Source organism: Acomys russatus, chromosome 13 (assembly GCF_903995435.1).
Source record: "Acomys russatus chromosome 13, mAcoRus1.1, whole genome shotgun sequence".
Lineage (NCBI taxonomy): Eukaryota > Metazoa > Chordata > Mammalia > Rodentia > Muridae > Acomys > Acomys russatus.
Window position 1 is genome coordinate 14,409,201 of NC_067149.1, and position 286,313 is coordinate 14,695,513.

Sequence of the window (286,313 nt, forward strand, 5' to 3'; positions counted from 1 at the left end):
GCAGTGCCCTTGGAGTCCAGAAGAGGGTGTCAGATCCCCCGGAACTAGAGTTACAGGCTGTTGTGAGCTGCTTGACTGATGTGGGTGTTGGGAACCAAACTGAGGTCCCTTGGAAGAGCCCCCTAGCCTGAAGTTGTATGTAACGCAAGTTCTCAGGCATTGCCCTATTATTATATGATTTTTACAGCTCTGCGCTTCCTGCTATATTTCTTTTTCCTTTAAAAAAAAATATTTATTTATTATTATGTATACAGTGTTGTGCCTGCATGTACACCTGCAGGCCAGAAGAGGGCATCAGATCACATTAGAGATGGTTGTGAGCTACCATGTGGTTGCTGGGAGTTGAACTCAGGACCTCTGGAAGAGCGGTCAGTGCTCTTAGCCTCTGAGCCATCTCTCCAGCCCCTCCTACCATATTTCTAACTGTTATTTTACCTTCCACATTTAGACCTTGCATCTACCTAGAATTGACTATAGACGTGACACGAGGTGGAGTCAGGTCTCATTTGCGGGGAGGTATATTCCGAACTGAGAAGATTGTAGGGACAGCTTTGCCACCGATTAATTACCTATCTATCTATATGTGAGACTGCGTCTGGACTTACTTTGCTTCACCACCACCCCCTTTTGTCTCAATCATTACAGTGACAGTGACAGAGTCATGCTGCCTGGGTTGAACTGCCTTGAACTCATTATACAGCTAAGAGCTTGAACTCCTAACCTCATGCCTAAGACTCCAAAGTGCTGAGGTTGCACCACCACATCTGTCTCAATAACTGTAATTCAACAAAAAAAATATTGATATCTTAGCTGGGCATGGTGGCGCCCGCCTTTAATCCCAGTACTCGGGAGGCAGAGGCAGGCGGATCGCTGTGAGTTCGAGGCCAGCCTGGTCTACAAAAGCGAGTCCAGGACAGCCAAGGCTACACAGAGAAACCCTGTCTTGAAAAAAAAAAATATTGATATCTTTGTGTGTGTGTGTGTGTGTGTGTGTGTGTGTGTGTGTGTGTGTCTAGAGACAGATGTTGAGTGTTTCTTCAGTTGCTTTTCACTTTATTTTTTATTATTTTACCTTTTATTGCATTTATTTATTGGTGTGTGTGTGTGTGTGTGTGTGTGTGTGTGTGTGTGTGTGCGTGCGTGCACATGTGAATGTTTGTGTGCCGTAGCACACATGTGGAGGTCAGGAGACAACTTGCAGGAGTTAGTTTTCTCCATTCGTCATGTGGGTCCTGAGGACTGAACTTCAGTCTTCAGGCTCAGGAGCAAGGACTTTAACCCACTCGAACTCGTTTTTTGAAATAAGGCCTGTCCTAGGGTTTGTTTGTTTGTTTGCTTGTTTTGCTTTTTTGTTAATCTGACACAGCTAGAGTTACTTGGAAAGAGGAACCTCAGTTGAGCCGATGCCTCCTCTAGATTGCCAGCAGGCAAGTCTGTAGGGGATTTTCTTGGTTAATGGTTCATGTCTGAGGCCCCAGCCCATGGGGGAGGGACAGTGGTGGCATCTCTGGGCAGGTGGCCCTGAATTGTATAAGAAAGCAGGTCGAGTAAGTCATAAGACCAAGCCAGTAAGCAGCAGTCCTCTACGGCTTCACTTCAGTTCCTGCTTCCAAGTCCCGCCTTAGTTGAGCTCCTACTCCAAGTCCCTCAGTGATGAACAGATGAACAGTGGTGACCAGGAAGGGCAAGGTGAAATGAACCCTTTCTTCCCCAGGTTGTTTTTGGTCATGGTGTTTTATCACAGCAACCAAAGCCTAACTAAGACAGGTTCTTTCCCTGGAACTCATGGATTCGACTTGACTGAGTGGCCAGTTGAGCCCCTGGGATTACAGGTATACACTGCTATGCCCAGCTTTTGTATAGGTCCTGGGAACCGAACTCAGGTCCTAATGCTTGCACAGCATCGTGCTGACATAGCCATCTCCCCAACACAGTGATGTTGAGATATGATTGTGTAGGTCTTCCATTTTGTTTGCTGATTTTTTTTCTTTGTTTGTTTTTTGTTTTGCTTTGGTTTCTCAGGACAGGGTTTCTCTGTGTAGCCTTGGCTGTCCTAGTCTCACTCTGTAGACCAGGCTGACCTTGAACTCATAGCAATCCACCTGCCTCTGCCTCCCAAGTGCTGGGATTAATAGCGTGCACCACCACCACCTGGCCTATTACTTTTTCAAGACAGGGTTTCTCTGTGTACCCTTGGTCCTGTTGGAACTTGCTCTATAGACTAGACTGGTTTTGAACTCACAAGGGTCTGCCTACCTCTTCCTCCCAAGTGCTGGGACTAAAGGTCCCTTTTATTATTTATGTATTTATTTTTATTTTATGTGCATTGGTATTTTGCCCACATGTATGTCTGTGTGAAGGTGTCAGATCTCGGAGTTACTGACAGTTGTGAGCCACCATGTGGGCGCTGGAAACCGAACCTCAGTCCTCTGGAAGAGCAGTCAGTGCTCTCAACCGCTGAGCCATCTCTCCAGCCCCTCAACATTATTTTTTAAGAAATAAATCTGAAGCTAGTTGTGGTGGAACACACTCTGAATCCCAGAACTTAAGGGCAGAGGAAGGGGGAACTCTGTGAGTTGAGGGTAGCCTGGTCTATATAGCAAGTTCTAGGCCAGGTAGGGCTACATAGTAAGGTCCTGTCAACATAGCTAAGCCTGTAACATGAGAGAGAGAGAGAGAGAGAGAGAGAGAGAGAGAGAGAGAGAGAGAGAGAAAGAGAGAGAGAGAGAGACTGTCCATCAACCATGGAACAGATCAAAGCACAGTGGCACACTCTTCCACACAAATGTAAGAAATAAACAAGCACAGTGTGGGAGGCCATGTTCCCATGTCCCTCTCTTAACTACAGCTCCTGCTAGGGGGCCCCTTTATAGTGTCAGGTCTCCCTAGGTGCCAGCACTACCTTCCTTCCTTCCTTTCTTCCTTCCTTCCTTCCTTCCTTTCTTTCTTTCTCTTTCTTTCATGTTCCAGGCTTAGCAGTGGTAACAGCTTCTCACTGTTTGTGTGGAGCCTGTGAGTGTTGCAGCCCTGCCCACATCTCTCTGCACAGATTGTTCCTTCACTTTCTCATGGAACCAGAGATGGCGAATTCTGTTTCACGCTGAGACCCTGAATGACATGCAAGCTTTTCATATGCATGCAGGTTGTGATATCATATATGCAATTATTTCTAAAGTCATTTAAAATTTGATTTTATGTGTATGTGTTTTGCCTGAATGTATGTCCCTGTGTGCCTGGTACCCATAGAAGCCAGAAGAATGCAAGAGATTATTGGGAGATGCTATGTGGGTACTGGGAATTGTACCCAGGTTCTCTTTTTTTTAGATTTATTTATTAATTATGTTTACAGTGTTCTGCCTGCATGTTTGCCTGCAGGCCAGAAGAAGTCACCAGATCTCATTATAGATGGTTATGAGCCACCATGTGGTTGCTGGGAATTGAACTCAGGACCTTTGGAAGAGCAGGCGGTGCTCTTAACCTCTGAGCCATGTCTCCAACCCTTGCAATTCTTTTTTATTTAAAGATTTTTGTTTGTTTTGTTTTTTATTAGACTTTTGAGAATTTCATACAATGTATTTTGATCCTATTTGCTCCCTGCCCTCACTCCTCCTAAATCCACCCCCTTCCCTACCCACCCAACTTTGTGTCCTCTTCGCTTTTTTAAGGATTTTCACATTTAAATTGTGTTACCCACTGGAGCCAGGTTAGCCCACTTGGAGCTACACCTTTAAAGAAAACTGTCCCTCAGGGATGGAGAGATGGCCAGTGTTTAAGAGCACTTGCTGCTCTTGCAGAGGACCTGGGTTCAGTTGCCAACACCCACATGGTGGCTCACAAGTATCAGGAACTCCATTTGCAGGGGATCTGATGCCCTCTCTGGCCTCTGAAAGCACCAGGCACACATGTGGCATATAGAAGAGACATGATGAAGATAAAACGCCCATATACATAATTTTTTAATTAAAAAAAGAAAACTGAGTCCTCCACTAGCTCTCAGCTGGGGGGTGCTGTGTGCACTTGCTTCTCTCCATGATGGAATTTTGCTTGGCTTGAGTGTCCACAGGTACTGGGCATGACGTCACAAATGCTGTGAGTTCCCACTGCCCTACTGCTGTGTCTGGAAAACACCATTTCCTTGTACTTCACCCACCATCTCTGGGCTCCTTTTCTCTCTCCACCATCTCTTCTGCAGCGATCTCTGAGCCTGGGGAGCAGGGGGTGTGATGTGGAAGGACCATATGCAGTAGTTCAAGCCTTCTGTATGATGAAACTCTACAGTCTGTTTATTTAATTTTTTTTTGAGACAGGTCTCAACGTAGCCCAGGCTGGCCTCTAACTCTTGACATAGTCCAGGATGACCCTAAGCTTCTGATCCTCCTGACGCCTCCTCTCAAATGCTGGTATTCTGGATGTCAGCCACCATGCCCCATTTATGGAGAGAGAGAGAGAGAGAGAGAGAGAGAGAGAGAGAGAGAGAGAGAGAGAGAGAGAGAAAGAAAAAGAAGAAGAAGAAGGAGGAGGAGGAGGAGGAGGAGGGGGGGGAGGAGGAGGAGGAGGGGAGGAGGAGGGAGGGAGGGAGAGAGAAGAAGAAGGAGGGAGGGAGAGAGAGAGAGAAGAAGAAGAAGGAGGGAGGGAGACACACACACACACACACACACACAGAGAGAGAGAGAGAGAGAGAGAGACAGAGAGAGAGAGAGAGAGAGAGAGAGAGAGAGAGAGACACGGGTAGGCAGGCAGGCAGGCAGGCAGACCCAGGGCCTCACATATGCTAAGCAAATTCTACAAACTGAGCTACAATGCCAGCTCCCAAGACCATTTCTTTTCACTCAGGTGATCAGGCTCTGAAATGCTGACTTTGAAAACCAGCCTGTTCAGTCTTAATTCTAGGTGTGTAACTAGATTAATGGCTGCTTTAGTTTAAATGTTGACTCTCCCCCAAAGATCTATGCGTGAAGAGCATTGTCCCTAAAGTGATATTATTGACAGGTGCTGTGAAATGGTTGGAAAGCCAGGTCTGGAGGGAGCCTCTGGGTTGCACTTCCGATGTGCCTTCAAGGGGATTGTGACACCCCAGTGCCTTATTTTTTTGCTCCTTGCTTTTTTTTTTTTTTTTTTTCTGAGACAGGGTTTCTCTGTGTAGCCTTGGCTGTCCTGGACTCACTTTGTAGACCAGGCTGGCCTTGAATTCACAGCGATCCACCTGCCTTTGCCTCCCAAGTGCTGGGATTACCGGTGTGCACCATCATGCCTGGCTGCTCCCTATTTTATGAGTTGAGTGATTTGTCTATGACATGCTCCCTGCTCTTGCCTCCTGCCCTAGCTGCTTCCTCTTGTGATAAAACTGGCCAAAAGCAACTTGAAAGAGTTTATTTGGCTTACAGGTGAGAATCCATCACTGAGGGAAGCCAGAGCAGGACCTCAAGGAAGGGACCCAGAGACAGGAACTGAGGAAGAAGGCCACTTACTGGTTTGTTCCCAGGTAATCTGGGTTTTTTGTTTTGGTTTGGTTTGGTTTGTTTTTTTTTTTTTTTTTGAGACAGAGTTTCTCTGTGTAGCCTTGGCTGTCCTGGACTGGCTTTGTGGACCAGGCTGGCCTTGAACTCACATTGATCCCCCTGCCTCTGCCTCCCGAGTGCTGGGATTAAAGCTGTGTGCCACCATGCCCGGCCTATCTTTCTTTTATAGCCCAAGCCTATAGGGATGGCATCACCCATAGTGACTAGACCCTCCTACATTACCTAGCAATCAAGAAAATGTCCCACAGACACACCCACAGGCCAGTCTGATGGAGATACTTTTCAATTAAGGTTTCTTCTTCTTGGGTGTGTCAGGCTAACAAGACTAACCACGGTACGATCCAACATCCTCAGACACAGAGCTGCAGATTTGTCTGATCTTGGACTCGAACATCTGAAACTGTGAGTCAAATCAAACCTTTTCTCCTTGCAAGTGAATCATGGCAGCAGTCGCACGGCAGCCACATAAGGCTGAGTTCCACAGCAGTCATTCACAGGCGTGGGGAACAGTAAGGGCTGGCTGTACGGAGGTGCTGCTCTCCAAGCCAGGCTGCATGGTGGAGTCACCTGAGAGCTTTGTTTCTCACTGCATCTTTTTCAGTCCCAGGGATGGAGCCTAGGGCCTCATGCATTCTCTGTATGGTGGATCCACAACGCTGGGAGTGTATACTAATATCTATTGTATTTGCATGTTATGCTTACATATAAACGAATTAAATGCAGACTTGGTTAATGTTTAGATAGGAGTGAGGACTCACAGCTGTAATTCCAGCACTCGAAAGGTTGAGGCAAGAGGATCAGAGTTCAAGGACAGCCTGGACAAGACACACCATTTGGCCGGGCGTGGTGGCGCACGCCTTTAATCCCAGCACTCGGGAGGCAGAGGCAGGCGGATCGCTGTGAGTTCGAGGCCAGCCTGGTCTACAAAGTGAGTCCAGGATGACCAAGGCTACACAGAGAAACCCTGTCTCGAAAAACAAAAAAAAAAAAAAAAAGACACACCATTTGGGGGGCTAGAGAGATGGCTCAGCTATCGGGAGCCCTTGCTGCTCTTGAAAAGGACCCAGGTTCAACTCCATAGCTCTGATTTCCATGGGCACCAAACACACACACGGTGCACATACATACATGCAGGCAAAAGAGTCACACATAAAATTAATAATAGTAAGATGAGACCGTATCATAACACAGACCAACAAATGCGTGGCTTAATGAGTTATTTAAAGGTGCACTCCATCCGGATTGAAGCAGTGAAACTGCCAGACAGGCTGGAAGCCCCTCAGGATAAGCAATTAAACTCCAACTACCCCTTTTTCCTAAAATAAATGCACCATAAGCCAGCCTTGGCAGCACACACATGTAATCCCAGGAGGCAGAGGCAGGCGGATCTCTGTGAATTTGAGGCTAGCCTGGTCTACAAAGTGAGTCCAGGACAGCCAAGGTTACACAGAGAAATCCTGTCTCAGGAGAAGAAAAAAAAAAACCCACAAAAAAATCAGCTCCCCCTTCCAAACAAAAAGACTGTACTACGTATTGCCAGAGCACACAGCCATGATGAATACAGTACATCCTAGCCCTCACTGTAATGTTACAGGAAATTGCTCTCTGAGAGACACCACCTGGCCTCATGTACATGTCCCTGTGGTCATTTTTATAGTCTGAAGCAATTTCTCAGGTAGATTGCTCAGGAAAGATAATATTCCTACTTTCTTATATGGAGGTAAAAGGTTGTGCCCGTGTACTTAAAGGTGAAATCTGTTGGATATAAAATCCTTATTTTAGGCTTCCCACCCCCCTCTTTTTAAAATTTTATTAATTTATTCAGATTACAACTCAATTGTTATCCCATCACTTGTATCCTCCCATTCCTCCCTTCCTCCCCCTTTCACCCTATTCCCTTCCCCTAGGTCTATGACTGAGGGGACCTCCTCCCCCACTATATGGTCATAGGCTATCAAGTCTCATCTTGGTAGCCTGCTTACTCTTTCTTTGAGTGCCACCAGGCCTCCCCACCAAGGGGACGTGGTCAAATATGGGGCACCAGAGTTTGTGACAGGGTCAATCGCCGCTCTACACATAACTGTGGAGAATGTCCTGTCCATTGGCTAGATCAGAGTAGGGGTTTGATGTTTACTATTGTATTGTCCTTGGTTAGTGCAATAGTTTGAGCAGACCCCCCCGGGCTCAGATCCACCTATCATGATGTTCTTCTTGTAGGTTTCTAGGACCCTCTGGGTCCGCCTCCACCCCCCTCTTATACACACTTTTCCTCCCCCCTTTTTCTCCCAGTGTAAAGCACTGTAAAAATGTCTGATGAAAATCTGGGTTTGGGCCGGGTGTGGTGGCGCTCATCTTTAATCCCAGCACTCCGGAGGCAGAGGCAGGCAGATCGCTGTGAGTTGGAGGCCAGCCTCATCTACAAAGTGAGTCCAGGACAGCCAGGGATATACAGAGAAACCCTGTCTCGAAAAACCAAAGAACCACAATAAAAAAAAAATCTAGTTTTCTTTTTTAAAAATTTTACCTTAAAAATTAAAATTAGTGTTACTTGCATGTATATGATTTCAGGGCTGACCACTTGATACTGGATAGCCAATTAGGGGACTTGTCCCTGCAGCAAGTTCTCTCCTCTCGGTATTCCTTAGCTGCCTGTGGTTCTTTGTCTAGGAGTGGGCCCCATGAGAGTTCCTGCTTCGTGCCCGCCTGTCTATTGGCTTTGTACGTGTTCAGGTCTGTTCAGGCAGCCGTATTCTTAGACTCTGTTGCCTTATACCACTCAACCATCCTGACATCTTAGTTTTCTTAAAAGCCACTTCTGGAGCGGGGCGAGGATGGAGACATGGCTCGGCAGTTAAGAGCATTTGCTGCTCTTCTAGAGGACCCAGGGTTGATTCTCTCCGCCCCCCCCTCCACCCCCCCCACCCTGCACCTGCCTGGCAGGTCACACCTGTCAATAACCCCAGTTCCTGATGCCCCCTTCTGGCCTCTATGGGCACTGCATCAGTGTGGTGCGTGTACATACATACAAACTCGCAAATACATATAAAATAAATTGCATAATTTTTTAAAAGTCAAATGGGAACTATAGAGATGGTTGAATGTGTGTAAAGGCACCTTCTACCAAGCCTGATGACCAGAGTTTCAGAGTAGGAAAGAATTGACTTCTGCAAGTTGTCCTTTAGCCCTACCACGTGTGCCCTGCTGCCACTGCAAAATAAATAATCATATAAAATGTATTTTTGTTTGTTTGTTTTCAATACAGGGTTTTGCTGTGTAGCACTGTAGACCAGGTTGGCCTCCAACTCACAGAGATTCATCTGCCTCTGCCTCCTGAGTGCTGGGATTAAAGGTGTGTACCACCACCGTTGGGCAAAATGTAATCTTTTAAAGTCACATTTTCCCTCTAGATGCCAGAGATTTTTTCTTTTTCCTTAAAAACCGATAACATTAGAATGTGTTGGGGTGTTGGATGTTTGGGGAGAACAGCTATATCTTACTCAGTTCTCTCAGACACTTCCAATTTTAAAAATTATTTATTTATTTTTGTGACAGGGTTTCTCTGTGTAGCCTTGGCTGTCCTGGACTCACTTTGTAGACCAGGCTGGCCTTGAACTCATAGCAATCCACCTGCCTCTGCCTCCTGAATTCTGGGATTAAAGGTAATTGCTGCCACGCCGGGCTTCCGAATCTTTTTTTTTTTTTTTTTCAGCAAAGTTAAGTTTCTATTTGTTTGTTTGAGGTACGGTACGTAGTGCTATACATCGCAATATGTGTATGTCCCAATACAAGGCTGTATGTTGGCTTAGAGCTCATCATGTAGCTCAGGGTGGCCTTAGCGCTCCATTATTCTCCCTCCCTGCTTGCCAAGTCGCTGGGAGTTTCTCTGTGTAGCCTGGGCTGTCCTGGACTTGCTCTGTAGATCAGGCTGGCCTGGAACTCACAGAGATCCACCTGCCTCTGCCTCCTGGGTGCTGGGATTAAAGGCGTGCGCCACCACGCCCTGCTGTCACTTTACATTTTTTTTAAAAAATTAATGCTATTGAATACACACATGCCACGGCATAAGTATAGAGGTCAGAGGACATTTTGTGGTTCTGTTCTCATCTCTACCCTTTAGTGGGCCCCAGGATTGAACTCACATCATCAGGCTTTTGCAGCAAGCCCCTTCTCTGCTGAGACATCGCACTGGCCCTCTTTTTATGACTCTCTATTTTTTGTTTTGTTTTGTTTTGGTTTTCTGAGACAGGGTTTCTCTGTGTAGCCTTGGCTGTCCTGGACTTACTTTGTAGACCAGGCTGGCCGCGAACTCACAGTGATCCGCCTGCCTCTGCCTCCCAAGGGCTGAGATTAAAGGTGTGCGCCACCACGCCCAGCTTGACTCTCAATTTCTTCTCTACTTCAAAACTTCTTCCCTCTTTTTTTACTGTTTAGACATTTCTCTTTAGGAATTACCTGCTTTCCGGTGTGTGTGTTCATTAGTAAAGTGATTTTTTTTTCCTTTTGGTTTTTATCCTTATTGAGTTCTGTCACCCAATTTCTGAATTTTACCTTGGTTTATGTTACTCTCTTAGTGTCTTCTAGCTTATCTTGAAATAGCAGGGCATAATTTTCAACCATTCTGTGGGCACACTTTTATTTGGCTTGCTTTTGTTACTTGGGGGATGTAATTCCACAGTCTTTCTTTTTTCTTATAATAATTTTGTGTGGGACTTGGTTTTGGCAGTAGTTTTTTTTTTTTTTTTCTGGTGAAAGCAGTTTTTCTGGACCTCAGAAAAATGTGACAGGGTGGATGGACTTGGAGAACATTGTGTTAAGCAAAATAAGCCAGCCGTTTACAGACAAATGCCGAAGGATTTCACCCACATGTAGCATCTTAAAGAGGGAGGGTCTAGAGAGATGACTCAGTTGGTAAGTCTGTAAGGCACCAGCCACAAGTTTGGGATCTGCGTTGAGATCCCCAGAACCCAGCTAAAAAGGCAGTATGGTGGCCTGTGTCTGTCATCACAGCAGTTGTGAGGCGCCTTGCAATGATCAGCAGACTGTCTAGCCTATTGGTGAAGTTTCTGGCCAATGAGAGACTATCTAAAATAAGAGGAGTAGGTGGAGGAGGAGGAGGAAGAGAAGGAGGAGGAGGAGGAGGAGGAGGCAGCTGGGACTAGGGTTCAGTGGTGGAGTGCTCATAAGCATTAGATCTTAAGTTATATCTCCAGTGCGCTCTCTCTCTCTCTCTCTCTCTCTCTCTCTCTCTCTCTCTCTCTCTCTCTCACACACACACACACACACACACACACACACACACACACACACACAGTGGAAGGTGCATGAGGGCCAATACCCAAGGCTGTCCTCTCACCTACTCTCTCCCTCCCTCCTTCTCTGTGTCTGTCTCTGTGTCTCTGTCTGTCTGTCTCTCACCTCTCCACCGCCAGCCCCCAATCCCATACAAGCAGAAATTGCACAATGGTTCTTGGAGGAAGAAAGGGGTCAGGGCAAAGAAGATGGACAGAGATTGGTCTGTGGGTCTCAGGTATTGAACTCAGGTCCTTAGGCTTGCCCAGCAAGCCCTCTTCCTGTTGAGCCATTTTGGTGGCTCTCTTTCTAGCATTCTTACTGTCTTCTTTATTTCATTTAATGTCTCTTTAGGAATTAGCTGCTTTTATTTTTTTTCCCTATTCCTGTATTCTTTAGATTTCAGTCTTCATTTGTTAGCTAGGAAGATGGAAGTTCTACACAGCAGGGTGCTTACACCTAACAACAGGGCACTCTTTCAAAATAGCTAGAAGATAGGACTTTGAATGTTCTCCCCAGAGATGATAAAGCATTAAGGTGACGGAAGGGCTGGAGAGATGTCTTAGTAGAGTCAATAGCACCTGTTGCTCTTGCAGAGGACTTGAGTTTGGTCCCTGACATCCACATGACAGCTCACAACCATGTGTAACTCAAGTTAGAGCTATGCCCTTTTCTGACCTCTGAGGGCACCAGGCACATATTTACTCATGCAGGCAAAATAATCACACACACACACACACACACACACACACACAAAGCCAGTCATGGTGGTGCACGCCTTTAATCCCAACACTCGGGAGGCAGAAGCAGGTGGATCCATGTGAGTTCGAGGCCAGGCTGGTCTACAAAACGAGTCCAGGATAGTCAAGGCTACACAGAGAAGCCCTGTTTCAAAAAAAGCAACAAAACAAGACAAAAACAAAAACAAAAATCACAGACATAAATAAAATGAAATAAATATATCTAAAAATGTTTAGGGTGATGATATATCACTCGTTCTGACCTTGCAGATTATACTCTACAAACATGTATGGTTATTATGTGTCAATGAAAACAAAACAAAGCCGGGCGTGGTGGCGCACGCCATTAATCCCAGCACTTGGGAGGTAGAGGCAGGCAGATGGCTGTGAGTTCGAGGCCAACCTGGTCTACAAAGTGAGTCTAGGACAGCCAAAGCTACACAGAGAAACCTTGTCTCAAAAAACCAACAAAACAAAACAAAACAAAACAAAACAAAAATACAGCTGAAAACCCAGGTCATGGATCAGGAAAGCATTTCCCAGAGCGCCCTCTGCTGTTGTCCTTGTGTAGTGTTACGATGTGTGGATCGTCTTCTTCCTGGGGTTCTCCGCCAGGGCTCCTCTCCCCAGTGTCTATCTAATTTTTCTATTTGTTTATAGTGTCCTTTCCCTGAAATTATTTTTTGTTTGTCTCTGTGTTTTTTCAGGCAAGATTTTTATGGCGTGGAGGATGACCTCAAACTTCTGATCCTCCGGTTTCTCCTCTCAAAGTACTAGGAACACAAGCCTGAGCCTCCAGTCCTGGTATTTCCTGACTCCTGGTCATAAATATTTTCTGTGTTTTTGATTTTTCTATCTAGTGGTCTTGCTGGTTTTTTTTTTTTAATGGGGAGATTTGTAGCTATTGAAAAATTAGAGTGTGAGGCTGGGCGTGGTGGTGCATGCCTTTAATCCCAGCACTCGGGAGGCAGAGGCAGGTGGATTGATGTGAGTGTGAGGCCAGCCTGGTCTACAAAGCGAGTCCAGGACAACCAGGGCTACACAGAGAAACCCTGTCTTGGAAAAAAAAATCAAAAACAAAAACAACAAAAAGAAAGAAAGAAAGAAGAAAAGAAATCCCTCCAAGATAATACATGGATCTTCCTCTCTCTCTCTCTCTCTCTCTCTCTCTCTCTCTCTCTCTCTCTCTCTTGTTTTTTTTAACTCCCCTCCTTCCTTCCCTCCTTTCTTTTTTTAAAGATTTATTTCTTTATTTATTGTATATGAGTGCTTTATCTGTAGAAGAGGGCATCAGATCACATTATAGATGGTTTTGAGCCACCATGTGGTTGCTGGGAATTGAACTCAGGACCTCTGGAAGAGCAGACAGTGCTCTTAGCCACTGAGCCATCTCTCCAGGCTCCTCTTTTGGTTTTTTGAGACAGGGTTTCTCTGTGTAGCCTTGGCTGTCCTGGATTCCCTTTGTAGACCAGGCTGGCTTCAAGCTCACAGTGATCTGCCTGCCTCTGCCTCTCGAGTGCTGGGATTAAAGGTGTGCTCCACCACACCTGGCCAGATCTTCCTTCTTTTCAGTAACATGTGTTGCTCTCTCTGAGCTATGATAAATTCAACCATTTTTTAAAAATTATGTATTTGTTATTGTATATACAGTGTTTCACCTGAATGTCAGAAGAGGGCATCAGATCACATTATAGATGGTTGTGAGCCACCATGTGGGTGCCGGGAATTGAACTCAGGTCCTCTGGAAGAGCAGCCAGTGCCCTTAACCTCTGAGCTCTCTCTCCAGCCCACAACCACGTTTTTAGTGTTGGCCTTCCCTTTGTTAACAGAGTTGCTGCTGTAGAAATGTCTGTAATAAATACCCTTCCATTAGATTTTTACACACGAGGGGCTCTTTTTCTGTGAGACCCCCCCCTTGACAGTTACCGCACGTGTTCCCCATTGTAGTGGCAATGATTGTGTCATTGCACACTGCAGTCCTCTTCTAGCATGCATTCTTATCGAAGAGAGAGTGGACTGCACAGAAAGCTAAACCCCAGCCTTGGGTTGTCCACCTGCTCAGGACTCAGCCAGTCCACATGAGCCTTGTGAATAGCTGCCATGCTATCATGTGGCAGAAGCATTGGCTTTTTAGGGGAGAGTGGTGACTGTGATGAGCTTTCTTGTCACTGTCCTGTCCTTAGCCTCATACAAGTCTGGAAAAGGAAGCGATGGCCATGGGTTTCAGGCGGGATCATCTGTGAAGATAGGTGCTTTTCTTGGCTGTACTATAACCCCAGTTGTCCCCCAAAATTTCTAAGGCAGTATCTTAGGGGCTGGAAGATGGCTCAGTTGACAAAATGTTTGCTATGCCCGCATGAGGACCTGAGTCCGTTGCCCTAGAGCACACAGACAAAGCCAAGTACAACAGAATATGTATGTAGGTGGCAGGAGGAGGGTGGAGCCTGAAGGATCCCTTGGCTTGCTGGCCAGCCAGTCTAGACACATTGGGGTGATCAATGAGAGACCCCAGACAAAACAAAAACAAATGAGGGAAAGGGGATGGAGAGGTGGCTTAGCAGCCAATGATGCTTCCGACTCTTGCAGAGGACCAGTGTCTAATTCTCAGCACCCGTGTTTGGCTGCCCGTGACCACCTCTAACTCCAACTCCAGCGGATCAAACACTATGTTCTGGCTTCCCTGGGCACCGAACTCACACACACAGAGGTGCACATAAATAAGTCTTAGAAAAATAAAGTGGAGAGCCAGGTGTGGTGGTGCATGCCTTTAATCCCAACACTCCAGAAGCAGAGGCAGGTTGGTCTCTGAATTCCAGGACGGTCAAGCTACATAGAGGGACCCTGTTTTAATAAACCAAACCGAACTAAAAACAAGCAAATAAAAAAAAGATGGAGAGCAGTTGAGGACACCTAGATAAACCTTTGCCCTCCACATGTGTGCATGTGCACACGTACATGCTATACCCATACACACCACATGCATGTATACTTGGTTTTGGGGGGGGTTGAGGCAGGGTCTCTCTGTGTAGCCATGGGTGTCCTGGACTCACTCTGTAGACCAGGCTGGCCTCGAACTCACAGCGATCCACCTGCCTCTGCCTCCCAAGTGCTGGGATTAAAGGCATGAGCCACCACGCCTGGCTGCATGTATACTTGTATGTGTGCTCACACACATATACAAAAGATGGCATTATAGGGGATGGAGAGATAGTTCAGGGGTTAAGAATGCTTACTACTCCTGTGGAGAGCCTGCGCTCAGTTCTGAGCACCCACACAGGGGCTCCAAACATCTGTAATTCTAGTCCCAGAGGATCTGATACCCTCTTCTAGTCTCCGAGGGCACTAAATGCATGTGAAACACATATACACAGGAAATGAAAATAAGAATAAAATAAATCTTAAGAAGATTGAGCTACCTGAGTGTGGATGTAGTTGTGCAGCCGTAATCCCTGCATTCAGCAGGTGGAGGCAGGCAGATCGCTGTGACTTGAAGGCCTGCCTGGTCTACAGGTTGAGTTCCGAGTCAAACAGGACTATACAGTGAGACCCTGCCAAAAACAAAACAAAAGCCAACCAGCCGGGCGTGGTGGCGCACACCTTTAATTCCAGAACTAGGAGGCAGAGGTAGACAGATCTCTGTAAGTTCGAGTCTAGCCTGGTCTACAAAGCGAGTCCAGGACAGCCAAGGCTACACAGAGAAACCCTGTCTGGAAAAACCGAAAGAAAAAAGAAAAAGAAAAAAGAGAGAGAGAGAGAGATAGAAAGAAAGAAAGAAAAGAAAAGTCAACCAACTAAAACCCAAAAAAGATACAGCTGTACTAAATATATTTTCAGTAATATATGCTTATATCATCTGCTGGTTAAAATAAATAACCAAGATGAGCTGTGAGTACAATACCTCATGAGACGGGAAGGTGAGGTTGGTTATGCGTTGGGGTTACAGCTAAATCTGCAATATATTTACTATCAGATGATGCCTTAAAATGTCACTGCTTCTTTCTTGCAAGCCGAAGCCCTCTCCACCCTACCCGACAGTTTGAATCCCCCTTTCTTTCTTTCCTCCATGGTTTGCCTGCAAGCGGATGCTAATCCTTAGGCCCTGCCTCTTTTTCCTTCCTCTCATTATATCAACATCTTCAAGTAAGGCCAAATCGTCTCATCTCCCAGGGGGCCAATTGTGAAGTCAAACCCTATTTAGCAAATAAAATGCAAGATTTTTTTGTTTTTGTTTTTGCTCATTTATTTCAACAGACATGATTAATGTATGCGGATGTGGAGCCTAAAAAAAATTAGCAGCATGCTTTTTAAAAAGTAGTTTACAAATGTTTGTTTGTTTTTATGTTATGTGTATGTGTGTACGCCTGAGCATACACATGTGACGGCGGTGGGGTAGAGGTGGGGTGCGGGGTACCTGATAGGAGGACTTGGAGCTGAACCTGGATTCTGTGCAAGAGCATTAACTGTCTTATTAGCTGAGCCAGCTGTCCAGTGCCTGGAACACACCTTAGACTGCTTTCAGTTTATTTAACTTTAGAGGGTCTGGCTGCTTGGTTGTAGAAGAAAAGGCAGTTTATGCAATGTTTAGTGGAGAAGTCAAAAATACCTACCAGAAATGAACCGCAGTTTGAAACAGAGAGACCTGGGGGCAAGAGCTCTGGAATTTGCATCTCTCCGGCGTGTCTGTGTCCCTTACACCTTTCCTAAGTAACTTATCAGAGAAGGCTCGGAGACTACCCTGTTTTCAGGGCTTAGAAAAGTGGAAATCGGGGCTGGAGAAATGACTCAGCAGGGAAGGGCCCTTGCAGTTCTTTTAGAGACCTGGGTTTGGTTCCCAGCACCTATACATGGTGGCTCACAAATGTCTGGAACTCTAGTTCCAGGAGACCAGATACTGTCTTCTGATTTCTACAGGCACCAGGCACAAGAGTGGTGACAGACATACATGTAAACTACTCATACACATTAAAAAATTAGTAAGTCTAAAAAAAAAAAAATTGAAATGGAAGAAAAGGGAAACTCATGGTAGGCTGGTGAAATGTGCTCTTTGGGTTTGCTGTAGAGATGAGCATATCACGAGAGGCGGCGGCCACAAAATGACCCTTGACAAAAGGAGAAGGTAGGCCTGATTCCCTGATGGCTTCATGGTCGAAGTGGTAATCAAAATAGTTGAGCCGCAGAAAACTTTGATGTGGTTCCTGACAGCATGGAAGGCCAAATGGACAACTCACTGTGGTTCTACTTAGGTAGTAAAACTAGACGGAGGAGGAGGAGGAGGAGGAGGAGGAGGAGGAGGAGGAGGAGGAGGAGGAAGAGGAGGAGGAGGGGGAGGAGAGGGAGGAGAGGGAGAAGGAGGAAGAGAACCCTTTAAGTATGTGAAGAGTCCTGACAAAACAAAACAAAACATTATGGTTTCTCCCCCTTTCCCATCTCTGAGTCAGGACTTTGAATGAAAGTGATCAGGTCCCCTGATGTCACTTAGAAACACACAGCAAGCTCTTAGTCTCTGTCTTTCCCAAGGGGACACATGCCTACTCACCATGGTAACGGAACCCAGCCAAAGCAGACCTCCCAGGAATTGTGTCTGGCTCTAAACCAAAGTTCATCTAGCCGCTGAGCCTGAGTTCACTGTGGGACTCAGGTGGTTACTCTTGGGTTGATATTATACGTGTGTAAATGTGTGCATGTGTACACGTGGGTGCAAGTGTCCAGGGGTCAATATCAGGTGCCTTCCTCAGTTGTTGTCTGTCTTGTTTTTTTCTCTTTTATTTATATTTACTTTTTTTTTTTTAATGGGTGTGAGTGTTCTCCCTGCGTGTACATATGCACAACATGTGCGTGCCTGGTGCCCTGGATGTTAGAAGAAAGCGTCGCATTTCCTGGGACAGGAGTTACAGGGCATTGTGAGCCATCATTTAGGTATTGGGAACTGAGCCCTGTGACAGAGCAGCAGGTGCCTTTAACTGCGGAGCCATCTCTCCACCTCTCCATCTGATTTTTCTGAGAGAAGCTATCTCATTGAACTTGGAACTCAGTTAGACTGGCTGGCCAGCGAGCCTCTGGATGCTCCTGTCTCCTCTTCCCCAGCCCTAGGAGTATGGGTACTTGCTACAGTCCCCGGCTTATACATGGGCTTGGAGAGTCTAACTCAAGCCCTGCTGCTGCTGTAGCAAGCCCTTTCCTCACTGAGCCATTTCCCTAGGCCCTTGGCATTCTTTTCACAGTGGCCCCAGTGGATCTTCAAATACATGCTGTAATTATTTTCCTAGTTTTTGAGGTTTACAGTTGAATCGAGATGTCCAGCTACTGATAGAAAAAATACACATCATCCTCTGACCTTAAACTTGTCTATTGTGAGAGACGGGCTTTACAGAAATATTTAGGTTTTTTTTTTTTTTTTTTTGGTTTTTCAAGACAGGGTGTCTCTGTGTAGCCTTGGCTGTCCTGGACTGGCTTTGTTTGTAGACCAGGCTGGCCTCGAACTCACAGCGATCCGCCTGCCTCTGCCTCCCAAGTGCTAGGATTAAAGGCATGCGCCACCACGCCTGGCTCAGGTGTCTGTGTCTTGATTGATTCCTAGCGGGTTAGAAAATACTATCATAATAATAATTATAGGCCTGATAATAAACATTATTAGGCCATACTGGTAATTTAACAACAATACCCTTGAACCTCAGATTGTAGCAGATTCTGGAGTCCTTACTCTTCAGATTGAAAGTTATGGAGAAGATGCCTTGGGCCAAGATCCCTGAGTTTCCAGCCTCTTGTGGGAGCTTTCAGCCTCCATAACCATGCGACCCAATCTTTGTCATGATTCCCTGTCATCCTTTGCATCTCTATCTCTATATAACACCCCCCTGCTCACTTTGCCCAACACATTAAGATAGTAAAAAACTATGGAAATTGCAGGGTTTCTTATGACCTTCCTCACCTTGGGCTTATAGCATCAGTTACTGGGGCTGCTCAGCCTATTAGGAGCCAGTTGTGAGATAACCAGGGAAGTCAGGAGAGGGGAGTGGGTACCTTACCACTTCTGCAAATGGTACCATTTCAGAAATAGTGACATTCCTTCCTCAGTCAGAATTCATGGACCCGGGAACCAAAGGAATAAAAGTAGTTGTTAATTTCCTATGTGAAATGTGTGCTTCTTTGAATTTTGCCACATTTTTGTCTCTGGGTCTCTGTATTGAATTCATTTCCAGCTTGGAAAAAACAAGGGCTCATAAAAACTGGATGTGGAAACTGACACTGAGTGTTTACTTTTCATGCATCTCGCTTGGTAGCCCAGAAAGGGGTCGAGCATGGTGGCACAAGCCTTTAATCCCGGCCCTCGGGAGACAGAGGCAGGTGAATCTCTGTGAGTTCAGAGGCCAGCCTGGTCTACAAAAGTGAGTCCAGGACAGCCAGGGCTGCAGTCAGAAACCCTGTCTCAGGGGGGAAAAAAAGGGGGCTTTCTATTTGGCAAAGGTAATTGATTCTGATTCTCAAAGGGAACTAAAGAGAGAGAGTATTACAAAACAGAGGGAGGAGAGAATCTATTTGGAGAGAGCTGACTTATGAGTAAAGAGCACTTGTTTTTGCCGTGGTCCTGGGACCCAGATGGTGGCTCACAACCACCTGTAAATCTAGTTCTTTTTTTTTTTTTTTTTAAAGATGTATTTATTTATTATGTATACAATGCTCTGCCTGCATGTACACCTTCAGACCAGAAGAGGGCAGCAGATCTCATTGTAGATGGTTGTGAACTACCATGTGGTGGCTGGGAAGGGAACTCAGGACCTTTGGAAGAGCAGACAGTGCTCTTAACCTCTGAGCCATCTCTCCAGCCCCCTGTAAATCTAGTTTTAAGGGATTCCACACCCTCCTGGTACCAAAGGATACCAAAGAGGTCAAAGGATGGTGTGGAATGCCTTATAATGATGCACATACAATAATTTATGTATGAGGCTATTGTGTTGCTCCTTACATTATACATATAAATTATAGATAATGTAATTGGGTTATGCAGTTTCATGTCCCTTGTAATTTCACTCTGTTTCATACAGTGTGGTTCAGTTACGTGATGCTGATGTCTTCAGGTTTAGGAGGTGAAAGCCTGTCTGTCATGCAGGGTGAGGGTGGACATATGCCGTTATCTGCTTGAAATTCCCTATGTAGACCAAGCTGGCCTTGAACTCACAGGGATCCACCTGCCTCTGCCTCCGGAGTGCTGGGACTAAATGACAAGTGCTACCCTACCCAGCTACCTCCCCCTCTCTTCTTCCTTAAAGACAATTTAGGGGAGTTGGTTCTCTCCTTCCACTTTTTTTTTTTTCTTCTGGTTTTTCGAGACAGGGTTTCTCTGTGTAGCCTTGGCTGCCCTGGACTCGCTTTCTAGACCAGGCTGCCTTCGAACTCACAGCGATCCACTTGCCTCTACCTCCTGAGTGCTGGAATTGATTAAAGGTGTGTGCCACCAGGCCCTGCTGGAGAGATGGCTCAGCCATTAAAGGCTAGCCTCAGACCTAAAAAATAGAACAGGTCTTTAGACTTACATTGTAGATGCCTTACTAATAGAACTGTCTCCAGCTAGTCCTTCAGGAGACTTTTAACCTCATTTTATAGGCGCTCCTAACACTACTGTATGTGGGAAAGTCAGATCCCAGCTCCTATGTTTCTTTTTTTTTTTCTTTTTTTGAAGATTTGTTTATTTATTATGTATAGAGTGCACATCAGATCACATTATAGATGGTTGTGAGCCACCATGTGGTTGCTGGGAATTGAAAACAGGACCTCTGGAAGAGCAGTCTTAACCTATGAGCCATCTCTCCATCTCTCCAGCCCCATATTTCTGTTTTTTAAAAACTACTCATCCCCTTACACTTCACAATGGCTAGGTTCAAGTGCCTGCTGTAGATGCCATTTAAGGCACTAACCCTTTAAAAATTCTGTAATTAGTAGCCCCGCGCGGTAACACACACCTACAATCCCAGCGCTTAGGGCAGAAGCAGGCAAACCTCTGGGAGTCCGAGGCCAGCGTGGTCTACAAAACGTGTCCAGGATAACCAGTGCTACACAGAGAAACCCTGTCTTTATTCTCTCTCTCTCTTTCATTTTTTTCCTCTTCTTTCTCCTTCTTCTTCAGATTTATTCAAGACAGGGATTAAAGACGTGCGCCACTATGCCCGGCTGAGAAACCCTATCTTGAAAAACCAAAGAAAAAAGAAAAAAAAAAAAAAGAAAAAAGAAAAAAACAACTACAAAAATCTTTTAACTTGCAAATGTGATTATAATTGGTTTATTCTGGGGAAAGGAACCAAAAAAAAAAGAAACAGGCGTGAATTGTGCAGGGCTCCTAGCGCCCCCAGAGCCCGGTCTTGGGTTTATTGTGAGCATACAGTACTATGAGTGACGAAAAGGACCTAGCTGTTTGCGCCCCATCTCTTCCGCGGCCTTTCCCGCGCGCCCCGCGGGGCGTCCCTAGCAACGCGCGCGCTCTCTCGCAGCCCCGCCCCGCGTAAGGCGGTGACGGCAAGTGCGCCTGCGCGGAGCCGCAACCGCCAGTCAACTCGCTCCCCTGCCCGCCCCTCCCCTCTCCTCCTCTTCTACAGCCGCCTGGAACGCGACGCCAACATGGAGCCGGAGGACCTGCCGTGGCCGGGCGAGCTGGAGGAGGAGGAGGAGGAGGAGGAGGAGGAGAAGGGGGAGGAGGAGGAGGAGATGGAGGAGGTCGAGTCAGCGGCGGCGATCGAGGAGGCAGAGGAGGCCGCGGAGGCCCGGACCTCTGAGGAGACTGTGAGAATGGAAGAGTTTGAAGAGGCGGGGCCCGAGGTGGACTTGGATTTTTACAGCGAGTCCCCGCGGCGGGAGAGCGCGGACGAGGAGGAGGACGAGATGGCTAAAGTCTGGTTGGAGGCTCACCCTGGCCACTCTGTCAGACTTTTCCCTCCGCCCCCGTCCCCGCGGCACCTGTACGCTCCGGTCGAGCATCTGAGCAAGACAGAGGTGAGGAGCGGCGCTGTGGGGGAGGAGCGGCGCTGTGGGGAGGAGCGGCGCTGTGGGGAGGAGCGGCGCTGTGGGGAGGAGCGGCGCTGTGGGGAGGAGCGGGACTGAGGTCCGAGCGCCAGCCCTGATGCTTGCTTGCTTGATCTACTGAAATTGGCCCAAGGTCCCGGGAGCGGGCGCTGGTTGCGGCTCGCCTTGCCTACAGACTGGAGACAGACCCTGCTTGTGGGGCTGCCCGACTATTCCGCAGTGTCGGCTTCTTCCTGGGAATGACATCTCTGGTGTTTGTCCCGCCCCCCCCCCGTTTTTTCTTCCTCTTTCTGTTATTTAAGTAGGGCAGTTACAACAGATGCGCTGGGAGCCGGTACTCCCAGAGCGTGCAGTTAGAAAGGCTTTTTTGGCAGGAGGTGGGAGCTGGGGAGGGAGCTTAGGGAATAATAGCTTGCTAGTCGGGGGCATCTTAGTTTTACTGAAGTGCAAAAGGCTCCCTACCCGCCCCTCCAACCCCGGAGGATTTAGTATAGGTTTTGCGTGAATTCTTGAGACGCTTCCCGCCCATTGTGTGCCTCTGGAACCGCATTTGTAGCAATGGCCGGGTCCTTAGCCCGTGGCAGGAACTTAGAGTGGAAGCAGCTTGTGAGGCAGCTCCCGTCTGGAAAATTAGAAAGCACCAGGTTAAAGCCAAATGGAGGAAGAGCCGAGGTTACACAGGTCCTGCCACGAACCTAGCCACGTTCTCAATTGATGCCTTTTTTTTTTTTTAAACTACCCAGAACTGAGTTGTTGTTCAGTGTGGCCACTCAACAGTTCTTTATATACTAGTTAGTAATAAGTAAGACTAGAAGGGCTGGTGGTGTATTTAAGCGGTAGAGGTCTTGCCTGGTGTGTGCAAGGCCCTGAGTGCAAGCCGTAGTACTTGGTGGGAAAAGAATGTATAAAACTAGGAAGTCAGTGGCCCTTTTTGAATCACTTCTCAAGTGCTTAATATCCAAGCTTTGTAAGTGGTTGTCACGTTGGATATAGAAATTAGAGAAAGCCGGGCGGTGGTGGCGCATGCCTTTAATCCCAGCACTCGGGAGGCAGAGGCAGGCAGATCGCTCCGAGTTCGAGGCCAGCCTGGTCAACAAATCAAGTCTAGGACAGCCAAGGTTACACAGAGAAACCCTGTCTTGAAAAACAAAACAAAAACAACAGCAACAACAACAACAAAAAAAAAAAAAAAAAAAAAAAAAAAAAAAAGAAAAGAAATGAGAGAACAATTACATTATCTCAGTGAGAGTATGGCCTGATTGCTGAAGAGCAGTCTGTGGTGGTGTTTGCTTGCTAGATGTTGCAGGGGTGTTTAATTCACTCGGCTTATTCTTTAAGCATTCGCCTTGTTCTTGATGCTAAGGAAATTTTGGTGAACCAAACCGCTGCCTTCCTAGTGTTCCCATTCTAAGGAGGGAGGCAGATAAAACGCACACGGTCTCATAAGTAAAACTGGTGTATGCTAAAATGCTATGAAGGCATAAAATAGGAAACCTGGATTTGTCAGTGAATGAAGGTTGGTGAATTACCTTGAAGATTGTAAGGCTGACCAAACAAGGGTTTTTTTAAAAAGCCTAGATGAGGTTAGCAAGAGTGTGACATTTTCACATTTTACATTGTTTGTGTTTTTATTTGTTTGTTTGTTTGTTTTTGTAGGGCCTCTGGGCAGGCTAGGCAGACATTCTCTCTACCACTGTCCCAGATCATTTAAAACTTGGCATTTTCAAGGAATGAAGGCCAACGGCGTGGGTGTGGGCTACAAGGCTTTTTGCCGGGGATTTCTAGGCTTTATCCCTGGAGTCTGGAGAAGTCAATAAAATGTTTTAAAGACATTTATGATAAGATTTGTATTTCAGCAAGATAACTAGTGTAGTGTGTGTGTGTGTGTGTGTGTGTGTGTGTGTGTGTGTGTTGGGGGGGTAGTAAAGCAGCCCGAATAAGTGAAAGACACGAATTAGATGGTTGTTGCAATATTGTCAGGCAGAAAGTTTTTTGAGACAGGGTTTCTCTGTGTAGCCTTGGCTGTCCTGTACTCACTTTGTAGACCAGGCTGGCCTTGAACTCACAGCGATCCACCAGCGTTTGCCTTCCGAGTGCTGGGATTAAAGACATGCACCACCATGCCCGGCTCAGAAAGCTTTTTAGAACAAGGAAGTGAGCAGGGTGTGGTAGCATGTGCTTTTTATTTTGTTTGTTTGTTTTTCTTATTTTTTCAAGACCGGGTAAACTGTGTAGCCTTGGCTGTCTTGGGCTCGCTTTGTAGATCAGGCCGGCCTCTGCCTCCTGAGTGCTGGCTTTAAAGGCATGCACCGGCATGCACCACCATGCCCGGCTCTGCGTGTGCTTTTTAATTCCAACATTTTGTTTGTTTTTCCAAGACAGGTTTTCTCTTGTAGTAGCCTTGGTTGTCCTGGAACTTGCTCTGTAGACCAGACTGGCCTCAAACTCATAGAGATCCACCTGCCTCTGCCTCCTGAGTGCTGGGATTACAGGTGTGCGCCACCACCGAGAGGCTAACTGCACCCTTAGAGCAGTGGTTCTCAACCTTCCTAACGCTGTGACCCTTTAAGACAGCTCCTTAGGTTGTGGTGACCCGCAACCATTCATTGCTACTTTATAACTGTAATTTTGCTCCTGTTAGGATGAATCCTAATGTAAACTCAGGATATCTGATGTGCAACCCCCAAGGGGTTGAGGCTCACACGTTGAGAACTGCTGATTAGAGGCAAAGGGAGGTGGGTCTCTGAGTTCCAGACCAGCCTGGTCTACATACAACAGGGACATTGATGGGAATAGGGAAAAGTAGGTTGTTTCAAGAGGAGTTTGTCATGTAGGGGACGGTGTTGACAGGCTGGTGACATGATGCTGTGAATGAATTCACCAGTAGAAAGTTGAGGCTCTTAAGGGGAGACTTTTCTGTCACTATTTCAGTGTTGTGATGCCCTGGTTGTTTACGTCTTACCTTGTGGGACTCCTTGTGTGTTTCTTTTTATGTGGCTGGATATCTGAGTAGGGGCAAATTACTGATGGTCTAGTGTACTCATTAAAGAGTGGAGACAGTGCTGACAGTATGCCCTGAGGCAGATTGAAGCCAGGGGTTGTTAAGCTAGCTCTAGCCTAGCCTGCTTTGGGGGCCAAAAGAAAACAGCAGTGCTCTGAGATTAGAATGACTTGGCACAAACCACCCATCCCAGAACAGCATTGACATTTAGAAAGCAAAACCCATCACGTTTAGTAATGGATTGGATGTGGAGAGGGTAGTGTCTAGGTGTTAGGTTAATGAGTAAGTGCTTGTGCTGTTTTGAGATGTGGCCAGGTCTATGGTGGCTTTGAGAAGGTGATGGATTGGCTGGGTGGGTGCTGAGATTGAATTTGATTTTGAAGATTAGAGAAGTGGTGTGGGCTAGAAAATTAAGTAATATTATCTACAGCTAGACCATAGAGAAAGAGAACTGTGCTAACTTAGTTTGTTCTCATTTCTTATTTTAGTAACTATGAATATTTACATTTATTTTAATTTTGGTTTTTTGAGACAGGGTTTCTTTGTGTAGCCCTGGCTGTCCTGGCCTAGCTTCATAGACCAGGCTGGCCTCGAACTCACAGAGAGCCATCTGCCTCTTTCTTCTGAGTGCTGGGATTAAAGGAGTGTGGCATCATGCCCAGCTAAATCTAATTTTTTTAGGCCTCATGGAGAAATTCTTAAATTAGCCCACTTTAACTCTTCCCATACCTAATATGAGAGCATTGTTTTTCTGGATTACAGTGACCTGTCTAATTGTGGTAGAGAAATACTACTTTTTAGAACTTGGGATGTCTTTCTTCTCTGGAAGTTTTGTTACGTTTTTGAGACAGGTTCTCACTATATAGCCCTGGCTGGCCTGGAACTTGCTGTGTTGATCAGGCTGGCTTTGAACTCTTAGAGATCAGAGATCCTGCTGCCTCAGCTTCCCACGTGCTGGGAATAAAGGTGTGGCTATCATGCCCGGCCCTGCTTACATCAGTTATTTATATGAGAGCGTATATGCAGGGTGTAGGTGGGCCTCCTTTAGTTGTCTGCTTTCTGAAGTTGGGGATTATGAATCCTGATCTTGGTGCATGTTAATCACACTCTGCCTCTGAGTCACCGTGTCTAATGATGAACATGTTTTCTTGCTCTTACTGATCCTTCATACATTTACTGTACAGAAATGTCCATTTAGAGCTTTTGCCCATTTCTTTCTTTTGGCTGTCTGTTTCCTATTGGGTTTTAAATTGAACAAACCCAGGGGTTTCTGCATGTGTCAGCTGATCTCTCATCTAAACTAGAGGGAGGAAAGGAAAGAAAAATGATGTAATTATAATCTCAAAAAAAAAAAAAAAAGCATACCAAATATTTTACTTTTTTTTTTTTAAGTGTTTTTGTTTTGTTTTCTGAGCCAGGGTTTCTCTGTTTAGCCTTGGCTGTCCTGGACTTGCCTTGTAGACCAGGCTGGCCTCGAACTCACAGTGATCCATCTGCCTCTGCCTCCCAAGTGCTGGGATTAAAGGTGTGTGCCACCACTGCCCAGCCCTTTTTAGGTTTTTTGGACCGGGTTTCTCTATGTAGTACTGACTGTCCTGGAACTCACTCTGTCTACCATCCTGGCCTTGAACTCAGAGATCCTCCTGAGTGCTAGGATTAAAGGCTTGTACCACCACTGCCCAGCACATTTTACTTTCCTTTCTTCTGTGCTGGCTATTGATCTAAGGATCTTGTCAGCTCTTTTTACCTGAGTCACAAGCTGGTGGTCCTGGGTTTATAAGAAAGCCAAGTGTGGTGGTGCATGCCTTTAATCCCAGCACTCAGGAGGCAGAGGCAGGCAGATGGATGTGAGTTTGAGGCCAGCCTGGTCTACAAGTGAGTGCAGGACAGCCAAGACTACACAGAGAGACCCTGCCTCGAAAAACAAATAAACAAAAAAACTCCAAGAAAGCAGGTTGAACAAGCCATGGGGAGCAAGATTACTAGCAGCACTCCTCCATGGCCTCTGCATCAGTTCCTGTCCTGCCTTCTTTGGTTTGAACTGCAGTGTGGAAGTGTAAGCTGAGTAAACCTTTTGCCCCCCAACTTGCTTTCTGTACATGGTGTTGACTTTGTGTGCTGCTTGGGTAGTATGGGCATGCTAACATACTAATTCTTTCTAGCCTCCAAATAGTGACTATCGGTTTATTTGTGCTAAACCCACTCTTAGCCTTTCTCTTCTCCTCTCCCCACCTCTCTCACTGTATAGCTTGCTTGGATGACCTGGGACTCCGCTATATGGATCAGGCTGGCCTCTGCCTGGGATTTAAAGATGTGTGCCACCATGCCTGGCTATGGCTGCTTTTAAAAATTTCTTTGATTAGCATCTTAGACTCTTTTGGATACAGGTCTTTTACCTTCTTGGTTTAATCTGTATTTATTTGTTTGGTTGGCTTTTTTGAGATAGGGTTTCTTTGTATAGCCCTGGCTGTCCTGGAACTCACAGAGATCCAACTGCCTCTCATGTGATGGGACTAAAGGCGTGTGCCACCACTGCCCAGTGAAGCATTTATTTAATTATTAACTAATGTGTGTATGTGTGTGTGTGTTAGGATCTGGAACTTGCTATAGCCCAGCTTGGCCTTGAACTCTTTAAAAGTCTTTGCTCTGTCAAAGTGCTGGGATTACTGGCTGCTGATTTATTTATTTATTTATGGTTTTTTGAGACAGGGTTTCTCTGTGGAGCCTTGGCTGTCCTTGACTCGCTTTGTAGACCAGGCTGGCCTCGAACTCACAGTGATCCGCCTGCCTCTGCCTCCTGAGTGCTGGGACTAAAGGCGTGCACTATCACTACCTGGCTTAGTTTCTTTCTTAACCTGTCTATCACACAAATAATTGAGACTCTTTTATATTTGTTTATAAGGCTTTACAATACAATCTTGAGCAGTTTAAGACTGTTCTTAACCCTGCATATAATCCTGACTCCGTCTTTACCAAAATTCCCAAGTTACTTGCTTTTTAGTTCTTTCTTTGCTCCAGCTGAATCTTTTTCATCTTTCCTGCACCTCTGCCTCTGGCTGAATCCCCTACTTCCTCTTCTAACTCCTCCCCTGGCTGGCAAGAAGTCCAGCCCTATTCTCTGCCCCTGCTCAGCAAGTGGCTGTAAACTACTTTACTGACATATCAAGGGACAATTGGGAAGCAGTGTTTACACAACATTGAGACAGGAGATTCTCAGAACAAGGCTTGCAACCAGATATGGGGGTACAGAAATCAGCATTTGAATTACACAATAACCTTATGCCTATAGTCTTTTTTTTTTTTTTTAATTGTAATATTTCTTTTGTGCCTACAGTCTTAAGCTTACCTTAGCTTATTAGGCATGTTTAATAAAGTAGATTTAAAATTTTCTTTGTGTGTATGCATGCACAGGTGGCCATTGAGGCCAGAAGAATGTATGGGATCTCCTGGAGCTTGAGCTGTCTTTGGGTGCTGGGAATTGAATTTAGGCCCAATGGAAGCGTGGCAAAACTCAACTGCTGAGTGAACTCTCCAGCCCCTGTTTTTATTTAATCTGTTGTATTTGGATGTTTGTGTGCATATATGTGCCTTCATGTGCGCACACACTCATGTGTGGAAGTCAGAGGATAGTTTATGGGCATCGGCTCCCTTCTTTCATTATGTAGGTGTGAGTACCAGGACTGAGCAACATGTTGGTCAGGCTAGCTGAAAAGACCTTTGCCTGATGAGTCATCTCACCACCTTATTTATGTGTTTAGAGAAGGGTGTCATGTAGCCCAGGCTAGCCTCAAACTCACTAGCCAAGGATGACTTGATTCTCCTGCTACCACACCCTCAAGTACTGGGATTATAGGCCTGTATCGTGTTGATATGGTGCTGGAGGTTGACCCAGGGCTTTGTATGTACTAGGCAAGTCCTCTTCCAGCTGGGCTACCTGTACAGTTTCTATTCTGATTTTTAAATTCGCCCTCCTAATTTTTCTTAATCTCTTGTAAACTCAAATTTGCATATAAATAATCATTACTTTTGCAATTTTCCTCCTCTTGTTAATTTGTAGTAGATTAGCTGTTTGGATTCTAGATAGAAATTGACAAAGCGAATTTGGATCTTTTGGGTTCTCTTTTCTTTTGGCTGATATAGAGGTTTTTTGTTCTTTGTTTCTTGCTTTATTTATTTATTTATTTATTTATTTGGTTGCAGTTTTCCTATTACCTCTTAACCAACAGAGGAGTTGCCTTTCAGCACTGCAGAGTCCAGCAGTCACTCCTCTCTGGTCTCAGGTGTAGCAGAGCTCTGTCTTAGGCTATAGGAGAGAATTAAGGATAAATCAGTGAGAAGCAAAGTGGAGTTCATTATGAAAGTATACTCCCAGAGGCCTGAGGGGACTTTTCAAGAGTCTCAGACCAACTGTCTTAACAATTTTCAAGTTATCTTGTTTCAAGAATGTAAAATGTACCAAAATTTAAAAGAGTAAATGAAATGTGCTGGGCATTGGTGGCTCAAGCCTTTAATCCTAGCACTCAGGAGGCAGAGGCAGAGGATCTCTGAGTTCAAGGCCAACCTGGTGTACAGAGTGAGTTCCAGGACAACCAGGACTACACAGAGAGAACCTGTCTGGAAAAACATAAACAAAAAGGAAAATGTTTGGTATGCTTTTTTTCCTTATATTTTTGAGATTGTAACTACACCATTTTCCTCTTTCCTTTCCTCCCTCCAAACCCTTCCATATACCCCTCTCTCTTTGGTGTCTTTTTTCATTGTTACATGCATATATTTATATGTATATACATGTTTTCCTAACTATAACCTGCTCTGTCTAAACGATTTCTACTTAAAATGATTATAAGTGATTTGTGGGTGCTTTGTGAAGGTTTGTAGATGAAATCTGATAAGATAAAAATCAGTCAAAGCAGGTGAAAGGAATTCTAACTATGCATAGGTCTGAGGGAAAGGAAAATGTATTTTAACTATAAACATTGCTCATTATATTGTTTGGGAGATTTTTTTCAAAAGTGCTGGTTTATAGCTGAGAAAAGAAGACTAATTGATTGAAATAGGTCGCCTTTAAGCACGGGTCTGCTGAGATGTGCCCAGGAAATGACTCTACACGGGTGATCTTCACAGTGTTTTGTTTTCCTCTTTCTTTTTTTGGGGGGCGGGGTGGTGGTTTCGAGACAGGGTTTCTCTGTGTAGCCTTGGCTGTCCCGGACTCACTTTGTAGACCAGGCTGGCCTCACACTCACAGCGATCCCCCTGTCTCTGCCTCCCAAGTGCTGGGATTATAGATAGGCATGAGCTGCCACATCACATCCACTAGTTTTCTCTCCCCTCCCCCCCAATTGTGTTCAGATTCTGGGCTCGGAGCCAGAGAGACATTTGCACCTGGAGGGAATGGCGGTCATGGTGTCCTCCACACAACACCTCTTACGTTTCCCTGATCCTTCTCCTCATGCTATAAGCTGACTGTAGCTCCTGATATTAGGGTTAGTTTTGTGGCTGTAAGCAGTAAGACTAGAAAATAGATAATTCACATTTTTTTTTTCTTAGTTGCTTTTACTATAGGTATAGAATTTTGGGAACTGGAAGAGTTTAGTGAAAAGTATGTTTGGGTCTAACTGGTTGATGAACTTAAATAATTTGGATAGTACTGTGAAGTAAAAGTGTGTGTGCGTGCGCACGCGTCTGTGTGTGTGTTTCTGGGAAGATGTGAATAAACATATACTGACCCCAGATAGGCAAACAGTGATAAGCCAAAGTAAGGATTCCAAGTCCAGCTATGTGAACAAATGCATTACGGAGGTTGGAAGGCCCAGTGAGCAGAGGGCCTTAGGCAGGAGGGGCTGATTACTCAGGGGTGTAGTTTCCTGTTCTCTTATTTTAATTGATAGATTAGGCCATATATTTTTCCTACTGCACATGTTTCTTCTCATAATGCATCTGATTTGATTCATGTTTGCCCAATTATACATAAATAATATTATAAATAGGATTTTTTTCCTAAAAATTCATTGAAACAGTTTTTCTTACTGCTCACACACCCTAAACCAGTTCGGGCCAGATCAGTCTTTCTCTTTGTCCTGTTCAGATACATTATACTTGAATAAAAACAGTCTACATTTTTTTTTTTTTTTTTTTTTTTCTGTTTTTTGTTTGTTTGTTTGAGACGAGATTTCTCTGTGTAGCCCTTACTGTTCTGGACTCGCTTTTGTAGACCAGACTGCCCTTGAACTCACAGAGATTTGCATGCCTCTGCCTCTTGAGTGCTGGGATCACAGGTGTGTACCGCCATGCCCTGCTAAATTTGACTGTTGTTAGGGGCAGAGAAGGCTGTGCTATTGTTCAGAGTGAAGTCTGCATGTGGCCTGTGCAGGTGGAGAGTTAAGGGGTTCTGAGGTGCATTCTTTGGAGAGGGGTGTGTGTGCATAGTACATGCAAGGGAGGGAACGAGTCTGGCAAGTGCAGTATTCCAAGGGTGTGTGTGCATGATCCAAACCAAATAGGGTCGCAGGCCACTAAACTATGTCCTAGGTGTGCCTGCCTTAAATTGACTTTCTGCACACCCTCCTGTGAGGGAAGGTCAGTAGGTCTGGTCTTGAGTCTCTCCGGGGTAGTTACGGTTGTTTCTGATGAAGATGGTAATGCTGTTATGCTTGGAGAATAGCCTTTTATAACAACATGAAAGCATTTTATAGAGTAAAAAGTGGATTCTAGCATGGTTGCTTTCGCTGTTGTACATTATTCTGCTTATGTGTGCTTGATTGATCAGGTTGTTCCCCTGACTTGCCCTGTGTGGCAGCCATCAGTGTATCAAGACCAGACTTGTGCGCAGTTTTCCAACTCCAGTACAGTGTCGTTGGAAACAGCAGTGCAGTGGGGCTCTGGGGAGGATGAGGTAAGTCTGGGGCAAATTCTTTTTCTTTTTACCAGCAGCACAAGAAATGCTGTGATGTAAAGAATGTGCAGAGGTGAGTTGCTGTTTCAGTGTCCTGATAGGACTGCGTAACTTTATGTGGAGCAGAAGCTCGTCCCTGCGCTTTGCTTTCAATCCTCTACCCTCTTCAGGAGTATGGTACAGAGCCTTTGTGTATGTGCCTTATCTCTTAGGATGGTTGCCATATAAGAAGTTAGTACGCTGGGCGGTAGTGGCATACACCTTTAATCCCAGCACTCGGGAGGCAGAGGCAGGCGGATCGCTGTGAGTTCGAGGCCAGCCTGGTCTACAGAGTAAGTCCAGGACAGCCAAGGCTACACAGAGAGACCCTGTCTTGAAAAACTTAAAAAAAAAAAAAAAAGTTAATACATTCAAAATTAGAAACTTATTACCTGGCCATAAGTAGTATACTTTAAAAGGAAAGGTGCCGATTTCCATTTGTTTGATTTTTTCCAGATAGGGTTTCTATGTATAGCTCTGGCTGTCTTGGAATTTGCTCTGTATACCAGGCTGGCCTAGAACTCACAGAGATCCTCCTGCCTCTGCCTCCTGAGTCCAGGGATTAAAGGTGTGTGCATCACCATTGCCCTGCTGTCTATTTTTATTTTAAACAGCTAAGTTTATTGATATATAAAGTGAACTGCTTTGTCAGATAAGATTTGAAAGATACAGTCTTGTAAATATCACTATGTTTGAGACATATAGCATTATTGTTTTTATTTTTTTTTAATTAAAAAAATTTTTTTTAAACAGAATTAATCCACTTTATTTTTCTTGTAAAAACCCTTATGTGGTAGCCACAGCTGGAGCCTGGGTCTTCTGAACAGACACTCTGGTGTGGGTTTTCACAAGATGATCAGTGAATTCCTGATAAGGAGACTTGGTGAACACAGTTTCTTTTCAGAGGTCGGGTGTCAGGTAGCTGTAGGTCTTGGAAATGGCATCAAAAGTGGCCTTAGCAAAGTTGCCCAGGGTGGCAGTACAGCCCCTGGCTGATATGTAGCAGTCATCAATACTGGCCATCATCAGTAGCTTCTTGGGCACAGGAGCTGAGACAATGCCAGTGCCTCTGGGGCCAGGGATGAGACCACCAAACAGAGCCACAGTGGCCTGTCACCTTGCATGGAACAGCTTGCCAATCTTGTTCCCCCCAGTAGCCTTTCTGCACAGGGACAATGGAAAGGTTGGCCAAGATAATGGCCCCTCGGATAGCAGTGGCTACCTCCTTGGAGCACTTAACACCAAGACCAACGTGACCATTGTAGTCCCCAATAGCAACAAAAACCTTGAACCTGGTCCGCTGGCCAGCCCGTGTCTGCTTCTGCACTGGCATGATCTTGAGAACCTCATCCTTTAGGGATGCGCCCAGGAAAATAATCAATAATCTCGGACTCCTTAATGGGCAGGGAGAACAGATAAATCTCCTCCAAGGACTTGATCCTCATACCCTTAACCAGGCGGCCCAGCTTGGTGACGGGATCCACTCCTTGTCTTGGCATTTCCTTCACGAGCCCTGTGGCTTCCACCACTGCCACAGGGCCTCGGCCACAACCGCCGCCCCTAAGACCGCTGCAGAATCCTCTCCGCCTCACCCCCCTAATCCTGGGCCCCCGGGTCCTCTGGGCCCTCCCGCTGCACTGGCGTCATCTGCCATTTGGTGTTTTCCCGAGGAAGAAGAAGCTTTTTAAAATTTTTATTAATTTATTCTAGCATTATTGTTATGTACAAAAGTTTCTGTTTTTTTTTCCCCCCAGAGCTGAGGCCCGAACCTAGGGCAAGCGCTCTACCACTGAGCTAAATCCCCAAGCCTGTACAAAAGTTTCTGAATGCTGTTTTAATCATTGCCTTCTTCAGTTCCTGACCTTCTATAGCACCTGTAGTGGTGGCTCTGTGGCTTTGCCTTTTCAAAATTATAGTGTGTAGTTTTTAAATTTTTGATTTCTTTCCTTCTGAAATTAGCCCATGTTGTATGTATCAACTCTTTAATCTTCATTGTTGGATAATATTCTTTCAGGTTTTTGAGTAAACATGACTTCATTTCTACTGAGTAAATACCTAGGAATAGATGAGCTAAGTTATTTATTGGTATATATAACTTTACAAGAATATGCTAAATTATTTTCTGAAGTACCTGTTGCATTTTGCCTAAGGAATGCTGTAGCTAGGTTTAGAAATATTTGCTAAGTTGTTTTTTTTTTTAATTACAACAGTATAGATTTGTCATGTAGTACCAAATGTCGTGAGGACTGAGAACACAGTATAAGTGTCAGTGACTACCTGGTGCTAGGAGAGTGTTAGAAGAGGGCTAGAAGGAGGTTAGTAGGGAGAAGGAGCCTAGAAGGGACAGTTTTCCTTTCCCGCTGTGGCAAGATCATTGTTAAGCACGCTGTGAGTAGACAGTAGTTGGAGTATTAATGTGTCGACTCAGTTAGTGACCAGCACCCTTCCCTTTAAATTGTTTCAGAGAGCAGGATCTTGGCATCATCTTCCTCAGGAAAGGGACTCTTTGCAAACCCTGGATACATCTCAGACTGGGACTGGCAGACGAGAAGGAGCAGAAGTAACAGAGCTCCCCTCTCTGGAGGAAGGTGGATTGGCTCAGTCACAGCGTCCAGTAAAGGAACCAAAGCTAGATCTTTTGTGTTCTCCGTTGCTAGGTAATGTCTCTGTATGTTTTGTTTTTTAAAAAACATTTAATTTTACTTCAAGAGCATGGGTGTTTGACCCACAGGCATGTCCTTTTGTGCATGTCCTTCTGTGCACCATGCTTGTGCCTGGTGCCCATGGAGGCCAGAAGAGCATGTCAGGTTCCCCGGAACTGGGATGATGGGTGCTGGGTGTGGCCTCCTTTCTCTGGGAGGCTGGGCTGAGAATCTGGTCACAGTTTTCTTCAGCTTTCTGGAGGCTAGCTGAGGAAGAAGGCTCTGTCCTGAGAACTAGCTCTAGGGAGCACAGGGCGGGCCTAGCCAGGGTTGAGGGCTTGAGACAATAGGAATCTGCCGCGCGCGCGCGCGCGTGTGTGTGTGTGTGTAAACCACCGCACTTGGTTGAAATAAAGACAGTTAAGAGTCGGAGAGCTCGGGGCTGGAGAGATGGCTCAGAGGTTAAGAGCACTGATGGCTATTCCAGAGGTCCTGAGTTCAATTCCCAGCAACCACATGGTAGCTCACAACCATCTATAATGTGATCTGATGCCCTCTTCTGGCCTGCAGGTGTAGGTAGAACACTGTATACATAATAATAAATAAATAAATCTTTAAAAAAAAAGCCAGAGAGCTAGATTTTAATTCACTAAGCCTAATCAAAGACAGGGGAGCTACAGGAGGGAGAAACTGGGATTCCCCACCCCACTAAGTCTCTGGGTTTTTAAACCAAGGGTATCTGAATTACAGGACACAGAGCCAGGACACCTCCTGGGGCTTGTCTCCAGGGCAGCTTTGATATGTATTTCTTCGAAGACCCATCTTTGACACCTTTTGTGTGGTTTAGGGTCTGTGCTTTGGAAGTGTTCCTGCAAAGAACTAGCCTTTTAACACATTTCTGGTCTAGTGGGTTATTGCCAGCAGGGGGTACGCTCACCTATGTCCTAGCACTAGGGAAGCTTACTGGAGCATCTTCTCTGCCTTCTGACAAGGGCCCACAGCTGGGATTCAAACCTAGATCTTGAGAGAGAGCTCTCTCTCTCCAGCCCCAAAGCCTCTGTGTCTTTAACCAGTGGTAATAGCTTGTATTTCTTTTCTTTTCTTTTCTTTTTTTTGGTTTTTTGAGACAGGGTTTCTCTGTGTAGCCTTGGGTGTCCTGGGACTCACTTTGTAGACCAGGCTGGCCTCAAACTCATAGTGATCCACCTGTCTCTGCCTCCCAAGTGCTGAGATTAAAGGCATGTGCCACCACCGCCCAGCTTCTTTTCTTTTTCAAGACAGGATTTTTCTGTGTAGGCTTGGCTGTCCTGGACTTGCTTTTTACACCAAACTGGCCTCAAACTCAGAGAGAGCTGCCTACCTCTGCTTCTTGAGTGTTGGGATTAAAGGTGTACACCACCTGGCTTATATTTTATAAAACTGTGTGTGTGTGTGTGTGTGCACACGTACATGCACGTGTGGGGTGACTTGTTAGTTTGGTTTAAATAATCCATTTTAATTGAGGGTCCCTGTGGCGCTATACTCAAAAGGAGTAGTTAGTTCTGGTTTTCCACATTGGCTGGTTAACGTAGCTATATCAAACATGCTGTTGATCCTCCTTTTAGCGTGCCCACGGCTGAGAGGTGGCCACACCCAGTCCCAGGGGCCTTTGTCACCAGTCTTCCATAGCACAGTTGCTCTTGGGAAAGACACTATCTTTGGTGTTCCTTCACCAGTGGAGTCTCAGTGTTTCCTCACAGATAATAAGTGTCTGTATGTCTTAGTTTGCTTTCATATTTGCCTCCTTTTCTGTGAAGAACTTTCCATAACTAGATGACAGTATTACTATGGATTAGTGTTACTGCAGTTTTAAGAGCAGGAGTCTAAAAATGGTAGTCCACAGGCCGAAGCTCAGTTTTGTACTCTTGAGTACAAGTTTTAGAATGCTTATTTTTCATACTTATTTATCTAATTTAGTTGTTCCCAGAAAGCATCACGTGTGACATATCCCATCCTGCTAGGAACTCTAGATCTTCCTGGTTGCTGGCATATGTGTGCATACCTCCAAGCCTGGAAGCATTTTGTTTTTTTACTTTTATTGTGGTGCTCTGGATTGAACCCAGGGCTTTGCACATGCTTGGCAAATACTTTACTGCTGAGTTACAAGCTCTACCATTTGAATTTTTAAAAGATCGTGAAAACAAAGTGTATGTGACAGTTTGTTTACATGTTATCAACAGGCCCAAACTACTTATTTTCTGACCCTTGACCAAAAATGCTTGCTTACTTGCAGTGTAGAGGTTAAAACGAGGACATGTTAAGTATAGGACGCTGCATTTAACTTAATATAAGATCTTCATCAAAAAGGTAGAATGCTAGTAACAGAAAATAAGATCTGTTAAAGCTAATCATCAAGGAAAATTCTGTAATAGAAAGATTTCAGATTTAATGAGAGACCATACAATGTAATTTCTAGTGTCCTAATGTATTGTATAGCTACAGTTTTTCCTTTACAGTAGATAAAGTAAGACATTTAAAGCTGGTTCTTCCATCTTATGGCCAGTGGACATGCTATTCCTGCTGTTCTCTCCTGCATGGATGCTACCATCATGGTGTTAGGCTTTCACCAATGACAGATGGCATTGATATGACCAGTGATAGAGGCACCTGTGCTGGCAACATCTATCCACATGTTGAGAGCAGTATGAGAAGGCACTGTCTGTTAGCTGTACAGCCTTCCCTTCAATTACACACATGTATGTGGCATGTTTGAAAACTTTAATTTTGGCTTGCTCCTTTAGAAACAGCATTTTCTACTTACCTGATTTAACTCTCAAACTCCACTCCGATATTTAAGGAGATGCTCAAATGGTGCTTATAACTAATTACTTATGATTTCTTGGCTTTGTATTTTTCCGATTCTGTAAGTTCTAAAACCTGGTTAGGGATAACTAATTTTTAATTTCATTATTTATTTTTCACATTATTTTATGTGTATGTATGGGTGTTTTGCCTGCATGTATGTTTATGCACCACCCAAGACTGGTGCTGGAGGAGGCCAGAACAGGATGTCAGATCCCCTGGGAGTAGAATTACAGATGATTGTAAGTCACAATATGTGTGATGCTTTTCTTTTTCTTTTTTTAATGGGACAGGGTTTCTCTTGTGTAGCCCTGGCTGTCCTGGAATCACTCAAACTCACAGAGACCTGCTTGCTTCTGTCTCCTGAGTGGCAAGATTAAGAGCGTGCACCACTACTGCCTGGCTGGAGCCAGTGCTCTTAACCATTGAATTATCTCTCCAGCTCTAGATAACTAATATTTTAAAGATTACCAGATCATTTAAATGACCAGTGTTTTGAGTTAATTGAAAATAATTTCTTATAGTCACCAAAGCCTTTTGTGGTATTAGACTAGTTTGTTTTTTAAAACTTTGTTGATTTTTTCCAGGGATGAAGACTGTCTTGTTTTGAAGGTTTAAAAATTATTTTTTAAGTCAGTGCCAGAGATGAGCCGTACTAAATCTCTGATGTTAAGATGTTTTCTTTCTGTGTGTGGATGTGTGTGGGTGTTTCAAATGTGTCCCTGGGCAACATCCTTGGGTGTTGTTCCTTAGGAGCTATTCACTTACGTGCCTTTGACTCACTGGCTGGTTAGCAGACCAAGGATCTGCCCAGCTTCACCTTTCCAGTGCTAGGATTGCAGGTTGCAGTACCATGCCCAATTTTCTTACATCATCTTGTGGAATTGAACTCAGGTTTTCACACTTGAGCAGAAAGCACTTTACTGACTAAAATGATATTTTTTTCAAAGATTCATTCATTTTTATTTTATGTGTATTGGTGTTTTGTCTGCATGTACGTCTGTGAAGGTGCCAGATTTCCCTGGAATTGGAGCTACAGACAGTTGTGAGCTGCCATATGGGTGCTATGAATTGAATTTGGGTCCTTTGGAAGAACAGCCAGTGCTCTGAACTGCTGAGGCATATCTCCAGTCCTCTAAAATGATATTTTTAAAGTTACTATCTGTCTGTCTATCTTTTTTTCTTAAAGCATTTGTCAAAGAAACTGTATTGACAGTGAGTGTATCTTTCCGTAGATGCCACTGTTGAGGTGTACGCTACATCCTGTATCAGACACTGACGCACTAGCAACACTGTGTTTACAGTGTTCTGACTACACGTGCGCCTGCACACAGAAGAGGGCACCAGATCTCTTTATAGATGGTTGTGAGCCACCATGTGGTTGCTGGGAATTGAACTCAAGACCTCTGCAAGAGCAGTCAGTGCTCTTAACCTCTGAGCCATCTCTCCAGCCACCTGTTTCTTATTTTTAACCAATTTAGCAAACAGTTTTAATTTAAATAACTGCTGAGTGTAGCAGGTACTTTGCTTGTCATTGAGGATATAGCCGGGATAAAGTGGCTTTGTAGAGTTTGATAGGAACCAAGTGTGCTGACTCCAGAGTAGTGAGAGCATTAGGGCCCCAAGTGAGGGGCTGTAGCAGCACTGTGAGCAATAACACTGCTGTGAATAGTAATACTGGGAGCAAAAATTCTTTGAGGGCATTCCAGGGAGAAGGCTGGTGCCAGGTGGAGTCCTCGCGGGGTAGTAGTTGATATCAAGAAAGTGCTGTAGCAATCATTAATGTACAGAAAGCAGTTTAGTTTTAACAACACATTACTAAAGTCAATTTTAGTAGGCTTCTGTTTTAGAAATAAAATTTTATTTCTATGAATATTTAGTTTTTGTTTTTGTAACTTTGTAAGTTCTATAGGGAATACATATGTCACACTAGTTTATATATATTTAAAGACATAAGACTTACTAAGCTGGGCATGGTGGCACATGCATTAAGCCCTCCTAGCACTTGGGAGGAAGAAGCAGAGGCCGGCAGATCTCAGAGTTTGAAGCCACCCTGATCCACAGAGGGAGGATTCCAGGACAGCTAGGGCCACACAGAGAAACCCCCTGAAAAAACAGCACCCCGCCCCTCCTGCCAGCCAAGACCAGCAACAAAAAGTTACTTAACGTTGGTAGGAAACCATAATGTTTTTTTCTTTAACGTAAGTTTTCAAACTCTTTAGATAACATACCTATTTTATACATTTCAGAACCAGAACTCTAGAAAGCATTTGTTTGTGATATCTTCTCATAGTAGAACGTAAACAGGAAATTTAAGAGATGTTTATTTATTAAAAATTGACCACCTCTTACTTAAATGTTACTTATTATACGTAGTTTTCTAGACAACCGTTTTGTAAAACAAAGCTATTTATTTAAAAGGGAGGCCTTGTTTCCATATTATTTTCAATATAATTTTTATCATCACTTCCTAAGAATGTCATAGGGCCCTAGAGCCTTAAATCACACTTTGATACAGTGGTATTAGTTTTTATATTACCTCCTATGATTGAGGGGCCAGCAGTGGGACTTAGCAGACAGAGGCACCTGCTGCCAAACCTGATGACCAAAGGTTGATTTTTTTCCACATAGTGGAAGGAGAGAAATGGTTACTGCAGGTTGTCTCCTGATTGTCATTTGAACACCAGTGCACACTCAACACCTGTCCACCTACCTAACTGCTCACACAAAATAGAAACGTGATAGTAAAGAAGACACGCTTTAATTGTAAATGGTGGGAGGCAGAAGCAGTCAGATCGCTGTGAGTTTGAGGCCAGCCTGGTTTACAAAGTGAGTCCAGGACAGCCATGGCTACACAGAGAAACCCTGTCTCAGAAAAACAAAACAAAACAAATTCTTAACACCTAAAAAGTTAAAATGTGGTACTTAACTTGTTTACATATGAAGAAATTATTTAATGATATTAAGTTTTGTAATCTTGTTTCCTCACCCGTAAGGTAGCTATAGTAAACAGCACTTATTCTTCAGAGTTGTCATGCATTAAATGAAATGCTGTATTTTATTTTTAGCTGTAGATTTATTATGCATAGTGTTCTGCCTGCATATACACCTGCAGACCAGAAGAGGGCATCAGATCACATTATAGATGGTTGTGAGCCATCATGTAGTTACTGGGAATTGAACTCATGACCTTTGGAAGAACAGCCAGTGCTCTTAACCTCTGAGCCATCGCTCCAGCCCCAAAATGCTGTATTTTAAATGCTTGGGCTTTCACGATCCATAGGTGGTTGCTGCTGCTGTTATACTGCTATTATAATGATGTAGAATCTTCCAGATAGTAGCATGTTTACATGCTTTAAAGTATTGCATAAGAAAGCCAAACATTGCACTTTTCCATTGCTGAGCCTTTTTACATTTGAAACTTTGCAGTGATACAGGATAATTTTGCTGCTCCTGATTTGCCTTTGCTGACATGTTTGACACAAGACCAGGAGTTTGAGCCTGACTCCTTGTTGCAACAAAGCGAATTAGAATTTGCACCTTTGAGGTATGGTGATTCATTTATTTGCCTTGTAAACTTTCTACTTTATAGTAAGTTGTTATTAGTATTAATGGCTTCATTTGGAAATAAAGTGTGGTTTTGTGTAGCCTTTTAGGCATACTTTCATTATCAGTTTCCTTTTCTAAATCTCTGTATGCAACCACTGTACTTCCCTTCCATCCTACCTTCGTTCTGCAAAAAAGCCACTACTTGTAGGATACTAGTTTGCCTGCACTTGAAGTGTGCTCAGCTGTTATTGAATTAGTCTAGTTAGTTTTCTTTAGACTATGTGCAAATATAAGGAAGATTTTTTTGTTTCTCTGCTTTAGCCTTGGCTGCCCTGGGACTCACTCTGTAGACCAGGTTGGCCTCAAACTTACAGAGATCCACCTGCCTCTGCTGGGATTAAAGGCGTGTGCCACCATGCCTGGCTTCAAGGAAGATTTGTATAATATTTCAAATTGATGTCTTTTAGAATAATGAAAATGGAAGGACATTCTGTAAGTCTTCAAAAAGTACTTGGAATTGTGCAGGGCTTTGTTTTCTGTCAGGACTCTACGTGTTTAGAGAGTAAGCTTTACTCCCCTGCCGTGGTGCTGCCTGTTGTCACTTTAGAGTCACGGTTGCAGAGTTCTCTGTTCACATTCGGTTTTCACAGTGGTGAAGCTGTGTTGTGTTTTGGGAGTAGATCGTAAGTAAGCACAACAACTGACCAGTAAACAGGAACACAAGTCAGACAAGTATTACTTCCTCGTAGGTAGCACTCATTTAAAATAGTAAACCTTATTAAAAGGCTGTTCCAAACTTTTTTTGGTAATGTTGAAGTTGATACTGTTTTAGGAGAGTGCTGAGGCAATATCAGGGTGGTAATTCACTTACTAGTTGCAAATTTTTCCTTGTTTAGTCTTTAGCTAAAGATTGAAGAATAGAACTTTTAAAAATACATTTTTAAGTAAACCTGGTTTTAGTGATACCAGGTTTCTATTTTTGTGTTAGTATTTAAAAATTAAAGTATTAGGAACTAATGATTTCTTTATAACCTTGTATTTTCAGAAGTATTTCTAATAAGTCTGAAGATCCTGAGTGGCTGGCTCGACCATCAGAAGTCAGTGAAGCTTTAATCCAGGCCACCTCAGAAACATCCTCAGACTTGGTCAACAGTTGCCTGAGTATATCTCAGCACCCACTCACAGGAAGCACAACATTTGGGTCTCAGCGATCTCTTTTCCCATCGGAACAAGAGAACAGTGGAGAGAATGTGCCACCTAGGGCTCCTGAGGAGCCGAAAAGCCTGGATGACTCTGCTCATTATGATGTCCTGTATTCATATATGTCATGGCAGACAGACAAGGACACTCAGCAGCCAGAAGGCAGCTTGGCTGATAAAGACCACGTTTCCACTTCAACCTTGTCTGATGTTAGTGATGAAAGCATAGCTGCTAAAAGAAACAATGCGTTTGATGCTTCTTGTTCACGTGTGCAGTATTGGCAGCAGGAAGCCTTACAGCAGACCGAAGCATGTGTAGCCAGGGTGGACCAAGCTGCGTTCCCGTGTGAAGTTACCCCTCCTCCTAGTAAAATGCCATACTCTTTCCTGCGATGCATGTTGGAAAGAGCGAAGGGGGCTCTCTTGACCTCTGGTCACCATCGTGAGAATGCTTGTTTAAGGGTCCCAGCTGAGGATGAGATGAGTGAAAAGAATGATTCTTTGGAAGATTATGAAGGAAATGAAGATCTGCAGAAAGAATTGTCTCAATTTTTTAAGCAAAAGGAAACTAGAAATAATTTGGCATATACTCAGGTGCATTCCAAATCATCAGAGATAAAGTGTAGTGGGATGGTTGCCGTCCATGACAGTCATAAACAAGTTTCAGAAGCACATGTCCTCTCCAGAGGACTTGATATCTCTAATGTGGAGGGTTCTGGTGGTCCTCTTCGGACAGGTAAATCCAACTTGGATGAGACATCAGAACAGCGGCATTTTCAAGAGGAAAGAAGCCAAAAGGCAGCTTTTGGTGAGAAAAGTGTTGATGCTACTAAAAATGTAGCCTTTGAGGCAGTGATTGCTTCAATTGAGCCTTCCAAGCAAGAGAGTCCTATAAGTGAAATCCAAACTGACAGCAACAAACCATTAGCAGATGACAGCCAATGGAGAGAATCCCCCAAACCAGATCTTTCCCCATTGAATTGTAAAGATGAAAACTCGTTCATCGGTAAGCTAAAGCATCCAAAATACCAGTCTATTCCTGGAGTGTTTGAACCAGCAGATTCAAAACCACTGTCGCACAAAGAAGATGCTAGCTCCCTGTGTTGGTACCCAGATTTCAAATCACCCCCTAATGCTGCTCAGAACATGCTCAGTAAGCCTGTGTCTGTCATTGCAGAGGTTAGCTCATCTCCTTTAAGGGAAAAAGCTTACAACCAGGCTGTTGGCCTTGGGAAAACACAACCACCTTCATTTCAGTGCGATATAAACAATCTTGGCCTTACAGATAAGGTAGGATCTTCAAACATTAATTTTGCAAAGAAAGTATCAACTTGGGGGTTACAAGATTTAAAGCAGCAGATCTTTGAAGAAGTTGCAGATTCCTCAGGCTTTAATTTGGGTAAGGTTGTAAACTGAAGTAATCCCGTTGAGGGGCTGCTGCTGTATGGAGCAGCTTTTTAGCAAACTTGGCAGGATGTGATGCAAATCCCACTTTGCTTTAACACTTATTGGTGATGCATCACTGATTATAGTCAGCCAAGAGGTATTGCTGGAGGCTGATGAAGGCCAAGGTGAAGTTCCTTGGCCTGTGGGGGCTGAGTCCAGTTATACATCATGAGTTAAACATTTTTTTATTTTTTTTGGCTTTTGGAGACAGGGTTTCTTTGTGTAGCCTTGGCTGTCCTGGACTCGCTTTGTAGACCAGGCTGTCCTTGAAGTCACAGTGATCCACCTGCCTCTGGCTCCCAAGTGCTGGGATTAAAGGCGTGTCCCACCACCACACCTGGCTAATTCATTTTTTTTAATATTTTAGATTTATTTTATGCATATGGGTGTTTTGATTGCATGTATGGCACCATGCATGTGTTTTGTGTCCATGGAGGTCAGAAGAGGACAAAAGAGCCTCTTGAACTGTAATAACAGGTGGTTGGGAGCTGCAGTGTGAGTGCTGGGAATAGGACCCAGGTCAGTCAGGGAAATCTTGAAGCTAAGCTGGCAGTTTGTTGTACTGTGGATATCATTCATATATATATTTACATATACCCCCCTTCCTGTAACTGAGGCTTTTATGTCTCCTGCACCACTCATGGTATAATAGCTCTTAGATTGAAAGTACGAAGAAATCAAATCCCAGACCTAAAATTTTTCCATCCAATTGAAAATTCTTACAAACTCCCAATTTTAAGACCCATATAATATTTCATAAAATTAATTAAATCCTCTTTTTTAAAGCTCTTAATCCTGTTGTTAATTTTTTTTTACTTTAGTTTGCTTTATAGTTAATGTCTTCTTATATATGTCTCATTTAATGATTGTTTCCATAGAATTAATTTCTCAATATTTGAAGGCCTGGTTCCTTATATTTCTGTACAAAGAAAGTTTTAAAGTTTCAAAGTGTGTGTGTGTGTGTGTGTGTGTGTGTGTGTGTGTATGCGTGTGTGTGTAGGTGTGTGGGAGTGTGTAGGTGGGCATGCTCTGCTGTGTGAGTAGGGCTCAGAGGAAAACTAGGTTAGTTCTTTCCTTCCATCTTTACGTGAGTTCCAGGGATTGAGGCCAAGTTGTCAGGCTTGCTTAGCAATTGCTTTACTTTTGAGTCATCTCATTGGACCAAGAAAAAAATAAATTGAAAAATAGGTATTTATATAACACTAACAAATCATTCTTTTTTATTTTGTTTCTTTTAAAGGGGACATTTCTAAAGGAGGCAAAGCTGCAATTACTCAATCCAAGTTGAAATCAGATACCACTCTTGGAGACTCAGACATTGGAACATATTCGTCTTTGTTCCTTAAAGATTTAAGTCAGTTTGCTGTAAGTTCTCATCAGACCACTGTTGGTCACCACACTTACACTGTCAACCAGTTAGATGACAACCTGGAAAAATACTGGGTTTTCCCTGTGTGGGTAGGAAGTAGAAGGTTCTGATGATGCCTTCTGGTCAGCTGATTCAGGGAATATTTGAAATGTTGAGACTACCTTCAGGGAGATGATGTGGGCAGCAGCATTGCCCTCTTTGTACTCACAGAGAGAGAAGCCCACTCTTCTGTGAGCAGGGATTTCCAGGTAGCTACCCAACTGAGGAGGCTCTGAAAGCTTCAGTTGTTTCTAGACTGGTTGACCAGAACACTGAATACCAGTAGTATCCTCCATTTCTCACTCACAGAGAAAAGTCTGAATGGTCTGGTATTTTCTGTCAACAGGTTGTACATGGAGGCAGTCTGTCTGAAGAGGCTCCCAAAGCTTCCGCGCATCTTGGACCAGCTGCCCCAAACACTGGGCCGTCACCTGTAATCCCTACTACCTATTCACAAAGAGAAAACCCCAATCGTTTATATCAAGAGGGCTTGCTGGATGGCTATCGCTTTGGTCAGGAACTGAGAGTTTCAGCATTTCCTGGACAAGCTGACCAGAAGAATGGCTTATCAACAGGGACCCCTACTTTGTATTCACAAAGAGAGACAGCTGATATTTTCTATTATCAAGCCCTGACAGCTGGTCATTTACCTGAAGAGACTCCAAAGGCACCAGCTACTCCTAGGCCAACTGACCAGAAGTTTGATGTTTCAGCTTCAGCATCTACTCCCTACACATATACTGTTTTATGCCAACAAGAGGTGGCTGAGCATCGCTTAAGAGAAGAGCCTATGCAAGGTTCAGCTCTTACTGGCTCAGCTGTCCAGAACACTGGGATAACTGCACTGGCCTCAACTTCTTATTCATGTGGAGAAAAGCCTCAGACTTTGTATCACCAAGCTTTGCCCAAAAGTTGCTTGAGTCAGCAGACTTGGAAGGTTCCTGCTGCTCCTGGATCTGTTGACCAGAAGATAGGAGCGGCAGCCATCCCTTCTCCCTACTCACATGGAGCAAAGCCTGTCAGTTTCTCCCAAGAGGAGTTGCCGGAAAGGCGTCTTATTGAAGAGTCTTGGAAAGTGACGCTTGCTCCTAGGCCAGCTGGCCAGAAGCCTGAGATGCCAACAATGAGTTATTACTCAAAGGGAGTGAACCCTGTTTTCTATCAGCGTCCTCTGTCAGACAGTCGAGGCAAAGAGCCTCTGGATGTTGCAGCTGTTTCTGGACCAGCTGAGACGGCCTGGTCCCTAGCAGTAACCTTTGATTCCCAGCTACATAAAGAGGCAGCTAACGCTTTCCTCCAGCCAACACTATCAGACAGTCATCTAACTGAAGAAACATTGCCAGTTTCGGTTATTCCTGGCCGAGGTGACCAAAAGACCCCTTTATCATCAGAATCATCTCTTGTCTACTCTCACAGAGAAAAGAACCTGCCAGAAGATGTGAAAGTTTCCACTGACTCTGGGTCTGCTGGTAAGAAGGCTGACATTCCAACTGTGTCTTCTAGTGTCTACCAGCACAAAAAGGACCCTTACCACCAGGAGTTGCCAGGCAGTCATGTACCTGCAGAAACTCAAAAGGTTGCTGACCCAAAATCTGAAGGTTTTCACCCATATAGTGAGATGCCCAGGGTTTTCTATCAGCAGGAGTTGCCAGAGAGTCATTCAACAGAAAAATCTACAAAAACATTTATCCCCGGCCTGGCTGACCAGAAGCCTGATCTGTCAGCAGTCCCCCTTACTTCCTCCTCACATGCAGAGAAGCTTATTTTCCCCAACCAGTTAATCCTGCCAGGTAGTCAGCTACCTGAAGATGCTTTTAAAACTACTTCCGTTTCTATGTCATCTGATGAGCTATCTGGAATATCAGCTGTAACCTCTGCTTTCTACTCATACAAAGAGAGGCCCAGTATGTATCAGCAGAAGTTTCCAGACAGCTACCTAACTGAAGAGGCCCAGATAGTCTCGGGTACAACTGAAGCAGTAGAATGGAAGATAGGAACACCAACAGTAACCTCTACTTCCTGTTCACAAAAAGGAAAGCCTAGTATTTCCTACCAGCAGGCCCTGCCAGGTGGTCCTCTCTCTGAAGAGGCTCTGCAAGCTTCAGCTGCTCCTAGGCCAGTTGACTATAACATAGCTACACCAAGGCCTAGATCCATCTCACAAAGAGAGAAGCCTGCTGTTTTTTACCAGCAGGCCCTGCCAGGTGGATATTTTCCTGGGAAAAGTGTGACAGTTGCAGCCGCTCCTGGGCCGCCTGACGAGAACACTAGGACATTAACCAAATCTGCAAGTTCCTGCCCCCCTGGAGAGCAGTCCCTCATTTTCTCCCAGCCTGGTTTGCCAGCCAGTACTCTAAAAGCAGAGCACTTAAAGATGGCGGCAGCTGTTTCTGGACCAACTGAGCAGAAGACTGGCACACCAGCAGGGCCTTCAGGTTCCCTCTCCTTTGGAGAGAAGTCCAATATTTTCTACCAACAGGCCTTGTCAGATGGTTATCTTCCTAAAGAAGCATCTCCTGGACCAGCCGCCCCGACGGCTGGGGAGCCACCGGTATATTCTACTTCCAGAGAGAAGCCCATTATTATCTACCACCAGTCTCTGTCCGACAGTCAGCTCGCTAAGGAGGATCACAAGGTGTCAGTTTCTGAGCCAGCTGACCAGACGACTGACGAGCCACCAGAATATTCTACTAACTATTCTTTCAGAGAGAAGCCCATTATTATCTACCACCAGTCTCTGTCTGACAGTCAGCTCACTAAGGAAGATCACAAAGTGCCAGTTTCTGAGCCAGCTGACCAGATGACTGAGGAGCCACCAGAATATTCTGTTAATTATTCTTTCAGAGAGAAGCCCATTATTATCTACCACCAGTCTCTGTCAGACAGTCAGCTCACTAAGGAAGATCACAAGGTGTCAGTTTCTGAGCCAGCTGACCAGACGACGGGGCCACCTCTCCTCACCTCTTTATTATATTCAAGTCCAGAGAACATGCTTGCTTCTCACCACCAAGAGTTGCCAGATAGTGATCTAACTGAAAACACTAAGAAAGTTTCAGTTGTCCCTGGACCAACTGACCACAAGACTGGAATCCCAACAGCACCTTCTGCTTCCCACGCACGTGAAGAGAAGCCTACTGTTTCTTACCAACAGGATTTGCCGGATCTTACTGAAGAAGCTTTGGAAATTTTAGGTGTTCCTGGAGTAGTGCCTTCCTCACGTGATGAGCCTGCCCTCCTCTCTTACCAGCAGAAGGTAGGAGGTCTTACTGAAGTACCTTTGAAAGCAGCAGCCTCTGGCTCTACTGATCAAAAGCCTGGGGCACAGATAATCTCCACCTCAAGGAGAGAGAAGCCCTGTCCTCATCCACAGGAGCTGCCAAGCACCGCTGGGGATGCAGCAGGGGCTTTTGTTTGTCCTGCACGAGTTGTCCAGAAGGGTGGGAAAACAACAGAACCTTCAAGCTACTCCCCACAGGAGTTGCCAGCCAGCCATCTCACAGAAGGGACTCTGAAAGTGTCAGCTGCTTCTGCACCCGGAGCACAGAGGCCTGGGACACCAGCAGGGCCTTCCATTTGCCACTTCCATAGAGAAAACTTCAGTGATTTTTGTCAAAAGGCCTCACCAGGTTGTGATCTAACTGAAAATTCTCTGAAGGCTTCAACTGTTCCTGGGCAATCTGACCAGAATAGGAGACCTGCAGTCTCATCTTATTCCCACTCACTGAAGGAGAAACACGGGATTTCAGCTGCAGATCTGCCGGATGACCAGAAGACTGAGCTGCCAACAGTTACTCATAGGCCTTGCTTACATAGAGAGAAGCCTGTAATTCCAACTGTGAACAGACAAGGTGACCAAAAGACTCCATTACCAACAGGTTTTCATGGTTCCTGTGCTCAAAAAGTAAAACCAGTTAATACTGTTCAAAAACAGTTGTCAGACAGCGATCAAAGTGGAGATATTCCGAAGGTTTCAACTGTCTCTGAGCCAACTGCTGTAAAGGCATGTGTACCAGTACCTCTGTGTGGTTCTTATTCACACAGAGAGAAATCGGATACATTTCACCCACAGGAACTGCCAGACCAACATCTAACTGAAGATGCTCTGAAGGTTTCAAGTGGTCTTGGTCAAGCTGACCAGATTTCTGATTTACCTACAGTTTCTCCTGGTATTTATTCACACAGTGAAAAGCACCAACTTGTTTCAGAACATGTCCAGAAACTGATAGATAATTTGAATTCTCCTGAGTCTTGTGCCAGTGCAAACAGTATGCCTTTAAATTCACAAATTGATGATGGGGTTACCATATGTAAGCCAGAATCTTCAGGTTTTGGTGATGTTGCCTATGAAATCCGGGATATAGATCATGGCTCCAAAACTCTTAAAGAAATTCAGACTCTTTTAATGGAGGCAGAAAATATAGCACTGAAACGATGCAATTTTCCTGCTCCTTTGGTACCCTTCAGAGATGTTTCGTTTATACAATCCAAAAAGATGGTTTGCTTCAAAGAGCCCTCCACAACTGATGTGTGTACCCAGAGGGGGCCATTTACAGAAGAAATTCCATGCACGGACTGTGTACAGAAGGACATTGGCACACAAACGAACCTTAAGTGCCAGAGGGGTGTTGAAAATTGGGAGTTTATTAGTTCAACCACCATTAGAAATCCTCTCCAGGAAGCAGAAGGCACAGCTAGAGTGGCGTTGGATGAAACTTTCAGGCACTATGAGACTGCCAGGTCTGTAGTGAGGTCTGAACCTGAAGGTTGCAGTAGAGGCATCAGGAACAAAATTATTATCCCTATGATGACATTCATAAAGAGTGACTCGAGTAGTGACGTAAGTGATGGTTGCTGCTCATGGGACAGTAATTTACCGGAGACTTTAGACTCCGTTTCTGATGTTTTTCTAAATCTCTTTCCGTATACTTCACCCAAGACAAGTATAACAGATAGCAAAGAAGAAGAGGGGCTGTCAGAGAGTGAGGATGGCTGTGGTAGTGTAGACTCACTGGCCGCACATGTGAAGTGCCTCCTGCAGTGTGAATCCTCACTGAATCAAGCCAAGCAGATACTTAGAAATGCAGAGGAGGAGGAGTGTCGGGTCCGGGCCCGAGCCCGAGGTAAGGACTGCTCGTCATGCGGCACATTCATGCTTACGAATGTTACAGCTTAGTTTAAAATGAGACGTTGGGAGCTCTAAATTTGTTTTCTTATGGAACTTTCTATCCACAATCTGGAAAACAAAAACAATAATATAAATAAGATACATGATCAGTAGTGTCAGTCTGAGTTTATGGGGGACACAAATGCTTCTAGTTTGCTCTTCTGTGAGTTACTTTGTATTCTAAAGCTGTGTATGTTTCCTCTTTGTTTTCTAATAAAATTTTTGGAGCTGATCTAAGGTCTAGGGCAAAACACTTACTAAGGCTTTTAGTACTAAGATTTTGGCTAGAGGTGTAAGTCTAAAAGAAGATATTTATTAATCTCTAATAGAATCTTTAAAGGAGGTGTAACAATCTTTAAGACATACGGAAATGTGTCTTGGGTAGTAACTTTAAGTGATTCAGTACTGGCTTGGAATCTTGAGGTTAACTGCCTGTGCTATTCCTTGTACATTATGATTATGGCAGTATCTCCCTAGTTTTGTCTATTAATTTAAAGTATTGGGTATCATAGAACCGTTAGTAACTATAGCAGGTACTAAGGGGAGACAAAGAGACTTTTGATTAGAAGAAATATTCAGATTAATGATTAAATGCCATATTTAGAGTGGCTTCTTTGGAGATGGATCTGCAGAGGATGGTTTAAAACACCCAGGCTTTTAGTTTATATATGGTGGCACACACCTGTAATTCCCTGCTTTGATGGGTGGGTAGACTTTCAGTGAAATGGCCTCTTGCGAACTGATGTGTCACATGCTTGAGGCCACCTGCTTGGCTTTGTGTTGTGCAGTAAGGGACAGATATTGCTGGTTTTCTTTACTTGTGTAGTAATTGCAAAATTACCAGTTTCATAAATTTTAAAATCTCAACTGTTTGTGATTTCTCTCCAGCCTGGAATCTAAAGTTCAACTTAGAACACGACTGTGGATACTCCATTTCAGAATTGAACGAAGATGACAGGAGGAAAGTAGAAGAGATAAAGGCAAAGTTGTTTGGTCATGGAGGGGCGACTCGCTTGTCTGAGGTATAAAAGAAACCTTGAAATGAAACCCGGAACTGTGAACGGGCAGTAGAAACAGAACTCTCGCTTGGCATTGATGAGCCCAGATGAGTTGCTGATAATCTTGGGGTAAAGTGTTAGTAGTAATTCTCTAAAAGTTGAGATTGAGGGACTAGCAGTCTGTAAGTTTTGATTTAATTCTAAATTTATCATAGTAGTAAAGGAAGAACTGAGTTGTTTTGCCAGCGCATTTTTACAATTGGAAGGTTAAATGCCTCCTTTTTTTTTTTTTTTTTTAAGATTTATTTATTATTATGTATACAGTACTCCTCAGGTCAGAAGAGGGCATCAGATCACATTATAGATGGTTGCGAGGCACCATGTGGTTGCTGGGAATTGAACTCAGGACCTCTAGAAGAGCAGTCAGTGTTCTTAACTTCTGAGTCATCTCTCCAGCCCAAATATTTTATTTAATTTATGTGTGCTGGTGTCAGATCTTAGAGTTACAGACAGTTGTGAGCTGCCATGTGGGTGCTGGGAATTGAACCTGGGTCCTTTGGAAGAGCAGCCAGTGCTCTTAACCACTAAGCCACCTCTCCAGCCCCTCTCCTTTACATCTTAACATTCATATGGAAGCTCAGTTTTAGAAGTATATGTTCTTTTAAGAATAGAGTTAAAGAGCTGGAGAGATGGCTCAGAGGTTAAGAGCACTGCTTGCTCTTCCAGAGGTCCCGAGTTCAATTCTCAGAACCACATGGTGGCTCACAACCATCTATAATGAGTCTGGTACCCTCTTCTGGTGAACATAATAAATTAAAAAAAAAAAAAGAATAGAGTTAAAGTAGTTTTATGTAGAAACAGCTTTCTGTTTGTTTGGCTGGTTGGTTGGTTTGGTTTTTCAAGACAGGGTTTCTTTCTCCTTGTAGCCTTGGCTGTCCTAGACTCACTTTGTAGACCAGGCTGGCCTTGATCCGCCTGCCTCTGCCTCCCAAATGCTGGGATTACAGGCATGCTCCACCAAGTGTGGCTAAAACAGCTTTCTTTCCAATACTGTTTATTTTTCTTCTTTAGTGAGCTATTTCTTGAATGGAAGCACTTATCTAAAGAGAAGTTATTTTGGTGTTTCCTGTCCAGCTTGGGAAACAGAACATTAACAGATGCCATTGAGCTGCACGTGGTAGCATACACTCTAATCCCAGTATTCAGGAGTCTAAGGCCAGAGGATGGCAAGTTCAAAGCCAGCCTGGGCTATTTATCAAGATTGTATCTCAAAAACCAAAGCAAACCAGCACTCCCCACCCGTGGGGGATGCCGTTGTTTTGGATCCCTTACCTAGTCTTGTCTTTATTTCTTATCCTGATACACATTGGCTCTCTGCTCTTCAGTATGCTTTTGAATTTTACACAGAACCAGCATGCTGTGGGGCTAAAGAAATGTCTCAGTAGTTAAGAGCATTTGTCCTTGAAGAGGAGCAGGGTTCAGTTCCCAGCACCCAGAATCACAGCTGTCCATAACTCCAGTTCCAGGGCATCTGACATTGTCTGCTGGCCCCAAAGGCACCAGGCATCCATGTGGCACACATACATGCAGGCAAAACACTCAGACATAAAAAAGAAAAGAGTCGGGCAGGTGTATCTATTCTTTATGAGTGATAGCTTTCACTTTTATATACCACATTTTTTTCTCCATCAGTTCTATTGGATACTTAGTTTGATACCATGTCTTGTTATTAACAGGAGCTTTTTAAAAAGAGCCTCTTACACATCTTATTGTAAGATTTTAGAAAGAGTAGTTTAAAAATAATGTTTGACAGGTACTAAAACATTAAGACTTTACAAAAACTTTACATATATTTATTTTGAGGGGGTGCCACAGCATGCCTGTGAAGGTCAGAGGACAGTTTGCAAGAACCTATTCTTTTCTCCCACTGTGTAGGTTCTGGGTGTTGAACTGAGTCAAGATTGGCAGCAAGTAGCTTCATCTCCCGGGTCATCTTGCCATCCTAAAATCTAAAGGGTTTTTAAAGGGGGAAGATCATTCTGAAAATTGTTTATTATAAAAACTTGAAAGATGCCACAGGAAGAGGTAGGCCATGGAGTGGTTCATGGAAAGAAGCCCCAGGAGGAAACTGGCCACAGAGAGAGAGAACCACACTTTAGATGAGCATCAGTCTTTAATGAGTCCCAGTTTTGAAACTGGAGGAAATTTAAAAATTTCAAGTTAGAGTGTTTGTTTCTCAGCAATGTGTCATGGAGGTTTCAAGGTAATTAGAAGCCACAGATTAAAAAATGGCAACTCAGTGTACTTCATTGAGTTTTTTTTTAAGCCAAGTATTTTTTTAAGTTGTAGCATCACATGGAAAAATGGTCTAGAGCAAGTGTGTGTGTGTCTGCTGCATCCAGTTTCTTTAGTGATCATCTCCTGTAAAGCTTTTCTTTTGGTTTGAGACAGGGTCTGGCTGTCCTGGAACTCACTGTGTAGACCAGGCTGGCTTTAAATTCACAGAGATCTGCCTGTCTTCCTCTGCGTCTCAAGTGCTAGGATTAAAGGCGTGCACCACTATGCCAGGCCAATGTCTTGCAATATTTTAATGATCTGCCCCAGCCATGACATTGGCTTTCAAACAATGAGGATACTGAAAACTGACGCTGTTTCGCAGATGTCTAAGGCTGTCCTATCATAGCTGTACCCATGCTCCTGTCCTCCCACCTCTTCTGTGATATTTGCCAACTCCTAGTCTAGTCCCTTTTCTGTATTTTGTAATCTCAAGAACGTCATAAGATAAAGTTATATAGCATGCTTTTTGTGTTGGCCTTTTTCATTCAAAATAACTGAAATATTTGAATTAAGAATAATTCTTTAGAAACACATGAGGATATTACTTTTATCAATAGCTTAACCTTTGTGTTACCCACAGATTGTTTAAATAATCACTTGTCAACATTTTAGGAGCCAGACGTGGTGGTACACGCCTTTGATCTCAGCACTCGGTAGGCAGAGGCAGGCAGATTGCTGTGAGTTCGGCCTGGTCTATAAATATAAAGACAGCCAAGGCTAACACGGAGAAACCCTGTCTCGAAAAAAAAAAAAAAACAAACCCAAAACATTTTAATGGGTTCTCTATCTAGGGCTTTATAAACAATGTTGTAACATTTATGTTGCTTTGTGTGTGAATATGCATTTGTTTCTGTGGTGTCAGTGTCCAGGAGCTCAGTTTGGCGCATATTGTTTAAGGGTAAGTGATCCACTTGCCCTGTATCCTCAGCAGCATTTGATATTGCCTTTGCTGTTTTAGCCATTCTAATAGGTTTGTAGCGAAACTTTAAAAAATATGTAATATTATATATAAAATATAATATATAAAATATATTGCATATAATTTTTATGTATATGTGAGTGTGCCTGCATGGGTTTATGTGTATATGCATTCTTTTTGGGGGGGGGATTTTTTTTGTTTATTTTTTGTTTTGCTTTTGTTTTTGAGGCAGGTTTCTCTGTGTAGCCTTGGCTGTCCTGTACCCTTGTGTTTCTGTGTAGACCTGGCTGGCCTCGAACTCACAGAGACTCACCTGCCTATGCCTCCCAAAGTGCTAGGATTAAAGGTGTGCCCACCACCATGCTCAGCTGTGCCCCCCCCCCCTTTTTTTGGTATGTATGTTATGCTGGGGATCAAACTTACACCATCATACTTTACTACTTTACTATTGAGCTACACCTATAAAGTTCTTTGTGTGTGTGTGTGTGTGTGTGTGTGTGTGTGTGTGTGTATGTATGTGTTCTTTTTTATATTGTTGTTGTTGTTATTAGTATTATTATTGATTTTTGAAGATAGGCTTTTTCTGCCCTGGCTATCCAGAAACTTGCCCTATAGACCAGGCTAACCTCCAACTCAGAGATCCATCTGCCTGTGCCTCCTGAGTGCTAGAATTAAAGGCGTGCATCACTATGCCCTGCTGTTTTTATGTTTTTAAGTATGTATAAATGTGCATGTCTGCATGTAGGCATGTGTACATGAATGCAGTTTCCCTTGGAGGCCAGAGGCATTGAATCCCTGGAGCTGACGTTACAGGTACTTGAGACTTGACTGATGTGAGGACTGGGCACTGAACAGGGGCCCTCTAGAAGAGCAGCCCCAAGAAGAACAATGTAAAAAAAGTTCCCTAAGTGCTCTTCATTATCATGAGCCATTTTATTCTGTAAAGTTTCTTTCTTTTCTTTTTCCTGCTGTTTCTTTGACCTGTCTTATAGATGAATGTGATGACCTTCACGGTCATTTTTAGCTTGGATAAAAAAACTGATAAGTGTATGACTACTGGATTACTTTAAGTGGGAACCTATTTGTATCTTCTAGGGCTTACAGAGTCCACGGGGAGTAGGAAGTGTGCCCGAAGCTGTATGTGGTCACATTATTTTTGAGAGCCATGAGAAAGGATGTTTCAGGACTCTTACTGCTGAACAGCCACGACCAGACAGCCGCCATTCTGTTTTCCGGTCTGTTGAACCTTCAGACTTGACTAGAGGACACCGGAGCCCAACATCATGGAGAGGCAGGCACACCAACCTTTCCACATCGATAGATCAGAGCAATCCCCATTTCAAAGTTGAGAATTCCTTTCAGTTACAGAGTCATCTCCCATTTCAAAACCTTGCACCCAATGACATCAAAATTAGCAAGAGTATTGGAATGCCATTCCATGCAAACATGGACCCCCAGCCATCAGAATTAGTAGAACCTACTTATGTGCCAGCTAAAGAAATGGATTTTCCTTCCTCATCACAAATACTGCCCCCTGACCCCAAGAAGCAGTTCACTACCTCCGTCACTTTCTCTTCTCACAGACACTCTTACATTTCCGATTCCTCTGTTTTTAAGGTTGGTGTTACTGCAGGTAGCCAGTGTACTGGACCAACTTTAGGGGTGTTTACGCCTCATACCCCTGAAGAGCAGATTTCTCCTAGAAGTCTTAAACAGAAAACCTCTTCTCATTTATCACTTAAAAGACAGAGTCATTCACCAGTGACTATTTTAGCTGAAGGTAGTAAGCAAAGGCAAAAATTACCTCTTGATTTTGAGCATTCTCATCAAAAAGAAAAACTCTTAAAAAGATCAGATTTTAAAGTCAGCCCTTCTGAATCCAGTGTCAGTACAGATTATCGTGGTTTCAGGAGAGTTCAGTTTTCTGATACGGACACCAGCATTAGCCCAGACAAACTCAGTTCTGCACTAGAGGTGAAAGAGAAGAATGTAACTATAACTCCTGATCTTCCTTCTTGCGTTTTTCTTGAACAACGAGAGCTCTTTGAACAAAGCCACACCCCATATACAGATCACCTTATGAAAAAATACCCTTCTGCCTTTTGTCCAGACATTGCCTCTTGCATTTTTCTTGAGCAGCGAGAACTCTTTGAGCAGAGCAAAGCTCCACATGTAGCTCGTGAAGTAAGGGAAGACCCTGCTTTCTTTCCTGAGTGCCAGGATTATATAGTTGCAGACTTTCCTTGTCCTGATTTTCTTGATCAGCAGCAGTGCAGATCCCCAGATGTAGATGGCCACATGAGAGAAGAGCGGTGCCTTTTTTCTCACGGTCAGGATTGTGCAGTAGAAAAGACTCTGCATACACCTCAGCCGTGCTTTTCTAATATAAATGTTGAAGCCACGGTCAGTAATATCCCCCAGTCAGGCCCTGACCACTGTGCAGCTGTGTCTCCTCCACCTTCAAATAGAAAAGCACTTTCATGTGTTTGTATAACTCTTTGTCCCAAGACTCCCTCCAAGTTGCATAGTGAAACCTTAGATGAAAGGTTTCATTCATTGGATCCTGCTTCTAAAACAAAGATTAATAGTGAGTTTAATGCTGATCTGCGAACTATATCTTCAAGGTCATTGGAACCAACCTCCAAATTACTGACCTGTAAACCTGTAGCCCAGGATCAAGAATCTTTAGGTTTTCTAGGACCTAAATCTCGACTGGACTTGCAAGTCGCACAGTCTTCTCTTCCAGCTAGTAAGACCATTTCTCAGGACTTGAAAACCAAACCTCCTCAGAATAGCCAGATAGTAACCTCAAGGCAAACACAAGTGAACATTTCAGATTTGGAAGAATATTCCAAACCAGAGGGGACTCCAGTGTCTGCGGATGGGTGAGTCACTGTGATAACAGGTGAACTGATGGAATTTATAACAAAGGATTTTAAATAGTTAAGCATATGGGAAGACTTTGGAGTGGGGGTGAGGGCAGTGTGATTTCTTCATAGGAGGTTGAGTCTAACTGGTCTGGTAGAAGTCTTTTAGGAGGCATGTAAATAAGTGAACGTGTGACGGTCATGTCGATAAGAGAGCGTGTCGAGTAACATGTGAAGAGCTTTGTGCAAGATTTGACATCAGATGGAGGAAATCGAAAACTTGAAAAGAACCTTTGGTCACCCAATGGTACAATTTATTTACGATGGCTTGTTTCTTTATTTCTTTATGGCTTTTCAAGACAGGGTTTCTCTGTGTGGCCTTGGCAGTCCTGGACTTGCTTTGTAAAGCAGGCTGGCTTCAAACTTACGGAGACCCACCTGCCTCTGCCTCCTGAGTGCTGGGTAAAGGTGTGCACCACCACGCCCAACTTATTATTTATTTTTATGTTGGAGATGTACTGAAGGTTTCCTTTGAGCTTGCAATGTAAGTGGGGAGAGGTTTATTTTGGTCATGGTTTTAAAGGGGTCGGCTGATGGTTTTTTGCTTCAACACCATGCCATGGCTACAAGCGAATGAGATGGAGGACCCTCCAAGGAAAGGCCCTGCTGTTACAGTTTCTCCAACTATTTCCTATCTTGAAAAGTTCTACCATTTCCCAGTCTGTTCATATTTTTCTTTCTTGTTTGTTTGCTTGGTTTTGGTTTTTTGAGACAGGGTTTCTTGGTGTATCCCTGGCTGTCCTGGACTTAGTTTGTAGCCCATGCTGGCCTCATTAACAAAGATCTACCTGCTTCTGCCTCCCTGTGTGCTGGGATTACAGGCACGTGCCACCATGCCAGACCCTCATATTTTGAATCCACCAGTGATGTAAGATATTCCTAGATCAGAGTTGTCATGATGTAATTAACTCTGCAAATGCCCTCAGATACATCCAGTCATTTCTCAATCTAGCTCAGTCATGATTAACCATATTCCTGCTTGCATGATCACTCTATTTCTCTCCTTCCTTTCTAGCTCATGATTTCTCTATTATGTTTAGTATTTACAAGAGAATGAAAAAATTATGACTGTAGGAATTTGTGAGGGGGCTTGTTATATCTTAGCAGACCAGGGAGAAGAAAGAATTGAGCTGGAAGTGGGGCTAGCTACAACTGCCAGCACCCTCTCCCTAGCAACCCACTTCATCTCTTTAAGGTTCTCCAACCTCCCAAACCAGTGGCTCTCTTCTAGGCTGGGGACCACACTGGGGCGTTTTACATCCAAATGCTAACATTCTCCTTACTGTCTTACAGACATCCTTTTTTAAATTAACATTTTTGTTTTTTATTTTATATTTTAGAGTATTTACCTGTATGTATGTGTGTGTATGTACAGTGCCCACAGAGGCTAGAAGAAGATGCTAGACCCTAGAACTAGAGTTTGTTGTTTTTTGTTTTTCTTTTTCTTTTTCGAGACAGGGTTTCTCCGTGTGTAGCACTGGCTGTCCTGGAACTTGCTTTGTAGACCAGGCTGGGCTCGAACTCACAGAGATCTGCCTGCCTCTGCCTCCCAAGTGCCTGGCTAGAACTGGAGTTATATAGGTGATTGTGAGCCACCTCACAATGTAGGTGTTGTAAACCTAATCCAAGTTGTCTGGCAGATCAGTAGGTGTTTTAACAGCTGAGCTGTCTCTCCCAGCCCCTTATAGACATCTTTAGTTTTTTTTTCATGGTTGATTGGTTACCATTGCAGAAGCGAGATGGATTCATGTGCATAGTTTTCTTCATACCAAGAGAATTTGAAAGGAAGTTTATTACACACACACACACACACACACACACACACACACACAAATCTCAGAGGGAGCTGGTCATTGGCAGGTCTGGGCTAGCTTGAACAAAGCAAACAAAGTGGTTTGGGCTAATAGTAGCTAGAGCAGAAGCCATGTATGAAGCCTACATTTCTGGCTGGTACCAAAGGAGGCATAGACTTCTTGCTATCCTGTCCAGCTAAGAACCAAAGTGGGAAAGGAAGGAAAGTCTTAAAAAGGAAAGCTCTTTATTATTCATGGTAGCCTGTGCATATGGTTTCCTAATACTTAAAATATTTTTACAGCTGTGCTCATGAGAAGTATTCTAGGCTGAGCTGACTTCGTGAAAGTATTACAGTCTGTGAAGTTTGGAATTAGTTTTGTATATTTGGTAGGATCATTAATGAAATTGTCATGGAGTTCTATTTGTTTAATGCATATGACATGGTGTCATTTTTGAAAAAATGTTTTTTAAAAAATTTTGTTTTATTCTAACTTGACATGGTGATATCCTGTTATGCCATTAGCCTTTTTATATTTCTGATATTGGTAATCTCGCCAATCATTCTTGGTAAGGGTTTAAAATACAGGTTTTGATAGCTTCTTTTGTGTGTTCTTATTAATTTCTACTTTTATCTTTTGTCTTCTGTTTTGCATCTTAATTTGTTTTTTCTACCTTCTTGAGAATAAATATTTAATAATATATTCATTATTTTTTGTTAATTTTTCATATTCTTTTTCAGTATGTTTACAGAGAGTTTTTAATGTAGTTTTCAGTTTCTTCTTTGTTCCATTGACTGGTGCTGTGTGCTTCTTAACTGTTGTAGTCGTGGCAATTACTCTGAATGACTTCATTATGTTTAAAGGTGTTCAGAATTGCCTCATGATATTTTGATCAATGTAGGCTTGAAAAGAGTGTGTGTCTGATGTTGCTGTGAGGGGTGGAGAATTGGATTTGTTGGTCAGGGGAGCTGTTGAATACTTTCTTTGCCGTATTTGTCCACACATGAGAGGAACATACTACATGGTAACATGAAATTACACTTACAGGCAGGATTTTCTTATTTCTCTCCTTCCTCTGATTTTCTTTTCTTTTTCTTTTTCTTTTTTTTTTTCTTCTGAGTTAAAAGTTATGGGCAAGCTGTAAGTTCTCCATCTTTTGGGAAGGATCTGTTGACCTGCCCCATCACTTAATAGACACACTTATATTTCATAAATATCTTCTGCATATATATTGACAGTGAAAGCATCCAGGTCAGGAAATTGATGCCGCTTTATTACAGGCACACCCTGACCTCTCTACTTCTCCTGCTGTTATCTTTGTTTGTTTGTTTGTTTGTTTGGGGGGGGTTTGAGACAGGGTTTCTCTGTGTAGCCTTGGCTGTCCTGGACTCACTTTGTAGACCAGGCTGGCCTCGAACTCACAGAGATCTCCCTGCCTCTGCTTCCGAGTGCTGGAATTAAAGTCGTGCGCCACCATGTCCAGCCCTACTGTTATCTTTTATAGCAGAAGAAACAATTCAAAATTACATGTTATACTAATTATCATGTATGTTTAATATTTTTCCTTTGATGCTGTTTCTTCAGTAGTTTCTTATTTTTACTTGTTGATTTGATTTGTTTTTTAAGACAAGGCCCCTCTATGGGCTAGCCCAGGGTTTTCCTGAAACTCACTATGTAGACCAGGCTGCCTGCCTCCCAAATGCTGGGATTAAAGGTGTGCGCCATGTTATCTGACTTTAGTACTTTGACACTTTTAAAAAAAATTTACTCATGTGCATGAGTGCTCTATTTGCATGTGTGCCTGCATGACAGAAGAGGCATCAGACAGAAGAGGGCATCAAGTCCCATTATAGGTGGCTGTGAACCACCATGTGGTAGCTAGGAATTGAACTCAGGACCTCTGGAAGAGCAACCAGTGCTCTTAAACTGCTGAGCCATCTTTACAGCCCCAACCTTGATACTTTTTATGATTTTATAAATTATAATATACTAATAATATAATAATAGTATAATAATATAAATTAAATTAAAATAAAATTTATTTTGTGAAATAAAATAATCTTGTTTATAATTATTTTAATCATATGTAAAGTTATATATTATATATCACCTTATATAATTAATATATATTAATATGTAACATATATTAATAATTATATGATTTATATATAAGGTGATATAGAATTAATATATACATATAATAATTAGAGTTTTCTGATGATTGTATTTCTATTAGTTACTTTATATAGCATAAATTATATTGACCCTCATTACATTCTGTATCATGATACATGGTTTTGATTTGTTCCATGGTTGAAAACCATTACTTTAATTGCTTAGTAAGGTTGTAGCAGCTACATGTTACCATTACAAAGTTACCCTTTTCTCTTATGTAGTTAAATATTTTATGTGAGATTCTTTGAAATTATATAAGTATCTTGGTGTTTAGCAAGATCAGTTTTTTATACCTATATAAAATCATGCTTTCTTATCTAACCAAGTATCTTATGATTTACTTGCTTACTTTATTTATTTATTTATAGGCAAAGCCTCACTATGTGGTTCTGGCTGTCCTGGAACTCAATTGTGTAGACCAGACTGGTCTTGAACTTACAGAAATCTGCCTGCCTCTGCCTTCCAGGTGCTGGAATTAAAAGATATGCACCACTATACCTGGCCTGTTTTTGTTGATATAGAGTCTTCTCCATAGTCTAGACTTGCTTCAAACTTGTAGTCATCCTGCCTCATGTACTGGTGTTTTCAGTGTGTGCCATGAGCCCTGGCTGTTGCTGCTGTTTTGCTTGTTCTTTTTACTTGAAATAAATACAGACTAACAGTAAAGCACAAAAATAGCCCAGAGAAGCTGAGTGTGGTAGCTCAGGCCTGTGGTCCCAGCATCCGGGGGATGGGGGGAGAGCACAGCAAAAGGAGGATTGTCATAACTTCCAAACCATCTTGACCTATGTACTAATTTACAGAGTAAAACTTTCAAAGAGACCAAATAAAGCCAGAGACGGTTATCTCTGTGAATTGAGGCCAACCTGGTCTACAGAGTTACTTCTAAGACAGCCGAGGCTACACAATAAAACCATATTTTAGTAGAATTAATGATGTCCAGCACCGATTAAAAGCTGACACGTTTTTTAGTTTAGGCCATTCTTAACTTTTTCCTATATTAATAGGGTTCTTACATGTTTAAATTATACTCATTAGGTATTTGATATTTTTATAGTGCCATGTATAAAATTTATATTTTAAATGTATAACTTTTCTGATATAGAAATTTTTAATGGATTTTTAAAAATTATTCATACTGCACCTGGCAATTTAAAAAAGTCATCTGTATTCCAAGGTTATATAGGTAATATATATATATATATATTCATTCTCCCTCTATTGTAAGTTTTTTCATGCATAATTATGAAACACTAACAAATGTTTCTGCTGTTGTTGATATGGTCATATGTGTTTTACTTCTTTTCTGTTGACATTGTGAGTCACACTGATTTTATAAAATGTTAGTACATGTTATAAAATGTATTAATGATACATAGCAGTAGGGAGAGAGCAGGGCAGCAAATAGCACACAAATGCTCACATTTAGTGTCCTAGTATTTGCACACACCTAGTTTGTGTCTGTGGTCAGAGGAAAGATTTGCTAGTTGTTTCCTCACAAGTATCCTTTTCAGGTTGTATGTGGTAGAGTTTTAAAAGTTTTTCTGTATTTTGGATATATTCTTCATTTTGTTCTAATATAACACATAATGTTTCCTTTCCTTTAAAAAATTTTTATTTTAAGCGGGCAGTGGTGGCACATACCTTTAATCCCAGCACTTGGGAGGCAGAGGCAGGTAGATCACTCTGAGTTCAAGGCCAGCCTGGTCTACAGAGCAAGTTCCAGGACAGCCAGGTCTGTTACACAAAGAAACCCTGTCTTGAGAAAAAAAAATTTTTTTTAATTTTACGTTTTTTGGAGTTTTTGCTGTGTATCTCAGACTGGCCTTGAATTTTTGATATTCCCTCCTTTAGAATATTGAGTACTAGAATTATAGAAATGCACCACCCAACATAGCTAAATTCTTTTATTTTTGAATGATTTTATATTTATAGAAAATATACATGCAGAATTCCTTTTAGCAATCAGTCACCTTCTGCTCTTTCCAGTATGTTACAGTTTCGTGCTATATTTGCCAGAATGAAGAAATTGGCACTTGTATATTGCTGCTAAGTATTCCTGGTCTTTATCTGTATTTCATCAGTTTTTCTTTAATGGCCCTTTCTGTCCAGTATTTCACACTTTGTTTAGTTGTTCCTGTGGTATGAATGCTTCCCCCTTTTTTTTTTAAAAAAAAAAAAAAAGAAAGAAAGAAAAAAAAAAGGTTGAACCTTGTTCCCCACATGATGATTGGAGGGATGTCAGGTTGTGGATTGATAACTCATGAATGAGTGCCCTGAGGAGCTGCCTACATCCTTATGCTGTGTAATGGCACGGTAAGCAGAGAGCAGGCCTCTTACTGCACAAAAATCAATGAAAAAAAAATTAAGACCTGGACATAAGGCTTAAACCTTTGAAACTACTGTAGGAAGATGGAGAGGAAGGGCCTGAAGACCTAGGCATGCGTAGGCTTTGACTTTCTGATCAGGGCTCCAGTGAGTCCAGAAGGGCAGAGCAAGAGTTGACAGGCTACATTGTATCAGATTAAAAAGGCTCTATAGAGCAAAGGAAACACCAGTCAGGGTGAAAAGACAGAATGCAGAATGGGAGAATCCTTTGCTATCTGGAAAATAGGAACTCAAACAAGTAATCACCAAAACTCTATAATCACCCAGCCAACAAATGGAAAAATAAACAGTTCTCTAAAGAGTAAATACAAATGCTCTATAAATACATGAAAAAAAAAATACATGGTATCTCTAGCCATTAGGAAATGCAAATCAAAACTATGCTGAGATTCCATCTCACTATACTCAAAGTAGCTAATATCAAGAAATCGCCAGCATAGTGGCACACGTCTTTAATCCCAGCATTCAGGGAAGTAGAGGCAGGTGGATCTCTGTGAGTTCAAGGCCAGCCTGGTCTACAAAGTGAGCCCAGGATAGCCAGGGCTGTTGCACAGAGAAACCCTGTCTTGAAAAACTGAAGGAGGAGGAGGAAGAGGAGGAGGAAGGAGAAGAAAGAAGAAGAAACAAACAAACCAAATGATGGCAAAAGATGCCGGATGCTATGTAGACCAGAGTAACCTTGAACTCAGAGATCTGCCTGCCTCTACCTTCCTGAGTGCTGGGACTCAGACTCTAGATTTTAAAACAATATGTAGGTTAGGAAAACTAGATGGCATAATGGTTTTGGAAGGGAGAACTTGTAAGTGATAAACTTGCCTGAAAAAGTTCCTAAGCAAAGTGTTGAAGGTACATCTTGGCTTTTCTTAGATGCTGGTTATAAAATAGAATAAGAAAAATGAGTTTTTAAAAGAATGTATTTATTCATTTATGTAATAATATCTGCATGTACCCCTGCATTCCAGAAAGAGAGCATTAGATCTCTTTTTATAGATGGTTGTGAGCTACCATGTGATTGCTGGGAATTGAACTGAGGACCTCTGGAAGAGCAGACAAATGTTCTTAACTACTGAGCCATCTCACCAGCCTGAAAATTGAGTTTTTAAAAGTTAATTTATTTTACTTTATTAATAGTTTGCATATAGAGCTATTAACTATATCATTAACAGTTTAATTAGCAATGGCTACCACCCTGAAGAAAATAACATCTTCATTCAGTAGCCATTAACTGCCAGTAGCACCTCTTCATGGGGTGACCCTTCATGAACCCCTTCTCTCTTCAGGCTGCAGTGCTGACAGGCCATGTGTAAACACCACAGCTGCTGTGGGCTCACGAGCTCACTGGCCATGTTATGTCCAAAAGACCGTGTTTCAGAGCAACCCCGCCTCCCTTCCAGCTCTTACATTCTTTCCACACCTCTTCTGCAATGAAGAAAATGATTTAAAGATGAAATTTTAATAAGAAAAGAAGCAGAGATTATTTATTAGAGAATATTTAGCATTGCTATATTATAAAAATGAGAAAGTGTGTTTGGCAGAGAAGAGCAGTAGTGTGCCCAAGTGGCCATTTGATCTAATGAGTATGAGTCGACCGGGTGCTCTTCACTAAGAAAACAGAAGAATATATCCAAAGGCATTTCAGGTACTGTTGGTGCCATCCCCACTGATGAACCAGAGTGCAGGGATTGGGGACATAATAATTTCAAAGGAGACATTTCAGGTCCCTGTGGGTCTTCTATGCTCACCGCTCAGTGCTGCCTCACAGATTCTTCTGTCTCACACTCTGTCACAGCATGCCTGTCTCGTCTGAGGGGTGGCTCTCGGGCCCCACGTATTGTATGTACTATGCCTAGCACCATTGTGGTGATGAAGTGATTTAGGAGCCACTGAGAGAAGGACCATTGGGAGAAGCCCATAGGCATTGTCTGCCAGCCATGGAGACCAGAGGGCTTAGCTTCTGGTAAAGATTAGTCTTGAGATTTAAGATTTAAGACTTTGCCTGGGACCTATTTCTCCTTTTCTTTTTTCCCCCTTGGGAATGAGAATGCCCTATGCTGGTCTTATTGTTGTATTTTGGAAGGACATGCTGTGTTTTATGTCATTCGTTCACAGTTGAAGAACATTTTGCTTGAGATAAGTTGAATTTGCCTCTGATGAAGATGTTATTTAGATGACACCCTAGATTTAACTAGAATGAATGTATTTTGCATGTGAGGACATGAATTTTGGGAACAAGGAACAGAATGTGATGGTTTAAATACTTAGTTCCTCCAAAATTCACATGTTAAACTCTAATCCCCAGTATGATGATTTTGGAGCTAGAGCCTCAAGGAAGCATTTAGGTTGTGAGAGGGAACACTCTTGAGTGAGATAAGGGCCTTTACCCACAGTCCCTCCTCCCAGCAGCTGGATGGTCCCTTCCATCATATAAGCCATGGTAAGAACTATGAGCCAACAGCCTGCCACTGCTCTGCTGTCCTTCTTAGGCTCCAGAGTGGCCACCAGTGACTTTTGATGAAAGGCCACGCAGCCCATGGATTTTGCTGTGACAGTGCAAGGATCTCTTAGCCTTCTGTCGTGTATGACAAACCTTTTTTCTTCCTTGTTTTTAGTGGAACTGGCAATTTTGAAGAATACTAGACATTTGCTAATTTGATCCTTCATTCCAATTTGAGCGATGTTTTCTCATGATTAGACTAAAGTTTTGAATTTGGGGAAATATCACAGGTGAAATTCACCATCATATCAGACTTGGAAAATTATACCCATAAGTCATCATTGTGATGTCAGCTTTGCTCACCGGGTGGTTGGCTTTCTTATTTCTTACGCCGTATTCCTTGAAATCTAGCTACTAAGTCCAGCCTACACTTGGGGGTTTAGGAGTGGGAGTTAAGCTCTACCTTCTTTGGTAAGAGGTGTCTATATGTTCTACAGAATCTTCACAAGCAAAACTGGCCTTTCTTCCTAGATGTTTGTTTATTCAATCATTCATTCACTTTGTTTTAACACAAGTTGCTAATAATCTTGATTTTAAACACACACACACACACACACACACACACTTTAGAACTTCTGGTTCCACCATTGAAATATAAGCCCCTGTGGGAAGACTTGGTTTCATGGTTATCTTTGTGTCCTCTGGGCACTTAGTACAGTTTTATATTAATTGTCAAATTAAGTACAAATAAATAAATGAATGTCTATTAATTTCTACTAAGAAGTACTGTTTCCTAAGTTAAATTACATAATGGTATAAATTAAAATCAAAGTAGATTTTGGGCCAGGTGGTGGTGGCACATACCTTTAATCCTGGCACTTGGGAGGCAAAGGCAGGTGGGTCTCTTGTGTTTAAGGCCAGCCTGATCAAAAAGTGAGTCCAGGACAGCTAGGGCTGCATAGAGAAACCCTGTCTTGAAAAACTGGAAAAAAAAAAAAAAGAAGAAGAAGAAAAGAAAAGAAAGTAGATTTTGGAATAAAAAATAGGCGTATGATTGATGACTTTTTAGTATGTATTTAACAAAATGAAGACTACGGTGGAAGTAGGTTATTAACATGTGAGAGAACTATGTTTACAGTTGCGTACTTTAGCTATTCCTTGCCAAAGATGAGCTCTTTGTCCTTTGTTGTTGTTAGTTTACAAGAACAGAGTAAAGCTCCCTTTGCTATGTCCTCTGGCAAGTTATCATCTGATGCGGTCACTCAGATAACAACAGAAAGTCCAAAAAAGACCACGTTTTCATCTGAAATTTTTATTAATGCTGGTGATCATGGACGGGAAGCTCCCGACCCCATAGAACAAAAGCCATCCAAGTTCACCTCATCATCCTCAGTGCAGCGAGTCACAGCTTCTCATGACAAACACGGTAAGGCAGTTTGCGAGAGTTTGGCTCCCGGTGGCAAAAGTAGTTTAGGTATAGCTTCAAGTGCCTGTGCCTGAGGTTGAGACTATGGGGCAACTGCTGCCTTGCCTAGAATATATTGCGTTCATGATGGTGGCAGAAGCACAAGAAGGGAAGACCCAACTGTGAAAAACTTTCAAACCTACGTTTATATCAGAGTTCTCTGTGTGAATAAGATAAAATTAACATTCTCATTGTTGTAAAACAGAAAAACTGAATTCTAATTTTACTTATTTTATAGTACGAGTGTAAAGAGAAGCAAACCATGGATAGAGCCTACAGTAAACTGATGGTCTTTGAATAGGCAGACCTTGTCTTTTTTGGGGGGTGTATGTATTTTGATGTATACCTTGTAACTTATTAAAATATCAGATAATTTGCTCATATAGTTTATTTAATTAGCTGTGCCATGTATTTCCCATCTCTAGAATCCCTGCTGCTGTTGAAAGTAAAGGTGAATTTAGTTCATTCATGTATCCCAAGAAATGCGAGTACTGCCTGGCAGATGAAGGTACTTGGTATATGTTTGAAGAGTCGGTGCTTTCTTACTAACAACTCTGATCTTTACTTCTCAGCCCAGCCTGAACTGTTGCCATACAAGCCATCTGGTATTTCGAGGATGTACTATGTTCCACATTTAAAAACAGTCTCTTCATGTCTGGATTCCAAATCAGATACCACTATTGAAAGCTCACATTCAGGTATTGTGCAAAAACTATTGAAGATTTTATTTTTAGAAACACTGTGATGGCTGGTTGATTATGGAATCAACCAGCCTTATCTAACCTCTGATTCATAATAAGTGAGTTATATGAGACGTTGTGTAAGGAAAAAAGAGAAAGCTAAAATTGAGTTGACAGTGTCCTGGGTCAGTGTTAAAGCCCCTTTACAGTAAGCCCAGAGCCAAGGACTTCAAGTCTTAGTGGTTTCAGCTGTTTAAGGCAGCCTTTGCCAGGCATTGCTCACTACCATGGGGATAGAGTAGACACTCGTGCGAGCATGTGCAGTCAAGTGTAGTCTTTACAGCCTTGGTTCAGAAATTAGTAAACGACATAAGACACTAGCAAATCTTGGGGTGGAATAGAATCTGATTTTAACAGTTGCTATATTATATTATTTAAGTGTTCAAGTTTGCAACAAAAATTATAAAGGAAAAGCACAAGATGCAGTATGTTCCATACAAGAAAAAGTGCCTGAGGAATCCCAGACGTTGGACTTACTATTTAAGATATGTTCAGTGATATAAATGAAACAACTTCTGAAGAACTAAAGGAAAAATACGGGAATATTGTCTTACCAGATAGAGAACCTTATAAAGATGTAGAAATTATTATAATTCTGGACTTAAAAAGCACAGGTGGAAGACTTAATCTGCTAGAGGAGCTCAACAGAAGACATTCGAGCAGTAGAAATGGTGAACCGAAAGATAGGTCCATTGAGATGACTTAGGGTGAGAAACAGACGAAAGAGAACAAAAAGTAAGACTTAGAGTTCTATGGGACTCCATTAATGAAGTTACCGATATATACACAATGGAGGGAGCAAAGTGTAATACAAATCTGTACACTTAGAAACAAAGAAGAGATTTTTACTAAGGCATCTGGTTGACTGGGGGCTAGAATCCAAATAAGAGATGGCATTGAACAGTCCATCTTATTAACTTACCATGCTATGCACTCTACTGATAGTCCTGCTTAACTCTCTTTCTCAGATTACACTTAGAACAGTTTGAATAGAGACAGGAGACTGTTTTACACAGCAAAGTTACTATATACTGCCAGAATTATTTTAAGCACACCAGTGTTTTAAAATAATTGTTACCCACTGTCATCTTGCACACTTGTCTTTCCTGATAAGAGCACAGGGTACTTAACGGCAGACCGGGACTTCACCATACACTTCCTCCCCTGAGCTTCTCTTTAGAACAGAAGTTCTCAATCTTTCTACTCTTTAATATAGTTCCTCATGTTGTGGTGACTCCCAGCCATAAAATTATTTTTGTTGCTACTTCATAATTGTAATTTTGCTACTGTTATGAATTGTAATACTTTTGGAGATAGAGGTTTGTCAAAGAGGTTGAGACTCACAGGTTGAGGACTGCTTGCTTTTAGAGGCATGTCTTCGGGAATGGAGCCTGATGGCTGGTCTGTAGTCGTAAATAAACATTTACATCCTAGCCTCCTAAGTTTTGCTTATCTCAAAGGCCTAGTTAGCACATCTAATTCTCGGGTATTTTGGAGGCTAAATTCTACTTGTATAACTTAAGCAAATCTATTAGTCCTTTATAATATCATTTCTATGAGCATGAGTTTCTTCTACATCAAAAGGAAAAGAGACACAGAAGCAGAGTAAAAGAACATTTGAGCATGTAATGATCTTAAATTTCTTAAATTTGGTGACAACTGAAAAACTAAAAAGAGCTCCAAGTAGGAGAAACATAGGACAGTATTCAGATATGTACTAGTCAAACTGTCAAAAGCCAAGACAGAGAGAGGTTTGAAAGCATTCAGAGAGAAGCAACTCATGGCTAGTCGTCTTGTTTGCTTGTTTGTTTGTTTGTTTTGAGACAGGGTTTCTCTGTGTAGCCTTGGCTGTCCTGGACTCACTTTGTAGACCAGGCTGGCCTAGAACCACCACTGCCTGGCTAAATTTTTTTTTTGGTTGGGGGTGGGTTTAGTCTTCTTACCAAGATTCACCAGGTAAGATCTCACCAGGAACCCCTGAGCTCAGGAGGAAATGGAGTGACTTCCTCCAAGAGTTGACAGGGTCTGGAGGGAGGAAGGGTACAGCATGCATCAAACCTAATAAAAAGCAGACAACAGGATAACTCTGCACCTCAACCAAGATTCAATATCCAGCAAAACTACTCTGTAAAACAAAGACAAAGTCTACACAGGACCTATTTTTATGCGTGTTGGCGTTTACTCAAATACATTGCAATAAACTAAAGTGTAAATGGTAATTCCCAACACAGCTCTAAAAAGAAACTAATGAGTGCATAGTAAAAGGAAATTCAGTATTAAAAGACAATAGTAGCAAATAAATCAGGAACAAATTTTTATCTAGACATAAGATTTTTTGAACAGGAACAGAATAATAGGCTTAAGTTCTGCATTATCTGTAACTAAATATTAGTTAAACTATAAGACAGATATGAGCAGAGCAGATAAGACATGGTCTAACTGTAGTCTGTCTACAGAATGCTCATTTTAAATCCAGAAACAAATAGGACAAAAGTGCTGGCGTTGTGGCACATTCCTTTAATCCCAGCACTCGGGAGGCAGAAGCATCCCGGTCTACAGTAAGTCTAGGACAGCCAAGGCTACACAGAGAAACCCTGTCTTGAAAAACCAAACCAAAACAAAACACCCCTAAAAACCAAATAGGACAAAAGTAAGAAGATAGAAAATATTAGAAACACAATACTCTAAACCAGGAAGTATGCTGTAGACAACACAGTAATGTGAGCAAAAGTAATATTCAAGGTATAATTGGGTAAATTTTTTTTCCTCAAAAAAAGACTCAAAAAGAATATAGTGTGTAGATTGAAAGATCTTTTATAATCCCACTGAAATCAATAGCAAAGAGACTTTTAGCCTAAAAGTTTTGTAAATGTATAAGCTTAAATATTGTATGTGTATGAGTGGGCACCGTGTGCATGCAGTGTTCTCTGAGGCCAGAAGAGGGCAGCTGATCTCTGGGTTACAGACAGTTTTGAGCTGTCATATGGATGCAGGAAATTGAACTCAGGTCCTGGGAGATCAGCCAGTGCTCTTAACTGCTGAACCATCTCTCAAGCCCCTAAATTTGAGCTACATAATTAATGGGATAAGATTATCTTTTTTTTTCAGGGCTGGAGAGATGGCTCAGCAGCTAAGAGCACTGACTGTTCTTCCAGAGGTCCTGAGTTCAATTCCCAGCCACCACAGCATGGCCATTTTTCAGAACCCTAAACACAGACTTTACTATATCTTTGACCAGTTCTGCTTCTACTATATGCTTCAAAGAAAGGAAAACAGGATCTCAAAAAATCACCTGTGGATCAATGCCTATAGAGCCTAAAGGTGGATCCCATATATCTCGCACCCATGAGTGGATGAACACAGCAGGGTGTACTTAGAGTGTTACTTGGAGTTTGTAAAGCAAAGGTATTATTTATTTGTTATTTAAATTAGTGAATATCAAAGCTGTTAATGCCAAATGCCATGCTAGATGGCATAGCACTTAACAAGCACGCACAGAGCCCTTGGTTTAATTCCTGAACCCTGACCTAAATCCCTAGGCTTCCCTCTACCATTGGTTTTCTTTTTGTTTGGTTTTGGTTTTGGTTTTGGTTTTTCAAGACAGAGTTTCTCTGTGCAGCCTTGGCTGTCCTGGACTCTTTGTAGACCAGGCTGGCCTTGAACTCACAGCGATCCGCCTGCCTCTGCCTCCCGAGTGCTGGGATTAAAGGCATGTGCCACCACGCCTGGCCCGTTGGCTTTCTTTTTAATGTTTTGTTTTCAGACAGTATCTCACTGAGTTGCTTAAGCTGGCTTTGAACTTGTGACCCTTTGCCTTAGCTTACCAAGTAATCTTGATGAGAAGTGTGAACCACAAAGCTTTGCTTCTGGTTGTTTTAAAATGTTCATAGTTTCTGTAAATTTAATTCAAAGACTGAATAGACTTTTATTAAATAATCATAAATTAGGCAACATGCTTGTCTGCACTCCTCTGCAGTTGCCTCTCAGCTCTGCTGTGTTCTCTTGCTCACCCGCTGCAGCTGTCAAAAATTATCTGTTGTTCTCAACCTAACTGACATGGTCACCACTCTTGGGGAAAAGGGGTAGTGGGCTGATTGTTCATGTTGCTGCTTCTGACGCTGTACTCTGGTATGTAGGAGGACTGGTGAGAATGACCACCAATTAGAGTTCTGTTGAACCACAATATAGTAATTTACATAAAGAAGGTCTAAGACCTCCCGAATCCTCTACTGCTAGAATTTAAAGCATAAAGAAAACTCTTGACCAGTGATCAGTATTCTCTCTCTCTCTCTCTCTCTCTCTCTCTCTCTCTCTCTCTCTCTCTCTGTGTGTGTGTGTGTGTGTGTGTGTGTGTGTTGTCCTGGAATTCACTATGTAGGCCGATCTGCCTGCCCTCCCGAGTGCTGGGATTAAAGGCGTATATGCCGCTAGGCCTGGCTTAAGCATTTATTCTTTACGAGCCATTCTTTGGCACTCATAGTGTGCCCAGGAGGAGTAAAGATCCCGTTCTGGAAGAACTCTAGCATTGGAAACTTTGGAGGACTTGCCAGAGAGCTAAGAGGCAAGGAACAGAAATTGATAACCAAGTAAGTTGACACATCCAGGTCATCTGTAGACATGAGCCACAAGGCTTGGAAGGAAGCTTGTAGACTGTTTTGAAAACCTTTGTGGTTTATTTATATTGCATTGAGTCAGTGATACTTTGCTAGTACTTCATGTCATATATATATTATTGCTGTCACACATATAATAGGAGCCCAGGAAATATACAAAGTGTGGGATACTAGGGTAGAAAGACAAACCATTTTATAGGATTCTGTAGTTACTATAAACCTTTATATGTCCAGAAATATTTTTTTTTGCTTATCAGATAGGACATGGTAACAGATCAAGTTCTCTTGTCAGTATATATAGGAATGTTGAAATATACTTAAAAGAAAGTTTAATTCTTTTCACATAAGTTATTTCTTTTAGTTTTTTCTTTTTTCTTTTTTTTTTTTTAATTTCTTTTTTCATGTTTGTGGTTCTGGGGATTGAATGTGGGGCCTCACACAGGCTAGGCATATATATGCCCCTATCTCTATTTTGTATTGTTAGACAAATCTTCCTAAACCAAAACTTAATGAAGTACTCCATGATTAAAAATAATCTTTACTGATGCTACATTTCATGTACAATAAAACTTACGGTCTTGGATTAGTATTTCATACACTGCTGTTACATTTAAATAAATAACTCTTCTTGCTGTATCCTGTTGTCCAGCCTGACCACCGTGTGCATCACTCATACACTTGCCTTTGTGTGACTACTACCTAACGTGTCTTTTTGCCTTCATATCCATACCAGAAGACACCCCGCAATCATTTTCCTTTTCAGAAGTTTTCCTCAGCTGCCAGTAGTCCTGTGAACTAATCACTGTTCCACTTTTTGTATCATGTCGTTCTGTCATTTACTTCCTTGTCTGATAATTTTTGCCATTTATTCTATATATCTTTGAGTTCCAGTTTGACTGACGCCTTCTAATTAGCCTGTAACATTCCCGTCATAGAAGTGGTGTAAGGGAAGAAAAAGTCTTTTTTGACTTCAGGACTATTTTAGTGTTAATTGTAATCTTTTCTCATTTTTCTGTAGGGTCCAATGATGCTATTGCCCCAGCCTTTCCCCCTCAAGTGCTAGGCACAAGAGACGATGACCTCTCCGGCACTGTGAACATTAAGCACACAGAAGGGATCTACAGCAAGAGGGCTGCAGCAAAGGGGAAAACACCCTCGCAGAAAGGTAATGAGTGATGTTGCACGGTTTACAACTTGTTTCTTGAATGAAGTGAGAATATTGTTTTTTTTTATCCATTTTCTGATTGTTATGGGAACCTTTTCCTTACCATTACATTAAATATATGTATATAGGAAAATAAAATGTTAGACTATGTAAAGTGCTTTAGAGAAATGGAAAACTGTCAACTTCATTTTCAACATAAATAAAATGTATTTCAGCTGTTGAAACAAAACACTGAATGAAGCTTATTTTGACCACTAGATATCAGAAAAATCTTGACTAAAATGCTCATGAATTTATCTCTGTCAGATGTTACAGAGTCGCATTTCAGGCAGGATTTGACAAAGAGTTCACATGGTGTTTGAAATTTTGTTTTGCTACCAGTGTGTGAAAATTCAATTTTGGGCTTATTGGGGGGAAAAAATCAGACTGTGTGGTTGTCCTTAGCTCACATTCCTCTGTGACCATAGTCACTGTCAGCTGAGCCCTGGCTGTCTCCAGCAGACAGAACACCTGGTCTCCTTCTCACTGCAGCCCCACCCATCCGGAGCCTGCTGCTTCTCTCTGCCCAGAGTGCTGAGTTTTCAATTGCTTCTCTAGATAGAAGACAACCATTTTCTATAAGTGCAGTGTTTTTTAAGTTGCAGGAAGATGACTAGTTCCAGCAAGATGCTGTTCCAAAAGAACAGCAACAACAACAACAACAAAAAACCAAAAAAAACCCCAAAAACCAAAACGTAGAAGAACAGATGAATAGGTGAAGATGGACAGATAGCTGATCTTCTATAGGGAATGGAGGGATGTGCCCGCTTAATTTATAAAAGGAAATTTCTCTCTTTTTGGTTTTTTTCTGGGGTTTTTTGTTTGGTTGGTTTTTTTTGTGACAGGGTTTTTCCATGTACCCTTGGCTGTCCTGGACTCTGTTTGTAGACAAGGCTGGCCTTGAACTCACAGAGATCCACCTGCCTCTGCCTTTCTGAGTGCTGGGATTAAAAGCATGCGCCACCACACCTGGCTCAGAAAAATAAATTTTTCAGTAAACTGGATTCCTCCCCCCAAAACAAAACAAAAAAAAATAAAATAAAACCAGCAACCATACAGGGAATTATTGTCAAATAAGATATGCTAGAGTAAAAAGTTCTATAAAATGTAAACAGTAAATAAAGGCAAATGACAGTGGAAGTGAAAATTGCAGTGTGTCATTCCACAAAAGACATCCTGAATGCAGAAAGAAGAGCGTGAAGAAGACGCTCAACTCCACAGAGACTGGGCAAAAGAACTGGACAATGATTCTATAAAAGAGACTATGCTATATATATTACATATATAAAACCTTCACTTTGTTATAATCTGGGAATGCAAGTTAAAACAGCCATAGTTTACTTTTTTAGGGGTTTGGGGGATTGAGGCAGGGTTTCTCTGTAGCCCTGGCTGTCCAGGACTTGCTTTGTAGATCAGGCTGGCCTAGAACTCACAGAAAAGAGGTTCACCTGCCTTTGTCTCCTGACTGCTGGGATTAAAGGTGTGTGCCACCCAACCCAGCCTCAGCAGTAGCTTTTTATACTGAGTAGAACAGCTAAAGGAAAAGTGCTATGCTGTTAAGAGTGAAGAATAAAACCTCAGTCACTACCAGTGAGGATGTAATTAACTCATTCACTGCCAGTGAGGATGTAATTAACTCATTCACTGCCAGTGAGGATGTAATTAACTCATTCACTGCCAGTGTGTGTGTTGCTGGGTTTTGAATCCAGGGCCTCACATAGGTGTAAACGTGCACTCTACTACCACTGAGCTATACCTTTAGCCCCACACATATTTTTCAAGCCATATTTGTAATAGTTCCAATCTAGAAACCACCCAAATAGCCAACATTATTGAATATTTACTGGCAAAGAGAAGAGTGTTTATATATATGTTATATATACATATGTATACACACACACTTTACATAGTGTGAGTGAAGGGAAAAATATATATATATCTCCTACATTTTTATGCAAATGTTTTCTAGGACAGTAAAATCTTTTTAAAAAAGAAATGTAAAAGATAAGGCTATTAGAAATAAGCCTAAATTACACACACACTGGACAAAATATATGACAACCATATGCGATAAAAAGGTAAACATTTAGAATTTACATCTCTTTATGACTGTGGAATAGTTCAGAAGCTCATCCTTTCTTTTAGACAAGGCTTCATAGACTAGGCTGAACCCCCACCTTCTGATCTGATACTCTTGCCTCCAACCCCACTACCTCCATGCAGGCACCAGAGGCATGCGGCACTAGAGAGCAAGCCCAAGAAGTCATGCATGCATGCTGCCACACAAGTGCTCCAGCAACTGAGCTGCATCGCCAACCCTTAAGCCAGTCACACAAAACACAGATCCAAGGGGGAAAATGAAATTATTAACATGAAAAACTTGGCACATACTATGAACTATTAAATGATAAGGCATAGATTAAAAACAAGATATTTTTAGCTTTTAAAACCAGTGGGAAATGTTACAAGAATGTTCATGCTACTGCTTTTCAGTATAAAAAAATAAACAAATAGTCATATGTTGATCAGTAGATGAGTTGATGAGTTAAGACAAAAGAATATTGTATATATTGTTAGGCTCACATATTAATATGGGTATATCTCAGTCATATTGAATGAGAAGGTATGCTCTTAATGGCATATATAGCATTGAATCTTTATATAAGATTTAGACATTTAAGACTATAAATTATTAGCATAGATTATTAAAATTATTACTATTGTTTAATATTAATTCAACATGCTATAAAGAGATCGAGAGAAACTCAAGTCCAGTATCAAGTAGAAGGGGGATAGCAACAGGAAATCATGTCTATATAATGTTTTATTTTTTTTTAAGCCAAGTTGTCAATATCTTGTTAGGCTCCTAGTGTACCTAAAATATTAAAAATGCTAGAGAATAAGGTGAAAAAATTTAAAATTGAAGTAATAGCAATAAAGAAAAAGTTGACTTGAAAGAAGAAATTGCTAGGTAAATAAAGCCAAGGCTGATTCTTTATTGTGTGTTTCATTGTCTGTTAACTTTCTGATTTCCTTGTTGAGAAATAGAGATAAAAGAGGACATGTGACCAAGGAGGGGAAAGAGAATATAAGGTATCCAACAGGCCTAGAAGTTATAGCCATGCGGGGTTTAGTGAGTGCTGTTTGCAAAATCTAGATGGAATAAGTATTTTTCTTTTTTTTTTTTAAAGGTTTATTTATTTGTTTAATTAATTAATTATTTAATGTTTATGAATGCTTTATACTTGGTGGCCAGAAGAAGGCACCAGATCTCATTATAGATGGTTGTGAGCCACCATGTTGTTGCTGGGAATTGAATTCAGGACCTCTGGTGGTGGGTGCTCTTAACTTCTAAGCTGTGTCCCCAGCCTGGGTATTTTTCTTGACATTATGGTTGATTAAAAATTTGAAAAGGCCAAAGAGCCTCAAGAAGCTGTTTAAATCTACATTTTTATTTTGAAAAACATAATTTGATTTATATGTTTGTGGTTGCATCAGACTGTCAATATATTTTAAAGTGTTACTTTATTTAAACTGATGTTGTGCAGAAGATGTGGCAAACTTTCTAATTCATATTAGTTTCCCAAAACAGAGCTTAAGAGTTTTTTTTCTCCCTCATAAAGGGCTTGGGGGGTGGCTGTGTGCCTGGGGAGGAGGACAGGAGGGCTACTTGCCTTTGTTTATTATTATCTTCTCTCCTCCTCTCTGGGACCAATGGTGTCCTTATCCAGAGTCCCCAGTTCAAGTTCCTGTAACTGGGGATGGGAATGCCTCGGACAAAAACCAGTAGGAGGGTTGTGACCAAGATGGCAGGACCTGAAGAAAGAAATTGCCTGCCGAAGGACCCTGCAGGGAGCTGAGCTGGGCTCCACTTGCCTCTGTTCCCCTAAGAAGCCTGGAGGCCACAAGCGTATGCCCCAGTCTCTCTGTGTCCCCATCCACTATCCTGCCATGAGAGTTGCTAGCTACTGTTGGTTGACTTTGGCATGGATAAAGTTACATTTTAAAAACTCCTCACGATATTTCTGGAAAACTTTTTAATGTAATATACAAAGTAATCTTATTGTCAGAAATTTGCTGAATGTGCCTTTTTGCTTTTTAGTAATTATTTCAACATCACAAGATACTCTTCATGTGAAGTGTATATAAATAAGCTTAGAAAGTGGGTGTTATTTTGTTTTGTTTGTTTTTTGGTCTTTTTGATAACCATGGTCCTGACAGTTATATTTTTAGGATAGAGTATTTTTAAAAATTACAATTTATTACATCCTGAATGTTATCTCCTTGCTTGTATCTTCCTGTTCCTGCCCTCTTCCACCCTATTCCCCTCCCCTAGACCTCTGACAGAAGGGGACTGCCCCCTCCCACCCCCCACCAAATGGCCACAGCATGTCAGATCTCATCTGGATTGCCTGCTTCCCCGTTCTCTGTGTGCCCCTGGGCCTCCCCACCAAGGGGGAGTGATCAAATAGATGCCCAGAGTTCATGGGTTTTCCTTGTGTATATTCTTATTTTTGTCTTTTCCTTGATATTTATAGAAGTTAACCCCCCATTTGATAGTCTATTAAGTTCCCCCTAATTTTTGCTGTTAGAGCCTGCATTGTTTATGTTAATCATTGCCCTATGACTTAATTTGAAATCAGACAAACTTTCCCTCATTCCCTCCTCTTATTTTGCATACAGATTTCAAGTCATTATTATGAAGCTTTTACTATGCTTAGACTGTGCCTGTAAGATCCTGTTTTATCGAATTTTTATAGTTGCTTTTAATTTTTTACACTTAATTTTAAGGAATATTTTAAAAATAAATAGCAGTAGCACCAGTTGTTAAATTCATTAAACTATGCTAAACATTTTAACTGAGTTAAAGTAGTCTCTGACATAGATTACATAATTAAAAAAAGATAGTCTCATACCATTATACTAAAACTGTTTATGTTCTAGAAATTCAGCCTGTTTACTTTGGAACTAATGTGGGTATTTTACTTCCCTAGGATTATGCTAAAATTGCCTGTATGTAGCAGGTTTAATTTAGGGTTATCTTTGATTAAAAAACCATCCCAAAATGTAAGTGGATTTAAGGAAGACAAGAAACCATTTCTCTTTCTGTATTGTAGGCAGTTCTGGTGTTCAGGCTAGGGAAAGAGAAAGCCTTTCTTCAGGGGAGCTTCTCAGAGGTTACACTCGCTTTGGTCCTAGATGCTGGCCTGAGTCATGCGGGCGCATCAAGGTGCACTGCCAAGGTAGCTGAGCCATTAATGTGGCAATGTGCTCAGCTACTGTAGTGGGCAAAGAAAATGTGTGTTAGAGAGCAGATAGGGTTTCTGCCACAGTTATGAACTCGAGACGTATGTTAGAGCAGAAAACACTTCTCTTTTTTACATACTGTTTTTTTTTTCTTAAGATTTTAAATTTGTATTCTGGGGAAAACTGCAAGATTTTATCACTTTTTTATTGTTGCTAAATGAATGTTCTTGGAACCATTTTGATTGTTAGTTTCCTGATACACTTTAGTCGTCATTGTCCTTGGGAATAAAGTCTAAGCTCTTTCTTTAGCAGTCTTCCAGAGAGTTGGGAGCAGCGCCAGCATAACCTCGCCTGCTCAAGTTTTCCTCTTTTCCTTATAGAAGCTGTTCTGGGTAGATGCTTGGTGGCTTTCCTGAGCCCACTCCTATGTTACCCAGCCACCTTTGCTTTCAGTGACTTCTGTTTCCTTTCCAAAATGTTTCTGATCTCTGAGAGACCGGTCAGTTGTCTAGAGTTTTCTATGGTAATGCTTGCTAGAATTACTTTTTTCTTTGTAAGGCTGTTTTGTGTGTGTGTGTGTGTGTGTGTGTGTGTGTGTGTGTGTGTGTGTGTGTGTGTGTGTATGCATTTGTACCACTTGAACACCTGGCGCGCAAGAGGGTGTCGGATTCTCTTGAACTGGAGTTGCTTATGCTTGTAGGCCACCATGCTGGCTGGAAACAAACTCAGGTTCTCTACAAGAGCAGCAAGTGCTTTTAACCACGGGGCCATGTCTCCGCCCTTATTCTTTAGCTCCATGTGACGAGTGTGTCAGTGTGCTTTTTTTTTTTTTTTTTAATTCAATTTGCATTTTTCTAAACATTGTGGTATGGCTGTTTATGTTTTCCAGTACCACTAACAATGCCTTTGACATATTGGGTAGAGGTTTTTTGGATCAACTTCTTGTATGTATTAATGCATTCATTTTGTTCTCAGATACCAGTAGTACCACTGTACAAGTCAGAAAAACTGAAAACCTGCCAGACACTAAATCCATTAAACAGGAGGAGGAGATCCATGTTAAGAGGACCATCCCTCAGGAACTCTGCCCAGAGAAGGACAGCTCCTTAGAGATAGATATTTCAGGTAATGCAGCGTATGTTAGTATGTATGCCTGAATGCTCTAGTGTCTGTGTTTCTGCTTCATTCTGACAAAAATAAGGCATGTTTATATTTCATTTATGAATATTTCAATACTGCATTGTCTGTATGGGTATGTGTATGGATTTGTAAAATAAATGTTAATTCTGGGAAAATAATAGAAACAAAATTACATGTAAATACATTCAGCCCTCCATAACCCAATTTAGCCAACATTTAGAAAACATTTGAGAAAAAAGTTGTCTTCATTGCCCACCATGACTTTGCACACACAGCACAGGATAATGATCTTGTGTCTGGTACTAAAGCACAGAAGTGCTGATGCACATGCACAGGTAAATGCACGTGTCTCCCTGTCATTTAAAGCACTTGGATCTGGGAGAGGTCCAGGAACTAGTCCTGTCAGTTCTATCAGACACTGAGGGATGACGACACCTCTAAGGCTGATGATGCCAGAAGTGCAGTATTGTGTCTTAGAACTGAAACGTGGAAACCTAATGCTATTCTAGAAGATTGAAAAAGGAGAGTAGCATCAGTATATAACAGTGAAAAGCCAAATTAAATAAATTTATGTTTATCTTTGGTCCAGGTATTATGACAAAAGAGAAGAGCATACTGAACATAAACCATTACTGTTCAGTTGTCACATTTTAACCTGTTAGAAGATGAGCCTTTCCATGTAAGAGAAAGGCGCAAAGGAGTGGGTAGTCCGTTAGCTATTCACATTTAGACAGTAAAAGATCACTTTTACCAAGTGTGTAAGTACTGGGCAGTGGGGAAAGGATAGTCTTTTCAACTGATAGTATAGAGAAATTGAATAACCAGAACAAAAGAATGAAGTTAAATTGTTACTTTACGTAAAGCTACATCAAAAAGGATTAGAGGTATAAACAGAAGACCTGCGCTCCTAGAACTACTAGTAGAAAATAAGGAAACCTTCAGGAAAGTGTATCTGGTAAGCAGTTCTTTGACACAAGGCGAAAGGGTAGATGGACAAATGAAGCAGGCAAGAACGGAAGCAGACTGTCAGCAGGATTGGGAAAATACTCCCAGTGCGTCTGCTTGTTGAGAGCTAAACCCAGAATGTGTAAGGAGGATATGTGCCCTGAAAAAACAAACCAAGACAAACCTGACTTAAAAATGGACAAGGAGTTAAACATAGTTCTCCAAAGAGAATATAGGCATGACACAAGAGAGTATATGAGATGACACATAACGTAAGAGAAATGCAGTTCAAAATGGCAAGGAATGAACAGCTCACATGCATCTAAGGAAAGCTTCCAAAAGAATTCCAGCTGTTTGGGAAAGTATAGAAAGTCTGGAATTGATGCATCACCAGCAGGAATGTAAAGTGTGTGGCTACTCTGGAGAACAGCACGGCATTCCCTCAGACAGTGAGTGTAGTGCTCACGTCGTGGGGCACATGTTCAGAAGAGCTCAAAGGGAGACCTTGAACTTGGCGACATGTTCATCATGGTTACTTATTACATCAAGAGGTAGGAGTGAGCCAGCTGTCCGCCAGGTAGTGGGGTAAGGAAAAAGTGAATTGCTGGTCAACGAAGAGCCGTCCTAGAGTGCTGTATGCCTACAGTCCAGAGGCAGAAGCAGGAGGATTATAAATCAGAGGCCATGGCTGGGCGTGGTGGCGCACGCCTTTAACCCCAGCACTCGGGAGGCAGAGGCAGGTGGATCTCTTTGAGTTCGTGGTCATCCTGGTCTACAAAATGAGTCCAGGACAGTCAAGGCTACACAGGGAAACCCTGTCTCGAAAAACAAAAAACAAAAACAAACAAAAATAATAATAAAATAAAATAGAGACCATTATAATATGCATAGTATATTCAAGGTCATTATGGAATATATAATTAGACCTTGTCTCACACAAAAGCAATTAAAAAAAAGAATGTATTATATATTTAAAGATGGTAATTATGCAGCCTTCATGAGGAAATTGTCATGTGCTACAACAATGGATGAACCTTATAAGGACATACACTAAGCAAAATAGCCCAGCCACTAAAACACAATTAATTTTAGATTATACTAATATGAAATATCTCAAGCAGACAAAAATCATAGAAAAAGAAAGTAGAAAGGTGGTTGCTAGCTGGATGTGGTGGCGCACTCCTGTAACCCCAGCACTCAGGGAGGCAGAGGCAGCTATGTCTCTGTGCATTCATGGCCAGCCTGATCTACAAAGCAAGTCCCAGTTAGCCAAGGCTACACAGAGAAACCCTGTCTTGAACCCCGCACACCACCCTAGAGAGAGAGGGAGGGGGAGAGAGGGGAGGAGAGACATGGGGAGAGGGGGAGAGGGAGAGGTGGGATGAGGATTGACAGAATAGTATTGCCCAAACTGTCTTTGACCTTGTGACTCTCCTGCCTTAGCTTCCCAAGTATCTGGAATTACCGGCTTCTGGCTGCTTATTATTATTATTATTATTATTTTAAATAATGTTCTTTAGAACACAAAAGTTTTCAACTTTGATAAAGTGTGGATATTCATTTATCTAAGTCTTATTTTTATGATATTATAATGAGTAGAATTATACTTTTAATAATTTGGATAAAAATTTAATAATTATATATTCATTTATATATCACCACGTTTTTATAGGGAGCCTAATTTTCTTTCTTTCAGTGGTATATATGTGTATATATGCATATACACATTACATAAATCTTGTATAAGCTGCTTTTCTTCTGTTTGGTGTAGTGAGTATAGTCAGACTGGTAATTAGAACCACTTCTGTAGTAGTTTCTTTTCTCTTGCTGTGATAAAACACCATGACCAAGGCAACTTATAGACAGAGGGGCTTATTTGGGCCTATGGTTTTGTTCTTTTGAATTTTGGTGGGGAAGTGTGGAGCAGGCAGGTGTGGAGACTGGAGCAGCAGACTAGAGCTCACATCTGAAAACTGCAAGCATGAAGCATAGTGAACTGGGAATGATGTCAGGCTCTGAGGCCCCAGGCCTGCCCCCAGGGATATACTTTTTCCGACACGGCCATACCTTCTAAGCCTCCCAAGCAGCGTCTCCACCCTAGGGCATATTCAGGGGACAGTCTCAGACCACCACAGTACATTCACATAGCTGTAGTTCTTAGATAACCCTTGTTACGTGTTTATGCTTGTGCTAGAATTGGTTATTTTATTTTTAGTTTACTTACTGTAGGTGCACAAAAATTGAAATTGTAAACACATTTTTCTTGAAACCTTACCTAAGCTTTTTTATTAGTTGTATTTGTTTTATGGACTTCTTGGAGTAGAACGCAGTTAAGGACATTTAAAAGTTAAAGTGACTGTACATCTAAGTGATACATCTGAAACATAGATATGAATCTGGGACTGAGAGAAATCATGACAGGAAATATAAATCGAAGAGTAGACATTGACACTGAAGTGGCGAGGTAATGATCATCTTACAGGGAATTTTGCATGTGAGCATGCTCTGGATAGAGTGGACTCTATGAGCAGACCGTGGTCACCACAGAGCTATTAGTAATCCTGTGGTGTGCTAAACTCAGGAGCAGTTTAAAGAGAAAATTGATTTGGCTAGTTGGAGAACAGGGGAATAGATGCTTTCTATGTTAGCAGCTTGACCCTGAAGAGTAACAGAGGAATGAACCAGCACAAAGATGTTCTGAATGCCGGTGCCATGATATTGAATGGTCCAGCAATCAGAGATGAACTTTAATGTGCAGTTCAGAGAAACATTCTAACTAGTAAACTGTAATATATGATTGCATTTAACAACACATATTTTGATGTGGAACGATGATTACCCAAAAATGAGGTTTAAAAATTTTTTTCACTCTACGCACTTAACACCAATGGTGAAACCTCAGGTTTGTTTGTTCGTTTTTAAAGCTGGAAAAACCCATCTAAGTCTTACTAGCAGGATGAAAATTTTTTTTAAGATTTATTTATTATTATGTATACATTGCTTTGCCCACATGTGAGGAGAAGACATCAGATCACATTATAGATGGTTGTGAGCCACCATGTGGTTGCTGGGAATTGGGCTTAGGACCTTTGGAAGAACAATCAGTGCTCTTAACCTCTGAGCAAATTTTAAAAAGAAAGAACACATACAAAAATAGCCTATTTAGAACAGGTGGTATATACACAAGGCAACTAATTGTAGTGCAGAGAACTAAATGGCTGTCCTTGAAGTCACGTAGTGTTGTCACATGATGGCAGAGTTCAATCCAGATTTTTGTTTGTTTGTTTTTTTTAAATTTTGGCTGGCCTAGAGCTTATTGTTCAGGCTGGCCTTGAATACACAGAGGTCCAGTAGTTTCTCTTGTAAGACTGAGACCTCTAGAGAGATCTCTAGTTTATTCCCGGAGTCCCCACTAAGAGACGGAGTCCATTGTCGATGTAAGCGCATAGGAATTTATTGAGTCAATGCGTCGAGGTCTGCCCAGCTCTTTCAAGCTACAGACCCCGAGGAGCAGAGGCATGGGCTTTTTATAGCTTTTAGACAAAGAAATGAGTTTTACAGTATGTGATTGGTTGGCATTTGGGCAGAAAAGCTGTAAGCAGGGAGTTACAAGCCTTGGCGTTTCGTGGTTGGGTAATGGGAGGACAAGTTGACCTATGGAGAAGATTGGTTGAAGCAGTCACAGGGGGCGTTAGGAACTTTCTTAGTTGAAAGGGGTAAGTACATTCCTGGGATAGTGGAAATTTTGAACACAAGCTGTAACACAAACTTGCTGTCCTTGAGTTAAGCTGGACTCTCAGCACAGGCGGCCTGTCCTTGGGACAAACTGGGCTCTTTAAGCAGATAAGATTTACAGACTTTGGGCTGGAGAGATGGCTCAGAGGTTAAGAGCACTGCCTGCTTTTCCAGAGGTCCTGAGTTCAAATCCCAGGAAACACAATGTGGCTCACAACCATCTGTAATGTGATCTAATGCCCTCTTCTGCAGATAAAGTACTCATATACAATAAATAATAATTTAAAAAAAGATTTACAGACTTTGGCCCTTAATGGGGGTCTTTAAGGGAGGACTGGGTAGGCCAGCTTTTACATTTCCCCACACTTTGGCCTTAATGGGGGTCCTTAAGGAGGCTGGTTCCTGTACTGTACTCCCTAGTGCTTGGACGACTTGTTTTTAGTTTTTGATTATAGGTACCATGCACAGTTAGTCCAGCACAGCACTGAACTGGCTGTGTAGCAGAGGGTGACTGGGAGCTCTTGATCCTCTTGTCTCAACATTTTGAGTGCTGAGGTTCTAAGTACAGTTTCTTTCATATGAGGAATTGAACCCAGGGCTTTGTGCATGGTGAGAAAACACTCTTTCAGCTGAGGTCAAGCCCCAACTCTGTCACATGATGGTGGACTTTACCCAGAATCCTTATATTTTGACTCATGCCAGTCTGATTGCTAAGCACATGTTCTATGTCTAAAGAAAAAGCAGCACCATTTATAAAGGGAAGACAAGCCTTTCTAAATTCTTCCAAAATATTTTTTCTTATTCTCTTCAGAATCTGAATGCCATTCCGCATTTGAAAACACCACGCACTCTGTCTTCAGATCAGCCAAGTTTTACTTCCATCATCCAGTGCACCTGCCCCATGAGCAAGACTTCTGCCCTGAGTCTTTGGGAAGGAGTGTTTTCATGCAGCATTCTTGGAAGGATTTCTTTCACCATCATTCAAAACACAGCTGCCTTCCTCCCCCTGGCCCAAGTGTGGACAAGACCAAGATGGATTACACCAGAATTAAGAGCCTCAGCATCAATTTGAATTTGGAAGACAATGAGAAGATGTGTACTGCCAAGGATCAGGCCAGAAACCCAAAAGGCCAAAGACAGACGGATGACCAAAATAGAGATAAGAACGTCACCCCAGAATTAAGGACACAGTGCACCGTGACGTTGAATGAACTCTGGAACAAGTACCAGGAGCGACAGAAGCAGCAGAAAGCACCTGACGACTGTGATAAGAAAGAGCTCTCTTTGGTAGAACGACTTGACCGGTTGGCTAAACTGCTTCAGAATCCCATCACACACTCTCTCCAGGCCTCAGAAAGTACACAAGATGATAGCAGAGGGGGACCAGGAGTGAGGGGGTTGACTGGGAGGAGGCAACACCAACAGAAAAACAAGCAGCAGAGGAAGTGGAGTAAAAGCTTAGCAAGGGGTCAAAGTGCAGGTGATGTTAGGAAAGGCAGAGTGCCTTCTTCTCATCACAGTGGGAAATCCAGTCAGATTAAAATTGATCAGATTAAATTAGATAAATACATCCTGAGAAAGCGGCCAGATTTTAATTATGTCACCAATACCTCCTCAGATTCTAGACCCTCAGAGGAAAGCGAGCTCCTCACAGATAGTCCCAACATTTTTTCCAGCACTACTTCTCCCGTGGACTCGGACATATTGACCCAAACTGATAGGGACGTGACTTTAAACGAAAGGAGCAGCTCCATATCCACCATTGACACAGCCCGGTTGATCCAAGCTTTTGGCCATGAAAGACTGTATTTGTCACCCAGGCAAATTAAATTATACAGCAGTGTCACTAATAAGCAGAGGAGATACCTGCAGAAGCGATGCAAGCACACCACGATGGCAGTGAACACAGGCTGTCCCCAAGTGACTGCTGAGCACACCAGAAGGAGGCACATCCAGGTACACAGCTACAAGTTCCAACTGGCAATGTGACTGCCTTTTTTGTGGACTTTTCTAGTTAATCTCTTCGCACAGGTGGAAAAAAAAAAGTCATTTGCCCTTTCCTCACTATAACGTTCCTTCCCAGCTGGAAAAGAGTGAGAAAGTATAGCACAGCGCTATTGTTTGTTGTCATTCTTTCCACCAGCGCACACGCCAGTCACCCTTTAGGTGCAGAGCTCGGCACTAGATGTTCTCACATCTGTGAAGCAAAAGGAAGGCCCTGGCCCGGGGGCTGCAACTTAGCATGGCCTCTCTTCGGCCCAGGGGGGGTTGTCTGTTTTTATTCTTTTCTTCTGTTCTTTGAGAAGTATTTGAATTGCCTTTAAATTCATAATACGCACTTACACATAAGAAATACACTATGACTTTTTTTTTTTTTTAGGTAAATGAAGCATTAGGATAATACAAAAGTTGAAAATGGGGTAAGCCAAACATGGTTTAAAATAAATAACTAAATGAAGAACTGAGAGATGGAAGGACATGTTAAAGCCAGACAGGGATAAATACACTTGGTGGGTGTATTTGCAAGAAATAAGCTACAAGTATAGTGTTACGTGCTCTAGAAGATAAGTTGTGATCACTTTATAAAAGCAAGCCAGAATTTCAAGACTACTGGTTATTTCCATTACTAACACCTAAGAGTGAAGTTTCTTCATCTGTCTTCATAAAGAAGACATGAGAGAGTAACAGCCCTCCAGACCCCTCATGGTACATGCCTCCGCAGGCAGAGGCTCTTAGGGCCGCACTTCTTCCATCACAGAGTTGGTAAAGGCAGAGTAAAATCAGAGCCATGAAATTAGTGGTGCACACCTGCTAGCTCAGCATTCAGGACGCTGAAGCAGGGGGATCATGAGTTTGAGGCCAGCCTCAACTACCGTGTAAATCTGTCTCAACAAAACCAAAGTAAAATCTAGAGAAGAGCTCTCCAGGGAGAGATGCTCTCCACTGGAGCAGGGAAAATAGAATTTATATAATTTTTTTTACTCAAGCTTTCCAATCTTCTATTTTTGTATTTTTATAATATATGGTTAGTGAAATAATTTATAAATAAATACCTATTTTGGCAATTCGTGCTTAAATATTTTGTCAGTAGAGGATTGCATGGAGAGGATTGCCGGTCGAGAGGGAAGGAGACAGGAGATGCTCAGTTCACCACAAGCAGTGCTTCTCAAGACCAAGTCTGTGACAGGTGTGAAGCTACAGTGCTCACATGTGCTCATTGGTGGGCTTAAGGAATAAAAAGCTGAGAGAACACTGAAAAGAGGGGAAAGGGTCCAGGTAGGGTTATGTGTGCCCACATAACACAAAGTTTGCACTTTTGAGCTGACATCGTGGTATCTATCTGTATTTGAAGTACTCAGGACGCTGAGACAGGAAGATTGCTGTGAGTCTAAGGCTGTCCTGAGATACTTAATAAGACTGTCTCAAGAATAATTAAATGATATTCAGGGCTTCTAATCCTGCCCTTCCCACTAGCCCTTGGCAGCCAATAATCTGGGAACTTGTCTGTTCTGGGCAGTTCATATAAGTACAACCATATAGTATGTGGTTCTTGTCAGGTACCCCTGCTTCCAGGGGCTGAATATGGGGTGTCATCCCTTCAAGGCAAGTACTCTACCACTGAGCTGCAGTCCCCACCTTTTCAAATGTTTCCAAGGCTCGTCTGTGTCAAACCACAAACAGCACTGCCAAACCACAAACAGCACTGCAGTTTTCTGTGTTGGGTAATACTCCGCTGTATGTGTGCTCTATCTGTTTATATATCCAGTAGTAGACACTTGGATACGTCAACACTTAAGCCGCCGAGAGCAGGGCTAACCGCGGAATCCCTGTGTGCAGCAGTGTTGAGTTTCTATTTCAACACACCCTTGCCAGGACCATTTTTTCCTGTCCTTTGTTTTAATGTTATCTACTAGCTGTGCTATTGAGTATGCGGTGGTTTTTATTTACATTCCTGTAGTGACTAGCCATGTTGAGCATTGTCTATGCATTTTAACCATTTGTATATCTTCTTTGGAGAAATGCCTGTTTTTACAAAGTTCTTTGACCTTTAGAAACTTAGCTGCTTGGCCTTTGTGCTGGAGTTGTTAAGCTTTTCTATATACTAGTCTCTCACGGAAAGCATATTTTGCTGTTCTGTGGCTGCCTCTCACCATCACTTCACGCTTGTATCTTTAGACATACAGCAGCTCTAGTAGTGCAGCATGCGCTCTCTTACCTGTGCTTTAGGGCCACAGTCAGGAGGTTGTTGTCAACTTCGTACTCCTAAGATTTTTACTTTAGCTTTGTATATTTAGAGATCCAGTCTATTTTGAGTTAATTTTTGTATATGGTATATAAAAAAGGTCTACTTTTTTGTGTCTAGTTCTACATGTTCGTGTCTAGTTCCCTCAAAGTCATTTGTTAGACCATTTTCCCCATTTGTTCCTTGGCACTGGCATTAGAAATCATGGCAGCGGAGTGGGGGGTAGGGAGTGGTGTCCGTGTGTCTCTGTCCACATTTGGTACTCTCTTCTGTTTCGTTGGCCTGTTTTCCTTATGCTAATGCCACAGTTTGTATTCAGTATCTCTTCATCATAATTTTTGATAGCAAGAACTGTCCTGTTTTCAAGATTATTTGGACCACCCAGAGTCTTTTAAGAGCCTATACCTTAAAATATTTTATTCTTTCTAGCGCTGTTGTAAATATAATTATTTTAATTTCATTTTTGGATTATTTGTTGGTATATAGATACATAGCTAATAATTACATGTTGATCTTGTGCCTTACAGCATTGCTGAATTGATTTCCTTGTAGAGGATATAGAATTTCCTGTCATCTGCAAATAGAGACAGTCTTCTTTTCAATTTGGATGGCTTTAATTTTTTCTGATTTATCGCAAACATCTAGTAGAGTGTTAAATGCTCTCAGGGGAAGGCTCAGTCTTTGACAGTTGAGGATGTGTTACTATGCTATGTTCTCTGACTTTTGTTATATCGAGGAAGTTCCTTTTTGCTAGTTTGGATTTTATTTTTATTATAAAAAGTTTTGGCTTTAGTAAAATTTGGCTTCTATTGAATTGATCTCCTACCCATTTTCTACTAATGTGGTAAATATTAATCAATCATCACGTCAAGCCAAACTTGGATTCCTGGTGTAATTTTCATTTTGCCACATTACTCAGTTCTTTTTAAGTGCTGTCGGCTTCAGTTTGATAGACTTTTAAAGACGACTTTGCATCTATATTCCCACGGCCTATAGTTTCCTTGAGATGTCTTTGCTACTTTTCTTGTCAAGATAATAGCAGCTTCATGGAATGAGTTTGTCATCCTGCTGTGTTTTGATGATCAGTGGTAGGATTAGTGCTGACATTAATGTTAAATCTTTATGTGTTTGAAAGAATTTACCAATGATTTCTATCAGTCATGTGTTTTTTAAGATCTTTCTTATTTAAATGATTCAATATCATAAGTCTAAGATTTCAATTTATTGAGTCAGTTTTTTTGTTTTTGTGTGTTTTCTAGTAGGTTTTTTTTTTTTTTTTTAAAGATTTGTTTCTTTTATATAGCTTTGAATTGAAAGAAATCTGCCTGATTCCTGGGCTTATATAGACCTGTGCCACCACTCCTGACTATATTTGCTTGTCTTTTTAAATCATATAGAAAAATGAAAAGTTTTAAGCTGGAAATAGAGTCATGCTGGCTCTTGAATTTACTTATAGCAGTTAGCATTAGGAGTATTTCTTCAGTCAAGTTGTGTGGGTATTTTACAAAGTGTAATTGCGAATCTTTTAATGGGTTTATGATTTGAAAACATGTTCTTCCCTTTTTTTTGGAAACAGATACTGTGTAACCCTGTCTCTTCTGGAACTCAGTATATAGACCAGTTTAGCTGGAACTCAAGAGCTCTTTCCTCTACATACCAAGTGCTAAGATTAAATGGCGTGTGCCATTACTCTGAGTTTCTTCTTACACACACACACACACACACACACACACACACACACACACTTCAATATCATAAGTCTACATTACTCTCCAGACTGTTGACTTCACTTTCAGTGCAGCACTTTAATGTTAGCAGAGTCCTGTTAATGTACTCATCACACATGCTCTTCAATGTTGTATCTGAAACTAAGACTCAACCCAAAGTCAAAAACAAAAATACTCTTTGGTTTTCGTCTAATATGTCTAGAATTTTAGCTTTCATTTAGTTTATGCCAGCTTTCAGCTGCTTTTTAAAGCTCATGTGGGTGCAGCTTTACTCCTTTGTATGTTGCTATCCAGTTAAAACCATTTGTTGCAAAGACTGTTTTCTTCACCAAGTATTTGGACACTCTTGCTAGAATTCTTTTCCTCTCTCTCTCTTCCCTGCCCCCCCTTTTCAAAACATGGCTTCTCTGTGTAGTCTTGCCTATCCTGGACTTGCTTTGTAGACCAGGTTGGCCTTGAACTTACAGAGATCTTCCTGCCTTGACCTTTCTGAGTGTTAGGCTTACAAGTGTATGTCACCCTGCTGCTTGGCTCAGATATATTTTCTAATAAGAAATCATGAAACTTGTGTGTGGGGCATTGTTTGTTTTTATTTTATATGTATGAGTGTTTTGCCTGCACATATGTATGTGGACCACATGGACTTGCATGGTACCTATGGAAGTCAGGAGAGGGCATCAGAGCTCTTGAAACTAGAGTTTCAGATGGTTGTGAGCTGCCAAACAGGTCCAGGAAATAAAATCCAGTCCTCTGCAAGAACAAAAGATGCCCTTAATCACTGAGCCATCTCTCCATCCCCCACCCCCACCCAAACCTTATTTTTGTGTAACATTGATAAGTGAGCAGAGAAAGTGGATTTCCAAATCTCCTTAATTTTCATTTCGGTCTGAAGGATCATCTGAGCCTCCAGTTTTGTCATGTGACTCCTCTCAGAGGTGTGGTGACAGAGAAGGGTGAGAGAAGTGCTGTGCCTTTCCTTTCCATGCCATTTCTAGTTCATCATCTTTATCATCTTAACATACATATTTCACTGTGTAATCCAAAACTCATCTCAAGCGTGTAATCCTCCAACTACAGTCTCCCAGATTACAAGATTACAGGCAGATACTGCCAAAGTCAAACAAACAGAAAACTTCAGTGCTAAGTATTGGATGAATTAAATGTGTTCTCATTCATGGCCTCCCTTTAAAAATTTTTTTTCCTCTGTACCCATTCTCATTTTTATCATATGTCTGGCCTTTTGGAAATATATTTTGAGCCAGTGGGTTCTTAAAAATACTGTGTGTGTGGACACATGCATTTCAGTTTATATAAAAAGCGCACCACTGGTTTGTTTTTCATGCTTACCTGAGAATCCGTTGGCATCTGTAATCACAGGTATGTCTAGTCACTGCATAATACTCTATAATCTACACATTTATATGAGCTCAGCTAGACAGGCAGCCCAGCTGTTTGGCACACAAAACAGCAGTGCAGATCTTTGTGAGTCTTCTGCATGTGTACTGGAAGTGGGATGATTGGGTCAGCCGACACAAATGCTTAATCTCATACAGGAGCACAAAATTTATTTATTTATTTATTTATTTATTTCTTTCTTTCTTTCTTTCTTTCTTTCTTTCTAATCTTTATTTCTGCCTGAATTGTATAAAAATTGCCATTTCTACTCTTTGGCTGGTAATGTCTAATCTTCATTTGGAAATAAGATATACAGATTTCTATACCATGTAAAATGTGTGTGTGTTTTGTGTGTGTGTGTGTGTGTGTGTGTGTGTGTGTGTGTGTGTGTGTGTGGTGTCTTTTTGAGTAAATGCTGCTTGTCTTTCAGTGTCTACCATATCCCCAAACTGTAGGTACGACACAAGAGAGGCTTTTAAGAGATTTGCTTTATTTTCAACTTTAACACATTGACTCTTCCATCCATACACAGTTCTAATATGGAGTGTGACCAGTAGTGTGGGATGCTTCTTTGAGATTTGCATACACAGGAAGAAGGGATGGGAGACTGTAGTATAGTCTTATGTTAACAAGCTGTAGGCTGAGCATGGTGGTACATGCCTTTAATCTCAGCACTCAGGAAGCAGAGGCAGGAGGATCTCTTGAGTTCAAGGCCAGCTTGTTGTACAGAGAGAATTCCAGGATAGCGCTACACAGAGAAGGAGAAAAGAAAAAAAAAAATTATCGCTGTAAAACTCCATTCTCAAAACATAGCATCTGTGGTTCCAGTAATTCTAAACACCTATAGAATATTGTAAGCAGTAATTGTGCATTAGGGAAATGGTAACAAATCCCATAGTAGTTTTATAAATGAGCTTATTCTGTAACTACAACACAGTAAAACTGGGCTGAACAAGTATAATTTTTAAGTTAAATATCTGAGAGTGGAAGAGATTGTCTTACATTTCAAGGTAGTAATGGTATGTCAAAACTCAGGGGTTGTGGCTAAATCTGTGATGAGAAGGCACATCCACCATAGGAATCCATTCCCAGGACTGACTAGTACAATCAATAGCAGATCCTTTAAAGGAACAGTAGTTCCATCTCTGGCTATTCTTGCCAAGAAGGAAAGAATATTAACACTAGTGATATGAAGACACAGCATATCTAGAAAGAAAAGGGATGGTTCTCAGAGTAATGTACATGAATGGGTTTGCCTACATATATGTGTGTGCATCACATGGGTGACAAAAGATGTTTAAAAGATTGTTTTGTGTTATTTTATGCAGATATATTTTAGAATCTAAGTGGATTATGATTGAGGAAAATGTAAATTAAGCTGACCAAGAAGTTACAAAACCTCCCTAGTTAGCTAATCAAAATTGAGTAGCTGTCTATAATCTATACTCTACTCCCTCCTGTTCTTAAACATATCTCCTCTAGAACATGTTTGAGGTTTCCATTCAGCAGGTCTGAGAGTGTGTGCTATTATCCCCAGGTCCACTCTGAGGACTCAGCTTTTTAATATCTACTAATACCTTGGTGTTTTTAAAATAATTAAGCTTCAGATTTACCATTTATACTTCTTATGTTGTCTTTTTATAGCCTTTTTCATTTTTTTCTGAAGTCTTTTTTGGTTAATTTTTAAACATTAGCCGGACTGTAACTATGTTGTTACACACATTGTTTCTTTATTCATTCTATGACTAGGGAGCTCTTCCCAACCTCAAGATTATAAACACAAATTTCCTAGTTAAAAACATGTAGGGGTGGGAAAGCAGTACATTTAAGTGTTACTGTACATACAGTTTATTTTGTGTGTGTTTCTAAATAGTTATCAATAGGTATCTTTTAATAAGGAATATAAAGTTACTAAGAAAATTTGGTGTCCTTTTGTTAAGTGTGACTCTGAATCCTTAAGACTTAGTAATTGAGTAGCATGTTTCTTTGGAAATTTTAATCCAAAACAGTTGAAATATAGGGGACTTCTTCAAAATGGAAAGATCTGAAGAGGCCATTAGCTCTGGCTGAAGCATGAAGTTTTATTAACCCTAAAGTTGGGTCAGAGCCTCCAAGTATACCAAACAGATGTGGTGCAGCTCGTTTGCTGTGTCAGTAGCAATGAAGAGTCACCCTTGAGTGGTCATGATCCCTGTGGATACTTAGAGACAGCGGGGAAAGTGTTTAAGGGAAAAAAGGGCCACTTCCAGACAGTATTTCCAACTTGATAGAAAACCTCTGGAATTCCTGCTGTCCTGCTCTGCCACTCTGCAAGATATTCATGATGTGCCTCAACCTGCTGACTCCCCAGTTGTTGATGGTGGAGTTTAGTTGTTGAGTCACTTTCTTCATGTGTTCCTCAGCCCTGCTAGGTCTGGGAAACTTTCCTGACTGACTGTAATGACTTCATACCATGTTAACCATCTTGGTAGCTACAGCTTGAATGTTGGTGTCGCCCACAGCTGTTCTCCTATCTTGACTCTTCACTCATATGGATAGAAGAGAAAACAAACACAAGAAACTAGGAACCTAGTCATATACAGTGTTCTTTTAACCTTCTGAGGAAGTTTTACACACACAAAGTAAAGATGTACACCACCACACCCAGCATTTTTCTTAATTTCTTGATCTGCTGAAATTACCCTCTAGACCATTGTAGCTTCTGACATGTAGGAATTACATGTCAGAAGGCTATTTTATTTATTTGGTACAGACACATTATAATTGTGTCACCCTTAGTAGGCCAGTAAATTTTATTAGACTATAATTATCAATTGATCTGGACATTTTTAAAAGCCTTTTGAGAAAAAGAAGCTGTGTTCTGGTAACAGACCTTCTGATTTTGACTGACTGACTAGAGTGTATTTCTGGCATTAAACTTGGATAGTTGTAATTACTATCAAACCATTATTCAGAAGGAAAAACCTCTCAGGTGCCTGGCTGACTGAAGGCCATTGATGCTAAATGTCCTACATCATAGCAAATGCACCCTCCCCAGATCAGTTTTTATATTAAGAGTAATTCTACTTTGGGCAGGGCTTCATGTAGCCCAGGCTGGCCTTTTAACTTGCTGTGTACCCAAAGATGACTTTGAGCTCCTGACGCTGCAGCCTCTATCTCCCAAGTGCCAGAATACAGGTATACACCATCATACCTTCCAGTTAGCTTCTCTGTTTATTGACTGATATGATTAATGAAAAAAATCAGAAGTAATTTTAGACTTTGAAAAGGTTTAAAGACACTAAAGGGGTATAGTGGCAAATGCCTGTAATCCCAGGACTTGGGAGGCAGAGACAGGTGGGTCAGAAACTCAGTACATGGCAAATTAAAGGCCACCCTGGGCTACATGAGATTGTGTGTCCATAAGTAAAATAGTTTAAAGGCTTCTTTTCCAGATCTTTCTGATGTCTAATCAATATGGGAATGATTCTTCTCTGTTGCTTTTTAACTTAGAAGGCACTACAAAAGCCCAGAAATACTCCTGAAATGGTGGCATTTTCTTTTTCCTTGTGTAGAGCCAGGCACTAGCAGGTGAATTTGCCCTCATTAATAAACATTAGAGAGAAGCAGCCAACTAGGATGTCTTCCTCCAAGATGGTATACAGCAGAAAATGGTAGTTGGTATCATGTAAGTTGGAAACACTGAAATCTTTATGTTGAAGCCCCACTTTGGAAGACATATTCCTGGAGGTTGATAAGATGCCCGTGCCCCTCTGTGGACAAAGGGATATGGTCTGTTGCTTGCTGGCAGTATCTGTCAGTGAATATTTAAAAATGTATCCCATGGTGGATCCCCAAACCAGCTGGACACAAGTGCGGGTCTTCACGTGGTATTTTGGAATCTAGGTAGAAGCTGGTATTCCCTGCACCACTACTTGATTGGCTGTGTGCCTTGGGCTCTACTCTGGGGAGAGGCTGTGTTTCGCCCAATGCTTTCATGGTATGTCATAGCACGTGCTCACTATTATATAGATATATATTTGTATATATAATATATTTCTAAGGTTAGTTTTTAAAACCAACTTTTCAATGCTAAAGTCTCCTCTCCAAGGACAAGCACTTTTAAAAGAATGGTATGTTTTATCTTTATGTGCTATTTCTGCTAGGATGATGCTAGAAATAGTCTTTAGTATAAACATTTTTGTTAGTAAATTTCGAAGAGCCATCATGAGGTGATCTTAGGAAAACTCCTTCCACTCCTAAGTTTGTGTTCATTATTTTTATGACCAAATACTCCACTGTATTGAGTGCTACCTTTTATCTGTCATTCCGTTCCTGGATATTGGTTTTCTGATTTTTGCCTATTTCCAACAAAGCTGTGTGAGCATGTGTCTGTTTTTATGTGTTGGCCTGTTTTCCCTTCTCTTGGGAACGTACCTGGGGTGAATTGTTGATCACATGCATCTCTCTTTCGATCTGACAAATTGCCAGACTTTCAAAGGTGCCTTTACATTCCCGTAAGCAATGTGAATGTTACAGTCTGTCAATGTTCCAGTTAGTATTTGTTTAGTCTTATTTGACTCTCACCACCATGGAGGGCCAAATAAGTACATTTTGTTGCCAAGACTTTGTTTTTAGACTATAGCTTTGAGTTTGTCTTTTCATAACAATTTATCAAAAAATACACTCTAAATGTGGGTTTTCCCTGGCCTTTGTGCATTCACAACTGGTCTTTGGAACTGTATCTTGAAAGTGCAGGAGACACGTGATCCTGTCCATTGCTGTCACGCCCGGCCTGGAGCAGGGCACACCGGCCTTTGCTTCAGTAGCTCCTCTGCACCATCTCCTTGAAGGGCAGACCAATGCATATGTCTTAGACCCTAACTATCAATGGTTTTCACTATTTAAGAGTGCAAATCCACTTGCTTTGGGAATTCTGCCATGGGAAATTGGTCTAGCTTTCTCCCTCTTAGCTCCCTGTTCACAAGAATTTTCCTCCAGGTATCCATAGCAACCATTCCTCACAGATCTGTGTGTAAGAACTTTCCATTTCCTTTTCCAAGCACAGCTGCTTTCTTGAGGACAATGTGGATATCCTACTTTAAAACTTGGGCCTTTAGATTAAGCTTATTGATGAAATCTATCATTTTTATAGGGCTAAAACAGTTGCAACCTAATGCCATCAAACTCGTTACATCTTTATTGCACCCTCATCACTTCAAGCCTTTCTTGTGTTGATTCTTTCTTGAACTGAATATAGCCCAGGAAGGCACGAGGATATTCATGAGTGTCCTGCCCGCTCCTGTTCCCGGCACCAACTCACCGGAGGCAGCCAGTGTTAGTGAGCTGTGCAGTCATCAGCATACCCACTTACACAGTATTTCTATCACTCTAGAAAGCTTCCTTGTTTTTGTTTACAATTATTCCTGGTTCCCAGTGTTTGGAACCCTTGTTCCTGCCCATTCTGCACAATTCACATAGTCACTGATGATGCAGCCTTTGCATCTGACTTGCTTGCTCTAGTATGTTGTTTTCAAGATCTGCCCATGTGATGTACTGTCAGCTCTGCTACCGAGTAGTGGTTGATTATATGGGCTTTTGCCACATTGGGTCTACTAGTGAACATTTAGATTAAACGTAGTGTACTTTGTCTTTCTCAGCTGCAAAGGTCTGGTGTGTTACCTGCCATTGTGTTGTCCTTACTGTCCCTTTTGTACTTGCACAATTTTTGCTTTTCAACATGATAGCATTCTAAAAGCTTTATTTACACAAGGTGGGTTTTTGTTTTGTTTTATAGCATACTGTCAAATCTTTTTGTTTATTTTGAGATGGTGTCTCACGTTCTTGCTGAGACTAGGCTTGAACTTGTGATCCTTTCACTTTAACCTGAAGAGATGAGGTTTTATTTTTTTCCTAGTATTTCTTTTGTTGCTTTTTGTTGTTCTTTCTAGCACTTTTTTTTTTTTTTTTTTTTAATGTATCCTTTATTCATCTGTTTTGGGCCTCACTGTGTCACTCAGGCTAGCCTCAGACAGACTGCAGTCCTCCATCCTCAGCCTCTCAAGTGTTGGGATTACAGGCATGAGCCAGCATGTTCAGCCCTTTCTACACCTCCTGTAACCTCATGAGTAAAGGTTTCAATTCCATTGTAAGTGAGGAAACTGGCACAAAGAGACCATTTTGTGTCTTGAGAGACAATTAGTAAAGGCAGGACCTAGCGCTGGCTCAGGTCTGAGGATTCTAGGCCTGGAGCTGCCTTTTTCTTTTTTTACCCCTTATCCTATGTCAAATTCTTTGCTGTTGTGACTACAAAATGCTTTGGCCTTTTGTTGATATCACTATCTCTACTAAACATTTTATTTGCTTCAGGCCATACTCCTGTTCCTTAAGAGCTTTTCAGCCCCTCAAGCACTCTGGATGTTTATTATATAGATATTTTGCTTTCCAACACTCCAAAATATTGATACGCATAAAAGGCAAGAATGTCTGTAGCCAAACCTAGAGACAAAGGAGGTGATCAGTGGAGGTGTGTGCAGTGTAAAATGGACGCAGAGAGGCAGGGCCTCTCGAATATTGTCGTAATGCTAGGTGGACTAACTGACCGTGGTCTACTGGGGTGATTGTCATTTCAGCCCTTAGGCTGTCCTGCTCAAATACAAATCTACTGTTCTTGCTTCCACTCAACTACCGTGTCTCCCAGGAAAACGGCTAACCTGGCAGGCCAGTTTTTGTCCTCTTTACCATGCTTGGACATTCGCTAGCCTTTATGACTTTCACATATCTGCAAATTATCAGATTGATGATCAATTCCATATTTGACAGGCCAACGGTGTTAAACTGCCAGTTTACCTTTCTGGAAATCATAAAATGTTTCCTGCCTTCAAATGTCTCCCCTTTTCCCAGGGTTCTGGGCTAAGTTCCCAGAGGCCTTGGAGTTTAGTTTATCTAGGTCAGAGGAGTAGATGCTTTGCTTGAGCTGCAGCATGCCGCATCAAACTTGCTGATGAAAATGTCATTTGACACTTAGAAACGATGACCAAACCCTAAAGACTCTTTTTCCCCCTCCCTCCCCACAGACATTTTTTGATGAGCAGGCCCACAGTGGAGAAGAACATCTGCTGTGTTATTGTGCCAACCAGTGTTCAGGTCCCAGCAAGCTGCACATCCCTGATATGCCTAGGATACCAGATCTGAGGGAAGCAGAGCCAAGATTGTTGGGGCTTCCTGGCTTCCAATCTAGCTGTGGAAATGTGAGCCCGAGGTCCAAGGAGAGACCTTGCCTCAGAGGAATAGATGGAGGGGGTGCTTATGCCATCATCTGTCCTCCGTGTTTGTGTACTTGCTTGCAGACTTTTTTTTAAAAACAGTTTTATGGGATATTTGTTCAACTATAATTTGAACTTTTTCTTCCTCACCAGTGTCAGCTTCCATCTCTTAACCTTCAGTGTTCTACTTGCTCTGAATATAGTTAAAGGGGGCTTAGGTGTTTTCATGTGTTTTGTATCTGACTCATTTGGAATTTCTTAAGGTGCACTGTAGCACTTTGATATCTGTCATGTAAGTGTCCAAATCTGCCCTGACTGAGGAGTCCTCCATGTACTTCAACAGTTTAGTTAGCATCTCTTTTAGCTCCAGAACTTTCTCCAGGTGTGCACTGAGAATTTCATTTTTGGAGACGTGTCAGGCTAAGGTTTTGCTACCAGGGAACTTCCTAGCTCTCTCTGTATTGCAGTGGCTTGGGCCCTATCCTTATAGCAGCATTCTCCCCATCACAGATACATGGCCACATGGTTCACAGACTTCTGTGGGATGTGTCTCCCCTGCTTGATTAGAGAGAGCTTTGGGGGCTTATAGGCTGGCTTGCCCTGTGGGTAACTGTACCTCTGGCTGCAGATTACTCTAAGAGAGTCTCTTTTCACTTTTCCAGGTGACAAAGCCCATGGTTTCTTCTGATTCCTTTTCGTCTGCTGATAGTTTCTTGAGCTTGGACTCTACTCTGTTCAATGAGGGAAATGTGCACAAGCTGAACAAGGGTGTACAAGCTGGTAAATCCTTTGAATTTAAATTTTTTATTGATAGAAAAATGCCTCTTCAACATACTTAACTTCACTCATGATAAAGGATATAAAGATTAAAAATTACCTGCCTATTCAGATGCTGTTTTTCATGTATTAATTGAAAAAAAAAAATCCAAGTTTATAAGCAAGAGTTGAGGGAAATAGGTGCCTTCATAACAGAGTGCTAAACAATTCAGGCCCTGTAAAAAGCAGTTCTTAACAAGTTTACTTGGGCCCAGTGTTTTCTGCTGTTGGAATTTGGCCATTAGATAGATATACTTAAATATGTGCAAAATGCTAAGTGTAGAAAGTTGGGTTATTATTATAGCAGAAAATTAAATCAACTTTGATAGCCATCGATAACAATGGTGGAATTAATTATTGTAGTTTCATAAAGGAAGTTTTATGGAATGAGCGAGCTCTAAGGGCTGGAGAGATGGTAAGAGCCCTGGTTGCTCTTGCAGAGGGCTTTGGTTCACTTCCCAATACACAAATGGAGGCTCACAAACACCTGTAATTCCAGGTCTAGGGAATCCAGTGTCTGCGGGCCCTGAACACATGGCACACAGACATACATGAAGACAACATTAATAGGGGCCTCACTCACCTCCAGACTTGGCTAAGCCTGCCAGCCAGGCTTCCAGTCTGCTCCCAGATGCATCTTTCTTTCTCCTCAGGTAACTTGGAGATTGTGACTGGTGCCAAAAAATACACTCGGGATGTTGGGATGACGTTCCCAACTCCCAATTCTAGTGAGGCCAGATTGGAAGAGGACAGTGATGTAACTTATAGGCCAGAAGAAAACGCCAAAGAGAAGAAGTTCCTTACCAATTATCTGCAGGCCAGAAACTTAAGGAAGAACAAGCCAAATCCCCATGAAGGTCAGTTGCTAACTCCGGGTGGCAGGAAGATGCGCAAAAGCCAGCTCTCACTCTCTTGCAACACTGAGCTCTTGCTTTTGAGGACTGTTGACTTCACCCACTTGCCACCAGCCACCACATTGGCATGTTTTGTAAGTAACTAGAACTTCATTTAGAGAGTCCTACTGTTGGTTAAGACCAACTCAAGGGCACCCTAGGAGTGTCACCCCCACCAGATAAGTCCTGTGTAAGTCAACATTACATACATGTCTTTGACGTAGTTGGGTACAGTTATCACAAAACAAACCTTTCCATTTCTTCTCAAAAATATTAGGAGTCTCATGGTTTGTTCCTGTGGAAAATGGAAAGTCTGGATCTAAGAAGGAAAACGTGCCCAAGATTTACAGCTCTGGCATCTCCTGGTTTGAACCAGTGACCAAAACCAAACCCTGGAGGGAGCCACTGAGGGAACAGAACTGGCAAGAGAAAATCAGTAGTGGGTCCCTGGGAGGCCCAGGCCCAGGCAGAGAGAGTGGCCGGGTTTTTCTTAGGCCATTTGTCAGAGTAACCCTGCAGGTAGGTACCGTGACCTCAGGCTGGCTCTAGCCATATGTGGGTGGGGATGTGTGGCTGGCGTACTGGGCTTCAGTTATCCCTCCATCCTCAGCATCTGAGAAGGGAGAGTTCTGATAAGGCCCTGCTCGCTATGCGCAATGTCAGGCCTGGTGTTGGGGTCAACACCGCATTGTTCTAGGGCCTTGCAGTGTTACCCAAGTGCTCACCCCTGAGATCTTCCCCCTTGGTAAGAAAATACTTAATGATGACTTTGTTTGAAGAGAATGAATTGTCCTCTGTGTCGTAAACATTTGGAAGAGTTACAGATGACCCCACTTCAGGTTTCAGCTTTTCCCAAAGGCATTCCTGTGCTTCCTGTGATTTCCCTGAGGGTGCCTTCTCCAAACCTCTGGGGCAGGCGTTGTTTTCCTGGCCCTTGGGCCATGTCATTACTGTGAGGCTTTTTCTCTCCCTTAGGAAGCACTTCAGCTTCACAGACCTGACTTCATCTCTCGCTCTGGGGAGCGGATAAAGCGCCTGAAGTTACTAGTCCAGGAGAGGAAGCTACAGAACCTGTTCCAGAACGAGCGGGAGGCCCTGTTCAACGCAGTGCGGCCCCTGCCTAGGAGAGGTACGCCTGCCCTGCCCGCCTCGTGTCGCCTTGCTGAGAGTGGCAGCTGCATTGTAAGGAGTACTGCTGGATGCCAGGCCACGGCCAGGATGCCTGCTGAGGCTCCTTAGCTGCTAGACTGGCCCGCCCTGGCATTTCACACATCTGTGACCCCCATCAGCCAGTTCTGCAAGCCTTGTCACTGCATCTCTAAAGGAGACGCTGCCGTAGGATAGCTCTTTCCCGAACTAGCCTTGTGTTCATGGTTTCGGAGTGAGATAGGAAAGAAACAGTGATACACAGCCCTGTGAGGTCTGCCCAGCGGTGTTCTCACAGCACCTCTCTAAGAAAGGCACTGTATTAACACTCTTACTTTACAGGGGTAGTGAAGAGCTCACCCAAAGTTACACTCTTCTTAGTGCAAGAGCTGGGGCCTGTGCCAAGGTCTCTGTGCCCTTAGTGGTTAGTTACACTGAGTGGCAAGTCTCAGCAAAGTAGCACAAGAAAGCTGTGAAAACAGAAAGCCCTGCCTACAGCTAGCTGCCAGCCTTTCCTGTCAGCCAGCCTGTGCTTGGTTCACCCTATGGCTGCGGCCAGTCGAGGCTGTGGTCATAATCCCCTAATGCAGTTCAGGCTTGGGCCTTGCTCTTTCTTTACTCAGTCCCCCGTACTGCCAGCTCAAGGCAGGGCCCAGGGGCAGCAGCTCCTCGACCCCGCCTTCCATGCCACATCTCTCCTTACGCACACTGGCTCACTATCCACTAATAACCCTCTTTTTTTGTCTAGTCTGCCTGGCCATCCAGAAGAACAAGCCTATCGGAAAGAAGGAAATGATGCAGAGGACCAAGCGGTAAGTCTAAAAGAGTAATCCTGCAGCTTTAGCAGGCCGCCAGCAGCAGGGGCCCTGCTGCCCAGCCCCCGAGATGGAAGAGGTGCATGCCCAACTGGAAGCCCGTGAGAAGGTTAGCTGTGCAGTTGCTTCTCACAGCACAAGAAAGGAAGAGAAGACTAGACGATAGCGTTTGAGTGGTTCCTGTTTAAAAGGGGAAGGAGAATGCTTGGGGGTGGGCTTGTTCTATTAGAAATCTGGATGAAACGAAAAGATATTTTGGAATAAAAGTAAATATTTATCTTGGGTCATTTTTTTTTATCTTAGCAATCTCACTTCTGGAATTTCCCCAGCGGAGTAAGAAGTGATGGATTGCTCTCTGTGACGGTAGCTTCAGGAGCAGTTTCAGACCACTGCTGCACTGGCAGTCTTCTAAAAAGAGTGCCTGTGCAGACCTGTGCATGCATAAAATCGTTTTCTAAGTTGCAAAAGAATTGCTAATAGTGGTTACCTTTGGGAAACAAAAGCTGAATGGCTGAGCTGCAGGGATGTGAGAGACCAGGTTTTCTTTATATTGTTTGGGTTTTTGTGGCGGGTGGGGGGGGTTGGTTATTGTTGATTTTTAAGGTTTGTTTATTTTTATTTTGTGTACTTGAATGTTCTGTCTGCATATGTATAAGTGTACCACATGTATGCAGTGCCTTCAGAGTCCAAAAGAGGGCATTGGATTTTCTGGAGTTTGAGTTACAGACAGTTGTGAGCTGCCACACCAGTGCTGGGAATTGAACCCAGGTCCTCTCTGCAAGAGCAGCTGTGCCTTCAACCACTAAGACTGAGCCATTTCTTCAGGCCAGTTTTTCACGGAGTCTTTGTGAATCTTGTACTGTTACAAGCATTGTCTACTCACTAATTAATCAGTTTGATGAACACATATGTTGCTGGTGAGAATGCCTTTGAAAAGCGAGGTGACATTTTCTAAGGGAGCAACAGGAGCTGGCTTTAATGAGAAGTCATGTAGCTGTGTGGTGCTTGTGAAGTAATGGATTGTTTGGTTGGTTTTTTTTGAGACAGGGTTTCTCTGTGTAGCCTTGGCTGTCCTGGACTCACTTTGTAGACCAGGCTGGCCGAGAATTTACATCGATCCACCTGCCTCTGCTTCCCGAGTGCTGGAATTAAAGGCGTGCCTGGCTTGTTTGTTTGTTTTTGATCAACGTTGGTTTGTTTGAGACAAATGTATGTAGCCTTGGCTGGCTTGGAATTTGCTCTGTAGACCAGATTGGCCTGCAGCTCCCAGAGACCCGCCTGTTTCTGCCTGTGCTTCCAGAGTGCTGGGTTAAAGGTGTTTGCCGCCACTGTCAGCACTGCTTCCTTTTTGATGAGAATTTTGTTTTTTGAATTATAAAAATCTTTGGGGAAAAAAGTAGAAGAAAATAAATATTACTCAAGCATCTTCCCTCCATCCCACAGATACTCGTCTTGTTTCTAGGAGTGGGAGTTACAGTGTCCTGTGCAGCACACGCTCCCTAAATAGTGGGTTATACTGCGTATGGGTTTGACTCCTGCTTTCTCTTATTCACCATCGTATTATAGGCGTGTCCCCCACACCATAAACATCGCTTGAAACATGCTCTGCTTCATGATCCTTACATTATATTGTTTATTCTTTTGTTGGAAATTTAGACTCTTTTTCAATCAGAGTCAAGTTTTCAAATGCATATTGACTGGGCTTCTTCAGCTTGAAGTTAGGGGCACTCATTTTTCACACGACTGTTAAGACCTAAGCTCACCCCAGCCTTGCCTTTCCTGCTTCCTGCCTGTCCTCTGGATCACAGCTCTGCAAACTCCATTTCTACCAGTGTACATCTCCCCAACGTGATACCCGCCTGAACTCCTCTCGGGAGCTTGTCTGCCCTTTCCTCAGAATAAGTTTCTCTTCTCTCTGCACACTGTGGTATTTCACAGCGGCAACTGTTCTAGGACTGGCCTTTATTTTCCTGTGTTTTCAATACAACAGCAACTGAAACTGCTAGAGTCGATGCACATCAAGATGCAGGGATATGCAAAGGCTTTCTGAAAAGCACGAGAGTGAATCCTAAGACTTGGATATGGGATCTTATGTAATTAAAGCTTCTCACAGCAAAGAAGCAGCAAAGGGAAGAGCCCTCAGCTCTGCATCTCTTAGGTGTTCTGCTGCCAAGAGCCTACTGTTCCTGAGGGGTGAAGTCCGTCCTGGTGGCAGCCATGGTGCCAGGAGCAGGCTGCTGGCTGACCCGTCACATAGAGTGTGAACAGGAAATGGACCCATTTCTAGTGATCATTTCTTCAGCAATGTTCCATAGCCTTGCCAAACAGTACCAGCAACAGTGTCAGGCATACGAGACAAGGGGGCATTCCACAACACCACCCAACAGAGGATTATTGTGTAGAATCTATAGAGAACTCAAAAGGGTAAATAAATTAAGAGGATTGTCTAGCCATTAAAAGCCATCAATGAACTAAATAGACAGTTCTTAATAATTGAAAATGTGTTCACATCAAAACTCTTTTGCAATTCCATCTCACTCCAGACAGAATGGCTAGTGTCAAGGAACAAACAAGAACAAATGCTGGTGAGGGCGAGGAAAAAGGAAGTGTGCTGTGGGTGGGAGTGTAAACTGCTGCAGGTACTGAAGACTCAGTGTAAAGTTTCTCAGAGCAAAAACAACAAACCTTGAAAATAAAACTATCGTATGACCCAGCGATACCACGTGTGTGTGTGTGCACCTGGAGGGCTTTATGTCAGCGCTTCACAGAGATGCTTCCACGTTCTTGTTTATTGCAGCAGTAGTCACAGTGGCCAGCAAGTAGCCTTGAGGGAAGGGGAGACTAAAAGAGACAAAAGAGTGTGTGCATCAGGAAGGCAGAAGGGGCACTATTTGGGAAACAAGGGGACCAGCAACAGGAGTAGAGCGATGAGTGTAACTGCGGCTGTTTTCTCCCCATCCCACCTCCTGAAATAACGACTCCAAGTCTTTGTATTTATGAACAAATGCCTAGGCTGTAAGCTTCGGCTCATTCCCTGACTAGATCACAACTTAATTATGTGTGCCGCGTGGCTGGTTACCTCTCCAGTTTCACGCATCCATCTTGTTCAGAGTCTTGGGCGAATCTCTTGCCTCTCACCACATCCCATAGTTTATCTCTCTCCCTGTTGGAACTCCCACCTGGTACACGTACTGCTTCCACAGATGAGGAGGGCAGATAAAAACATAATGGGGGTTGGAGATTTAGCTCGGTGGTAGAGCGCTTGCCTAGCAAGTACAAGGCCATGGGTTCGGTCCTCGGCTCTGGGGGGAAAAGGAAAGCACAATGACATAGATGTGTGACAAGGTCACAGTGATGTCCATTTCTTTGTATGCTAGCCAAAATACTCATGTTAAAAATACAGTGTGAGCTGGATATGGTGTTGCGTACCTATGTAATTCCAGCATTTAGTAAGCTAAGGCTAGACTGAGTTCCAGCCTGGTCTGGGGTTCCTCAAGTCAATCCTGATGTATGCATACAGAAAGGTATGTGTCTGTGTGCATGTACGTGTGGACTCAGTAATACTTATTTGTTATAGTAAAACTATACAGTTTTGCATATAGTGTGGAAAACAGAATTTTACCTACTCCCTCTATTCTTTTTCTGGAAATAAGCACAATTATCAGTGTTTTATATTCTGTGGGTCCCAGGCTAGGCTGTCCACATCCATGGACTTGGGTGCTCAACAGGGGCTGGCCCTGTCTAGATGCTGGATGCCTGTGCAGCATAGAGCCAGAGGTGTGGGGGAGAGCCATTGCCTACCTTCATGCCTGATCACCTTACTTCTTTCTGTCTTTCCCCTCATGCCATTTCTAAGGATTTATGAGCAGCTTCCAGAAGTAACAAAGAAGAGAGAGGAGGAGAAGCGGAAATCAGACTATAAATCCTACCGACTGCGAGCTCAGAACTATAAAATGGTTAGTTGAGCCGACACTGTTCCAGGAGGTGGGGAGCAGGCTTATGAGCAGAGGGAAACAGCCTGACTCATGCTTTTGAGAAGTAGAGTGACTGTTCGAGTTCTGAGAGTTCAAACACAGGCAGCTGTGATTAGCCTTCAATTCAGAGCTAGCTATGAGCCACTCTCCATGAGGCTGCAGCTAAATCAGACCTCACATGGACAGTTTAGCCCTTATACCTAAACTGTACCAGACTTGTGATTCCCTGTGGGAAGTCTCTAGAACTGTCTAAATACACTGGACAATGTCAGAGTCATCAGGGAGTGAGGGCTAGGCAGTGGAGCCTGCCAAGAACCTCCTAGGGCAAATTTTCTTAGAAGCCACACTGGCTCCTGGCTTGGAGGGTCCTGTCCTTCGCAGTGCTCTTCTCTTCCCAGGCTGCTCACTACACTTCAAAGGACTCCAGAAGTCAGAAGCTGAATACCAGACAGGCTAGTGTGAGATTTGAACACTGTCTGAGCACCCAGGAGCCTGGGCATTGGGAGAGACCCCGGGAGCTGCATGGTCTGCCTGCTGTGTTAGCGTCACTGAGGCCCTTGCTGTGCTTGGGTACTGTCAGTGATGGGCTGCTCAGTGTATCAGCATCCTAGATTATCTGTTTCTATTATGAGAAGTAATAGGCGTTGCTTATAGACCATCTTTCCAAAACACTCCAGGAAACACATTTTCCTAATTGCTACCGTGGGTAGGTGAGTAACATGGACAGTCGTTGGAGTCTCTTGAGCAGTGAGCTGAGGTGAGGCTGTCCAGCTACCTGTGACATTATTGCACGTGACTTCTTTCCTGTGTTTTCTTCCACAGAGGGTAACCAATCAGCTCCTGGGGAGAAAAGTGCCGTGGGACTGACATGAGACTACTCAGAGCCTGGGTATACTGTGTTATAAGCCCAAAGAAGCTAATTTATACTTTAATGAGTATGATTTAATAAAGTTTTGTCTTTGTCTCCATGTAGTTTAGTAGCTGTGGGATCTGGGACTGCAGCATGGCAGCTGGTGGTTTGGAAGCAGGCCTCCCTCCCTCTGCTGAGGTCTTGCTCGCAGGCTGTGCCTTAGGGCTTCACTCATAGCAAAGCAAGCAGCAGAAGGTAATTTCTTTCCCATCTGGGGAGGAGCAGGGAGCTGGGCAGCGTCTGCCCTGCTGTGTAAGACATGGGCTCACAGAATGGAGTCAGAGCTTGCTGTGGTGGTCTGCCCCTGCTCACCTTGGGTTTGTTTGGAATGTCTGGTCCATGGCTGCATATCACCAGAGTCTCCCCGAAAGGCTCCCAGCCTTCTTCAGCCAGTCTTCCTCCACTCTATTATTTGTGGAATTGAAGCCTCAGACCCTCCCATCATCTCACATGAAACGGCATTCACAACACAGAACGACTTCTGGAAGAGAAGTGTTGTCAAGATTGCCACACTGCTGTTAGCCCAGTGCCTGGGCGCAACACAGAAATGTTTCTTCCCGGGGAACTTGGGATCACAGCTAAAGCCCAAAGCTGAGGAAGGAAGGCACTGTAAATTCAGCCGACACCTCCCACCCCTACAGGGCTAGGTCCAGCCAGACCAGTGGCCAGCTCCGAAAGATACCAAGAAGCTGCAGAGAAGGACACCTTTCTTCCTGAGTCAGGTGCAGTCACCTGTAAAATGAGAACACCAGTAGCTCTGAAACCTTTCAGCTCCAAAAGGCTACGACTTCCTGCTTAGTGGGTTACCATTCAGAGTAGAGATAGAAAGCAATGGTTGGCTCAAAGTCCAGTTTGCAAGGCAGCTTAGGCAGGGTGGAAATATTGAATATGATTGCTTGGTCCCAGCACAGGATTGTTCAGATGCCCTGGCCGAACATTCAGGTCTGGCACCTGAGGGTGAATGGAAACAGGATGAGAGAGCAGTTCTTGGAGCTGGAGCCTCCCTGCCCATGTGAGCCGAAGTCTTTTGTAGGCTTGTACTTAACGCTACCTGCAGTATGGTCAGCTCCTAGATCGCAAGGTGGCTTCCCTACTGTGCATAGATCCATCTGTGCTCAAACTTCACTCCCCTGCTCCCTCTGCGAGCCATACGCTTGTCCTGACAGTGTCATCAGGCTCACAGAGACCCATGCCTGCCTCTCTGCTGCAAGCCCAGGCCAGGGCTGCACACCTCCTGCTTCTCACTGGATTCTCTCTAGAACCGCTTGCTTACTGTCTACTTATGGAGGGCTCAGCACAGCCCAGTCCTGCAGTGGCCACTAGGGCCTACAATTGGGAGTGAGGGTATGGGTGAAGAGGACAGAATTTCAGTGTGAACCCAGGCCTGGTGGGGTGGAAGTACTCATTAAGTAGGCTGGCCTCCCAAATGCTGGGATTACAGGCATGTCAAATCATGCCTGACATCATGAAGTCTATTTGTGTTTCAAGTGATTGTCCAGCTATGAAATCAGACCAGTCTGCATCATTAGTGTGCCTGCTAGGAGCTAGATAGTTTTAGCCTCTGTGGCTATTTGCATATAACAATCTCCCAGGTGATCACAGGACACTTGGCAGGCCAGACTGGGCAGGGAGCTCACAGGGAAAAAGCTCTACAAAATAGTATTGGCCTCCAATAGGCCTCCAGAGCCCCTTTGCAGCCCTGCAAGAGAAACATCCCCATCTTAGGAAAGGGCGTCTCCATCACTCCCTAAAGAGGCCATTTTCCAAGTCTGACCCAGTCCCATTGGTTGACTGCTTGTTTCTCTGTGTGTGTTGTTGCTGCTGTTAAGGGATTACATTTCTAAGGAATGTAGGTAGTCTGAGCAGCAGTAGCCCTGAGTTCCTTCTTAACTTTCAGAGAGCTAAGAAATACCCAGGGGTCCATGCATGTCAGAGAGAGAGAGAGTGAGAGAGAGAGTTTTTCCTTCTTGAATTGCCCACTGAAGTGCTCTAGGAAGACAAGCATCGTTGTCTTACAAGATCTTGCACAGCATGTAGCTCATGGTTGGGTCAGTAGGACTCTGTGGAGTGGTTCACAGAGTGATCAATCCAGATTAGCAGGAAGAGGGTGATGGTGAACTTGAATAACTGGTATACAAAAAACAAAAACCTAGTGGACGAATGAGAAACTAGTTTTATGTAGCTCAGCTTAAACCAAGCACAGAATATTGCTGTGCTGTGGAATTTAGGAGATATGCCTTGGGTATGTCTTCAGAGGCATTTCCAGAGCCGTCTTAAGTGAGATGGGTGAAGAATGTGGGTGACACCATCCATGGGCTGGAGTTCCAGCTGAATAAAAAGCAAGCTGAGCACCATAGGGCATCTTTCTCTGCTTTCTCTCTGTGGACTTGTGTACCTGCCCGCCCACCCAGCCACCACATGGCTTCTGCCATCACAGCCAAACCCACACGCCCCAACATGCCTTCCTCCAAACAGTAGACTGTACCCTCAAATGTTGAGCTCAAACAAACCCTGGCGTTCCTTCTGTTCAGCTGTTTGATCACAGAAGTAAGACAATAGCTAACCCCAAGTAGCAGTGTGCAAGTAGGGACTGTGCACATGCGTGTAGACACTCGGAGCAGGCAGCACACAAGCTGTGATGGGACAGTTGAGGCGCCACAGGAATCCTTTACAGAAGGGCAGGTGACTATACTGGAGTACAAGGAATGTTCTGCCCACCAGACCCACAGGCTTTAATAGATGTACGTGCTTTTTATAAAATCTAGAGCTTGGTAGATGGCCCACTCAATGAAGTGCTTGGCGTATAGCATGAGGGCCCAAGTTCAACCCCCGGTACCTACATAAAAGGCTGGGGCAGTGTTTGCTGTAATCCCTGTGTTGTGGAGCTGACAGGCATATCCCAGAAGCTTGATGGCCAGCCCACCTAGATTAGCTCCAGGTTCAGTGGGAGATCCTGTCCAAAAACTCAAGTGGCAGTCTGAAGAGATGGCTCAGTGGCTGAGAGGTCTAGGTGCCCTTCCAGAGGAGCCATGCTTCATTCCCAGCACCCATATGACACCTCACAAGTGTATAGCTCCAGTCTCAGAGGATCCAACACCTCACCTCCGGGAGCACTGCCTGGTCATGGTGCGCAAACATACATACAAGCAAACACCCATGCAAATAAAGTTAAAAGATATTTTGAGTATCACAAAAGTTTATTTAGCAAGTTTCATATGAAAACATGTATGACCTGATGGTACATCATAGTCAAACAAGCCCCTTGAGGGATGTGAACTCCACTGAAGAGCTATTGTTTAGACTTCTAGCATAGTGTGACCCTCAGTCACAAGATTCATTGAGATCAAAGTACCATGGTATTCCTTGTTCATGTCTGCTACCATTCAACTTCTTATTCATAAATTTCCTCCACTCTGGCAGATGGATCTTACTCATGGCAGGAGAGGGTGGCCTCACACTTACACACATGGCAGAATCTTTAAACATGAAGTAGGGAGCAATTGAGGATGATACCTGACATTGACCTCTAGCCCCCACACTCACACCAATCCATAGGCACCTGCATGTACATGTGTGTGCGTGTGCGCACATACACACACACAAATGCACGCACACACATACACAAGCGTACATACACGCAAATATGCATACACACCACACAGACACACACACACAGTGGGGGATAATTGCAGCACACGTAACCAACAAAAGATTTGTATGCAGAATATATAAGGAGCACATATGAGTCAACTTTCAAAATTGGCAATGTAGGAAATTAGCTAAATAACAGACACAGGCAATTTCACAGAACATCTGAACCGTAAAAATGGAAAGTTTTCATGCTTTGGTCAAGTGCACACTAAAAATTAAAAAACAAAACAAAACACCCTTTTTTGCTCAGTGGATTGGCAAATTTGACACACAAGAGTTGGCCAGGAAAGGCGGGGTAAAGTGACATTCAAGTACAGCTTGAGCAAATGTGCATTCACTAAGAACAGCTGAGTTCCGGGACACTGCTCATCCAGAAAGGTTAAAGGCAGCGTCTTCATAGCTTAGCAATGAGCAGGGACAGCTCACATCTTTTCACAGGAGACTAGGTAATGACAAGTGGTATAAAGAATTCTAGGTAGGAAAATTAATTAGAAACAATGCAGAATACGTTCAAAAGCTGGGAAACTGGGTAGGAGAATCATTAGCTTGAGGTTATTCTGGGCTACAAGGATAGATAGTCAATCGATTAAATAAATTTAAACAAGCAAAGGTAAGTATTGCTTAGGGACATGTGGACGCATGTTAGACAGATAGTAGATAGAAAGATGATTGATAGATAGTTACGGTATATGATATGATAATGGAGCCAAGGGAGTGTGGGAGCAATAGCTCAGTGGTTAAAAGTACTTGCTGTTCTAGCAGAGGACATAGATTTGGTTCCCAGCACCCACATGGCACCTCACGCCATCTATAACTCCAGTTCCTGGGGTTTCAATGTCCTCTTCTGGCCTCCAGACACATGATGCATATACACATACCCAGCCAAGATGCTCATACACAAAGAAGTAAATTTAAAAATAGAATTTAAAGATACATAATAAAGCTTGAATGGTTAACTAAGGCCCTATGAATATAGTGAGTGCCTTTCAAGGAAAGAGGAAATGCAAAAATCAGGAATTCCAAGAGATTATACATCAAGCAAAAACAATGAAAAAAAGACAAAAGCATACTCTTGATCAGAGAGAAGAAAAATCTAAAGGCTTCCAAAAGGAAAACAAGATAGAAATGAGAAAGGGAGGCAAGGAGGCAGAAACAGGTGAGAGGCGGGGAAGGTGGTGTGCCTGGGGCAGTGGGGCAGGGGTGCCTGGGGCAGTGGGGAAGGGGTGCCTGGGGCAGTGGGGAAGGGGTGCCTGGGGCAGTGGGGGAGGGGTGCCTGGGGCAGTGGGGCAGGGTGCCTGGGGCAGTGGGGAAGGGGTGCCTGGGGCAGTGGGGAAGGAGTGTCTGGGGTAGTGGGGGAGGGGTGCCCAGGGCAGTGGGGGAAGGGGTGCCTGGGGCAGTGGGGGAGGGGTGCCCGGGGCAGTGGGGGAGGGGTGTCTGAGGCAGTGGGGGAAAGTGGTGTGTCCTACTCTTTTGAATGCCATCAATAGAGTTCACTGCTCCCACCTCCCAAATGTCTTAGCAGGTAAAGGCATGTACCACCAAGTCTGACAACATGAGTTTGACCCCTTGGCCCACAACTGTGGAAGGAGAGAAGTGACTCCCACAGCTGTTCTTTGACCTCCACACAGGCACACACTATACACATACTCTCTCACACAGGCAGAAAATCAATAAATCAATAAATCGATAAAGCCAGGCGCTGGTGGTGTACACCTTTCATCCCAGCAGAGGCAGGCAGATCTCTATCAGTTCAAGGCCAGCCTGAACTGGCCTACAGATCGAATTCCAGGACAGCCAGGGCCACATAGAGAAACAGAGAAACCCTGTCTTCAAACATATCCCCAACATGTAAAAAAAAAAACAAAAACAAAAAACCACCAACTGTGTGTTATATACATTTACCATAATTTTGAAAGATGAGAAGAGAAGAAGGCAGGCAAGCACAGGAGGTTTGAAGAAGGCTGGGCTGGCAGAATTCAATTGTGTATACCCATGTCCTAAAGCATGTATATGTGTGTGTGTGCCCAGGTGAATGCATGTATCTGGAAAGCAAAAACCATATTGGAAAACTAGACTATACTTTAACCAATAACCTCTTACATAACAGGAGATATTTTTCCTTAGTGAGGTTTACTTTGCCTCACAGTTGGAGGGCACAGTCCATGACCAAGGGGAAGCACGAGACAGCTGGTTACATCCTCAGACAGGACACTGCGATGATGCTTGGAAGTGCTAACGTCCTTACACGTTTAGCATTTTCGGAATACAACGTGTCCTTCAAATTGAAGAAATTATTTATTGGCTGAAGGAATAGCAAGTCTGGAGCCAACATTCCAGGTTTTCTCACCATTGGATCCAAGTCACTAACCTCTATAATTATCTTGGCCCACACCCTATTCCTTCCTGCTTTTGTGGGGTAAACACCAGTCTCTTAACCTTACACAAGCATAAGCGAATCCTTGTACGAACCATAAGTCTACGTTTTGCCACTCTGTGGAATGCCCAAAATTCATGGGTTCTTTGAATTTCTGCCCACCCCAATATGGATGGAAGTACCCCTTTCACTAAGTTCCTACATGCTTTATGCTTAGTAGGCACTAAGTTCCTAAGACAAGTACTAAGCATTATTAGTGTCCTCCATTGCAGAATGTAATGTCAAGCTGGCCAAGAAGACCCCTCAGAGCCTCTGGCACCAGGGGGTCGAGGTTTAGAGTGGTGCATTCCACGTTCCTGTGGCTATGTGACGGCAGAGGACACAACAGCCACTCACTCCCCCACAGAACTTTGCAGCGGGGCCTGGATAGCCGAGCCAGTAAAGTGATCTGAGTTTGACCCCCAAGCCCCCATATTTCCAGAACCCACATCAACAGGCTGGGTGTCAGGGGCTTTTATTTGCAGTCCTAGCAATGGGGGAACCAAGAGGACTGGATCCTGGGGCTTGCTGGCCAGCTAGGCCAGGCAGCTAAAATCAGCAAATTCCAGCCAGTGAGAAGCACTGTCGCAAAAAACACTTGAGGTTGAGTTCAGGCCTATTTGCACAAGCACACATGCATGCATGCACATGCCCACATACATACACATACAGAGAGAGAGAGAGAGAGAGAGAGAGAGAGAAAGAAAGAAAGAAAGAGAGCATCACTCTTTCTTTAGATTTCTATATTAGGCTTCTTGCTGTTTTCAAATTATTGGGAGAAGACATTTACGAATTTTAAAGTTAACCATTAAAATTTTAAATTACTATTATTAACATAGGGTTTCATTATGTAGCACTGGCTGGCCTGTAATTTGCTAAGTAGGTAAGGTTGGCCCTGAACTCACAGAGAGCCTCCTGCCTCCCCTCTACCTTTTGAGTGCTGGAGTAAAGGCGTGCACATGCCTGGAGCTAGCCATTTTAAGATACACACGCTGGCGGCATCATTTGATAACCTTTGCACTGCTCTCCATACATTGTCACAACACGATGACAGCTAGACTTCCAGGAGAAGCGCACGGTCAGGCCAAAGACACTTAGAAAAAACCAGGAGTCCCCTGGGCAATGTATACAGAACCAAGCTGGGTCCCAGGGGTCATGTATGGTGACTCTACTAACCCTGTAGCTCTTCTTGCCTACAGGAGCAGTCCACACCCAGTCTACCTTAAGACATGCATGCTGCTCCGCAAGATCAAGTCCCAAGGATATAAACAATTTTTAAAATACCCTGTGCTCCATCCCCACCAGCTCTCCTCACCCTGTACAGAGGCAGTTGAGCATGCATGCCACGCTAGTCACAGGGCCATATCTAGGCCCTCTGTTCTGTGACTTTAGACCCTCGATGACAGAGGTGGCTGAGTTTCCACCCAAGTCTTGGATGTATCTGCATGTGAGACCTTCAGGGCTCAGAAAAGACTTTCCCTTCTTTATGCTTTTTTGCTTTGGTTACTCTATAAAGACCTCAAGCCCTGCCTAAGCTTGCCTTCTAGAACAAGGCAATACGCTTCAGCTAACCCAAAGGTGTCCTGAGTCCCCAATAGCTGTCCTGCCAAGCTCAGAAGATGATCCAAAAGAGTCACCATCTAAATACAATTTTATTCATTTTTGTTGCTTTTATACATTGCAACAGTGTTAGATAAAGGATGCCTGAGACAGCATGGATTACAGGGAGTAGCCATTGCCCCCACCCCTCACCCTCACCCCCCCCCCCACCCCCAAGCACTCGGATGTGCTTGAGAGAGTTAGTACTTTGCACCGGAACTAGCCGGGCTTACTTGTCACTGCTACAGAAGCAATTGGATGCTGACCGATGCACACAGGAGACGGATCATGGGTCCCCTTCCAGAGCAGAAGTGATGCAATACTTTAAATGTATCATTGGAGATTTCCTTAGTTTGGAGATGACAGTGAAGAAGGACTCACCAGTCTTCTGAAAGGCCATGCTCTGGTAGAGAGCCAGGGCCGCATGCTGGAATACACTGGTGATGACCAGCACCTCACTGAAGCCCTGCGCCTGTGCAAACCGCTGGACAGTCCTGACCAGAGCTTTCCCTATCCCATGCCTTCGGTGCTTCAAGGACACAGAGAGATGACATAGCTTCAGTTGTTTCTTCTGCAGGAGTGGATCCATTATGGGTACAGCAGCCACCAAGCCCACGATCTGGCCTCCAGACTCAGCTACCCAGAAGCAGGAGTCACGAGAGCTCAGGTAGGTTGTGGTGATGTCAGCCATGTCTGTGCGCAAACACATGACTATATACTTTTTCCATGTATATTTTGCAAGGACCCACAGGGAAGCAAAGAGGCTTAGGTTGGAGACAAGAGCCAGAAGCCAGGAGCCCGAGGCCAAGAATAGAATAAGAGGGATCCCAAATAAGAGCAAGTGGGTTCGGGGCAGCCTCAGCATGTGGCGGAAGGTGGTGGGGATGTGCTCCTCTAAGCCCTTGATGAACAAATCCACCACACTCCTGTGGTCGCTGTCCTGGTATTTGCGGATGTGATACGGAGCCATGGCCGACTTCTGGAGCTCAAATCTCAAAGGCCGAAGACACAGCTCTGACTGTATGTTCCCCAGTAACACTGCAGAAGAAAGAAGAAACCATGTTAAGTCTCCCAACCAAGTTCCTAGCTTGCCTGTCACCTGCTAGTGTGTGTGTGTGTGTGTGTGTGTGTGTGTGTGTGTGTGTGTGTGTGTCCTGAGCCATGACAGGAAGAGAGCATAAGGACAGACACACTAGTTGGAGTGTTAATTTCTCTCCCCGTATAGATGTGTGACAGTGAACATACCACCTAATCACTTTGGCCCGGTTTCTTCACCTGCAAAACAGGATAAGGAAACACTTGCCTCCTGGGGTCCCCTAGATGCACCAGTGGCCCCCTTCTCTTCTACCCTCCTGGCTCTGTTACTGCCTCTCTAAACTTTTTTTTTTTTTTTTTTTTTTTTTTTTGAGTCTTGAGCTAGCACCCTGTGGCAGCTAGTCTTCACATCTAACCCCTTTGGCCCCCTCCCCCATCTCTAGAGTCTATGCATTGCAAATCCAGGCTTTCCAAAGAACAAGTTTCAACAAAGCCACTGCCCCTTAACTCTGAACCTTTAGACTTTGGAACAAACCTGACCAAGAAGGCCCTGCTACCCGAGACAAATGCAGAGACCCTCCAACCTTGCCCCCATGCCCACTCACCTAGCTGCTCAGAGCTAAGGGTCTAGCTTAGCCTTAGTGCCACGCCTGTGACTGATATCAAGCTAATCTGGGACCTACCCTTTATTGGAGTAGCAGACTTGATAGCCAGCCTTATTGGCTGGAAGCTGGGTGCTTGATAATCATAAACCACAGAGACGAGTAGCTGGGCCGTGAAGGGGGACCTTCAGGTCCACTCGACTTTGCAAACCCCACAGAATGAACTGGAAGGGAATCAGGATCCTAGGTAGCTCAGGGGTCATTAGTCTCATGGTTGGAAGGCCCGCACCTCATCTTCTTGTTCCTCTCCCCCCACCCCGCCCCTCCCAGGTACAGTAACTCTCCTCCAGCACTGTCTCCTTCTCTGAGGCCCACTCTGGTTCCTGCTTCCCTGCTATGTTGCTCCTTCTCCTGAGCTCACTTGACACAAGCAGGAACAAACACCTACTGGCTCAAGAGCAAAAGCCTTCATTGCTGGGCTTTTTCCTGCCCAGGCTGTACCTGCCCCCATTTTAGTGGACCCTGGAAGTCTTCACTGACTCCTCTCCTCCACCTCTTCCTTAGCTGTTGTGTTGATGTACCTCTCAGGCTGAATGGGTCTTCTCAGGCCGCAGCCACTTAGAAAGGCACCCTTCTGTGTGAAAATGTCCCTGTGAAAGAGATGTCCCACCCATGCCCCCAGTTCATAGCTTTCTGAATAGGGTGAAGCCAATATTTGACTGTAGCATTTAGTTCTGTGTGTGTGTGTGTGTGTGTGTGTGTGTGTGTGTGCGCGCGCCCTCCCTCTTATTCACAGAGGCAGAGGCTGGTTCTCCAAATACAAGCCGAGTTCAGTGGGAATCTCAGCGCATTGCAATGGTGTGTGTGTGCTGCTGACCACGGGACCCACTTCCCAGTGGCTGGTGCAGGTAAAGGAGGCAGGTTACATAACACTCTTACATAACCTCTGTTGGCAACAAAGACAGAAATGGAGCAGGATCAAGGAGCAGCAGCCAGAACAGCACCATTGGCACCGGGAACCAGGCAGAGGCCGAACAAGACCGCGCTGACCTTTTGGCAAGATGTAACTCTAGCTGGGTCTTTGCTGAGTATTACTAGCTTTGGGGCACCTGTCCTTGTGATCTCTCCTGTGTAAGCAACCAGCTTTCTTTTGAGTCATTCACTGGCGGAGGAAGTGATTGAAGCAAGTTTGGGTGGACAGCGACAATCTGCACAATATCCCTGTGCTTTGCTCATGCCGAGAGCGGCCTGACCGCCCACTCTGCTGTGTGCTGAAGTTCCAGGCTGTCATGGATCCCACCTACCTCTAGCCAGATTCCACCCATCTCATGAAGTTGCTGGTTTGTCTGTGCCAAATTTCTGGGTCATTTTTTTTGTTGAACCTTTAAGGGCTATGATACTAAAAAGCTGAACCTATTTGATGGTGGGTGTGCTGGTTCTGGCTCCAAAAATGAGTTCTTTTTCTATCTTGAAGTTGTGGGTCCAATAAGAAGGGTGAGTGTTGATGGAGCACCAAAGGTGGCTTGCATACTTGGCCAAGGGCAGAAGTGGGAGATAAACTCCCAAATCTACTTCTGCAGTTGAAAGTAGAAAAAAAAGGGGGGAGGGGATAGACTAGTTAAGAGATGGAAATTCATGGGTGGGTGGAGACTTTCCCACCAGTGACACCCCACATCTGTCCCCTCCTTATACAGTTCTTTCCTTCTCTCATTATGGCAGCGTCAAGTGCCTTGGGGTGGGTGGGGTGTCATTAGACTGTAGGTTCCTTGCAATGACATTATAGATGTCTGCTGGACACTCTGGCAGCCTTTTTAGACCCAAACAGAACCCAAGTGAGTGACATCTGTCTAATGTGACAGGCCCTTAAGCTATCTTAGAGAGTCTCGTTTTCGCAGAGGTTTTGTTTTTCTGGAAATGAACATATATATTTAGACAAGACACTAGGGGAAAAAAAAATCTCTTTTACTTTCCAGTAGTGACAAGAGAAAGCTTCTCCCAGAGTTGTGGTGCTGGGCGTGTGTGACAGTTTAGATCTGGAAAGTTCCCAAGACACTCCTATACTGAGGCAGGTGACAGTGTTGGGAGGTGGCAGATGTGCCTCTTGTTGGTCCTGGGATCTATAGGAAAGCAGACTGAACAGGACATAAGGAGCCCATGGCCTCTGCATCAGCCCCTGTCTCCAGGTTCCCACTGCTTGAGTTGAATTCCTGCCTTGGTTTCCCTAATGGACCATGGTATGGAAGCCAAATAAATCTTTCCTCCTCAAGTTACTTTTGATCACAGTATTTTGAAGCAGCAATAGCAGCCCTACTGACGCAGTGTGATAGTGTCATATTTGTTACGGGTGCAACCGGCTGTTTTCTGATTGTATTTGAGACGTACTTCACAAGGGAGAACTCACATTTGGCAGTATAAGTAGGCTGGAACCTGAGGCTGGAGTGGTCATTGGAGGCACTCTGGGCAGCTTGAGTGTGGCCAAGCAAACAGGCCTTGTCCTTCTCCCCTATTCCCTCTGCCTTGCTAAAACAAAAACAAAAAACAAAAACCATTAGAGTACAATCCTAAAGCTAGACACCAAGGTCTGTTCCCTTATTTGGCCAATTCTTCCGTCTGAGGCTGACTACCAAGGTCCAGCTACCAAAATATTGAAGTCTAGCAATCCAAAGCCCCTTTTGGCTCCCCTAGTTAACATGGCCAACTAAAGTTAAACACCTCATCCTGACACCCGGTTTCCTATTTTACCTTTCTAAACTGCCACTTGCCTACACGCCTACACGCCTGTCTCCTCTCTATCCAGAGGCAGTCCTCTGTCTCGTTCCGCCATCCCAGGGACAAATACCACTTCCCCCTCCCTCTGTCCCTTTTCCTTGCTTCTCCTTTGTTCTGTCCCCTTCTTCCTAGTTCTCTATTTCCTGCTTTTGTCCCTTATCTCTGATCTCTGTCCCTCTGGGGTTAAGTAACTCTCCTTTGTGCTGAGAACTTTGTCTTGGGGTGTCTTGAGTCATAGGATTCAGGAAGGAGGCTATTGGTGTTTTGTTGTTGTTAAATGGATGTTGTGTGCTTACAAAGTGCTTTCTAAACACTCCTGTCCCTACCCATTGACTGCTGAGGCTGTTACCCATGGCTGTGGAAAGAGACTTCCTTTTTTTTTTGTAGTAGGCTGTGGTCACAGTGGGGACTCTGTAACCAGCCAAAGTGCAGAGAACAAGTGTCTTTTGCTGTAGTCTGTACAGCAAGGAGCAAGGAGAACTATGTGTGTGGCACAGAGAGAGGCACCTGTGCCTGGGAAGCAAGTTACTTGGGCTTAGAACCACTCTGTGTTTTGGAAAAGAGACTACATGAGGCGAAACACAGCTGACAAAGCCAGTTGTCAGGATAGCAGGGAGTTGTCAATCAGACACCCTGAGGAGACAGCTAAGAGCAGGACACAAAGGCCTTAATACTGGCTGGAAATCACACGGTACCAAATAAGGGGAACCTAGACAATGCTAGAGATGAGGCTGCAAGAAAAAGAAGCAGCGTCACAGGCAGAGACGCATCCCCCATCCGTGCATCTGAGTCCTGCGGGATGACATGGTCAGGCTTAAGTTCTGGACTTCCTGTTGCTTAGGACAGAGACAGGAGCCAGGCTTAGTGCCAAGAGTTGTGTGGCTGAGACACTCTCGAGTCACACATGCTCTTCCTGAATCTGCGGGAACATGCCATGCTTGGCCTCTACTTGCTAATACTGGCCGAAGGGATTGTGTCTAGCCTATGCCATTAGGAGCCACACATCACGTTCAGGTCATGAAAGCCACTTCTACTTCATCAGTGCCACCAACCTGGCACCTTTAGGAAGGTGACTTCAGTGGAAACAGTGCTTTATTGCCTGAATTCTGCCACCCTAGTCAAATAGACAGTGATCCAGTGAGCATGAACAGATGCACTTTTATTATTTGCTACAGTACAGTAATTGGACCCTGACAGATATGATAAGAAATAAGATCATAGTCCGTGTTCCTGAGCCGTAGGGAGAGGATACATGAAGTGAATTATAGAAAACTCCATCAGCCAATTGATATTACTGGGATATAAGAACTGGCCAGTTCTCTGGAAACCCATACCCTCATAGAGGGTTATAGCACCTTGCTGCATGACAGAGGTCTCAAGGACAACATCGCTGTAGCCCTGGTCCCGCGCGAACTGGAGGACAGTTCTGACCAGCGCTTTCGCTATCCCCTGCCCTCGATGCTGTGAGGACACAGACAGGCGAAAGAGCTCCAGCTGCTTCCTCCCCACTGGAGGATCCTTGACTGGCAGAGCAGCCACTGTGCCCACCACCTGCCCCCCAGACTCAGCTACCCAGAAGCAGGAGCCACGTGCATTCAGGTAGGACTTGGTGATGTCAGCCATGTCTGTGCGCAAACACATGGTCATATACTCCTTGAAGGGCTGTCTGGCAAGGAACCGCAGGAGCAGGAGCAGAAAGAAGACACAGACGATGGCCAGCAGCCAGGAGCCAGACACCAGGACTACAGTCAGGGGTGCCCCAGATAGAAGCAGGAGGGTTCTGGGCAGTGTCAGCATGTGGCGGAAGGTGGTGGGGATGTGCTCCTGCATGCCCCTGCAGAACAAGTCCACGGCCTGTTTGTGGTCCCTCTCCTGGAACCGGCGGATGTGATAAGGAGCCATGGGGAGACTTCTGGGTCTCAGATCTCTGCAACCACAAGAGGCGGCTACACCTTTCTTCACACCTTCCCTGAACCCTGCAGGAGAGGGAGGAAGCCATGTGAGTTCCTTCCACCCCACCACCCTGCTCCCAGCCTCTCAGGAGCCATGGGAACTTTGCTCAAGGCTGTGTCTTCTAGTATCACTGAAGAAAACAAACAAACAAACAAAACAGAACACCACTAGGAAAAAAGCATTGGGCCAGCGAGGCCCCATAGATTAATGGCCAGGTTCTTCCCTTTTCTGGCTATGTGACCCTGAACGTGTCGCTTAAGGTCTCTGAGCTTGTGAGGCTTTATCATAGAGCAAAATGAAACAACAGCGGGCTTCTCGTGGCTCTGAGGATTTAATGAGGTGACCTGTATGAAGCAGGGTCATGATTTGTCCCCACCCCCTACCCCACCGCCACCTTACCCTCCTTACCAAGGAACTGGTTCTCTGTTGTTTTGATACCTTAAGATGGCACACTGGGAGGAGGATGTGGTGTCCCCAGCTATTGGGTTCCTCTTCAGACTCTGTAGACAGTAGGATCTCATGTTCCCATGGGCACAGGTGAGTTTCAGACCCCCACAAGCCCCCAGTTGGGAAGATTTAATCTGACCAAAGGGCAAAAAGTCATCTCCAAACACCCACCCTTGAATCCCCAAAAAGGTTGTCAGACCGCAGGTGCGCAGGAGAACTCTTGCCCAGCCTTGCCTCCCTGTCCTCTCACCTGGTACCACAGAGGTGGGAGTGTTTAGGAGAGCTCCAGCCTCTAAATGACACCACAAGATAATTTGCTAGATCTTGCCTCAGCTCTGGGGAGCAGACTCAGCCTGGTGCCTCATTGGCTGCCTCCTGGATAATCATAAACCAGACGTCAAGATCTGGAACGTGACAGAGGACAGAGCCTTTGCCAGTTCACTTTCTGATACCGTAGGACCGACCTGGAAGAGACGCAAGCCCTGGGGCGGCCCTCACGAAAGGCCTGCCACCTCTGTTCCTGAATCCTCCGTACCATACCTCCCACTAAGCACACTTGGCTTTCCTGAGGTGCACCATGCTCCCCTATGCACATCTGCACACGTGCAACTCACTCAACTCACCACTGGCTCACACACCCTGAATAAGGGTCTAGGCTCTCCAAATCAAAAGATCACCCTCACTTCCGGCGGCCCCCACACTGCCCTTCTGTCTGTCCTTCTCATCATCAGGCCCCGACTGAGCCATAGTTGGGAGGCACCTGCTGGGTTGCACACATTCTTTCATCAGTAGTGTAGCTATCCAGAATGCAGGTTCAGGCAGGCCTAAGGAAGAGGCTGACAGAATACCAGAATCTGCGCTTGCGACCTCCCGGAAGGCATTCAATCTCAGGCACTGAGACACGGAAAATCCCTTCGCCCTAGGTTTATCTGGTTTATACATTCCGTTCACAGCCCATCACTGAGGGAAGCCAAGGCAGGGGTTAAAGAAGGGCAGGGACCTGGAGGCAGGCCCTGAAGCAGAGGGCACGGGCAAATGTTGCTTAGTGGCTTGACTTCCATGGCTCGCTCAGCCTCCTTATTTATTTATTTACTATTTATTTATTTGGTTTTTCAAGACAGAGTCTCTCTGTGTTAGCTTTGGCTGTCCTGGTCTCTCGTTTTGTAGATCAGGCTGGCCTCAAACTTACAATGATCCTCCTGCCTCTGCCTCCCGAGTGCAGCTTCCTTATTTATACCTCTCAGGACCAACCGATCAAGGTGGCTAAAGGGGACCCTGCAGGTGTCCAGGCAGGGCAGTGAACCTGGGAAGAGACAAGAGTGAAAACTCAGCTCAGATTGACTTCGTCAACCTGGATCAAACTCTGGTAGTCTGGTGCCAGGCAGTTCTTTGCCAGCATATTTAAAACACAGTTAAAAAAAAAAAAAAGTTTCCAGGTCACAATATTCCCAATGCAGCTTTACAATAAAGCTGAAAGTGTGACTACTTAGGAACTCCTATACAAAGTACATGTGGCCACAAAGGTGGGTCCCATAGCTAGCAGGTCTAGAATCTAGTGTGGTGTCTGATTGAGATGGCACACAGGTCAGTAGCCATCAAGGACGTGTGGCAATCTCCCCAGGGATGGGCTATGTTAACTGATAGTGAGGGGAGAGTCTGGGATAAACACTCTGGGATATTTGGGTGAGGTAGGTCTGCTGCTACAGACAGCAAAAAGAGTCACCAGGTTACCCACAGTGTCCACTCCCAGCCTCCTGGGTGCAAAAATGGGCATTTTATCTCCTCCACCAAGGAGAGGCCCTGTGTGTTTAATATTCCTATTCCTGTTCTGTCAAATCTTCTGACTTGTCACCTTTTCTGCCACTCAATTAGACATTATTTTCAAACATAGGTGCTTCCTTCTACAAACTAACTTTACCTTCATTTGGGATTCAAGGCGTGTGCCACCACACCTGGACCTCAGCTTTTCTTTACCTGATACTTGTTTTTATACCAGGCTGACCTCGAACTCGGGGCCTTTGCCTCTGTCTCCTGGCTTGAAGGTGTGTTTGTATTCCAGCCGGGTCACACAGACCTAGATCATCTTTGGATGTGATCTCTTGCTAGCTGGGTCACACAGACCGAGAAGGGCTTTGAACGACCATGTTCTGAATTAATGTTCCACTACAGGGGTCAGCCTGGAACTTGTCAGGACAGAGAGCTCACCCAAGCAGTGACCGTGAAGGGCATGAACGCGACCTGGAGTTTGGCAGCTGAAGCTAGGCACTCCCAGCTCAATGAGAGTGAGAAAATCCAAGCAACGCAGAGAACCTCCCCAAGTGAAGAGAGCAAATGGCTTATGGGGGGAAAGGACTGTAGACTATAGAGGATTAAATGGGCGTTAACACTGGTCTTTTGAGGAAACAATTGACAAAATCTGTGGGATCTGTCTTAGTCAGGGCCACTGTTGTGTGAAGGGACACCATGGTGTCTTAAGGCAGCTCACAGAGTGAAAGCCCTGAGTTGGAGGCTTACAGGTTAGGGTTAGTGCATGCTCATCACGGTGGAAAGAAGAAAGATATGGTGCTGGAGCTGAGAGCCTAACTCCCAATCAGAAGGCAGAGGCAGAGAGACAGGCTGGGCTAGGCACCAGCGTTTGAAACCCACTCCTAGTGACACAGTTCCTCGAACAAAGCCACACTTCCCAATCCTTCTTAAACAGTTTCACCCCTGGTAACTAAGCATGCAAATACATGAGCCTATTGGGGCCAATCTCATTCATACCTGCCTCAGAATCTTTCCTTACCATTGTTAGACATTGCTAATTTATCTTTAGTGTCTCTTTAACCATGCAATCACTACCCCAAGTGGCACTTTCTTGAAAGGGCCAGCAGTGAACCTTGCACCTCTGTAAAAATTGTTACTATGTATATATAGAACTAATATTTGAGTATATTAAGAATTTGTGAAAGTATCTGGAAGAATAGGAAAATCATCACGGAGAGAATATGAATGAAGGCATCTGCATGGGTAGAAAAAGAAACTCTCAGGAGTCGTAAGTTTGCTATTCTTCCAGAGGACAGAAACCTGTATCTTGGGTGGCCCACAACAGCCAGTAATTCCAGCTCCAATGGGTGCATGTATACATACATGTATAAACACACACACACAAATTTTAAACTCTTTACAAAACAGATGAGTGAAGGTCAGTGAGGAATTGCAGAGTGCTCCAGCAGCATCTGTGTGCCATGGGAAATCCAGCGAGCATCCAATGGGTGAAGCAAAGGAGGGCTTTAAGGACCACAGGGAGCATCACAGAGATCAAGAATGGTACTCAAGGACCAACAGTCACCATGGCACCACTCCCATCTTAAACCGACAGACACAGGGCAGGTGGCCTGGCAGAGGTCTTCACTGTGTAGGCTGTGGTGGCCTTTGTGAAAGGGCAGGTCTAGCAGGATTTTTGGTATTTCTTGCTTGAGGGCACACAACCTTGACATATTTCCCTTATAACCAACTGGACTTCTTTGCTGACTTAGTCGTCGGATAGGAATTGATTTAAGTGTTTTCTGGTTGATTCCGACAACATGCACAGAATGACTGGGGTCTTCCAGCTCGGCCCAGCAGGGGAAGCACATTCCTAACACTGGCCTTGGGACCTGGCTTCTGTGCCTGATCTCTCAGTCCAGCCCTGAGCTCGGGAGCTTCTGGTCAAGCTCCCAGGAAAATCCAGGACTCAAATCTTGGACCTGGACAAAAACCTCCCTAAAAGAAACTGGCTGATGAGGCCTTCTCTGCCTCTGGGTAGGGGAGAAACTCTTCCTGGTCCCAGGATGCGAGGACAAGCATGGATGTGGGAAGAAGCAGTGCACCCCCAAAAAACACCTCCAGGGAGTTTGATATTTCCAAGCCTAGTAGAGAGAGAGAGAGAGAGAGAAAGAGAGAGAGAGAGAGAGAGAGAGAGAGAGAGAGAGAGAGAGAGAGAGAGAGAGAGCAGTAGACTTTATGCTGAGGCTCAGCCTCTTCTGAAGGCCAAAGTTCATGGTTATGGCAATGTGGGCTAGCCCAACTTCAGCCAGATTCCACATCTCTGGTGAAGTTGTTGATTCCCCTGTGCCAAATTTCTGGGTTAGTTTCCTACATACTGAATTTTCCAGATGTCTCAGATTAAAACATCATCGAGTTTTTTCTATCTTTTAGACATCTGACACCCCCTTATGTCCCTTTACCCCTTCAGAATTGTGGAGCCATTAAGAAGGCGGAGTGTTGGTTGGGCAACAAAGGAGACATGTATTCTTGGCCAAGAGTCGAAGTGGGATACATTCTCTCTCCACTGTCGATCTGGAGGTAAGAACTGTACAGCACATGTGTGGATCGGCTGGAGAGATGGCTCAGAGGTTAAGAGCACTGGCTGCTCTTCCAAAGGTCCTGAGTTCAATTCCCAGCACCCACATGGTGGCTCACAACCATCTATAATGTGATCAGATGCCCTCTTCTGGTGTGCATGTGTACATAAATAAACCTTAAAAAATAAAAACAAACACAGTTCTGAAGCTGTAGACATTTGACAAAGAAGCCTAAGGACACTGATGTCAAAAGCACAGTAAGTAAAAAAGAAGTGGACATCTGTTTTGTTTTGGTTTTGTTTTGTTCTTTTTTTTTTTTTTTAAAGGTAAAGTGAACATTTATCCCTTCCTCCTTTTCTCAGGACAGTGTCATTTAAAATTTTTTAATTTAATTTTGTTTCTGGTTTTGTTTTTGGAGGTAGGGGTTCTCTGTGTAGCCTTGGCTGTCTTAGACTCACTTTGTAGACTAGGCTGGCCTTGAACTCACAGTGATCCACCTACCTCTGCCTCCCGAGTGCTGGGATTAAAGGTGTGTGCCACAGTGCCCGGCTCTTAATTACAATTTTAAAAAGCATATAAAACTGGATTTTGTTATGACACCTCAGTGTTAATATTTGCTTCATATCACCCTTTTCTGCTGCTCGCAGAGCGTTAAGAGCTTCCTTTTCTCCCTGGGCAAGAGTCCCCAGGGCCGCATGGGGACATCCACAGGGAACAAAGGTCTGAGATCAGCCAAGGCTCTGGTGTTGGTGGCCATCTATACCTGAAGACCCTAGGCCAGGCTGGACAACATTTGGCTCTAAACACTGTTACCTTTTCCTCACATCGTCCCCAACGAGGCCCTGCCGTCTGCTTAGCTCGGCAGAGTATTGCATAACAGCACTTCCTCTTCTTGCCTTCGTGTGTATTCAGATATTCAGATGGGAGTTAAAATCAACTCCTGGGGTAACTGTCATCCTTTGGCCATGCCTACACTGTGCAATTCTCAGTGTGGCTGCAGGTGGGAACCAAAGCTCCCTGGAACACACGGGATAGCCCCACAATGGAGGGTAGAAAAGACCTGTACACAGGTCACTCGCCTGGGATTTGCCTTTGTGTGTGTGTGTGTGTGTGTGTGTGTGTGTGTAGGGTATACTCATATGCATGGAGGTGCATATGCACATGCCACATGTGTTCTGTGTGTAGGCCTGGGATGGATGTCAGGAGTCACTCCTTAATCAGTTTCCACTTTAATTTTAAGATAGGATCTTTCAATGAGCATCAAACTCACTGACTCAGCCAGACGGGCTGAACCTGCCTGTCTCCACGCCCTCTTCACCGACCTCCATGGCTGGCACATCTTACTAAACCTGGATATTGTCTTTCAATCCCTAAGGGCACTGAGCACACAGATTTGGGCCCTATTTTGACTTTATAGTTTTGAGCTCTCATTGTGATTTTAGCCTACTCTTGATGAAATTTACACAACATAAACTTAGTCCTTTACACTGAAGCGTTGCAGGTTTTGGCTAGCCGACAATGGTTTGGTAGCCAGCATTTCTCAAATGCTATGCATTCCCAGCACAGATCCCAACCTGTGCTCTGACTGGGGCTCCCTGGCTCCTGACTCCGTAAACCCAGGCTACCCGCAAGATTTTGGCATGGTCTACTCTAGATTCCAGGTTTTGCCCCCGTGCTCCTGGCACAATTCCTACTTACCTTGTGGACTTTGGCAAGATTGTAGTACCCCTGGACTTCCTCCTGTTCTGAACTCACCATGTGACCCAACAACGGAGTCTCCCCGTGCACACACCAGCACAGGTTCCCCATAGCCCAGGCCTCTCCTCTGCACCGTCCTGGGAGAGCTGTGTTAGCCCTGCGTACCAGATGAGGCAGACTTGGCCTCAGAAAACAAGCAGCCAGGAACACAATCTAAGAGGCTGACTCCTGCTCTCCCTGGAGTTCCTCCACAGAACGTCATGAACACCTGCCCCATGTTCCTGAGCATGGGACTTTGCAGAACAAATGCACCCAGGTTGGTGCCTGCTTTGGGATAGAAGGCATTCATGTACTCACGTTCACTTTTGAGTTGCACAGTCTCCCTCCACCCCCACCCCTGCACCCCTGCGCTCCCACACCAGACAATACAGCAGGTGGAGTGGGGCGCGCACTTTAGAACCACAGAATTAAATCTCAGTGGCCACCAGGCTGCCCACAAGCCATTGTTTCAAACTCACTCCTCTCTGTCCCTCAGTTAAAAAATGTATTTGCAGCCAGGTGGTAGTGACAACACGCCTTTAGTCCCAGCACTCAGGAGGCAGAGGCAAATTCTGAGTTTGAGGTCAGCCTGGCCTGCAGAGTTAAGTCCAGGACAGCCAGGAGTATAGCGAGAACCCCTGTCTCAAAAAACAAAACAAAACAAAAATGTAGTTACAGATTTACAAGGGTGTAGGGGACAGAGACACATGGAGACCATGGCACCCATGGGAACAGTGGGTCGTGGTGTCTAGCAGAATGTGCTGGCCTAGAGTCACCCGCTGGGCCTGCAGCGGGAGATCTGTGATTGCAGCGAGGAGGTGTGGGGCTGACCTCACAGGATCCATTAGTAGCTAGCTCCTCTAAAGAGAAAGTTAAAAGAACTCAGAAGAAAGCCACATGTCCTTTACCAAGACTGTTCAAGGAGCAAACAACTTCTGGGGTAGAAATGTAATTCTTTTTTTTTTTTTTTTTTTCTTTTGGTTTTTAGAGACAAAGTTTCACTGTGCAGCCTTGGCTGTCTTGGACTTGCTTTGTAGACCAGGCTGGCTTCAAACTCACAGCGATTTGCCTGCCTCTGCCTCCTGAGTGCTGGGATTAAAGGCATGGGCCATCATACCAGGCTAGAAATAATTTGTTAATGAAAAAAAAATATATTTTGGTTTTTTGAGACAGGGTTTCTCTGGGTAGCCTTGGCTGTCCTGGACTCACTTTGTAGACCAGGCTGGCCTCGAACTCACAGTGATCCACCTGCCTTTGCCTCCCAAGTGCTGGCATTAAAGGCGTGCGCCACCACCACCTGGCAAAAAGATTTTTAATTATTTTCTGTGTGTGTATGTTCTGCGTGCATTTATAACACAGGTGCCTGTAGAGGCCAGAAGATGACCTTGGAATCCCAGTTAGAGATGGCTGTGAACCTCCATGTGGCTGCTGGGAATTGAAGCCAGGCTCTCTGGAAGAGTAACCAGTGCTCTAACCACTGAACCACCTCTCCAGACCAGAAATAGAATTTAATGGCAAGACTACCAGTATGGTATGAGGGAATCCTCATGGTGCCTCTGTCATGTGTTGTCATTCATGCTAAGATGTGCTTTTTTGGTGTGGTGGCTGCTGAGCTATCTATGCTCCTGAAATTATCCTCAGGCCCCTAAAAGGAGCACATTTGGGACAGTTACACATGCTGCCCACCTCTTCCTGGAAAGACAATGGTAGCGATGACTACAAGGCAATTTATCACGATCATGCTGTTAAAAGTCTGGTTCACTGGGCAGACGGGGCTGTGTTTACCAGAAAGTTAATAAAGTTAAGCGCCCTCTGGTCTGGTTAGACTCTAACGGGTAGGGCCTTGAGTAACTGCTGAGCCCCATTGTGGGATAGGAGGTTCACAAGTGGAGGTGCGGATGGCTCTGACTGGCTGAATTAGCCTGTAGATGATATTCTTAAAGTGCCAAACCAATCAACACGGCGCGGGAGAAAAGAAGACCAGGCAAACCAACTCTGTCTTGGCCTTTGAAGACCAATGTGACAGGGCTTGTGTTGAGATGAACTTCTGGAAAGTCCCTGCCTGGAGTGTCCGTTCAAAAGGAGTGACAACAGCGGGATGCTCGTGATCCCAAGCCACCTGCTGCCGTGGAGAGAAACACCAGCTGCCCCTGGAGATGGCGGCCAAGGCTGCTGGTAGGTGAGGACTGTGCAGGGCAACCGGAGGCCCCGTGTAAAAGTGTGGCTTTGTTGTGCCCTTGCTGACAGTAGACTGTGTGGGCCCTGGGGGCATGCTGGGGCAGTGGGCGTGGGCTCATGGGAACCCCCAAACACCCAGGGCAATAGAAGAAACGAGTGGTGGGTCTAGAAATAGAGCTGTAGAGGTGGGAAGGACTCAGCTTGCCCCCCAGGAGGAGAGAACTCTCCCGGATTGTGAGGCTTTCTTCCCTTTCAAGAAAGCGCACCAGGTGTGGAGATGGTTCGGGCCCCTCACAGCCCCTTTAACAGGCAGATGAGGTTGGCAGGGAAGCAGGGATGAAGAGGCAGCTTGGATCCTGTCAGAGCTAGGGGACTGATGACGCAAGGGGCGTGGCAGCACGGCCTCAAGTCTCCCTCTCCGCTCTGGACGTGGCCACGTAGCTTCAGCCGTACATTGCAGGCTTGGTGGGGGTAAAGACCTCACTGTGGCAGCACCCCATGATAAGGAAGCCACAGGTCACATGGAAAAGGATTGTGGATGGTAGAGGGTTAAACAATAAACAACGTGCTGGACCTCATCCACGTCATCGTACCCAACATTGCTCCTTTGAGGAAACACTGGGTAAAAAAACAATGGGATTGAAAGTCATGCCCTATTAGAGCTTGCTGACATTTTTTTCCCTCCTATCCCAGTAAGTACTAAAACCCTTCAGCAAATGAAACCTGTTTGCCCTCTGTGAAAGGTTTCATTATATAACACGAACATGAGACTGTCTCACAGATCTGTAACAGCATCTAGAAAAAACTGTAAAAACAGAAGCTCAAGAATTTTAATCTGAAGGCTGGAGGGATAGCTCAGAGGTTAAGAGCACTGCCTGCTCTTCCAGAGGTCCTGAGTTCAATTTCCAGCAACCACATGGTGGCTCACAACCACCTATAATGCGATCTGATACCCTCTTCTTCAGATAAAGCACTCATATGCAATAAATAAAATAAATAAATCTTTTTTTAAAAAAAGAATTTTAATCTGAAGGCTAGAGGGATGGCTCAGAGGTTAAGAGCATTGCCGGCTCTTCCAGAGGTCCTGAGTTCAATTCCCAGCAATCACATGGTGGCTCACAACCATCTATAATGAGATCTGGTGCTCTTTTCTGCTATGCAGGTGGTACATGCAGGCAGAACATTGTATACATAACAAATAAATAAAACTTTAAAAAAATAATTAGAATCTGAGCATATTGTACCATGCCGTACCGGGAGGCAGAGGACCACTGCAAGTTTGACCCAGCCTTGTTCACACAGTGAGGTCTAGGCTAGCCTTTCTATTTTTTTATTTTCGAGATAGGCGTTCTCTATGAGCCCTAGCTGTCCTGGATTCACTTTGTAGACCAGGCTGGCCTTGAATTCACAGAGATCCACCTGGCTCCACCTCCCGAGTGCTGGGATTAAAGGCGTGTGCCACCATGCCTGGCTCTCTAGGCTAGCCTAAACTGCAAAGTGAGATCCTTCCTTTAAAAAAACAATAATTTGAATAAGCATGACTGCCAGAATTCATAAGGCTGTTGGATCAAAGCATCATTGTGAGGTGTGGTTTGCTTCCCAGGGGTGCCAGGGAAGCACCTTTGATGGACAGCAACTTTCTGGTTAGTCTGGAGGCCTGCCACAGAGGACAAACTCATGGCTGGTGCTGCAAGTGTTCAAAACCTATGCGGATAGCACTTGTCTTCCAGAAAAGGGGGTGGGGGAGTGCTACTGATACTGTTTCGTTAAATGAATGTCAAGCCGTCTTCTACACTTTTGCGTTTCTCTCACATACTGCTGCTGTGAACCTTGATGGTAGACATTTCTTTGTCCAGTGGACAGCGGCTATGATGGAGGTTTATAACTGGTTAAAACTGAGGGAAATGACTATTTTATGCAGTGGCCTTTAACGTCAGAGCTTATATCATCCCACCCACGGCCCAGGAAATGCAGTGGGAGAACTGTAAGAGCTGGGGGAAGGGGCTGAGCGCTGCGTAGACTGAACCATCTCCTGGTGGAAGCTGAGCATGAAGACTCTCAAGGGCCATGCCTAATGTCACATGAGCAGTTCCCAATGACCCCTTCACTGTGTAGTGGCCTGCAACTTGTGTAGGAACCCCTCCAGCGGAGCAACTTGCACGAGTCAGGACCATGTTGGTGCGGGCTTCCAGTTACGCAGCTGCCCAAGAACCCATGATGTTTCAAGAAAAGCCAGTACACGCACCGGCTTATGGGATAGCACGGAAGGGATCATTTCTCTCATCTGCCATGTTGCAATGTCTGGCTGCTACTTCATGTCCCCACAGGCCCTGGCCCTGACGGAACCGGTATCAGTGAGGGTGGCAGGTGTTGTTTTCCCCATCGTGTCACTGTGAAAGGTTCTCATCGTCTCGCTGGCCTTCTATATAATTGCCATTTGGTGCCCACTATCCAGAGCCCACGTGTGCCCTAAATGTTTTACAGCATGTTCATGCTATTGCGTATGTATTTCAAAGGACAGGGACCATTAGACCATGCCTGGTGCCCATGGGGAAGGAAAACCAGATCCCCTTGAACTAGAGTTAATCGTTGTAAGCCACCATGTAGGTAGTGGAAATTGAAACCAGACCCCGTATAAGTACAGTCAATGCTGTTAGCCGCTGAGCCATCTCTCCAGGCCCTGTCTCTGTCCCTGGAGCTGTGTGTCTGGAAGCTGACCTTAACTGCATGAGGAGATCAGGAGCAACTTGGAGAGGGCAAATCCTATACTTCCCTGATGCTGGGCTGTCTCGAGGGGCCTACAGCTGAGGCTAAACCTGATGCAGACATCAAGAGTCTGCCTGGGTGGAACGGACAGGGAGCAGATATGGACGGCTGAGTTGTCGGACAAGCACTGGGAGGCAGGCCTGAAGAAGGGGACGGCCTGCAGGAGGGGACTGACGGCTTGTTGCAAGGCAGTGAAAGGCAAAGTGCGCTACGTGGGAGGTCCAGAGTATGGTCCATAGTCCCAGGTGATGAATGACTTGGCCTTGGAACCACTCCATGGCTTGGCAAAGGGACTTCCAGAAGATTAATGGGCCTATGACAAGGCCAGGTGGCAGGATGACAGTCACCCATCAAATCCCTCAGAGGAGATATCTGTGACCAGAATGAAATGACAGGATCAACAGTAGCTCTGGTGCTTCCTGCAGGTCACAAGTGATTGCATGACGGGAAACCTGGTCAACTGGCCAGCAGGACCCCCTGGGCTGGGGAAACGCTACGGGAGACTCCATACACCCAACGGCACCGCAGCAGGAGAGGAAACGGCAAGCAGTTGTGGCAGACATCAGTATGGAGTCACATCTCACTCACCAAGGTATTGGAGACTCGTAGGATGGAATGGAATGATCAGGTCTGGGGCACCCATACTTTTTTTTTTGAGGCTCCCATCCTTGGGATGCAGGATGGGTCCAGCCTTAGTTGCAAGAAGTAACAGAGGTGAAATTATTCTCTAATTCCACATCCTCTTTCTGGACCCACAAAAAGCACTCTACACACGCCCCTCCCCCTCCCCGCCCCCAGAGACGTACACTGGCCCATAGACTGAGTCTAGCCAGTGCCAGCAGGGACCACACATGCTGGTCAAGCTATAAAACCGGCCCCACTGTATCAGTAGCCACTGCTCCCCCCTCTGCCAGAAACTGTTTTAAAGGGAAAGAAAGCCCCCCCCCCCCCATTGCCCTTGTTCCTTTATGTGCCACCAGACAGGAATACAACACAAACAACAAAGGCTATATTGTGATTTGCCCACTACCATATCAGGGCGAGTTGCTCCCATGGTGAACAGTGACCTGGAGGCCGCCGGGTATACAGAGGAAAAAGATCACAGCTCATGTTCCTGAGCAGAAGGGAGCGGGTATATGAAATGAATTACAGAAACATCCACAAGCCACATGAGGAAGTTCATGAAGGACTCGCCTGTCTTCCGGAAGCCCATGCTGTAGTACAGCATCACAGCACTTTTCTGCAAGAGGCCAGTCTCAAGAACAACGTCAGTGTAGCCCTGGTCCCGTGCGAACTGGAGGACAGTTCTGACCAGCGCTTTCGCTATCCCGTGTCCTCGATGCTGTGAGGACACAGACAGGCGAAAGAGCTGCAGCTGCTTCCTCCCCAGTGGAGGATCCTTGACTGGTTGAGCAGCCACTGTCCCCACCACTTGCCCCCCAGACACAGCCACCCAGAAACCTGCGCCCTGAACACTCAGGTAGGACTTGGTGATGTCAGCCATGTCTGTGTGCAAACATTTGGACACGTAATTCTTCCAGGGCTGTCCGGCAAGGAAGTGCAAGAACGGGAGCAGAAAGAAGATGCATGCAACAGCCAGGAGCCAGGAGCCAGACACCAGGGCTACGGCTATGGGCACCCCAAGTAAGAGCAGCAGGGTTCGGGGCAGTGTCAGCATGTGGCGGAAGGCAGTGGGGATGTGCTCCTGCATGCCGCTGGAGAACACGTCCACAACCTGTTTGTAGTCCCTCTCCTGGAACAGGCGGATGTGAAAAAAAGCCATGGGAAAACTCTCTCTCAAGTCTCAGCATCCACAAGAGACATCCAGATCTGCTTTATACCGCTTCCTTGTAGCCCTATAGGAGACAGAGGAAGACAAATGAGTCTCCCAAACCTCCACTCACCAGCCACGGTCACCCTGGAGGGAGCCGAACCCCAGCACTGACAGAAAGAGCTGGTTTTCAGAACATCACACCCTGGACTCCTCCCCTGCCAAGTCACATGAACCCAGGCACACCAACTCCTCTGAGCATGTGTGCGCTCATCTACAGAGCAGGGTAACGTCACACCTGGTTTCTGGGGGTAACTTGGGGGATTTGGTACAGCTCAGGCATGTACAGTCTCTTCTTACCCAGTTACAGGCTCTCCGATCTGTGGTACATTGAGATGGTACCCACGGAAGGAAGATGTGATGTCCCCAGTTTTGTTTCCTCTTCGGGATTTATAAATTTCAGAATCCTAGGCTCCCAATGGCAAAGTTTCAGGAAATGTTCTTGCCGGGGTTAGAAAGATTTAATTCACTAAAAAGCGAGGCCCAACCACATTACCCTTGAACAGCGTTGAACAGCCAGGAGGGCTGTGGGACTCTACACCCACAGAAACACCAGCCTTGTCTCTCTGTCCTTTTAGCTGCCACTATAGCTGCATGTCCAGGATGGCCACTGATGACCCTCCAGGGCCTGCCCCGCCTCCGAGGAACAGGCTTGGGATGGCGCCTCATTGGCTGCCTCCTGGATAATCATAAACCACAGGATTGGCACGGAGAAGCAAACTTTGGGATGGCTCTTACTCCCCAGTATGAGTCGCCCCGGGCTCACCTGGCTAGAGGTCTCATTGGCTAGCACCTGGATATTTGGTAATCATAAACCTCGGGGGTGAAAGAGCAGGGTTGTGACAAGGCAGGGAGCCAAAGTCCAGCTAAGGTTGTGATTCCCCACAGAATTAACCTGGAAGGGACGTCTGAGATAGCTGACGGGTAATCGCCCTTGTGGGAGGCTTGCCACTCATCTCCTTGTCCCTTTCAGCCTACAGCCTTTGTGCTGTGGACACTTGGCCCTCTCTGATGGTCTCTGCATGCACTTGCTAGGAGAAAACTAGAAACCGAGCTACTCATTTTGACCTCACTTGTCACAAGCAAGAATCCAGGTCTATCATCGGCTCAGGAACAAGAGCTTCGTTACTGAGCGTCTCCCTCCTAGCCATGCCTGCTGCTTGGCAATGGATCCGGGTGGTACCCACTGACCTCCTGCACCCTTTCTCACCAACAAGCCCTCACTCACCCACCCATCTCTTTAGGCCCTGAAGATTATAGACCTGGACAAAGGATATCTGCATAAGCTCTAAGAGTTACTCAGTGTTGGAGCATCACACACCATCCCCTCCCCTGCCGGCACACAGCACAGCTTAAAATATGGACTGTGTAGAGATGGCGTACAGGTTAATGATTTCAAATACTTAATGTGAGAGTTAAAAAAAAAAAGTGCCACCAACTGGGGACCATTCTAGTTCAAGCCATCACATAATTTGATGAATTTTTGTTTTGTGTTTTGCCTTAAAGGACATTAAAACTCATTAGGGAAAACCAAACATGGAAATGCAGGTCACGCAGAAGGGCAGGAGCTTATGGGTTTCCCCTGACCTCTGTGCCTCTGTATGCAGTGTTTGCTGGGGTTTTCTCAAAGCCCAGGGGGTCTGCCTCCCCAGGTGACTTGAAGGCAGGTTGGACTGTGGACTTCCCTGCTGTTCTCAGTGCAGGATGAGCTTCCTTCCACCAACTGAGACAATTGAAACCGAAGCTTCCTAGTTCCCCTCTGCCTGAGCATCCCCGCCCCTCACCCTCAGCCCCTACCCCCATCCCGGTCAGGCTCAAGTTCCCTTGTATTTTCTGAGGCTAGGAGGTGTGCGGTTGCCATTAAGGGCCAGTTCCCCCGTCATATTAAAAAGGCTGATTCCCAAAGACACCATGTTGATGGAGATTCAAGCCACTGTGATCCCAGGTAGCTGGTTCTCTAAAGATATTGATGGCTCCTGGCAGCAGCACTCCTGGTGGCTCATGGGTAAAGAAGTTACCATGGGTGGAGCTCATCAGGAGGGCAAGAACGAAAGCAGTCTAATGGGGAAGGGGAGCACCATGAGACCAGCCATCATATAAATATATATATTTTGTTTTTTTGAGACAGGGTTTCTCTGTGTAGCCTTGGCTGTCCTAGACCTGCTTTGTAGACCAGGCTAGCCTTGAACTCACAGAGATCGGCCTGCCTCTGCCTCCCGAGGGATTAAAGGCGTGCACCACCACACCTGGCATTCTGCCATCATAATTTAAGGTGGTTGTTTTCTAACCTGAGACAGTGTGTAGAAAACATTATCAGTCCAATAACGTAAGCATCCCAGTAGAGACAAAGGACCACAGGGAACCCAAGAAAACTTATGTGGAGATGCAGATGTAAGGCAGCCATGAGCTAAATATACAGTCACCCCAAAAGAAGAAGAAAAAAAATGCCATGCACCCAAGGATACCAGCACACAGGGACAAAGGACCTCCATGCGTGTAGGAGTGAGGGGGTAACTCATGGCCGGGCTCTGGTTAGCATCAGGGTGCCCAGAAGTCCTAAGAGTTCCTACAGTGGGGACAGAAACTGTATAAAAGTAGGTTTGGCGCCCTGGAGAGACTGCTGAGTGGCTCTTCTCGCCTTCATGGGCACTTCATGCATGTGGTGTGCAGTCATACACACAGGCAAAGCCCACATGCATATAAAAAAAGAATATTTCTTTTTTTTTTTTAAAGTAGGTTTGTGCCGGGCGTGGTGGCGCACGCCTTTAATCCCAGCACTTGGGAGGCAGAGGCAGGTGGATCACTGTGAGTTCGAGGCCAGCCTGGTCTACAAAGTGAGTCTAGGACAGCCAAAGCTATCACAGAGAAACCTTGTCTCGAAAAACAAAACAAAACAAAACAAAAAGTAGGTTTGCAAGGCTGATGCCTCCAGAGTTTGAGTGTCAAGAGTCCTGCCCCCTACCTATCCCGTTCAGCTGATTATGGGATGGACAGTGAACAGGACTGGAACTTTATCTTGACCGACACAGTTACCTTTCTGGGAGGAGGTTATGATGTTTCACCAGGGCCTGGAGCTAGAGGCAGCTGAGACCTCTGTCCTTCATTCCAGCCTGCACCAAATATTGCACATATGAGGCCTAGCACCCTGCCCTCAGGCCCCTTCCTCACTCTTTACCTCGTGACCACCCAGTTCCAAATTCCAACTGACAGCAGCGGCAGCAGAAAGAAGCGGTGGGAGGCACTAGCCTAGGGCTGCTTTCCCTCTTATCCACAGAAGCAGAATCACAGGCCGAGGCTGGTTCTCCAAATATAAGCCTCGTTCAGTGGGAATCTCAGAGCATTGCAATGGTGTGTGTGTCTGTGTGTGTGCTGCTGATCACGGGGCCCACTTCCCAGTGGCTGGTGCAGGTAAAGGAGGCAGGTTACATAACACTCTTATATAACCTCTGTTGGCAACAAAGACAGAAATGGAGCAGGATCAAGGAGCAGCAGCCAGAACAGCACCATTGGCACCGGGAACCGGGCAGAGGCTGGACAAGACCGCGCTGACCTTTTGGCAAGATGTGGCTCTAGCTGGGTCTTTGCTGAGTATTACTAGCTTTGGGGCACCTGTTCTTGTGATTTCTCTTGCGTAAGCAACCAGCTTTCTTTGCTGAGTCATTCACTGGCGGAGGAAGTGATTGAAGCAAGTCTGGGTAGACAGCGACAATCTGCACAACATCCCTGTGCTTTGCTCATGCTGAGAGCGGCCTGACCGCCCACTCTGCTGTGTGCTGAAGTTCCGGGCTGTCATGGACCCTGCGTATCTCTAGCCGGATTCCACCTCTCTGGCGAAGTTGCTATGCCAAATTTTGAGGCTCACTTTCTATATAAGATTTTTTATTAATTTATTCATATTACATCTCAATTGTTAGCCCATCCCTTGTGTCCTCCCATTTCTCCCTCCCTCCCGCTTCCCTCCTACTCCCTGCCCTATGTCTGTGACTGAGGGGGACCTCCTCCCTCTGTATATGCTCATAGGGTATCAAGTCTCTTCTTGGTGACCTGTTATCTTTCCTGTGAGTGCCACCTGGCCTCCCCGTCAAGGGGACATAGTCAGAAATGGGGCCCCAGAGTTTGTATGAAAGTCAGACCTCACTCACCACTCAACGGTGGAGAATGTCCTGTCCATCGGCTAGGTCTGGGTAGGGGTTCGAAGTTTACTGCCTATATTTTCCTTGGCTGGTGCCATAGTTTGAGCAGGAAGGACCCCAGGACCCAGATCCACCCGTCATAACGTTCTTCTTGCAGGTTTCCCGGATCCTCTGGATCCTTCTATTTCCCCATTCTCCCATGCTTCTCTCACCTAAAATCCCAATAGGATGACAAATGGATTGAACTAGAAATTATCATAGTGAGTGAGTTCACCCAGAAGCAGAAAGAGACAAATGGTATATACTCACTTATATCGAGACACTAGTCCAAGGGGTATGTCCCATGAAAGACTTTACTTACCAGGAAAGTGGGTCAGAGGGGAGGACAAGCTATATAAAATCTTTAAGATCTGTGATAATAAAAGGGCTGAGCCCATTTGATCTTTTACTGGTTTTGACCCCCCCCCCAACTCCCCCACAAATAGGTCTTTCTTTCCTCTTGGGATTGTGGAACAGAAAAGGATGAGTGTCTCAACTGAGCAGCAAAGGACCCTTCTGGGAAATGCTATCTGGATTTCCTGATTTATAGGCTGAAGACAGGTCCTAAATTATCAATGCCTCAGGCTCTACATGGCCACCTGTTAGGGCTCAGACCCTAACCCCAACCTCTAGCAAATGTCTTCAGCTCTCTGTCCCCTTTCCTATTTGTACAGTTAGGGGTCAAAGTAGCACTGGGTATGGACACTGTCCCCCAATTCCCAAGAGCACTGTACATACAGGTTTGGTCTCTTTGATTGTGTGTGTGTGTGTGTGTGTGTGTGTGTGTGTGTGTATGTGTGTGTGTGTGATTTTAGACTCTTCTAAATGCTGTTCTTATTTCTTGATGAAATTTATACAACATAAACTTAGCCCTTTACACTGTGAAGCGTTGCAGCTTTTGGCCTGCTGACAATGGTTTGGTAGCCAGCATTTCTCAAATGCTGTGCATTCCCAGAACAGATTCCAACCTGTGTTCTGACTGCGACTCTCTGGTTCCTGCCTCCATAAACCCAGGCTACCAGCAAGCTTTCAGTGTGGCCCAGGTTTTGCCTCAGTGGCCCTGGCAGGTTTTACCTCAGCGCTCCTGGCACAATCCCTGTTTGCCACATGGACTTTGGCAGTCTGAGGTCCCACTGAACTTCCAGATGCTCTTAACTCACCATGTGGCCCAACAACACAGTCTCCACATGCACACTGGGGTGTAGGCAGCTGCACAGCATAGGCCCCCTCTCTCTACCCTTTAGGAAGAGCTGAGCTAACCATATTGGACTAAAATTTGGTCCCAGATTATTATTATTATTATTATTATTATTATTATTATTATTATTATTATTATTATTATTATTATTATTATTATTATTATTTTGAGTTTTGGTTTTTGGTTTTTCGAGACATGGTCTCTCAGGAACTCTCTTTGTAGACCAGGCTGGCCTCGGACTCAGAGATCCGTCTGCCTCTGCCTCCTGAATGCTGGGATTAAAGGCGTGGCCCAATACGCCCGGCTTGTCCCAGATCTTTTTAAAGACGCTCAAACCCATCCTAGAAACTTATGTTTCCAAAAACTCTCAAATCATATTACTTGCCTTGGGGTCTGATGATTCCTTGTATCCACTTCTGTGTTGCACAGGTCTCAGGCAATACGGCAGATGGTGTGGATAACAACGCTTTCAGGAACACGGGGCCCAGTCTTGGTGACTGCCACGGTACCTGGGTTCAAGACCTGGCAATCCTCCTCGGCCCTTGATGAGTCTTTATGCAGAGTTCCTGCACGGTGGAGGCAGTGTGCACACTTGCCCCACTCTTAGAGACTGGGGAGCTGTCTCCTGGGCCCCTGGGAGTGTCCCAGAGAACTTCACTGAGGGTGAAGAGGAAGTCACTTTGTTCAACCAGCTCCCAAAAACCTGCGAAGCTGTAGCTGCCACCCTTAGACTCAAAGCTCAAAAGCTTAAAGGCACAGACACCGCCAAAGTTGTAGTTCCTTCCTGTGAGCCTCCACTAGGTCTCCTGCTGCGTCGTCTCCAGAACTTCCTTGCTAGGGCGAGGGAGGAGTCGGCTGCAGTAAGAGGCACTGAACTCTTGGGGGCGCTCTTTCCAAAGAAGCCAACCGGCCCTTCCTGCTGCTCCTGCGGTGGGATGCCTGCCCTTTTGCCTTTAATGCTACCTCTAATGATACCTTTATTTCCAGACCAGGAATAAGCTTTAAGACTAAACTAGCTAAGTTACAAGGAAAGATCAAGCCTGGTCCTGCAGGCCAGTAGTGATTCCCACCATCACAGCTTCCTACAGAGAAGCAAGGATTGGTGTTGTGTATTATCATTGTGACATTATCAATGGAAGACACCAGGAGGTAGCTTAGAACTGTAGACGAGCCTGTCAGTGGACTTGTGGAAAGAAGGCTGCTAGGGAAATGTGACACAGATGATGGATTTGAGCCTATAGGTAAAGGCTAGCTTTCAGGGGAGTGTGGCATTACAGTTTTGGAGACTATTGCAAAGGCAATATAAACAGCAAAAGGGTGTTGCTGTCACCAGCTGATGCTCTCCTTCCAAGGGCCCCTTTAAAGAGCCCTAGACTGTAGACGGAAGCAGAGGACGGAAAGCGCCTGGCTGGCTGTGTTGTAGCCCCGTTCTTATCCACACCCAAACCCATAGCAATCCTCTCAACTCTGTTCTGAAGACTGCCTAAGAATAAATGCAGGGACTAGGAGATGGCTCAGTGGGCAGAAGCCAGGCAAGCAAGCTGGCTGACTACAATCCACACTCAGAGGGCAGAGACCAGCTGGCTAGCCAGAACAGCCAAGCGGGTAGGCTCCGAGCAAGCTCAGTAAGGGACTCTGCCTCAATAAATAAAGGGGGAAAAGGCCAAGGAATACACGTGATAACCTCAGTCCTCCACGTGTGTGCACACATAGGTGCACACGCACCTGCATACGTATACGCCTATTCACATATATGTAAATATGCACACACACATACACACCACATCCAGGGGAAAATGTCAAATTAGCCATTTTATTTCGTGCAGCAGTGGAGTTTTCTGTCATTAGCAGTGTGTTCAAGTCCCCGTAACCCATAGACAGGGGTTAGCGAAGAAACAGAAGCCAATGTGCATTTCCCTTTGGCTGTGGGTGCTGTCCTGATGTTGTCCTCTGCCAGATGTGGAACGAAAGTGCTTTAGACTTTCCTCTTTTGTTCTGGTGAAAACAGGTGCAGGGGCTCTCATGCGGACAGAAACCACTCCACAGTTTCCTTGGCTGGAGGTTTTTGTTTTGTTTTGTTTGTTTTTTCGAGACAGGGTTTCTCTGTCCTGGACTCACTTTGTAGACCAGGCTGGCCTCAAACTCACAGCGACCTGAGGACAAAGGAAAATGCAGAAGCAACAGCTGTGGCCCTGATAGTTAAATGTCTTCCTGACATGGGCTTGTCTCCTCCATCACTCTCTGAAGCCCATCTTTCTTCTCTACATCACTCATAGTATGAGTTTTGTAATTTACGTGTGTGTGTGTGTGTGTGTGTGTGTGTGTGTGTGTGTGTGTGTGTGTGATGGTGGGAGGGGTTATGTGTACATTTTGAGGGAGGAAACTGGGTGGGAAGGATCATATTTCCTTGTACATCTGTTTGAAATTCTCAAGAATAAGAATTATAATTAAAAAAATAAAAGACGGGCCGGGCGTGGTGGTGCACGCCTGTAATCCCAGCACTCGGGAGGCAGAGGCAGGAGGATCGCTGTGAGTTTGAGGCTGGTGTGGTCTACAGAGTGAATTCTAGGACAGCCAAAGCTACACAAAGAAACCCTGTCTTGGAAAAAATGCAAAATAGGGGGGCTGTCGAGATGGCTCAACAGTTAAGAAAGCTTGTTGGTTTTGCAGAGGACCTAGGTTTGGTTCTAAGCACCCACATGGCTGCTTACAACTGTGTGTAACTCCAGTTACAGAGCATCTGCTGCCCTCTGTAACCTCCACAGACACTAGACATGCCTGTGGTCCACATATATGTGTTCAGGCAAAGTACTTGTACACATAAAAATTTAAAAATTAGCCGGGCGTGGTGGCGCGGGCCTTTAATCCCAGCACTCGGGAAGTAGGGGCAGGTGGATCGCTGTGAGTTCGAGGCCAGCCTGGTCTACAAAGTGAGTTCAGGATAGCCAAGGCTACACAGAGAAACCCTGTCTTGAAAAACCAAAAAATAAATAAATAAATAAATAAAAAATAAAAAATTAAAAAATTAAATTATAAAATAAAAAAAAATTTTAAAGCAGTAAGGAAGGGTGGATTTTATGCCCATGTTTCCAGGTGTGTTGACATTTGGTCTCAAGAACACTTTTAATGCTTTCTTTACCTTAAGATTTAGAAATAGAAGAAAAAAAAAAAGATTTAGAAATAGTTGGCCTATTTACCGTGGTGTTGGTGGTGTGTGCATACCTTTAGTCCCAGCACTCAGAAGGCAGAGGCAAGCGAATCTTTGAGTTCGAGGCCAGAATAAGTTCCTAGACAGGTAGGGCTACATTGAGAAACCCTGTTTTGAAAAAAAAAAAAAAAAACAAAAACGTAGAAATACTTTATGTTAAAGTCGTATCTTTACAACTTCCTTTGAAAAATAGCTAGGATTTATAAAAAAAGGACCAGGAAAGTCTTCTCCTAGACGCTGAGTCTCTCTCTTTCTCCCCTGTCTTTCCAGTTGGGTTCCTCAGCCTCCTTTAGGACAGAGGTTATTGTGCTTGGCTGCCGAGAGGAACCCTTCGCTGTAACAATTGTGAATCGCATAGTTCATTCAGAGCAGAGGCCAAGCTTAGGACAGCAGCTTCCTTTGAAAAGGTTTCTGTGGTGGGACACTTACATTAATGACCTTCTGGCTCACAAAAACAACCCACAGGGGCTTCAGGGCAGAGAGGCCCCTGCTGGTTCTTTCACCTCACTGAGCTTTATCATTGTTTACTACTCAAAAGCAGCATTGCCAAATAATCTCTAATTTTCCAATAACACGCCCCTCCCCCCCCAAAAAAAAACCCCAAAGAATAATGAAATGCTGACAGGGTTTCAGGATAAGTTTCTGTAATTAGATTAGCTTTGATGTTGTGGTTTCACTTAGTCCAAACGTGACAGTGACTCTCTCTCTCTCTCTCTCTCTCTCTCTCTCTCTCTCTCTCTCTCTCTCTCTCTCAGTCCTCTTTAATCCTTCCTCAGTTCAAAGTCTTAAGATTAGAGAGCTAAGCATTGGACTTTCTGGCTAGCTGGCATCTTTGCTATTTCCTTAATCACTATAACTGGCATCGTGCACATGAAGGGTGAGGCTGCCTTCTGTTAAATATGCACTTGGTAAATATCAAAAAATGAAGTGGGAGTGAATTATTTCAAGATTTTACTTGTTGGGCCAGGCATGGTGGCGCACGCCTTTAATCCTAGCACTCGGGAGGCAGAGGCAGGTGGATCTCTGTGAGTTCGAGACCAGCCTGGTCTACAAAGGGAGTCCAGGACCGCCAAGACTACACAGAGAAACCCTGTCTCAGAAAAAAACAAACAAACAAACAAACAAACATACATACAGATAGTACACAAACATATATACATATATACAGGTGGTACTTTCAAGTGGGGACCATAAAGTGCTAAAGCACTTGGTGCTAAAGCAACCAAGAGAAAGAAGAGCTGAGAGTATGAGAGACTCTGGAAGGCTTTCAAGCCCAAGGACACCTCACTAAAGGAGTGCCGCTAACAGGAAGATGTTGGTGATTCTCTGCTGAGCCTGTTGCTATGGAGGAAGATATCACCTGCTCCCCTGAAGGAGTGCTCAGGGCCACCTGCAGGTGAGGACCGTGTTGAATTTCAGGTTTGTTGTTTCCTTGCTGATGTGCAGAATGTGTGGGCATGGGTGGAGGCCCAAGCCAAGGCACTTGGGAGGCCCTAATAGCACCCAAGGCAACAGACACAGTGGGTAGACAGTGCTGTACAGGTGAAAAAGATCCACCTGTCCTTGAGAGTTCGCTGTCTGTCTTCCCTTGCGTGAAGGTACGCTGAGGATACGAACTGTTCATGCAGCCCAAGGCCCTTTCAGCAGCAAGGTGTGAGGTGGTCCCATTGGACTTGCTTAGAGCCTGTGGGGCCTGGGGAGCTTCTCATGCAGCGGGCATGACCAGCATGAACGTGACCTTGTTTCTTCTAGACCCTGTGACTGACAAGTAGTTCAAGCTAGGCAAGGCAGGTTCAGCGGGCATGAGGTTGTCTCTGGGCAGCAACGTAAACTGAGGAGGCCAAATGGTTCATGGAGAATGAGTGTGGACTATGGGGGGCTCCCTATGGCGAAGCCCGCTTCTATGTCACTGTGCTCAACACTGCTCTTTGGGATTTTTTGGTGAGGTATTAAGTCATACTGGCATCTTTTGTTTTGTTTTGTTTTTTGGAAACAGGGTTTCTCTGTGTAGTCTTGGCTATCCTGGACTCACTTTGTAGACCAGGCTGGTCTCGAACTCACAGAGATCCACCTGCCTCTGCCTCCTGAGTGCTGAGATCAAAGGTGTGCGCCACCATGCCTGTGGCATCTTCTTTAATATCCCCAGAGAAGCCAAATTCTGGCACCAGATGTCCCTAAGAAGGGACAACTGCAAGCCTTCCGAGATCTGGCTGACCCACTGTAAAAGATTTAATTTTATAATTATACACTTGAGTATATTACAGATTTGTAAAAGCACCTGGAATAACGCTAAACACAACAGCTAAACAAAACAAAACAAAACTTTAAACAATCTCTCCTATTCTCCCTCTCCAAAACAAAACAAAACAAATATCAGAACTAAACTGGACAACTCCCATACACACACACACACACACACACACACACACACACACACACACAAAATCATGAAAGCTATTTGGGTGAGGGGGATGTGGGAGGAGCTGGAGGATAATTAAAATATACGGCATGAAAACAATTTTTAAATGAAAAAAGAGAGAGAAATAGATCAAGGTGCCTGCGTGTGTGGAAAAGGACACTCCCAGTAGCCACATGGTTGTTGGATGACTATCCCAGTGTGAAAGGTGATGTATCTTCCTGCAACGTGTAAGTCAGGAGGCCTCTGAGTGTCCTCACACTACAGGCTACTGCCGCTGCTGCTGGTAGCATGGGAAAACTCCATAGCGAGTCCCAATCGCTAAAGATGTCACACTTTTCTTTTTGTAATAAGACATGGGAAAACCAGATGGAGTTGTGAACGCCTTCTCTCCTGGCTAACATTTGCAGTGTTGCAAAGGGGCCATGCAAGATTCTGGAGAGAACTGTTGCAACAGGCCTTGTTATCAGCATGTGCCAGGCTGCTTAGCTCTGCCGGTGTGGCAGTGGCGCAGCTGCAGGGACAACTACCTACTTTCTGGTTGAGTCTAAAACCCACTTCCCAAGGGAGAACCAGGTTTGGTACTTCAAGTTGGCAAAAAGCCTATAGCAGGGAGGTCATAGGCTTCGGAGTGGAGTCCACTGTTGTTGTTTTGTTAAGTTGATGCGCGTGTTTACCAAATTGTCTTCTAAGCATGTGCATTTATACCAAATGAGCGCTGCTTCCGTCAACACTGTTGTAAAGAGGGATCTCTTTCCTCCGGTGGACGGTGGACTCGTAGCTAACCAAACTGCTATGAAAAGTGTGTGTTACTCTTTTTTTGTTTGTTTGGTTTTGAGACAGGGTTTCTCTGTGTAACCACTCTAGCGGTCCTGGAACTTGCTCTGTAGTCCAGGCTGGCCTCGAACTCACAGAGATCCACCTGCCTCTGCCTCCCAAGTGCTGGGATTCAAGGCATGTGCCACCACCGCCTGCTCAAGTGTGTGTTACTCTTGACATCTATATTTCTCCGGGAACATTGCAACAGACTTGTGTGGATGTCAGAACTGGAAGGAGAGGAGGTGTGCTATGTAATTATCCACACAAGGTTGACACATTCCCTTGCGGGAATGAAAGAGACACACCCGAAACTCTCAAAAAAAAAAAAAAAAGTTTCAAGAGTCCCCTCACCAGGGTGACATAAGCAGTTAACAATTGCTTGTGGTCACGAAACTCTTTGACGATGTAGCTTCTTACAGGTTGTTCTAAGAACTTCAGTAATGCGGCCTCCATACTCAACCGCCCGGGTCAAAGTGGACTTTGGGTGACACAACTCTCTCAGTCATCCACATTGATGTAAGTGACCCATTATCTGTGCTGCGACAAGCCACTCTGATGACCGCATTGGCTGGTCAAGATGGAGCAGCCATTTGTCTGGTCTGTCATTGGTGTGGTACGTGGATGTAAAAATGCTGTTGTTCCGTGTGTCCCCCAAAGCATCCCTGGCCCTAGTAGAGCAGGAGTTTTCATGGTGTTACCATGAGCCCAGGACTCCCATCACCTGGGAATGGAATGTTGTCATTGTCCTGGTAACCCTTTCTATAACTGTAATCAGGGCCTGCCCTCATTACTTTCAACCGTCAACTTGCTGTAGCCTAGCCTCATCTTCTGAAGGCGTCTCTATTGAGGGATTTCTCAGATCAGACTGATCTGTGGGTACATCTGTGAGGGACTGTCTTAATTTAGGATTGATGAGGGAGGTCTTAGCCTACTGTGGGCAGCGCCAACCCTAGGCTTTGCCTGGTCTGTATGAGAAAACTAGCTGAGCATGAGCCAATGAGTGAGGAGAGGGCATGCCAGGCAGCTAGCAGCACCCTCTGTGGCTCCTGCTGTACTCCTTTAGCCGTGAGTGAGTTCCCCAGTCAGAGAGAACATTGCGTGGACTGGCAAGCAGTCCTACCTTGAGTTCCTGGCCTGACTTCCCTCAGCAATGGACTGTGATCCGCAAGTGTAACATGACATGAGCCCTTTCTCCCCCTAAATTGTTTTTGGTCAGCATGTTTTACCACAGCAACAGAGAAACACACTAGCACAGGCTCACAGCATCCAGAGCCCATGCGTGTTCGAGGTGAGTAAAAACCATTTCTCTGCTATTGTGTAGACATTCGCAAAGACAGCAACTACCTAGAAACACCCCTATGTCATTCCCAGAGTCCCCTGGAAGTGCTCCTGGAATTGCTGTGTAAGGAGTGTATGTGCAAGCAGAGCGATAGAAGCTTAGGAAAGGCAAGTATTGTACGTCTGTCTGAAGGGCCTCCATTTGAGTAAGAAACTGGTCTAGAGTTCAGTAGTCACAGGCATCTGTGTAACAGCTGTCTTGTGGTTGAGCAGGAGGGAAGTAGTAGACCCCTGTGTTTTAGGGGAGCACAGGAATGTAGGCCTGAAGGAGGAGGGTGGGTCTGAAGAGGGAACTGTGGGTACATAGCAAGGCATTAAAATATACCTCCCTAGACACAGGATTTTGCCTTACAGTACCAAACCTGGGCTCTCCCTATGGAGTGAGCCTGAAATTCAATCAGAAAGCAGTTGGCTGCACCCATAGCAACTACGCCATTAACACACCAACAAGAGTATCTTGCCTGACGTGATTTAACGACCCTTCCTTCCACCCTCAACAACCCAGCCAGCATAGCACATTCTGATACTGGAAACGCCAACTAGTAAGGAGAAAGACTTCATGTTTGTCTATGTGGAACTCTCAGAGGGAGGCATGTGTTCCTGGAAAAAGTCTCTTTGGTTTGGAGACGTTCTACGGCTTGCCAAAGGGATACCATGAAGATACATGAGCCTATGAAAAGACTGGTTGGCGGGACGGCAGAGAATTGCCTATCAGATCTCTCAAAGACAGCTCTAAGCCAATGAAATGCCAAGGCTGAGCAGTAGTTCCAATGAGGAGGACCTACAGCGGTGATTAGCAGGGCTGTCTGGGTCAGGGACTCCCAGTGTGAGACAGTGTCAGACCTATCTCGGTATGAAGTTGCAGAAATTACAGTCTTGAAAACATCAGCACACAGCATCATGCTGTAGCCCTGGTCCCGTGGAAACAGGAGGACAGTTCTGACCAGCGCCTTCGCTATCCCCTGTCCTCGATGCTGTGAGAACACAGACAGGTGAGAGAGAGCTGCAGCTGCTGCTTCTTCTTCACTGAGGGATCCTTGACTGGCAGAGCAGCTGCTAGGCCCACCACCTGCCCCCCAGACTCAGCCACAAAGAAGCAAGAGCCATGATCACTCAGGTAGGACTTGGTGATGTCAGCCAGGTCTGTGCGTAGACACGTGGCCACAAACATCTTAAAGGGCTGTCTGGCAAGGAGCCGCAGGAGCAGGAGCAGAAAGAAGACACAGAACATGGCCAGCAGCCAGGAGCCAGACAGCAGGGCTAGGGCAAGGGGTGCCCTAAGTAAGACCAGGAGGGTTTGGGGCAGCAGCAATGCATGGTAGAATGCAGTGGGGACATGCTCTTCCATGCCCCTACAGAACATGTCTAGGACCTGCTTGCGGGCCCTCTCCTGGTACTGACGAATGTGATAAGGAGTCATGGGGTCTCAAATCTGTATCTATAGGGACAGCCAGACCTGCTGGCACAGAAGAGAAAGAAAACCATGTGAGATGCTTGAGACCCTTCAACCCTGCTCCAGGCCTCCTAGGAGCCGTGTAAAATTTGCTCAAGCGTGTGTTTTCTAGTGTCACCCAGGAAGCAACAGGGTTTCACTGGGAGAAAGTGTGAGGTCACTAACCCCCGGCTACTCCTCCGGCTTCCCACTTTCCGTCTTTGTGACCTCAGTCATGCCTCTTGACCTCTCTCCACCTTTATGTCTTCATTTGCAGAACACAGTAAAATAACACTTGCTTTTCTGGGGAATTGTGGGGAGTTAACATGGTGGCCACCCTTCCCTGCTTCTGTCCTTACTCACAGGCTATCTAAACTTCTCTTGTCTTGACACAGCACCTTGTGGCAGGAAATCTAGCCTCCAGCTGTTGCCTCTTGAGGGTCCATACATTGCAGAACCCAGTGTTCCCAAGTACAAGTTTCAGGAAAGCCTCTCTTCCCTCTGATTAGAAAGTTTAATTTCGTGCAGAATAACAGCTCAAGCCAAAAACACCCTGTCCATGTGGCCCCAGGAAGGTTGAGGAACTCCAGGCCCACAGAGACCCTCCCCTCAGCCTTGCCTCTCTGTTCTTTCACCTAGTAGCACAGAACAGGCAATTCCGGGATGCTGCAGATATTTAGAAGAACCTGTCTGGGCCTGCTGCCACCTCCGGGGAGAAAACTTGGCCTAGCACCTCACTGGCTGGCTCCTGGGTAATCATAGACCAAGTCAAGAACTAGAATGTGACAGAGGGCAAAGGAGCTGTCTGTGCACTTTCTGATCCCCGGGGAGCTGATCTGAGGGGAAAGTAGGCCTGAGTGGACCCTGGGTCCTTAACCGTGTGAGACAGCTAAGAACCTTGCATGTCACACTGTCTCTCACAGCACACTTGGCCCTCTCTGAGGGCAATCTAGGCCAAGGTGCAACTCACCCCAAGGTCAAATTGTCCTTGTCAGGAGTCCAGGTTCATTGGCTCAGCAGCAAAGTTCCTTCGTGGCAGGGCTTCTCTCTGTCTAAGCTTGCCTGTTTTCTCTTCGAGGAAAACGAATACTTCCAGTGTGCAGTGCTTTCTGGCCTTACCCCCTTGACTATTACATAACTTTACAGGAAGTACTGCCTTCCAGAGGACAGGCCTTGGATAGGGGATGGCCATGTGAGCTCTGAGGGATTCTGGGAGTCCGAAAGACAACTCACTCCTCTCACCTGCCTTAGCTGAGGACTTGCCTCACATGCCTGAGCAACTCAGAGGAACACCATTCTCCAAGGAGCTATCCCTCCTTCTTTCCCCGAGTCTTGACCTACACAGGCCTGTGAGGGTCCTGCTGTCTCCTCCCATGACACCCGACACAGGTGGAGAGGAGCCTACAGTTAGTTCTTACTTAGAAGGAGTCTCATAGGAGCTTTGGGGCCAAAGAAAAGTGGGCCACCCTAACAGCTGTGACAAGAACCAGATGGGGGATGCTGCTGAGCTATCAGGATAGAGAAAGGATGCCCAGAGAAACATCCCAGAAGAGGCTGGTTTACCTCAACAATGTGGGCAGCTCATCAGGCTGAAGGTAGAGAAGCAGGGATGCTCCTGAGGCAGCAGCAAGGCATAGCCCTTGGGGAAGGGTGGTCCTCAAATGAAGGAGTGGCTGATACAAGTAGAGACCGGTTATACAGGACCCTCATCCCAGCCTGGTAGGATTGATAGTGCACCCCAGATGCTCATGAGGCTGGGAATATGCTTTCAGCTGGAAAGCTAAATGACAAGTGTGCTGGTGAGGCCATGGGTAGCTGTCTTTTTTCACTTGGACCATGGGCTGGCTAGTTGTGGCAGGAAGAGGAGCCGTGTGCACAGAGGTGTGCTGGCTGCCCTGATAAGACAGGGTCCCTTGGGTGTGCAGGCTGCATGCTGCAGAAACCTTGTGGCCAGCAAGGTGCCCTGGAACTCAGTCAGTACTGGCTCCCAAGAGGATCCCTGGCACATAGCTGAGTTGGAAACAAGTTCAAAGGCTGTATTTTTTTTTTTAATTGCTTTAATGTCTTGTTTGCCCACGATGTTGTGGACCGAGTGGGTTTATTGTTTGCAATGGGAGTCTTAGTCAGTGTTGACTAAGGGAACATATCATTATGGCCCAGGTCAGACAGGGAAATCTGCATCACCTTGAGGTGCATTTAGGGCAGAAATGACAGGAATCAGCATCCCTCAGACAGTGAATCAGAGATGCAGGACAGTCTCAGAGATGCAGGGAAGGTCACGGCAGAACATCTAAGCTTGTGTAGGGAGAGGCCAAAATTTGAAAGCTCAGGGATGCTGCCTATAGATGCTTCATTGCAAACCAGGGGCTGAAGCATAGGTCCTGGTGGAGGCTGTGGCAACTCAGGATGTTTCGACCCTTCAAGGTTAACCATTTTCATGATGCTCATGAGAAACTGGGTGCTCTGTAGCAGGTTCTGATGCTTATGGGGGGATAGAACAATGACCCGTTGCAAAGTGAGGTGAAACACTCCCACCTGCAGAGGCGCTTCCTATGCTTAGGAATTAAGCAACTCAAGAACCTTCAGGAAGTCCCTGAAACTGACCACATCCATTAGCCTTCCCTCCTCAAGTGTATAAGCATATGTGAGCAGTAAGGGCGCTGGGAGGGAGTGGAGGTCTGCCAGGTGACCTAGAAGAAACCGAGACCGGCTAATCTACCCGGAGATGCCACTCTCTGAGACCTGCTGAGCCACCTGGAGCTGCCACTCTCTGAGACCTGCTGAGCCACTTGGAGATGCCACTTTCCGAGACCCACTGATCCACCCAGAGATGCCACTCTCTGAGACCTGCTGATCCACCCAGAGCTGCCACTCTCTGAGACCCGCTGAGCCACCTGGAGATGCCACTCTTTGGCCTGCTGATCCACCTGGAGATGCCACTCTCCAGCCTGCTGAGTTGTCGGTATGCAATTTGGCTAACTGTTCCTCTTCTTGTAATCTGTCACTAACGATGGAATAGACTTTAATGATGCAACTGTCTTGCTGTTTTTGAATGATTCCTGAAAGTAACCATTCGCTAGGATTTCTGTACTTGACCCAATAAAACACAAGGCTTCAGTAAGCTGGACTTTGATGGTGTCTGCGCTTTGGTCTGTCATCAACTCTATTTGTGGTAAGTAGACGTGTGTGTGTGAGTGTGTGTGTGTGTGTGTGTGTGTGTGTGTGTGTGTTGCGTCTTCCCAGCACTACTCCCACAGGGCAGTAGGTGACCCTGTCTTGGGACATGTTGATACTGTCCCTAACATGGGAATGCTAAGCTGAAGTTAAACCAGGGGCCTGAGGTGGGGACCAGAGGGTTTGAGTGCTGCCATGCACATTCTGGGGCATATTACCTCCAGCAGAAATGGAAGTCAGGCTGAAAAGATTATATAGTGAAGGGAAGACCAGGCCATACATAGAGAGCAGGGCATGTCACCACACTTTGCAGCAGGACCTAACAACTGTGGCAACTCTTATAAAGGAAAACATTAATTTGGGGCTGGCTTACAGTTCAGAGCTTTTACTCCATTCTCATCAGTGTGGGAAGCATGGTGGCGTGCAGACAGACACAGTGCTGGAGAGGGGGCTGAGAGCTCTACATGTGGATGCACGGGCAGCCGGAGGAGGCAGTGAACCCCCGTGCCCGGCTTGAGCTGCTGAACCCTCAAAGCCTGCCTCAGTCACACACTTTCTCCAACAAGGCCATGCCTCCTCGCAGTGCCAGTTGCAGGATGTTTGATCACACTGTGAACTCCAAGATTGTGTTGTTTACTGGAAAAACAAACAAACAAACAAATACTTGTTTCTAGCTGTGGTGTGGTCCAGCCTCAGCACACACCTTTAATCCAAGAGCTTTCTGCTTGAGTGTGGTAAACAGGATTAAATGAAGTCAACTATAGGTCCAGAGGCTGAGCAAGCAGCCAGTTTACATAGGAAAAAAAAAAAAAAAAACCCACAGAGAGTGAGAGGAAGTCAGGAGGATGGATAGAGAGAAGCACAGGAAGTAGAAGGGAGGAACATTTAGCCTGAGGGGTTTTTGAGATGGCGTGGGATTGGGCATTCCCTCTTTTGGGACATCGACTGAAAAGGAAGGTCAGCTGGGTGCTTTCTCTGCCTCTCCGAGCTGGCAGGCTTTCACCCCAGCATCTTCATGACTGAGATTTTGTTTAAAGTAACAAGTGCCCTATGAACCTATGGAGGTCACTTTCATAAAAGACAAAACACAGAGGTGGTCAGTGTCACTGCATAGCACTCTTTTAAAAAGTGAGTGAATGAGTCGGGCAGTGGTGGCGCACGCCTTTAATCCCAGCACTTGGGAGGCAGAGGCAGGCGGATCCCTGTGAGTTCGTGGCCAGCATGGTCTACAATTCGAGTCCAGGACAGCCAAGGCAACACAGAGAAACTCTGTCTCGAAAAACCAAATAAATAAATAAATAAATAGTGATTGAGTGTGTGAGTGTGTTTATGAGTGTGCCTGTGTGTGTATGTGCGTTAGGCTACAGTTGTTAGAGAGCTTGAGACCTTAGCACAACTGACTCCGTGGTGGAAGTGCCATTCAGGTTACAAAACTCAGCATGTAAACAGCACCACCTGCCAAAACTAAAACAAAGGCCTAACCCATCAAAGTCCATAGCTCTGGAAAAGTCTCAAAAATGTACTAACCTTGCTTTTTAGCTTGTGTAGTTGTGCTTCCGGCTAACTGTTTTGTTAACTAAAGTATGTCAGCTCTGAACACAATTTTTGCGCCTTAAAGCTCATCCTGAGAAAGGCTAGGGGCTTCCCTGGAATCCTGAGCACCAGCGTAGTCGCTGGCTGGCAAACAATGACTTTCTATTCGCTTAACCCACATCTAAGCAGTCTTCTCTGGTGAGCAGCCTGAAACATTTCTGGAAACTCCAGCAAGATCCCAGAGCCCAGACCTTGAGACACTGGGGGGGGGGGGGTGTCTCAAAGCCCTTTGGAGTGAGGAAGAGTACCATGGTCAGGGGACTTCCAAGGGAAGTTGGCTTAACCCACATCCAAGCAGTCTTCTCTGGTGAGTACCCCACACACAGTGACAACCAGTCTCTAAAGCTCACTAGTTCATCTTAGCAAAAAGAAAACCTCCATGATGCTTCAGGCCAGCAGCCTGGTGGAGGCAGCTTATAGCCAGGGCTCCAGGGTCAAACCTGCCAGCTGGGCAGAAGCTCCGGGGATGGTGTAGGAGCTTGACAGTTTCTGCGTGGAAGTGACATATGAGGCTCATCTTGTTTCACTCACACCAACTTCCAAAACGGTAGAGAGGTGTGACATGCGCTCGAGTGCCCGCTTTCATGCAGGCTTCCTGGGCTCCGTGCTATGTGTGCTCTGTTTGGTCTTCACTATCACCCTAACACACTAGGAGGGAGGGAACCCTCTTGTTCTGTTTACTTAAAAAAAAAATTCAAACTAGGGATGGTGGAAGACACCTGTAATTCCAGCGTTCAGGAGGCTGAGGCAAGGAAGGATTGGGAGTTCAAGGCCAGTCTGTGCTACGTAGCAAGAGGCTGTCTCAAATTTTTTTTTTCAAGCCTACATATTAAATATAATCAATATGGGAATTCTGTGATGTTGTTGAGAGCAATCGAGCCTCTCTTAGCTTGAGGAACTAGCAAAACTGGACAGTCACAAAGGCAGCTCTAGCCTGTGACTTTTAGGTGCTTGCCTCAAGAATCCAAAGACTCAAATACAGGGATTTAGAGGCAAGTTTATTATAGCTTCGTAGCGAGAAGCTTACGAGAAAGGAAGACAGACATTCCATTTGAGTTAACCTGATATGGATAGAGGTCATGGCAGACACATGGTGGGGGGGTCGGAACCTGCCCATCACAGAAAGAACAGTAAGGAAGCCCAGAGTACCAGCAACAGTGTAATTAGGCACTGGCCAGCACCATAAAGAGACAGAAGGGTACATAAGGTAATAGGGGTACATAAAGGGTAACGAGATACATAACCTTATTAAAGGGCTAGTTATTCTTATCTCTTCAGTGTGCATTAAGGTGAATCCACTAGCCAGAGAGATCATCCCACAGGCAGATGATTGACAGGTACAATCGGATTAAGTCTTTCATAAAGAAATTATTGTACTTTCAGTACTAGGATGTGTATAGGCGTTTTGCCTTCATGCACTTGAGTGTCCACAGAGGCCGAAGAAGCTATTGCATTCTCTGGAACTAGAATGACAGAGAGTTGTGAGCTGCCTTGTGGGGACTTAGAGTTGAACCTGGTTCCTCTGAAAGAGCAGCCAGTGCGCTTAACCACTGAGCCATCTCTCCAGCCCCTGGATTAACTCCTAAGACAGCAGACACTGGTGTATACCCATTATTTCATCCTGGAGGCAGTAGTTTTACCTTTGTGGGCTTCAGTGCTATGGTAGCCCACTTCCCAAAGCCACACCCCCAAACAATCAAGTGCTGGCATGAACCGCCACACCCAGATTTACTTGTGTTTTAATTTATTTAAAAGAAAAGAAGAGAAAGGAGGAGGAGCAGGGAGAGAGGGAGAGAGGGAGAGAGGGAGGGAGGGAGGGAGAGAGACAGAGAGGAAGAGAGAGAGAAGAAGAAGGAAGAGGAGGAGAGGAAGAGAAAGAGACAGAAAATGTGTTTGCGTGGGTCACCTGCATTTAGCTCCTTGGATGAAAAGCCTGCTAGGACAAGGTGGAGGAGGGGTTGTGTAAACCAGGGGTCACTGTTGCTCCCCAGGCTTGGGAAAGACAAGCAAGGCTCTGAGCCAGCATGGAGGAGGTGTTTTTTGGCGCAACCCATCCCCCATCAGAACCCAGCCTGCCCTAAGCCCCCAGCTTCCTCTTAGGAGACCCGGTGCTCATGGGCCAACTATGGCTTCCTGCTGCCAGCTTCCTACTTTAACCCCACCCCCCCCCCCCCCACCCCTGATGCGTGCCTGCCTGGAGCTGTGCTGGCTCTTGGCCACTTCTGGTTTTTGTGTTGTTTTTCCTGGCTTCGCTGCAACTCCTTTCAGTCACCATGGAGAGTAAAGCATGGCCTTCTGGGTCAGTTGCTTTGGGGATAAAATCTAGATGCATCACAACTGGCTGTCCTAGATGCCCTCACAGCCCTTTGTGCCCAGGTCAGCACTTTCCCTCCCACTCATGCTGTCCTGGAGACTGGCTTACTGTCCTGCCACAGCCAGAGCATCAGGAAGCCACTTCTCAACTTTCACATGAGTTTGGGGATGGGGTGGGAGGCCTGGGAGTGATTGGAAGATGGAGGGAGAGAGGGTGACCTGGTGCTTTGTTGGGGTCCTCCTTGAGGACAAGGTCTATTCCCAGCTATCCAGGTTCCCCAAACTTTCCCTCCCTTTCTGTTCAGGACAGGCAGCCTTGATGACTTAAAGTTCCTGCTCATCTGCTCAGGCTTGTAGCCGCAGCATGCTGGCTTTAGAGCAATCAAGGTGTGAGTCCAGAGCAATCAAGGTGTGAGTCCAGAGCAATCGAGGTGTGAGTCCAGAGCAATCGAGGTGTGAGTCCAGAGCAATCAAGGTGTGAGTCCAGAGCAATCGAGGTGTGAGTCCAGAGCAATCGAGGTGTGAGTCCTGCCTCTCATGATGGGTCAGATTCACATTGCTGATTGGGAAATTGTCCCTAAGACCCTGGGCTGGATAGGCTGGGAAGAGATAAGTCCCAGGTGAGTGGCCTCTGGATTTCTCAGCAGGGCACCAAACTAGATCCAGCTTGCGTCCCAGCAAGGGCAAGCTGAAGAACAGTTGTTGGGGACGATAGGCCATACGGCCAGTGTTCAGCCATCTTGTCAGAGCCTGCACCTTTAAGTCTCTTTTTTTCCCAGAGCTTGCCTTTCACCAGAAACTAGCTGACCCTGTTGTGGGTCGGCAGTTAGACTAAAGACAGATAGAGATGGAGCAACCCTGTTATGGTTTAGCAGTTAGACTAGAAAAAGAGGGAGCCAGATGCCCTGTGTGACAGGACATTATGACCTTGCCTGGAATTTTGAGGAAATTCTGTGTTTTGAGGATAAAGCCTGCAGCTGGGTTGCTATAGCAATATGCTTCCCTGCCTTCTTCCTTATAAAAGCTGCTGCCTGACTAATAAAGTTTGAGAGTTTGATCAATCAGACTTGCTCTCCTTCTTTGTGTCTTGCATCCCAACAGGTGAACTTTCTCCCGCATTTTAGTTGAACCCCATAGGCGGGAGAAAACAGTGACTCTAGCAGGTGTCCTTTATCAGCAGGAGAGATGGACACCTCAGTGAGAGGCTGACACACTGTATTCCTTTGATGAGAGAGTGGACTGGATGGAAGGAGACTATCTAAAAAGGATGGGATGCCCTCCGGTTCTGGGACAGCTCCTCTACAGAGACCTCCCTCAGGCATGGCTCCACATGTAGGTGGTCACCTAGACCAGAGCCTTCTTCCTCCCAGAGGCCCAGTGAGGCTTTTGGCTTTCAGGAACATTTGCCCAGTAGGATTTTTGCAGGAAGGTGTCTACCTTGATGGCAAAGAGGACAGTTTTAAAAGTGTGTATCTAGATCCTAACTTTATAGAATATTCTAAATGTACCTGGAGAAGTTTATCGATTCTTGTTGTTGTTGTTATTATTGACGAAGTATTTAGGGCCTCATATATGCTGTGAAAGTGCTTTATGCTATGATATATTCCTAGACGCCAGCAGATGCTTAATATTTAAAGACATCCATGGTTTGGTTTTTTTTTTTTAATTTTTCTTTTAATATGTGTGGGGTTTTGTCTAAATTTATGTCTGTGCATCATGTACTTACCCAGTGCCTTTGGAAGCCAGAAGATGTCAGCTCCACTGGGAAGAGTAACAGATTCTTGTGACCTGTAATGTGGATGCTTGGAATTAAACATCAGACCTCTGGAAGACCATCCAATGCCCTGAGACATCTCTCCATCGCTCCCATACCCCTTTGAGATAGAATCAATAGGAGAACAAAAAGAACACACACACACACACACACACACACACACACACACACACACACACACACACGTTCTCTGGGAGGTAATGCTGATCCAGCATTTCCTTAGTAACTGTATTTTGAATTCTATGACTTCAAGAGTATTTGCAATAAAAGGATGTACAGAATTTTAAGACTACAATCTGCTGAAGTGGTAGTGGTAGTGGTAGTGATGGTAGTAATGTGTGATGAAGGCAAAGTCTGGGTGCTTGGCTGCTACCCATGAGGCCCGCCTCTAGGCTAATCTATTGCAGGTCTCCTCACTAAGGCTAGGGTCCCCGGGACCCTAGCCCTGGGGTCTGGCTCCTGGCCCCTGGCTACAGTGTGCAGCCTCCTCACACTCCTTGGCCTGAGGCTCCTTGACTGGCTTTCTTCAAAATATTACGTGGCTACATGTCTGGAAACAGACTTGGCTGACATCACCAAGTCCTACCTGAATGCACACGGCTCCTGCTTCTGGGTGGCTGAGTCTGGGGGGCAGGTGGTGGGCACAGTGGCTGCTCAACCAGTCAAGGATCCTCCAGTGGGGAGGAAGCAGCTGGAGCTCTTTCGCCTGTCTGTGTCCTCACAGCATCGAGGGCAGGGGATAGCGAAAGCGCTGGTCAGAATTGTCCTCCAGTTTGCACGGGACCAGGCCCACAGCGATGTTGTCCTTGAGACCAGCACTGTGCAGTATAGTGCTGTGGCTCTCTACCAGGCCATGGCCTTCCAGAAGACAGGCGAGCACTTTGTCAGCATACCCATGGGGTTAGGGGGTCTTTCTATCCTTCACTTCACCCACTCTCTCCCTTTCGCTGTGGAACCAGGGATGTGATCTTTTTTTGCCATGTCTGTGAGGCTGCAGTTCACTGTGCTGTAGGAACAAGCAAACCCTGGCCGTTTTCTACCACCAATCATAAGATCGGTTTTTATTCCTTTCAGATCAGTCTTGCTGGTGGTGAGTTGTGGGTGTTGACTACCTGCTCCATTCTGCCTTTTTAAGTGTCACTCTTTCATCTCTCCAGTGTCATGTTAATACACCACAAAACCCAACTCACATTTCACTCAGGAGTCTATTAGTTGGGAAGCTCACCCAGATAGATGCCCCTTGCTACATCATCGAATGGTTCTAAAGCCAAACCTATTAGGACCTGGGACCATGGGCTTCACTTCTGTTCTCTCCATGCAGTTTCCTGCAGCTGTCTGTCCAGGTTACTGTCCACTCAGTCTGTAGATTCCATCTTCTCTCAAGACCCAACCATGTACACACATGTTCCTCTATGCCTATCGGCCCTGTCTCTCTCTCTCTCTCTCTCTCTCTCTCTGTCTCTCTCTCTCTCTCTCTGTCTCTCTCTGTCTGTCTCTCTCTCTCTCACACACACACACACACAATCATTTGCCTATGAGTTGTAGATCCAGTTTCCTACTCAACTGTGGGTCCCTCAAAATAATGCTGTGCTCTTCTGTCACATTATCTCTTAGCCACTAAGGCCAGAGCTTCCTAGAGAGGTTCCAGGGTGTATAAGCAGAGGGGACAGAACAGGACAGGTGTCCTTGATGGTCCCGGGGATTTAAAGCTTCATCTAGGAGCAGGTCCCTGCGTAGCTGCGTCCTCCAGACTGAGACATATCCTAAAGAGAAAGGAGGCTCACATGACTCTGGCAGACCTCCAAACTTAGTGAAGCCACTTCTGGGGTTCTATAAGCAGTAAATGGCCATTGTGAGTGGTGGGGGGACTGTGATGGAACTACCTACCTGCTGTTCACGGACTTTTAATGATGCAGGGTTTTTTTTTTCTTGTTCTTTTTGGTTTTTCGAGACAGGGTTTCTCTGTGTAGTCTTGGCTGTCCTGGACTCTCCTTGTAGACCAGGCTGGTCTCAAACTCACAGAGATCCATCTGCCTCTGCTTCCCTGAGTGCTTGCATTACATTTCCTGTGCTGATGTGAGCACCTGTAAGAAACCCCGATCAAGTCCCTGATTCACCGTGGTGGCTGTGGTGGTTTGAGTGAGAACGGCTCCCATGGGCTCACAGGCTCTGAGAGGAACAGCAACGTCACCCTGGAGTGATAAACCATGCAACCCAGGCCAATCCAACAAGATGTGCTTTGACCTTACATGGCCACCATCACACACAGGTGAAATGGCTGAGGCAATGCCATCCGGGCCCAACTTCATCTTAGGTCTGTTTGCTCACTTTTCAGCTCTCCACTCCCAACAGCCACCTCTGCCTTGGCAATGCTTCAAGGACTGCCCGTGACCTTGACTATGGTCCAAATGTGTTAAACAGTGCCAGGAAGATACTGGGGAGCCTTGAAAAGGAAGCAGATGTTTCTCAGCTGTTCTAACTCCTTCACTATGTACCCTTCCCAGCAGTGATATGATTATGGTTTCATCTGTTACAATGCTGTAACCCTGAGCTTGGGCACCAAGAAGATTTTCAAAGGCGTGAGCTCATCTTAGTCTGGTTGTTAATTTTAAAAAAGGGCCCGACCCTTCTAACTTGCTCAACCAGAATGGTTGCCAATAACTATCACATGTAAATCATTTCACAGGCACACCACACAGACACACACACACACACACACACACACACACACACACACACACACACACACACACAAAGTAAATAAATGTAATAGGTTTTGTAAATGATCAACCAAAAAAAAATGATTTAGTCAATTCTAGGTACACTGTACAAGTTGTCCAAATCACTCCTGTCATTTTCATTAATACTAGGTAAATTAATATGGAAAGCTGGTTGGCTCTGAGGGAAAGCATACAGGAGTAGACGCCCTAGAGGAAGAGGTAGTCTTCCTGCCATATCCTGTGCAGTGAGCACCTTTGGCAGGCCACCTGCCAGTGATTGCTGGTTCAAGATGGGAGTGGACATATTCTAAGAGCTGAAACTTGAAGTACTTACATTTTACCATTTGTGGTCAAGGGCATCTGTTTCAAACCTCCCACAGGGCTGGAGAGATGGCAGAGTGGTCAAGAGCACTTGTTGCTCCGGCAGAAGATCTTGGTGGCCCACAATCATCTTTAATTCTACGTACAGAGGATCTGACACCTTCTGGCCTCTATGGTACCAGGCATCCAAGGGGTACATATACATATAGGCAAACACCCATGTACAAAATATGTTGTCTAACAGTTTCTTTTGAGATCAAAACATTACATCCCGAAAGGAGGCTCCTTAAGCAGGAAGATGAACAACTCACATTAGCTTCAGGAAGTCCCTGAAACTGACCAAATTCACTAGGCCCCCTCCCCCACCCTTAAAGTAATCAATAAAGTGAGAAAGAAGACTCTCAAACTGAGAGCAGGCCAGTAGTTGCCTAGAAAAAGGATAAACCAGCCAAGATGCCTGGAATAAGTTTAGACCAGAATCACTGGGAAAGGAGAGTCTCCAGCCTGTTGTAATGCCGGTGTCTTAGTCATCTCTGCTCCAGTATCACCTCGCTGGCATTCCTGTAAGTAACCCACAATAAAACTCATTAGTCCATCAAGTCAGACTTGGTGGTCTTTGTACTTTGGTCTGTCATGAGCTCCCTACCTGGGGTGAGCAGACATGCGTGGTGTTGCATCTCACCAGGAATATTTTAGCGGCATAATGTAAGTCTAAGAAAGAAACCATTTCTTCACCTCAACCACTGGAAAGCACAGTTTGGCAAGACACACGTGTGCTTTGCAATGATCTGTGGCTCCCCATGACCTTATCAAACAATTCTCTTTCCTTCTATTTTTTTAAAGATTTTCTTTTTGTTCCTTTTCTATACATTGGTATTTTGCCTGGATTTCTGAGAGATTGCATCCACTGAAACTGGGGTTACAGATCCTTGCGAGGAGCCATGTGGACACTGGAAATCGAACTCAGTTTCTCGGCTCAAGCGATGTTCATAACCACTGAGCCATCTCCCCAGCCCATTCTATTTTTTTTAAATGAAAGGTATACAATATAAAATTAGCTTATAGTTGCACTGTAAGTATTTGTGACCTTTGGTCCATCCAGGTGTCGTGCCTTAACTCTATTCCTCAAACCCTAAGCATTCCCAGCAGCCTAAGAAGCAACTTCAGCTCCAGCAGTGGCTGCTTCCTTCTCTGTCTCCCCAAACCTTGGCCATCTCCATTTTACCAGGTTGACTGCATTTGGGCTCAGAGTTCACGGCACTATTTCCTATTGGTCATGTGGCCCTCCCAACACTAGCACATCTTCCTCCTTGTCTTTGCCCACTCTGACTCAGCACTGTCAATCCCACGCACACGTCCATGCTGCCATCAGCGCACAGAGCATGGGCTCCATGTTTGCATCCTTCAGCAAGAGACAAGGAAGCCTCGCTGACTATTGTGGAAGTAGTTCAAGACCACTGAGGACATCGCTTTCCTGCTCCTGGATACGGCTGCATGGCACCTCAGAAGGCTCCGTTCAGGGTGGACATTTAAGGGCTGGTCATAGCCTTCGGGTGCACAAAGCACTATGTCCCCTTTTCTATTCATCAGGCAACATGGCAGCTGGTGGATCCCTCATGGGGAACGCATTCCTGGAGCATAGAGGGAACTCTCCATGGCAGCCAGGATTCCCACAGGACAAGTCTCTTCCTGACTCACAGGACATGTTTGGATGCAGCCAGCAATCTTTACTGCCCTTGAGAGGCTGCCATGTCTGCAGAGGAAGAGCAGGGGTGGGGCAGGGAGGTCCAGGGGCAGCTCAGGGGGTGTTTCCAGGAGCAGAGTCAATGAGCAGGAGAGATCCCAGTAGTGAGTGGGGGTGGGGTTGGCGGTGGGGTAACGCAGCTTTCCCTGGTGCCCAGGACTGGCTCATTACCTACTTTGGCAGTCTTTCCATGCAAGACCTGCTTGGCCTCTCTGCTCCTGTGATTTGGCTCAAGGATGGCTTATTCAGCTAGGTACAAAATGAGGAAAACCATTCTTTTTGTGCCAGTGTCACTGTTTTGACTTCCCCTGGGGATGTGAACAACCATCTGGTCAAACCATAGAGGGCACCAGGACAGACAGACAAACGAACAAGCATGAGTCTATTCAAGTCAAGTTGGACAAACCAGTTTATTGGGGCTGTTTATAGGAACATGGGAAGGGTCCTTACAGGAGCATGGGTAGTCCCGCATTAAGTAAAGTCCTCCATTGATTGCATACAATCTGCAACACTCAGGTTCCTAAGGGACTTCTCTCTGCCAGTAAGTGTTTCCTGCTTGGTGACCTTAGGGAAGATCCCTTTCCTGAGTCTTCTAGCCCCTACCAGCTCTCCACAGGAGGATGGCTCAAGTCAGACCAAACAGACAACCCAATTCCAGATCTTGAATCTTTCTGCACCCTCTTCCATCCTCCTCTAAACCTTGGAGCAGATGACATATGCATCTATTTTTTTTTTTCCATTCATGACATAATATGGGGCTGTACCAAAGGAACAGTCACTTTTTCTCAGCAATTTGACACGTTCTGAGTCTGAAGTAACCCTCACTCACTGTGCAATCTCCCTGCACAACTGAGGCTGCACTGCAGGCATCTGTGGGCACAAACACCAATGTTGTGAAGGCCGCTGACACATTACACATGCTTAATAAGGAATAAGACAATAGAAGCAGTCTCCTCACTGTGGCCTGTGGCCTCCACAGCCACAGGATTTCATCCTGGCTTAGAATACTCAATAGCGTTCCCTCCCATAGAGGCACTAAGTTTAACCAAAGAGCATCTGCTTGCAAACGTAACAATGGCATTATTGCACCACCGTGGACATCTTCCTGGCATGTAACAGTTCAGCACACAGGTTCCAGAACCGAGCAAGACTCTGCAACAACTGTCCCAGGGCAGCTTGAACGGAGCCTCTTGCCACTAGAAATCAAGACAGCAGACAGGGACCTTCCAGCTGAGTCTCTGCTTTGTTCTTCCACGTCTTGTGATGTCTCCAGCAGTGAGCTCTTTAGTCCTGGCATGCACCCAAAAGCCATGCATTTGTGATCTGCTGGACATCAGGGCCCTTTTCCTCACAACAACTAGGAAGGCTGCCTATGCCTAGTACTGAAATGTCTACCCAACAACCTCACTAGCTCTGAGAATGCCTTTCTCCACTCTAGAACCTGCTCCAAGTCCTGCACTGCCATCTGCACTGTGGTTCCAGGGTGGTTTTCTTATCTGGAAGACACTTAGGGTTGGGCTTATGAAATCTTTAAGATAATCAGGATCACTGGAGGCTTCCTGCTGCCCAACCCAAGCAAGGGCCAAGTGACTCTGGGATTTTTCTCTAGGGGGACACATTCATGACAACTCATGATCCCATATCCTCTCGTGGATCCACACCAATGTTTCCTGTTTGCTATCCACTTAGTTGTGCTTTCCCACAGACCGGGACCAAATAAGGTATAAAGGATCAGGAAGCCAGGAGAGGCCATTTTAATCACTCTCACTGCCAACAGAAGTCGCCTTCCTCTCTGAACAAAGGTGACTTAGGGGTAAGATAAGCACTTCATTATGACACTTGTCACAAGGCACATGCCAGCCTGACCTGTGACTGTGCTGTGCCTGGACCACAGGAGGCTCCTTTAAACACAAGTCTTACATTTCTCTGTAAGTGGCAGCTTTGGTGTTTCAGAAAAGCCTATGTTCTTTCTGAGTCCATTCTAGCTACTCTGAAAAGAACCTAAATCCCTCTGGGCTGCTAGAACTTTAGCTCACCAAGGTCACTTGCCCTGTGGTCTTGAGACCACCTAGCTGAAACTGGTATCTAATTGACTCCTGAGTGAAATGTAAGTTGAGTTTTGTGGTAGCACTGGAAAGATGAAAGAGTGACACTTAAAAAGGCAGAATGGAGCAGGTAGCCAACACCCACAACTCACCACCAGCAAGACTGATCTGATAGGGAAAAAACAAGAACAAAAAAACAAAAAACAAAACAAACAAAAACAAAACAAAACTGAGCTATTGGGATAGGTGGCAAAAACTGCCAGGGTTTGATTGTTCCTACAGCACAGTGAACTGCAGCCTCAAAGACATGGGGAAAAAAAGAAAGAAAGAAAGAAAGAAAGAAAGAAAGAAAGAAAGAAAGAAAAAGATCACATCTCTGGTTCCACAGTGAAAGGGAGAGAGTGAGTGAAGTGAAGGATAGAAAGACCCTCTAACCTCATGGGTATGCTGACATAGTACTGGCCTGTCTTCTGGAAGCCCATGGCCTGGTAGAGAGCCACAGCACTATACTGCACAATGGTGGTCTCAAGGACAACATCGCTGTAGCCCTGGTCCCGCGCGAACTGGAGGACAGTTCTGACCAGCGCTTTCGCTATCCCCTGCCCTCGATGCTGTGAGGACACAGACAGGCGAAAGAGCTCCAGCTGCTTCCTCCCCACTGGAGGATCCTTGACTGGCAGAGCAGCCACTGTGCCCACCACCTGCCCCCCAGACTCAGCTACCCAGAAGCAGGAGCCACGTGCATTCAGGTAGGACTTGGTGATGTCAGCCATGTCTTTGCACAAACATGTAGCCACAAAATTTCTCCAAGATAGCCAGACACGGAGCCTCAGGCCAAGGAGTGTGAGGAGGCTGCACACTGTAGCCAGGGGCCAGGAGCCAGACCCCAGGGCTATGGCTATGGGCACCCCAAGTAAGAGCAGGAGAGTATGGGGCAGTGTCAACATGTGGCGGAAGGCAGCGGGGACGTGCTCTGCCATGCCACTGGAGAACAAGTCCAGGACCCTCTTGTGGTCCCTCTCCTGGTATTGGCGGATGTGATAAGGAGCCATGGAGACTCCTGGCTCTCAAGTATCAGTGGTCACAAGACCTTCTTGCACAGCTTCCCTCAGCCTGCAGGAAACAGAGGAAGCCAAGTCAGTGCCCCAATCCCCTCCCAGCCTCCCAGAACCAGGGAGATGCATTCTCAGGTGTGCCTCTGTCAACAACCATTAGGAAGCAGGGCAACAGTACTGAGAAAAACTATCAGGTCATTGTCACCTACTGACTCCATGTTTCCTCCCTCTTCTATCCACCTGACCCTGGGACATGTCCCATGACCTCATTAGCCTATGTACCCTCATCTGTAAAACAACACCTGGTTTCTAGGCTGCTCTGAGGATTTAATAGAGGAAACTGACCTTTAAGAGTTGAGGTGACACACTGTGGATAGAGGACGTGCTATTCTGAGATCTTTGTTTCCTCTTCCAGGTCCAGACATCCAAAACTCCTCTGTTCCCAGGTGCAAGTTGCAACAAATGCTCTTTCGAGCAATTTGAAAAATTCACTTTATACAGAGTTTTGACAAAAGATCAACCCAATAACTCTCCACCCATGGGTCTCCAGGAAGGTTGTGGGACTCCCGACCACAGAGACCCCAAGTTTTACCCCTGTGACCTCTAACAGATCTGGGTACACAGTTTGAAGTGTCCAGGATGGTGTGAGCCTCCGATGATATCCTGAAAAGCCTACCACGGGGCCGCTGAACTTCTAGGGCACAGATCTGGCCTGGCACCTCATTGGCTGTTTCTTGGACAATTATAAACCGAAGGTCAAGAACTGAAATGTGACAAAGGCTGGAACCCACATCTGTTCATCTTAGGCTTAACCTGGGGCGGGATGTGTGTGTTGGCGGGGGGGGGGGGTGGGGGGGTGGGGGAGGGTAAGCTGGCTGTGGCTAACCATTGTGCGAAGCCTCTCTCTCCTTGCTGTCCCTTCTTTAATGCAGATAGCATCTTTCACTCAGTGCCCTTTGCCACCTCTGGATTCCAGCTTAGTCATTGGCATTGGCACACACATGCTGGGAGAGGCCTGTGCTCACGACCAGCTGGGTTTCTCTTCGTGGAACTTCATCACCCTTAATGTACACCTCAAGTACCCTTAAAGTACAAATGTTCCCTTAAAGTACACCTCAGGTGGGACAAGTCTGAAAAGACAAAACAAAACAGAAAAGCCAGTGAAGTGTGACGCCAGCACGTACTGTAGTGAAGGGGAGACGCCTCAGGATCACAGCACCTCACCAGCCTGCCCTGCAGCTTCCTGTGCTCCATGCTTGTGTAAGCACTGTATGCACTGTTCAGTCTTCACTGTAGCTCTGGGATTCTAGACGGAGGGAACAGATTGGCTCTTTCTTGACTTCAAAATAAATCTCAAAGTAGGCATGGTGGAGGACACCACCTGTAATCCCAGTGTTCAGGAGCCTGGGACTTGGGAGGATTGAGAGTTGGAGGCCAGTCTGGGCCATGTATCAAGACACTGTCTCAAAATATTGTCCCCCCCCCCCAAACTTACAGAATAAAGCAGAACACAAACATCTAATGGTATGTCTCATGCCTTTCCCAGGAGTCTACCATCATAGAACACTTGCTTCTTGCTCTCTGGAGCTCTTCCATTGACTACCTGCAAACATACCTGTTGCTTGGTTTTCTTACAGTATTAGAAATAAGATGCCTGCTTCATGGCACTTCTCTGTACATTGCGTATAGTGGCCATGTCTCTTAGAACTGTCTCTTTAAAAATGAACTTGAGATTTTTGTTTTTCACACTAAGCCTGTCTTTCAGGACTCTGTGTATTTGGTTTATTCAGAGTTATTTGAAACAGTTTATTCCTGAGCACAATTCCTGGAAATGTTCGGAGACCCTGCAGCACCCACGCTGTGCTCACTTCCTCCTTCTGCTTCGCCCAGGTACTCACTGTCCACTGGTCCCATTGTGGGCGACTTGGTTGAGGGGAGCCTGGTCTCTTCACCATTAATGCCTTTCCTCCACTGCTGTTCTCGGAGTTGAACAATCTCTCAGACTCAAATTGCTGTGCTGGAATTAAACTTGAGATCTGAGAAATGCCTAGATCCAGGGATCTCAATAAATCTACAACATTACCTCTTCCTCTACTCTCAAAAACTTCCACGTGCTGGGATGAAGGCTGAGAACAGCTACACCGAGATTCTACTTTTAAAATAAATAAAAAAAATATTGAGGAGGGGGTGGCAAGGGGGCCACATCCTGCAGGAAGGTAACTTTTGAAGGCTGTTCTTTTCCCTCCCACTGTGGGATCCTGGCATTGAACTTAGCTTCCTCATCCTGAGAACAGTGGGAGGACAAAAAGGCAGGAGGTCCTCAGTGGATCTCGGTATGTGACCTGTTGCTGTCTGCACTACGAATGCACAAGTTAGCCTGGTGCACTGCACCCTAATGCCTTTCTAGGGCAAAGTGCCCCACAGCACTCCTAATGCCAGGTCAGGGATGAGGCTGCCCCGCAGCAGTCTGGCAAGCAATGCCAATCCCTAGCCACTTTTCTTCCCTTTGGGCTGTTGCACTGCTGGGACAGCTGATGTGGTCATTTACTGAGTTAGAGAGATGGCTTGTGAAGCTTTCATTTCTCTCATTGTGATGTCTTTCGTGCTTGTGAGCCTCTGGCCAAGAAATCAAATAAAGTAGGGCCATTTCCCAGGGAAGAAAGAAGTTAAGGGAAGTGCCCCATGTCTCTCAAAGGATAGTTTCAAGCCTATTTAAGAGCAGTGTTCTCAGCCGGGCGTGGTGGCGCACGCCTTTAATCCTAGCACTCGGGAGGCAGAGGCAGGCGGATCGCTGTGAGTTCGAGGCCAGCCTGATCTACAGAGTGAGTCCAGGATGGCCAAGGCTACACAGAGAAACCCTGTCTCGAAAAACCAAAAAAAAAAAAAAAAAAAAAAAAAAAAAAAAAAAAGAGCAGTGTTCTCTGTACTACCCAGTTACAACCAGGGCCTGCGCCCTGCTTTACAAAAGCTGCTCCTTTCTAGCTAGAATGAACTGCTGGGAGGAGAGGGCATGTAGGAGCTGGGGACACGTCTCTATCCAAAAAGCACTTGCTACACAAGCATTGGGACCTGAGTGGGATCCCCAACATCCACGTTAAAAAGCCAGGCATGGTGGCCTGCCGTGTAATCCTGGCTCTGAGGAGGTAGAGACAAAGGAATCCCTAGGGCTCTCTGCAGCCTTTGTACCCTAAGATGGGATCTGGGCCAGTGAGAGGCTGTCTCAAAAAGAAGGTGGAGGACTGGGGAATGAAATCTGAAGTTGACGTCCACCCAACCTCTGCATTCCCGTGGGTGGGCACCTACATATGGGTATTCCAGCCTACACAGGGCAGGTGGGGGTGGGGGAGGCAGAGGAGGTGGCGGTGAAGAGGTGTTTTCGTGGGTCAGGTGTATTTGGCTTCTTGGATGAAAAGCCAGCTGGGAGAAGGTGGAGGAGGGGCTGTGTAACCCAGTGGTCACTGTTGCTCCCCAGGCTTGGGAAAGACAAGCAAGGCTCTGAGCCAGCATGGAAGAGGTGTTTTTTGGCGCAACCCATCCCCCATCAGAACCCAGCCTGCCCTAAGCCCCCAGCTTCCTCTTAGGAGACCCAGTGCTCATGGGCTGTCTATGGCCTCCTGCTGCCAACTTCCTACTTCAGCCCACCCCAATGTGTGCCCACTCAGAGCCTGGAGCTGTCTGTGCTGGCTCTTGGCCACTCCTGGCTTTAGTGTTGTTTTTCCTGGCTTCACTGCAACTCCTTTCAGTCACGATGGACAGTAAAGCATGGCCTTCTGGGTCAGTTGCTTTGGGGACAAAATTTAGATGCATCACAACTGGCTGTCCTAGATGCCTTCACAGCCCTTTGTGCCCGGGTCCGCACTTTCCCTCCTGCCCATCCTGTCCTAGAAACTTCTATACTGCCCCAGCCAGAGCAGCAAGAGGCCACTCTTGTGTACACGCATATCCCCCTGAGAAGTCAGAGTTTTCTGGCACTTCTGTTTTTGATGCTGTCTCACCTCCTGGCAGAATTTCGCTCACTGGGGGAGTCTCAGGAGCTGACTTTCCCCTTTCACAAAGTAGTGTTTCAATGCATAGGAAACAGCTACACAGCTATTTCACTAAAGAAAGCCCAGCAGTAAGAGAAAAGTGATAAAAGCACTTTCCCTCCTAATTTCCAAATAGGAAATTCAGTGACTATTCTATTTCTGGGAAATCAGAGCGGTTGTGTATGAAGGCAATACAACTCTGGGCTTAAGCACGGGTGGCAGTTGGAAATGTACTTTTCCTGAAACCCTGGGGTGAATGAACTTTCTTGGTATTTCATATAATTCTGCATGTCTGTCTGTCTGTCTCTCTTTAGTTTTTTGAGACAGGGTTTCTCTGTGTAGCTTGACTGCCCTGGACTCCCTTTGTAGACCAGGCTGGCCTCGAACTCACAGCGATCCGCCTGCCTCTGCCTCCCGAGTGCTGGGATTAAAGGCGTGCGCCACCACTCCTGGCAGTTGGGCATGTCTCTTTAATGAAAGTCTCCACTCTGAGCACGTGAACATGAACTAAAACAGTTCAGGCCCCTGGCATTTTGGTCTTTTCCCCCAACAACCCTTCGATGCTTACTTACATCTGTCTCCAGCACCTGGGGCTCCTGTCTTGTTCATGGACTGGGTTTAGCTGTAATGAAATCTGTGCGAGTGAAGACTGCACTAAAAACTCAGTGTATATGTGTATGAAACTCTCAGAGAATTAAAAAAAAAAAAAAAAAAGTGGACTCAAGGCATCATTTCTAACTCTGAGAAGGTCAATGACAGGCCAAAGCTCATAGCCTCCTGGAACAGAGGACCAGAGCGGCCTCCATGTTCACTTCCCATGTTTACAGTTTACAGTCAACTAGGTGTCCTGGGGCTGGGTGAGCCGCCCCTTCCAGCCCTGCAGAAGCGTCTGACCCACAGACTCCAATGTGAGAGGCGTGTAGTAGTATTTTTGCATTGTTTCTAATATGACAGATGGGGCTAGATATATGAAACCCAGGCACCCCAGAAACCTAGAGTGCAGCACAGCCCCCAAGCCTCACTCAGCCATCATATGTATTAGAACTGATGTGTACCAGCAAGGAGCTTTTATTGTTCATCACACTGGCATGATGGGGTCCATTGCGTCTTGTAGCAGAGTGTACTGGGGTATGCTTGCTGCACAGGAGCGTAGGTCACAGCTAGGTCACAGCCCCCCTTCCTAGGCAGAAGGGAAGGAGTACTTTAACTGAACTGTACAAATAGCTACTAACCTCCAGAACATACTCATGAAGTACTGGCCTGTCCTCTGGAAACCCAAGCCCAGGTAGAGAGTCATAGCACCTTGCTGCAGTGTGCTGGTCTCAAGGAGAACATCGCTGTAGCCCTGGTCCCGTGCAAACTGGAGGACAGTTCTGATGAGCGCTTTCGCTATCCCCTGTCCTCGATGCTGTGAGGACACAGACAGGCGAAAGAGCTCCAGCTGCTTCCTCCCCACTGGAGGATCCTTGACTGGCAGAGCAGCCACTGTGCCCACCACCTGCCTCCCAGACTCAGCCACCCAGAAGCAGGAGCCACGTGCATTCAGGTAGGACTTGGTGATGTCAGCCATGTCTGTGCGCAAACATTTGGCCACATACTCCTTCCAGGGCTGTCTGGCAAGAAGGCGCAGGAGCAGGAGCAGAAAGAAGACACAGAACATGGCCAGCAGCCAGGAGCCAGACACCAGAGCCAGGGCAAGGGGCGCCCCAAGTAAGAGCAGGAGGGTTCGGGGCAGCAGTAGGATGTGGCAGAAGGTGGCTGGGATGTGCTCCTCCATGCCCTTGGAAAACAGGTCCACGACACTTTTATGGTCACTGTCCTGGTACTGGCGGATGTGATAAGTAGCCATTAGAGACTTCTGGGTCTCAAATCTTGGCATCCGGGACAGACAGCTTTACTTGCCTGCACACCTTCCCTGAGCCCTGCAGAAGAGAGGAGCCATGTGAATCTCCTGACCGCCCCCTTCCCAACCTCCCAGGAACCGTGCACATCCCGTTCAAGGGTGTGTCTTTCTGCTGTTACCAGAGAGAAGCAGGACACTAACCCCTAAAGCAGGACTTGACTGTTCCCCTGCCTCCGTTCCCTTTGTAGCATCTAGCCAGGTGGTGCTGGCTGTCTCTTATCCTCTTTGAGCAGGTGCATGTAGATCTGGGGAAAAAAGAATGCCTGGTTCTCATGCTATGGCCTGTGTGCAAGCAGCATGCATAGAAATTGTTCCCTCTCTGTGGTTACCCGGTTACAGGCCCTTTGGTCTTTGGTACTCAGATGGTACTTTTGTGCAGGAAGATGTGATGTCCCAAGAACTGTGTTTCCTGGTCACGGTCCCTACATTCCAGAGCTGTGTTTCCAAGCTCACGTTTCAACAAACCCTCTTCTTTCCCCTGATTAGAAATACTTGATGGCAAAACGTTAATCCTCACACCATCACTTTTGAATCCTGTGCAACACAGGCCCCACCCTTGCCTCTCTTTCCTCTCACCTGGAACCACAGAGTCAGGGGTGTCTGAAATGGTTCCACCTCTGAGCAGCAATACGTACAATCTGCTGGCACCTTCCTTTGCTCTGGGCAACAGACCCAGGGAGGCAACTCCCTGATGGCTCCAGAATAATTATAAACCAAAGTCTAAGAACTGGAGTGTGGCAGTGGAGGTGGCACACATGCATTTTCCTTGTGACCCCAGGGATTATACCCAGACAGGCGAGCTCTGGCATGGCACACTTTGGAATCCTGCCTCCTTCTTCCTGTTCCCTCTAATTCCCAGCCTGGACACCTGAATGCACCTGCTAGGATAGTGTTTCTCAATTAACCTGGGGGCCAAAGAACCTTTTAACAGGGATCACCTGAGACCACTGGAAATACCAGATAGTGACATTACAATTCAAAACAGTAGCAAAGTTACAGTTATAAAGCAGCAAGGAATATAATTTTATTGTTGGGGGCTACTACAACAGGAGGAACCGTCTGTTATGGAACTGTATTAAAGGGTCACAGCATTAGGAAGGTTGAGACCCACTGTGCTAGTGCTAGGAAAAAAACGTGTGGTCTGGCCACTTGCCATGTGCTCACGCCCCTGGGCCCAGTGACAGCCTTCTTAGTAGTGCTCATCCCTGCCTCAGCTGTACCTGATCCTCCTACTAAAATGGATCTGGAGCTCGCACTGACCTCCTCACTCCTTAGCCATGGTGGAGGACACAACTGTTGTGCCTCATGGACACTTTTCAGTCCCAGAAAATGACAGTTCCCGGGTAGAGTAGCTGCTGGAGTTCTGACCCATGCTTGAATCCGAGGATCTTCTCACATCAGCATCGACAGCACCTCCCCCAAGAAAGGAGGAGTGGCTCAACTGGCTCTCTCTCTCTCTCTCTGTGTGTGTGTGTGTGTGTGTGTGCGCGTGTGCACGCCCGTGTGCACGCTCCAAGGATCTTCTCACATCAACATTGACAGCACCTCACCCAAAAGGGGAGGAGTGGCTCAACTGGCTCGCTGTGTGTGTGTGTTTGCGCACACACATATGAAAAAAGATTTATTTATTTATATGAATACTTTGTCTGCATGTACACCTGCAGGCCAGAAGAGGGCACCAGATCACATTACAGATGGTTGTGAGCCACCATGTAGTTGCTGGGAATTGAACTCAGGACCTCTAGAAGAGCAACCTTAACCTCTGAGACATTTCTTCAGCTCTGAGAATATTTTTTTTTTAAGAGAAAGTATGGGAATATTTTATTCATGTTTAAAGACAGTGTTCCCACCCCTCTCTCTATGGCTACATAGCTGTACTGAAACTCACTGTGTAGACCAGAGTGGTCTCATACTCAGAGAGATCCACCTGCCTCTGCTTCCCTAGGGCTGATATTGAAGACATGTGCCACTATGGCCAGTGAAAGGGAATATTTTAAATAATGAAGGATTTTGAATGGTAAAATAGGGTTTTGCTCTGGATAAAATGACTAGATCTCTCCAAAATGATAAAAGACAATAAATAAATAAAAGAAAAAATAAAAAAGGGGGAGGGGGTAAAATCAGGAAGCTGAAATGAGTGGCAAATGGTCAAAGTAAGGTACACAAAGTCTGTGGATGAAGGTCGGCGTGGTGGCACACGCCTTTAATCCCAGCACTCAGGAGGCAGAGGTAGGCGGATCTCTGTGAGTTTGAGGCCAGCCTGGTCTACAAAGTGAGTCCAGGAGAGGCAGGACTACACAGAGAAACCCTGACTTTGGGCCTGGGAGAAGAGCTGGAAACAAAGTTTGTGGGTGACAACCTAAGGTGGCATAGCCATGTGCTGTTACTGGGATTCCTCAGGTCAAAATTAAGTTCATCCGCACAGCCTGAAATGTAGTACTCTGTTGAAAACAGTGAGTTTTCGTAAGATATTAATCCACTCTCAGCATTTGAAAAAATACTTTAAAAAACCCAAAAAGTGTTTAATTAAGATGCTTATGCTTCTGTTAAGTTTGCCAGAATTTTAACTACTTAGGAAACCCAGTCTTCAGTCGATGTTCATTAATTCTAATTTGTTTAAGTTAACGTCTTTAAATAACCACTTTCATACATATTTTCTCCAGGTGAATTTAATGCCCTATGTATCTGTGTGTAGTGATCCATGTCTGAGCTTGTTTGCAGTTAAAGTCAGAATACAGACGATTCACACAGAATGTGCTCTCTTTTATACAGAATTCACTGTGGCCAACATAATTCTTCTGATATTTCTACTATTTCTAGCCAATTCCATTGAGAATTGGCAAAACCAAATCACAATCTTGCCATTTGGGCAGTCCTGTTATTTAGAGTCCCGGTCTGTATGTCTTCACTTTGACAAAAGACAAGCTTGTTGCTGTACACAGAATTCACTTACTACATCTGTGCGTGGTCATGAACACTGTTCCCCATGACAGGCCTAAAGTTTATTTTTAAGTAGGTGGTGCTGTAGACCTATTATCCTACTCGGCCAAAAAAAACCTACATTTTGCTTCAAAGACAAAAACTAGATAGATTGAGAAATAAATAATGGGGACAGGTACTTTGGCTTTGTGTAATTCTTCCATGTGGTTATACAAACTGTTGTTGGCGCTCTCTCTCTCTCTCTCTCTCTCTCTCTCTCTCTCTCTCTCTCTCGCTGTCTTTGTCTTTCTCTCTCTCTCTCTCTCTCTCTCTCTCTCTCTCTCTCTCGCTGTCTTTGTCTCTCTCTCTCTCTCTCTCTCTCTCTCTCTGTCTCTGTCTCTCTGTCTGTCTGTCTGTCTGTCTGTCTGTCTCACACACACACACACACACACACACACACACACACACACACACTGCATAAGTACAGCCTATACTGGAGAGCCCCATTAGTACTTTTGGAGCTACTAAGACATCAAGCAACAGGATAAATAAAACGTAAAAAGCAGACAAGGCAAGTCTAAGAGCCATTCCCTCCACAGCTCTTAGTTGCCTAGAACTGGATGTAAAGGGTTTATGGCATTAATTCCTTGACATCTCTCACTCATTCACACCCTCAACATAGAATCCGTTCAAACCAGTTAGGCCAGGGCTCATCCCAGGGATGAGAGACAAGATCAAACCGCCACAGTCAATCAACGGACTTCAGAGACGCGGAAAGATGCCAGGATCCAGCCACACTGCCATGATGTAGCTTGTCTGCAATTCCAGCACTTGGGAAGTTGAAGTAGAGAGATTGAAAATTGGAGGACAGTCTGGGCCACAGGAGACCCTGACCCAAAACCAACAGTAAGAATGGAGTCATTCGTACAGACTTTCCAAAAGTAAGAGGAGAGAAGTGAGAGAGAAATGGTTTTCATGTATGCTTACCTGACACTGTTTTCCAACTTTGGTTCATACTTTTATTGTTTATATTTGTTTCAGACAAAGGCCTATTTCTGAAATTCTCATTCCAAGTAAGTCATAGCTGCTCCTGCCACACATGGTTTGTTCTGATATACATCTTCATGTGCCGGAGAATCTCTTGCAAGTAAGAAGCCATTCTGACAACCAAGGGCATGCTGTCATGATGCCAGCTTTCATATGACACAGATCGCAGAGTTACTACTAATTCTGAAGAATGATTGAGGACAGATGGGGACACTTGCGTATTCTGTATTATGAAGACACACTTGGGCTCCACAGTGTAGAAAGCAACCAAAATATCCATAGTATTAGCTTAGCGTGGACACACACTCATTTGTTTTGAGTTAATCTCCCAGCCCAGCACACATACCTCTGAAGCAGCACGAGGCTGTTATCAGTAAAAAGTAACTAGACTCCAAGTCTAAGTCCAAACATCTGCAGATGAGGAAAGAGCAGAAAAGTAACAAAACTTACAGACATCTCAGAAATGTGACTGACCGCGTGACCAGGGAGGTAACATGGAGCTCCAGGACAATTGGCTCCAGCCCTATCTCCTTCTCCCTATATAATCTGCTGGCTGGAGATGGTACGGAATTAATGTCTTTAAAATAATTAATCTATTTTCTCAGACTGCTGGTTCTCCTATGGATAAACCGTAACTTTAAGATTCAATCCCTTTCTCTATTCACTGGGTTCTTTGACAGAGAGGCAGAACCAAATTCTGGTTTCACTCCCTTGGTGGCCTTCCTTCCTCAAGAGCAGTGCCCTGATCTTACACAACTGCTTGAGGCAGATGGTTTCTGAGGACTTCTCCACTGTGCTCCCGTCTGCTCAAAAGATTTGTCTCTTTCCTCTGTCACAGCTGTGAGAGTCCACTTGTCTCTAAACCTCCAGGCACCGAAATAGCTCCTTCAATGTAAGACCCCATCAAGGTGCATCCCCGCTTCCTCCCGAGAGCACACTCGGTAAATTCAGTCTCAAAAGTTCTGAAAAGCTGTGACTCTCGTTCTAGTGAATATTTTTCTTTTCACAGGAAGAACCCAAGGATGTTCAACACAGGCTAAGAACAAAGCCGCTACTCAACTACATACCTCGACTTCTAGACCCGACATGTGGGGTCTTCCCACGTCCGACGCCGGGAGAGAATAAAACCACCTCTCCCTGGTGTTCAGCATCAGCTGCAGGTGGTAGTAAGAGTCTCAGGAACTTAGAGACGTAGACTCGACCACGCCCACCAGGATCCGGAACCAGGGCGACTTGGAGCCGGTCTACTAGATCAAAGAGTGAGCACTTCCGGAAGTGGAGAGCTTTGTTTCCAAGAGGGAAGGTCTTCTGAGCCGGACCGGAGACTGATGGTGAGTTCCGCTCTGCAGCTCCTAACGTGCCCTGACAATTTTGTGGGCGATTTGCGCGTCTCTCTTCGCCGGTGTTTGTCGCGAGTCCTCCCCGGCCGCGGGTGGAGAGTGAAGCGGCCTCGGCTGCGCTCCGGCTGCGCGTGCCCGGGTGCCCCCTGCCGGCGGAGCCCGAGGCTGAGGCTGAGGCTGAGGCTGGAGGAGCCGCCTGCAGCCCGCACAGCCACAGCGAGGCCCCGGGTCTCCCCAGGAGGGACGGAGGCAGAAAGCCCCGAGGACAGGGACGCCCCCAGTGGAAAGCTTGACCACTGAAGCTGAGGGCAGGCCATGCCGTCGGGGCGGGAGAGGAGTCAGGCAGGGAGCAGACGCCACAGGCAGGTCCTCACGACATAGTTATGGCTTTAGCTTCAGCCGACTTCCTCCTGAAGGCGTCTGTGACCCTTGGCCTAGGTTAGAATTGTGTTGCTGGTGGTCGGGGCCTCGATGAGGACGCTCTTAGGGTGCTGTCGATGAGGGGTGATGGCGTGTTCATGACAAGGATGAGCCAGAATTAGACGTGGAGGTAGAGCCAGTACCCGCCCAGGCCCTGGACGTGGTACTGCAGTGAGAGGCATCTGCCTTCGATCACCTTCTGTAGCTAATATCACAATACCTCTTGGGTGAGGTGTTTTGTTGTTTGTTCTGTTTTCGGAGACAGGCTTTCCCCGCATAGCCCTGGCTGTCCTGGAAGGAACTCTGTATACCGGGCTGGCCTCAAATTCGAGATCTGCCTGCCTCTTCCTGGAGCCAGGAAGGGGGTTAGGAGGCTGGGTAAACTTGCTGCTGCTATTTTAATAATCATATGACTGGATTAACAACTTTTTGAGTTCAAGACCCTAAATACTCCGAAGATAAACTATTAACTTCATAGTCGCATGAGTGGGTTAATAATTTTTTTGAGTACAAAGTCCTAACCACTCTGACGGCCCTACTTGACCTCATCTTTTAATATCTCACATTGGGAACTAAATTTCAACATGGCTTTTACAGGTGTCAAACCAGATCAATATTAAGTGATGATTCCAAAGTTTCTGGTCTAAATGACTCTCACACTAAACAAGAACAAACTGTTCTGAGGTTTTCTAAAAGCTCTTTTCCCTTAGTGTTGAAAATCAGGCCGACGGCGTTTTGGTTCCCAGCACCCACATTCCATTTCACAAAAGTCTGTAACCCCAGTTCGGTGGAATCCAACACCCTCTTCTGGCCGCCACAGATACCAGGCAAGACACACATGCAGGCAAACACTCAAAAAAAAAAAAAAAAAAAAAAGACACTTAAGAAAAATCGTTTTCTTCCCTGATTGTAAGTACTCAAACTTTGTTTGATGAGTGTAGAAAGTCCAGAACACACACAACAGAATTTTCTGAGAGTAGAGTAAAAGTCACCTAATAATCTCAGTACTCAAGATTTCTCTATTTTGTTATGTTTGATACTTTTTTCTATGCATGCCCTTATATAACGGAGCATACTGGTCATAGCCTCTACCCTACCATAGCATTTCTCAATTAGATGCTAACATGAGAAAAGACTGGGTCAGGACATTATTTACAAAACTCTTTCTTTTTCTGCTACAGAGACCCTTAGACATAATTCTAGAAAATCAGAGATAGCTTTTTGTTATGTTTAAGTTTTGTGGTTTAAATTTTTTTTTAAATGTTATTTTATGTGTATGGATGGTGTGTGTGTGTGTGTGTGTGTGTGTGTGTGTGTGTGTGTGTATTTTTTTTTTCCCCTCCCTTTGGGACTGGAGTTACAGGTGGTTGTGAGCCACCTTGTGAATGCAAGAGCAGCATGTGTTCTCAGGGGCTGAGGTAAAACTCCTGCCCGCTGGTTCTTGTTTTGTTTTGTTTCCCTTGGCAGGATCTCATGGAACCCAAGCTAGCCCGGAACTGGAGTTGTGTAGTTGAGGATGACTTTGCTGTTTTTGTCAGAAGGAAATGTAACTCTATCCATATCTAATTGAGTAAAATAGGACAGGCCTAAACAAAGAAGAGCCTCAGAAGAACAAGTCAGTGCTGTTTTGTTTTCAGGGAAGAAAGAAACTGGAGCGGGCTAGGATGTTGAGGGACACATCCCAAGGCTCCCCCAGAGGAGGCAGGGAACATCAAGTTAGGTTTTAGGTGCGAGTGTCAGGCGTCACCCACACAATCTACGTGTGTAACAAAGAGAGTCCAACATTCTGTTTAGTATAAGAAGTTTCACATTAAATATTAACAGTTTATTTTTCAGAAACTGATAGGCAACCTTTAGAAATGGCTTCCATTATGCAAGTACTGGAAAAATCTCATATACAAATAACCAGCTATGCTGTACTTGGTACCGTTAAGCTGATTCAGACAAGTGTACCTTCCAGAGCAATACAGAACGAACATTTCCGGTTTGGTTGTTTTGGCTGAGAGCCGTCGTTCAGCCAATATTTTAGGTTTTTAAATGACAGCAGTAATTATATTTTGCGTTTTGTTGTATATGCTTCGTATAGTTTTTTGTTTTTGTTCTTGAGAAAGGGTCTCACTATGTAGCTCTGGCTATTCTAGACTCAATATGCAGACCAGGCTGGCCTCAAACCCACAGAGCTCCACCTGCCTTGGCCTCCTGAGTGCTGGGATTAAAGGCGTGTGCCACCATAGTTAAGAAAACAGTTGACATATTAAGTGAAGAAGATCATCATATTTAATGTCAAAGGCAGTCCACCCCAAGGCGATTATGGTAATGTATTAAAAATGAGTGTTAAAGTAATACGGAGAGCACCATAGTTAATTTGGGGTAAAACTAGCCTGTCACTCACTCTAATCAGGCTGCCTTACAGGAGCATTGGCTTTCCAGGAAGGAAACTATTCTAGGGAACTAGTGTATCTTTTGATAGTTTTACGTCTGTAAAACCAGGATCAGGCTACATCTTGGACTCTGAAGACGATAGCCAATCACACGTGGCAAGATTCCGCCATAGTATAAGATGAGAAAGCCTTCCTTCCGCCACGCATCCCAGCTCTAGAGCTTCATGTGCAGGGTTCAGCTGAGTTTATACGTGCGTGGCGTCTGAGCCTCAGAAGTAGGACTTTGTGCTGCTTAGTAATTTGCACAGATTAAAGTAGGCATGAGTGGAAGCGTAACCACAGTTCCAGGTATGTCTGTCTGTCCTTCAGTCCAGTGATGTTCTGTCTGTTGGTTACTGAGAGGTTCTGTTGAGTGAGGAAGGTTATTTATGTCAGTGGGCCTGTTTTACACTGCTAAAACCAACATGTCTGCTACTATCCTTAGGTGTAGTGATACCTGTGTGAAGGCTCCGTCTCACATAGTCATCTTACTAACTTCTCTAAAGCCTGTTGTGAGCACCCTGTGTGCCTCCTCAGGGCTCTACCCTGAAGAGTTTCACCATGTATCTGGGTCACTTCTCCAAAGCTCACACCAACCAGCGAAGTTAGCCTGGGCTAGCTGAACAGATAGACCGTCATCGTTGGATTTCAGCCTCATTCTTATTAAAAAATGACCTCATGGATCCCTTATTTAATTCCCGCTCTACGAATTCCAACATCATTATCTGCTACAGGTGCCACGGCATAGTTCACAGGACAGTCTTGCTCCCAACTGCCTCTCAGCTCGTGCTCTGGGGACCAAGGCTGGAATTGCACCACTTTCTTTTGTATATAAACTCAGCCCCATGTACTTGGAAGCGCTTTGGAGATGCCTTGAGATAAAGATTTCCATTTTGAACGATGGGAGAGAAGCCTCTGTCAAAATTGCTGGCCCGGCAGGGTTGGGAGAAGTTGGGTTAGGCTTGGATTGCCTACAGATACTCAAGAGAAGGTTAAAGACGTGTTTTGATTTGTCTTCAGGCATTTTGCAGACTGTAAAGACCCATGCCCCCCCCCCCCCCGTCCCCTCCAGCCCTCTGACGCTCCTCAGGACTGGTTTGGAGGTGAGTACTGTCGCACCTGGCTTTATACAGCTTGGCATGGAACCAAGGTTTGCATGCTACGCTAGCACTGAGCTGTCTCCTCAGCCCCCCTTTTCAGTACCTTTCTGTTAAGAGCAGCTTTTAAATTATTTTCAGGCTTTTATTTCACATTTTGTGCATGTGTGTGTCTACAGATATGTGTGCATGTGTTTCTGGGTGCCCACGAGGGCCAGAAGACCCTGGGAGTTGGAGTTACAAATGGCTGTGAGCTACCTGACATCCATGCTAGGAGCCATACTCAGGGTTGTGCAAGGACAGCAAGTGCTGGTGACTGCTCAGCAGTCTCTCCAGCCCCATGGGGAGCTGAGCATGGTGGAGCAAGCTTGTGACCCCACTGCTTGTGTTGGGGAAGCGGTAGGATTGTGATTTCCAGGCCAGCCCGGCCCAGCCCAGAAAATAAGAATAACAAAGATTAAAATGACACATTTAGCCACATTTTATTTGTTTTTCATTCCTGTGGTTGTACTTAACATTATTGCTTTGACAAATCACTATAGCACTAATTTTGTTTTGTTTGGAGCTGAGGCTTTTATGCTAAAATTTGAACCTGGCCTTGTACATAACTTGATCACTAAGACATTTTCCTTACCAACAGCTTAAAAAAAATTTTTTTTTCCAGCCTGGTTTACAAAGCGAGTATAGGGCAGCCAAGGCTACAAGGAGAAACCCTGTCTCAAAAAGCCAAAAAAAACCAAAAAAAAAAAAAACCAAAAAAAAAATTCTTCTCTTAAATAATGTATCCTGACCACAGCTTCCACTTCTTTCAGTTTCCCCCTACCACCTCCCCCTCCCCTTCTAGAAAAGAGCAGAGGCCTTCCAGGAGCATCAGCTGAACACAGCATAAGAAGATACAGTAAACCAGACAAACCCTCACATCAAGGCTGGGTGAGCCAGCCAGTAGGACCTAGGAGGAGGAGGAGAGTCCTAGGTCAGAGGCACCTCACCTCCCACTGCCCATGAGAGTCCCAGGCAGAGGCACCCCTCCTCCCACTGCCCATGAGAGTCCCAGGCAGAGGCACCCCTCCTCCCACTGCCCATGAGAGTCCCAGGCAGAGGCACCCCTCCTCCCACTGCCCATGACAGTCCCAGGTCAGAGGCACCCCTCCTCCCACTGCCCATGACAGTCCCAGGTCAGAGGCACCCCTCCTCCCACTGCCCATGAGAGTCCCAGGCAGAGGCACCCCTCCTCCCACTGCCCTTGAGAGTCCCAGGCAGAGGCACCCCTCCTCCCACTGCCCATGAGAGTCCCAGGCAGAGGCACCCCTCCTCCCACTGCCCATGACAGTCCCAGGCAGAGGCACCCCTCCTCCCACTGCCCATGAGAGTCCCAGGCAGAGGCACCCCTCCTCCCACTGCCCACGACAGCCTTTGCGGGCTGTTTAGTCACACCACCTCTGGCTGGGTAGGCCATTCTCAACTGACATCTTATCTTATCATCCTCAGACTTTCAATTAGTTCCTTGAGAAAGAAAACTAGAAATGCATCCTTTGGGCTTTTGTAAGACCCTCATTCAGTCTCCATCGTTAAAAAGAAAAGTGATAGTTGAATTGTTCTTAAAGTTTGTGTTTTTATAACATGTAGCATTATCTGTCAGACCCAGGACATCATTCGCAGTAGGTGAGCCCTCCCGCTGGCATACCCGATACTCTTACGTTTTCCTGTTCAGCTGAGATTGTAGGTGTAATTCTCACATGTGGTGAGAATTACTTAACAATTGTATGGTTTCTGTCAATTCCATATTGAAATGTCTTTGTGTAAAGCATGATATTTGAATATTAAAAATTACTTTCTTAATACTTGTGACCAGGTTTTGTTAAAGTATAAAATAAAATAGATCATAGATCAGGAATTTAGGAAGGATGCAGTAAATTATGGTCTCATTAATGCTCTGGGTAATCTGGGATCCATCATTCCCTGGCACCCTGCAGCTGCTTGTCTGACCAGGCACAGAAGCTGCTCATCTTGCCAAGGAGGGCACCAGCCACTTCCTTTGGCCTTTCCCTAGGAACAGGAGAACTAGAAATAGCTTAGCACAGTTGGAAACACACATTATGAAGGTGCCAAAGATGCTTTAAAAATGGACTTTTCTACTTTAGCAATTCTGTAGTTTATGAAATTAATTATCTTCAACTGTCAGCTTGGCATAGCTGCAGAGTCACGTGACAGGAGAGTCTCAATTGAGGGATTGTATAGATCATATTGGCCCATTGATCTATCTGTGATGGACTGTCTTGACTCTTAATTGTGATAAAGAAGGGCCTAGCCCACTGTGGGCAGCACCATTCCCTGGGCAAGTGGTGCTGGCCTGTATTTAAGAAGCTAATTAATTAAGCAGGTGCCAGTGACTGAGTCAGCAAGCAGTGTTTCTTTGTAAGCCAAATAAGCCCTCTCCTCCCCTAAGTTGCTTCTGGTGAGAGTGTTTCATTACAGTAACAGACATGAAGCTAGAACAGAACCAGGAAAGGAGAAAGCAAGGATTTTGTTAAGTTGGTTACAGCTGAGTGTGTTTGCACATGCAGTTCTGGGGGTTGGGGGTCACGGGGCAGGAGGGTGGCGGTACAGGGCAAGTTACAGCACAGCAAGGTTGTCAGAGGAGAAACTGGGTGGGAAAGATGGATACAGCCCTTCACATATAAACACCTGCTTTGTGCTTTGTGTTTTGCCTAGTAGAGTCCTCCCTGTCTATGAAATGCAGTTGTCACGGCAGTTGGACTTGTTTCCTGAATGCAGGGTGACCCTCCTATTATTTAAAGATGTGAGAAATGCAGGAGACTTGAGAAAAAAGGCCATGGAAGGATCTATCGATGGTTCATTGATAAACCCTCATGTGGTAAGTACAAAATATGAGAATAAATTGATTATGACAGTCACTTAAGAATATGCTAATTTTACCCTAAAATTCTTTTATATTCAGGTAAAAAGTGTTTGCCCAAGTCACACTTGGTGTTTTGAATTTAAAACAGCAAATAGAGTCTGTAGTGCTGTACCGTGTCTTAGGAAATAGGAAAGGCTGTGGCCTGGCTGTGACCACATTCATGTTCCGGCAGATGCCTGAGCTTTGTTCTTCTCACATGTGAAGTGTGAGTCGGCAGAAGCAGAGTGTTTTATTTACTGTTCCACTGCCGTGAAGAGACACCATAACCAAAGCAGCTTACAAAAGAAAGCACTAACTGTGGGCCTGCTTACAGTTTCAGAGGGTTAGTCCATGGCTGTCATAGTGGGGAGTGTGGTGGCAGGCAGGCAGGCATGGCACTGGGGCAGTAACTGAGAGCTTACATCTGCTCCCTAAAATGGAGGCAGAAAGTACAACTGGACCTTCTGGGGGGCTTTAAGGTTTCAAAATCCCATCCCCAGTGATACCTCAAACCTAGTGACACCAGTGAAACCTCAAAACTCATCCTCCAACAAGGCCACATCTCCTGTGATGGCTCACCAGGGCCACAGCTCCTGTGATGGCTCACCAGGGCCACATCTCCTGTGATGGCTCACCAGGGCCACATCTGTGATGGCTCACCAGGGCCACATCTGTGATGGCTCACCAGGGCCAACATCTCCTGTGATGGCTCACCAGGGCCACATCTCCTGTGATGACTATTCTTGATTCTCAGCTTGACCACATCTAGAATGAACTGAAACCCAAAAAATGGCTGGGTGTGGCTGTGAGGGATCTCCACTTCACTGAATCATTTGAAGTGGGAAGATCCACTTGTAATCCAGACCTTTGGGGTGGGACAGGTCTTTTGAGATGGGGAGACCCACCTCTGATCTGGGCCACACCTGCTTGGAAGCCTTATATAAAGGACACGGAAAAGGGACACTCTCAACTGTGGGCTCCTATAAAATAAAAAAATAAATGCTTTCTTATTTCACAGAGAAGAACTAAGGCACAGCCCCAATCAAAGCAAAATCAAATTCCAGCTGTGTAAACCACACGATGCCCAGTGTGATCCTCTCACGGTCTTCACAGGGCTGGCTCACTTCTCCAGCTCTGCCCTCTGTAGCACACACAGCTTGTCTTCTGAATTCAGGCAGGCTCCACTCCGCTGCTGCTGCTGGTCTTGGGGATCATGCCACGGTACTGGCATCTCCAAAAGACCAGGATCTGCTGCAGCTGGGCCACACCTTCACCAGTGGCCTCTCCTGGCCTCTCACAGCACTGAGCCTCAGCTGCTCTCCATGACCCTTCATGTCTTTAAAACCAGTACCACCTGGGTGACTCTTAAACTACCAAGTACAAGTGCCAACACAACGAACAACCTTGACTACCTCTGGGGCACAGCTCCTGTGGGCACCTTGACTATGTATGTCTGGACACAGCTCCTGTGGGCGCCTTGACTATGTCTGGACACAGCTCCTGTGGGCGCCCTGACTACCTCTGGAACACAGCTCCTGTGGGTGCCCTGACTACCTCTGGAACACAGCTCCTGTGGGCGCCCTGACTACCTCTGGGACACAGCTCCTGTGGGCGCCCTGACTATCTCTGGAACACAGCTCCTGTGGGCGCCCTGACTATCTCTGGAACACAGCTCCTGTGGGCGCCCTGACTACCTCTGGAACACAGCTCCTGTGGGTGCCTTGACTACTTCTGGGACACAGCTCCTGTGGGCACCTTGACCACGTCTGAAACACAGCTCCTGTGGGCGCCCTGACTACCTCTGGGACACAGCTCCTGTGGGCGCCCTGACTACCTCTGGGACACAGCTCCTGTGGGCGCCCTGACTACCTCTGGGACACAGCTCCTGTGGGCGCCCTGACTACCTCTGGGACACAGCTCCTGTGGGCGCCCTGACCACGTCTGGGACACAGCTCCTGTGGGCGCCCTGACTACCTCTGGGACACAGCTCCTGTGGGCGCCCTGACTACCTCTGGGACACAGCTCCTGTGGGCGCCCTGACTACCTCTGGGACACAGCTCCTGTGGGCGCCCTGACACCCTGGTCACAGCTCCTGTGGGCGCCTGACCACGTCTGGGACACAGCTCCTGTGGGCGCCCTGACTACCTCTGGGACACAGCTCCTGTGGGCGCCCTGACTACCTCTGGGACACAGCTCCTGTGGGCGCCCTGACCACGTCTGGGACACAGCTCCTGTGGGCGCCCTGACTACCTCTGGGACACAGCTCCTGCGGGCTCCCAAGAAGATTTAGCTTCCGTGATACAGTTGTCTTCTTAATCACTGCTGATTCTCAGCTCCAGTTCACCAGCATCAGCTGCCCCAGTAACTCAGAGATTTCTTTTCAGCGGTGCTGGTCTCTTGTTAATCACGGCTGACCCTTCAGCTGATCACATGCAACAGACTCTTGTTGTAAAAGGCCCTGTGGAGCCCTTGCCTCCCTCTGAAACCCCACATGCCAGGCCTCTGCCATCCGCACTGCCGCCAGCATTCTTAGCTCCCAAGCTCCCATAGAACAGCTCGCTGAACTCTCAACACTCAATGACTTCTAGCCCAGGAGTCATTCCACAGTCTTCCCCAAAACAGCACGGTCAGGTCCGTCACAGCTGGACTCCACTAACCAACTTCCATCTTAGTTAAGGTTACAGCTGCTAATTTTTAAAAATATTCAATTTATTTTATGTGTATTGATGTGACTGAGTCAGATCTGTTGGAACTGGAGTTAGACAGTTGTGATTGTCATGTGGGTGCTGGGAACTGAACCTGAGTCCTTTGGAAGAGCAGACAGTGCTCTTAACCACTGAGCCATCTCTCCAACCCTCTCTGTGCTAATTTTTGTATTCTGTTAACCGCTGAGCCATCTCTCCAGCCCCTAATTTTTATATTCTCTTGGTAGATTGTCGATCCATTTCAGATACTTGTGGCAGCGAACAAAGCCATTCATCTCCATAAACTGGGAAAAATGAAGACAAGAACTCTGTCTACTGAAATTATCTTCAACCTCTCCCCAAATAATAATGTAATGTGCTGACTGACTTTATTACTGTTGGCCCTGTCGTCACACCCCCAGTGTGACATGCTTCCCCCTGCCTCTGTGTGTGTATGTGAAGGGGGGGTTATGGGGTGTGCATATTCATGTGTGGGAGTATGGGTACCTGAGTGCCATGATGTGCTTGTGGAGGTCGAGGACAACCTCAGGTGTTGCTTGCCTTTTGCCTTGTTCCAGACAAGGTCTCTTTGTCGTTTGGCACTGTGTGCCTGAGCTGTGTCTTCTGTCTCCACCTCCTGTCTTGCTGTGGAGCACGGGGATTACAGATAGTGCTGCTGTGCCTGGCTTTACATGAGTGCTAAGGAATTGAGCCAAGGTCCTCACACTTGGGTGGTAGGTGCTTTACCCACTGAGCCATCTCCCCAGCCCAAGAGTGCATTGTATATTGAGACGATGACGTTCTGTGTGTGACACATGAACAAGATGTTTGAACTCTACTGATGAAGATTACTACTGTTGTTTGTAACAGCCAGCTACTAGTATCATCAAAGGGAAGATTAGGAAGCCTATGGCAGGAATTAAACCACACTTGGCTACTAAGTTTATAAAATGCAGTCAGCGTGGCAGCAGAACTGCCCATTAATGGAACAATTCAAATTATTGAAACATCATTCTGCTCAAGACACTGCTCTAGGGGCAGGAAAGACAAATACAATCTTTAGAAGAAGACGAATAAGAAAAAGTTAAGCTGCCCTAAGATAAATTACAAGAGGAATACAAATTATGATCTGGGAAGGTCACTTGGAGACAGGTGTTTGTGTGCAAAGCCAAAAAGCCTGGGCTGGACCCAGAGGAACAAAGTGCAAATGTAAGCAGAGACAGCAATAGTAGGTGCTGGACAGGGCCTGTGGAGGAAAGCACACTAAGAGAGATGGGAGGCTAGCTGAGCAGGCCAGCAGGTGTTCCCGGCAGGAGGCACTCACTGGCTCATTGTCTTCTGGTTTTTCACTATAGATTTCAGAGGCTTTGAAGAAATTTGGTATCTCAGAAAGTAACACATCAGTTCTGATTGTTTACATCGAAGACGGAAGAAAACAAATAGATCAAGAACACCTAATCTCTCAAGTGGAAGGCCAGCAGGTGCCTTTGGAAAGTCTTCCAGAAATAACAAAGCTCTCAGAAGTCAAAAAGGTTTGTGTTGCATGTTTTTAAGAGTTCAGTAGATGAATTATGCTGATGCTGTTTGCTCATAACGGGGTATTTTCTTTTTTGTTTTGCTTTGTTTTAAATTTTTTTTGAGACAGGGCTTCTCTGTGTAACCCTGGCTGCCCTGGAGCTCTCTCTCTGTAGACCAGGCTGGCCTCAAACTCAGAGATCCACCTGCCTCTGCCTCCCGAATGCTAGGACCACCGCCCAGCTTCATCACTGTTACTTTATGAATTTGGAACTATTGCCATTTTAGTTAGCGTACAGGATAATGGTATTCACTACACTACATTACATTACATATCCTTACGGCTCTCACTCTAGCTGCCTTCTCTCTTATTCCCAATCCCTTCTGAGCCTTTAAGAAATAGTTTGGGGCTGGAAAGATGGCTCAGCACTTAAGAGCACTTGCTATTCTTCCAAAGTAACCGGGTCTGATTCCTGGCATGCTCATAACCACCTCCAACTCGAGTTGCAGGGGATCCAATGTTCTCCTGTGACCTCCGTGGGGACTGCACACACACAGTATATACACATAGAGGTGAACACTCATACAAGTACAATTTTTAAAAGCTTTAGAAATAGTAATATAATTTTACAGATACTTGGAAAGTATTTGTAAATGAAAACGAAAAGGGATGTACTAGTTTGTGTGGAAGGAGAACCGTGAGAAAAGGGATCTCTTTCAATATCAAGTGACCATATGAAGTTAATAGCTAGATGTGGACTCTTAAAATTGAAAAAATGTGGGTTATATGTTCAAGCAATTTGTTTTTTTATATTAATAACTACACTTCAAAATAATATTTATATTAGTGGCAAATTACCACCTACTTTGAATATTTTTAACTTATTTGTGATTTCAGATCATTAATGCCATAATAAAATAATAATGCCACATACAAATGTTTATGTAATAATAGTGCATGGACATGCCAGCGCTCATAAATTGTCATTCACTTTTACAGATATATAAGCTGTCACCACAAGAAGAGAGTATTGGGACATTATTGGATGGCATAATTTGTAGAATGGCAACAAAGGATGTTTTATAAGATGTTTAAAATTATCAACAGGAAAATCTCAGTTAATCACTAGCTTTTCTTTCCTGGTTATAAAATTAACATACTCATCACAGAAAAATGGAAAAAGAAACCAATACCAGCCCTACATTTTTTTTACTTCTTAAAGATAACCTCTGTTACTGTTTTTGTCATTGCCTCCTAGTCATCTGCTTGTGTTTCCACATTTTATTTTTTTATAATTGGAATAAAAAGTGCAAGCGTCTAGTGAAGGCTGCAGTGTTGAGGGCTCTCCTCCGTAATTCCTCCATCAGTGTGTAACTCGCCTTGTACCTCTGGCTTCTCCACACTGCCCTCCGAGCTTCTGCATCCTGAGCGTTTTGTGCATAGGAATTTCCTTAAGTTAGGTGTGGTGACTCACTTCTACAGGAGACTGAGGCAGGAGGAAGCCACAAGCTGGAGGTCAGCTTGCGATATCCCATAAGTTCCAGAGTAACCTGAGGCACTTTGTCAAATCCTATCCTAATAAATAAATAGCAATTCATTTAATTCTCACAGCAACCTGTTAGGTGGATATGTCTTTGTGCCCACATAGCAACTAAAAACGTAGCAATATTAACAACTAGCCAAGAGCCATTTAACTAGTGTAAAACTGTATTTGATGGTTTTTTTTCTTACTTTTATCTCGTATTTTGTTTGCATCAGTCGAGATAGGCTTGGTCAAGGGTCAGCAAAGCTTTAAAGAGCCAGGTAGGGCTTTGCTCCTCAAAGGCTACCTGGTTCTCGCTGTAACTACTCAACTCCACCTTTGCCGTCTGAAAGCAGCTACAGAGGACACATACATAGTGAGTGGCCTCTGTCCAGTAAACTTTGACTTGAGCAAGCGGGGGGCAGCCCTGGAGTTGAGGCTGTGGCCTGTAGACTCAGGGTTGGTTGGGCTAGAGTGACAGTCACTAACTAAAGTTCCCTGGCTCAGTACAGCAAAAGGAGGCATCTTGTTACCTTCGGGGCACTGGGGATCAGAGAGAAAACCCACAGCCATGTGTAGGAGCCCTCTCAGCTGAGGGCTTCTCAGGCTTTTAGGGTACTGCACAGCTGGAAAGAAGCTCTGGGGAAGGCACCCACATGGAAGTGACACATACTGTTCACCTCGTGTCATTCACATAGCTTCAACAATGGCGACTCCATGTTCTTCCCACGTGCATGGTCAGTTCTACCCGTTCAGGCCCCGCTAGAGCACCTGCTCTGCAGAGCCACGGTGCCCTCTCATAGTGCTACTCTGGGGTTGCCCTGTATGCACTCTGTTGGTGAAATTTTATCTACTTTATTTGGGTTCTTATACCTCTACCTCCCTTCCAACCCCCAACACTATGTAGGAGAGAAACAAGGTGAGAGGAGAAAGGCGACATAGGGACATAGACCTCTTTAGACTTAGTGTCTTGGGACAAGTCCAATCTTTGTAGTCAGGATATCGAGCAGTTCAGCAAACAGCAAACACAGCAGTAGGACTGGGCAGCAGCAGCCACTTTCTTCCTTCCAGCACCCCCGTCCCTCTCTGGGCTCTGGCATTTATAACCTCTCAGAATCCTCAGAATTAAACTATCTGCAGCTGTAAAGTCATGCCCCTCTCAGAGCCCACATGAAACAGTCACTGTTAATAGTAGTGGACAAACTAAGGCAGCCCCGTATCTCACTCCTGGTATTAAAACAAAAATGTTTACATAACAAGTGAATTTTTAATGAAGCTAAAATATTCACTACCCAGAATCCCTTTCTGAGACATACCTCTGAGTACTCAGACAGTGCTGCTGTTACACTGGGGGACAGAGGATGGTGCAGTGCAGAGAATAAGTGACCCTTGCACACTTTCCCAAGATTGTCTAAGAGGAAAGAAGTCTTGATTTCCCTTCTAGCAATCATGGAGGCGGGGGTGCCTGTTCTCAGCGTCCCTGTCTCCTATGAGCTTCACACGGGACCGTACTGAGCTGGAACATTAACTCAGGGGATGCAAACTCCTAGGGGGCACTGGTGGGCTTTGGGTGATAGAGAAGGACTCACAGAAGCCCAAGGAAGGTGGCCTAGGTGATGGTGGACAGAAAACACACTGTGGTTCCCATCCAGGCCAAGGAGAGCCACATGGCAAGAGGTGAGGCGTATAGTCCCAGTAGTCAGGTTACCTGTGTTTGGAGTTGCATAGCAAGGGGTCTCTGTGTGGTTGAAGTTGGTCTATGACAAAGTTTGTCAGCAGGCCAGGGAAGGTTTGGCTTGGCTGACCCCTCTGGAGTGAGGTTGTATCAGGAGGTGATGCAGGATTTAACAGGACCTCCAATAGTGCCCAAGTTTCACAAATTACTAGCTCAGGGGTGCTTGGATCTCTTGCGATCAGCAGTCTCCAGCCTAGAGTGGGAGCCATGTCGAGGTACCCCACATCTCTAATGAGCCATGTCGGGGCACCCCACATCTCTAATGAGCCATGTCGAGGTACCCCACATCTCTAATGAGCCATGTCGGGGCACCCCACATCTCTAATGAGCCATGTCGAGGTACCCCACATCTCTAATGAGCCATGTCGGGGCACCCCACATCTCTAACAACACATCAGTATTACAGATGAACTATGTGAGGAAGAGGGACAGCCTGCTTATATAAGCACAGAGCCACATCCCATCATAGCCTTGGGTCAGAGGTTTGCAAGATGCCCAGTCAGGCACAAAGCACTGGAGTTTCTAAGCTTTTGTTTGAACTCGGGCTGGGTCCAGGCTGAGTTCCAGGAGTGCCAGCTGTAGGGCCTGTCCATGTGCATAGCCTTTAAAAATGCAGAACTGGCCTGAGAGACAGCCCACAGCAACAGCTCTGTAAGAGTGGCCTGAGGTGTCCTCCTTATAGACTCAGACCTCACTCTACCCTAGCCGACTTCTACCCTCTGCCATGACGAAAAATACCTCCACTGGTTCTTTTCTCAGGTCTACACCCAGCTTCTGGTCTGCTACTCTACAGATCCTGTAAGCACAATCTCCATTTGTCTCCGAGTCTCACATGTTCTGCAAGGGACACCTGCTTGGAAATCCTTTTGTTTCTTTCTCTTCTGCCTTAGCTTTGGCTGCTCTGCAATCCTTGTGAGCCCTAACCAGCCAGCCTGCTGCAACAGCACAGCACCCAGTTGTCTGGCACGTCAGCCAACTTCAGTGCTTGCACAGATGAGTGAAGTGCCTGCCCTGTAGAATCTTTCTGGTTTACAGAAATACATGCAGTAGTGTTAGCATTGTTCCTAATACAACAGTGAAGTTGGGCTCAGTAAGTAAAATACAGGCACCCCAGAAACCTAGAATGTAGCAGAGCCCTCAACCCTCACTCAGCCATCATATGTATTAGAACTGGTGTGCACCAGCAAGGAGCTTTTATTGTTCATCAGAGTGCACTGGGGTATGCTTGCTGCACAGGAGCGTAGGTCACAGCCCCCTTTCCTAGGCAGAAGGGAAGGAGTACTTTAACTGAACTGTACAAATAGCTACTAACCTCCAGAACATACTCATGAAGTACTGGCCTGTCCTCTGGAAACCCAAGCCCAGGTAGAGAGTCATAGCACCTTGTTGCAGTGTGCTGGTCTCAAGGAGAACATCACTGTAGCCTTGGTCCCGTGCAAACTGGAGGACAGTTCTGATGAGCGCTTTCGCTATCCCCTGTCCTCGATGCTGTGAGGACACAGACAGGTGAAAGAGCTCCAGCTGCTTCCTCCCCAGTGGAGGATCCTTGACTGACAGAGCACCCACTATGCCCACCACCTGCACCCCAGACTCAGCCACCCAGAAGCAGGAGCCATGTGTATTCAGATAGGACTTGGTGATGTCAGCCATGTCTGTGCGCAAACATTTGGCCACATACTCCTTCCAGGGCTGTCTGGCAAGAAGCCGCAGGAGCAGGAGCAGAAAGAAGACACAGAACATGGCCAGCAGCCAGGAGTCAGACACCAGAGCCAGGGCAAGGGGCGCCCCAAGTAAGAGCAGGAGGGTTCGGGGCAGCAGTAGGATGTGGCGGAAGGTGGCTGGGATGTGCTCCTCCATGCCCTTGGTGAACACGTCCTCCACACTTTCACGGTCGTTGTCCTGGTACTGGCGGATGTGATAAGTAGCCATTGGAAACTTCTGGGTCTTGCCTGCACGCCTTCCCTGAGCCCTGCAGGAGAGAGGAGCCATGTGAGCCCTCAGCTTCTCCCTCCCAACCTACCCCAAGTAGGCCCCGCTCGAGGGTGTATCTTTCTGCTGTCACGAGAGAGGAAGCAGGACACTAACGCTGGGAGAATGCCTGTTCAGTAACACCTGACTACAGCCCTGTTCACCATACTGGAAGTCTCTGCACCTCCTGGTCCATAAACACAAGTATAGTGCTGCAGATGGACCCAGGTACCAACCCATTTGTCACTGTCTGTGGACTCTATGGCAGGCATTGGGTGTTTCTAACTGTGTATTTCTACAAAATCCTCTTTCCAAGAACTATAAAAAGTTTAGATTACAGTATTGGTAAAAAAACAAACAAACAAAAATTGCTACACCCCTCCCTTCCCCGCAACCTTGAACTCCCAGGTAGGTTCTAGGATTGCAGGCCCACAGTGAGACCCTCCCCACAGTGCTGTACTGGAGTCTTCTTACCTGACACTACACAACCAGGAGTGGCCTGAATGGCATCAGCCTCTGGTGGCATGCAGTCGAGAGAGTCTAGGACTGCCTCACAAGTGGTGAACAGACCTGAGTCAGCACCTCATTCACTGGCTCCTGGTTATTTGTTAATCATGAAGCTCAGGGTCATAGAGACAGCAGGCCAATCACAGCCATTCACGTTATGAGCTCTGGGTTAATAATCTGTAGAGAAAAGTAGGATGGAGGTACCCAACAGTTTTCACCCTCATTGGAGGCCTGCCCCCTGCTTACTCCCTTCAGGCTGCGCTTCTCTCTGCCATTTTGAAAGTCAGCCTGGTCCGTGCACATAACTGCTCGAAGTGGCCTGATGGCGAGCCACACACACACTGGGCTCACAAGGTCCTCACTGCAGAACTTTCCTCCATGCTGTGCCTCATCCTGATGAAATGGATCCTAAGGTCCCCACGTTGCTCTCGTACACCTTCTGCTCTATCAGCCCTCACCCAGCAGCCATAGGATCCTCTTCAGCCCCAGCCCTGTTGCCATTGAGATGGTGGGCCCTGGACAGGGGACAGCTGTGTGAGCTCAGGGCTTGCATACCATGCTCGTCATGTGGGTTAGCTGAGTGCTTGCTTCCCTAAGACAAGCAAGAGGGACATCTTTCTCTACAGACTTCCTGTGGAAGGGATGCGCTGCCTTTGCCCCCAACTCTGACCTGAAGGCCAGTGAGTGCTGCACTATCCTTACCTGACCCAGGCCCACTGTAGCTTGCCTGGCAAGCAGCTCTGAAAGAGGCTCTGACAGGTTTTTGTTTTGTTTTGTTTTGAGGGAGTTTTGAGGCCAGGGGAGAGTGGGGACACCCTCACACCTGTGACAAGGACCAGAGGAGATGCTGAGATGTCAGAAGTTGTGAGGCTTTTCAGGAACCATGCTCAGAGCCAATACCTCAGAGACAGTTGCTATCCTGAACAGTGAGAAGCAAGGCTGCTGCTGACTAAGGCACAGCCCTTGGGAATGGAGGGTCTTTAAAGGAGTGGCTGATACCTGTAGGGTCAAGTAGTGTGGATACCCCATTCCAGATGCATGTGAGGCTGTGAGTAGGCATTTAGCTGGGAAGCCAAGTGACAGGTGTGGTAGTGGAGGCATGTAGATGGCCCTGACAAAACAAGGCTCCCCAGGTGCGCAGCCTGGCCAACAAGGTGCCCTGGAAAGTAACATTCAGCCAGTGCTGGCTCCCAAGAGGAAGAACCCTGTCATATGGCTAAGTTAGACACAAGGACAAACATGTTTACCAATTGCTCAAGAGTCTTGTTTGTCCAAAACAACGTGGATCTAGTAGGCTTGCTGTTTGCCAGAGGAACCTTGTTTAGTGTTGACTAAGGAGACAGCACCACTAGCAGTGTGCCTAAGATTCATGTGGCCTCTCCATTGTGACCCAGTCCAGGGGGAAATCTGCATCACCTTGAGGTGCATTTACTGCAGAAATGACAGGAATTAGCATGATTCAGGTAGGGAGAAGCAGGATGTAACAGGGGCCAGCCTGCAGCAGAGCATCCAATCCAATGGTCTCAACCTTCCTTACGCTGCGACCTTTTACTACAGTTCATGTTGTGAGGTCTGCCTGACCATACAGTTATTTTTGCTGCTATGTCATACCTCTAGTTTTGCTGTTGTTATGAATGGTAATGTAAATGCCTGTGTTTTCTCATAGTCTAAGGTGATCCCTGTGTAAGGATCTTTTGACCCTAGAGGGGTGGAGACCCACAGAACCACTGATGTAGGCTCACTGTTGACGTAGGGTATGGCTCAGCTGGAGTGCACTTGCACAAGGCCCTGGATTCAGTCCTCAGCGCAGCCTTCCCATCCCCCCAATGCAAACAGCAATGACATCAAGTTAAACACATGACTGCCAACACACAAAACACACTAACACAGCTAATCCAGAGCTTTTCTTTATTCGAGCAAAACATAGAGGATTTATTAAGCAAAAATGAAAGCTCTTGGTCACTGAAAGGGTCAAGTTTTTTTTTTTTTTGGAAGGTTTCATCATGTAGCCCAGGCTGACCTGGAACTCACAAGACTGTTGCTTCTCCCTCCCAAGTGCTTGGGATTACAGACATGCAGCACTAACTGTAGTGCTTTTAAAAACTTGCACAGAAGCCAGGCACAGTGGCGCACGCCTTTAATCCCAACACTCAGGGAGGCAGAGGCAGGCGGATCTCTGTGAGTTCAAGGCCAGCCTGGTCTACAAGGCAAGTCCAGGACAGCCAAAGCTGCACAGAAAAAACGTTTTGGGTGAAAAAAAAAAAAAAAAACCAAAAACTGCACAGAAAGAAAAAAAAAATATTGAGGGCTGGAGAGTTAGATGGTTCAGAGGTTAAGAGCACTGGCTGCTCTTCCAAATGTCCTGAGTTCAATTCCCAGCAACTACATGGTGGTTCACTACAATCTATGAGATCTAATGCCCTCTTCTGGTCTGCAGCCACACATACATGCAAAACATTGTATACTAAATAAATAAATCTTATATATATATAAAATATAATATATATAAAATTTCATTTCCTATTTGCTGGAAGTGTCTAAGGTTTTAACAAAAAGGGACAGAAGATATGTCTAAGTAGTTTTCTGATACACAGTCAATCTTCAGTTGTGCTGATGTCATATCAGAAGAGGGTACAGAAAGCTCTTGCCAACATGGTGTCCATTGCAAAGGAGGCAGCAGAGCTTTTTTTGTGCACTGAGATTATTACTGTCCTCGTAAAGTGTTTTGTGGTCTACATTCTGGTCATTGTAAAGCGAGTAAACAAAAATTTAAGTATTCCCAACAGGGAGGGAAACTTAGTAGTTTTTCTTTTGTTGTTGCTGTTGGTTTGTCTTGTGTGTTTCTTTTTTGTCTTGTGCTTTTTAATACTAGAGGAAAGAACCCTTAAAATGCCTCAAAATAGTTTGCTCCTTTAGTGTAATTCACTTTAAAAAGAAACCTTACAATAGATACCAGGAAATTCACCAATATGAATTATTTTAAAGGTAGGTTTGGGACCAAAGCAGTAATACTATGCGTTATTAGCTAAGGTTTCTGTTTGCAGTTAAGACAGTTAAGAACAGATTCTTGTTTATCTTGTGTTAAAGTTTCTATTTGTAATTAAGAATAACTTCCTGCAAGCTGGGCGTGGTGACATACATCAGTGTGAGTTCCAGGCCAGCCTGGTTTACAAAGGGAGTCCAGGACAGCCAAGGCTACATAGAAAAACCCTGTCTCAAGAAAAAAAAAAAATCAACATCAAAATGACACTAAACTTGCAATCCCATTCCATGATATAAATCCTCTATAAGGGACTTCAAGAGGCCGGCAGGAGTTGCTCTCTTAAATCCTGATTTAGCGTAAGAAAGCCAGATGGCCAGTCCTGGGTGCATCCCAGAATACAGCTCGCTTTAGTTGGCAATTTGGATTTTATCTCTTCTTCGCACGGTTCTCAGGTTTAACATAGGACCTTTAAAAGGTAATTTGGACTTTCCTCTCATAAATGTATTAATCCCATCATACAACTATCAAATTAATTGTTTATCTCCAATGTGAGTCTGTTTTTAAAACTAGTTTGGCTAGGTCTTCTATCTTGCTACCTATCTCTTCTTGCTAATTTGGTGCCAGGATCTCAGGCCAAAATTACTAATCAAAATAAATAAACCATTAAAAAACAAAACAATGGCTGGAGAGATGGCTCAGCAGTTAAGAGCATTGACTGCTATTCTAAAGGTCCTGAGTTCAATTCCCAGCAACCACATGGTGGCTCACAACCATCTATGATGTGATCTGATGCCCTCTCTTCTGGCCTGCAAGTGTACATGCAGGCAGAGCACTGTATACATAATAATAAATAAATCTTAAAAAACAAAACAAAAGCAAAACCAAAAAGACCAAAACACCTCACCCAAGAGGTATTGTGATATTAGCTACAGAAGGTGATCGAAGGCAGATGCCTCTCACTGCAGTACCACGTCCAGGGCCTGGGCGGGTACTGGCTCTACCTCCACGTCTAATTCTGGCTCATCCTTGTCATGAACACGCCATCACCCCTCATCGACAGCACCCTAAGAGCGTCCTCATCGAGGCCCCGACCACCAGCAACACAATTCTAACCTAGGCCAAGGGTCACAGACGCCTTCAGGAGGAAGTCGGCTGAAGCTAAAGCCATAACTATGTCGTGAGGACCTGCCTGTGGCGTCTGCTCCCTGCCTGACTCCTCTCCCGCCCCGACGGCATGGCCTGCCCTCAGCTTCAGTGGTCAAGCTTTCCACTGGGGGCGTCCCTGTCCTCGGGGCTTTCTGCCTCCGTCCCTCCTGGGGAGACCCGGAGCGGGCAGGGGCAGCTCTGGGCCGCGCCTCCCTCCCAGCCCCGGGCCTCGCTGTGGCTGTGCGGGCTGCAGGCGGCTCCTCCAGCCTCAGCCTCAGCCTCGGGCTCCGCCGGCAGGGGGCACCCGGGCACGCGCAGCCGGAGCGCAGCCGAGGCCGCTTCACTCTCCACCCGCGGCCGGGGAGGACTCGCGACAAACACCGGCGCAGAGCTGCACACGTGGCCCACAAAACTGCCCAGGCACCGAGCCGCGGAGTAGAACTATTAATCTCCCGACGGTCTTAGCCGATCGTTCCCCGGAAGCAAATCCCTCCACTTCCGGAAGTGTCCTAATCTGCGCTCTAGTGGAGCGAGTCATCATTTTGAGTGCTTCCGCTGGCTCCTCCCGCCTGAGGGCAGATTATGGACGCGACCTGAGTGGAGTCTGAAGTTGAAGTCAATTTTTAAGTCTCCTAAGTGAAGCGAGCACACCTTCCTGCTGCTACCACAGTCGGGACCCTATTGGCTGCGTGCTGGCCCAGCAGTCACTGGTGTGTGTGTAATCCCTGAGCCTCCCAGCCAGACTAAACGTGCTGTAACTTGTTTGCCATTTTCCTTCGCTGGCGTTCGTCTTTATCAATACTTTCTTTGCATGGAAGGTGTCTGGTGATAGGTGCAATAATAAAGACAAAGGGGAAGCGGGAATGCTGGGTTGCTGGTGATGCTTTTTTTTAGGCTTTTCGAGACAGGTTTTAGGATACTGATGAAAGCACCCCCAAAAGGACCATTTTGAATCAAGTCTTTTGAAGAGATCGGGAAGGGACTCTTGTATGTGTCTGGGAGAACAGCACTTCCGGCGTGTAGTCTTAGGTGTGTGTGTGTGTGTCTGTCTGTCTGTCTTCCCTAGTTCTGGGGGCGGAACCCCAGACTTTGTGCTACTAGGCAAACACTCTGCCACTGAGCTACATCCTCATTTAGTTTTTAATTCTTAAATTCATTATGACATGAGACTGGTATCCAAGGCCTGGCGTGGTGGTACAGACCTCTCTCTGTGAGTTCAAGACTAATCATTTACACAGTGCTATGCTGTCTTAAAAAAAAAAAAATTGGCACCCAGTAAAAATAGTAAAGAAAAAACCTAGTTAATACATTATAAACACTTAGTAAAAAAATATATCAAAGGAAAAAATAAGACAACCCATCTGAAAAGAGTCTCCAGGTGTCTCCACATGCCTTTAATCCCAGCAGAGGGGAGGCTGACGCAGGCAGCTCTCAGTGAGTTAGAGACCAACCTAGTCTGAAAATTGAGCCCAGGACAGCCAGGGTTCTGTTACACAGAGAAACCCTGTCTTGAAAACAAAAACAAAAACAAACAACCAAACCAAACAAACAAGAAAGAAGATTCCCCACCTCAGTCATGGACAAAATCAAAATAAAAAATTTAAAAGAAAATTAAAACTAGTGTCAAAAGACACAGCTTCACATATGGTAAAGGTCTGCATGTAAAGTTATACAAGCACTTACAAAAGTTCACTGTGATATGACTTTTTCATGCACTATGGTGCCTCACATTTGACCATGTCCCCTGGAGGGGGAGACCTGGTGGCACTCAGAGGAAGGACAGCAGGTAGCCAAGAAGAGACTTGATACCCTATGAGCATATACAGGGGGAGGTAATCCCCCTCAGGAACAGTCATAGGGGAGGGGAATAATGGGAAAATGGGGGGGGGGGAGGAGGAATGGGAGGATACAAGGGATGGATAAACATTGAGATGTAACAAGAATAAATTAATAATAAAAAAAAAAAGAAAGTCAGACCTTTAAAAAAAAAGTTCAAGTGAACACTAGGGCTATAACTCAATGGATAAAGTGCTTGCCTTGCAAGCTGGAGACCTGAGTTGGAGCCCTAGAACCCACATTAGGAAAATAAACAAACAAAGGCTGAGAGTGGCGTTGCATGCTGTGATCCCAGTTCAAGTGAGGCAGAAAGAGTGGAGCCCCTGGAGTCCCTGGGTAGCCAGCCTAGTTTACCTGGTAAGTTCTAGACTACTGCAAGACCAGTCTCAAAAACAGACAGATTGGAGCTGGGTGTGCCCCCTTCAATCCCAGCACGCAGGAGGCAAAGGCAGGTGGATCTCTGTGAGTTTGTGGCCAGTCCTGTCTAGAGAGCAAGTTCCAGGCCAGCCAGTTACATGGTCTCAAACAAAATGAAACGAAAGATGGTCCCTGAGGAAGATCTGAAGTTGCACCCTGAATACGCGCACAAAGTGAAAACATCCCCAAGCCGCAGCTTGTGTGAAGGAGGCTCACCCTGCGTTGGCTACCAATTTTTCTGAGTCAAGTGGGACTCAGCAAATTACTCAAATTACTCTTACAATTACAGACAGGCAACACCACACCAGAGGCCTGGAATTCATGTGAGCTGGCCTCCCAAGACTCAGGAAAACTACCTACAGTGGGGGGGAGGGGGGGAAAGAAAAGAAAATCTTGCCTACACTTGCTCCACTTCCACCACAGCTGACGGGGGCCCAGAAAAGACACCTTGAATTTTTATATAATCGGAGAATATAGCAACATGACCCATTGGGCCAATATGTTAAAGAGCCTCTTGTTACTAAGGGAGGTTGGACCAGAAGCTGTTACATATATCCCATGACAGGGCTAATAAATCAATGCTGCTGAATGAACAGCAGCCAGACATAGGAAGAATTCACTATGACTCCGTTTACATAAAACAAATGTAGGATGCCGCAACGGATCGGCCACTCTTTAGAAAAGGTCTGGATGGAACGGGGTTACAGACACGCTCCACTTTCATTGTGGCTTCATACATAGATACATGTACAAACACACTGTTAATTTGGTTTCACCATGACCATGCCAGCTCTTAAGAGGGTTGGCTTCCGGTTTCAGAGGTTTAGTCTGTTGTTAACCTGGTGGGAAGTTTGGCAGATGCGGTGCTGGAAAAGCAGCTGAGGTCTACATCTTGATCTGAAGGCAGCAGCAGGAGGCTGTCCCACATTAGGTGCAGCTTGAGCATAGGCCTCAAAGCCCGCCCCCGCAGTGACACACTTCCTCCAACAAGGCCACACCTCCTAATCCTGCTACTCCCTATGGACCAAGCATTCCAACATATGACTCTATGGGGGCCAGACCTATTCAAACCACCACACATACCAAAGCAATTTTAAACATGTACAGTGTATATGAATTGTATCTTTAAAATCATCTCAAAAACACAGACACATCTTTTAATATCAAAACATCTAAAATTTGAGTTAGCTCAGGCAGTGAGGGGATAGAAAGGTGGGGACAAGTCCATCTCTGACACTGGCTGGCTCAGTCAGCTTACCCAGGCAAACTTGCCAATGAAACGCCCTGCCTTGAAAACAAGACAGCTCTCCCTTTAAACCCCCCAAACAATGTGAAGCAAGGCATGGTGGTACATGCCTTTAATCCCAGAACTCTGGAGACAAGGGCAGGAGGATCTATACAGAGTTCCAGGACAGCCAGAGAAACCCTATCTTGAACAACAGTAAACTTGAAGAGGCATCACTTGAGTGCAGAGCAAATCAGCCACAGGCCAGACCAGATGAGCCACTAGGACGTCGTCAGGGTGAGGTTCCACATGTTAATACGTTAGAGAAAACAACTACTGTGTGCAGCACCAATCAGTTGGTCAGTTTTACAGCTCTCAACATCAGAGCCTTTAAAGACAGAAGCCACTTGCTGTGGACTATGATGTCTTGTGGTGAGCAACGTCCTGAGTGAGTTCTACAGCTGAAGTAATTAGCACCGCCAAGTCGCCTGAAGTGTGTTCCAGAGGAGGAGCACCGTTTCCGGGTGGGAAGCCACTGGGCAGAGATCCTGAACTGAGGCCCTAAGGCTCAGTGCCACCCTCAGTCTTCCCAGATACCCAAGGAGGTGCTGGGCACGGTGGCACAGGCTGGAATCCCAGCACTCAGGGAGGCAGAGGCAGGCGGATCACTGTGAGTTCGAGGCCAGCCTGCTCTACAAAGTGAGTCCAGGACAGGCAGAGCTACACAGAGAAACCCTGTCTCAAAGAAAACCAAAAAGCAGAACAACAAATCTTCAGAGGGTTTTCAAGCCTTCTGGATAGTTCTGTGGTGGCAGTTACCTTGTGAAGTATATTACACATTAATCGGAACTCTGGTTTATCAGTTAGTTTCCTCTTGCCCAACGTGGCAGTCAGTCATTCCCTGAGATCTGACAGTCTCTGTGTTACTGCCTTTCCTGGCAGACCAAGTCCAGTAAGAAGCTGGTTGACTCAAATCCCAACACTGACCACCACGGAAGGAAAGGATCAGAGCCCCGCAGGGGCTCTCCTGGCTAATTTTTAGTAGAAAATTTTAACAGTCGGGGGAAAAAAAGATATCCGTGAAGACACAGAAGCAGAACACAGTAAAGCGTTATGACCTCTGCACCTGCACATAAATTACAAGTGTGAGCAAAGGAAACAGACAGGGAAAACAAAAGCCAATACAGAAACTTCCAAGTTCATAATAGTTTATCCTTGCAAAATTCCTTGAGAGAAGTTGAAGCCTGCAACGGTGTTCTGGATTGCTGCAGTCACTACCCATCCATCAGCAAGCAGGTAAAAAGCAATGCAATTCATCTTTACACTTAACACATGAGAAGGAATAATAAAAGATTTTAAAAAGTTTAAAAATGTTGAAAAAAATTTAAATTCATTTGACCTGATTTTATTAAAAGTTGTCCAGCTGTCTTCTGTCCAGCTCTGGCTCAGGTGGCCCCTCAAACAGTCCAGCCAAGGGGTGTCTCACTGGGCCCATCCTCCGTAGGCTGGGTAAAAGTGTCTCTGGTAACTCGGAGATGTCCACTTCTTATTCTGGGTTGCTTGGCTGCCATTTGGCTTCACATTCCAGAAGAATCTTCCTTGTGAATAGTCCTCTCCAGCTGGACCAGGAGGAGGGATAAAGCCTCTCCGGCAAACATTCTGATTTTGTGAAAATTTTCTTAAAGAAGAAGTAATAAATAGTTATCAAGATTAACATATAACAAGCTTTCTACACTAATACAGAGCTGCTCAGATTTTACTCTTTCCTACCTGGATGACCCAGACATAGTCACCTCTCTTTCTCTTCATTTTTATAAAATGGAGCTGGGACTGGGGAGATGGCTCCGTGCACAAGTGTGAGGACCCAGGGCTGGAACCCCAGAACCCACAGACAAACAGCAGCATGTGTCTGCAATCCCTACAGCACTATGGGAGGCAGAGACAGGAGGAGCCCTGGGGGCTCGAGGGCAGCGGGCTCAGCTGTGCGGTGAACTACAAGATACAAGAGGCTCTGCCTCAGACACGCTGGAGGTTAAGGGTGACACTGGAGTTGTCCTGACTTCACACACAGGGGCTCCCCGCCCCCCATGCATACGCTCTCACTTAGTCAAATAGGATTAGTTCTTCTTTGGTCTCTTTCCTTTTCATCTTTCTGACTGTTGTTCCTGTCAGTTGTGGTCAGCCGTGTGGGTACAGGGTACTGAAGGTCTGTCCTCTGTGGAGCAGCCGGTGCTCTTAACTGCTGAGCCGCCTCTCCAGCCCTTGCTACTCTTTTTACTATCCTGAGCTTAAGCTTCCGATGCTGTGTAAAATGTCATGGTTACGGCTATGGTCGCTTAGCTGCATCCCCACTCTTAGACTCACAGGCTACTGCCAGTTTTCCTACCATCAATACTGTACACAAAGCTCCTAGCTCTGTCTGACACAGCAGGATATGAAAAGTAGTCTCAACTGAATATAGACTTGATGAGGTATGAACATCTTTATGGGCACTAAAACTAACTTAAAAGGTGTACTGCCACTCTCAGTGTTACCAGTAGCATTTTAAAGAGCGTTACAGTGTACCCACTTGCTTTAACAGCTGGAGCATACAGTGGCCATAGTTACGCACTGTGCATTTGAAACTCTTCACCTCAAAGAATAGAAATTAAAGATGTGCTCTCACCCAAGACTTCACAGAGTGTGAACGGCAGAGTAAGGGGATCAATTCACACCTCGCCTGACAGTTACAACCCTCCGGTGCTCATAACAACTTGAGCTAAATTAAAAGCAAGCTATGACAGTTTGGGCAGCATCGTGACTAGAGTAAGGAGCAGCTGAAGCTAACTAGGCTTTAATTTTCCATCTATCAACAAGAGTGTTTCTAACAAGGATTGATGCCTGAAGATCTCCTTCCACATGGGCAGGCACGGATCACCTGGATGGGATCCAGTCCAACTACAAAGGCAGAGGGAAGGCAAATTGAGCCTCTCTCTGCCCTTCCACGCCCTCTCCCCAGGCTTCCCAGGCCTCCCGCACAATTCCTACAGAGAATCGCCAGGTTCCCTGGGTCTGAGCCACACCACTGGCAGCCCTGAGCTTCCAGCTTACAAAGGACTACCTGAGGGACTTCTCAGCTTACAGAGTCAACACGTGTCACTCACCCTAACCAAGGCCCCTTCCTGTCTACCTGCCCACCCTCTCCAGTCTTCTCTGTCTTCCCTTTCTCTGGAGAATCATAAGACTATTTTGACTGAACTGAGGATTTTCTAATTTTCCAAGTGAAATACTTTTATGATTTAATCTGCTCAAGTCACTTGTAAATATCTCTATTAGGATTTTATTGTCTTTCAAAATTTGCTCTTTCTGTTTCACTTTTGGTTTTGAGACAGAGTCTCATATAGTCTAGGCTGGCCCCCGAGCTCACTATGTAGCCAATGATGCACTGGCTGATCTTCCTGTTTCCAGCCGCTAGTGCTGGGATTGCAGGCACCTTCTACCCTGGCTGGCAGTTTGTATTTGTGCTTTGAAGAGCAGCCTTCCTTACTTCCAAAATGACATAGCCTAAGGATTCCAGCGTCTGAAAGCCTAGGGCTATACTATACCTCAGGGAGAAAATCTTGGGTCTGATCTCAAGAATGTAAGATTCTATCTTCCAGCAGCCTCACCTAAAGCTTCCTGGAGTCAATGCAATGTAAAAATAATACAAGAAAGTTTCCTTTTCTCATCTGCCTCTGAAGAGCCACATACTTCCCACCTAGTATTTGATTGGCAGAACAGCATGACTGAAACTGACCTGAAAGGAAATATCAACTGCTGGTCATTATCACATGTACTGTCCCTGCCCTAAAGCGCAGTCTCCACCTCAGTTCTAGGGAAGAGGAAGCCAGGTACCTGAATGAGTGCTGTGCGGTCTGCGTCTGAGTGTGAAAATGCCGGGAAGGTGGTGCACAGCCGCCAGGCCAGCTGCTCCTAGGTCCTTGGCTCACAGGCTTGGGAGTGATGCGGGCTTGTTCCATGGGGTGTGCTTCGTCCTCAAGACCACCTGACGTAGATGCACTAACATTCTGGCTCCTGAAAGAGAAGTGTCCCACTGTGTCACCAGGTTCCAGTTCCAGTGGCCAGTTTAGTGATGATGTGTTTTGGTTTGCTAACATATGATCTCATCTCGCCGCTCCTGTAAGTTCAGGTTTTGCTCAGCAAGTGAGCAAGCTGCCAGGGTAACGCGTCATGTGAATTACATCAAAGAGGCCTCCCTAACCAAAACCCTCACCTAACAGGAGGGAAGACTTACTTTCTGACATGACGATTCTGCAGGTTTTCAATGTAGTTCTGCCTTTCTATGCAATGCCCTCGGCACCTATTGAATACTGAGAAGTGAATGAAGATGAACTGTTAGAAACAGGAAGAAATCTTACCCAGACAAAGCAAACCAAAGCTCATATTCACTGGCTAATGCTTATGGTGTTACGTCTCATTTCGTACACACATGCTCCTTCATAAGCTCCTGGCAAAAGGCCACTTACATTACTATTACTTTTCTATCTTTTGGTACTAGAGATCAAACTCCGGCTTCACACACGCTGAGCAGATGTCTATGGCTTGAGCCCCAGCCCCAACCCCAAGAGCGAGCCTCCCTTCCTGCTCTCGCTTTATTTTCTTTTTGGCACCTTATTTTGGATCATATGAATTATTTTTTTCCCAAGAACTGGAAAGTGTGCCTACCATTTCCACCTTTAGCTGCTACAGGAAGGAAAAAATGGCGACACCCTCGTACTTACGTCCAATCGCGTCATCGGGCGTCATGCCTTCTACATCAATCAAATACCTAACCAAACAGCATAATTTGGGTCACTTAAATATACTAAAAGAAAGAAAATCAACAGGTCCAATTTCACTTACAAGTGGAGACATACAAATCCTAAGAAAATACTAGATATTTAATCCAACAGTTACAGAATGACATGCCACGGCCATAGAAAATGACTGCCCCGAGATTAACTAATTTAGAAATTTTTTAATAAAGGTACTTGCATGACCAAACTGGCAAATGCTTAAAAGGTAGATTCAGTAGTTATTTTCATCAAAACACAGGAGACTTCCTTAATGTTACGGAACCAACAACACATAAAACAACTGGGAAAAATAGTAACAGTTTAAAATACTGGATAATCAACTATGTGGACCAGAAACAGGAACTTCTATCACCGTCACCCACTTTTTCCTCCTTCTCGCCCTCACTCCACCACCAGGGTCCTGACAGTGAGGACCACACCCTTCCACCAAATGACCTCGCCATCCTGGTCCAAGTCACCATCACACTTCAATTCATATAAAAACCTACTGGCTCCTTGCCTCTACCGCTTTAGAACATTCTTATTCAGCAGAAATAGATGGTTCAACACACCGCAAAAAACGCTGAACAACAAAAAACCAAACAAACTGAAACACCTCACTTTGCATGGGCTAGTTCTGCCTGCTTCCTGCCCCTGCAGCTCCACTTCAATGCCACCCTTACCGCCTGCCCACCGCCTCCAGGACAGCTCATGCTGCCCTACTCTAGGGCTGCGGCTGAGCCGTAGGCCCACAGTCTCTCTTCAGTGTCCTTACTCAGCTAGTGTTAGTTTACCCTTCAGCTAGTCACTCAAACCTTCCATGGAAAAGTAGGTCTTCTTGATGATAGGTCAAAGCTCCTCTACCTAAGCTCTCACAATCCCATCCTCTTCAGCATTGGACAGCGATAGTTCTATAGTCTTCATTATTATTATTATTATTACTGTTGTTGTTATTATTATTATTATTAATTATTATTATCAGCTTTCCTATTTCTTCAGAGGCAGGTTAAATCTCTTTGCCAGCACTCACACTGCTCACACAAACCGGATCTCAGGAAGGATTTTCTGAATGGACAAAGTCACACAAGACAGTTCCTTGAGAACCACCAAAGTACATCTGAATTCCGAATCTGCGTGTCAAGTGAGGCTATTGCTCAGTCAGTGGCGTGTGGATCCAAAGATGCACATACCATTTAATGTTTTATCATCCCCCAAACTTCTGATTTGCATGTTCATCAGTATGCAAAAAAACCACAGTGCAGCCTTTAAAAAAAGGTCTCCAAATACTTCCACTAGCGCATACTACATTGCAAATCTGAATGTCTATTGTACTTAAGTCACAGAGATGTGCTTCTATCTCCATTTGTAAAGTCTACAATGGTGGAGACAACACAGTTCTATATTCACCCATTTCTATGTAAGGTTACACTACCACTGTAACCACACGAACACATTTTGCAGTATTTGGCCTTTGGGTGGGCAACTCACCTGCAAATGAGGTAGCCCGTCCTGTTTAAGCCATGGGTGCAGTGGACACCAATAAGTTTATCTAGAAAACAGGAAATGCAGAGTTAAGTAAAGGAAACAAGATATACCCAAAATATGTTAAGACAATTTTCTCAAGAGTAACACTTACAAATTAGTGGAATATTACTAACTTGAAAACACGTTATCCAGAACCATCTACCAAAGGCTCACTGTTGTGGAAATGTTACAAGCACTGGCTAGACAACGATGTATACTGTAGAGGCACCGACAGGTTACAGCTGCATTAGACAAAGCCATCTGTTTCAACAGGAAGTGACACTGCAGTGTGTGTGTGTGTGTGTGTGTGTGTGTGTGTGTGTGTGTGTGTGTGTGCAATGCTGAGGTTTGAAACGGGGACTCATGGGAGCCAGGTAAGAGCTCTGCAATTGAGCCACAGACCTCAGTCCCACTCACGATATAAAGAACAACCACAACTACACTCAAAATGGAGGGACAGCAGGAACACCTTCAGGCTGCATGACAGATGCATCCTGCAGCCCACCTGTGCTGCCTCCCTGGGGGCCAAGGCGCGTCTAAGCTGTTCCTTCTGTTGTCTCTTTATGGACTCTCAGACCCTGAGACTTTTAATCTTCTACCTCTCACCCCTTAGCCACAGAAAAAGAGAAACACTTCCATCATATTACACATTTCTCACTCAAGTTTTGTTTCTGTGTGGCCAACAAGAGGACAAACAATGTATTGCTACCAGCTGACATTTTCAAAGACAACAGACCTGACTGTGGAATATTAGCGATAGCAAACTGCTGGAGACTGCCTGAACTCCTGCGTGAGGGAACCTGATGCCTCTGGACTGAGTGCGTACCTGCATTCATATGCACACACATTTATATGCACAGCTACAAGCACACATACATAATTAAAAATAAAAGAGATTTTAAAAAATGTTTCCAAACCTACTCAAAATGTGCACTAGAGTTCAGACAGAAAAGAAAAAGAAACCGCAAGGACTTACCATTGTCACTGTTTTTCTTTAAGAACTCTTTAACTGCGCATTTGAACTTAAAAATAGTGTGATTACTGGGTACCTGATGACCAACTGTAAGAATTTTTTTGTAAGAAATAGTTTCTGGCAAATCCTAGAAAGCAAAACAAAATGAAACAAAAATTATTTCATTTGTAGATAATGAAAGGTCTGAGGAGCCTGAATACAAAGTGATAAAAAAAAAAAAAAGTATGCTAGTGATCCTGACTAAAGAGTCACTATTTACAAGGCTGTTTCAACCAGGAAATAACACTTGATTATCATTAAAACTACAGGACAGCTACTAGGTATACAAAACACACCCAGTTCAATGTGAATGAGGGCGTATATATGGTGTGACTAAAAATTATGTAAACAGTTCTACCTATTTATTTCACCTTTCTGTGCCTTCACAAAGTAGTAATGAGCTGGGCAAAGAGAGCTATGGATAAGAGAGGGGAAAAAAAAAAAAAGAGGGTAGGTGAGGGGCTGGAGAGATGGCTCAGAGCTTAAGAGTGCTTGCTGTTCTTCCAGAGGACGCAGTTCAGTTCTCAACACCCATGTCTGATGGCTCACAACAGCCCGTGACTCCTGCTCCAGAGGATCCGGCGCCCTCTTCTGACCTCGGCACCTACACACACGTGGCAGACACAGATACACACAGACAGACAGTCTCAGTCTCTCTCTCTCTCTCTCTCTCTCTCTCTCTCTCTCTCTCTCTCTCTCACACACACACACACACACACAAGACACACAAATAAAATAAACCTTAGGGAAAAAAGAGAGGTTAGGTGAAAATCTGTGACTCTGAGTTTAAGTAGAAAGCACTATCATGAATTTTACAGAGTTCCTAGCTATAGCCACAAGAACAGCTTCAGAAGGAAGTCAGTCCATTATGACAATGCCTGACTCTCATGTCTGAACAAGTATCTACACTGAAAGGAAACAAAGCTCTCTGCTAGGGCTGAATCACGCTGCGGCAGGAAACAGCTAAGAGGAGCCTGGAACTTCCTTCATGCAAAGTGGTCCCAGATGACCAGGACATGTCGAAAGCTTAACTCTAAGAAGCCGGTTAGTTTCGCGGAGGGACTACTGGCAGCTGCTGGCTGCTTGGGGCGGGGGAGTCAGCTTCTTTCAGGAGTGTAGCCCTAGTGGTTGGCCATGTTCCAGTAGATGGCTTCACACGCATGTGTGCTAATTTGGAACTTGGTGTGTAACTTGACGCTGGGGTGGAGAAATGGCTCAGAGGGTCAGTGCTTAAGGCCTGGGTTCAGTTCCTAGTACCCACAGCAGGCAGCTCACAACCACTGGTGACTCCAGGTCTAGAGGATGTGACACCCTCTTCCGCCCCCCAGAGACACCGTCAAGCATGTGTTGAACTTAAAAACGCCTGAGAAAGATGAGTACATGACATTGGGACCGCAGATCAGGAGGAATTACCTGTGGTGGTGGGGTGATTGTGAGCAAACTGCATATTATATATGTCTGAAATTCTCAACAACATATTTTGTAAAGGTTTTAGGAGTCAAACTGAGAAGCTCCAACTATCCAAAGGGGGCCCCTCAACCTGTGCTTTAATTGGAAAAGGCAATTGCAGGGGCATTTGTAATGATAGAAAATTTAATTAATTAAATGAAATCTGACTAGTCACTATTGGCAGAGATCAGGGAACTAAGATACTATTTTGAAAGCTATGACACAGAGGAAAAGAATCCTGTTGACTTCACTGAGTAAATAAACAACAGAAACATCATTACATAAAAAATGAATGTTAAGGTTCACCTTGCACAGCCTGGTATGGTGGCGCACACCTGTAATCCTAGACTCTGGGAGGCTGAGGCACGACGGTCTTGAGTTTGAAGTCAGCCTGGACTACACAGCAAGAGCCTGTCTCAAAAAAAAAAAAAAAAAAAAAAAAAAGAAAGAAAAAAGAAAAAAGAAAATCAACTTTTGAAGCCTCAAATGAATGAACAGATCAGTTATCAATAACTGCAAATACCATAGAGACAACCCCTTTATTACACAGTCCCTAACAGAAGGACATAGGACCTATGAAAATGGCTCATGTCAGGCATGGTGGTACACCCTTGCTGTCCCTGTGTCTCAAGATCAGCCTGGGTAAAACAGTAAGAACCCATCTCAAAATACACAGACACGCTCAGACGTGTCCTGTTACAAAGGAAATCAATGCAGCCAGAGCAATGGCTCCCAGCTGAGAGCTTCCCCCGCTTTTGCTGAGAATGAGCACGGCTGTCTGTGACTCTGGCTCCAGTGGCCCTGGCGCCTTTTTCTAACTTCTGTAGGGCCCAGCATGAACAGTGCGAGTGTGTGCACACACGCACACTAAAACAAAGACTCTTTGAAAAGAAGACCACGCTGGGCATGCTGGGCTCTCCCTGCAACCACAGAGCTTGGAGGCAGGGGCAGTTGGCTCAGGATTGCACAGCATCCTCGGTGACTGAGGAGAGCGTGGCCTATAGGAGACACTATCACAAAAAAAAAAAAAGGCCAGGCATGGTGGCACATGCCTTTAATCCCAGCACTCGGGAGGCAGAGGCAGGCGGATCACTGTGAGTTCAAGGCCAGCCTGGTCTACAAAGTGAGTCTAGGACAGCCAAGGCTACACAGAGAAACCCTGTCTCAAAAAACAAAACAAAACAAAAAAAGAATCCAGGCAGGTGGAATACTATGTATCTATGATCCAGCCTTAGAGCACTGAGAAGGAAGATCCTGAGTGTTAGGTCAGCCAGGGCTACATATTAAGACTGTTTTAAATATTAAACCTAAAACAAAACAATAATGGAGGAAGGGAAGGAGAGTAAGAAGGAGAAAGAGAAGAGAAGCCGGGAGTTAGGGGAACAGGAGGAGGAGAGAGAGGAGGAGGAAGGAGAACAGAATCCTGAAGTGTTGTGCTAGCCCACTGGCAGAGAACAACAGGACGATGCCAGCTCATGGAGGCGGCATGGCTACCATTTCCACAGCACAGCCTGGAGCATCTCTCAAAACACAGACTACAGGAGAGGGACAAAAGAAAGTGAGAGGGACACGGGCAACAACCTACAGACTTACTCAGACTTGACAGACAACCAACTGCAAACCGACAATTTTTAAGACATTTTAGGAGCTATCAGATTGTCTACCTGACATGAAAGAACTGATATTAAGGAAAAGTATTGCATTTTAAATATACACACTAAAGACGTAGAGGTAAATTCTATAATATTTGAGGGTTCCCTTAAACAAGACAAAACACACTGGGCATGCGGTACACACACTGACTCACTGCACACGGGAGACGGGAGTGGAGAGAACATGGTGGGTAGAGATCAGATGGGGTACATAATGAAATTTAGGCCAGCCAGGGCCACATAGTGAGACTTTTTCTCATGAAAAAACCAAAACAAACAAGAAAACCACCCCCCTCGCACCCCTACACAGAGGTAGGGGAATAAGGCAGGCAGAGTGGGTTGAGAGAGACAGGAGCAATAGTGAAATACAACACTCACATATAACTTAACACTGAGCCAGAAAAGAAAAGGATTTCCCTATGTGCTTTAATGTCGGAGACATAATTACTAAAAGAACTCAGACACAAAAAGACAAGTATTACATGACACCGAGGCTGGAGAGATGGCTAAGAGCACTGACTGCTCTTGCAGAAGCCTCAAGGCCAATTCCCAGCATCCACACAACAGTTCACAACCATCTGTAACTCTAGTTATAGGGGATGTAATGCCCGCTCTGTCTTCCACAGGCACAGGGCATGTCTTTGGTGCACATTTATACAGGCAAACACTCATAAAAACAAATAAAAATAGACCTAAAAAAATTACTCCACAGATAAGTATTACTCTCCCACCTCATCAAAGATACTTTCCTCGCCTCCTGCAACACACAGATTATTACCAAAAGCCACAACTAGTCAAAACGCAGAGACCAACTGACTGCGGGCTGCTCGGCCTCGGGAATACATCTAAAGGACAACTCTTACATTTAAGGCTCAGGGAGCATCTCAGAAGAGGGAGGCAGAAAGAGTCTAAGAGCTCAAGGACCAGAAAGTCAGCTGCAAGATTATGCTTTACAGATATACCAGGGGACACTACACCCATGAAAACTCAACAATATGGGTGCTTAAACAAGATGTGCCCAGTGACACCAGCTGACAAGCCAACACGGATGGAGGACAGTACAGAGGGCCCTGGCCCTAGATGAAGAACTATAGGCAAGTAGAAACTGCTGCAAGAAACGAGAATTAGCCTTCAGATATAAGCACCCTAAAGTGGTCAACGGGGAAAAAAAAAAAAACAAGCAAAACTAAATGGACTCAGCCGGCTACATTTGCGTACCTGCCTGCACGTATAGCGACAGGGAAGAGAAGAGGCTGTGGCTGTGAAAGAGGATGCTGGGGAGGGTAAGGGAGGAGGAGGGAAGCGACAGAATTGTGTTTTAGTTCAATTTAAAAAGTTTAAATATATGTTACATTATGCTACCTGTATGAGGGACCTAAAACTGGGAAATTCATAGAAGCAAAGCAAGGAAGAGGTTATGAGGGTTCTGGGGTGTAGGAGAAGAAGGCAGAACCAGTGCTCCATGGTTATAGAACTTTTGCTGAAAGACTCAGGTGATAATTACTACACCTTATAGTTCAGCTCATGTCTCCAATCTGTTGTGTGGATGTTTTGCTGTTGGCCTTGGATTTGTGACCTTCCTGCCTTAGATGCCTAAGAACTGGGGTGACAGCCATTTACTACATGCCTGGCCGCCATTCTCATTCCAACATGAAACCAGGGGCACGATTTGCTTTTCTTTTAAGTTTATTACTATGAATGAAGCTTAGTTTTCACATCAGTACAGGATGAAAACTGTAGATCACTGTGAGTTTTGTTTTCAGTTCGAGGGTCCACTTACCTCTACTTTATAATAGCGCCGAGTATATGTTAGATCAATTATCAATCCAAGTTCTTCGTTTTGTTCTTGAATTTTATTAAAAAGATCCAAAGGAGAAAAGCATTCTTCTGGCATAAGCTTTGCTTCAAATTTCTGTCAGAGAGTGAAGTAAGAGAGAGCAAACTTGCTGAAAAGTCCTGTACTACAACCCACATAGCTGCCAGCCCCATGAGATGGGCACACACGGGACGAGAAGGGCAGGCTCTGCTCTTCTGGAAGCTTCTAATAATTGCTCTTCCAGTGGTGGGAAGAACAAAAGCTAACTTTGATATACATATTTCTGTGTTTGTGACTCCCTGCCTGAGTGACTTCAGAGTGTCTTAGTCAACATTAAATAGGTAAGGGAAAAAAAAAAAAAAAAAAAAAAAAAAAAAAAAACCAAAAACTTATTCCTACCTTAAAACTAAGTGCATTTCTCTCTCTCTCTTCCCTCTCTCTCTCTGTCTCTGTCTCTCTCTCTCTCTCTCTCACACACACACACACACACACACACACACACACACAGCCATGCACGTGTGAATTCTACTGAATTTCCAGTACAGCAACCACCATGTCAACATGGCGAATACTGGACTATCTAGTTTAGGCAGGCAGACACAGCATACAACAGTGAACTATGGATGGAGAGTCTGTTCTCTGGGACTCTCACTTCAGATTAGTGAAGTGACATAAAACAGAAGCATGGAGAGCAACCAGGTTGAGAGCCCGTGTTCTCCATGGGGTGTGTGGAGTTCTGAAGAAATGCTGAATGAACTTTCATTTACCTTTTGCAAAGGAACTTTGAAAGCAATGAAGCGAGTCCCAGGCATCCGTTGTCCAATTGGGAGATAGTCTTTCCACCTGTGACATAGGGTATGCATTAGTCAAAATGACTGTCGGCCTCGCCTCCCAACAGAATAAGATGCCGAGATAATGGGGCACCGAGCACACACAGAATGCCCCTTATTCTGTTCTGCCCTTTGTCCCTCAACCATTCATTTTGAACAAAGAGCCTACACTCTTCTCCTTCCTGTTTCCCCATCTTGAGAACAGATAGAAGACAACAAAACAGCACATAGGTCTCCACAAGCAAGAAATACCTAAAGCCAAGAATGGCCAGAACTTTTGTATCCCTAATAACCCAGCATCAGGTTCCAAGGGGATCTATCAGCCATGAAAGCAGAGGGGAGACTGTGTCGGACGGGGACGGGGGCAAAGGGAGGGGAGAGGGCAGCAAGAGACACAAAAGGGGGAGGGAAGGCTCCTAACACACACACACACACACACACACACACACACACACACACACACACACACGACGTGAAAGCAGTGGTGAATTATTTAGAGGAAAGAAACTAGCAAAATGTGGGTTAGAGAAAGGGCAAGTTGTATGTGTGTGTGTGTGACTATGCACAAAGATACACACACACACACACACACACACATATATATAGAAAATGTCACAATGAAGCTCGTATTTTGTATGGTAACTAAAACTATTAAAAACAGCAAGGGGTGGGTGGTAGTGGCGCACACCTTTAACCCCAGCACTCGGGAGGCAGAGGCAGGTGGATTTCTGTGAGTTCAAGGCCAGCCTGGTCTACAAAGTGAGTTCAAGACAGCTAAGGCTACAGAGAGACCCTATCTTGAAAAACAAAACACAAACAAAACAAAACAGAAAAGAAAGAAAAAGAAAAACAGCAAGGAGTAATCACTACCTACACACTGGTTAAAAGAGCTCAAACTCAACCCTTTCACTGTACATTGTTTTAGTTTCCACACACAAATGACATCAATTACATATGTAGAAACCTCCTGGGTCTTACATGAATCGACACTCTGAACTTCAGCCACACCAGCGGTCAGCGTGGGGAGTCAAGGCTGAATTGGTCCCTGTTCATGAATTATAAATAAATCTGGTCCATTCAGCATACCTGAAGCACACAGAGTGAGGCCTGAGTGGCAGGAGACCTGGCTGGAAACATACTGGAGCCTAGAACAATGCAACCTAGTGTGCAGGCCATGACAAGGAGGTGATTTTTATTGTTAAAGTCAAGCTCTACCTTACATTTACGAGCTGTTTCCCCATTACTACTCGATATTTAGCTTAAATAATTAACTATATAAAAGTATGTCAAGAATGAATTGGAAGCCGGGCGTGAATGGGGCAGCCTTTAATCCCAGCAGAGGCAGAGGCAGGTGGATCGCTGGGAGTGGGAGGCCAGCCTGGTCTAAAAAGCAAGTCCAGGACAGCCAAGGATACACAGAGAAACCCTGTCTCAAAAAACAAACAAACAAACAAACAAACAAAAGAAAGAAAGAAGAAAGAAGAATGGATTGGAATGAATCGAAAGTACATAAACCGACAACACTCTTCAGCAACAGGACAGGTAAGTTCTAAAGTCGGATGATGATGGAGGAAAGCCGGCAAGACTCTAAAGCTATCCAGGAAAGTAAGTGCTTACTGACGTCCGGGAAGCGGGGAGAGGCCATTCTGTGCACTCTGGGTATTAGGTATTGCTCACTTGTGGAGCTAAACAAAGGGCTTGATGGCTTCTAGCCATGGCTTCGAGGAAGGGGAGAGGCCTATTTAGCCACTCTGGTTTCGGCTATTCCTTATGTATAAAACGACCGACTTTTAAAATCTGGCAAGGGAAGCAAACAGTCGCAAGAAATAAAGGGTTCACAGCACCCGTGTGAGCAAAATCGTAAAACTAACTACTGGTACAAGCCCGGCCAATGACACCTCCGCCTCCTGGAAGAGAAGCCCTCCAGGAGGGGCCGAGGGCAGGGTGTGTGTACTGCTCAGACCGGACAGCCGCCTCGCGCAGCGCCCACGCGGACGGAAGACCGCAGCTCCCAGTAATCAAGGGGCCCAGGACTGGCAGCCGCGCCCTTACGCGCTGGCCCGAGCTACACAGACAGTCCTGGAGGGACAGACCTAAGACTCCAGATGTGGGGTGGGGTGAGTAGTGGGGTTCGGCGCGGAGGACTCTGGGAGGCGGAAGGGCACGAGGCCCGGGAGAACACCAAGACTCTAGGCCAACAAGGCAGCCGGAACGACCCAGCCCGGAACCAAAGCACCTTACCTTTCCGGGACGTGGTTTCTGCCCTTTTTATCGGGTAGGGCACGGACTGCGAAATTCCGGCCCCGACCCCGGCCCCGGCCGCGACTATTGCGGCCATAATGTCGCTGGCTCATATGGGCGCAAAGATGCCGCCCATCCAACGCCAGGCGTGCCACGGCGGCCAGAGTGGCGACCTCAAGGCCGCCAGAAGACGCCGCTGGATCCAGAGCGCGCTGTGTCGGGTGCCTCCTTGCTTCGCGTACGCCTTGGCCCGTCGTGATGACATCACACGCCGGGCGTAGGAGTAAATTTCGTCACCCGCCTTTGGTTTCTTCAGTTTGGTCTGGAGCTGGAGCCTGGTATCAAGGCTGCGCTAATTAGTACCTGCACCTGCGAAACTGCTCTGGACAAGGAACAGAAGTCCAGCCCCACCCCTCAGATCTCTGAGTTCTTCTCGCCATCGCCAGTTGTTTACATTTTGGTTATTGCTCATGGTATTTAATACACGTGTATCCTTTTTCCACCCGGAAAAAAAAATACCAAAAGTTTTATACAACATATTTCTCCTGAAATATATATTTGTAGAGGGATTTTAATCCAGCAACATAGCTATCTGGCTGGTATACAAGAATGCGGGCGCGCGCGCGCACACACACACACAGACACACACACACACACCAGTACAAACCAAGTAATGAATTAGAGAAACATTTGACAGACTAGGATGTGCCCACCTTTCACCAGAAGAGACAGGAAAAAGATTTAGGAGAGCAGTTCAGAGAGAGGGGTGGGGAGATCATATTGCTGGATTAAAATTCCGCTACAACTAAGGCAGTATCTTTCACGCTTAGTTCCCAGTTGAGTTTTATTCCTGGGTGATGTGGAGAGGAATGTTAATTAGAACATGGCTGTACTGGTAAGAGATCACATCCAAAGACCTTCTAGGTCTACGTGACCCAGCTGGCAAGATATCACATCAAAAGATCTAGGTCTGTGTGATCTGACTGGAATACAAAGAGGCCTTTAATCCTGGAGCCAGAGGCAAACAGATCTGAGTTCAAGGCTCTGCTCCCCTAGCCAACGAAGGAGAAGTGTGTGGTGCTAGGTGAGATCTGCCTTCTGGACAGGTTTAAATATTTCATTCTGCTGGAACCTCCTACTCTCTTGCCCAGTCCACAGGTCTGAGCTTTTTATTTCTCCCTTTTCTGATGCTTTTCGCTTTCCAAGCAATTCCTCTACCCACAACCTCTCCAGTTGCTTAACAAATTCTACAACCCATTCAGAAATGAGAGGATGGAGTCGCCCTTTTGGCTTTCATTTATGGTTCTCAGAACCCCCTTCGTATCCACTTACATATTTTCTTTTTTTTTTAAAAAGATTTTATTTATTATTATGTATACAGTGCTCTGTCTACAGGTACACCTGCAGGCTAGAAGAGAGCATCATATCACATTATAGGTGGGTGTGAGACACCATGTGGTTGCTGGGAATTGAACTCAGGACCTCTGAAAGAGCAGTCACTGCCCTTAACCTCTGAGTCACCTCTCCAGCTCCCCCACTTATAATTTTTCAAACTGTTTAACCAATCTCCCCAATCTTTTTGAAATGGAATATAGGGGGAAAAAAAAAGAAGAGAAAATAGAAAATCCTTACTGGGAGCAAAGCAGGAAAGAACCCAGTGTCAGGAGCCACAATAAAATGTTTTGCTGATGTCTTGAAACAGAATATTCATTGCTTTTTCCCTTGTGGCAATATAAACCAAGTTTTCCATTTTGCCTAGCTGCACTATGTAACTGGGCATCTGGGCTACTTTATTGGATTGTTATAGCCACTATCTTTCTCCACCACAATTCCTTTCATCCCCAAAAACACTAGCCAGTCACGAAAGGTTAGAGATGGGGGTGGGGCATAGATCTCTGTGGACTCCTTCCTGCTCATTAGGGGCACTGAGTTCCTTGGGGAAAGTCCAATCTTCATCATTACAATATCTCCAATCAGCAATGTAGCGGTCTAGCAATCCATCCAGCAGCAACAGCAGGGACCAGCAGCTGCAGGGGAAGCAGCAGCCACCAGTAGCCATCTTAGGGCTCCCCCATTTTCACCCTCTCAAGTGTCCCCAGAATTCTAAAGGCAATCTATCTACAGATGCCAACAATTATGCCCCTCCTACAGAATGAGATTGTAGCTAGTGGTTGTGGAGAATCTCAGGCAGCCCCATTTCCCATACAAGGGATTAAAACAAAAACATATTCATGTAACTGGATCTTTAAAGAACCCAACATTCTCACTAAAATAGCACACCTATGATCCCAGTCACTGAGGAAACTGAGGCAGACTGCCTCAGCTGTCAGGCAGGCACAGGCTACACAGTAGCAGACCGGCCAACGCAGAGATGCACATAAAAGACCCTGTCTGAAAACTGCAAAAAGCCAATTTACCAATGTTATTTTATTTCCAACATAAAAGACACATTGCAAAGATTTGGGCTTTGGGGGCACGGGGTTACTGGTTAATGTCAGGAGAACTCATCCGTATGTCCTGTTCTCTTTTGTTCAGGACCATCTGCCTCGGCTTCTGACAGGTGACGGGTCCCATGCTGCAGAGAGGTGAGACATCCGGGTGACTCAGTGCTAACAATCTGGGATCACCTTGTCAGACCACAAACTAAAACTAGTGAGCATTAATAAGGTTGCCCAAAGCTTGGCATGGCGGGCTCTGTCAACAACCCAGCACCTTTAACAGAGCACCGTAGTGTCCTTGGCAACATCCCCCTGTCACATTCTCCTACATCTTGACCACTGTGATGGAGAAAGGAGGTCAGGCCTTCCAAAGGGCTCCCTGGAGCTTGAACTGTCTTATGGATTCTTATTAGTGTTTTTGCTTAGTGTGCATGCAGATGCATGTACGTATGTGTTTACTTGTGTGCTTGTGCATGTGTGACTTTGTTTGTGTTCAAACTTACGCATGTGTGGTACATGTGTTCAGTCTCAAATGTCACTTCCCATGCTCTCTACACCTTCTGTTTTGGACAGAGACAGTCTCAAGACCATGGAGGTTGAGACACACCTATCTTACTAGGTGGTGGGGACATGCCTTCAATCAGGAGGCAGAAGATTGGCATCTTGGTGAGTTCTAGGACAGCCTGGTCTATGCAGTGAATTCTAGGATAGTCGGGGCTAACTAGAGAAACTCTGTCTGAAAAAACCAACAAGAATGTAAAAAAGGAGATGCACCTACATCCATCTCCAAGTGCTGGGGTGACAGGCTTCATTCAGGCAGCATGCCGGCTTTTTCCTTGCAATCTGGAGAATTAACTCACCTATCACACGGGATGGTGGCACTGTTCAGACGGGCAGAGTCATCCTCCTGGCCCGCCTGTGTTTCTAAATCTTACCCACGGTGTGAAATTGATACTATGACTTGCAGCCCAGCCATCTCTCATCATGGAGAACAGGGGCAGGGACAGCAGAGAGTATCAATGAATCTTCTTCCAGGGACATGCAGCTGGCAGCCAAGGTATGAAAGGAACTTTCTTCCTTTATACTGGTCTAGATGAGAAACAGGAAGGAAGGAAGGACAACAAAGTCCTGTTACATGGGGAAACAGAACAAGCTCTTCCCCCAGCCCCTCTTGTTGTCATGAGTTGAAGCAGGGACTCCAGCAGGGCAAGTGAACTGACACAGTGCTGCTCTAGAAAGGCCCCAGGAGGAGGCACCACCTCAGTGTTTGTGAGAGGGCGCTGGGCCAGCAGCTTTCCTGCCTTCCTTATTGGGCCAGGGGGGGGTCTCCATGCTCTGCAAACCTTCCTCCCAACCTCCTCCCACAAGATCATCAGGGAGTACTGTCTGCACAGCTCCCCACTGCCTCCCACAAGGCCAGCAGAGATCAGTGTCTGCACAGCTCCCCACTGTCTCCCACAAGGCCAGCAGGGATCAGTGTCTGCACAGCTCCCCACTGTCTCCCACAAGGCCAGCAGGGAACACTGTCTGCACAGCTCCCCACTGCCTCCTATAGGACCAGCAGGGGGCACTGTCTGCACAGCTCCCCACTGCCTCCCATAGGACCAGCAGGGGGCACTGTCTACAAAGCTCCCCACTGCCTCCCATAGGACCAGCAAGGGGTACCTACTGAGCATCTCCTCACCTCTGAGCAGTGGGGAACAACTCAATGCTCAGGCCAATTCCAGACGGGAGCCCAGGAACGAATTATTGCAAATCTGGTCACCCAGTTTTCTTCTCTCCATCATATAAGACTTTGGTCCACGAAGAACATCTGGTTGTCATAGCCACTATGTCACTCATTTCTAAGATTTGGGTGGTGCTGGTGCTTGTTTTTCAATAGAGTGCTATGCATCCTTGACTGACCTCAAACTCTGTGCTGGAAGATGACCTTGACTGCCTGATCCTCTTGTCTGTGCCCCTAATCCCGGGATTCTGGGCATGCATCACCTCAGTTTGTCTTATGCTGGTCCATAAAGCACCAGGGCCTGCGGCATGCTAGGCACACCACACCAAGCTATAGCACTAGGCCGCTTGCTGACTTGTTGTTTGAGAGTAGGGGTCTCACACTGCCACCAAAGCTAGACTACACCTCCCTATATAGCCCAGGCTGGCCTTGAACTTATGGCTACTCACCTGTCTAAGCCTCCAGAGTTCTGGGGTTCCAGGCATACAGCTTCACCCTAGCTCTAGCATCTAGTCCTAAGAAATATCCACACCCTCCCTAGAACTGGCTAAATGTGAGGGGATGTGATCGCCCAAGGGGTGAGGGGACAAGACCTTCAAACAGCAGAGGGGATGCTCAGTCTTCCTGGATTTGTCAGGGCTTCTTAGTGGCTTCTGCCTCTTTTCTCTCCAATGCTGCTACATAGAGGAATCCAATGAGATCAACTTAATGGCTGCTAGTCAGAACACACAAAGACATAGTCCTGAAAACTGGGCACACCGACCTGAGATTTCTTCATAGGACATGACACTGGGACAGCCTCTTTCCCTTCTTCCCACGAAGCTCACAGCTCACAATCTTCGGAAGAGGGAGGTCTGGCTAGACCTCATGTTTGTAGTGCTTGGTAATACTCCAAGTAGGAAAAATAGGTAATCTAGAAAGGAAGAAAGAGGCTGGGTGGTGGTGGCACATGTCTTTAATCCCAGTAATTGGGATGCAGAGACAGGCAGATCACTCTGAGTTCGAGGCCAGTCTGGTCTACAAAGAGAGTTCAGGACAGTCAAGGCTACACAGAGAACCCCTGTCTTGAAAAAACAACAAACAAACAAAAAATGAAGAAGAAGAAGGAAGGAAGAAAATAAAAAAGAATGAAAACACAAGCCAGTGGAGCAGAGCTGTAATTCCATAGAAGGAATATAGAAGCAGGAGGATCAAGAATTCCTGGTCTTCCTCAGCTCCATAGGAAGCCCCAGGCTAGCCTGAGCTACAAAAGTAGCCAGACTACCAGCTGGGACAGCTCTTGTCCAGTTTGCAGGAAGGCCTGGCTTTGTTCCCCAGCACCAAGAGACAAGGCTTGGTGGGTAAATCCTGTAACCCCTACATTTGATAGCTGAAGACAGAAGAGTTAAAAATTGAAGGTCATCCACAACTACATAGATGATTTAAAAAAAAAAAACAATCACAAAGGCTAGGAACACAGTTATATCTCTGAGGATTAGTTGGCGGAAGGCAGCAGGATCAGCAGCCCTTGGCTGCCTGGACTGTACACAGAATACTGGAGTAAAATCCACTGAAGGGGAAGAAAAGGCTATCTCACTGGAAGGAAATGATAGGTCACCTTGGGAACCAAGTTAGTGATTTGACCAAAAAAAAAAAAAAAAGGGGGGACATGAGTATAAAGTATAGACATTAGTGAGAAGGAAAGGGTAAGGCCAGGTTAGAAAACTTTATAAGGAATATGTGTATTTGTCCATGGTCCAGGCATGACCACAGAGGTGAGGTGTGTGTGTGTGTGTGTGTGTGTGTGTGTGTGTGTGTCTGTGTGTCTGTGTGTCTGTGTGTCCTCACACACTGAGCACACTCCTAGGCCAGGAATATTCATCAAATGCTTTCTCACCATATTTTTTGAGACAGTGTATCTCAGTCACCTCAGGCCAGCAAGCTTCCACATCTACCTCTCTTCACTAGCAGGCCTAAGAAGACAAGGATGCTGGCATGTCAGGTTTTCACAAGGTCCTTTCCTTGCACTCTTACACTTTACCTACATCTCCCTAACCCCAGCGTCCAGATCTGATACTTCCAAATATTTAGAATTTGCATGTTTTTTCTACATTCCACTCAGCCTGGACTTATTCTTGCCTACACTGGCCTTGAACTTTTCATGCTTGACAGGACAGAGTGGTTGAAATCTGGAATTTTTGCCATTGGAAATTAGAGACAGGCAGATGAGGATCGTGCTCAAGAGCATCTTTGGCTACAAGGTGGAGTGCCTGAGATATGAGACCCTGACTGAAACACAAATGCTGACAGTGTTACAGTGTTCCTAAGGGGAAACTGAGGGAGCAAGGTCCTCAGGAAGGAAAAGCCAGCCTGTTCTACATTGATGTCCTTTCACCCCAAGTTAGTGATTGAGACTGTGTGAAACCTAAAACCAGCAAACAAAAACATTTCCCAGTAATACTGTTCCTCCTAAGCAAGGGAGAAAGAACCAATGTCAGAAAGGAAAAGGGAAATGTGCACATGACATCTTAGCAACACTGTCAAGGACTAGAAGCCCACTGCATCTCTTGTAGGTGGAATGTGTTCTTGTCGCTGGCGTCTGTGAGTCTGTTATTCAGAGTGAGTTATTCAATGCATTATGTTTTAATTTTGTGTGTCTATTTCTACCACTCGTGATTTGTATTTTCTGTTTGCATTGTGGGTTTGTCACTTAAGATCATCTTCAGTGTTAGGTGATTCCCTGTGGGTCCAGTTTAAGAGCATGGAGCTTGCTGGTCAGTGGTGGTGCAAGCCTTTAATGCGAGCACCTGGGAGGCAGAGGCAGGCTGGTCTCTGAGTTTAATGCCAGTCTGATCTACAGAGGGAGTTCCAGGACAGCCAACCCTACACAGAGAAACACTGTCTCAAAAACACAAAACAAAAAAGAAAAAGAAAAGAATAAAGGATGGAAAGATAGAAGGAAGGAAGGAAGGAAGGAAGGAAGGGCTAAAGAGATGGCTCAGAGGCTAAGAGCACTGACTGCTCTTCCTGATGTGCTGAGTTCAATTCTCAGCAATCACGTAGTGGCTCACCACCATCTATAATGTGATCTGATGCTCTCCTCTGGCCTGCATGTGTACATGCAGGTAGACCACTGTAGACATAAAAGAATGAAATGCTAGAGCAGCTGAGATATGCCAGGAAGTTGCTTATGCACACGAAGAGACAGAAACAGAGACAGACTGACCAGGACACTCCATATTCTGTGCACGGAGGGCAGGGAGCAGTCCAGTTGTTTTAGGAGATCGAGATGCCTGGCCAGCTCTCCTCCCAGGCTGGAGGAATCTCCAAGATGTTCTCCTGGATTTTGGGTGAGAAGCTCAGCCTGGTCAAGTGGCTGAGGCCAGCAAAGAATCCTGTGGAAGGGACTTCCTATTGGTGTGCATGGTGGGGTGGGGAGCATGGGACCCTGGGGTTCAATACCCACCCCAGAGTGGAGTAAGATACCCCTCTCTTCTCCGATTAGGCAAGTAAAATATCCATCCTGTGAGCTTCACATCACTCAGAGGACAGAGCCGATTAGAAACATGGTTGTGTTTTCACAGTAGGAACACTATCTGGACATATTGAATCTAGAAATCCCCGTAGGACAACTGTGCCAGGACCCTTGTTGCCCTGGGACACTTTGACAGATGCACCAGCCATGTCAGTTACACAGGCTTCTTTGTCACTCGCACTGTGACCAATGCCAGCACAGTCTAGGGAAAACGGCACAGAAGATAAAATCTGGCCAATGTGACAGTGGGATGGACAGGGAAGGCTTTCCAGAGCTCTCTCAAAGGCTGTGCAGTGTTACTTACCTGTGCAATCATATGCAACCTGCCAAGTCTCAAGAAATTCAAACAACTTTGTGCATTTGTCCAGCTGATTGCAGGCTCCAGGTAGAGCCCTGAAGCTGGTGTGAGGCAGGGCTCACAACAGGGTCCTGCTCCTTCACAAGGGTCTCTAGTTCAACCCTGGTGACAACATCTCCCACAGCTTCATGCTGTGGCACGTGTAAGTGTGGGATGGAGTTTCCAGTGTGACTGGTGGTCCTGAAGGAGCAAGCACAGAGAGGCAGGATGTGAGGAACTAGAGGACAGACTTGATGGCAAGAGAGGGCACAACTACCCTTGATGTCACTCCACAGCTGTGAATTTCCCAAGCTTCCTTCTGAGTTGGGTCCGAGGACTCAATGAAACCTGTAATGGCCTAGGGGTGTGTGGGAGTCTCTGGCTAAAGGACAGCATGAGTCTTTCTAAAAGAGTCCCCTGGGGCCCTTGGAGGCCTCATTCTCACCTGGAACCCCATCTTGGGCAGGTGGGACAGGCTGACTAGGAACTACCTGTGTGGGGAGAGAAGTCTCACCTGGTGGAAAAGATCATGTTTCCTGCCAAGAAACAGGGAGGAAAGGACAAGTCACTACCCTAGGGAAATCCCTGACGTTTACAAAGACTCGGGGACAAGGCAAGGGGTAATGTTGCACATACAGCTTTAGGGTACCTCTGCACCCCATCCTCCTCTCTGGGCAAGGCCCTGTGGAAAGCCAACTCCTGCTGCCTGGGATTTTACCTGCACAGGTCTGCGCTGGCGTGGACAGCTCTCCCTGTGCAGCCGGGATCCCTGAGCACACTAGCTCCTGGACATCTGGCCTGGCTTCCCCGCAGGGTGTTCCGAATCTCAGCCAGGCCGATCCCCAACCCATGGCTCACAAGCCATGGAGCTGGGGCTTGTCCTCTTCAGGACTTCAAAGCAGAAAGACATGGGTAGGAGACTCTTAGTGACTTTGAAACACACAGGACTTACTGCACTGGCCCTGCAGCACCCCACCGCCTCTCCAAAGAACCTTTGCTTCCTGTGGCCATGTCCCCGCCTCCTCCTCTCCCTGCTTTGGTCAGCATCTGTGCTGTCCACTTTCTGCTCAACAAGCCTGAGGTCACACTTGATGGGTTTCTATGGGATTAGTCTTTCTGAATAACCAATGATTAAGTGGACAAGTGGGCACAGTCTTCATGTGTCCCAGAGCACAGGAGGGAAAAAGTATGGAGAACATAAAATGAATGAATGCACCCACCTGGTCCTGTGGGTGACTCCACGATCTTTTTCCTCTGGAGTCCTATTCTTACAAGAGGCACGACTTCTCTCCCTAGGCGGCAAACAGCAGCACAGGCGCCTGAGGCCATTCACGATTGTCTTCTTCACCCTCTTCCAGCGGGGACGTCGGTGCCTGGAGGAAGCTGCATCGCTATCCTGAGGCTGGCTGTGTGTGATGACTTCTTCCTCCGTTATGGACTCTTCATGGGTGATGACCTCATCTTGGATGGTGTTCCTTCCCTGGAGGATATCCTTTTCCAGGCTGACTATCTTTTCCTCGATGAAAGCCTCTACCTGCTTGAATGCCTCTTCCGCGGTCATAACACCTTCGGGAGTGATGGCCTGTTCCTCCTTGGGGGCCTTTTCACAGGTGGTATATGATTCTTGCTCCTGGTTTGGGGCCTCCTCACAGGTGGTATATGATTCCTGCTCCTGGTTTGGGCCTCCTCACAGGTGGTATATGATTCCTGCTCCTGGTTTGGGGCCTCCTCACAGGTGGTATATGATTCCTGCTCCTGGTTTGGGGCCTCCTCACAGGTGGTATATAATTCCTGCTCCTGGTTTGGGGCCTCCTCACAGGTTGTATATGATTCCTGCTCCTGGTTTGGGGCCTCCTCACAGGTGGTATATGATTCCTGCTCCTGGTTTGGGGCCTCCTCACAGGTGGTATATAATTCCTGCTCCTGGTTTGGGGCCTCCTCACAGGTGGTATATAATTCCTGCTCCTGGTTTGGGGCCTCCTCACAGGTGGTATATGATTCCTGCTCCTGGTTTGGGGCCTCCTCACAGGTGGTATATAATTCCTGCTCCTGCTTCGGGGCCTCCTCACACGGTGGTATATGATTCCTGCTCCTGGTTTGGGGCCTCCTCACAGGTGGTATATGATCCCACTTGATACCATCTCCTGTGTGAGGGGTTTTGACTCCATGCAGGTCATGTTCAGCCATTTGACCCCAGAGGAGGCAGGTGTGACTTTTGTATTGGTATCTTCTATCATGTCGCAGAGTTTCTCTCGGATACTGCAGGAGGGCATACCGTTCTCTGTGTGAGCTATCGACTCATTCTGGTCTGGTCTACCAGAGTTGGTTTTTAGACATAGCGAGGCCTGGGAACTTGCGTTCAGGCTTCCACATAAGCCAGTCATGGAGTGTGAAAAATTCTCCTTGATTTCCATGCTGGTGCCCATGAGGGAATTAGTCACAGAGCAGCCCAGGTGGGATACATGGCGATGGTGGGTCCTCTTTGGCTGGCAGCACAGGGTGGCAGGTATGGTGTGGCTTCTGCCACCCTGCCTGGAATAACTCTCCTCCTTTTTCTCCTGGGCCTTAAATGGGCCAGGCTCAGGCTCAATAGTTCTCCTTAGGAAACGTGGGAAGGTGTGAAGATCTCCCCCCTGGTAGACAGTGCCTGGCTGCCTGGGTTTCACGGGGTTGGCCTGATGGTGGCAATAGTCTTCCCCAGGTGACTGGTGTTGCAGTATCGGGCAAGTTGCAATCACCTCAATGTGTGCTTTGTCTCCTCTAGACTGGATGCCTTCTTCAGGCTCATACAACTTATCTGTCAAAGGCCCGCCGGTGCTAGGGCTTGTGGTGCCCAGGAGACTGTGAGCCTCTCTGCCCCTGAGCATGAGGCACCCCATGATTTGGTCGATGGTGGGCCTCCTGGCGGGATTGACCACGAGCAGGTTGACAAGGACATTGAAAATGTTTCTGGACACATGCTGAGGAATGGTGAACATGCCATATCTGATCAGCTCCCTCAACATTTCGAAAGAGCTCTCTTCAAAGGGAAAGTACCCAGCCACCATGAGGAAGAGGAGAACCCCTACACTCCAATATCTGTGGGGAATGGGTCATAATCCTCCGCTCCAAAGACTTCCGGAGCACAGTACAGCGGAGTGCCGCAGAAACCCAGAAGCTTCTGCCCAGGAGCGATGTGACGGGCCAGGCCGAAATCGCTCAGCTTGGCATTCCACCTGCCATCGATGAGAACGTTGTTGGCTGTTATGTCTCTGTGGCAATGTAATGGTCTTGGCAGTGCTGCACCGCCTGCACGATCTGCGCAAAGAGTCTCCATGCCTCGCTCTCCTCTAAAGACCCCCGTAGGAGGATGTGCTCCATCAGATCTCCCAGTGGGGCAACCTCTACCAGAAGGTAGGTGGTCTTTTGCGTCTGGACAACATCCACAGCTTTAAAATATTTGGATGCGAAATCGATTTCATAATGCTGATTTCATTCTCAATGAGGGTTGCTCTCTTCTTGGTATTTTTCAGAATTTTTACCGCCACACAGGTCCTTGTGTCGTGGTGTATGGCCAGTTTGACCTTGGCAAAATGCCCTTGGCCAAGGGTTGTGATCATTTCATAATCTCTCATAAAGGTCTTTTCCGTAGAGTTGCAGGCCTCCATTCCCTGCTTTATGGTCAGGCCCTCCTTGGTATGGCTAGAACCAAACTTGCAATGAGAAAGTTCAAACAGTCAAAATCAGGCCCAGGGAGATATTTATAACTATGATTTCTAGATCCAAAAGGCAAGAATGAAAATAACACGGGGTTGGGGAAGAGGGAAAAATGTCGCAAATATTTCAGATGACCTAAGCAGGCACTCAGAATGCCTAGGAGGACAGGGACAGAGCATGTTCAAAGCAGCAGCCAGCAAAGCATGCCGTAGATCGGTTGACAGGGATCAACTGCAAACTGCAAGGACAAAACAAAGGATCCTAGAAACTAAGAGCCGCTTCTTGGAAAGGACCCTGAGTTCAACACACCCTGGGAAATAAGGCACTGGTAAAGTCAGATTCAAGAGGAATTGATAAGAAACAGATACCCAGAAACCCAGTGAGTCCGGCCTAGGCAATTTGCTCTGCAGCCCAGCAGGTGTGCTACTCCTGCAGAAGCCTTGGATTTGGGTCTTAGGACCAATGTCAGGTGCTTCTAACTGCCCTAATTCCAACTCTAAGGCAGCCTATATCTCTGGTCTCCTAGGAGACTCATACACATGCACGCACATGCGCACATGCACACACACACACACACACACACACACACACACACACACACACGCACAAATACAAGTGCAGTCACAGGTACTACATGGCACTTAATGTAGCGATACAATTCTTTATAACTTGATTTATAAAAACATGAAGGTTAGAAGTGGGCCTGGAAGTGTAACTACAGGTAGTTATGATCTGGCATGGGAGTGCTGGGTGTAGAACTAGGTTCTCTCCAAGAAGATTACACGCTCCTAAGTGCTGGACCATCTCTCCAGACCACATCACTCCTAAATAAATACGATTTTAAAACCCAGAGTGTCCCTTCATGAATTGGATAATGCAGATGAAATGGAGAAATTACTAGATATAATTTCAACTAGAGAAGACATTAAAATGCAAGGAGAAAGTAACAAGATTGAACTGTTTATGGAAACAAATCTTCATTAGATAGCACAGGACCAGGCAAATTTCGTTGGATCATTCCAGGCCCTTGAAGAACAATGTCAGCGCTCCTAAGATTCCACCAAAGAGAAAGGGACTTAACAGTTCCAAAATCATTCATGCCACAAACAGGGGGAAAAAACAAAAGCCTAGCCAAAAAATAAAATAAAATAAAATGCCACTTCACGATGAACATGGATGAGAAAATCCTTAGTTGTGCATAATACATCTCCTAAATCAATAACCTATAAGTATGCCATCCTTTATGGGGAAGATACGCTCACAGCATCCTTTCAAGGATTGCTCTGTGTGCCCAGACAGACAAACCACAGAGAATAGCAACAGAATCAGGGGCAAGCATCCCACAGTCCTGGGCAGCCATAAGGAAGGACAAAAGTGTGGGATCTATGGACCTAACACAGCAGATTGCTTCACAGAGAAAGTAACTGTTCCTTGTTTTTTCCTCATATGTGGAATTTGGGGGAAGGAAGGGGTCCTGAAGACAGAAGGGGCTACTGTGAATGTGGAGGAGGAAGTGGGAGAAGAAAGCACCACAGCACAGGTTAGTCACATGATTAGTGTGAGCAAAGGGCATTGCAGGTGTTCCTGTGTTTGTCATAACTCAATTGCTTATATGGTACAGTTATTCCATGCCTAGAAAAGGCTTAGAATATGAAGGGAAATAGACCAAAATAAAATAAATAAAGATAAAGACTGAGGTAAGAATTCAAAACAATGGCACAAGCCAGTGGTGGCATATTCCTTTCATCTCACCCCTCGGGAGGCAGAGGCAGGTGGATCTCTGTGAGGTCGAGGCCAGCCTGCTCTACAGAGTGAGTCCAGACGGGACAGGATACAGAGAAACCTTGTCCCGAGAAACCAAAGGGGAGGCGGGGGAGGGGGGAAGAAAAAACAGATGGCAGGTGATTTAGCACTTGAGACCACTGCCTGCTCTTCCAGAGAACCCAAGTTCGATGCCCAACAACCACATGGTGGCTCACAAACACCTGTCCTTCCAGGTCCAGGAAATCTGACCCCCTCTTCTGAGCTCCACAGAAGATACCAGGCAAGTGGTGCACAGACATCCATGAAGACAAAATACTCATTGACATAAATAAAAACAGTCAAATGTTCTTTACCTTAGAAAAGAGAAGAGAGATACTCACTATGAGGAATTCCTGTCAGCTTCTGAAAGTGCAAGGAACAGCTCTCACCAGTGCAGAAGTCCAATTTCTCACCAACTCCTCATCACCTTCTGCTCTGGAAGACAGGAGGCAGCCTCAGCCAGAGCCTTAAATGGGCAGGTGCCTATCATTCCTCACAATGGCTCTTTGTGAGGTGAGTGCAAGAAATGGACCAAGGAGGGCTGGGCACATCCCCCAACCTCCAGGTTTCCTAACTTTCTGGACCCGAGACAGGAAGGCTGGTCTTGGACAGTGGGGCAGTAGGGCCCTGATAAAGCTGGTTTCACTCAAATGGCTGGCCCCAGTGTTGCCCAAGGCCCCAATTTTTCCTGCTAGGCCCACTGACCAAGGCCCACAATTTCCCCCAAATGGTGCCACCTTGGGGAAAGCAACTTTCCAACATTTGGTCCTTTGTGAGACTTTTGACACCCAGACTTTAAGCAGCACCCTTTTCACTTTAACAATCAATTGAGGAATCCCAGGAATGGCAACAGGCTCCAGCTCATTGGCCCTCTTCCGTTATGAGCCCTGATATCTCCTGGACACTGTTTTGCCTTTCACCTGGACCCCGGCCTTCACGACCACTTTGTCATAATCATCATGTCTACACTCAAAAGTATTCCATTTAACTTTCTTTAAACTCAGATTGATGTGTGTGCTGATGGATGGTAGCTCCTGGCTACACTCGGAGTTGTGACAAAATACTGTTTTTCACGCCACCCCAGGGCCTGGGACTAACATCTGTGGGGCTGAGAGAAAGATGATGTTATTCATCACAGGATCCCCATTAGGCCTGAGACGTCTACCAAAGCCCAGGATACCAGAAGACAGTGAGCAGGGATGTTCAAAACAACCATCAAAACACCCATCAGCCAGAGAACTCTGTAGACAACAGATGTGGAGATGGAGCCATATCCTGGCCCTTCTGCTCTCAGACAAATTGCCTTAGTTCTGTCACTTAAGTACACCAGACATTGATGGCCCGTGTATCTGGATGTTGGGAAGGCGAGATCCAGATCCCGGCCGATTGAGTGTGTAACATGCCTGCTTTAGAGCTCTATCCAGTGCTTTGTATGTTCCCGCATGGTCAAGGAGAAGCAGGACCTCAGTTCTTAATATTGTGGCATTGGGGTTGAAGTTCCAAGATGGCCTTGGTAGGACACACACACACACACACACACACACACACACACACACACACACACACACCAATTTTTGTGCCTAGACATGTCTTTGAGCTGTTTTGCCAGCAGAACTCAAGAGCGAAGGCTTGATCCTTTACTACAAATTCATCGCTCCATTTTCCTGGCCCTGAGAACACACTAGCTTCATGCCATAATCACCCTCCCTAAGATGGAAGTTATCCCATGAAAGGACAGCTGCAGGAAGGAGGGCGACAGAGGAGGTTGGTGGCACAGGCTATGGTAAGTCTCACTGGGGAAGTCCTGTCCTTTCTCAGAGAACAGGCTCTTTCTAGATCCACATTTATTATGACCTTGAAGTCTTTTCTAGTTGCCTTCTTCCATTATTACGCTGAAGAGAATGGGATCTGACTCTTGTCTCCAGCCCTTGCATGGAGTCCTGACTTCTGAACTACCAGGAAGATCCTAAGACAAACAGCTCGGAGGCTGCTTTCTGCTAAAACAGGGACACATTGGCTCCCTTCCTTAGGAGACCATCCAGTGTGCCCGTCAGTCCTCTGAACAGGAGTCCACATGACTTGGACTCTACTTGGAAAGTAAAGAGATGAACAGAAAAGGGAATCCTTGAGGGACTCGGAAGGGCGGACAGCAGGCAGTGAGATCAGGGGAATGTGTTCAACCTTTTCCTTTACATGTGTGGAAATGTCCCTGTGAGATTACACATGTTGTTAGTTAATATACTCTAATACATGTTTTTAAATTGTGATAATGAAACAAAAGCAAAGTGGAATGAGATAAAGAATACAAGAATAAAAATGGGAGATTGTAAACAAAAATAAAAGTAACCATAATCATACCTGAAACCAAGCCATGAGGATATAAAAGCCAAAGCCAGATAACCAACAGCCTCCCAAGGAAACTCACTCTGCTGAGGTTCAAGGCTCTAGAAGTCCTAGTGGAGCTCAGAAGTATAGCGATTCACCAATTCTCCAACATTCAAACAATCGACCAGCAGCTACCGCACTTAATGGACAAAACCTAGCCCCAGTGAGTTCTATTTATAGCCAGGTCTCCATCATTCCTCACAATGGCTCCTTGTGATGTCATGGCAAGAAAAGAACCAAGCACGTCTCTGCACCAACCACACTGATTTCCTCAGTTTCTGCCTTAAACGTAGCACCCAAGTAGGGACCTGAGCCAGTTCGTTGTACCCATTTTTTCCTTGCTGCCTAGGACCCACTACCTCCTCTAAGGCCCCACTGTCTAAGGTCCACACCCTCCCCACACTGTGCCACTGCTGGGGCCCAATGTTCAAACACATGATTGGGTGACATTTACCATCTAAAGCAACAGGCTCCAAGGTGTTGTCCATTAGTGGGATGTGGACACTGACAGTCACCCGTTAGGGGCGGATAGCGTGCTTCCCTTTCCACCTGCTCCCTAACACTAATGACTTTCTTCTTCCGCAGCTCATCATATAGACACTCAAGGACATCCATTCCCTTCTCAGGTGACTGAGAAGTGCATGGTGGCCTTGGGCTGACCTTAGGATGCTGAGATGGCTACTCTGTTATCAGCGAGTACATTAGGAGGTGACTGAGGGGGTGGTTCCCAGCAGTCTATGGGGGTGACCCTAGCTGAGATTCCTAGCAATGGTGCATTTGGAGCCTGAAATAGCCACCTGCTACAACCAGATGGGACTTCCAGTGGTGGGAAAGGGACACCAACCCACCCACAAAGCCTTCAACCCCAAATTTGTCCTGCCTACTAGAATTGCAGGAATGAAGATGGAGTATAGATTGATGGAATGGCCAACCGATGCCTGGCCCAGCCTGAGACCCACCTCATGGGAGAGAGACAACTCCTCTCACTACTGACACTCTGCTATGCTTGCAGACAGCAGCCTAGCTTATCTGTCTTCTGAGGCCTTCAACCAGCAGAAGAGGGAAACAGATGCAGATACCCAGAGCCAAACAATAGGCCATGCTCGGGGAGTCTTGTGGAAGAATGCAGAAAAGGATAGAGGGAGCAGGAGGGGTCAAGGACACCGCAAGAAGCCCTTCAGAGTCAACTCACCTAGGTCCATGGGGGCTCACAGTGACTGAACCACCAAGCGAAAGCATGCGTGGGCTAGACGTAGACCTCCTACATATATGTAGTAGAGCGTGCATGCTTGTTCTTCCTGGGTGTCCCCTAACTAGTGAGTGAGGGCTGTCTCTTGACCTCTGTAGCCTGCCTTTGGATTGCTTCCCCTAAATGGGCTCCTTGTCTGGCCTCAGTAGGGAGAATACACTTAGTCCTGCTGTGACTTGATGTACCAGGGTGCTTGGTACCCATGGGGGGACCCCCTTTCTCTGAGAAGAAAGGGAAAGGGAGTGGGGTAGGTGGTGTGAGGAGGGAATGGGAAGAGAGTTGGGAGGGGCCTGTGATCAGGCTGTAAATGAGTAAATAAAAATGGATAATTCTTAAATCAGCATTAACTGAAGCCCAGGAGATTGGGTGCACCTGAGAGGGATTTTCCTTGGTTGAACTATTTGAAGTGGAGACTCACTCGGAATCTGGATCATTTGAGTCAGAAAATCCACCCTAAATGAGCCACGCCTTCAGTTGGCAGCCTACATAGAGACACACAAGAAGGAATCTTGTGCTTTTCTGTCTGCTTGCCCTCCCTCTCACTGGCCAGTTCCTGGATTCTGAGCCCTCTCCTAGTTGTTGTTAGCACCCACTCCTGGATTCCAGTGTGGACTGAAAACTGGTGGCTCTCTAGGACCTCCGTGAGATTCCAGCACCAGACTGGTGCTGCTGAGTCACCCAGTGCCTTAGTCATTGTCCTGTTGCTGTGAAGAGACTCTATGTGCACAGCAGTGCATAGAAGAGCACAATTTAACTGAGGGCTGCTTACAGCGTCAGAGGGTGAGTGCATGATCATCATGGCAGGGAGCAGGGCAGCAGGTATGCATGGCACTGGAGCAGGACTGAAAGCTTACATCTATCTGCGGGGAAAGGAGAGCAGGGAGGGAGGGGGAGAGAGGGAGGAGAGAGAGAGAGAGAGAGAGAGAGAGAGAGAGAGAGAGAGAGAGAGAGAGAGAGAGAGAGAGAGAGAGAGAGAGAGCCTGGCCTGTACTTTTTGAAACCTCAATGCCCACCCCAGTGACAACATTTTGCAACAAGGTCACTGTTTCATAATCCTTCCTAAAGCCTAAACTGGGAACCAAATACTCAAACTCAAAATATATGTGCCCCCAATGGGCCCTGGAGTCTCATACATATAGTCCTTCTCAGTATCCCTAAAGAAATGACTTAATATATTGAAAACGAGGAAGGAAAAAAAATAAACGATGATGGCAAAGGACTTTAATCCCAACATGTGCAAGGCAGAGGCAGGTGGATCTCTGAGTTCAAGGCCAGCCTGGTCTACAGAACAATCCCGGACAAGCCAGGTCGACACAGAGGAAACCCTGTCTCAAAAACACAAAGACAAAAACAAAACAAAAAAGCAGCCTGAATTGGCTACACAGCAAATCATCCTTCTCATGGCTGCAGATGATGGGGCCATGCCCAGGTATTTTGTTTGATTCCTGAACTCTTAATATGCCTCAGTGTTGTTGTATATGTACACACATACATATATATGTTGTTTACTTGTGTTTCAGGAGGTTGCCGTGTCCAGATGAAGACATCAGCAGATTCTGGGTGGCATGAGAGCCACCTACTCCAGCTTGTATGGTTCTAAGTTGTGTTTTCCCATGTAGATGAGAGAGGAATTCTATTTGTTCCTTCAATCTCTTTTTAAAACTGTGTATTATAGCTCCTCAAAAATTACCCTTCCATCCCATTTTACACCCATCAGATGTCTAAGAGAAGAAACTCAAGAGGCAGCACATGCTGACAAAGATTAGGAGAAAGGGAAAGGCTCCTCCATTGCTGGTGGAAGTGCAAACTTGTACAACCACCTTGGAAACCTTTCTGGCACTTTCTCAGAAAATTGGCAATAGCTTTACCTCAAGACCCAGCTACAGCCCTCCTGGGAATATTCCTAAAAGATGCTCCCCCATACAACAAGGACATTTATTCAACTGTTCATAGCAGCTTTCAGAAACTGGAACAACCGAGATGGCCCTCATCCAAAGAACTGACACAGGACAATATGGTACTTTTTCACAACCGGATACTACTTAGCTATTCACATCAAGGACGTGGCTGGGCATGGTGGTGTATGCCTTTCATCCCAGCACTCACGAGGCAGAGGCAGGTGAATAGCTGTGAGTGAGAGGCCAGCCAGGTCTACAAAGCGAGTCCAGGACAGCGAAGCCTAACACAGAGAGACCCTGTCTCCAAAAACCAAACCAAGCAAACACAGAAAGAAACAAACACCAAGGAAATCAAGAAATATGCAAGCAAATGGATGGAACTAGAAAATATCATCCTGAGGTTGGTAACTCTGACACAGAAACACACACAGGGTGTGTACTCACTTTAGCCATATATATAGTACAGGAAAACCATACTCCAATTCCCAGACCCAAAGAAGCTAAGAAGACCCAAGGAGGCTGCTTGAATCTCACTCAGAAAGGGAACGGATAGACAGTGGAAGTGGATGAAGAGAGGAAACAGGATAGAGAAGGAGGGCAGAGGGAAATGTGGGGAGGGTCACATGTGGGGAGAGCCAGGGCAGGAAGACAGCTCCCACAGAGAAGAGAAAGCACGGGCAGGGGCATCTCTGCCACGAGCTGTGGCTATAGGACAGGGTAGACTCCTAGGAGAATGTGGGGGTGACTCTAGCTGAGACTCCTAGTAGCATGGGTCATGGGGACTAAAGCGTCTACCCTCCAACCAAACAAGACTTCTAGTGGAGAGAAGGGAACATCAACCCACCCACAAAACTGTAACCCAAAAGTCACCCTGCCAAAAAAGTGTGCAGGGGCAAACATTGAGCAGAGATTGAAGGATCGTCCACCCAATGCCTGGACCAACATGAGACCCACCCCATGGGAGAGAGCCAAGCCCTGCCACTATTAAGGATATTCTGCTATGCTTGCACACAGGAGCCTAGCATAGCTGTCTTCTGAGAGACTCAACCAAGCAGCAGATGGAAACAGTTGCAGAACTCATAGCTAAACATTGGGCAGAGCTCAGAGAGCTTGGTGAAAGAGTAGGGGGAAGGATAGAGAACCTGAAAGGGACAGGAGCTCCACAAAAAGACCAAAAGAGTCAAGTAATCTGGGCCCAGGAGGGCTTGTGGGGACTGAAGTATTAACTAAGTCCATGCATGGACTGAGTCTAGATCCTCGACACCTATGTAGCTTACAGCCAGCTTGGTCTTCCTGTGGATCTCCTAATAAGGGGAGTGGGGACTGTCTCTCACATGGATTCTGTTGCTGCTTTTCGCTCATTCTCCTCTGGCCAGGCTATCTTGGATACACTTAATTTTGATGGGACTTGATGGGACTTGATATGCTTGGGTCGTTGGTGTGGTGGTGTGTGTGTGTGTGTGTGTGTGTGTGTTTGTGTGTGTGTGTGTCCTCGCTTTTCTGAGGTATATGAGAGGCAGGGAAAGGGAAGAGGGAGTAAGTGTGGGACTAAGAGGAAGTTGAAAAGAAAAGAATTTAGCCTCAGGTGAATGTTAGTTTTTCCCCTCTTAAGGTCCAATGCCTGGGACTCAATGCCAACACCAAGCCTAAGAAGGCTTTCTAGTCACTTCAGGATGGTCTCTTATTTTCAGAGACCCCAGCCAGCCATATACCAACTGAGGGAGTTCTTAGTCATGGAGGATCTTCTAGAATCTGGAACCGCAGCTCAGCATGGCAGCTAAATGTATATCCCTGTAGAAGGAATGAGAGGATGAGCCATTAGCTGGAACCCCGGAAACTGACGCAGGCCATGGACCTCCTAAAACAGGCCATCCCTGTAAACTAGCCTTGGCAACCCCTGCCTCTGCTTGTACGTGAGTGAGAGGAACTAGCCCTGGCAGTGTATTATTGTAATTTATTTTTATCTTTTTTTTTTTTTTTAAAGATTTGTTTATTATTATGTGTATAGTGCTCTGCCTGCATGTACAGCTGAGGGCCAGAAGAGGGCACCAGCTCTTATTGTAGAGGTTCCTATGAATTGAGTTCAGGACCTCTGGAGGAGCAGTCAGTGCTCTCAACCTCCAAGCTATCTCTCCAGCCCCCAAATACTTTTTATCTTATGTGTGTGAGTTGTCATGTCAAAAGGAAACTATTCCCCTGCATGCCAGAAAGGACAAATGGCTCTCTGCAGTGCCTATTAGCACAGCAAAGTGCATGTTGGCCTTCAGGGTCCTTCAGTATCACAAGTACCTGCTACACATTTCCAAGTCCATGCATCCCCTAGCTTTTCTCACCTCCTCCCCAACGTAAAGTCCTTCCAGCTGATGGGCTTCCTTCTACTCCACTAGTGATTCTCATAATCCTGCTATTTTGGCTTTCTCTCTCTCTCTCTCTCTCTCTCTCTCTCTCTCTCTCTCTCTGTGTGTGTGTGTGTGTGTGTGTGTGTGTGTTCTGTTCCTATTTCTATCCCAGATAGGTCAGTCTGTTGGCCATATTCAGTTTACTACGTTCTCTCTCTGTTCTGAACTCTCTCAGATGCCTCTGGATGCTCTCTCGCTATGGGTCAGTAAACACTTTTCCGTTAACTGTATCATGTACTGGTCTGCATGTCTGTATGCTGTACACCACGTGCATGCCTGGCGCCTGTGAAGGGCAGAGGAGAGTGCTAGACTCTGTGAAGCTGGGGTTACAGATGGTTGTGAGCCATCATGTGGATTCTGGGACTTGCACCTGGGTTCTGTGCAAAAGCAGCAAGTGCACTTAACTGCAGAGTCATCTCTCCAGTTTCATAGCACTGGATGTTTCAATACAAGCTTTGGTGCCTCCCCTCACGCTGTGATGTACCGTTCTTAAAGAGTAAAGATTCTTTTCAAGCCGATGGTGGTGGCACACACCTTTATTATACTTTATTTTTGAAATATTACCATTTGTTTTTCTTTTTTCTTTTTATTTATTGTTTTAATAATTTATTTAGATTACACCCTGACTGTTATGCCCTCACTTGTATCTTCCTGGTCCCCACCTCCCTTCCTCTTTCACTCTATTCTTGTCCCCGAGACCTGTGACAGAACGGAACACTTTGTTTTACCTGAGATGACTTTCCGATCCCAAGAACCTGGGAATAAACCTTTTGACATGGCCATTCTGAATCAAGGGTTTTTATAAAATGATAATTTTATCAGCTTCTGTGTCCACCAAATCTTCTATGTCAATGTCATTCACATGATCATATCAGCAGTTAATTAATAATTAATTTAGCTGTTGCTGTTGTGGAGAAGGATCTTTTTCTTTTCTTTTCTTCTTTTTTTCCTTTTTTTATTTTTTATTTTATTTTATTTTTTGGTCTTTCGAGACAGGGTTTCTCTTTGTAGCCTTGGCTGTCCTGGACTCATTTTGTAGATCAGGCTAGCCTCGAGCTCACAGAGATCTGCCTGCCTTTGCCCTCTGAAGACTGGGATTAAAAGCTTGCACTACTACTGCCTGGCTTGTTTCGTTTTTCCTTCCTTCTTTCTTTCTCTCTTTCTTTCTTTCTTTCTTTCTTTCTTTCTTTCTTTCTTTCTTTCTTTTAACAGATCTTGCCTCGGGGTTATTTGTTAAAAACAGCATAGGACATTGGTAATCTGTAAATAGTGTATAGGTGGGTGTGTCACACCAGACCATCTGTTTTCACATTGGCAGAAGCCTTTTCTATGCGGCCTTCCCAAGGCCTGGGCACCTTTGGGAGCCTGAGCTGGGGCTACAGCCTGGGCCTTAGCTGGAGCTGCGGCCTCTGCCTTGGTTTGAACCTTGGGCTGTGGTTGGCAGAGCCTATGACCTTTTGCCATGTAGCTTTGAATCTGCTTCCCAAGCTTGGGATGAGCAATGGAAGCAAGTGGGCTGAGTTTGCGGCTGGGGCCCCTGGGCATCTTGGGCTTAACAGCCTTAGGCTTCACAAGGGCCTTACACTAGGGCCTTACCAGCCTCTGCAAGGCCCTCATTGCCTTTGAGTTGTTTGCCTGCATCTTTTTCAGGCCTTTCTTGTTGTCCTTCTTGGAAAAGCTCATTATTGTCAGGAACATGGGGTCAACCCCCTTAGGAGAGTCCTATCTTTGAGACCAGGGTTTTCTTCTTTCTTTCTTTTTTTTACTTTGTTTTGTTTTTCTTTCTTTCTTTTTTGAGACGGTTTCTCTGTGTAGTCTGGCTGTCCTGGACTCACTTTGTAGACCAGGCTGGCCTCGAACTCAGAGATCCACATTTTAAGTTACCTTTATTTATTTCCTTATGTACTGTGCCTATTTGTGCAGGTCATGGTTCACACATGGAGGTGAGAGGACAACTTGTAGGAGTGGGTTCGCTGGTTCCCCTTAACTGATGAAACAAAGTCCTGGCACTAACCAGGAGCCTTAATGACTCTGACACACTGCCTAGACCCGCTGGCCAGGGACCCTCCTGTCTTGCCTCCTCAGGGCTAAGGTTACGCTCCTATCACCACACCTGGCTCTTCATGCAAGCTCTCAGTATCACACTAACAACCTCGGATTTGCAGAACAAACACGTTACCCACTGAGCCACTTCCCAGCCCTTGTGTCCCCTCTTACTGAGAAAGTAGGTTAGAGGGGAAAGGGGTATAGATCTCTTTAGACTACTTCCTGCTGATCAGGGCCACTGGGTTCCTTGGGACAAGTGTGACCCTTGCCATCAGGGTATTCGGTTTCTTCTAGTCCTTGCCCATGACCACTTCGCAAACCACAAGAAATTGCAGCAGCAGGGGCAGCAGGGGACACCTCTTTGGAGCACTCCCAGTCCCTCTTGTGGCTCTGGCATTTATGAACCCCCAGAATTCCAAAGGTCCACTATCCTCAGCTGGCAAAATTACAACCCTGCCAGAGCACGAGACACATTATGGTCAGCTGCGGTGGACAGTGTGAAGCAGCCCCGTATCCCACACCTGAGATTAAAACAAAAACATATTCATATAACATAACTGGGTTTTTAAAAAAGATGTGCTTATTCTGTACACCTGCAGGCCAGAAGGCACCAGATCTCAGAGATGGTTGTGAGCCACCATGTGGTTTCTGGGAATTGAACTCAGGATCTTTGGAAGAGCAGTTGGTGCTCTTAACCACTGAGCCATCTCTCCAGCCCATAACTGGGTTTTTTAAGACACCAAAATGCTCACTACAGTGTGGGTTTTCACTCTTGACTCCTAAGAGTCCTGAGAAACACACACAGATGAGTGGCGCTCACACAGTGCTCCCTGACAAAGTGATAGGGCGTTTACCAAAGCACCCAGCAAAGGAGAAGTGAGGCAGAAGGCGAGGCACTGCTGGACGTTTGGCTACCTGGAGCCCGGCTGCACGGAGGGAAGACCCCATCAGGGAGGGGACGATGGGGAGCTGCCAGTTCAAGCATTGATGTGACCTAACCAAACTTGCAATTCTGTTTTGTTTTTAATTAAGGAGTGTGTGGTGGGTGACATGACAAGGTATAAACATTTCGGCCTGGGCGGCCTGGAACTAACTATATAAACCTTGCTGTCCTCAATTTTGTAGCAATTCCCCTGCCTCTACCTCCCAGTTGGTGGGATTACAACAAGAATTCACCATCATGCCCAGGCAAGGCAAGGGATTTGACAGTGACCTTGAAGTTTTGGCCAATCTAGAGAAAGCCAGGTGGTGCCTTTGCCACCTTCCTCTTATATCCTTTTAGTTTGGAGGGTCTTCTCTCTCTCTCTCTCTCTCTCTCTCTCTCTCTCTCTCTCTCTCTCTCTCTCTCTCTCGTGTGTGTGTGTGTGTGTGTGTGTGTGTGTGTTTGTTGCTGTGATAAACGGAGCACAAAGAATATGAGACAAGCACTCTTCCACAGCGGTAAGTCCCCAACTCTACATTTTCTGATCACAGACAATTTTCCACTCTTAGCAGTTGGCAACCATTGGTTGTTGTCACAGTGCCTGTGAGCCAGGCACCCACTGCAGGGTGGGCAAATACTGCCGTGGCTGAGCTGATAAGCAGATCACCAGTTCTGCCACGGCACCATGGAGGACGAAGAGCCTCTCCTCAGAATCACCAAGCACACTGGACTCTCCTGGGAACAGAATTCCAGTTCCCACTAGGAACTTTCACAGTCTGGACCTGCTCTTCAGAGGGCTAGGATTAGGTGGGGTGGGGTGGGGATCCATGATACCTACCTTGACTATCTGCCTCCCACAACTGGCCATCTTCCTGGGATGCAGTGGCTCTGGCCACCGTTTCTGACCCCCTGGGTCCCTCCCTTAATGCTAGCACTGCCAGGTGACCACAGTCACACAGCTCTTGTACCTGTTGGCAGTGATCTGGGAATCTTTCAGGAGCCAATGCTTTGGGAGGGAGGATGGGCCTGGAGAGGCCGGCAAGAACCAGAAAGTGGACCTGTCCCAGCCTCAGCGCTATTCGTGTGACACTGTGGGAACGTTCTGAGTAAGGTGGTTACTTGGTTAGGTTCATGCAGGCTTTACTCTTGTTTTGAGTCAGGGTTTCAAGCATCCCAGGCTCGCCTTCACGCCTGCCCTCCTCTGCCACCTCCTGAGTGCTGAGATTACAGTCCTGAGACATCACAGCCAGCTAAAAGTTTAGTTTTCTGATTCCTGTTTGCAGTGCCCAACACCGACCAATCGGGTGCAAAGCTGAAGTCCCATAGGTGAAGTTCCCAGTTCCATAGGTGATGGCAACCCCTCAGTCTGGCTGCATAGGAAAATGAATCCTGGGGACTCAGTCTTGACACATCCTCCCCTGCAGCGTGGCATGACTATCCCTGCATCCAGGCTGAGGATGACACTGGAGCCCCTGGAGGACGCCCTAGCTGTGGATGGCGCTGGAGCCCCTGGAAGATTCCCCAGCTGTGGATGGCGCTGGAGCCCCTGGGGGACGCCTTAGCTGTGGATGGCGCTGGAGCCCCTGGAAGATTCCCCAGCTGTGGATGACGCGGGAGCCCCTGGAGGACGCCCCAGTAGCTAGAACTTAGCAGAAGCAGAGGAATCAGCAACTCCATGGGGTCGGGGGAGGCCAGGCCCACTTGGTAGCTCCCATGCCCGTCTATTTTCTATGAGTCATACTGACATTGGTCCATCTGTTTGTTGTGTGAATGGATCTTTGTTCTGCACATGGAGCTGTGCATCTTGTGCACCCCTGGTACCAGCGAAGGCCAGAAGAGGGAGCTGGATTCCATAGGGCCAGGGTGACAGGTAGCTGAGAGCCAGCATGTGGGTGTGGGGAACTGCATCCAGGTCCTTTGCTCTTAACTATTGAGCCCTCCCTCCACCTGTGTTTCCGAGTTTGCATTCAGTGTCAGCATCAAGAAATCTATAGACTCGGAGCTGAAGAGATTAGCTCAGTGGCAAATATTCTTGAAACGGAAAAACTGACTTGGGGCGAGGGGAGCGCTGAGGGAAAGGTCAGCATGAAAATGTTAAGTGTGACAACTACAGTGAGTGCTGAGGGAGGCCTGCTCATGGGTGTCAGGAGGCTCCTTGCTGAAGAGTGAGACAGGACAGGAGCTTATAAAGATGAGTTTGGCTGTGAGCTTCAGAGAGTGCGCATGTTCTAGATAGAACAGAGCAGGGTCCAACAGGCAGAAGTGTCCTTGCCCCAGTCTCCACTGTCCCCTCCTAGCCCAGGAGCATCCATCCATGCAAACCAGATGCCTTAGGAATGTCACCAAGTGAGTGCCTCTTCCCTGTCAGTCCTGATAGTGTCTGTCCATGGACTTCACAGTTTTTATGTTTTTGTTTTGTTGTTGTTGTTGTTGTTGTTTGTTTGGAGATGGATTTCTCTGTGCAGCCTTGGCTGTCCTGAACTTACTTGGTAGGCCAGGGTGGCTTCAAACTCACAGAGATCCATCTGCCTGAGTTCTGGGATTTCAGACATGTGCCTGGGTTGTTCTTGGACTTCGTAGTATGCCATTTCCTGCACTTTGAGTTCATCCAGCACCACACTGTGGTCTACGATGATGGCTATGCATTGTTACTGTCCTAAAGACATGACAGCTTGGATCTCCTGAAAGAGACCTTCAACATCTAGGCTAGAAATCTAAGTTTTTAAAATTCTTTCTTCTTTTTCTTCTTCTTCTTCTTCTTCTTCTTCTTCTTCTTCTTCTTCTTCTTCTTCTTCTTCTTTTAAAATTTATTTACTCTGTATACAGTGCTCTGCCTGCATATACACCTGCAGGGCAGAAGAGGACATCAGATCATATTACAAATAGTTGTGAGCCACCATGTGGTTGCTGGGAATTGAACTCAGGATCTCTGGAAGAGCAGGGAGTGCTCTTAACCTCTGAGCCATCTCTCCAGCCCCCTAGAAATCTAAATCTTAAAAAAGTAATTATATTCATTTATTCCTTGTGTTTGGGGGAGGCACATGGCACACCACCACACGTATGTAAAGTGGGGATGGAGGACATGAGGCGTGCCACTGCACATATATGTAGGTCAGAGGTCAACTTGTGGGACTATCCTTCTGTTATGTGCGTCTTGGGGATCACACTCAGGCAGTCAGGCTTGGCAGCCCTTCATCCACCGGACTGTAACACCCACAGCGAAAGCAAAACTTAAAGCTCCTTTTGAAAACTAAAGTCCTCGTGGGACTACCCCTGGGCAAGTAACATAAACATTCCTGAGGCTGGGCTGTCCCTTTGTGCCTCTCTTTTAGGAGTGTTTGTGGAGGGTGTGGGTGGCTATGGAGTGCTAGGAGGAAGGCTGTGGCACCACTAGGCCTGCAGGGCAGGGCAGGCCAGGGCAGGTTGGTCACTGCAGAAGAGTCCCTAGCAGAGGGGGCAGATTTAAGTTTGCAAAACTCCTCACCCTAGGGACTCTGTCTACCCACACCAAATACTTTCCGTTGGCATAAAGGTGTGAGGAAGTTGACTTTGAGGGATTGCTCCCAGTTCAATTTAGCTTCAAAGTATCTCTCCCAAGGATCCTTGGGAGGCCCCATCACTGGCAAGGCACAGCTGGAATGTCCTCTTCTTCAGAGAAACCTGAATTCAGGGAAAAGGAAAAGCTCATTCCTGTAAGCAGCACTTATCGCTGCAGTTCCGTCTCAGGCCACTAGATGGCACCCCCGACCCGTCACAGGCACTTTAAGGAGGAGGTGGGGCACAGGTGCTGGGCATTGAGATTTGGAAACTGTAGACAATTTAGGGGAAAGAGCCCAGCTTTCCTTCACAGCACTCAACCCCCCGCCGCCCACTTCCCCGTAGAGCTGTTCTTGTCCAGGAGTCCTGTAGCCGCTCAGCCCATGGGGCTGGTTTCTCACAGCTGGTCTTCAGTAGACGTCGGAATCCCGTAAAAGTAGGAATGGACTTGCTAGCAAGAGTGAGGGCAAGCAGGCATAGAGCGCCAACTTCCTTCTTATATAGGCTCGTAGGCTACACATAAGGCTATATAAGTCCTTATATAGGCTGCCTGCAGAAGGTTAGGCCCGGATTAGAGGTGGCTCTTCCCACCTCGAAAGGTCTGGATTAGAAGTGAGTCTTCCCAAGGTAAGGAAGCGTTGGCCATGCTATGCTGGTGGTGAAGACCAGGGCTCCTACCACAGTCCCACTCTGACAGTGATGACTCCACTCCTTGGATCAGGATGTTAATGAGGGAAGACCCCTCCCGGCCTAAACAGCTCTGAAGGGACCCAGGTGTGGACACTCTTGCACTGGGCATTAAGTTTCCAACCCACAGGGGACAAACTCGAGCCATAGCACCCACTGGACACAGCACTGGGCAATAATGCGACTCAATATTACTTCTGTGAGACTGGGATACTAATCCTGACCTACCTGAGCGGGGAGGTTGGAGCAGATGAAATGCTCTCTCTAACACCGTTGGCCATCCTCACAGAGGAATCTCTGAGTCCTGCACATTTTATGGTAACTGTCCACCGAGGAGTTGACATGTGCCTAAGTCCCAGACGACATTGCTAATCTACATGACTCTTTGCAGGGACTGAATGGCTGCATTAGATAATGTACAGACATTGCTAGGAAAACACGCAGGACTCCGTTTCCTTCCCTGGGTGGGGTTTTTCCTTTATTATGGGCCAGAGTTGCTATTTGTAATCTAATAATATTCATTACTACCAACTCTGAACACATTTCTACTCATCTGAGATTGTGTTTGCTCATAAAAAACGAAATGGATCTGACTGCAATTTTTCTTCTATTGTTTTTTATATTTTTACATATACATTTATATACAAATACAGTAAACCACATACAGCAAGAAAGACCATGAAACAATTAGGAATTATATAAATGTACCATTCCTAGTGTTTTGCCTATTTGTATTTGGCAACCTTGGAGAAAACATCTTTCCTATCTTGGTGAGTGTAAAATTTTGAATGTAAATCAATCTCTATCACATCTCATTTCTATCAACCTAAAAACATCTATCTAGACCTAAAAACAACTTAGCCCCTAAACAACTAAGCTTAATTGTAAAACTAAACTATCTGGTCTTCAAGCCCATCAGAGAATTGAGAAGAAATAAAATTAATTATCTGAGTATAAGGAGAGTATACAGAATGAAAAATGACAGAGACAGTTTGCTGCTTAGACAGTCACCCAAAACTCTCTATAACGTTGGAGCATCATCTTCAGCCTTCTGGCCCAGTGTATCTGACAGACAGATTTGTGAAGCAGGAACTATTGAGGACTTGCTTACCCTGTCTTGGCAGAGTTTGGCCATAGACTCTGCCTGCATCCAAGCTTGCCCACTTTTAGGCAGAATTCTGTTTGTGGCAGAAATAAGGGCATTTTGCCCAGGGGCTGGTTTGCCACATTTGAAGCCATCGCCCTAAGGAATTTCATTGATGATCATCATCTCTGAGGAAGGCTGGGTGTCACCAGGAGTTAACCTGTCTTATTGTCAAAGGGTCCTTAAAAACATCTTTAAATGCCATATTCTGTAGATCTCTGAGGTTTTTGAAGACTTTATCTATTTTATCTTATCTATCTATAGAATCCTATCTTTCTGTTAAACCTAGAGTGTTTATTCTTGTGATGAAACTAAACTAGTCATTGACATGACCATGAGTTGATCAACTAACAATTACCTTGTATTTCTTAATTATCCTAAACAGCCTGCAATACAAGTAAAGCTTGTATTATAATTGACCTTTCTGGGTACAATACCTCATATTACAGTAGAAATATATATAATGTGTGTGAAGACTAATCGCGAATTTGAATTCTACACCAATGTATCAAAAATCAAATTAATTTTGCATCCATATACAAAATTCTATATCAAGGAATTTAAAATAACCTTGTTTGTGAGTAAGAGTTAAGGGCTTAAGTTGAGGAGTGGATTCAGTAACCAGTTTCCATGCTGTTGTCCCTATATATTCCCATATTCCACCTTCTTTCTCTTCAATCCCTATCTCCATACCTAAGAAAGAAAGATAAAGGAAAGAGAGGTATCCTTGAGTCCAATCTCGTTTTCTCTCTGAATAAGACCAATAATAACTTATAGCCAAATCTCAATGAAAATAAATATTCATATCCCAAGAAAACAACCAAAACCCTACCCAACCCCCTAAGGGAAATTGGGTGTCATTCTCTTCAGGTTTCTTCCAGCTGATTTGGGACAAATAATACCTTTGCAGGGACCCTAATATAACTGAGGAAAATGATTACGCAAGCTAGGAATAACATTTGTGGTCCAGTTTCTAAATGTTGAGAAATTCCAGACTTAGTAGAAGTCCTGTGTGAGACAGTCTGGAATGCTGTCCAGTTCTGATGAGAAACAGCAAGCAAAGCTCTTGGGGCGAGAACATGAAGGATACAGGATGCCAGTGTCCAGCATGCTGACAGGAATGGATCTTGTCAGGTCTCATCCAGCGTCAACGTCCAGTTCTTTTGTTCTGAAAGTATATAATGCAGTCCTAACATAGAGTACAAGGTGTGCAGGCTGCACAGAACAATTAAGCCTGGTTCTCTGCTCTTTGTCTGAGAAGAAAGACATCTGTAAATCTTTATTCGTGCTATATGAAGAATGGCATTGAAAAATAAGTCAGAGGGATTCTGTAACCAACAAGAAGCACTGTTGATGCCTAGACGTTTATGTCTCGGCCAGTCTCAGAGCTAGTCCCATGTAGTGGGGTTGGCTCCATAAGTTGCCTGCTTGTTTTGCAGTTTGAATTCATGAATATATAGACTGACTTGAGTTAGGAGTCTCTCTTTCATTGAGGTCTGTTTCATTTTGGACTTTTCCTTTTCAATTTATATTTTATTTGTTATAATCTATTCACGCTATATTCTGACTGCCATCCCCTCCCTCTTATTCTCCCGTTCCCACCCTCCCTCCCTCCTCTGCCCATTCTTCTCCCCCAGACCTCCAATAGGGCTCTGCCCATTCCCACCCTCCCTGCAAATGTCTGGTGACAGTGGACTAGGTCTCATCAGGATAGCCTGTGTCCTCTCCTCTGTATGCCTAGTCAGCAGGGAAATGCAAATCAAAATGACTCTGAGATTCCATCTTACACCCATCAGAATGGCCAAGAGCAAAAGCTCAAATGACAGCACATGCTGGAGAGGATGTGGAGAAAGGGGAACACTCCTCCATTGCTGGTGGGAGTGCAAACTTGTACAATCACTTTGGAAATCAATCTGGCACTTTCTCACTAAATTGGGAATAGTGGTTCTTAAAGATCTTGCCATTCCACTCCTGAGTATATATGGGAAAGATGCTCCACCCTACAACAAGGACATTTGCTCAACTATGTTCATAGCAGCTTTATTTGTAATAGCCAGAATCTGGAAACAGCGTAGATGTCCCTCAACTGAAGAATGGATAAAGAAACTCTGGTACATTTACACAATGGAAAACTACTCATCTGTCAAAAGCAAAGACATCTTGAAATTTGCAGGCAAATGGATGGAACTACAAACAATCATCCTGAGTGAGGTAACTCAGACCAGAAAGACATGCATGGTATGTACTCACTTATAAGTGGATATGAGTCCAACATAGCTGTCCTCTAATGCAATGTTTTAAAAAGTGAGTCTTCCCCTTCAGATGATTTAATTAACAACAACAACAACAACAAAAAACCCCACCAGGCATGGCGGCACACATCTTTAATCCTGGCACTCTGGTAGGCGGATCTCTGTGAGTTTGAGGCCAGCCTGGTCTACAAAAGTGAGTCCAGGACAGCCAGGTCTATTATACAGAGAAACTCTGTCCCAAAAACACCAAAAGAAGGATGAGGAGGAGGAGGAGGAGGAGGAGGAGAAGAAGAAACCCAGTCATTTGGTTTGACTTTATTCCAGATGTAGTTGGCAACCAAAAACAGTCCTCACACTCAGCACGCACCTGCACCCTCAGAACCATCTCCTCAGCCCCGAGGACCCAAGCCCATGGGACGGTGTGCCCACTTTCAGGGTGGAGCTTCTTCATTCTGAAAACACCCTACAGACAGGCCTAGAGATGTGTCCCCTAGGTGATTCTAAATCCACCTGAACTGACAAGGAAGAGTAACCATCACCTCCAGGTGTGGTCCATCTTCCCCTGCTTCCCAAATGCCAGGCTTCCAGGTGTCACCACCATGCCTGGAGCCAGTGTAAACTATGTGAGCATGACATACACGAAGAAATGTGCACAGCTCGGTGAATTTGCACAGCTCAGACCATCCCAGGGAGCAACATGTAGGTGGAGCAACAGGATGTTGATAAAACCTCAGAAACCTGCATCCGCCCCAAGGGTAAGCACTGTCTGGCTTGAGACACAGGTGTGCTGGGCACAGTGGTGCAGGCCTGTCGGCCCCGCGTTTGGAGGAAGGAGTTCAAGGTCATTGTCCTTATTACTTTTATCACACAATATAAACCCTAGCCTTCTTCAGCTACACAGAGGAACTTTAGGCTAGCCTGGGGTACATTAGACCCTATGTAAAACAACACAACACAAAACAGACAAATAAAAATGGATGGATTTGATCTGCTTGACACTTCCATAATTTGATGACACTTCCAGAATTTGATGACATGTGCTGTCTAGCTGTCTAGGCCTGGATTCCATCACTCGGCGCTTTTTTGGGGGATGACGTCATGTCATTTTGTACTTGGCAGTTTGACAGGTCATCAGCTGTATACTTTTCTCTGCTCTCAGGTAGCCCAGGCTGGCCACAAACCCATTATGTAGCTGAAGAGATTCTTGAATTCACCACATGTTTGGTCTGAGTGTGCGGGGTATGGACCCCAGGGCTTGATGCACGTACGCAAGCACTCTTCCCAACTGAGCTGCAGCTGCAGCCACAGCCCTACTGTAGAAGTTCGGAAAATGCTTTCTGATACGCAGCGTGTACGCTGGGTCATGGCACACACGTTAATTTGTTCAGCTTTACCTGATCTGGCCACATTAAGCCTGGTACAGTTGTACAAGTCAGACTCCCATGAGCAGCATGTGACGGGAGAGTACTCCAGTCTCACCCTAGAAGTAACAGCCCCCTCCACTTTAGACATCCCGATATGTGCGCAAATCCCACCAAGGCTCTAGCCGGCATTTGTCTGAGGACTGACAGAGCAGTTCTTCTTTCCCAGGACATTTTGAAATAATACTAGGCTTGAGTAGATAAGCATATTAAAAAGAGCCTTGCGTGGTGGCAACGCCTGTAATCCCAGCACTTCCCAGGCAGAGGCAGGTGGATCGCTGTGAGTTCGAGGCCATCCAGTATACAAAACGAGTCCAGGACAGCCAAGGCTACACAGAGAAACCCTGTCTCAAAAAACAAAAACAACAAAGAAAAGAATATTAAAAAGAAATTTCTGTGAGACTGAAGGAATGGCTCACAGGTTAAAAGTCTGTATTGTTCTTCTGCAAGACTTCCTGTAAGTCCAGTCAGGTGACTCACACACAACCTTCTGTAAGTCCAGCTCCGGGAACCTGACACCTCTGGCCTCTGACACACACACACACACACACACACACACACACACACACACACACACAAACACACACACACACGATTAAAAAAATAAATCTTTTTTTTTTAATCCCTACATTGCAGATGTTGCTCATTGGGTAGAGTGCTTGCCTGGGTAAGGTGATGCACACCTGTAATGCCAGCTGAGGTGCACCCAAGCTCTCTGAGAATTTATTTTTAAAATAAGATGAGAGGGTCAACACGATGGTAAAAATGTGATGACCCGAGCGCAGCCCCAAGATCCCCCACAGTAGGAGAAACCTGACTCCTGAAGGTTGTCCCTGCTCTTCTCCTGAGCCCTCCCAGGTAACTTATTATTCTCTTAAATGATGGCAGAAGAGGAGATTAGCATGAGGACATAGCTCCGCGTGGGGTTCTCTTGTTCCCCATGACACCTTGGCAATGCCTGGAGAGATTAATATTTTCGTCACAACCGGCGCAGAGGCGCCAGCATTGAATGGGTAGTCAGGGTTCCCAGTGAGGACTGTCCAAAGGCAACTTAGTTTCCCAACAAACCCACTAGCCCAGCAACGACCCATCCCACCCAACCCCAGTGTGGATCCAGGTTTCCTCTACTCAGCATTTTTATTAGTTGTGCGTGGATTTCCATATTTCATATGACATCATGATCTATAATGACATTTCATGCTGGTGAAGGAAGTCTTTAAGAAGAATGAGTCTTTATTTGTTCTTTTTTTTATGAATCTTTATTTTTGACCCGTAAATCAATTCTGACATTTCCAGAAGATAAAAATAAGTTATTGCTGTGAAGAGAGAATTCCTCACTTGCTTTGTGTTTCTAGAGGTCTGAGCAAGAGACACCAAAGAGTTCTGTGCAAAGCTGTCTGTCCACCTTGTGGGAAACACAGCTGTTCGCAGGTATTCTGTGGTGATACCGCCTGAGGCTTCACCTGCCCTCCCTGCAGGGGACTGCTGTGTTCAGAGAAGACCAATGGATTTCATATGAGCTCTCTTACAAATGTAGGGGTATTGCTGGGCTCGATGCTGCACACATGAACCCCAACATTTAGGAACTGAGAGCCACAGTTCAAGGCTAGCCTAGAGTCTGGGGATAGAGCTCAGCCTGCAGAGTGCTTGCCTAGCATGCTTCAAGCCCGGGATCCAGTCCCCAGCACTGCACAGCACGAGCGAGGAGAATGGAGGAAGATCAGACGTTAGCAGCCATCCTCACCTACAAGAAACGTTAAAGACCAGGCTGGGTTTTGTAAGAGCCTGGCTCACACTTAAAGGCAAATAAAGCTACCCTGAGCTATAAAGCAAGACTTCAGGGAGTGGTGAAGCCCTGGGCGAGGGAAGTCCTGAGTGAATGTGTATTGCTGGTATGGGCACAGGCCCAGCCAGGTCTCCAGTGCCTCAGGCCTATGAGAGTGGCAAAGCCTTACCCGGGTGAGGCTCAGGAGACATGGCAAAGCCTTCCTCAGGAGTCCAGTGTGAATGAGGGAGCAGTGTGTGCAAAGACTAGAAACTGAAGTGTCTTCCTTTTCCCTGATGTTTAGGGCGGGAGACCTGTAGAGTGGACAGTAGATAGTGCTTCCCGAGTGCTGGATCTAAAAAACATGCTGAGGTTCTTGGTCACTGGCTGTGGTCTGTACCCTCTATCAGAGTGAGCACAGCCCCGGCTTTGTGTGTGTGTGTGTGTGTGTGTGTGTGTGTGTGTGTGTGTGTGTGTGTGTACCTGTCTGTGTCTCTCTGTCTCTTCTTTATTTTCTCTCTACCCCTGGTCAGGGTTCCAGAACCCAAGTCACATGGATCCCAAGACATTGTCAAAAGAAAAGTATCCAAACCTGGGCTGATAGCTAATCCCTTTAATCCAAGGAAACAGAAGCAGATGTTTCTTGGTGAAATCAAGGTCAACCTGATCTCCATAGAGAATTCAGAGTCAGCAAGGGCTGCATCAAAGAGACCCTATCTCCAAACATAGGGACAAGAACTTGTTTCTCTTAGATCCCTAAGAAACTGCAGTGACTGGGTTTTTGTTACTTAAGGTTGATATGACTGGCCCCCCTTTTTAGCATGCCCTCACTTTAGGACTTCCTGTGGAAGTTCCCTGTTTACCAGACCTACCCAGACTCACCTGAAGCCAGCATGACCCCATCCACAGCTCAAGCTGAAGGCCTCTCTACAAAAATACGGACTTAAAAGATGGGTTATCTAGACCAACCTAGGCCTGGACTACTGTGGCTGTTGTTTGATAGCTGAACTGCAGTGAGCACTTCTGGGCAAGCCATGCCCACCTAGAGTATTGTGCAAGCCAATGAGGTCGGGTTTGTCTGCATGGTCTGGACTCATTTTCATAACGATGGCAGGATTCCAAGGTCTGGTACGTAGCTGCAGCCCAGCAGAGATTAAGCTGGGACAGCAACTGTTTAAAAATAAAGCCAACATGGGGCTTGGTAGAAGAGAACTTGCCTAATGTCTTAGTTCTACTTCTGTTGCTTTGATAAAACAGCCTCACAAAAAGCAACTCAGGGAAGAAAGAATTTATTTTGGCTCACAGTCCAGGCTCATGATCCATCACCGCAAGGAAGTCACAGTGGCCGAAATTTGGAGACAGCTGGTCACAGTGAAGGGCAGAGAAAAATGATTGCACGGCCACTTGCTTGCTTGTTTGCCCATGTGGTCAACTTGCTTTCCCCACCCTCACACAGCTCAGGACCCTTGCCTCTGGAATGGTGCCACCTCACAGTGGATTTTCCCATATCAAACGTATTAAAACCATCTCTCACAGACATAACCACAGGGTAACCCAATGTAGACAATTCCTCACTCTGACTTTATTCCCAAGTGACCCTAGGTGTGTCAAGTTGACGATGGAGGCTAACCGTGCCACCCAGCATGCCCAGGCCTAGATTCCATTCCCCAGCATGAGCCACCAGGGCAGCTCTACTATAGTGCCCAGGTGAGAGGCATGGCCTGCTCTCCCCAGTCTGAGGCTGGCGAGGGCCGGGGCCAGCTCTGCACCACCTTTGGACATCATGGCTCCCAAGCAGCACAGACCAGAGATGTCCACATGGCCTTTGGTGGTAACGTGAGCCTAGACATCTGCAAGGCCCCTGCTGCTGCTTGGCTACAGACCCAGACATGGCCGACAGTGGCAGCACAGGCATGGACTTCACCATGGCCTCAGGTGTCAGGGCAGGCTACTCACATCAGGCTGTAGCTCTGCAGCCTCTTGTCTCCAGTTCCACCTCGCTTCATGGTGTTCAAACCATGTTTCTCTGTCTCGCTCATCTCTCAACCGCACACTTACACGTCATAGTGGCTCCTGCTGTGGGTGCGCTGTGGTGTCGGGCTGGCCTCTGTGTACACACACACACACACCACTCACACACACACACACACACACTTTATTATTGGACTTTAATTTTATTTAACTGTGACCAGTAAAATAGCCAGCAGTAATACAGAGTTTAGATTTACTAAGCTCATCTCCAAAACTCTCACAAAATCATTTAATTCCCATAAAGTTGTGCCTATGAGGCAGATGCTACCACCGTGTCCCTTCTACAGGTGAGAACTCAGGCCCGGAAAGACACGTGTTTTTCTGAGGGCTGCCACAGAACTTTGGAGTGGGGATTTACTTTTTCCAGTCCGGGGCACTGAACCCACAGGCCTTGCACATGCTAAGGAAGTGCTGTTCCTACCAAACCACATCTCAAGCTCTGCTTTGTAATTGAATGATGCTTTCACCCTTCCTTTTAAACACAGGTCTCAGCCAAGCATGGTGGTGCACATCTTTAATCCCAGCACTCGGGAGGCAAAGGCACGCGGATGACTGTGAGTTCGAGGACAGCCTGGTCTACAAAGTGACTCCAGGACAGCCAAAGCTGCACAAAGAAACCCTGTTTTGAAAAACCAAACAAAAACAAAAACACACAAACAAACTAGATCTCACTATGTAGCCCTGGCTGCCCTGGGACTCACAATGCAGACCAGGATGGCCCTGAACTCATAGAGATCCACGTGCCTCTGCTTCTGTCTCTGCCTCCTGGGTGTTGGTTTTAAGGGTGTACACCATCATGCCCACCTGAGGCTTTCTTGGAAAGAAGTGTTTTATCAGTTTTTGTAAATGCCCTGTAGATTGTGGACTCTGGCTCACAACACTCATTCTCCCTTATGAACAGTGACACTCAGGTCAGTCCCATGCCTTTGGCACATTTTATTCATACAGGATGAATCAGAGCCTGTTTATTGATTTCTTCACACTGTAAATGCTTTAAAATTACTTCCAGCTCGTGTTACTGTAAAGGAATTTTAATCCAACAACAAGGCTGTTCTGATCACATCCAAAAACTATATTGGTTTGTGTGATCGGGCTGGAATACAGACATGACCTTAGCACACACCTTAAGCCCAAACAGTGATGTCTAATTGAGGGGCATGATTAATCAGAGAAAGATTTGGCAGATTAGGATAGGCCAACTCTCATGAAAACAACATAGGAAAGAGAGGCGACTTAAGAGAATGCAGTTCAGTTTAGTTGAGGCCTGTTAGTTGGCAGTTAGTGGGGAGACAGCTGAGAGGCCCTGCAATGGCTGTTCAGTTCGCGATGGTGCAAATCAGTTCAGTCCATTCAGTTGAGCGGAGTTGAGTTCAGTGCAGTTGGGTTGAGTGAGTGCAGTGCAGTGGAGTTGAGTTCGGTGCAGTTGTATTGAGTGAGTACAGTGTAGTGGAGTTGAGTTCAATGCAGCTGGGTTGAGTGAGTGCAGTGCAGTGGAGTTGAGATCAGTGCAGTTGGGTTGACTGAGTGCAGTGCAGTGGAGTTGAGTTCGGTGCAGTTGTATTGAGTGAGTACAGTGTAGTGGAGTTGAGTTCAATGCAGCTGGGTTGAGTGAGTGCAGGGCAGTGGAGTTGAGTTCGGTGCAGTTTGGTTGAGTGAGTGCAGCACAGTGGAGTTGAGTTCGGTGCAGCTGGGTTGAGTGAGTGCAGTGTAGTGCAGTTGAGTTCAGTTGTGAGTTCCTGCAGAGCCTGTGGAAGCCAGAGAATGAGAAGGAGCCGGAAGATTAGAACTAATTGCCAGAGTTAGTTTGAGGCCAAGCAGAGCAATTCAGTGAGGAGTCAAGAGAAGTCAGATTGAATCAGTCAGCTTGGAGAGGAGTTTGAGCCAGAACAGCTGTGTTGAACCAGCCAGGCAGAGTTCAGAAAGAGCTAGAAAGGGTGAGCTTATTCAGCAGTAAGCCTCTGAGACGACGAGTACATCTGATGAGTAATAGTTACATTTACAGGTTGTATTTTCTCTGTCCCACACTACCTCTTCTCTCTCCATTCCTCCTCTTCTTTATTTTTCAAAATAAGATTTAATTTTTATTTTTAAAAGTGTGTGTGTGTGTGTGTGTGTGTGTGTGTGTGTGTGTGTGTGTGTGTAAGTGTAGGTGTCTGAGCTGAAGTTATAGGCTGCTGACAGCTGCCCAAGGAATGCTGGGAATTAGCTTGGGTCCTCTGCAAGAGCAGCACTGGCTCATAGCCGCCGAGGTACCTCTTTGGCTTTTAAAGACAGGGTTGCATGTAACCTACGCCGGTCTCAAACTCAGTATGTAACCAAGGATAACCATGAACTCTTCATTCCATTTTTCTGTCTTTACCCTCCAAGTGCTGGAGTCCACAATCATGTCTGGCAGGTGTTATGTTGTCCATACTCTAGAATGTTCTATTGCACACATGCATTTTTCATGCCTACTTATCCTTAAAGCTGACATTTTCACACATGCTTTGCATTTGTTCTCAAGCAGGATGATGTCACTCTTCCAGGCCCCGTCCCTGACTTTGTAGACTCTGCAAGAATCTGTCTCTCATATTTTAACTGCAGATTGGTCCCCTTCCAGCAGCCTAAGCATCTTATGGAAAATGCCAACCACAGAGTATGTGGCCTCTGCAAGATTCATCTCTGTGCTTTGTGAAGTCACTGTCCCCAGGGGCCAAAGGCCACCTGACCTCTAGTCTTACTTCCTGTCTAGTGACCAGAACGGATGAAGCCTGACCATTGACCAGAGATTCCATCTCCAGAGTTGGAGAAGGAAATTGTCACTCAAGGTTGTGACTATTGGAAGAGGAGACTCAAATCTGACAAAATGCCCTTCATATGGAGGTGTTCTGCTTGTCTCTCAAAAAATACCCAGGCTTCAAAATGCAAAAAAAATCATTTCTTACAAATATTTTTTATTTCTGAGGCAAGGTCTCATGTAGTCCAGGCTATCCTCAAAACTGACACACAGCTGAGGATGACCTAGAACATCTGACCCTCTGGCCTGGACCTCCTACATGCTAGGATTATAGATAGCTACTGCTACAGTTGGATTCTTATGACTTCTGTTATTGTTTATAGAGGTGCTAGGATCAGTCAAGGCCAGTGCCTCACACATGCAGGCAAGCACTCTACCACTGAGCTGCAGCACCAGCCACATCGCACTTGTTACTGCTCTTTCACAGTTTAGGAGGAGGGAGGCTGGAGAGAGGGAGCTGTGTGGTTCTCTCATGTCCCAGCAAGACTGCATTCCGCAGACAGTATCACCAACTGGGGACCAAGTGTTCAGATCCATGAGTCTATGGGGTTCCTTCTTATTCAAGCCCCGACAACTGTCTGACCACAACCATCCACAGTGATGTTTATTGAAACCTGTGCCTGTAGCTAACTCAAGCTGGTGACTGGATGGAACTATGTATGGGCAGTGCTTGTGCCCAGGGGCTGGAACATAGTAAGTCTCACAGAAACAGTAGCTCATCCCATGAGGCACTGAATTTAATCATATGCACACCCAGTTATTCATAGGTGTAAAATGGTAAATAGATTTTTTTCCTCTGAAAGTTCACTCAGAAGAAACAGTTTGGCTTGCAGTGAGGGCATCCCAAATTAGTTCAGGCTAGATCAGCACCCTTACCCACATGCATCCTAAAATCCATTGAAATAAAACTTTCCACAAAGGGGAGTTGTTAAGGTTGCTGGGGCGGGGAGAGTTTGAAGTGTATAAAGCCTGTAGCCTGATGTGTTGTTATGTGTGTGTGCTCATGTGTGTGTGCTCGTGTGTGTGTGTGTGTGTGTGTGTGTGTGTGTGCGCGCGCGTGTGTGTGTCCTAGGTTGCTAGGTGCATTGTTAGGAGAGGAGTGTATACAGAGACCAATCTAAGTGGAGGCTCAAGTTGCTAAGCTAGCCCTAAGCTTGTCTGCCTCACAGCCACACCTAGCTTCAATGTGTTCTGTCTCGGCAGGTGGCCCACTGCCTCCGTGAGTTCAAGCATGGAGCCATGCATCCACAGCTTGCAAAAATTAAGTAGCTGCATGTGTGTTGACTATTGATAGACACATTTGCCTTCTTATTGGTTCGCAAATGATACAGAATAGCAACTATTTGCACGGTTCTACACCGTATACGTCATCTAGACATGGTTCCCAACAGACGAGAGAGCAGAGTTTGTGTGCAAATCAGTATCAGCATTGGGAAGGATGAGACAGGGAGCTCACTATTGTGAGATAGTTTAGGGCACATGATTGTGTTCCAACAAAACAGTGGCAGCAGCAACAAAGTCAAGCAAATCAAACAACAAAGACAGGCAAGGGTGTAGTGTGCTGCATGCAAACATTATGCCATTTAGAATAAGGGACTTGGAGGACTGGCAAGATGGCCTGATAACCTCAGTTGGAGCTGCAGGTCCCACATGATAAAAAGAGAAAACCAACTCGTGCAATCATCCTCTGACCTCCACATGTGCACACATGCACATAAAAAATAAATACATCAATACAGGTATGTATGTCATAAAATAAAGGAGGCTAGGTATGGTGGCACATATCTTTAGTGCCAGCACTCAGGAGGGCAGAGGCAAGCAGAGCTCTGAGAGTTCAAGGTCAGCCTGGTTTACATAATGAGTTTCAAGACAGCCAGAGCTATGAAGGGAGACCCTGTCTCAAAAACACCAAAAGAAATCAATGAGTAGTAAAATACAGGACGGAGAGATCCAGAGATTTTACTGGTTTTGTTCCAGTGAAAGGCCCCTGAGTACACAGGGTGATACTGCATTTCTTAATGAGGAGACCATATTTTCTGGCATTTAAGACGACACTCAAATTTTAACTTTAACTTTTCCAATTAAAATATAGAATTTGCAGCCTGAGTCTGTGTTGGAAGAGGGCTAGTCTTATACAGCAAGTATATTCCAAACTATATTTCCTTCTCCTTTCTCAACACTCACTCATACTGAGTTTTTCCTACTGTGTTTTTTTCTGGGAACCCTGAACTTCTATGCTGGAAATCTGTCTTCAGGGGAAGATGGTATCTGCAGGCTCTTTGGCAGACTGTGCCACTGGAGGGCAGTCTTGCATACTGTTGCCACAGTGCCCAGTACAAGAATGAATTCTCCAGTTGGTGAATGGGGCTGATGGCTTTCTATACCAATCAGCCTCCATTGATGCCACAATGATAGAAAGTGTTGGGCACGCCCAGCCCAGATATGTCCAAATTCAGACCCACAAAATCATGAATTTTTAATAAGACAGGAACGAAATGGTCGCTGTTTTCAGTCCCTGAATGTGAGGCTGCCTTTGCCCACCAGAGCACCTTGACTGGTCCTCACCCCTAAATACCCTTGTGGAGAAGGCCCTTCTAATCTTCCAGCCTTCTACCTGAGTGATGGGGAGAGGTGACAGCTGGGCAGAGGGGACAGAGAACACCAGCTGCTACCTGAACAGATTTCCAGTGAAGCCGTTTGACGCTTGACAGAAGTCTTACCTGCGCATCCACTTTCAGAGGCACCTGGTAAGTGGAGTCCTTCCCATCCTGAGAAAGGAGATCACATTTCATGTTGCTTCTTGGCTTTCTCTTGGAGCTGGGCTCTGCTTTCTCAGACAGCAGACTAAGACAGTTGTCACCTGGCCTTCTGCTACCCAGTTACCAGAGAAGAGTTAGCTTTACCACTGAGCTACATCCCTGCGACTATTGCAAGTTGTTTTGTTTGAGTCAGGGGCTCCTGCATCCTGGGCTGAGGATGGCCTTGGATTCCCAACCCTGTCTCAAAAACAAAACAAAACAAAAAACCAACAACAACAAAAAAAAACCTCAACTGGGGACTGGAGATGGCTCAGCAGTTAAGAGCACTGTCTGTTGTCCCAAAGGACTGGCCTTCAATTCCCAGCACCCATGGGTCTGTTGTTGCATGTATAGACATGCGGACAAAATACACACACGCGCACGCATACACACACACACACACACACCTCTGTTAATGGCTTCCGCACCTGGGCTAGATCAGTCCTTAAGATGGGACAGCAGGGGCCTGTGGCCTGTGTGCACTCCTATAAAGGTCAGTTTAGCTGGGGACTAACAGCAGTTGCTAAACACTAACCTTTACTTCACCCCTCCCTTCTTTTTTTTTTTTTTTTTTTTAATTTAGTTTTATTTATGTGCATAGGCTTGGAACTGGAGTTACAGACAGTTGTGAGCTGCCATGTGGATGCTGGGAGTTGAATCCAGGTCCTCTGGAAGAGCAGACAGTGCTCTTAACCACTGAGCCAATCTCCAACCCCACCTCGTTATTTCTAAAAGGATACAACAGTCTCCAATCTTCCAGAAAGGAAGTGTGTTTCTTTTGTCTTTCCTGTTACCTTGATTAATTTTGTCTCCTCCCCTTTCATTAGCCTAGAAACATTTAGGCCTTCAAACATGAAAGGACAGGCCCAAGTCTAGATCAGCTGTCCTCCTCCTGAGCACCCAGATGCTAACCATACAATAAGCCACCTTCTCTAGCTACAGTCACTGACATAATTTACTCTAATGACCACCTGGGGTTAGTTGGCTGGATAGCAAACATTGCCCAAAGCAACCCATTCTTTGTTAAATGAGAGTGGGGGTTGCCTGTAGAGCCAGAGGCTCCTTCTTCAAGCATTCAGTGCACCTGCTGCAGGAGGCTTGGGCCCTGAGTGGATAGGCAGGTGTCCAGCAAGGAGGGAGAACCAGGCTGGTGAGCAACAAAGCAGCACTCTAGTTGGGAGCTGAGCAGGAAACCGGGAGTTGCTCCTAACCCTAGTCCCCAAAGAGGCCCTGTACCTGCTCCCAGCACCCTTCTCAGGACCCAAGGATTGCAACTGTCTTCTTTAAGGGAGACTTGGAACTGCTAAGAATTTTCTGGGATAGATGTTGTAATGTGAAAAAAGGACATGAAATGTGCCCTTGGGTGTCATTTTCTACTTTTCTAGCCCACTCTAGTCAGATCTGGGCTTAGGGACCCCAGGCGCCCAGCTGGAGTGCTGAGGTATAGGTGAGACCTGTAACCACTGTGGCATGCAAGACAGAAATCCTGGGATCCGGAGCCTGGGCGGAGTCTGGTTGTGCAATGCCAGGGTCCTGGTTGAAGTTTGGCAGTGCAGCCCCAGGGTTGTTGTGGGGTTGGGATGCCTAGCGCCAGATCAGCCTTAGGTGCCGCCTGGTATAAGGGGCGAGTCTTGAGTCCCTCCCCGCTGCCCTTCTCCTGGGACGGCCCTTTTCCGTGGACAAAAGGACAACCAGGAACTTGGGCTCAGTCTCCACCCCCAGACGGGGCGGGTCCGATCCTGGATGAGGGTGTGGCAGCCTGCAGTAGACTCACTCACAGCCTGTCTCCGCGTGCCTGAGAGGTAAGGGTCTTGGGCCTTGGTCCAGACCTTGGCTTGGGGGCTCAGGGTGTGGGTCTTAGGCTCCAGCACGGTGTCCTAGGATCGGACTTGGAGATCTAGACTTTATTTGGGGATCCTGGGCTCAGTTGCATATCCTAGGCTGGGGCCTGGAAACTTGAATTTAATCCCGGGATCCTGGGGGCAGGGCCTGGGCTCGGGCCTGGGAGTCTTGGGCTCCTGCTGGGTGCCCTAGGCTGTGGTTGGGGGTCCTGGGCTCAGAGATCCAGTGCTGCGACCAGGCGCGGCTCTTTGAGCCACCTGGCATGGCGCCCAGGACTCATGAATTCCCAGCACTGAGCAGCCACCTGGGAAGCCTGGGAAGGAGCAGGCAGAGGCACTGGGCACAGCACCAAGCAGCCCAGCTCACCACTCCTAGACCCCTGCGGTCCTTTGCTGAGTCGAAGCCACAGGCTCCACACTGAGGAGAAACAGCTGAGATAACATTCCCTGAAGTTCACTCCAACACTACTTGTGTTACCTTTTCTGGTGTTGCAAGCAAGTTTGCATTCTCTCATTCTGTCTCAGCACAGTGACTGGCACACAGGATTCACCTTATTCTTAGTTCTTTGTCCCTTGTCCACTAGTGGCTACAATCTAACTCAGTCCTTAGTGCCTTTACCAGTCGGGGACTTTGGCACCTAAGAGGCTTGACATGTACCTAAGTGTGTGAAAACACCCCATTGCTGAAGGAGCACTGTGGTCCTGAGTAACTGGGCACTCCAGCTGATGGCTGGGAGGGAGGATGGGATGGCAGGCTAGATTTCCTTTGTGCTGCCTGTCATTTCCAGACACGCTGCTTTTTTCAGATGGGAAGCAACTCTCCGAATGCCAGTGTATCCATAGAGAACAGGATTAAAAGAATGGGTTGGAGGACTAGAGATGTACTTCAGTTGATAGAGTCGTGTCCCCCCGCCCCCCCCCCCCCCCCCAGCACTCCAGAAACCTTGGGTTCCATCCTTGGCTCCAAAGAAACCAGGGGCACTCTTGCCTATAGCCTCGGCACTTCAGGACAGTTGGAGGCTAGCCTGGACTACACAGATCCTGCCTTAGGGGAGGAAAAGACCCAAATACCCAAAACCCGAACAAAGAGCAGAAACCAGCTGGAGAGATGGCTCAGTGGTTAAGAGCACTTGCTCTTCTTCCAGAGGACCGCAGCGCCCACTTCAGATGGCTCACAACTACCTGAAACTCTGGCTCCAGGGAATCTGACACCCTATCATGGCCTTGGAGAACACACACACACACACACACACACACACACACACACACACTCACACACAGTAGTACTAGAGACATACAGCTGTTAGGTCAAGAGCAATGATCTCCTAGCTGAAGTCCTTGCTTTGGTTAGGGATCTTTTTCCCCCTCTGAAAGCAGAGAGAAACATTCAGGCCTGGCAGGCATCAGTACCCACAGGGTGAGCCTCTTGGTCCTCCAGCCCCATGAGTCCCGGGACATAATTGTTTTGTTTGTGACCAGTCATTCATTTCTTTTCCTGACCTTGCTTACACAGTGGTAGGCTACCCTGCCCCTCTTCAAGGGAGATCAAGGTGAGGGTCTGCCCTGGAGATGGTGGGTCACGTGTCGGGGAATAAGGGATGCTATGGCAAGAACAAGCAGAGAGTTTCCTTCTGTGACTGTTTCACCTAATTATTTCATTAAAACCATGTTTTATATTTAAACGGTCAGAACATTTTAGAGGAGATCCTCAAAGTTATATTCTTTATTTTATCTTTGGTTTTGAGACACGGTCTAACATAGCCTAGGCTGGCCTCAAACTTGCCGTGTAGCCAAGCATGTCCTCAGCCTTCTGTTCCTATTACCTCTACTCCTGAATGCTGGCATTGTGGAGATGCATGGCCGAGCCTAGTTTATGCAGTGCTAGGGTTCAAACTGAGGGCTCTGTGCGCACTAGGCAAGCACTCTACCGAGTGAACCACATCTGCAGCCACCAAAAATTATATACTGTTTCCATCTAAAGCAGGAAGCTTTCAGAAAGGCATTGCTTGTGTTCGGGAGCTGTCAGTTTTCTGAAATCAAGCCCTTGGTGGTGTGTTTTTACACAGAGTATGGAGGATGTTTAACAGGCACCACGACAGCCTTCTCAAAGTGTCTTTGAGTGGTGGTCAGCCTAGACTCCTTGCTTCTAATTCTCTTCAGCTTGAGGTAGGCTCATAACCCAGCACAGGTGAAGAAACAAGGCTTCAAAACTTGGTCCTCCGTTGGGTTAGGCCACTTGTGATTCGAGTCTTAGGTCCGCCTGAGCCTCTGAACTTGGTTCTTAGCTGTAGTACCCTGGCTTAGTAACTAAATCTTGATCTGTGTTTTCGTATTCCTCTTCAACTTTCTCCTTATCGGGGTACCAAGCTGATAGAACTAGAGCTGGGGCAGCAATGTAGCTCTGCTGCTGGTAGAGTGCTTGCCTAAGACCACAAGGCCAATGGTTCGATCCCCGACACCACAGTCCCCTGCTCTAACAAAAGCTGGAGCTCTTTTGGCCAGAAAAGGAAGGCTGCAGTGTGTGTTTGTCTGTGTGTGTGTGTGTACAGAAGTGTGCTTGTAGAAGTCAAGGGACAACTTCAGCTACTGTTCCTCAGGTGCTGCCCACCGTTTTGCATTTCGAGGAACAGTCTCTCGTTGGCCTGGAGCTCACTCACCACATAAGCCACGCTGCCTGGCCAGCAAGCCTCCTGGATCTGTCTCTGCCTCCCCAACAGTGAGATCATATGCACCCCTACCACACCTCACCATTTTAAAACACAGTTTCAGAGGGAATCGGCTGCTGGCAAGGCACCACTTTACCATTCCACTATGACCCTAGTCCCTCAATGCAGTCTTACAGGGCTCAGTATGTCTACACTTAGCTCCAGCTCAGAGATTTCCTGTTTGTTGTTCCACATGCTTGAAGCAGAGATGGTTTCCTATACTCTGTTAACTGCCTTGAAAGGAGGGCCTCTCAGACCCACAGGTTAGGTGGGGTATTTAACTCTTTGGTGTCTGGCTGTGTTTGAACTGAGCTGTGATTTTGCTGTGAGACCCTGAAAACCATTCTGAAGAGCATTTTCTAAACTTAAAGACTCCCATTGCTTGAGGCCAGTAAATTGTCACACTACCTCCTGGGCCGGTCACAAGATACCTGTGACTGTTATCGCGGCATCAGCACAGGCGTACGTGAGGACTAAAGGCCAGCCTGTAGGTTACTGTGCAGAAATCCTGTGGACTCCTCCCCACCCCTGACCTAGCCCTCAGGCCTCCACCCACTTAAGAGTTGAACCATGAGAGCCCAGAGAACAGACACTTTCTGGCCCACGTGGGTGCAGTTCTCTGTGTGAGGGGACCCTCCCCGGGGACAGGGACCATGTGTCCATGTGGCACTATTATCAGAGGCTAACATGGGGCCTCACTTTCCTAATTCACTTGCATCTGAGCTGTCTTCCCTAGAGAAGAGAAATTGAGCCCCAACATCTACCTCCCAGGGAACAAAGGAGCAAATGTTTCCAGGGCTTCGGCAGCATTGTCTGCAGGTGCTCCCTTCTGATGCCTGTGAGGATGGGTTGAGCTTCCTCATCCTTCTTCCAGTCACCCTCTCTCCCATAGAAACATGATCAAAACCACTGGTCCCGTTGGTTTGGTGCATCTCAGTCTTAGAGCCAGCACCCCTCCTCTCATACGAATGTGATGGAAGTCACCAGCTCTTTCTTGAGGAAAATGAACACACACTCAAGACCCTCCACAGTCTCAAGAGGTCCCTGGACACCCTTCTGATCCCAGGCAAGGGTGCCTGGGGAGCACCTGATGATCCTGTGAAGAATTGCTATGAAAGCTGGTAGCGCCTGTCAGATTTTTTTTAAAAGAAGGATTTCAATTCTCGGCGTGTTTCCTAGATTTATACTTGGGTGTGTGTGTAGAGCTGGGTGCAAGGCTGCAGGCTCAATTTAGGAGCAGAAAACTGGAGCTGTCTGAGTGTCTATCTGTCTGTAAAGGACAGGCAGAGTGACTTACAGAGCGTTTGAGCTATGTGAGAGTGAGTGTGATGGGAGAGGGTAAACTGTGTAAATTGATGAATGTGGTGAGTGCATGAATGTGGGAAATCAAGAGGCTGGAGAATTGCTGAGCAAGCAGCAAAGAGTGGGTGCTGTGCTTATTCTAACAGACCCAGCATGCGTGTCACACACACACAGACACACAGACACACAGACACACACACACACACACACACACACTCCTAAACATAAGTGATTCTTAAAAAAAAGAAAAGTTAAGCAAAAAGAGTAGAACACAAAACTAGTATTGTTAGATGTGACCATGAAAAGAAAAAAGAAAAGCCAAACCACAAGCTCGCCCAAACTGGACAGGACTGGAATAAAAGATGGCAGGCTGGTGTTTTAACACGCCCTTTTCAGTGTTAATGTTTCCATCTCTGCAGTTCTGAGAGTTACTCTTTCCGTCTGAAGGGACGGACAGCTCACTCTCTCTGGCACTGCAGCCCACAACTTCATCAGCTCCACACACAGGCAGCTGAAGCCATGACAGCTGAAGGAAAGAGAGGGTCACAGTGACAAAACAGCCCGGTAGCCAGGATCCATCCTACTGCAGAGTCCCAAGGTCGATTAGAATAAAGTGAAATGACTCTATTTCAGCCGATGTCCATGTGTTATCTTCTACAAACAAACAAACGAAGGGCCAGAAGCTGAGCCTGTAGCTCAGCTGCGAGAGTATTTGCGTAGTGTGTGTGAAGCCCTGGGGCTCCAGTGCAGCATAAACCAGATCTCCTGGCACACATCTGTAATGCAACATTGGCAAGGTGGAGGCATAGGTCAAGGCCATCCTCTTCTTCATGGGCCACCTGGGACTCTGCCTCAAAATAAGTAAATAATAAACAAATAAGTATTGTTTATTAGTGTTTGTATACTCTTTCCTGTGATACCTTAACATACTGATGTTAAACTTTCTATAACCCCTAAAAAGAATTTTAATGGCCTTTTAGAAGAATCCCAGTGGTTTTTTTCTACTGTTATTATTACTGTTACTATTATTATTATTGACAGAGTCTCACTATGTAGACCAGGCTGGCTTGAATTCACAGATATCCACATACCTTGTTCTCCTGAGTGGTGGGATTTTAAAAGGTGTGTGAAAAAAACCTTTTTTTTGAGTTGATAGCAAACTAGAAGAAAGAATACAGTTTGGTGTAAGCCTTCTGGGATTACATGGGTTTTGAAAATCTAAAGTATCTTATATCTTGTCTAATTCAAGAGGATTAAAAAACAAAAACAAAAATTGACCACAGACTGGATCCTGGCCATGTTGAGTACAGGAAATCTGAGCAGCAACTGTTAGTCTCAGAAGAATTATTGATAATATTCATCACCTTCCAGCACCCTCTTAGAATGTTATGTTGTTCTCAGGCCTAGGGGTGTAAGTGTGTCAACACAAATAGTTCTTGGATTATTTAAAACAAATAAATCATAAAGAAGCACTTAGTTCATTGTGTCCAAGGACATATAGGGGGTTTGGAACTTGCCATCCACTGAGCAGCGATCTCCTGGGCCAAGAGGAAATTTGAATATATGTATTTGAAATTTCTTATTTTCTGAGAACTCTCCCAGTCAGACTTGAAATCTTCTTTTGAGACAAGGTCTCATGTAGCCCAGGTTGGCCCTGAACTGTATAGTCAAGGATGACTCTGGACTGCTGATCTTCCTGTGTTCACTTCCCTAGTGTTGCGTGAGAGTCATGTGCTACCACATCTAGTTTTATTAGCAAGCAGTGGTGGGCATCGAACCTGTGGCCTCGTGCATGCCAGGGAAGCACTGTGTCAACTGAGCTGTGCACCAGCCGTGCTCTAGCTTTCGGGAATTGTAGCATGCATTATCACTACCCGTGGCCACCCTGTTGCACAGTGTACACCAGAACTTCTTATTCTGTCTAACTATACTCTCCGTCCACCCTGCTAATCCCCATTCTACTCTCAATTTCTACGCCTGCACATGTTTTCTAGTCCACGTGAGTGACATAGCGTGGTGTTTGTCTTCCTGTGTCTGTTTTAGTTCAAGGCCCTCCAGTTCCATCCAAGTGGCTATAAATGACAGGGTTGTCGTTCCCTTTGGGACTCACACCACACACTGTGTGGGCTCATTGGGGTTCGTCCAGTCACCAGTTGGTGCGTGTTTCTGCTGGGTCCCCTTCTTGGCAGTTGGGATAGGGCTGCAGTGACCCGGGATAGTCGGTGTCTCTCCCACAGCACTGCTCTCGGTCCCTTTAAGTTAGACCCTGTCGTGGGAGTGCTGGGTCGCAGGGAGCTCCCTCATGCTTTCCATTGTGGTTTGGAGCTATTTGCATTCCTGCCAACACCATGCAAGGATCTAGATGCCACACTTTGCTTGGACAAGCTGTGCTTAGTCATTTGGATGATGGCAGCCTGTTCTGGGGTCAGGTGACACCCCCTGTGTGGTTTTGACCTGGTCTTCGCTGATGGCTGGTGAGGCTGATACTTCCCCCAGGGAGAATTATCCACTTGAGGGTCTTGTATTGAGGGGGAGCTATTTAAATTAATATTCTTGCTTCTCATCAAAGCTACCTCAGCTCTTTCCTAGCTTGGGTGAGGGTGGCAGTGACTAGAAAGATGTTTTGTTTGTCACTGCCGCCCTCAGCCTACTCCAGAATTTCCTGCAGAAACCCCACCGCCAGTCTAACCAGCAAGCTCCAGGCTCAGTGAGAGACTCTATTTCAAAATATAAGGTGGGAAGCAATTGAGGATGGCATCCTGGTGTCATCCTGTGGCCTCCAGATGTGCACACACACACACATATGCAAACACACACACACACACAAACACAGAGAGAGAGACAGACAGACAGACAGAAGAAGAGAGGCTGTAGGCAACACTTTAGGTGCTGCCCAGAAGCTATCCCAATCTTTTGGCCACTCAAACAAACAAACAAACAAACAAATATAAGTAAAAGGAGATGGAACAGTTACCTTCAGTAACAAAGGCTGAAGCTGGGAATGACTGTATCTCGGTTGTTGAGTGTGGGTTTTGGGAAGGCCCAGATCCAGCCCCCAGCACCAAAAACAAAACAAAACCCAAAATGGCTGTGTAGGCAATATAAAATTGTTAATGACTGTCAGTTTATGCTAATTTTTCAGTGATGACATGTTCGAAATTCAATGTTAACCTGTCACCGGAAATTTTTGGTATATATTTGAATGCTATAGTATTACAGTTTATCATCAATTCTCATGCTCAGAATATTTTAAATATACTTAAGGTTGTTTTTTTTGTTTGTTTGTTTGTTTGGGGTGTTTTTTTTGTTTGTTTGTTTTGGGGGATTTTTTTTTTAGTAGCTAAATTAAGTACCAAAAAATTTTTTTCATGAGCCCAGCCTGAAGCTCAGTTTATACAGCCCAACAGGCACAGAGCTCTGGTTTGATACCTAGGCCCCCCCATAAAAGTCTGTAGCTAGGCAAGCCTGTGACTAGCACTGGGAGGCGTAAGTGTAGGGTCAGAAGTTTGGGGCTATCCCTGGCTGTATAGTGACCTAGACACCAACCTGGATTGCACAAGACTCTCTCCCATTCTTTTTAAATTTCCATTAAATATTTGAAACCCCATTTTAAAAAACTGTTTTGCCTTTAATCCCAGCACTTGGGAGGCAGAGAAAGGTGGATCTCTGTGAGTTCAAGGCCAGCTTGGCCTACACAGTGAGTTCCAGGACAGCCCCATGGATACAAAGAGAAACTCTCTCAGTAAAAAAGAAAAGAAAGAAAGAAAGAAAAAAGAAGAGAAAAAACTGTTTCATCTTCTCCAGAAAAAAACAAAAAAAAAAAACAAAAACGATTTGAGCTGAAAGGCCTCTGGCTTTTAAAGCTTCATGTGTCCATGTGAACCCATGAGCTCATGTGTCAACTCTGTTGCCTTCTCTTTACGGTGACAACACTGAAGCTTCTACCATCTGTCACTTCTATGTGGGGAGCAAGCTTCCATTTAAAATCTTAAATATAAGCAAGGTATGGTGGTGGCACACCCTTTAATCCCAGTATTTTGGAGGTAGAAGCAGGTGGATTTCTATGAGCTTGAGGCCAGCCTGGTTTATATAGTAAGTTCCAGCCAGAACTACACAGTTAGATCATGTCTCATAAGGACAAAAAAAATTATATATATATATATATATATATATATATATATATATATATGTGTGTGTGTGTGTGTGTGTGTGTGTGTGTGTGTGTGTGTATAATAACATATGATATATATTTACTTTTTAAGCTAGAAAATAATTTCAGATAACTAGCAAATTCAAATTGCAAATGAAAACCTTGTGCTGTCTGTAAACCATATTCAAATGAACACATTAAAATATTGCTCAGGGCCTGGAAAAATATTCAAAGTGAACAAAGCTTCTGGTACCGATTACTTGCTGCACAATATTAGAAAGAGCGAATTCCACCTGGCAGGTGCATTGTGTGCACAGGGGTCAAGGTGACCTTGAGTCCTGCAGGAGCAAGAAGTTAATGCATTTTAAAATCTAAAGTTAATGCATATGGGGAAATTAAATTCAATCAGAATAAACAGACTTTTCAAACTGAGTTACTGCAGCCAGGTGTGGTGGTGCATGCCTGTAATCTCAGTGTTCTGGGAGGCAGTTCAAGGCCAGCCTGGTCTACAAAGCTAGTGCAGGACAGCCAGTGCTACAGAGAAACCCTGTCTCAAAAACCAAAAAAATAAATAAATAAATAAATAAATTTAAACCCCATAAAACAACAACAACAAAAACAAAACAAAATAAAACTAGTGACTCGGAGCTGGAGAGATGGCTCAGTGGTTAAGAGCACTGACTGCTCTTCCACATGACCTGGGTGCAGTACCCAGCACCCACATGGCAGCTCACAATGGTCTCTAACTCTAATTCCAGAGATCCAGCATCCTCACACCAAGAAATTATTACAAACAAAACAAAAAAACCCTTGAGCTTCTCCGTGGCTGCAGCTACATCCCTTGCTCAGTACCCACGTGTGGGGTTCATCCATTGCAAGGTAAAGAGACTGGTCACGTCAGCAGAGCACCCAGAGACCCCCGGGTGGTGACAGCCACTCTCTGGCAGGGGAGAGCTGTTTTCAGTGCTGCTCTAAGTCTCCTTTTCTACCAGTTAGAAACAGTTATTGACAAGTTCATACTTATAGTCCAAGTGAGCCTCAAACTGAGGGACCTCCTGCCTCAGTCTCCTGAGTGCTGTATGATTTGATGGGCATTCGTCACCACAGCCACTGTGTGTGTGTGTGTGTGTGTGTGTGTGTGTGTGTGTGTGTGTGCATGTCGTGTGTGTGTGTGTCTGTGTTTCTGTGTGTGTTTTATTACATTTTTTTCAGTCTGTGTGTGTCTGTGTTTCTGTGTGTGTGTGTGTGTGTGTGTGTGTGTGTGTGTGTGTGTGTTTTATTACATTTTTTTTTATCTCTGTGTGTGTGTTACATTTTTTCAGTTTGTGCGCACTCTTCATGGCATGCATGTAGAAACCAGAGGACGACCTGCTGGGTTTGGTTCTCCTTCTACCACGTGGGTCCCAAGAAATGAGTTAAGTCTTTTCTGACTTTAAGCTTTCCATCCCGACACCTCTTGTCAGGTTTGGGGGGAGCAGGGCCAGTAACTGGTGTCACCCTTCCTGCCCCCCACCCCGGTTTCTAAGCTGCTTTCCCTGGGCTCTCAGCCCTCTTGCCACCTCTGGTCAGTCCTGTTCTTTCCAGTCAGTCCTAAGCCACTGGCTGCCCTGCCCCCCTCCTCCACTCTCCTTAAAGAGGATTCAGTATGAAATGGGGGAGGCTTCACCACAAACAGCAGAGTTCCCTCCGTGAATCAGAAAGCCACAGTGGAAGTTTGAGCAGTTCTATTTTGTGTCTTTCTGCCAGAGTCAGCTTTAAGTCTGGAAATATTTGGAAGAGGAACCTCACCCTGGCCCGGGGAGGGTGTGGCTGAAGGAGGTGCCACCCACACAGCTGGCTGGATCTGAGGTCACCATCCAAGCCAGGCCTCAGAGCAAGGCTGCTCTGTGCTCACTTTTGGCCTCAATCTGTGGAGGAAAGCATGCTGCTTTTCCTGCTCATCTGGGAAGAGCATGCTCTTCCCTCCAGGGTGAATGGCGAGGCCGGGTGGGTGGCCATCTCTACAGCCAGAAGGACAGGGCCACAAAGCACTGACTGGATCCTACTCCAGGGCAAAAGGAGGCAAACAGGACAGCAGGGAGCTTGGCCCTATGCTGACTCAGTGCAATCCCTGCCGGGTACGCTGTATGCGTGAACCTGTGGGGTATAGAATGGTGCTAGGTGACTTCCTCTGCTCCCTGCCTTGTTTTTACTGACTGTGTGCCTCTGAGCCTGGACCTTATGATTTGCGGAGGCTGACTGGCCAGTGAGCCCCAGGAATCCTCCTGCTTCCATCCCCTCCCAGAGCTGGGGTTACAGACTCACTTCCACACCCTTTTCTTTTTATTATTATTAAGCATTGGTCCTCACACAGCAAATACTTTGTCCACTGAGTTGTCTCTCCAGGCACCTTCCTGTACTTTGCAAATGATTTACTTTTATTTTATGTACATTAGTGTTTGCCTGCATGTGTGTCTGTGTCATAGTGTCAGATCCTAGAATGACAGATGGTTATGAGGTGTCATGTCTTCCTTTGGAAGAGCAGCCAGTGCTCTTAACTGATGAGCCATCTTTTCAGACACCATCAGGTATTTTCTTTCTTTCTTTCTTTCTTTCTTTCTTTCTTTCTTTCTTTCTTTCTTTCTTTCTTTCTTTCTTTCCAAGACAAGGTTTCTCTGTGTAGCCTTGGCTGTCCTAGACCCGCTTTGTAGACCAGGCTGGCCTCGAACTTACAGCAATCCACCTGCCTCTGCCTCCTGAGTGCTAAGATTAAAGGCATGCACCACCATGACCCGGCCTCATAGTGTACTTTTTACAACACATGGTTTTTGTTTTTTTGTTTTGTTTTGTGTTTTTGTTTTGTTTGTGTTTGTGTGTTTTTATACAGAGCTCTTGTAGCTCAGGGTGGCATCACTATGTAGCTAAGGATGACCTTGAGTTTCTGATCCCCCTATCTCTGCCTCTCAATGCTGGAATTATAGGCTTCTGCCACCATGTTTGGCCAAAGTAAATAAATAAAACAAAACAAACAAAAACCTTTAAAAGCTGTATATAGATAAATAGTGATTGTATTTATCTGGGTGCAGAGTGATACTCTGCTTTATAAATACGTAGCAAATAGTTAAATCAAACCACTTGGCAGATCCATCACCCCAGCTCCTTACTTTTCTTTGTGGTAAGAATATTTAAGATTCACTCTCAGTGAATTTGAAGCATGAGGTGTTTTTTGTCAAATTCACTGCATTGTACAGTGACTCCAATAAAGAAAAACCCCTCACTGAGGTACAGGAGCCTTTTGGCCTTTGTCTTTCTATTCCCAGGTGCCCCAGTTCTAGTAGACACCATTTTCCCCCCTCAAACTCTCCACCCTCCTGGGGCTGTTTCCTGAATGTCTGGAAGACCACAGGTGCAGGCCACCAGGCCCTGTGCACTCCCTGTGTTTAGAGTTGTGTTGATTTAGAGTCCATATGCCCCATTCGTCTTTTTGTGCTTGGCTTATTTAACTTAGCACGGTGCTCTTTTCTTTGATTTGTTTTCACAGGGGCCACATTATCTTAAAAGGTAAAAAGCATCCCAGGCATGTATTTAACCAACTCTTTTTCCCTCACCTGCTGATGGACACTAGGTTGATTCCCTGTCTCCAAGAAACCAAACCAAAAAAAAAAAAACATTGTGTGTTACATATTTTGGGGGGAGTGGAGCACATGCCGCATTGCATGTGAAGGTCAAAGGATGACCTCTGCATGTCAATTCTCTGCCTTCACCATGTGGACTCTAAGGCTTGAACTCAGGTCACAGGGCTTGACAGCCAATGCCTTTACCAGCTGAGTGGTGTCAAAGGTCCTAGTTTTAGTACTTCTGAGGATCCTCCCAGGCCACTCCACATGACTGGTGCGCCCGGTGACGTCATTACGCCCAGTTCACAGGGTTCTCTTTTCCTCACATGTCCTGTTCCCCCCTTCTCTTACTTGGATTCTAATTGTTCTCTTTTCCTGTGTCACCAGGGTTTTGTAAAGAAATATGGAATGCTTTTAATCTCTTGGGGAAGGATCACGAAAGAGTCAGGTATCTGAGTCAGGCATGGTGACATATGCCTTTAGTCCTAGTACTGGGGAGGCAGAGGCAGGTATCCAGACTCTGTGAGTCTGAGACCAGCCTGGTCTACATGTTGAGTTCTAGGACAGCCAGACTATGTAGAGAGACCCTGTCTTTAAAAAAAAAAAAAAAAAAAAAAAGAGCCAGGTACCCACTTTTCTCTGATGAGATGGCCTTGTTTTGAGCTTAAGAGTTATGATTGCTAGTTTGAGAGGCAACACCAAGTAAGCTCTGGCATCTTGGTCTTGACATATGACGGCCTATAACATGTGATCCATGAGGAAAGATGAGCATGGTGCGTGTGTGAATAGTATGTGAGAGGCCCCGGTGACAGACAAGAGCTAGAGAGCAGTGCTGGTTCCTGCATGGGATTTCCACATGCCTAGAATAGTTTACTTTCGATCTGCCTAAAAGAGAAACACAGAACAAAGGGGCCTTGCACTTGTCCTTGAGGGCTTTTGGTTGCAAAGTCACCCTGAATTGATCAGGAAATATGATGCAACCCCATGAAGAGCTTAGCTGTTGACCGAGTCTCCCTTCAAGTGACTGTTACACTGAGGAGGCACGACTTTACCCATGATGCTGTGGGAAAGCCATATGGACTTTTGGATTTCACTGAGTCAGTTTGCTTAAGAGTGGGTGTTGATAAGTGGAAGGCAAGGACAATGTGTTTCTCAGAGGCGATTGCCAGCCTGAGGCCGTGTCTTAGGCGGTAAAATGTTTGTTATTTTATTGAGGTATTCATATCATATTTATACCAGAAAATGTACAGATCTTAATGTGGTTAGGGATTTTTACAAAGGACTTTTTAAAAAGATTCTAATGCACTCTTTTTTGGTTTTTCAAGACAGGGCTTCTCTGTGTAGCCTTGGCTGTCCTGAACTCATTTTGTAGACCAGTCTGGCCTCAAACTCACAGAGGTCTGCCTGCCTCTGTCTCCCTGAGTGCCACCGTGCCCAGCTTTTAAAAGGATTCTAAAAAGGACACATTTTAAGGGAATGGAGGGACAGTTCGGTTGGTAAGGTACTTGGCACCCAAGCAAGGGAACCCGAGTTTGATCCTCTGAATCCAGGTAGATCGGCTAGGCCTGCTGGTGCATCCTTGGTGGCACCAGGAACAGCCTACTTGACAAGCTCCAGGCCAGTGAGAGACCTTGTCTCAAAGGCCAAAGGGCTTTAGAAGGAATGACACCTAAAGTTGACCTTTGGCCTCCACATCACAGGCACGTACATGCCTGTATACATACACGCACCCCAAAGAGCATGTATGTGCACATACACATACCCAAAAATATACCTAAGATAAATTAGGTACCACGTTTAAATATACATTCATTCACATTACTATTGCAGCCATCGTTACTGTTTATTCACAGAAATCATTACATCTTGTAAGTCTGCGGCCCTATCTTTACCTGCTAAGCTGTGAGTGGATAATGCTAGACTACAGAGATGTGGTGGGAAAGGCTACTGGGAGAGACTCACCTGAGGATTTACCTTGGCCTGACAGCAGCCATCTTGCATCTGACCACCAAGATTAGCCCTGAGTAGTCTTCCACCCCTCCTTCCCACATGTCTTCCTAGCTTCTTCCAAACAAACAAAAACCGTTAAGGTGATGGAGACTTCATTACTCCCAGACTCTGGTGCCAGGAATATTCCTGCCTCTTGGTATTTGCTCGAAGGAGAGTAGGTGTTTTCTGGCTTGATGAAGTCACTTTTGTCCTAATGTCTTTCTGATACAAGGCCCACCTGCTCCTGCTACTAGGAAAATCCCCTCTCTTGAGTCCCTAGTAAGCTGCACTCTAAAGAATCCTGGACCTCTTTCATTTGGTCTCACCATAGTGTACAGCTGGTTCTCACATATAGGACCAGATTGTTCTAGAACAAATAGCAATAGTAGGATGATAGCTGTTGTCAAGTTCACAATGTGTTTACCAGTCTAAGACTTTGGGGTAATAGCTTAATTACTCTCTGTATTGCTAATCCTTGCTATTGGCTCTAAATAACCCATGAGGAACCTGAGATATGAGAAGCTATACCTTGGTCCATACATAGAACTGTGTATTTAAAGATTATAAGAACAAAAGGTCCACAGGACCCACACTTGACTTTGGAAGGAAGATGGCATGAGCTTTAAAGAGAAACTTCTATTCTGAGTGGCCATGGCAGAGATTTTTCCGCTAAAGTAAAGCTGGGAAGCTGGCTTCACTCACTGCCCCTGGATTTGGACTTCTCGCTGCTGCTTCTCCTCAGAAGGATGTCACAGGCTCTCTTGTTGCTGGGGACACCCGTGCCACCCACAGTGAGCCAACACAGAGAAACTTTGAGCTACTGCAGGCACTTTGGCATTATTTACCGTGGAGGAGGCTGTTTACTACCTGCAAATCAAGGCTGGATGCTCCTTCAAGTTTCCTGTACCTCAATAATCCAGTCCTGGTGGGAATACATTTGCTCTGGGACTCCATCCCCCTATTCCTTTTCCTGTTTTTTTTTTTTTTTTTTTTTTTTTTTAAGATTTATTGTCTGGGTGTGGTGGCACATGCCTCTGATCCCAACACTCAGAAAGTAGAGACAGCAGGATTTATGTGAGTTGGAGGCTAGCCCGGTCTGCATAGAGTTCTAGGACGGCCTGGGCTACACAATGAGACCATTTGTTTGTCTTAAAAGACAAAGATTTATTTGCTTTTATTTTGTGTTGATGAGTGTTTTTAACCAACATGTACACCATGTGCATGCAGTGCCCACAGAGAACTGAAGAGGGTATTGGATCCAGTGGAACTAGAGTTGCAGATGGTTGTGAGCCCCCATGTGGGGTGCTGGGAGGAGAGCCTGGGTCCTCTACAAGAGCAGATGCTCTTAGCCTCTGAGCAGCCCCTCCAGCCCCCATCCCTCCCTTCCTTGTATTCTCTCATGGTTCTCCCGGCTGTGCAGTGCTTGCCAGTGTGATCTGAAATAAGGAAAGCCAATTAGTTATAACTGAACAACACAAGAGCTGGTTTAAGCCTGGAAGGCACAGCTGTGAGAGCATGCAGCAGCCACCGTCTGGACTTGAAAACTTTTATCATTTCTTTGTCTGCCCCATGTGAGGCTTAGCATGAAAGCCCCTAGTGCTTTCAATTCATAACAAACCCCAGAAGAGCTATTTCTGGTGCTCCTCACTCTCCTGCTGGTGTCTGTGGGCACTCTCCAAACTGTAGACAGGGGCCAACAGCCGGTGGACTCACTATGTCTAACCCCAACAGGCTCTGCATTCAGACTAGCCAATGAGGTCATTTCCCAGTGATTTATGGGAGCCAACAGCATCCCCCCCCCCCCCGTGTGTGTGTGTGTGTGTGTGTGTTTTACACACATACTTCCTCAGGTCTTGTTATGTAACTCAGCTGCCTCAAACTTTCCATCCTCCTGCATCTGCCTCCTGAGTACTAAGGGTACACCTGAGGCTAAGGGTGTGGCTACCGTGTCCAGAACTTGCTGTTACGGTTGGCGCAGCTGTGACCTCCCCACGCATGCGCAGGACGCAAGGCCTCGTTCTGTCCTAAGGTGGGCACAAAACGTGCCTGGTGGGATCCTGTGGCCTCATCTGGAGACGGCATGCTGCTGGCCGTGTGTCAGCTCCAAGAGGCGTTATCCCAAAGGCTGGATGGCAGAGCCTGGGCAGGGGTGCGGCAGTTAGAAATGTGCTTCTGGATTTGCAGTGCCTTTTGCTCCTGACTGGCAGCCAGCCGTCTGCCAGATTTAAGTATGCTCTGGTCTTGGCCAGTTTATCTGGGAAGAGTATTTTTCTAGTTGTTTTAGCCTTTGCATCCAGTTTGCAAAAGAAAAAAACAAAACTAAACTAAACAAGAAAGCATCCAATTTAGCAAGAAAGGAGCCAATTTAAAGGTTTGGGTTTAAAAAAAAAAAAGATTTATTTTTTTAAATGTTAATTCTGTGTGTGTGTGGTGTGGGGTGTATGTGCATAGGATTGCAGATGCCCGTGGCAGCCAGAGGTGTCAGATCCCCTGAAGTTGGAAGTGCTGGCAGTTGTAAACCTCCTGACATGGGTGCTGGGAACCTAATTTGGGCCTTCTGCAAGAATAACATGAGCTCTTAGCTGCTGAGCCATTTCTCCAGCCCTAACAACTTAAGCTTTCTATCCCAGTGTTATTTTGGAAGCTTCTAGAATTGTCAGCTGCCTTTAGGCTTAATTTACATGTATGCACACACATGGATTGACACAGCATGGGATCTGAATGGAGACCCTATCACTCCTGTGCAAGGGGCCTGGAACCCCATGCCTAATTTCTCTACAGGGTAAATGATCACACCCACTTCTCTGGATGGGAGGGACAAACAATATAGTCTTGTGTAAGCTCAATTTTCTTAACAACTATCTTAACTATCTTTTATTATGAACTTATTAAACGAGCCTACCTCCCTTACAACCCAACCCAAACAATAGGAAAAGGAGATTAAAGAACACAATAATGAAACCTTAAGGATATTAGTTCTGAGGAACGATTCTCCTGGCATGGTCAGCAGGACCTCAGCAAACCAGCAATCCCACCAGAGTTGCTTCTGGAACCTGGAGCAGCAGCTGGAACCTGAAGCCTCAGCTGGAGTCCAAAGCCCTGAAGCTTTCCCCAGAGCAGTTCTCTGTAGGAGCGTCTCTTGAAGTGTTGCAATCAACAGCCAAAACAATCCCAAGTCCTCTCTCTCGTGCGCCTCTTGTTTTGGGTTTATATATATATATATATGTATATATCCATCCTCTCAGAGTCTCTACCAGGATGTTTTCAGCTGGCAACATCCGAGCTCCCCCATGAAGTGGTTCGACTTCTAAGGGGATAAACATGCTGCTCTCTCACTAGTCTGTTCCCCATCCCACACTTGGGATCATCACAAAAACATGTTCATCTCTCCTATAGTCTTGTTAAAATATCTGATATGGAGCCAGGTATGGTGGCCCATGCCTTTAATCCCAGCACTCAGGAGGCAGAGGCAGGCAGATCACTGGGAGTTTGAGGCCAGCTTGGTCTACAAAGTGAGTCTAAGATAGCCAGGGCTACACAGAGAAACCGTGTCTCGAAAAACAAAAACAAACAAACAAAAAACCCTGATGTTTATTGCAACTCAATAGTCAATGTTTATTTAAAAATAAACTCCCTTGAGAGAGGTGGAAATAAACTCCCTTTTGCTCCAGAGAATAGGGTGTGGACGGTAAGGCCAGCTTTCCAGATTCTTCGAGCCATTCAGCGGTAAGGAAGCTGCTGTGGAGGAGCAAGCCTCTTACCTGTGGGCCTGAGGACAGCTGGAAGCTGGGAGATGACACTGGGGAATGTTGGAGTGTCCTCACCTGGAAGTGTAGTGTGGTAACGGCCTTCAGGATGTTTGCTTTACTGGCAGATGACTCTTGAACAGACAGGGCATGCGTGATAGTGCTCCATTCTGAAGGGTGTAGCGGTAGAAATGAGGGTGCACATAGAACAGACATTCATTCAGAGAATGTTGACAAGGTGACTGCATATACAGGACAGCTCAGTGAGACTCCGCTCTGTCTTAGACGTCCACTTCATTTTGTTGCTGTTTTGTTTTTGTTTTTTTGTTGTTGTTGTCGTTGTTTTTGGTTTGTTGTTGTTGCCTGGGGGGCTTATTTGGTTTTTGTTTTTCTGTTTTTTGTTTTTTGAGACAGGGTTTCTCTGTGCCAACAGCCCTGCCTGTCTTAGACTCACTTTGTAGACCAGCCTGGCCTCAAACTCACAGAGATCCATCTGCCTCTGCCTCCTGAGTTCTGGGATTAAAGGCGTTCGTTACCACGCCCGGCATGTTTGTTTGGTTTTTGAGACAGGGTTTCCCTGTGTGGCCCTGGCTGTCCTGGAACTCCCTCTGTAGACCAGGCTGGCCTCGAACTCACAAAAATACATCTGCCTCTGTGAGTATTGGGGTTAAAGAGGTGTGTGCTACCACCACCTGGCTAGAACAATTTTTAAAAATCTCACCACCACCAACAAAATGATGCAGCCAATAAGAATTCCATAGGCAAAAAAAAAAAAAAAAGAATGCCATAGGCACTGCTAAGAGCTGGTGAGAAAGTGGGTAGGAAGGGACAGAGAAAATGGCTGAAGTGCTGCGGTGGTGCACACAGGCAGAGGATCAAGGCCACTAGCTACAGTTTTAAACTTTGTTATAATAACCCTTGCTGTGTCCTATTTGAAGCTTATGCCTGGGGAAACTGAGGCAAGACACTTAGCAAGATAAAGATTGAACTAAACATGTAGGGCCCAGCCAGTTTTTTCTGACAACCATCTAGGCCATGTTGGCCCTTTTTGTTTTGGTAAAATGCGTATTTTTAACTTTGGTTCTTAGTACAACATAGAGTTTACCTTAGTTGGTTTTCGTTGTTGTGGCACTCCGATCGATTTCAAACAGGACGGAGGAAGCTGGGTTCGCTAGCTCATGCCTGAAACTCCCGAGCTTAGAAAGAGAGCTTGAGGTCAGGCTGGACTGCATAGTGAATTCTGTGCAAGCCCTAAGCTCCGAGATGAGACACCCCCTCCCGCTCACTACAAACAAATTAAAAACAAAACAACAACAACAACAACAACAAAAAACCCAAGGGAACTAACAAACAGATCAAATTGGACCAAATGAGGGTTTTATCCTAGTCTGGCCACAAGCTGACTGTTGACCTGAGGTCACACAGCGCCACTAAGCCTCAGTTTTTGTCTTAGAAGCCGAGGAAGGTGACGGAGGCACCTCAGGTTTCAGGTACCAGTAATGTAGAAGGCCGTGTGATCAGTGCCCCCAACCTCCCCCCTCTGCCGTGTAGATAAAGGAGACATTGAAATCGAGTCCAAACTTCAATAGAACTGTGAGGAGAAGGAGTGAGGATGTTTAAAACCCTATATGAAGTAGTCACTTCTCAGTCTGTTAGCGAAGCTGTGTGTGAAATGCGTGTCTTAGAGAGTGTGGATGGCACTGCTACTGTTTCCCATGGCGCTGCAAGTAAGTGTGTAAGATTTAGACGAAACATTGTGTGCTGAGGCCAGAGTGTCTTCCTCTGCTCCTCTCAACTTTATTTGTTGAGGCAGTCTCCTTCCCTCCCTTCCTCCCTCCCTCCCTTCCTCCCTCTCTCCCTCCCTCCTTCCCTCCCTCTCTCTCTGCATGTGTGTGTGTGTGTGGGGGGGGTATCTGTCTCTCTGTGTTTCTCTCTCTCTGTGCCTCTGTCTGTTTCTCTCTCTCTCTCTCTCTCTCTCTTTGCCTTTCTGTCTATTTCTCTCTCTGTGTGCCTATCAGTCTGTTTCTCTTTCTCCTCACCCCAGTTTGTTAAAGTTTTGGTCTGGTTGAGTGGTGTTAACACAGGGGACTCCACTTGGGGTCCGTGCACACCAACGCTGGAGCTCAGGCTGGAAGGATGACCTCCTGTAGAGTTTTCTCGGTGCAGGTTTGTTTCTGAAGTCACATCCAGATAACTTACACATCCTGCTTTTGAGTAAAGGTTTGGAAATGCCCGTGTTCCCGACCCAAACCCCATCACTTCAATGAAACTTGTCTCATGAAGGAGTTAAGTTCCAAGGAAAAGAGTAGACAGTCACTGTTGCTTTCCCATGTCACTGGCAGTTTCCAAAGCCTTCCTACTTGGGTGGGGCCCTGGGGCCCACCCACACCCGCAACTAGCCCCGAAGACCAGAAGTTAAATCTGTCCTTGTGGGATGTAAAATGAAACTGTGTTCCAACTAAAAGAGTGAGTCACTCACATGTGACCCCAGGGAAGCAAGAATATGCCAGAGTTAGAACACGGTGCAAAAAAGTACGTTCCTGAACAAGGCTCAGGTCGCCTGCCCTGGGATGTGGGTCAGTGTCTGGAATCTGAATGGAGGTCCCAGGGTTAAATTGGGGTCTCATGGACAGCAGAGGTTCCAAGTTCAGCCCTCAGGATGGGCATGTGTGTACACACGCGCTCGCATGCACATACACACACACACACAGAGACAGACAGACAGACAGGACGTTCCACACTTGTCCAGAAGTTGCTTGTCACATCAGTTAGAACAAAGAGCACTAGGTGGCTAACATTCATGTCCACGCTAGGGACATAGCTAGTCCCTTGGCCTCTAGGTCCACCTTTCCTTGGGACAGGTAACTCCCTAGAAGACTCTCTCCCGTGGAGATTCTCTGCAGACTGTGAGAAGCGCCGTGTGCTGCCAGACAGCTTCTCTCCAGCATTGGGCACCTTCCCTCCGGCTGCTCAGTCTGGCTGCCCTTGCTGGGATGATTTTGCATATCTGTGTTTTGATGTTTACTGATTTTACTAGTCTAAAGCTCGGGGTGGGGATGGGGGGGGGATTTATTTTGCCTGTTTTCCAGGATGAGGGAGCCTCAGGCTGTTTTGTTTTGTTGGACAGGGTCTTACTGTGTAAACCAAGCCCTTGTCCCTCATATGTGCACTGTCCAGAGGGGACATGGTAAGTGCAATGTCTAAGCAAGTATCCATGCAGGGACACCAGGCATTGACAGGGACACCGTGCACTGACAGGGACACAGTATGGCCACTAGTGGGACTGTGCACATTAAGCCTTCCAGAGGGCATCCCAGTGTTCCTTATGAATCTGTCATGAATTGTTTCTGTGAATGTATGTCCTCTTAGGTCCATTCTGTACCTGCTATTGGTATTGGCCACATCTGTCTAATTTCCAGTTTTCTCTCGGTTGCTCTAAAATGGCTTATTTTCTTCGTAAGGCATGGTTTTGTGTAGCACAGTCTAGCCTCAGAGAGCCTCCCACCTCACTCTCCTGAGGGTTGGGACTACAGGTAAGCACTACCACTTAAACTGTGCCTTCAAATCTTCCGTACCCCAGGCCCTTTATTTATGTGGCATTTGCACGTGGTTAGAACGTGTTAGTCCCTTCACATAGAGCTCTGTGTATCCCTTAGGGTTTCCAGAAAGTTCTAGAAAGATGCATCAGCTATCACTCCTCACCTGGAACAGCGCTGATGCTTGTGAGGTCACTTGACTCCCCCAGAAATGTGTTTTCCAGAGTAAACGCTGAGGCCCGGCTGCCCATGATTTTACTCTCTTTGTGACAGCAAAGATTTTAAAAACCCCAATGTAATACTGAGCCATTGGAAATATGGTTCTATAGTTTAGCTTAGGGAATTCTAGGCAGGCCCTTGGAGAGAAAGGCCCGAGATGTCCAGGAAGCTCAGAAAGCAATCTGTGCCACACATAGGGCACCGCTGGGCAAAAAAAAAAAAAAAAAAAAAAACAACTGTAGCAAAGCTTCGGGGGCAAGACCTTCTGTGGGGTGTGAAAATGCACTGTTCTGTGCAGCCAAGGAAGATATGCAATCCTTCTGGCTCAGAACCTGAGAGTGGTCCTTCACGGAGTGGAAGGCAGCGGGAGGCGGTGTGTCCCTCAGAGTCCACAGGCAGGAAGCAGAGAGAGATGAAAACTGGTGCTCAGCTCACGTTCTCCTTTTTATTGAACCCAGACCCCAGCCCATGGGACAGTGCTGCCCACATGTAGGCTGTGTCCTCCCCTCTCACTTAATCCCAGCCTGGAAGCTCCTCACAGATGTGTCCAGAGATTTGTCTCCCAGGTGACTCTAGATCCTCTGAAACCGACAGTCAATGTTAAACGCCAAATTTCACTATCTCTTGTTCTTCCTCTTTGCCTAGAGCCAATGCGGCCTTGCTAGGAGCCCAGCGCTGTTGACATGCTGGTTGGTGGACAAATTCCACAGCTATGAAATGGACTTAAAACACATGCCAACCACAGCTCCACATACACTGTCTGCCCAGGACTCTGTGCTCGCTTTCTATCCTAGTAAACTTTCCCTGGCTCCTTGAGTGGTGACTCTCAAGAGTCCCAGAAGGCGAGGCTTTGGCACTTTCCCCGCTTCTTCTGGTGTAGGAAGCGGTGGAAAAGTTCCTAGCCCAGGTTCCCCCCTTTTAGGGAGGTGTCCTCCTTCCCTGCCCCCTCACTGGCTGTCTGTTCCTAACTTTAGCCGTAGCAGTAGCGGCTGGGTTGAACTCCTGGCAGAGTCATCCTTAGGGAGGGAGGGATGCCTCGGATGGAGTGGAACAGGGAGAGGCAGGAGGCTCTGCCCATCACTTTTGGTTCTGCCGTCATTATATTTGTTTCACTCGCTTTATTTTTTTAATTACGTACTTGTTTGCTTTGCCCACTTGATGTTTATGTGTATGGGCACACGTGTGCCACAGGGTCTATGTGGAGGTCAGAGGCCACCTCATGGGAGTCTGTTCTTTCCTTTCACCGCCCGTGACCCAGAGATGAGGCTTGTCAGAAAGCACCCTCACCCAGCAAGCCGTCTTGCTGGCACGCATTCCCCTTGTTTTTAAATAACCATTTAGAAATGTGTTTTCTAGACTGGGGGTGTAGTTCAGTTGGTGGAGTGCTTAACTAGCATGCAAGAAGCGCCGGGTTCCATCACCAGCTCTCAAAAACTAACCACGGAGCTGCACGCCTGTAATCCCAGCATGTCAGGGAAGGAGGCAGGAGGATCAGAAGTTCAAAGCCAGCTCAAACTACATATAGAGTTTAAGGCCAGCCTGGGCTAGAGACCCTGTGTTTATATCCTCCTACAAGCAGGGGCTTGACTTGGTGATGGGCATGTGGGAGGGGCTATCCCAGTTATCACAAATCAAGGCCCACAGGGCTTTCATCCCCAGCCTAGCAGATGCTTTGTTTTCTGTGTTCTACAGACACTTAAGTGGACAGAAGGCCTGTCCATCTTTCTCAGGGTAGTCAGGCCTCACGGGGTGTTCCCTTCCCTATAGTCCACGGACAGGATGAATCTGCTCTCCCTTGTGCCAGCAGTTTCTTGGCCCCACCCTCCTCCTCCGTGTAAAGCCTGTAGACCAGAGTTTTCATTAGCGCTTCATCCCTTCCAAGCATACCTTGTACCCCAGAGGTGGCTCTGAGGTTCACAGCCAAAGCGGCTTCATAGTCTAATTCTTTAATTCAGTAGCTTCCCATGTGCGTGTGTGCATGTGTGTGTGTGTGTGTGTGTGTGTGTTCATTCATGTGGAGACCAGAAGACAAATTCTCACATTGTGTTCCTCCAGGACTGTCCCCCTTTTGTTGAGACAGAGTTTTTCAGGGGTTTTCATCAGCCTTGTAGGAGAGGCTAGCCAACCACCGAGCCCAGGTATGGGCTTTGTCCCTGCTGCCCTAGTGCTAGGCTGACAAGTGAGCGTCCCCACTAGCATGAGCTCTGTGGCCTGAGCTCTCTCCTTTGTGCTTGTATCTGCTCCAGAACTCTTGCTTTTTTTTTTTTTTTCTTTTTCTTTTTTTCTTCTTTTGGGGTTGTTTTTTGTTTGTTTTGATACAAGATCCCATGTAACCCAGGCCTTGAACTCTTCACATCTGGTGCCATGTAATGCAGACAGGTGTGGTGCAGCCAACAGTCCTATAACAAAGAGCTGAACACATAAAAAAGCTAAACACATTTGTTTAATCAAAGTTTTATATGAAACTCAAAGTCTTCATAAATGAAGACCCTGAACACCCAAAGAAAATTCTGAGGGTTTTATTTTTTGTTTGTTTGTTTGTATTTTTGTTTTAAGACAGAGTTCTTACCGTGTAACCCTGGCTGTCCTAGCACTCACTATGTAGACCAGGTTAGTCTCAGACTCAGAGAGATATGCCTGCCTCTGCCTCCTGAGCACTAGGGATTAAAGGCATATGCTGCTACACCAGGCCTGGGGAAAATTCTGATTTTATGTTTAGGTTCCATAGAGAATAGACAGGTGTGGGGAAATGCAACCAGACAGAAGGCATGAGCCAATGGCAGTTACCTGAGGTCCCGGGAGAGCCAGCAACACCTCTGCTAGGATTCTTCTCGGACTCGGTTGCATTTTTTTCTCCTGGGTATGGT

The 286,313-nt window shown here is 45.7% G+C and overlaps 11 protein-coding genes and 1 pseudogene across 12 annotated transcripts in view; 4 read left to right on the forward strand and 8 right to left on the reverse strand.

The window, feature by feature from the left end:
• Positions 1 to 21,142: 21,142 nt before the first annotated feature.
• Alms1 (ALMS1 centrosome and basal body associated protein) lies at positions 21,143 to 108,258 on the forward strand. The gene is made up of 21 exons (XM_051154661.1): positions 21,143 to 21,529; positions 31,327 to 31,452; positions 33,956 to 34,148; positions 40,404 to 40,521; positions 41,569 to 43,121; positions 44,409 to 44,626; positions 44,923 to 49,696; positions 50,629 to 50,762; positions 55,090 to 56,879; positions 66,908 to 67,137; positions 67,749 to 67,874; positions 73,548 to 73,694; positions 79,956 to 80,105; positions 85,612 to 86,756; positions 100,072 to 100,189; positions 100,879 to 101,082; positions 101,396 to 101,637; positions 102,094 to 102,247; positions 103,013 to 103,076; positions 106,936 to 107,035; positions 107,876 to 108,258. Exons 1-21 carry the CDS (start codon positions 21,158 to 21,160, stop codon positions 107,918 to 107,920), a joined length of 12,003 nt encoding a protein of 4,000 aa, XP_051010618.1. The 5' UTR covers positions 21,143 to 21,157; the 3' UTR covers positions 107,921 to 108,258.
• A 7,532-nt stretch (positions 108,259 to 115,790) lies between these two features.
• LOC127196811 (N-acetyltransferase family 8 member 7-like) lies at positions 115,791 to 116,653 on the reverse strand. The gene has a single exon (XM_051154576.1). It carries the CDS (start codon positions 116,594 to 116,596, stop codon positions 115,913 to 115,915), a length of 684 nt encoding a protein of 227 aa, XP_051010533.1. The 5' UTR covers positions 116,597 to 116,653; the 3' UTR covers positions 115,791 to 115,912.
• Positions 116,654 to 121,208: 4,555 nt separating this feature from the next.
• LOC127197110 (probable N-acetyltransferase CML1) lies at positions 121,209 to 122,104 on the reverse strand. Its single transcript, XM_051154834.1, has one exon. The coding sequence runs from the start codon at positions 121,932 to 121,934 to the stop codon at positions 121,248 to 121,250; it is 687 nt and encodes a 228-aa protein (XP_051010791.1). The 5' UTR covers positions 121,935 to 122,104; the 3' UTR covers positions 121,209 to 121,247.
• Positions 122,105 to 134,401: 12,297 nt separating this feature from the next.
• LOC127197111 (N-acetyltransferase 8) lies at positions 134,402 to 135,878 on the reverse strand. 2 transcript variants are annotated; one of them, XM_051154836.1, is made up of 2 exons: positions 135,766 to 135,878; positions 134,402 to 135,294 (listed from the first exon to the last, which is right to left on the reverse strand). In XM_051154836.1, exon 2 carries the CDS (start codon positions 135,219 to 135,221, stop codon positions 134,538 to 134,540), a length of 684 nt encoding a protein of 227 aa, XP_051010793.1. In that variant the 5' UTR covers positions 135,222 to 135,294; positions 135,766 to 135,878; the 3' UTR covers positions 134,402 to 134,537. The 2 variants fall into 2 exon arrangements, with proteins under 2 accessions (XP_051010793.1, XP_051010792.1); XM_051154835.1 differs by having other exon boundaries at positions 134,403 to 135,294; positions 135,570 to 135,873.
• Positions 135,879 to 145,552: 9,674 nt separating this feature from the next.
• LOC127196962 (probable N-acetyltransferase CML1) lies at positions 145,553 to 149,842 on the reverse strand (annotated as a pseudogene).
• A 7,050-nt stretch (positions 149,843 to 156,892) lies between these two features.
• Positions 156,893 to 159,747, forward strand: LOC127196963 (N-acetyltransferase family 8 member 2-like). Its single transcript, XM_051154662.1, has 2 exons — positions 156,893 to 156,899; positions 159,114 to 159,747. The coding sequence occupies exons 1-2, from the start codon at positions 156,893 to 156,895 to the stop codon at positions 159,671 to 159,673; spliced, it is 567 nt and encodes a 188-aa protein (XP_051010619.1). The 3' UTR covers positions 159,674 to 159,747.
• A 6,156-nt stretch (positions 159,748 to 165,903) lies between these two features.
• LOC127196812 (N-acetyltransferase family 8 member 2-like) lies at positions 165,904 to 166,588 on the reverse strand. Its single transcript, XM_051154578.1, has one exon. The coding sequence runs from the start codon at positions 166,586 to 166,588 to the stop codon at positions 165,905 to 165,907; it is 684 nt and encodes a 227-aa protein (XP_051010535.1). The 3' UTR covers position 165,904.
• A 5,195-nt stretch (positions 166,589 to 171,783) lies between these two features.
• On the reverse strand, positions 171,784 to 172,759 carry LOC127197114 (probable N-acetyltransferase CML1). Its single transcript, XM_051154838.1, has 2 exons — positions 172,661 to 172,759; positions 171,784 to 172,538 (listed from the first exon to the last, which is right to left on the reverse strand). Exon 2 carries the CDS (start codon positions 172,493 to 172,495, stop codon positions 171,797 to 171,799), a length of 699 nt encoding a protein of 232 aa, XP_051010795.1. The 5' UTR covers positions 172,496 to 172,538; positions 172,661 to 172,759; the 3' UTR covers positions 171,784 to 171,796.
• A 4,930-nt stretch (positions 172,760 to 177,689) lies between these two features.
• Positions 177,690 to 190,096, forward strand: Tprkb (TP53RK binding protein). Its single transcript, XM_051154840.1, has 5 exons — positions 177,690 to 177,816; positions 184,475 to 184,637; positions 187,594 to 187,716; positions 188,701 to 188,877; positions 189,861 to 190,096. The coding sequence occupies exons 2-5, from the start codon at positions 184,497 to 184,499 to the stop codon at positions 189,945 to 189,947; spliced, it is 528 nt and encodes a 175-aa protein (XP_051010797.1). The 5' UTR covers positions 177,690 to 177,816; positions 184,475 to 184,496; the 3' UTR covers positions 189,948 to 190,096.
• Positions 190,097 to 192,668: 2,572 nt separating this feature from the next.
• On the reverse strand, positions 192,669 to 194,365 carry LOC127197113 (probable N-acetyltransferase CML1). Its single transcript, XM_051154837.1, has one exon. It carries the CDS (start codon positions 194,105 to 194,107, stop codon positions 193,379 to 193,381), a length of 729 nt encoding a protein of 242 aa, XP_051010794.1. The 5' UTR covers positions 194,108 to 194,365; the 3' UTR covers positions 192,669 to 193,378.
• An 8,970-nt stretch (positions 194,366 to 203,335) lies between these two features.
• Positions 203,336 to 217,743, reverse strand: Dusp11 (dual specificity phosphatase 11). The gene is made up of 9 exons (XM_051154841.1): positions 217,539 to 217,743; positions 215,235 to 215,310; positions 214,432 to 214,563; positions 209,515 to 209,638; positions 208,503 to 208,563; positions 206,961 to 207,007; positions 206,474 to 206,549; positions 206,074 to 206,253; positions 203,336 to 203,878 (listed from the first exon to the last, which is right to left on the reverse strand). The coding sequence occupies exons 1-9, from the start codon at positions 217,649 to 217,651 to the stop codon at positions 203,683 to 203,685; spliced, it is 1,005 nt and encodes a 334-aa protein (XP_051010798.1). The 5' UTR covers positions 217,652 to 217,743; the 3' UTR covers positions 203,336 to 203,682.
• A 44,300-nt stretch (positions 217,744 to 262,043) lies between these two features.
• Positions 262,044 to 286,313, forward strand: part of Anxa4 (annexin A4) — a 55,856-nt gene continuing 31,586 nt past the window's right edge. The window contains exon 1 of the mRNA XM_051154842.1: positions 262,044 to 262,164. The gene's annotated coding sequence lies outside the window, so the exon portion shown is untranslated. The remainder of the gene's footprint in view (positions 262,165 to 286,313) is intronic.

Coding starts and splice junctions, on each gene's coding strand:
- Alms1 (XM_051154661.1), top strand. CDS start 21,158: ATGGAGCCGGAGGACCTGCCGTGGCCGGGCGAGCTGGAGGAGGAGGAG. Junction 50,763..55,089: donor GGGCGACTCGCTTGTCTGAG/GTATAAAAGAAA, acceptor TGTATCTTCTAG/GGCTTACAGAGTCCACGGGG. Junction 67,138..67,748: donor AGCTTCTCATGACAAACACG/GTAAGGCAGTTT, acceptor TTTACTTCTCAG/CCCAGCCTGAACTGTTGCCA.
- LOC127196811 (XM_051154576.1), bottom strand. CDS start 116,596: ATGGCTCCGTATCACATCCGCAAATACCAGGACAGCGACCACAGGAGT.
- LOC127197110 (XM_051154834.1), bottom strand. CDS start 121,934: ATGGCTCCTTATCACATCCGCCGGTTCCAGGAGAGGGACCACAAACAG.
- LOC127197111 (XM_051154836.1), bottom strand. CDS start 135,221: ATGGCTTTTTTTCACATCCGCCTGTTCCAGGAGAGGGACTACAAACAG.
- LOC127196812 (XM_051154578.1), bottom strand. CDS start 166,588: ATGGCTCCTTATCACATCCGCCAATACCAGGAGAGGGACCACAAGAGG.
- LOC127197114 (XM_051154838.1), bottom strand. CDS start 172,495: ATGCCAAGATTTGAGACCCAGAAGTCTCTAATGGCTACTTATCACATC.
- Tprkb (XM_051154840.1), top strand. CDS start 184,497: ATGCAGTTGTCACGGCAGTTGGACTTGTTTCCTGAATGCAGGGTGACC. Junction 184,638..187,593: donor CATTGATAAACCCTCATGTG/GTAAGTACAAAA, acceptor TTCTCTTGGTAG/ATTGTCGATCCATTTCAGAT. Junction 187,717..188,700: donor ACCTCTCCCCAAATAATAAT/GTAATGTGCTGA, acceptor TTTTCACTATAG/ATTTCAGAGGCTTTGAAGAA.
- LOC127197113 (XM_051154837.1), bottom strand. CDS start 194,107: ATGGCTCCTCTCTCCTGCAGGGCTCAGGGAAGGCGTGCAGGCAAGACC.
- Dusp11 (XM_051154841.1), bottom strand. CDS start 217,651: ATGAGCCAGCGACATTATGGCCGCAATAGTCGCGGCCGGGGCCGGGGT. Junction 214,564..215,234: donor TCAAAGTTCCTTTGCAAAAG/GTAAATGAAAGT, acceptor ACTCTCTGACAG/AAATTTGAAGCAAAGCTTAT. Junction 207,008..208,502: donor ACGGGCTACCTCATTTGCAG/GTGAGTTGCCCA, acceptor CTGTTTGGTTAG/GTATTTGATTGATGTAGAAG.